Source organism: Phoxinus phoxinus (assembly GCF_949152265.1).
Source record: "Phoxinus phoxinus genome assembly, chromosome: 21".
Lineage (NCBI taxonomy): Eukaryota > Metazoa > Chordata > Actinopteri > Cypriniformes > Leuciscidae > Phoxinus > Phoxinus phoxinus.
In genome coordinates this window covers 13,098,077-13,375,270 of record NC_136896.1, presented here as the reverse complement: position 1 = coordinate 13,375,270, position 277,194 = coordinate 13,098,077, and the positions used below count along the sequence as shown (strand labels likewise).

Genomic DNA, 277,194 nt, shown 5'->3' with positions numbered 1-277,194 from the left:
GTGACTTGCTCAGCTTTCTGATGTTAAAGAACAGCATTCCACTGTGAGTACAGAGAGAGCATGTCCTGCAGAAGTGAGACTTCAGTCACTACAACCCTGCCCTGAGACGCCCGTGATAGCTTATCTTGTAAACTTGAATCTCTGATCCATGCAGACAGAATTATTCAGGCCTGGCATGTATTTAAACGTTGCAAATCTCTCAGGGGCCTTTCCCAGCTTTGCCCTCTCATAAACATTTTCTTATCCTGCATGAGCAGGAGCTGACATCCGATGAGTTTTTCATTATTAAGACCTGACTTAATCGCACTATAAACAGGAATAACACAAAATGACAATGACAATAATAATCATATTTCTGCAAGGATAAGGCAAGGAGAATAATCTTGGCGTGACACAAATGTAATCCCAGCTCTAGCACATTGTCTGTAAGGATCTAAAGCCCACACATGCACACAAAACCACCTAAATGCTGTGCAACAATTAAACTCTGCTAATGAGAAAAAAGTGTATATAAGCGCCATTCAAATATGTGTTTCCATTAAAAATATTGGTTTCAAAATAAATAGTGTGCTGTATCCTTAATTAGTCCCCTGACGAATGAAAGGAACGTTCTCTCTTTAACTGACCCATCTGACAACATATTATGAGGCCTGGAAGGCAATTATAATTTAAACATCAAATAAAAGGCCCCAATCTGACCCCTAATATCCGGGGTACTTCTGAATGGCTGTTGTCGGGAATGTTTTTGACCACATGGCAACCAAATACAACTGATGAGACGTTTAACCTTGCCATCTTGCACCAGAAATCGTGCAGCTGACAAAGACGTGACTGCAGCTCTGGTGCAGATTTCCATTTTTTGGGGTTAATTTAGAAAGGAGAGAGCCATAAAGAAGAGGGGTTTCACAAAAACAAAATGGAAAACGTGAGACATGCTGGCTACTTTTATCTTTATGGAAGGTAATTCTGCATCATAGCAAGCTGATACAGAACATGAGGATAATTTCTCATATCATTTAACGTGTATGTAGTTCCCATCAACTCAAGCGAATCCTTGAATGATGATGGGATTATGATGGAGATCATTTGCATGTTGTAACAGGCACTGTTTTACGGTGAGGAACGGCACACTCTCTTGCTGTTGCATTCCCATTTATTATGCAAATGAAGCACCGCTTCTTTCTCCTGTAAGAACAATGAGAACGGGCACAGAGGGGGGCATCATCTGGGTCATGCTGGGTTTTAAAGCTCCCGCTTTTGTTTGCTTTTGGCACGGTCTTGATCTATCAGAGGGTCATTAAACAGTAAAGTAGGACATGCCGGAGCTCCGCCGCCGAGGAAGATGAACGGACCGCTGGAGCTCTGCCCAGGTGGTTGAGTGGATGGTTAGAGATCACTCAATTAGCACATGCAGAAATTCATTTAAATCGGTCCTGACATTGTCAAAGAGCGGCATCGAGCGCTCTGTACGCGACCCTCTGAGCTGAGTGGGTGACGGTGTGTGTTCCTGACGTCTGGAGGTGGCAGAATAGGTGCAGATGCTATTAACCCTCAGCCTGTGGGTTTGCAAAGCCGCATCGGCCCGGACTCCTCAGAAATGCCTATCTCTGTGTGACCCCCCTCACACACACACACACACACACACACACACACACACACACACACACACACACACACACACACACACACACAGACACACACACACACACGCCCAGTGAGGCACATTAAACAAGGGTGACAGGTCTGCTGGTCCGCAGCCAGGCTAATGGCTACGCTGCCTGAGAACGCAACGCTTTGGCTCTATGTGGACTGTGGAGTGTGTGAAATGTTCAAAACATTCTCCCATTACCATCTTAGTCGCAGTCACACAGAAGTTTTAAGACGGCTGAGCAGAAGGGATACGGCTATTGAAGGCCAAAAGGGTCCTGTTGGCCTTTCATATACAGCTGGCAGGAACAGGAGAGATTATAGGCCTATATGTTTTTATGTCATTCAGTTTTTCTGAAACAGCTTATTTAATGTGATTACTAGCAAAATATTTGAAAATAAGCAATGAGAGGCTAGATGTTTATAGAGACTTTTATATGTAGGCCTATATTTAAAGGGATAGTCCACCAACAAAAGAAAATTCTGTCATTTACTCACCCTTGTGTCGTTCCAAACCTGTATGACTTTCTTTCTTCTGTGTCATACAAAAGACGACATTTTAAAGAATGTTCGTTACCAAACAATTTTGATTTCAATCACTTTCATTATATTTTTGATCATACAATGTAAGTGAAATGGGAACCAAATCACTTGGTCACCAACATTCAAAATCTTTTATTTTGTGTTCCAGAGAAGATATAATATCATACAAGTTTGGAACGGCATGAGGGTCACTAAATAGGCCTAATGATAATTTTAATTTTGGGGTGGAATATCACATTGATTATATATCTGATTATGAATAAATTGGTTTACTATTTAAATAAATAATATAAGAAAGACTAGGCATATATGTGCTCCTGTAAGGTGAAATCCACAGATGAGTCTCTGCCTCAACAATAATGATTGCTATTCAGGCATACTCCTGCAGGGGGCATAAGTGAACAAAAAAACACTCTGGAGAACATGAAAACAAATAGGTCTTCACATCCCATTACAATAAATGAGTGGTTGAGTTAGAGAAAGCATTACTAGGGGTGGCTTTTCAGCTAATGATCAGAGAAAGGGGGTGCCTAACATTTAGAAAATGCTGTTTGTCAGCCTGAGGAAATCCTGATACGTGATATTCTTAAATTAAATTAAATGTATACAAGTAATACAAACACATAAAAATGACATACATGACTGGATTAAAGTTTAGCCTGCAGTGAAGAGCAGCTTGTTTTGGACCAAAGGTTCGTTTACAGGTATGGATGAAATTATATTGATAACATGTTTTTGACCATTTTCATATTTAATGTGTTGTTAAAACGAGAAAATGGATTGATAGAATTTACTTTACTTAAAGTTATGTCACAATATTTAAGAATGTTGTTTTTTATGGGGGAAATCATTAACAGGAGCAAAATGTGAACCGCAACTAAAAACATTTTTAAACATTTAAATAAATACAAATATATGGATAATTGTTTTACTCCAATATATATAAATTCAACAGATTTAAAATAATGGCGCTGATGTATGATTTTAATTGTTGATGCCTATATGCAACAAACCCTTGCTGTATTTTGCTGGAGGCCATCTGTAAGGTACTCTCAGGGTGGGCTGAACAATTGAGGCAACGGGTGGGTGGTGGTTGCCAGGGTGGGCCAAGATCATATTTAGGCAGGCCAGTCCCACCCAGGCCTTTGCTGGAGCCAGGCATGCTTCTCTGATGACATGTTTTATGCATGCTTTTGAGTAAGACAGTACACCCTACGCATCAATATGTCACCATCAAGCTAAAACTTCAACATTCATTAAAGTGTTAGTTCACCCAAAAAGGAAAATTCTGTCATAATTTACTTCCCCTTATGTCGTCCCAAACCAGTAAGACTTTTGTTCATCTTTGTAAAACAAATGAAGATATTTGTTATGAAATCTGAGAGCTTTCTGTCCCTCCGTTGACAACTACACAACTACAATTTTGATGCTTCATAAAGAGATCACAAAACTATTCTATGAATTGAGCAGAATTTGAGCGAAGACTCGATTGCTCTACATGATGAACAGAATTCATTTTAGGCTTTTATTAACATATAAACATTGATCAGCGAACATAAAAAGCTTAACCAAACATGCTTGACGCGAGAGAACAAATCTCATTGGTTCTTGAGGAAGCTCAAACATGCTGCGTAACATGAGGCTGAACCTCATTGGTTCTCACACATCAAGCGTACATGCTTGAACTTCCGTTTACCACAGCTGACGTGTGCGATGAAGAATGTTTATGTGAATAAAAGCCTAAATTAAATCTGTTCATCATATAAAGCGATCGTTTCTCTTCAGAAAATTTGGACTAAACAGCTCAATTCATATGAATTAGTTTTATGATCTATAATTTTTTGAAGCACCAAATTGGTAGTTGCATATAGTCAGAGCTCAGAGGAGGTACAGAAATCTCTCAATTTCATTACAAATATCTTCATTTGTGTTCCCGAAGATTAACAAAAGTCTTACGGGTTTGGAATGACATGAAGGTGAGTAAATTATGACAGAATCAATTTTTTTGGGTGAACTATCCCTTTATTATGAATATTGTAGCCTGATTGTAGAATAGCGTCCCTTTTAAGAGTTTTAATGGCAACCATCAAACGTACTGTTAATTGTTCTATCAGTATTAAGGGGTAAAATATGTTCATCATACACGCCTCAAGGATACTGGAGATGCCAAAGGGTAAGAAGTGAGATCAACCATACACTCATCACATCACTAGTCCACTGATTCACACCATTAAGTGCGTCTGGGCCCCCCCAGCACACCCGAGATCAAGCCCTTCACATCGAGGGCATCGCCTGAAGACAATCCATAGGGTGGTGAATAAGCGCCCCTAGCCTTTGTAGCACAGAACCTAATGCATATGCAGCAGGGTCTATAGGCTATGGCTTCGGCCCGCTTCTTGTTCAAAATGCGAAACATTTTAATGTGCTTCCATGAACCTTGGTTCAAGCAAGTGCATACTCTGTTTCAGCACTTCAGAGAAAGAGAAGCCTGCTAAACACTGACCTCCGCTGCTTTAACATCTCGCAGTCTGAATATTCAGCCTGCGGTGAATAAAAGATGAATTCGCTTTTATACTCTATGGTGCCGCTAAAATGTTTGGGGGGAAAGGGGATCTGGAAAGCATGTGTATTAAGAACTAGCAGTTATGCATAACATGCCCCTTCCATATCTCAATGGACTGCCATCCATTCATTCACACGTTAACCAACGAAATATGAAAGTAGACTGATCTGGACCTTTACACTCCAGATTCAAGTTGTTGATTTCTTCCAACCACTCCACAAACCAACATTTCCTTCTTGGTTTGGCCCAGTGCACTCAAAAAAACGATTTTCTTACTCAGTATTTTTGACTTGTTTTTCAGTATGAATGTCTAAACATTCTTAAATCAAGATACATTTACGTGACAAGCAAAATTACTTAAAGGGATGGTTCGGCGTAATTTCAACCTAGGGTCATGACCTCGAGCTTAGTGCAGGCGCTAATGGATCCAAGGTTGTATCTCGTAAATTACCCCACTAATGGTACCAAACTAATACAGTAGTACAAATAGCTTCTGTACTCATAAAACGAGGCATTGGAAAGTTTGTAAGTACATCAGGAGTTTATTTAAATAACATTTAGATCGCTAAACCGGACGTCGAGGTCACTTCCGTGACTTGGGAAAAGCTTGCGCGATCATGGTGCAAAGGACTTTAATGGATAGTTCACCCAAAAATGTAATTGTTGTCATCATACTCACCCTCATGTTGTTCCAAACCTGTATGAGTTTCTTTCTTTTTCAAGATATTTTGAAGAATGTTGACAATCAAACAGTTAATGGTAGCCATTGACTGGTAGCCATTGAAAAACGGCTACCGTCGACTGTCTGGGTAACCACTCTTCAAATATCTTCTTTTGTGTTCAACAGAAGAAAGAAACTCATACAGGCTTGGAACAACATGAGGGTGTAAAATTATGACAACATGTTATTTTTGGGGTAAACTATCCCTTTAAAGTCGACATGAAATGGAACCAGTAAACACTTCATCAGAGCCATTGCAAGAATGATATTAAAGATTACGAGGGCACATTATTATTATTTTTTAAACAATAGGATAACTAATTTATAACAAATACAACACTATTATATAAAAAACTATTTCATTGTGACTTAGGGAACATATGGCACAAGGGTGAATGAGAAAGAGACTTTCACAAATGCAAAAGTGGGCAGAAACAAAGGCAGGCTGGGAAGTGTTGACTATCCGTGTGCATGCTCTGTGTCACAAGCAATAAAATAAACTAGCCTGCCTGACTAAACCCTCCAGCCTGCTTTGTTCACTCATTTGACGGCTCATCAAAATGCAGTTACCTCTCGAGGTCTCCAAGCTAGTGCTGCCAAAAGCACCTGTAGCAAGAGAAATTATAAAAACAAAACGACACGCTCGCTCAATATTTAACGCTGTGTGGACGGCGTGCTTAATGTGAAGTGAATCCCCTCAAAGCGTTCAAAATTCACAAAGAATTAAATCAGACTTTATCTATGAAGAAAGAGTGAGGGTCAAATTGAGTGTAGACGAGGTTTCAGTCAGAAAGGGGTTTGACTGCCCTATCGCACCACCTCCTCTGTACGCACACACGCATGTAATACATAATTAACCATGCATACTAGATGCATTAATGCAGACATTCACAAATATTTAAACATGATGTTGCTTCCAGGCAAAACTGTCCAGTCAGCAACAGCTGCATGATGTCACCAGTAATAATGATCTAACTCTGCCTCAGAGCAGCACTTCCTTCCGAGGAATGGGACTATGGGACTCTAATGGGAGTGTTGGAATGTTCACTCGGCTTTTATAACTCTTAGTAATCGGATTGAGCAACTTGCTATGTTTAATTATTTTGTTAAGTTTAGACTCATAAAGACATGACAAGGCTCTGGGTATTTCCCTCTGTAGAGAGAGTCACTGCAAAAAAAAAAAAAAAAAAAAAAATCATCAATGTTTTTGTCTTGATTTTTTTAGTAAACATTCTTAAATCAAAATGCAATTAATTGAGAAACAAAATATATAATTTAGCAAGTCTTGTTTTCTGCAAAAAAGGTATTAAAATTAAGTGACTTCACACTTAAAACTAAAATGTCTGGGGTAAGAAAAATAAACTTGTTTTTATTTTAAATTAAGTTTATTTTTCTTTCCCCAATTGGCCGTTTTTTGTTGTCGCTTGTTTTAAGCATAACATAAAGTCATCTAATCTTGAACCCCCAACCACCGCCACCCCCCACCCCCAGAAAAAAACGTACTTAATATCTTACTAATTAAGTAATGTTGCTTCACAAGTTAAAAAGTAAATCAGAATGTTTAGATATTTGTATTGGGAAAACAAGACAAAGATACTGAGGAACTAAAACTCTCTTTTTGTTTTTCAGTGAAAGAGAACGGCTGCTGGTGACCACTTGATGGTGCTGTCAAGCAGCCAATGGTGGTTTGTACTTTCAGAACTTGATAAAAGATTCATAAAACAGCATAAGGACACCTAACCATTCAGCTCTCAAGACATGAAGGCATTTGTGTCTCTGGACGGTTAACCACAGCATGATGCAAACAGTGGAGATCAGCTGGTGCATACAAGAAGCACTAAGGCAGAAGTGTTTCACGAAGGTTGAAAGACATTGAAAGACAATACATTGGTTTTGGAGCAAGATCATTGGGAAATTATAGGCTATTTGGTTATACCTTGGACTCATGGCTCTTTATTGACACAGCAATCTCACTTGCATTCAAAAGCTGCTATGTGTTTGCCAAAAAGGCATTTTACTTGCACTCTAAAAAATGCTGGGTTGTTTTAACCCAATTTTGGGTCAAATGTGGACAAACCCAGCCTTTGGGTTAAATTTTTAAACGTCCATATTTGACCCAAAATTGTGTGGATCAATAATAAACCCTCTTTGGTTTGTTTGAGAAGATCTTCAAAATGCTTCCATAAGATTTAGTGCTTAAAAGGGAATGATACTACCTTTAGACAGTTGGTCTCCTTTTGTTTCCTAAGCAGTGGATATGATCTGATGTGCTGTTCGAGGGTGGTTTGTTTTGATTTGATCTAACTTAAGTCTCCATGATGATCTTACTGTTTCCTGTTAAAAACAAATAAAGATTTGTTAAAAAAGGAAAGACAATGCATCCATTGTTCTCTACTTTTTATAATGATAATTGAATCCTACATTTAATTTACCCATGCATTTGACTTCATGTATTGAAGTCATTGTTTAGACTCTTTTGTAAAGAATGATTCAACAAGTAAAAGCGAAAGAAGTCTGGTACAAATTTTTTTTATTACAAAATAATGACTAACTTTTGTTTGATTCTTTGATTAATATAAAGTTTAAAAGAACAGAATTTCTGTCATGGCAACTTTGACAAGTGTTTGGCTAATTGCAATGACAATGTTATAACATATTTGGTCTTGGTGGAATAGATCTGCAATGCTGCTGCTGTTATTGCTGCTGCTGCTGCAGAGCAAGTATACGGGACTTGCTACTGCCTGCCAATACATAAACACTGCTGTGAGCAAGTAGACAAGCTGCTGCTAGCTACAATGTAGCATAGCCTACACGAATTACCCGTAGCAGATACAAACCCAATCTCACATCAATTCACCTTTGGCTAAGCCCCGCCCCATTAGTTACTGTTGCTACCTCCTACAACTTCATCTGGGCTCTGGTTTGGTATCAACATGGCTTATGCTGTGACAGCTCTTCCTGCTGGAATTTTATCAAACTTTTATAAAGCAGCAAATAAAGTGTCCGATAGAAGTAGGTAATAGGGGCTGCAATATGGGTTCGAAGGCTATATTCAAGACATACCGGCGAAACGCAAGCAACAACAAGGCATCCAAATAGAGGCAAAAGCATAAGGGTCACAGTTAAAAAAATGAACCACCGCATATCGAGACGGAGGCTGTGACTAACAATATCAAAGAGCAACACTGTTCATGCAAAGCTGGGTAGGTCTCTATTCACTTCTATAATCGTTGTTACAAAGCAAACGGACTACGCAGGTATAAAGTTGTATTTATTAGCAGCGTGTGCTAGCGTATCAACAATTAGGGTAGAGAACCGAAATCATAACCTAAAACAGCATAAAACTGTCTAACTAGTATAACTTCACAGTAAGGTTAAAAGCAAAATTTATCTTAGAGCACAAAACTGAGCTTGTTAAACCTTGAGGGGTTTCGCTGACTGTGAGGACGTCCACACATTAATCCAAAAACGACACTTGTCAGTATTTTACTTTGGTTTTGGGAAGGGAAAAAAACGGACACCCCCCTCCAACCTCTCTGGGAAACGCGTATCTGTGTTACAAATGCCCCAAGCACAACGTTTAACCATATTTTTGATAAAACTACGACGGTAATAGCCTGCCGAGACCAAAAATATGAGACGCCTGTGTTAAAGTCAATGGAGCGCTGTAAAAAAGTGTCGGACCTCTGTGGGAGCTCGTTCTTGGCTGCGCTGTGATTGGTCAATCTACATTCTAGGGCGTGGCTTAGCCAAAGGCGAATTCCTACGAATTTTACGAGGTGGCTAATTTGTACTTCATACGACCTCACTCGTATGCTACGATTTCTGCTAAATCGTACATATTTTACGAGTTGCCCATTCTGTATGAATTTGTACGAATGACCTGCCCCTGCCCCTAAACCTTCCCATCACTGGGGTTTAGACAAATTGAGTGATGTCGTACAAATTAGCCACCTTTTTCTCACTCGTACGAATTTGTTCAAATTGGTCGTGAGATAGCTTTTTCTATACAGGTGGAGCTGAGGAAGGTGCAGGGTTTCTGAAAGCGTGCTGTAAATGTACATTTATTTGAAGGTTGAGCAGTGAGCACGCGGGCTCATTTGCTACTGATTCAGCAGGACAAGTACGCTGTGTCTGTGCCCAATAGACTCAGAGAATTATGTGATTGCAAGGTTTTAAGGACATATTAGCCTGTGCCATCAAGAGTTTCTGAGAGAACTTTGTATTTATTAAAAAAATTAATCTTTATCACTTTTGATCAATTTAATGCATCCCTGCTGAATAAAATATAGGGCTACTAAAAAAACGGTCTACACAGAATTATTAAGCACAGCTGTTTTATAAACATTTATAATAATAAGGAACGTTTCTTGAGCAGCAAATCAGCATATTATGTTTATTTTTTTGAAAGATCATGTGACTGAAGACTGGAGTAATGGCTGTTTAACACAGCTTTACCAACACATGCAGGAATTAATTACATTTTAAAATATATTTAAATAGAAAACAGTTATTTCAATTTGTAATAATATTTCACAATATTATTATTTATTTTTTTACTGTATTTTTGATGCAGTGGTGAGCCGTGGTGAGCATTAGAGACTTATTTCATTAAAAAAACATTGAACGGTAATGTATATTAAATAATATTGTAGCCTATATAATTAATTACTAACCTACTACCCACTGTTGGCTTAAGTTAATACTGTAAATAAAGCACATCGCCCCAACTGTGACCTCGAGATGGATGGAGAGACACTCAGCATGACAAACTAAGCGCTGCGTTTAGTGCGTAATGTAAACTACTGTTCGAGCGTCACGACGGTAAATGACAAGACGAAAGCCAATCAAATCGTGGGATTGGCCATCTGTAGTCTTTGCTGTCAGCAAAATAATCCAATTAGCAAACACGCCTTGTGGAGTTTTGGCCAATCATCGAGCCACTTGAAGAAACTATCCCTCCCCTCCATCAAGACGCACAAGACTCTGAACCAAAGGATATCTTGGCCTCCCTACAGAAGCTGATTATTCGGATCTATGTAATGATTTATCCCACACCATGATCCCATATTGATACGAAACTTAGAAAGATTTAGACAACAAGTGGATAGATTTGTTCAGGGACATCTGCGTTGGCGTCAAACATGCGCAATAATTCACGCTATCAAAGCAGAGAATCACCGTAAACGGAATGATCGTTTCTCATGTGAAGTCACCCTGATTGTTTGTTTTTAAAGGAAGCGACAAGCATATCGACTCCGAAAATATCCGCAACCAAGAGACCGAAGTGGGAACGAACGCTGACATCCACCGAATATCTGGAAACGTAAGTATGGGGACGTGTGGGCCTGGGGTTTGTTCGACGAGAGCTCATGCTAAGCTAACCAGCGCGAGCCTGCGCGTGATTTCATTGCTAAGTATGAGGCTTGTTGTGTAACGAGCGAGTTGACACACAAGCGCAGCTATAACGATATTAGACTGACATTACCGCCCACTTTCCGTTTGGATAGAACAAAGAACCACTGTTGTTGTTATTGTGTGTAGGTTCCGAGTTTTATTGCTTTTGTTTGTCCGGTAGCTGCGACAGATAAACAAGCGCGCGTCAGAAATAATCCCATCGGCTCGTGCTCACTGTTAGTAAGAATTCAGTGCATTATGTAATCAACTCGGCTCCTGTCAGCTTTCCTTCTGTTTCTCTGACATGTTTTAAGCTTTTCTCACTCAAACTTGACGTTTCATTTGTCCTTTAAACCTACAATGTGTTGGCTCACATTTCCCCTTCGTTTCATGCTTACCATAGTTGGTTACTTTTGCCTTACTGGGTGTTTGCAACGGCCTGATTTATGCTGAAATCTTTGCAGTTTAGTTCTTGCAAGGCCTCGTAATTTATAATATTTACTAATATTATTTTCACAGCTAGTTTTCCTGTAATACAATATAATGTGATTCATACTTAAGATAAAGTGTTGGTAATATGTCTCCTAACTGATATCAGGAGGAGCAAAAGCTTGAATTAATATAAATTTGGAGACGTTCATGATGATTAACAACACTTTTATATGATATATCTGGCTTAAAGTAGAATGATGGCAAAAACTTTGAGTGACTGTCTTCTGTCCTTCCATTACCTCAGTTTTGTGGTGCATAGTGTAGGCCTATACACTTTAAAAAAAATCTCTGATACAGTTTTTAAGTGTAATTTCTGATTAGAAATCTTTCAAACCTTAATTCCATAGTAATACTTAATACATCTTAATTAATAATACATCAAACCTCACTTAGTTCTAAGCATTGCAGTGCATGCTTAAAAATGTATACTTTAGTGGCCTTTTGCAAGTGCCGTTTCATATCTCATGTGGGATGACTTGGATTTGTAATCTTTTGCTTGACTGAGTTTAACTATGAGTTAAGTTTCAGAAAGTTTAGGGTAAGTAAGATTTTCTTTTTTTTAAAAGAACATACTTTTATTTAGCAAGGATGCTTTGAATTGATTAAAAGTGACAGTAGAGCCATTTATAATGTTGGAGTAACTGAAACACACACTTGACACAGTGCTCATCTGCAAAGAGATTAAACGTCTGATTATAACTGTAGATAAAGTGCTTTGGGTCACCACTTGTTAACTCGATCGGTATAACTGTGGACTGTAGACATGACGACAGCAGTTAATGATGCTTTCTTTATCATGATTGAACACTGTGTGAAACTTTGACCAAGCCTGAGTGCCGAGTTTGCAGTTGTTCATCTAATGCTGATTGCTAAAGGATGGATCTGCACAAGTGTGTAGGACAGTGTGAGGACAGATGAGTGGACCCCTTTCTTTGCTCAGTGGCTTCCTTAAAGTCCGTCCAGTATTGGCAGGAACCGAAGCACAAGTCTACCATTCAGATCTCTTGTGATGGAGATGGAATGGCGAGCTCTGTGGGAAAATACTCAGTGTGCGCTTGTGGAAGTCGTAAACTCCCTCCTTTATCACTTGCTGTACATGTGAATGGGGTAGTTCATTTGAAAACGAAAAATGTCGTAATTTACTGTCCCTTTATGTCGTTACAAACCGGTATGATTGATTTTCTTCTGCCGAACACAAAAGAAGATAATAACAGTTATTCAAAATATCATCTTTTGTTTTCTACAAATGAAAACAGTCATACAGGTTTGGAACGCCATAAGGGTGAGTAAATGGTCAAATAATTTTAATTTTCGGGTTACTAGGGTTGTCACGGTGCCAAAATTTCAGTAGTCGGTACCAATACCAGTCAAATTTCACGCTTCTCTCTGTACCAATTTCGGTGCCATAGCAAAACTATTGTAACTTTTGTTTTAATGTTTTATATTTAACTATTTGAAATGTAAACAACTATATCAAAATTTGTAATGCCATTAATGATTATAAATCATTATAATGATGCTTATGTATTGTTCAGTTACATAAACATTGCAAAAAAAAATCTAATGAAAAGTTAGTAGGAGTGTAACAATACCCTCATGATTCGATACATATCATGATACTGAACTCGCAATACTCCAAGACATATGATAAAAGGTTAACAAAAATGTACTGTTGATTAAAATGCTTAATTTGGGTGGAAATGAATAGGCTTGGACTTCGTGCTGATTACCCAATCCACAGGACAATGGTGACACCAGAATCAAAATATTCATGATTCTAAAGCTGAAAAAATTATTATTTTAGACACTTGTACTCTTTCACGGACTACTAGATATATTTAAAATAATGTAGGCCACTTTTTACTGCTAACATAAGACATTTGCCATTATCAGGACCCGACCTACACATATTCCCCATTGCATTATTATACATTATATTCAACACTATATAGTTAAATGTAGTACTGACACTAAAACCTTACACAGAAATGTTTTTTTTGGGTGAATTATACACCATACAGATTGTCACTATCTTCGATACATATTGTTGCAATTTTGTTTTGCGATATGTTGTGATGCAATATATTGTTACACCCCTAAAAGTTAGTAATTAAAATAAAGCAAAGAAGCACATTACATGTAAAACTACAAGTGGCAGGTTTTTTGCATACACTTTAAGCGCAGATTTTTCTTTCCCCGTCCATTGTCAAACTTCGCAATTTCAGATTCAATTCTCCATTTAAATGTTATTGTCACTTCCAAAACAGTGTGTACTTGGCAGCATGAAAAATAAAACTTTATTCAAATTATGATTGTTACAGAAAGTGAACAAAGAGTGCTCTCTTTATTTTCAATGAAGCTGATATATTACTTCAGTTCTGCTGTAGCACAAGCTCACTGATTCAATGAAAACTCACATTATTAGCGGTTTATTGATGCATCGTTATATTGCGATATCCAAATGCGATATTTATCTTCGATGTAAACAAAATGATTCGCAATATAAAGTTGTTTTAACCAACACTCAGCTTACTGTCTTTACTAGGTATAATTTCACACAAAAATGTCAATTCATGTACATCATGTACTCATGTCGTTTTCTATAGGCTAATATTTTCGTTCAACTTCCAAACACAAATGAAGATTTTTATTTTATTTTATGAAACCTGAGATTTAAAGTCCATTCCTCTAAAACTTAAAAGATCCCAAAAAATGTCATAAAGGCATCATAAAAATAATCAATCAAGTTGTCTCATCCAAATCCAAGTCTTCTGAAGAGACATGAGGGCTTTATATGATGAACAGATTTACAACGGCGTGCATATAGTACACACGGATGTTTAAATGTTTCCGTGACACACGAAAGCAACATGACTGAGCGCTTCAAAGTGTTTTAAAAGGTTTGTTCGTAGCGCATTAATAGCGGGAGAGGCAGGACATGAAAACTCGAGTAATAATGTTTGAGGTAAAAAAATTACGTTTACGGAGTTTAGTGACATTACTTCATAAAACTGCTACATATAATGTTGAATATAATGTATAATGCAGTGGGGTAATATTTGAGGGTCCTGATAATAATAAAATAATATAATTAATAATAAAGTAATAATAATTAAAAAAAATTATTGTTATTTTGGCTTACAATATTGTTGTAGTATCGTATCAAGATCAGTATAGTGATTTGAATTTAATCGTATAGTAAAAAAACATTTGCCTATACAGCGCTGTAAATCTTAAGTCTTCATATTTTGTTGGTTATAATGGAAGTATTCGCGAGTGTGCAGAGCTCACGCAGAATGCCTTTTCCATCTCAAAGGAGTAAATTATTCAAACAAAAGTATGTGAAAAAAATGCACGTTTCAGGAACTTGTGATCCATATATGGCACCTGCAGCAATATTTCAATCTCTAAAAACTGACATTCTGAAACATTCTAAAGTAAAGTTGTGTCTTTTAATGTTTCTGTCTTACTATATTAGTTCTTAGTACAAACCTGGTAAAAATCACTGGTGGTCAAACACTTATAAGGGTGTTATGTCGTGTGAAAACTATGAATTGAGCGTATTCTGACAAACTTAAAGGAACACGCCACGCCACCGTTTTTTGAAATGGGGGTTATTCACCGTCTCCCCTACATTTAGATAGGTGGGTAAAACATATCTATATGAACTGTTGGATTTAAAATTGTCAATTTTATTACGAAATTCTTTAATGTGGCATGACAATTGGCTTTTGCCACCTCAGTTCAAACTAAGCAGCAGCGTAAATAAAACAGCCTGTAAACAATATCATGTAACGTCACACTTATACCTCAGAAAAGCCATTCAGTGATCATAAACTCGTCAGTCAGCTAGAAAAATGTCTCTACAGTGGCGCATTATGCTAATTATATGCACCATGTTACATATTATATTTACTTCAATATGTAATGTATGTTTGAATTAATCAGTCAAGTTAAGGCAACCACCATTTAAATCTTTATATTTTAAAGAATGAATTGGAGTGAAACATAATTATGTAATTATAAAGTTAGTATCATAACTTCCTTTTGTATAGTTGTTACAAACCAGTTAATTTTAACCTTCAATATTAATGTGGTACCAAGTTGACTCCCTGTTTACAGCATTAGTTGAGAGTACTGTACCTGATTTAAATCCAAATTAATCGACATCGAACTGAATCTGAATCGCATCTCAAGCTTCTGAATCGAAATCGAATCGAGAAATTTGTCAATAGCCCTAGTACCGAAGTATCGGTGCTTTTGACAACCCTACTGCTGTGGCTGATGTGTTCATGGATTCATAATGGTTTGTGTCATTACATGGCAGTAGACAGAAGTGGTGGAAAAAAGTTAAGAATGATTATACCTTTCAGATGTTGTCCTCATGATGTTTACGATTGGATCAAGACTATGCAGAATCAGATTATCATGTTTAATATGCATCATCATAATGACAGTCACAGGTAGCGCTCTTAATTTCCCTGGGATGATCTTAATATGTGTATGGGTCACAAACAGGTCGTGTGGATCACCCTCTTATTGCTGTCATCGTGCTGTCACCGTGGAACCAGCTCTCCAGTTCACAGACTAATGTCAGGGGATTAATGTCAAGAGGCACGAATAGGTGGTGTGCGAGGACTACGACAGTGTGAATACATGCAAGATGTTTCCTACGCTTTCAGAGTATTTGTATGTTTTATGGGTTTGGCAGGGTGGTGTTCAGAATGACTCAGGATTAACTCTTTCCTCACCTCTTCCCATGTGGGTGTGTGAGAGGCGTGCACAAGTGTTTGCGCTGAACGTCTGACGTAAAGAGAAGCTTTAGTTAGGCCTAGCCTAAAAAAAAATGCATTCAACTTTTTTTCTTTCAACAAGGATGCAATAAATCGATCAACTGACAGTAAAGACATTTATAATGTTACAAAAGATTAAGTTCTGTTCTTTTGAAATTCAGCTGTGCATCACAGGAATAAATGATAGCCTATATTTTGAAATTCAGCTTTGCATCACAGGAATAAATTATATTTTAAAATATAATTTAGTAGAAAAGTTATCTAAATGTTCATTTTCATGATTTAATATTACTGTATTTTTGATCAAATAAATGCTGCCTTGGTGAACAGAAGAGTCTTCTCTCAAAATAGTTTACAAATATTGACGGTAGTGTAGATTTGTAATTTTTTGCTTTAGCTTGAATTTGACTTAATCGGTCATAACTTCATTTAGCGATGAGCGATATGGCCTAAAATCCATATTGCGATATACATTGCAGCCTCTTGCGATAACGATATATATCACGATATATAAATTATAATAAAACCATTTCAGAACAGGTTACACAGACCCTAAGGAAAGCCAAACAATTTTTTAAAGAAAGAAAGATATATTAGTTATATAATATATTAGTTTCACCTTTTACTTTTGCATGATATTCAAATTTTTCGCGTTTCACCTGTATACATCAACTAAAGAAAATGCTTCAAGTATAAAAGTTTGTTTACAGTTGTGCCATGCCATAAAAGTGCAGAACAGTGGAGAAGGCACTCCAAATGTAGTTTGGCTATTTTAGGGACACAAAAGATGCAAAGAGCAGAAAAACTGATGTATTCTCAGTTCAAAAGCAACACAACAATGAATCTTAAAATCGGCACACACAGAGATGTGGTGTTTACACCACTATTTTGTGAATACGCGCTGGTATTCAGTGACATGTTTCATTTTGAAGTGGTAGAACAGATTAGTCGTGTGTGTTACCGAACTGTTGCCCCACGCACTCTGTATAGTCTGTATAGTTTGCTGCTGCTCGTCGGATGGCTTAAATCCGAACCAAGTCCAAATAATGGATGTTGCACCGATCTTTTTCACCAGCTCCTCCGTTTCGCTTTCAGCCATGTTTACTCAAGATGACGACGAATATGATGCGTTTCAGCCGGTTGCAGCTCGTGGCTCTAAATTTCGCGGGTAGATTGCGTCATCAACATGCATTATCGCGATAGTGCAATAGAATTAAAATCTCTATCGTAGGCCAATTTTGTATCGTTTATATCGCATATCGTTTATATCGCCCATTACTAACTTCATTTTAAATTTTCTGATTGTGTTCTCGGATACAAGTAATTGCACTTGCATAATCGTATTATGTTACAGTTTCAAGGTAAAAACATGGATTTCAGATGGCTTGGTCCATTGCTTTACCTACCAGCTGTGTTTTGATAGCCGGAGGTTGTGGATTATTTCTGAGTTGGCTGTATGGGTGGTTCAGTAAAAGCAATAGCTCAGATAGCTATAAATAACAGGTTCAGGCTCCCTGCCTTTATGCAATAATGGTAAATTCACTAATGGATGTTAAGTAGCCTAACCATATTTGAAATCAATAATAATTTCTTATGCAGATTATTTGATTCATAGTAATGCCTACTACAGTGTTTATCCCAGTTGATAATACGTTTATAGAATGTAACAATTCTACTTTGTCTTATATAGACGCATGAAGTGGATCTTTTTTTGGTAACGGCATGTTTGCTTGGTTGACTGACTGATGCCAAGTCATGGACTGTTTTTCATTAGACCTTGATTCAGAAGTTACATTGGCTTCTAAAATATGAAGAGACATCATTCGCTTTGCCTCTCTTAGTAAATCTATACACATTTGATAGAAAGTTTACCCAAAACTGGAAAATCATCATCATTTGCCCACCCTCATGTACTTTTTTGTTATTCTGTGGAACATAAAAAGATATTTTGAGAAATATCTTTATCTATAGATATTTTTGTCTGTACAATGGAAGTCAATAGGTAACCTGTTTGTTTGCCAAGATTCTAAACCTTTCTTTATCTTTTTGTTTACCATTTTATTTGACCGTGGTTGAAATTATGAATATTATGATGAAATATTGCCTTTACAAGTAGCAGATCATTTCAGGGCTTATAATAGAAGAAAGCCATTACTGGTTTTGGATGTATACGATGGCGTCTTCATGACTCTTTATGAGGATCTTATGGTCTGGTCTATCGTGCAAACAAAGTTTCACTTTCTTCTTTCTTACAGCACAAAGTTGTCTGCCTTCGTTCATGTTGTATTGTTCTTCCCCAGCAAACCATTTAGTTCACATTGGAACTTCTTCTTTGCGTGCCTGAGCACCACCATTGTGGCGAGAAGGAAACGAGCGTCTGCTGCGAGTGTGTTTGAAAGATTCACAAGTTGCAGAGTTTTGAGGGAATTTGGGGATGCCAGGTTTCGAACTTAAACTATTTAGAGGACCATCAGCAGTGTTTGTTCACATCGCAAAATCAGTTTGTATCCCAAATGACACCCGTTTGCATTGCCACTGCACCAACTTGCTTTAGCTTACTTAATGTTTTGTGTGACCAATACAGGGCTCCAAACTGCGACTAAAACGGTCGTATTTGCAACAAAAAATATTAATATTAAGTGACAAAAATAAAACGTGTTTATTCTTTTGTGGCACTTAAATCATTTGGTGCCTTTTTTTCACTTATAGGAGCCAATGGCTCTTTATTTTATTTTTATTTTTTGTCTGGAGCCCTGCCAATATCATAAACATTTAGGGTGTGTTCACTCTTGGTTCGTTTGGTCCGGACCAAAAACGTTTAGTGTTTACAGTGGCATTTGAAACACCAAACCTAAAGGCATAGGGATATTATGTTCACAACCTGCTACATATGAAATGAGAACTTGTGAAGAGCTTATGAAATGTGTAAAGGAGTCAAAACAGTGGCAGGAATCCCAACATCACACACACAAATGAAGATCTGCAGTGAGGAGACGCGGTTCTGATGCCTGTACCGAACTGTGAATTTGCGACTGGCATCTTGTGATATCATGTCCCGTCTTTGGTTCGTTTACAAGTCTTTGGTTCGTGTTGTGTTCAGATATCATTCAAACCGCACCAGAGTTAGTTTGGAATCGGACCGAGACCCATGTTTTCAGCGATCTCGGTCAACTTGTTTGGTGCGCACCAGGGTTTGGGTTGCAGCGTTCACACTTATTCAAATGAACCGCACTAACAGCGCAATCACACCAGGGTTCGTTTTAATCGAACTAAACATGTCAAGTGTGAACTCACCGTTAGTGAAGTAAGACTAAGCTGTGGTTAAAGCTGTGTTAATCTGTATTACTGGTGCTAGGTATCTGTTTTTGATCTTGCTGTAGTGTAACCCTCGGGCGTCATGCCCACAGATCGTCTGATGCATATTGCATACAAAAATGGCAAGAGCTCATCGCTGCAATCTTGATTGACTTATGCCCAATTTCTAGGGTTGATTGTTAGCCGATAGTTGGAAATCTTTTTACGTGAAACTAACAGCACTTAGGTCAGTGAAAACCATAAAAATTAAAAGCACGTAGTGAATATGCAATTGACCGTTCGCAAAACCCCGCCCTCGAACGGTTCTCGTCCAATCCTAGCTCAGCAACTGTAACTAAGGAGAAGGACCTCCGTCAAACATTCCGATTTCAGCAAGATAGTGAAACGATGCGCCTATGGCAGTGAGGTCTGCACGGGCTTAAAACTTGCTGTATTTTATGATTGCTTGCAACTATTATTAAAAAATAGGCTACATGTACAAACACCGTTTCACTACGGCACTGCGGCCCCCTCATCAGTAAGCAAACAAGAGAAAAAAAAGAGGAAGAGCACGGACTTACTAATTACGAAACTTTGATGTGGTTGAACAGGTACACAGTCACAAATTCCTCTGGAACTCAAACATTAAACTTCAAAACAAAGTTCGCGCAGTTGCACAACTATTTACACAAATATACTACGAGTTATGAATGAAGAGAACAGCATCGAGAGTTGATGGTTTCAGGCAGCGCGTCCTCTGATTGCAGTGTTGTGACTGAAATAGCGCGCGCGGGAGCACATGCGCAAAACAGTTTTGTAAAATGATATATGATCAAATAAAAATGATTGATATATAATTTTACGAAACTGTTTTGTGCATGTGCTCCCGTGCGCTATTCTGTCTATACTTTCTGTCGTGCCCTGGAGGATATGTCTGCTGCATTACTCCAAAACCAATCACTTAATATATGGAGCTCAACCCAGCCATGGCTATGGTTCTCAATTGTTTGACGGGCGTAGTAACAATAACTAAGGGGCGTGGCTTTTGCGAACGGTCAATTGCTAAAGAAAAGTGAATTCTTTGAAGTATTGTCATTTTGGGACAAAAAAATGTCACAACTTGAATGTTTTTTTTTTTTAATCTTAGGTACACAGTTTGCTTTGAACTTTATCTCAAGCTCCTACTCAAATACCTACTCAAATAAGTGTTGCTTTGCTGTACCATCAGCGGGACTCGGTATTGCATGTTTGTTGTACCTCTATATACCTTTTTGTTCACATGCTGTGATCACAACTGCTGCTCCTGTGGAGACCAGCGATTTCCACAAGATGCTTATCTCAAGTCTTTAAATTAAGATTTCAAATAAAATCAGGTTTTGCTGCGTCTCCAGTTGTGCAGTGCCTTGTACGAAAGAGTTTCTGGTAGTTAATTGTCATTAATTTGGAACTTTGTTTACCCTTGGTTGTCTCTTATTCCCCTTGCACAGACCTTTTAGACCTTTTAGCGAGCAGACTGTCAGCTCACACCTCGGTGGTTGTGTAAGCCTGCCAAAATCCACTTCCCTCTTACGCCGATACAATGCCTTTTGGCTGCGTTTTTGCAGTACAGGCCTGTACTTTAGGTTTCACCGTGTGGTTTTGATACAAATGAGTGACAGTGACAACAGTTTCAAGGGGAAAGATGGCGAAAGTTTGCGGTTCCAACTGTGATAGGGCGGTGTGGGAGTTACAGTGTGTCTGTGAGAGGGCGGATAATTCGTACAGTAGATGTGAGAACTCTTCTGTGCTTTACATGTGTGCATGCGGAGAGGAACCCGACGTCGCATCTTTCATCCTGCCTCCAGTAGAGCAGAGGCCACATATGGTATGAGTGATAGTAGAGGGGTAGGTTGTCGTTCTCCAAACTCTGTGTTTACTCAGCTGAGGCTAGCTGGACAGATATAGCTCTCTCCATACAGGGCCTTGTTGCGCTTCTTTTGTTTTGGTGCCTTGTAATGCAACACATCTTCCTTTAGCTGAGGGAGTGCCCTGAAACCGTGTGATCTCTGGGTCCTTTGTTGCACTCTAACCACATAAACACCTTTTTGTAACGGTTTTTGTGTGCTGTCTTTGAAACGCTGTCAGAACTAGCCCATGTCTCACCATCCACTGACTTGATCACCAAACAATGATGTAACTGCCTTTCTTGCTACATAACCTGCCTATAAATACACATCATGCATCATAGTCTGTTTATAAATCTTTCACTATTTGATTTTGAATATGAAATGTTGTTTTAGTAGCTGGAGCCACTGTACAGCGCTGCATACAGGGCAGGGGCGAGGCCAGAAATGTTTAAGTGGGCGGGCCTTTATAAAACGGTTGGCAAAGCGTAGCTTATGAAATATAAGGAGTGAATCCGTCACATTGTTCTGCGAGTAGCTCCTGAAATTGCTATGGTCTGTGATAACCGTAGCAACAGATGAAACAAAACATTTGTCAAAATAGTCCTATGCATTTAGTGCTGTAGTGTAAATGCAGACTAATAGACCTGCAGTAGTAACATAAACGAGTATAAGAAAACAAGACTGTGTTTAAAGATATTTAGCGCTTTTTTTTTTTTTTTTTTTTTAAACAGCAATGTTTAAAAATAGGCCCATTTGATTTATTTTAATTAAATCTAAAAATATTTGATGCATTTACTTTTTAGCATAAATCATTTGTTATTATAGCTATTTTATAATAAATCCAAAAGCAAAACGTGAAGAGAACTACATTAGCAAGTGAGCTAACGAGTGCTTATCTGCTGCCATGGCATATTTTCCACATCTCCTCCGTAAATAAAAGTCAAGAATATAGATCTTCTTTAAAGTTTTACTGCACAACTATATAGATAAAAATAACAAACTATTGTTTTTAACACTGTGAAAATAGTTTTAAAAATTATTTGAAAATACTAGGCTGTGTTTATTAAAAAAATATTTTATTGTCTGTGGTTCAAACTTCATAAGTGTGCACCTTATACGAACGTAATCTGCTTAGTTTGTGTATTTACTATACATTGTTCTTTAAAAATAAAAATTAAATTACACACATAATTGTCACATTTAAAACATTTAGACTTATTTTTTTTTCGATTTGTCTACGAAACTTCTGGATTTATATATTTTCCTCATTCAAGATATGCAAATGAAATAAATTATTTAGGTAACATTTACCTATAATATATTATGTTTTTTTGTTTGTTTTAATTGACAAAATTAAAATGGTAGTTGTAACTAAAAAAAACTAAAACGTGTTTTCATTTTAATTTCTATTTCAGACCACAGGTGCACCCCTGAATATTAGTGATAGATACTTCAAGTAAAAACTGAGATGAACTCTTAAAGGGCACCTATTATGGAATTTTGAAATTTACCTTTCATGTAGTGTGTAACATAGATCTAAGTGAACAAAAACATCCTGCAAAGTTTGAAATATGAAAGTGCACCGTATATAAAGTTATTGTCTTTCAAAAGTGAGAGTCGACTCTGAGTCATTTTTATGAATCGTTAGAAGACCGAAGCTTTTTCTCTGACTAGATGACGTCAACTTGTCAAGTTATTTGAATACGATACGCCCACTTATTGCTCTCCAAGGCCAGCAGGGAAAACATCAGGGCGACGAGACGCTGTTCTGTGCGACTCAAAAGCAAACTTTTTTCATCTGCCCAAGGAGGAGCATTTGAAGACTAAGTGGCTACAATTCACTATACCACAGAAGTATAGTCCGAGCCTTGTGCTTTGCTCGCGCCATTTTGAAGACGATTGCTTTTTAAATGCAATCAAACTTGCATTCGCGAGCCGGCTGATATTGAAGGAAGGTTCAGTTCCAAGTGTATTTGCATCAGCTTCCTCCTCCGTATCACAACCTGTAAGTGTTATTAATAATTTTTGCTTTTATATTTTATGTAGCATGCTTAATAATTATTTTGTTTGTTGTGTAAGCACCGTTTAGCTTCTAGGTCTTCAATGACAATTGTATTGAGATATGTGAAGTGTTTGTCGTTGTTTTCGGAGTTGTCTAAAGAATAGAGTAATACCTCGTAGTAACGTAACTGCATTTTTTTATTTTGTAAAAACGTTATGTTTATGCATCGGGCTAACGCAAACAAAGACTGATTGTGCTTTTACAATATGAACTCTGGGCTGCTCGCTAACATAACATTAAATTCTTTATCTTATTTTTCGTTTTTTACTACAAACTATAAAGCAGTGGACTATAATCATTATTATAACACAATTTAATTGATAAAAGCATCATTGTACTCCGTGTTAAAAATAAGTATTATCTATGTAAACACTGCTGGGTCATCTGACCAATCAACGCAGATTAGCGTCGCGCAAAGGAGGGGTTTGAAAAACGAGTCGTTGAACGAATCATTTGGGAGTCGGTGAGCAAATCAGGTAAAAATAAATGCATATTATACGAAAACAAAAGTGTTTTTTGTCATTGCATGCATGTAAAACTGTTGTTGGGGACTCCCACAACAACATTAGGAACATTTTAAATGTCATAATAGGTGCCCTTTAAGTTAAAGGAATCGCCCGGATTCACTGCTAGCCTTGTTTGTTTTTTTTTGCAGCAGTACAGTTGGGGTTTCCAATGTAGGCTTTTTAAAGTGTCAGCTGATTGATATTTACATGCCATTTTCAAATTCAACTCCACAAATGTGCAATTCTTACTAAAACAAGTGTTACAACCTTGCGTTGTAAGATAATAATGTGGGCGGGACTAACAGAAACTGACTAATCATATTTACCATTTCATTTTGACAAACGAATGGTATGCACCCATAGACCTTATACGCCAGAGAAACAAGCGTGCGGCCATAATTCAAAGTGAGTGTGGTGCCACTGATACAGAGGACTTCATTAGATGTTGCAGTCATTACTTTTAAGGGTATTTGTCTAGTTTTGTCAGTCTAGCTAGTTTAAATTTGTGGTCACATTAACAAACGCACTACATTTAGTGTTTCCCGCGTGAGGTGCTTTGTGTTGTACGTTTCCATGACGTTCATGCTCGCACAAAACAACTACGATGGAACCTCAAGGTTTGTTGTTCGACACTACAAATGTGTTCCCACATTAAGTCCTTGAATTATAGGGTATTGGACCTGGAAAGTCCTTGAAAGGTCCTTGAATTTGAAGTTAACCAAGGTGTGGGAACCCTGCAAGCAGCTTTCTGTTGGTCAAAATGGCAAATCCACGTGATCAACTTGAACCTGTTGTGATATGATATCTGAGAAATCTTTTACCCTCATGCGAAATTCCCGATTACGATCATTGCAATGACTGGATTTCGCATGCAAATGTTTTTTTAAACACATGTAAGTATGACCTTTTATTTGTTAAGAAGATAATGTTTACAGATTGAGAAGATAATGTTTACAGACTGAGCACATGGTACCCTATTGGTGGGGTTTGTTGGCTTGAATTTGAGTATTTCCTAGGGCTGAACGTTTTTAAGTCCTGTCCATTAAAACATTCAAGTAAGTTGGGAACACCTGCGCAGTTTTCTGTGTGCGCTCACAGATCCGTGCAGACAGCATCGCAAGCACCAAATTCAGTTCTGTTTCTTATCTATTTGTCCCAGAGCGGACACATATGCCGCAAAATTATTTCAAAATGCCAGTCTCGGCGAGTATCCTTGTTTGCTTGTCTTAAGTGATAACATTTTCTGTAATAAACCTTCTGTTACAAAACAACTTTTTTTTGTTATCAACCCTCTGTTGATCCGACTGTCCGTGGGTGGGGATAAAAAATGTGGAAGTGTAATCTGTAGTTTTCATTTTACAAATAAAATTAAATTGTATATTTTTATGTGTTAATATTTGCAAAATCTAAATGATATAGAAAAATCTATAGACAGTTAAATAATAGACAGTTTATTTCCTCACCACGATATATATCGTTCTACCGGCCAACCCTAGCCTCTGTACAGTTTCATAAGCATTAGTGTGGCTTTCAGGCACTAAGAACTTGCTCATTGCTCATTGTTCATCATATCAAAACAGAAAGCTAAGTGATTTAGTCAGAATCCTATCAGTAGCTTACTCTATACCAGAGGTTAAGCTCGATGCCTGTTTTCATGCAGAGCTAAAGCGGAAATGTGTGGGGGTCATCTCATGTCCCGAGAAGATGCAGAGCTTGCAGCTAGGTCACTGAATGAAGCTAAGCCCCCTGTTTACAGTGCGGCACTGGAGTTGCTTGGTGACGCCACAGTGTTTACTTTATTTTTAGAATGGAGTCTTGTATAGAAAATGGGGGGAGAAGTCATAATTGTGCCTCAACAAGATGAGGGTGGGAGGATGTTATGACATCAATTTGGACATTTTTTTAAAATGCCCATGTACTTGTATACACTAGGTCTAATTAGACTAAGAAAAATACCCCCTTAGCATCAGAATATCACTTTATTTTCAACATCTCAATTTTTCACAAAGTGTTGCTACAGCAGTAAATCAATTGTTCTGTGCTTTTCTTTTAAGCTCTTTATTGCACAGTTGCTATAGCAGTAGTGATCCTTATTGTGTGCTACAGCATTTCCTGCATAATTCTGAATGCGTACTACCTGGATGCGATCACGTACAAAACAGATCGGTGTCCTTATTTAAATTTCCGAAAAACGATCACATCAAGAAGAGGTGGATTAATTTAGTGAAGAACCACCTTGATGGAGAGCTGTAGATCACAGCCAAAACCCGCCTCTGTAGTGATCATTTTACACGAGATAGATTTATAAACTTTCGTCGGAGATTACTGGTGAATGGGGCCGAACCGACACAACTGTGCCATCATCGGCAGTGCGTGCCCACCAATGAGTGTAAGTTGCCTTGTGTGCTTATTATGTTATAAGTAGGTAGTCCACAGTAACTCCACAGTTGAGTGTGGCGACTGTAGCTTACCCGCGAGTGGGCGTGGTTTCAGCGCAGCCAGCGGACACGCCCCCAGCGTTTGAGAACTGAGACTACTACTCATTTTTTCAAGATTTTGATAGCTTATTTTATCATTCAAATTTGGCTGGGTGGCTAATAACTAACTTTTCTGTGTGACAAACTCAGAACACATACTTAATTTGGACTTTACAGGGACTTTAAGGAAAGTGTGTCCTTAATTACATGTCATACACTGTTATTTCACAGATTAGTTTTATGAACATTTAGTAGGACTGAGTAAAAATAGTCCTTCAGCTCTCTTTTAAAAATATCATTATCGTTTCACGCAAAAATGTATTTGTATAGGGCATCTTGTCCTGCTGATGTCTACTGAACTATGACTCAACTGCATAGTTTAGCTTTGTTGTTTTTTTTAAGATTTTTTTAATTAATATTTTCATAATCCATGTTGGAAGGTTTTCTTTGTATTAGTTTTCTGCACCACTTTGTAGCAGTTTTTTAGGGCCATGGTAAAAGATATCATATTTGTGTTGTTCATTTGCTCTCTTTACTTAAAACTTGGCTATGTGCCACAAAATAAGGCAAGAAACATCTTGCTACTGAGTTGTTGGAATTGAATCGAGAGTCGAGACCTTGCGAATCAATGTAAGCAAATGAGGAAATCTGTATACCCACAGATCACTAGGGGTGGGAATCCCCTGTGGCATACGCTCTTAAAGTGATAGCAGCCTATTTAACCTGCTGCAAAAGACAGAGGAAATTACTCTCTTCTCTTGACTGAATAATTTTTTGGTAACTTTAATTGTAAGCATTAATCTGTATTTCATTTTTACAATGAAAACTATCCAGTGTTATTTCACTTTTTGATTACTTTCATTTCTGTAGTATTTCTTACCTGAATTTACTGTTAAACTTTAAGCCATTCATTTGTCTCTTTAGTCTATTGTATTTATTTTTGCTATTGTTTGCAGTTTGTTTATTTGTTCTTCTTTATGTAAATGTAGTTCAACAATTCTAATTAAGCCTCCCTGTGCTGTGTAAGCTATCACAACAAAACATTGTTGCACGTTCATACAGACAGTATTCGAGAGGCTATTTAGGCCGCATCCACACGAAGCCAGAGCTTTCTCTGTTTTTTCCCCCTCGTTCTAAAAAAAAAATCTGTAAATCTGCGTCGTCTCAAGAAATATCTGCGTACACACGAAACCACTAAAACCTACTCAAAACGATGTAGTATATATGCTAGACAAGTATGTGGCGCTGTAATTCTGCCACAGAAATGCACTAAAATCGGATACAATAATATGAAGCACAGCAGTAGCTGCTTCTTTTCTTTTTTTTTACCAAGAACTTTATTAAACAATACGAACAACCATAAATGGCCTGGTACAAAATATGGATGAGTCACGATATTCGATTAGTTGGCGGGCGCATAAAGCTTGGCACAAAGAACTGGCAAAAGTATTCATTATGTGTCAAATATAGCAAGAAGATATTTTAATTGTTTATTAATAAACTAGTGTTTTCTGTCAATCTCGGCTGCAAAGATGCTGATGATGCTGAGCCACCTTCGCAGTAGGCTATTATGAATGTGCCTATAGAGAGAAATGCACACTTCATAGGCTACCGATTACATAAGAGGGTTGTCTGTTTCTTTTAGTTTTTAATTATTTTGTTTAAAAGTAGACATTTCAAGCTTTCTATAGATATATTTCTCAGTTTCGGTTCATTTATGAGACGAGCTCCAGTTCACGAGCAATGCAAGTTATATCGTGCCGGCGCGTCCATGTCCTGCTTATATTGTCTGCTATATTTGCTTCTTATTTATTAAACCCAGGCAATTGGTTGATGAAACCTTGATTAAAATTAAGATACAATTTATACAAAACAAAATTCGCTTTATACAAAACAAAACTTAATGGGATAAAAATGATGTCTCCCGATATATTGCGTATCTTATGATTACTCATGCTGTTCACTTTTCATATAATCAACAGATGCAATTAAAAAATAACCTATTTAAACATAAATATGAAACTAAATACGTTTTCTTTTAATGGCTATACAACACGTAGGCCTACAGTATAGATCAATTTAAGAGTGGAATTTGAGCAAATGCCGTTGTACCGGCAGGGGGGCGTTTTTTTTAATAAAAATCAAATAATTCCCAGCGAATGTCGAATAATATTTTTCATGAAATGCCAATCCCTACAAAAATACAAAATGTCTTAATCAGACAACAGACAAGCAGCATAGCATAGAAAATATAAAGAAGTAAAATAAAGAAATAAAATAAAAATACATTCAAGTAAATAATAAATAAAGAAATAAAAGAGGCTTAGGGTAAAATTATGCAACATACTCTCTATAATTTAATCCATAGCACTTCCTGCCATGATTTATACATCAGTGTCCATATATATATATATATATATATATATATATATATATATATATATATATATATATATATATATATATATATATATATATATATATAATATAAATAATATACTATTTGCAGTAAACTGAAAATCATTTCTTTCATTTAGTTGTGCCAGACATTCATGTTTAATCTTGCCTTTAGTGTGTGGTGTGGAGATGACGGTTAACTGTCCGGTTTCAACCATCCCTTCCTCAGGTCCACATCCAGCCACCTTTCCAAACCCCCCTCATTTCCTGCTGTTGTGCCTGTTTATTAACGTTTGATCTGATACATTCGTGCGTTTACTGCACCTGGTCTTATGCTCTTGTTTTGAAGCCTGAGCATTAACAAAGCTTCCTCTTGAGTGTATCTGCCATGCTAATGGAAGGGTTTGATCAAAGCGAGCGCTGCATGATGGATCAGCCCTTTTACTGTTGACAGAGATCATCCCAGCCTCAAGGCCTCAGAATGAAGAGGATCTGACAAGGACATCTGAACATGAATTTTGGGAAGAAGCCCCCCCCCATGAATAACACCCATAAGGATGCACCACTTTGCCCCTGCCCACTTTCAGAAGCAAGTAACCCAATCTGAGTTTGAAGGGATATAAATAGAGCCATGCTCAGAGGGGGAGGACCTGCCAAAACGACAGCCTGGCCAGCCGAGCCATGACACTGCACAACAACCTGTGCCCTCATCCAACGACACACACACACAAACACACACTCCAGCTCCCAACCACCTTTTTTGGTCACATGCCTTCCATGCCTGTCATGTGTGGAGTAGTGACCAAATATCTGGCCCTGGGCACCACCCTTCTGGGTAAGTCTAGTTTAGTCCCTGATCTGATGGTCAGGTTTGGACGAGCCCATGATCCACTGAATGCTGGAACTTTCACTGGATACCGGCCCTGCTGACCACTGCCAGTTCTCTTTCTCCCGAAGCAGACCTGTGAAGAGGCCTGTTCAAGAGAATGAGAGAAACTGTAATTTGACCTCTCCCATGACCCTGCTTGTAATATCTATTGGCAAACCTTGACTTGTTTCTAGTTAGTAGCCTACTGGCTTTTTTGGGTTTGCTAGGTCAAGGTCCCAAGTTATGATCGCATAGCTTACGAGGCAGCTCTCGTTCCATTTGTCTAATGGCTTATTTGGGCTTGTAATACATTTCAGTGGCTATTCCTGGAGTCATGTAATGGTCTTACGGTTGGGGTTTGCCCAAAGCGGCTTAAAGCTTCTCCACACTTTCTAATCCTGCATTCAGATGGGGAATCAGACTTATGAAAAATACATTTTGCCTTCTGTCTTGGTAGTTTGTAATCAATAATACATTTTTCCCTTTGGTCTTGTAAGTTCTGCTAAGCTCTTTTAAAGTGCGTTTTGCATGCATGTGCTGTTTGTGCAGTACACAAATGCATTTGATGTCTGTGTGCTCGCTTGTCTTGAGGATGAAGTTAAGATAGCCAAAGCCAGTTTGTTTTCATGGTAGAGATGAAACTCTAGATGAAATGTGATGCAGGAGCTTGAGTTACTGTCCGGACACACCCCATCTGTCTGTGTAGATTATGTGTCCAGAAGCCTTTTTTGACATCCTTATGCTTTCATTTAGGCACTGCTTCTCTTATAATATTGTGAGGGTTTAGATCCAGGTTTTGACAGGAAACTTTAATTCATGCTATTTCTCTGAACTGCCCCTTCACTGAAATCCTAGTCATGCTCACAACTATCGTACAAACACTCTTACATTTTGTAGTTTATTTATTTATTACAATAATACAGTTTTAGTGTATTTTTATCACATAAATGCAGCATTGGTGAGCAGAAGACTTTAAAAAAAATCTTTCGGACCCCAACTTTTCTCCATTTGAACACACCTGCACATTTTACATTGCGTAGTGCCTTTCATGGTGGGTTATTATGATGATATGGGTCTAGTTAACCAGTGATAAGTCAATTCTGCAAAGAATTTCTCATTGAACGTCATGCTAAATGTTTTAAATGTACACCATGTTATGTTATTTTATTATAATATCAGTGAATTGACTTATTCAGTCATAGATGCTTGTATGCTCATTGTATTTAATTGTTCTTGATTAACATAATATTTGAAACCAGCATCAGCAATTAAGTTTTTTTTGATGAGCTTTTGGCAGTTTGGTATTATCTTCATATCTGCTGTTACAGTAGCCTTTAGATCACATCAAGATCTGTCAGTAACTCCGTAGGCAGTTGTCACTTTCATAGCCTTCAGTCTCATACATTTTTACATGCACTGTCTTATGAACAAAAGAGGACTGATGACTGTGTAATACTAAAGAACATTGTCGTCAGTGCAACGGCTTTGCTGGTGTTTGTTTGGCTGATGTCCTGAAAAGCCCAACCTGTGTTTGTGGATTAAATTGCCAGTAACATGTTTAGTATAACATAAGCATGATATTGTTTAAGGGTTAGTTCACCCAAAAATGAAAATTCTATCATTATTTACTCATCATCTTACGTCATCTTTAAAACACACATTAAGATATTTTTTTAAATAAAACCAGGTTTCATTTAAAATATCGTAATTCGTTTTTTGACGATTAACCAAAGTTTTAATGGAATGACATGATGGTAAGTAAATAATGACTATTTAAATGTTTTGGTAAAGTATGCATTTAACCTCTCAAAATGCTCTTTGTTGTTGTCCTAATACTTAAGCATCATAAAATGCTTTTTAACATCTAAAGCAACTTACATCACTCACTCTTTCTATTGCAGACGGTGTCCTGAGCCATGGGGGCCTTCTTGGACAAACCGAAGACAGAGAAACACAATGCTCATGGGGCGGGCAACGGTCTGCTCTTTGGCCTGAGTAGCATGCAGGGCTGGCGGGTAGAGATGGAGGATGCACACACGGCCGCAGTGGGTCTGCCTCACGGCCTGGACGACTGGTCCTTCTTCGCGGTGTACGACGGTCACGCTGGCTCCCGCGTGGCCAACTATTGCTCCAAACACCTGCTGGAGCACATCATAACCAGCAGCGAGGACTTCCGTTCTGGCCCTGACTCCGTGGAGGGTGTTAAAATCGGCATTCGTTCTGGCTTCCTGAAGATCGACGAGTACATGCGCAACTTCTCGGATCTACGTAACGGCATGGACCGTAGTGGCTCCACGGCGGTTGGCGTGCTGGTGTCCCCTGAGCACCTCTATTTCATCAACTGCGGAGACTCGCGTGCCGTGCTAAGCCGTGCCGGACAGGTCCGGTTCTCCACACAAGACCACAAGCCGTGCAATCCACGTGAGAAAGAGCGCATTCAGAACGCAGGAGGTTCTGTGATGATCCAAAGGGTGAATGGTTCTCTGGCAGTGTCGCGCGCACTGGGGGACTATGACTACAAGTGTGTGGATGGAAAGGGCCCCACTGAGCAGCTGGTATCTCCGGAACCGGAGGTGTTCGAAATCCCACGCGTTTCAGAAGAGGATGAATTTGTGGTGCTCGCCTGCGATGGTATCTGGGATGTGATGACTAATGAGGAGCTGTGTGATTTTGTACGCTCTCGGCTGGAGGTGTGGGATGATTTGGAGAAGATCTGCAACTCTGTGGTGGACACCTGTTTACATAAGGTGAGGAGATCACAACAGATGTCTCTAGGTATGATTAGTGCAATAAAAAATATGACTGTTTTAGAAGAAAATAACACCATGTTTCGATTTAAACTTGCAATAACAATAATATTTTTTTATGAAATATTTAATTTTATACCATGATCTGAATGCTTGTTTTTTTGTAATTGCACTCGCACACAGAGATGGGAGATCACACTGCACACACGCAAAACATTTAGGAGCACAAATACTTGTTTGTCAATACTGTCCCACGACTAAATTAGCTTCACTACTGAATTGCTGAATAATATTGCTTCAGCAACGAGGTGGTAACATTGCTGTTTTTGAAGTAATTAAACTCACAGCTTCATTGTTAGTAGAGAAACGCTGCACAGATGCAGGTTATTTGCACAAGCTCTGTTTGTCACTGCTGGCAAGGTGTCCATGGTATAAGCAGGGTAATCCATGAGTAAGTGTTCATTAATTAATAAATACCAATTAATTTTAACAATGTTGTGTATGTTTTTAACTACACATTGTCATATGACCAGCCAGTCAGTATACATTAGTTGTAAAGTCTCATGGTAACGTTAATTTAATTTCTAATTGGTCAGTTGTGGCTTTGAATAATGCACTGACTATTTTGCATTTTACTATCTTTTTAACTGTTCAGACAAGTCATTTTTTTTCTCTCTAATTGGACATCATTGCTATTCAAACTGCCAAATTGCAAGCAAGTTCAAAGCTGTTACTTGAATCTTTTTGACTGACTTAAAAAAAAAACTGTTGACAATCAGTCATTTGTTTACAAATTAGACATAGAATAGAATAGAAAGCATTTATTGTCATTATACACTACACCTTATATTGTCAAGTGCTTCCCATGGTGTGAGAAAAATTATACAACCAACAAAAACAATATTACATACGACACATATTAAACGTATATTACGAAAATAAACAGTTTGTAGTCAAATTTAAATATTGCACTAAGAATATATTGCACTAGGCCTAAACCTGTTCGTTGAAAAGTGAAAATTGATAAATAGCACCCTGAGACTTTATGTGTGGTATGTATTTATGTAGCAGAGAGGGATCAGTGCATATTAGAGTTCATGATGGTTATGGCTCTGGGGGAGAAGCTGTCCTTGAATTTCATTATGGTTTGCGCTGTTTGCTTCGTGTCAAATATTTTTTTTTTTTACCCTAATTTCTTACCTTTTTAGTCTATTTGTTCTGTTTTGCATTAGTTGCACAGCTTTATGAAGTTGAATCATTGAGTCTTTACATAATCACTAGTCCTGCTAGTCTCATTAGACAAACCAGCTGTGTGTAACTCATGACTTTATAAAAACAATCCCCCTCCCCTTTTCCATGCTGCATTTAAGCGTATAATGTTTTTTGTTTTTTTGTCTCATGGCATTCAAGAATCCAATACCCTTTTCGAAAAACGCTTGGGCCCTCTGCCCGTGTTGACACCAGCTCTCCAGATGATCAGACAGAGCCAGGGACCTTGTGAGTGAGGTCACAGCTCTGGATCTGGCATGGATTTGCTCAAGTTGATGTCAGGGCTTTCCGTATTAGTCTGTAACCTTCTTCATACCTTTTCATGATGTATGGCTCATATATACATGGGAAACTAAGCCCCCCCCCTCCCCTTGAAAGATGTTTCTCTATGATGGTCTGCTTAGTGTCTAAGTATGAATATATGTCACAAATTTTCCATCCGAGGTAAATATTGGCAAAATTGGAGGCGGTCTAGATTTATAGTGGTTTACAATAGAAGCTTGTGGTGTTATAAACACTTGCTCGACAGGTTGGCCTTTTGTCCAGTGAACTGCCTTTTCTTTAACCTACCATCTTTTTTTTCTTTTTTTTTCTAACCAGGGAAGCCGAGACAACATGAGTGTTGTTCTAGTATGTTTCCCCAATGCACCGAAGGTATCAGAGGAGGCTGTCAAGAGAGAGGCTGAGTTGGATAAGTTCCTCGAGGCTCGTGTGGAAGGTAAGGAGTGGCACCTGTTTATTTGTCAGCCGGTTTTCTGCATTGTCCATCGAGCGTTTTGGAAATGGCCATCTTGTAATTCAAAAAGTCCTAATGCCAAGACCTTAGTGTCAGCCATGTGGTTTGAAAATGCTCTTTGTGTAAGTTCTGTTTAGATTGCAGTCCTCCTCTTCTCCCTCTGTTTCTTCTGTCAACATCCTGGCATGTTCTGAACAGTCTGGAGGCTCGTAGGAACTTTTCTGCATGGGGAATATATTCATTCTGAAAGAATTCTTGTATTTTCCACTAGAGATGTAGTCAGGACAGCTGTGATGAAACCTGTTTGGCATTCTTTCTCCAGCTGGATGTTATTTTTCTCACACTCTGTCTATAAGTGGGATGGCTGATCCAATGCCTACACTGTTTTCACAGCAGTAGTCATGGTGGAAGAAATGCTCCAGGCTTCCATTATCACACTCTTCCACGATCCCACATTTGTAATATAATTTGTCTTTCTCTGCAGAAATCATGGAGAAGTCAGGGGAGGAAGGCATCCCAGATCTAAGCCACATCATGCATAACCTTCACCCTGAGAGCATCCCCAACCTGCCACCAGGAGGTGGTCTCGCTAGCAAGTACGGATCCAAAATTAGTAACGTTTGTCCATTTCTGCTGATCAGAGCCGTTTTGTAATTGCCCTACTTCTGTATTAGGGGTGGGAATCAGCAGACACTTGGTTATGCGATATTGATGCACAATTTTAGTCCAAGATCTTTGTTTTCTTTTGTTTCTGTTTTTGCATTTAGATAAATACTTTAATCCTTAATCTCGAGCAAATGTCTAGATGATTATCGATTTTTCTTATTGTAAACCTATTTTAGACATATGGTAATGTTGTAATGCCTAAATTCACTTATCACTCAAAAGTTACGTTTTTACAGTGTTTCTTATTGATTTAGATGCAATAGTATAGTTTTAATTTGAACTATCAATTGTCTATCAATTGTTGTCCATAACATGAAAGTAATTATAGGCCAATTGGTATCATCCAAAATGTTATATTAATTAAACATTAAATGTGAAAATATTTTCTAATGTTGCTGTTATATAATTATATGACCTAGTATATCAAATTATTTTAATGTGAAAATTAACTTAAGATGTTGATTCTTGGTGTGAGAATACAGCTGTAAAAGAAATATCAATATATAGGAATCAAATAAAAATATTGTTATGCGTAATGTCTTTGCAATATCTGAATAGTGATTTATTTAAAATTTATACATCTGAGGTTTTGCTGTATACCAAATAATATTTTCCTGTCAGTCTTCCTTAGGGTTTTTAGAGTTCTGTCTAATCTGTCTCTCTTCTCTTCCAGACGTAGTGTAATTGAAGCTGTTTACAACAGGCTAAACCCACACAGAGAAGAAGATGGGGTGAGTGTTTTTTCCTTACTTTTTTGTTCTTATAAGAATTCAAAACAAAAGGTCACTTGAGTCTTCTTGCTTAGACTTAAGTCCAATCATTTACTCATCATCTTATAATACTTTTAATGCACACACCAGCAACATTTTTGATTTTAATGTAATTCTAGCTGACGCTACCTCTTTTGTGCATACATTTACTCCCTTGATCATTTTAAGAAATGATACATTTAGTTAGTGATTAGCAAATGTCCTACTTGGGCAAGTGTAACTGGTACTCAGCGATAGCTTTATATATAGGGCAGGTTAAACATCCAAACACCACTATCTTTAAGAGCACTGCCTCTGCATTTAAGATGTAAATGCAAGGCTTTTTTGCAGGCCTTGGCTTTGTTTGTCCGTCTGTGCCTGTGCCACTCTGTAACCGTTTGTATTTGTGTGGTCGCATCTTGGTAATGCTACTTCAGCAAGTTTATTGCTCCTAAGACTTGTGAGAAAAGACCCGTGTTGACAAGCTCCTGCATCTTTTGTACACTCGCACGCACACACAGACGCACACACATTCGCCACCACTTACAGCTTATTTTGTCACTCCTCAAGCGTGCTTCTTTCTAAATGAAAGGGCAGTGTAAGGTCATGGGCAGGTGGCCCGCTCTAAGCGGGGTCTCTTAACCTGCTCTGTCCACTGACACTGGCGTCTTGCACCAGGACAGCCAGGGGGGAGCAGCCGGCGGTGAGGAGGAAGAAGGCGGCTCTGCTGCCGCTCAACTGCTGGATGCGCTACGACAGTTCCGGCTCAGCCACCGAGGCGAATACCGCCACGTGCTGGAGCAGGCGCTCTCCAGTTACCGGCTGTCCTGCGGGACAGGTGCCACGACACGGACCGACCCTCAGGAGGAACCTCGCTCACCCCCACCGTCCCCGGCCACTGAACCCCTCAGCTCTGAGGAGGGACAGGACGAAGCCGCCACGTCACCATCTCTGGACAAGCTCTCTGACGCCCCCACTGCATGACCCTGATTAGGACCCACTAAACCCAGCCCTGCTATCAAACCCTTTCCCCCAGATTGCTAGGTTGCTTTCGGCAATGTTCCTCCGAGAAGTTTCAGTGCAGGTTTTTGGTTGACTTTATGGATTTGAAATAGCACTTTGGGTGTTTTTGTTTAGTTTGTTTAGTGAGCATTGCTCACAGTAAAAGTCGCTTACAGAGGAAGTTTTGCGCAAAATTCTTATCACTAAAAACCTGCTCTGCAACTGCAAGTGAGGTTAACCTTGGCATATCCCAGCTCTGTCTGCAGTAAGCACTTTCTCGTATCTCTGCACTTAGCCTAGTGTTTTTAAAATTAGACCTGGATGAGTAATGTTGAAGGGATAGTTCATCCTAATGTGAAAATGGTCATTACTCGCTCTCATGTCATTCCAAATGACTTCTTCTATGGAACACAAAATATAATATTTTGGGAAATGTCTTGGTTTTTAGTTTTGTCTAGTTTAGTTGTTGTTTTTTGTTTTGTTTTGTCCACATAATGATAGTCATGTTTTTGGATCCCTTTGACTTTAATTGGATAGAGTAAAAATATTCTTCGAAATATATATTTTTGGTGTTCTGAAGAAAAAGTTATACAGGTATATAATGACTTGAAGTAAATTAGGAGTTTACATTTTTGGGTGAACTGTCCCTTTGACACCTGAACTGTCACACACACCTGAATTATTTGACCATCACTGTTTCACACCCAAAGAGTTTACTTATGCAAGTAGTTGTAAAGATGGAATGGTTTAACTGGACAATCTGGGTTGTGCCAAGAATACACACAACTGTTTGCTCTCGTGCCATGCGATGCATGTGTACTCCTTTTCCTGGGTTGTCTCGTGGTTGATCGTAGTTCTAGGATATTAACGTACTGTAGTAAACATCAGGTACAGCTTTATGTGTGCTCTTTATCTAGTGTGTGTATGAATCAAATGTTTGAAATACTATTATGCAAAATTAACTAATCAAAAGCAATTCTTTCACCATTTAAAATGGAACTCTAATGCTGTGTGTGTGTGTATATATCTACTCTCTCCATATCTTTCATATCGGTTTATAACTTGATCTGACCTCTTGAATATGATTGTCCTGTGTCTGCTCTTTGAGTGTTCACAGTTATCCAGGTGTGTCCTTGAGGAAAAAGCACAAAATGGAAATGCACTGGCTTTATAAGCATGGACCATATGAGATTACAGAAGCTTACACAATCACATGTTCTCGCGAACTTTCATTTCTCCTGTTGTGCTGTTCTATTCAGTCAACGACTTTACATTTGCAATACAAAAGTCATTTGTTAAAGTGGACTGCATTACATATAGGAGTGCAATCTGACTTACTGCAATCTACAAGTTAGGCAACGCTGCTACATGATCATACATGAATGTCTGTACTCTGCAGTATTTGCACAGTGCTTCTTATTGCACTTATCTTATTCTTATAACCCAGGTTTTTGGAAAGCAAGCTGAATTCTGTCCACGTGGATTGTCATATCGCAAGAAATCTGTTCCAAACTGCTTTTGTGATGCGTTTTCTTTGGCTGATTTATCAAGCCATTTGAAGCTGATTACTTAGTTTGTATTATGCATTAACTTCCAAATCAACAGTGTAATCTTCTTAACAGTTAGAGTAAGTGCATGCATAATGCTGCCATTGTTATATTAAACTCATGTTACTAATATACCCCCTCAGCAGTATCAAAGAGCGTTACTTAATTGTCCATAGAGCAGTATTTCCAGGGCAAAGGTTTCTATTTGTTTTGTTTCACTCTGAAGTTCTTTGAACAAAATAAATCAAATTCAACTATTGATATCTGTCTTGGCTGCCATTATTAAATGTCATGATTTCTCATTCTGTGGCACAGAATGCAGATGCAATTATATGTATTCTTTTTATGGCTCTTGTAAGAACTTGTGCACTATTAACTATCCTTCATACTCCGATATTTCCATATGTACTCCTATATGGCTAATGTTCTTACTCATGAGCTCAGTGGAAGTTTGAGGCTTGAGGTAAGTGAGCTTCAAATGTGCATAAATCAGTCTTTAGGCTGGGGAAAAATAAGTTTTCTTTTCAGATGGAAATGCATCTTTAAACCATATAAAAAAAAATGCTGGCTGGGCCTTGCAGGTCTTTTTCCACCCATTTGTTTGTGATTGGTTTACATTTTCATTAGCTTTTATCCTTATTCTGTGTATTATGTTTGACTTTTTTTTTAATGAATGAAATCTACTACACCTAATTTGGTTTTATGCAGTTATTGGTGGGGTTTTTTTGTTTGTTTTTTGCCCTCTGCCTACATCGGAGTCACCTGTAGGTTAGAAGGCATCTACACTTACTGTTTAGAAGTTTGAGGTCTGTAAGATTTGTTAATGTATTGAAAGAAGTCTCTTATACTCACCAAGGGTGCATTTATTTGATCCAAAAGTAAAACTGTGAATTTTTTTTACAATTGTATTTTCTATTTGAGTGTTTTTAATATGTAATGTGTTCCTTTTAATGTCAAATCTGAATTTTCAGCTCCATTGGTCAAGTTTTTATGATCCTTCAGAAATCATTCTAATACGCTGAAGAAACATTTACTATCAATTTACTGGTTATTGTTTTTTTTGTGGAAACTGATACAAAGAAATGTTCAGGTGTTTTTTGATCAATAGAAATTTCCAAAGAACAGCATTAATTTGAAATGGATTAATTTTAATTGTAACATTATAAATGTCTTTACTGTCACTTTTGATCAGTTTGGTGCTTCCTTGTAATAATAAAACTATTATTAAAAAAAAATTGACTGACCTGAAACTTTTGAACAGAAGTGTATTTTCTATCAGAAGTATGTAAAACTACTTGGTGGGTAATCGTGTTTCCATTACATGGAATTCAAACATTAATAAATCTTCCTTTTCTCTCCTGTTCTTGTCTTTCACATCCTCACACATTTCATTCTGTTTCTTTGACTTCCCCGATTCTCACTAGCGAGTGCTCTACCCTTTTAATTTTACTCTGTTTGCTCATTTCTTTCCCTTTTCTTGTTTTCTCCCCTGTTTCAGAGCGGAGGTGACCTGGACGACCCCTGGTAGCCGGAGCAGCCGATGGCTTCTGAATCCACATGAGAATGTCCTCAGTTCACACAAGAAAACCCTTGCTCACACACTTTTTTTGGTTTCGATTCGGAGAGCGTCATAGGAAATGTTAAACGAGTCTGGGAATACATACGCTTGTTTTTAAAGATGAGAAATCTACAAAATTGTTAAGATGATTTTTTTTTTTTTTTTTTAGAACTGCATTGTATAGTAGAGAGATTTATTTTTACTCCCCTCCCCATCCCCCCCTCCTGAAATCTGTGTCGATTACGAGCAGCGACGAGACTGCTTGAGCAAAAGTTGCTGGATGCTAATTTGGAGGCATGAACTCAGCTGGAGGAGGACAGGGCCAGCGGGCTCTGAGAGGGACAGGGACCCTCGCTCAGAAGGCTCACTTTTAACCCTTTCACACCACGCATGTGCAGCTTTTTTGGAGGCATGCTCTCTGCCACCCTCTACTTTAACCCCGCGACTCTTACCCGACCAGCTGGACAGCAGCCACCTAAATATAATGTATCTGTTGTGGATTTTTTTTTTCTCTTTTTGGGGCAGAGGCGAATTTCTTCTTGTGTCATTCATTTTGGTGCTTGCTGTTTAACACGAAAATGTAAAAAAATAAATAAAAGGACACTCATTTTGACGGCAGGAGATTATGGCAAACCCCGATTGGAGAGAACTTTATTTGGAGGAACTGTTCACGGTGACTTCCTTTTAGTCGCCCCAGAGACAGTACATGAAAACTGAACTCGTCTTCTTCTGCTCCGTACTCTTCGTCCCCAGCTCTCTCTCCCCACTGAGTTTCTCCCATCAGCTTGAGTTCTGGTTTGTGGTTTTCTCTAACAAAATTCTTGAATTTAGAATAGTTTCCCCCTCTATCATTTTGACTCAGCGTTTTTAATTTTTCCTTTTTATTACAGATTATATGGCGTAATTGGTATCGTTTGATTGCACTCACATTTGCTTACGAAAAACAAAAAATACTAAAAACTATATGAAAGAGAACCTATGAGAAGGTAGAGTATTTCTAAAGTGAAACTGCAGAAATATGTATGTGTATATAGCTATATATATTTTTTTTCTCCTTTAACAGCAGAGTGAAAGAGTGGGAGGGGACGCTCTCTCCTCAGACTGGCTGATAGGTACTTGAATATTCATTATGAGTGGTTCTGATTTTTAATTTTTCTTTTTGGTAATCCTTAATGTAGGATTGTTTTTTGAACCGTGCCTGTAAAAGGTGAACCATGCTGTAAGGGTGTACTTACAGGACAGTCGGCTATGGATGAATGTACCCCTTATTCACACTGATACTCGTATACCTTCACGCACCCATTTGTACATGCTCATGCATAACACTTTCATATGTACATTTATCGTTTGATCAGCTTCATCGTATACGTTCACGTTCTTACTCCATTTACTTCACATACGTTTTTTTTCTGCACTCTACATCTGACACAGACAGACATGCTTCGGAGGCCTTCTTTTCTTCCTCCCTTTTTTTGTTGTTTATTCATCGACTTCACCTGCTCTGGTGTGTAGCTTTAAAATGAGTGTGTAATTGAATTTTATGAGATGAATGTTTATGTATGTATATATATTTTTGCAGTTTTCCCCTCTTCTGGTACACATCATTTGTAGCCATATGCTGGAAAGCTTAATTTGAAGATGAATAGGTCGAGTCCGTTTCCAGTTTGAGATGGTAAAGAGATATATTTTGTGCTGTGAGTGCTCAAGGACATTCATTTGCATTGTGTAAATCAACAATTATTGTTGAATAATTAGAATTGAAACAAAGTATTTTATTTATTCCAAGTCTGTTGGCTTGAGAAGAGAGGGTTTTGCCGGAGGGGGAAACTACTGTCCCTTGTATTTTGGAGAGTGTGATCAAATTCTCTTGCTCTCTCGTCCTTCCTCTATTTCTCTCTGATTCTTTCTAACAACCCGACAAGCCCATGTAATGAACGTCCCCAGTATGATGTTGTGATGTTTCAGTAGCAAACAGTGAATATGATCTGTTCTCCTCAATAAAGGATTGCTAAAGTTTGATGTTAACACAATGACTTGCTTGTGTTTAAAATGTTATCTCGCTATATTCCAGGAGGGGAATGAAGGATTCACACCATGAATCATTCAGTGAAAGTGAAATTATTATGTTTTTTTTTTCTCCTCTCAGGAAACCTCTAACCGCCTTATTTTCAATTCAGAAGCCGTTTTCTATGAAAGTGCGAGACTTCCGATTCATTAGCTGCCGTTGAGTGCAACCATGTTTATTTTCTGCGGCCTTGGTTTTTCAAGTATTTTCCCATTGGGATATTTGAAGTCTTTGTTAAAGAGTTAAGCTATCAGCCAAACCAATCAGCTACCAGGTGATTCATAACATTGCAAACTTGAAGCAAAAAAGTATTTAAAAATCTGACTAGAAGACAAAGGTAAAAGTCTGATTTGTGGCCTTAATGAGAGACAGATCTACAATTGACAATGTTTATTGCAAAATATGCATATATACACACAAATATTTGAGAGTGTAGAGAGTGCTAAATATATATTTTATCACTAATAGTTTGTTGTGATTCTCTGATTGGTGGATAATTCTTTGCAAAATTATGAATAATGTTTGTCACCTGAAATTTTGCCGTTAAAAAAAATGCTGGTGGCTTCAACAAATGCACTCTCCTGGGCAAAAAAAAAACAAAACAAAAAAAAGGCCAAGCCAAAACCGGCAAAATGTTTAGTGGTCTTTTAATGGTCTTAATCATTTTAATCACACATCACTGGTCAGGAAATGAGCAAGAATTGCACAAATACTGTAGATAAAGCACGGAATAGCCTTCCCCAACTTGCAGTTACAGGAAGAAGAGTCAGTGTTGTTCACTCCATTTTAAAGGCTTCAATCAGTTCGAGTAGTTGAAAAATGTCTCCCAGTGAGTTTGAGTTTATTGTGAGACCAAACATTCGCTATAGATTTCAAATCTGGACTCTGACCAGGACAAAACATGAGCCTGATGAACTTGTTCTCAAGCCACTTCTTGGTTATCTTTGCAATTTGCAACGCAGGAGCATTGTCTTGTTGAAAAATAACATCTGATCATTCCTCTTTGGATAACTTTCCATTTGTAGGAAGCAAGTCATTCTGCAAATTCTCCTATACTCCAAAGCATTAAATGACTTTTCACAGTGAAGCAGCTCACCATTATACCAGCAGCTAAAAAGTTCTTCCTACATGCTTTACTGTGGTAAAAATGCATTTATTATTATATTTCTCAGCATATTTTTGAAGACACTACTCATGAAACTCGTGAAACGGCAATGGCTTTTTGAAGTGGTGTATTTGCTTAAATTTTATGACCAATAATTTGTGGCTAAGACAATTAAAATCTGTTTAGCCATTTTGGTCTTGGCCACTTCTTTTTTTTTTTCTTTACAAGTATACCATCAATTAGCCACCCCTCAGCTCAGTAGGTCTGTCTTTAGAGGTTTATAAGTTAACATCATAAATCACTTCCCCTATGGATCAAATGAATGCCATTTTACTTTTGAAACCCAACTGCTGCGCTCTAGAAGAATAAAGTGCAGTGAACTATTTGCATTATACAAACCAGTGTGTTTGTTTGCGTTAATGAATTAAAATAATACAATATACCAATAAACAAATACCAGTTTGTAATATCAAGCAGCATAACAGTGTTTTTTGTACCGCTAAAATAACTGGAAATGGCTGACACTGGAACATTCAAGTAAAAAAATAATAATAAGGTGAATTTAGCTGTTTCTGAGGCGTGAATGGTTATATCAGTGGATTGACACAAGAGGGCGTGATAACTGAGTTGAAGTCAAACTTTCCTTTGAGTAGATGTTCCTTTGAGTAGTGCTGAATAAGAAAGCATGCTGTGTCATCCAATGAGTTTCTTGCACATAATCTAGTTTCTTGTCTTTTCTTTGCGCCAAAGCCATTAAAAAATTGATGATTGAAGTTGACTTGATTATAGAACAAGAAACTGTGGTTTAGGTTTAGAGGGGTAGCAGTGCATTTCCTCTTGGTGAAAAACAATAGTCTTTTCGAAGCTGAGAAGATTCGGTTTCATTAAGAGGATGTATGTCACTGTAGCCCTGTGGTCTGTGTGAATGACATGAGAAAAGATGAGGAACAGTGTGCGTTACACCACAGCTGACTGCACATGCTCACCTGACTGCAGGGTCATCACCTCTCACCCCTTCTGCTAATCGACAGCCTCTGAGCAGAGACATCCTGAACTGGCTTTTCTTTTCTTTTCTAACATCTGTAGCTCATTACAATGTCTCCCACTGCAAAGCCTAAATCCTCTTAATGATCTAGTATAGACCCACCCCATCTAAAAAGTGCCCCTGCATGGTTACACAGACACAGTATTGTTTCCCATGGATCAGGATGCCAAACGTGTGGATTAAGGTAATCCACACTCTTCAGGCTGAAGCGGCGGGGAACTTGACTAGATTGCGCAGAACCTCTCAGGTTTGTGGATTGGGAGATTAAGGAAGGTTAGATGATGGTTAAATGGTCTGAAACCGGTTATAGGGAAGATAGTTTAGTCAAAACACCTGTTGACTGAGAGAGCGATTATTTTAACTGTGTGTGTGTGTTTTAACATATAGTGAAAAAACATGTTAAATGCCAGTGTGGAGCAAAGCATTAAGTAACCGAGCTATAGATTTGTTTGTTTTTGTGTACAATGAAAGTCAATGAGGACCAATGGTGTTTTGGACCCCATTGACTTTCATCATATGGGCAAAAATAGTTGACATTCAAAATATCATGTTTTTGTTTTCACAAACAATGGTAAAGTAGCGCAATGGAATGCAAAAACACATTCTGTCTGAATGGCCGCTAAAGGGCAGTTCACACAGAACGTGTTTTTGCGGTAAAAAAAAACATTAGATACAGAGCAGTGGAATTAAAAAAAAGGTCCAGAGATGCATTTTAAAAAAAAGTTGCACTTCTGTTGTAAAAAAGTTGCTAAAGACACAAGGGTCAAACACGTCAATTTAGCATATTTTCATTAAGAAAAAGAATGGAAAAGTAGCACAGCGGAATGGAAAAACTTGTTCTGTGTGTGTGAACGGCATAAAATACTCAATAGCAATAGCAACTCTGTTCCAGACGCAAATCTCATTTGAGAAGATTCACGCTAGAAAAACAAACAGATAACCGGTGTAGCAGATGTTTTAGCTGTTTAGCAAACAAATTGCTTCAACGTGTAACTAAAAAGTCCTTTAATTGTTTAGCTCACCTCTGCATTGGTTGCTTGTGCTCTTTCAAACATCCAATATATAAAGCTGGCATCATCATTTGTAACGCCCTGCTAAAATACCTTGGCTCGTGTGTATAGAGTTAGCAGTGGGGGTCTGAGCGGTTGATCGGGAGGGTGGGCTTGGGGGGTGGGGGGTGTTAGGGATTACCCTCTTTTCCAAAGCCTAGTTACATTGCAGAAGTAAATGAGCTGTTGAAAGAATGCATCCAGGGCAGGAACAACCGTACGTCCTGGGGGCCGAAGCTTAACCGCCGCCCGATTGGTGGGATTACAGAGGAAATGAGAGGACAGAGCAGGGGACCGAGAGCCAGGTAATTCAGCTCTAATTAACCACATTCACCAACCTGCATGTATTCTTCCCCACCTTTTCTTCATTCCTGCAGGATTTGTTCCTACCTGTTGAGACATACTGTTGCCCTGTGCATTCTCAGACGTCATTGTTTGGGAGCAGAACCCGGCGCGTTTGGATTGGGGCAAGCTTGCTTCGTCTCGTCCCGCGGGTCACCAATCGTAGCTCTTGCGGCCAGCAGGTGTTGTACGGCTAATGTATTTGTGTGATAAACTTTCTCTCAGTCTCATCTGACTTCGTATTTGTCAAGTGACATTAATTACGACTCTCCCCTGCTATGTCTTTCTCTGTTTCTCCCTCTCTGAGCTGTCACCTCTATGTCAGTGGATATCCCTGAGTCTCAGCATGAAGCGTCCATTGGAGCTGAATGCGCCCTCCCTCTCAGCCACCGGCCCACCAGCCGGCGCTGTCCCGACATGACAGCCCATTGTGTTTGTCCAGCCAGGCCGAAACCCCTGGCCGCAGGAAGGAATTAAGAAAGGATAGGAGGGGAGAAGTAATTATGTTTAGTCACTGAATTCTGTAGATCCCTGTGTTAATTATGCGATTCACCACAAAACACTGTCAAGTCAAGTGAAAAGAGCAGGAATGCCGGTGAGAGCGGATCAGAACATGACACCTCGGAGCCCCTGCGAGGTCAGGGCAGGACCGTGTGTTTGTAAGGGTAGGATAAGCCGCTCACGTACACCAGGCTCCAATTACAGGCCTGCCCATTCACATGCGTCTCTGCTCGGCTCGTCTGGTTTGTCAGCAATTTTTTGCAATTAATAGGGCGTGAGAATCAATATGCTGTAACAGCGTCTGCAGAGTAAAAGACAGACTGTATGTTGTGTAACCACCCTGCAGTACGTTAAACTAGATTGGGACACCCCAGCGCTCTCTGCGGCTTGTATCTAAGAGTCTCTGTAGTACTGTAGTCTAGGGGTTTACAAATTGGGGCCCAGGGACCCACTATGGGGTCTGCAGCAAATGTGGAGTAAAAAAGATAATATGTATCAGTAATTTTAAATCGGTAATAAATCAGATATATGTATATATAGTATACTTTTATATATTAATGTAGCTTATTAATATATATACACATACATACAAACATGCATACTCACACTCACTCACACACACACGCACACACACATATATGTATTTGTGTTTATATATGCATTTATTTATATTATATGTATATTATGTTAATGTGTATATATATATATATTTATATTGCGTAATTATATATTTAAATATATTATGTTAATATATTATGTTACTTGGCATATACAAATATATGTGGTTTTCCTTATATATAAATAATTTTTGACACTATACGTTTTACTCTGTACAAGTTTAAAAGGATATTTATTATGAAGTATGTTATAATAACTGTAAGTGTCTTCCAATGATACATTTTGGCTTTAGTACCATGACAAATAACAAATAATCAAGCTTTTGATTAATTCATTAATTAACATGTAAACATTTGTTTTGCTAACAAATTTGCTTTTTAATACTAAGCTTGATGTTTCTTATCATGTACGAAATGGTCCTCTTGAAAATACATAGCTGCTTTTTTAGGAAGAGGTTACTTGAGGATCCTTGGTTTTAAAAGTTTGAAAAGGCGTGCTGTATTCATCCTATAGTATCAGTGAACATGCTATTGTGTAAAATGTATTTATACTCTCCTTCACAGATGTGCTCTAGCCTGGGGAACCAGACCAATGTGCTTCTAATATCTGTCTCCATATTATGGTTTCTCTTTTGTAAGTGAGGAGAGAGAGGCCGATACGATCAGGTGCGGGAGCCTTGGTCTGCGGGCTAGACCAGGCTCTGAGGAAAACAGGAGAGAAGAGGAGGAAGTCATTTATGGGCTGAGCATGTTTCATGCCTCAGAAGCCATGTTGAATTAAATAGAGTAATCACTGCTTGAGGCCACCCTCTCTCCGGTTCACTCTCTCTTTCGCTCTTTGTACCTCATTTGTGGCTGAGAGGAGTGGATTATCACTAGATCACCGCGGAGGCCGGCCCAACAAATGCGCACACACTTTACTTCGTGTTTAGAGACGCTGAGGCCTGGTCTACTTCAATTTTTGAGTTTGTTTTTTTTCTTCTCACATTGTAGTCACTCACTTTTATTTAGCCAATCAAAAGCTCGCAATCAACTTTCATTGCGTTTGATTTGTCCACCAACCTGTTAAGAGTCATTTGACCCTGTGTCCTCCAGCCAAACGAAGGAGAAGAACCACAAGGTCAGAGAGATAAAAATAGTTTTGATTCAGATCAACTGAAGCGTTTAATTCTGGAGGTGCCCTCGGGCCACTTCCGTGAATGCTCTTAATCCACTTCTATAATGCACATTGCCCAATTGTGTATGTGCATTATCTGGACGCAATGTGCGCTCCTTTGGGCGGTCATTGTGAAACACAATGCTGAGTGTCTCCCGTGAGCCGTATGAATTTAGACGATGACAGCTGAGCGTGGAGACATGGCCATATATCTTATTTATGGGGTGGAGGGAAAGGTAGCAGCAGGATATGGGTGTCATATTGAGAGACTGTGATGAGGAAGCAGAGAGAATGACCGTGAACTGTTTCCGCCTGCCTAAGTTGCCAAAGATTTGCTGAGTAGGGATGGTTGTAACACTATTTTTTTTACCATTTGTAACTCAATGTTGTTGGTGCTGCTTCCCTCAAAACTGGATTTAATCTTCCATGCTTATTTGTTACCAATTACAGTTTGTTTAAATCTGCAACTTGTTCCTAAACTGTATAAATTCACATCAAGTACAACAATTGCTGTCGTTCAACCGATTACAATAGTGAGTTAGACGCCAATTTGAAATTTCTGTGTGTTTATTTGTTAAAGGTGCACTATGCAATTTTTTTTCACATTTAAATTTTGAGTCAATACACCATCAATCCTTCCAAAACGTGTTTGTCTTACCCTGATTTACTATGGTAAGTGCGTTATAAGTGTTTGTATTTTAGACCGGGGCGGGATACTTTTCGTGTGAAATTGCGTACCTGCGTCTTTCGTAAATGGAGAAAAGTTGCTCCGACTACTTTGACGCATGTGGGAGTAAACGAGCCAGAAAGGTTGACATGGAACCGCAAAATCTCGAACCTCTGGGGAATCACCTGTTTAAAAAAAAAAAAAAAAACAGAGAACAGAGAATCTTGCATAAAGAGAAAGAGACAGAGCTCGTAATAAAACAAGAATTAACATTGGCTGGACTTTTCGGAGATGGCAAGAACTGAGGGATTTGAAATGTTGTAAAAGCGACGCAGAGATGGCGTTTTTATTACTCAACAAGAGAGTAGGCCTAAGGTATATTGTTGAACAGATAAATGGCCATATGCAGCCCTCTAACAGAGTTCACTGTAAAGCATTATCTATTGTGAAGGCTCATTTCATTTTGGTTGTTATAGCGATGTGCTGGAATTTATTTTCAAGGAAGTACCAAGTCTATTAATTGTTGTAACTACAGTAACGTCTTCAGGTATCAGCTTGAGATCTTTTCCATCTAAACTGGTTATATCTCTTACGCCTATTGTGAATGTTTTATGAGCAGTAGGATAACCATATTAATCCGCACAGTCATGCATGCAGAGCAGAAGCACAACCAAAACAATGTTCATCCGCAAAATGCATGCTTTTGCCCAGAGGGCCAAAAGTTATAAAAAGTGCACCTTTTAATACAATTTTACTTGATCACGTTTGTTTTATAACTTCCTCCAACTCCAACTTTAATTTAGATTTTATTTTTTAAATAAATAATTGTAATCAGTTAGGATGCATTATATGAATCAAAAGTCAAAGGAGACTTTATTTGCATTGTTACAAAAAAAATCTATTTCAAGCAAATGCTTTTTTCCCTGAACTTTCTATTCGTTGAAGAATCCTGAAAAATACCACGGTTTTCAAAAAAATATTAAGCAGCACAACTGTTTTCAACAATGATACTATATAATGATATGTTCATGAATGTGACACTGAAGACTGTAGGCTATAATACAGCTTTGCCATCATATAAATAAATTACATTTTAAAAAATATATTAAAAAATAAATGTTATTTAAAATTGTAATAATATTTGACAATATAACTGTTTTTACTGTATTTTTTTGATGAAATAATATCAAATAAATACAGTCTTGGTCAGCATAAGAAGTTTTACTGACACCAAACTAGTGTATCAAATTCAATTAAACTTGGAAATGTATACCCAATTTAACATGAAAATCTCTTTATACAGATGATACTTGTTCTTTCATTCATATTGTAGCTACACCCATTTGTAACATTTGTTAAAGGGATACTCAAAAAAAATTAAATTCTGTCATCATTTAATCACCTTTAATTTGTTCCAAACCTGTAATAATTTCATTATCTTAACACAAAAGATGATATTTTGAAGAATGTCGGTAACCAAACAGGTAACCCCATCGACGTCCATAGTATCCCCCAAAAATACAATAGATGTCAATGGGGCCATAACCGTTTGTTTACCCATCTTCGAAATATCATATTTTGGGTTCAGCAGAAGAAATAAATAATTACAGGTTTGGAACAAATTGAGGGTATGTAATGATGGTAAATTATTTTTAACATCCCTTTAACATAATCACAAATAAATATTCAAGTGAAATGTACTGAGCTTTCAGGAGTATGGAAACCCTGTAGGACGTCATTTAAACGGTCAGTGTAACAACTCGCCATGTTATCTAACCCTCCCCTACTTTTAGACAAGCGAACATTTTTATTAAATGACTTTATAACCATGTACAACCAACCTAATAAGTGTATAACATAACTTTAATCTAGTCCGATGTGAACAGCAGTAGCTACTACACCATCACTTTGGCCTCTCTCTGGGCATATCTCTATTTACACAATTGGATTGGCCACAGTAAGCAGTGTTAATTGCACTTACCAGTAGCCTGTGGGCGTCATGGGGATTATCGACCTGAATCATATTAGTGAAGCTTCCCAATGATCGGGACATTTACGGATCTGTGGCTTTGAGTGTTTTATCCTGCTTTACTGTTCAGTGTGGAATGTTTTAATCCAATAACAGAAGCAATGCTGACAGAAGTGCAGACCGCAGTGCTGCCTCACCGTGTGCCACCAGTGGGTGGCAGCAGTCTCCACTTTTTGCATAGGGTGCTCATTTAGGGGTCCTCTGGTGGTCTTTGAGAACCTGACAGCTCTTGTCAGTAAGTGTCCTGTAAACATGTAACATTCAGAGCTTCTAATTTAGGCTTTTAGCTGCGAGCTCATTTGCAGGGTGCCTCAGAGCAAAAGCAATCTCGTCAGGAGAAAGTTTAGGCCTACTTTAAGACTGAGGCGCAAAACACACTTATCGAATTACCAAGGGAGTGTTTATGTGAGTATGTATGTGTGTGCATCTGATTTAAGGGACAGTTTAATTCAGTCATTTACTCAACCTCTTGTCATTCCAAACCTGTATGACGTAGCCTACGTTTTTCTGCAGAACATATATTTTGAAGAATGTTTCAACTGTTATTTTCCATTCAGTAAAAAGCCAATGCGGTCCAAGACGACGTTGGACTCCGTTGTTTTTCGTTGTATGGAAAAAAACAACAACATGTTAAACCTTTCATTACACGTTTTATGCCAAGATTTCCGATGACTGCAACTTTAGATCGACAAACAAAGCGACATAATATTTTTTCTTACATTGTAATCATACAAGCTGTAGTAATTGTTCATTAGGTCTGTCTAACTGAGGTTTATTAGCCACATAGTCTTTACTATCTTAGCTGTATATTACTGACATTTAAAATTAAAATGTTAAATATGTGCTTTTATGTTCCTCAGATGAAAGTAAATCATACAGGTTCGGATTCGGAACAACATGAGAGTGAGTAAATTATTTTAATTTTTGGGTGATTCATTTTCTGTACTGTGGTGAAGAGTGGCAGGCACTACTGAATAACCAGATGACTGAGGGTTAGTTAATGCATATGGAAGTAATACTAAAGCCCTCTACTCTCAGAGCTGTTCACACAGCACTCAAGAGGGGATTTATAACTCCTCGCATCCTCTCGCAGTCCTCCATCACCATTCAACCTGTTACCTTACTCTCTCTCCCACGGACAAAATGCTTCTCTTTCTCGCTTTAATCCCTGAACTTTGTCACCTTCCAAAATCTCCATCTCCCCTTTTTTTCCGCTCTCCTCTTCCTTCAGATACACCTGTGGCAGTCTTATCTGCGCCTGTGCTGTGTGAGTGTGGTATTATGAGATTAAGGATGGAGCTCTGATGATCGGATGCAGGTCTTAATTGGAGTGGAAGGTGTGCTTGGCTCCAGACAGTGATTTTGGCTCAGGGATATGACAGTCGAGTAGGGCTCAGAGCACTGATACGGGACCTGGTTGGTGGAAGGATGTCAATATAATTCTCTAATCATTTCTGATTGGTCCAGGGAGCTTGGTTGGGATAGACGGATAAGGAGAATGACTCCCCGCTCCCTTGTATTCCGATGTCTTAGCACTCTCTCCGTATCCACGAGCTTAATGGCCGGCTGTCCATCATAATGCAATCATAACTGAAAGGTGTTCCCAATCAGGATTGCGGATTATGAGATTACGCTCGCATTGTCGCTGCCCATTGTGAGGGGTCAAGCCCGCGTAATTTCGGTGATGGAGGACTGGTGTGTTTCCGTGCGCCATTACCCAGGTCACCCTGACGGCTTGTGGCAGGTGTGGCCTCTCTAATGACAAAAGACCATATTGATATAATTGCTCTCTTTTTATGATTAATTTCATATTGTAATGGGACGGGATTTAGCAAAGCTCTCCTCAAAACTCCCAAGCTTCTCATTACAGGAAGAGCTCTGTCGTAGCATCTCACTGCGATGTTAATATAGGCCATCGTAGTAAATGAGCGCCCATTAGGTTATTGTATTTCATTTATCTTTTAGAGGTGGAACAAAACAGCCTAAATTGGAGTAAAGGCCCATCCACACCAAGAACGATAACCATGACTATAAAGTTTGAATAGTCATTCTAGCTCTATGAGAAGAACAGGAAAGTCCAATAACGGTAATGCACAAACGAACGATATCAATTGAATCTTTTTTTTTTTTTCAGCTGATTAACATTAAAAACATTGACAGCCAATCAGAATCCACCTGATGATACAGAGCTCGTTAAAGAGTGCAATGATTTGGTGTTGGTGCTAATAGTTCTCTTTGTAATTGGCGTTTTTGGTGTGAACGGCCCTTAAGAGGCTCATGGGAAGATTAAACCCTGAGTTGGTTCCTCTCGTCACTTCTGCATGCACAACAAGTCCCCGGTTGATGCGTTCAGAGACTCGGGGACCGTATCGAGCAGGTGTTCTTACTGCACAGATTGAACTTGCTGCGGGGCATCCTGCGAGCATCCGCCGCGGCCTCTAAAAGCCTAAATTAGAGCCTCTGAATATTACATGCATGTAATGGGGTTTTAATTTTGGAGATCGCCAGTATTGTTCATTATTCAACAGGGCATTTTACACTATAGCGATCGCAGCCGAGTTCCACCTGAGGATGAAAAGCCCTGCAGGTAAAAATTGGATCGTAATTACAGCGTGACCTCCTATCAGCTGGTCAGTCCCATTCACTTTTCCGCGTGGATTGTGAAAGCACAGGCATTGTGAGTTTGGGAGGCCGTTAACTGAAATGGCCTTTGACAAGACCCCCTTGTCACCACGCACCGCTTATTGGGCCTTTTTTGCCCTGTGCGTCACGCTTTCCTCCATTGCTCTCCATTCATTCCTCCCTCCTCAGCAGGCCTTCATAAAGAAACAGGCCCAGCCGTTGACCCCGCCATTCAGACTAGCGCTCTCTGCTGTGCCCAGCATGCCGCCTAACAGGCATTCTTGGTGCCCCATTTCTGATGGCTAGAATTGCACGGGACCCTCTGGGTCAAATGTGGGCCTGGCATATGCCCCTAATTCGCACCAGTGTGGAGTAGGAGCACCTGAACCCTTGCCCTCTGAAATCTGTTTTCAGAGTTACTGTGAATTTTTAGAGCACTTTTCAATTAATCTGGATGGGTTGAACTGAGCTAATCGCAAAAGGATGTATTATAATAAAAGCGCGTAAAACAATGGCCGTCACTTTTTTAAGAAAAGTTCCGCGCTCTGTCAAAGCCGGGACGTGCCTGTTGCGAGTTGCGTCCCTTCAGAAAGACACCGTGTGAAGACATTACTCAATTATTGCTCTTAAGTGCCTCTTAAAATTTAAGTGCTGCGCTGTCTGTCAAGCTGCCATTATGTTTAAAGGCTGTTCCCCTTGTGTCTGTTCATCTTATCAGTTTTATGGCAATTTCATAACGGAGCAATTTAATCCACTGTGTGGTTTCAATCCATCGAGTTCTCCAGCGGTATCACTGGAAGTAAACACACGTTTGCACACAGGCAGCGAAGCAGGAGAACAGTGTTTTCTACAGTATGTTGATGGCCGGTGAGGTCACTCTCTCTCCCTCTCTCTCTCTCTGATAGTGAAGAGTGGAAGATGAGCAGGTCTCTGTGGAGTGAATAAATGTGTAAATGCAGGTCGTTCTTCTCTAATCCACAGAGGTGGAAAAGCACTGAGCCGTTAAATAAGCAGAGAGCTGAGCCGCTTTGCTCTTCGCCTGCATATTGACCAGAGACTTAAGATGATTAATGCAGCACTTTAGCGCTGCAGAGGAGAGAGAGAGAGAGAGAGAGAGAGAGAGAATGTGTGAAAAAAGACAGAGATGGACTGTGAGAAAGAATAGATATTGAGAATTTTAATTGTTTTGTTTTAAGGATAATGACTGCTTGAAGTCTGAGATGATAGATTTGCCATGTCTTGTTCCAGTAAACGTTTTTAAAAATCTTTAAAGCAGGATCAATTTACTTGAAACTCAATTGTGTACGATAAGATTTAAGTAAATCTAACAACCGTTTCAGGGTTATTAAAAACACAAGAAAATTACGTAAGAAAAATACATTTCTATTCATTACATTCTGAAAAAATCACTTTGCTTGGGCACTATGCAGTCCAAAAAAATATTAATTATTATTTCTTATATTATTACACAAAACATCACATTACTTGGCCTCTATGCAGTGCAAAAAAAACTTTATTATTTCTTATATATTATATTATAACATGTATATCATTATTTTATTGTTTTCAATGAAAATATATGAAAAAATATTTAAAGCAAGATCAATTTACTTGCAAAACTGCATACAACTTTCAGAGAACATTATATTGAATTACGTTTATTTCTCATATCTTTGCAAATAATTTTTCTTGTTTTAAGCCAATAATGTAAGAACCTAATTCAAGACATAATTTTTTATAACAAGTCTTAATTTTTTACTTGATTTTGCTAATCATTTTTTTATATTGTTTAATCTATTTTTAATCCTAAATAAAATTGCTTTTATATTGTGTAAAACATGTTTAGATTTTTTTTACTGGAAAATCAGATATATAATGCACAGCAGCCACATTTTGTGAATGCATGCTCGTTGTCATAAAATTCACTGGTTGTCAGCACATACCCAAATAGCGAACAATTCCCCAGTTTGTGAGATGAGAGAAATGACAAGTAAACTGCGCAAACAGGTTTTGCGTAGCTTTATCTGAATTGAAGAAGTTGCTCTTGACATCCCAATCCCAAGGTTGCTCCGCGTTCTCAGAGAGGGGTTGTAATTGGCTACTGACAGCAGGGTGAAGGGTCAGATGCAATCGGGACTCAGGTAATTTACTGGTGGAAGTGATTTACGTGTGTGTTTGTTTTTCATATTCACCACTCCATGAGAAATTGCAATTTTAACAGGGCGGGAGGGAATGCAGAACAGTTGGATGCTGATTGCAGATATTGTGTGTGTGTGTGTGTGTGTGTGTGTGTGTGTGTGTGTGTGTGTGTGTGTGTGTGTGTGTGTGTGTGTGTGTGTGTGTGTGTGTGTGTGTGTGTGTGTGTGTGTGTGTGTGTGTGTGTGTGTGTGTGTGTGAATAAAGTAGTAAATGTAGCAGTATGATGCTTTTTGTGCAAAAGATATTGAAATCGGAAACACTCAGCAAAGAGGGTAAAAGAATATCCATGTAAAGCATTTGATAACAGGCTTTTCATTGCAATGGACTGAACAGTGCATGTAGAAAGACACTGTCCTTCCATGTAGCTGCATGTCACAATAGGCCAAAAGGTGAATGCCAGAATAGACTGAACCAAATAGGCAACGTCAGATCTCGCAAAGCAATAAACCTTTAATAATACAAGGGGTCATCTTTCTCTCCGTAGATTACCTGTACGGCTGCAGATCCATTAACCTTGAGTGGAACACATGACCGTTCTCTTAGCTTTCTGGTTGGGAAGCCAAATCAAAGTTGTAAGAAAGAAAATGGGAGTGAATATAGAGCTGTGAAATCACAGGGAAAGGGTTGCGGATCTAAAAATGACATTCTTATATTGTTCGATCACCCACAGATTGTGAAAGAATCAGATGTGCGAACGTTTCATAAGATCATATTTTGGGTTGCGGAGGTACTTCCGCATGTCAGTGCCCAGGAAGGACCTTGATTTGAGTGGCTTTGCAAAAGTCTAATCATTTGTAGTTGTAAACGGACTAAGGAATCCTGTTCTGTTCCCTTTAACTCATCTTGAAAAAGAAAGAGTCCAGTTTTGACATACTGATGCCAAAAGAAGCATGAATCCTGGGAAAACAGGTTTAGACTTCTCAACTGTGTAATGTTGCCTTCTGGCTATTTGGAAGTAAACCTTTATGTTGGAAACATTAAAGGGTAACTGTCGCCAAAATTGAACCTAGGCTCTTTTTGTTAATCTACCTAAGTCAAACATTCATGTAAAAGCATAATTAGAATGGAAACGCCACTTTTAAGATTGACCGTATTTTCGTTTTCGGTCAAAATGCCTTTTGAATGGGAATGCTATAGTGGCACTTCTATGATAGCATCAAAATCGCTATTTTTAATACACTGAGGAGGCTCGCAACACAAAACTGTGCTTGAAGTATCACCATGGGGCTCTACACATGAACTCGAGCTGTACACAGAGTTTACTAAAAAGAAAGGTTTTGTACTACTCACTTTATCAGTTAGCGTTTCCGGTGGCTGGAATTTTGTCAGTCAAAAGTTGTCCAATGAAAAGCATGATAACTTAGACACTTAGAATTTATATGGAAACAAGCTTTAGGAGCTTTCCACCTTTACTCTCCTCATGTTACGTTACATTCGGAGATCGACTACTTTTGACTGACAAAATTCCAGCCACTGGAAACACTAACTGAAAAAGTGAGTCGTACAAAACCTTTCTTTTTAGTAAACTTTGTGTACACACTACACTACACAAGTTCAATGCTCAAGTTCATGTGCAGAGCCCCTGGTGATACTTCGAGCACAGTTTTATGTTGTGTGTCGAGCCTCCTTAGTGTTTTAAAAATAGCGATTTTGATGCTGTCATAGAAATGTTATATTTATAGTTGTTATATTCTTTTGTGTTGCATTATCATGTATGTTGTTGTCTTCCTGCTTCGGGACTACAGGTGAAAATTAGCATTTATGCTATAACCTGGCTCATTTACAGTCTGTACAGAAATGTTAGATTGTTCATTAATGTGCACTGTCCCGAATAAAAAAAATAAAAAAATAAAAAAAAATAATAAAAAAAATGCCCCTAGTACTCCCATTCAAAAGGCATTTTGAGCTAAAACGAAAATACTGTCAATCTTAAAAGTGGCGTTTCCATTCTAATTATGCTTTTACACGAATGTTTGACCCGGGTAGAATAACAAAAAGAGCCTAGGTTCAATTTTGGTGACAGTTACCCTTTAAACATTTACCGGCATTAGCTAACAAATTGACCTCTTGCTTTGAAAAAAAGACTGTTATTTCTCTTAACAGTCTAAACAGCTTTTGCATTAGCACCTAATTTTAAATGCTTTTTAAAAAACAATGACACTTTACAGTAAGGATCACTCCTTTGACATTAGTTAATGCATTTGTGAATTTACAATACAAACACATTAATTAATATGATAATGATGTTCATTTCCATATAGGCATGCATTTTTAACATCTCAAATGATATAACAACAGTATGGACATTAATTATCAATGGAAATATTTGTATAAATAAATGAACATTAAACTACATTAAATGCTGTTCATGATACTATTGGATAATCTAACAGTATTGAATTGAAACGTATTGTAAAGTGTTTCTCAGTAGCCAGCCACATGCAACCAAATGATGTGATTGTTTAAAGACGTCTTTCTTGCATCAATGACAACTGTTACGCTACAAGTTAGCTACACTTACAGTCATGCAAGTTTCTGTGCCAATTGTGTCTCCTGTAATTAGGGGTGTACGGAGGTGGAAAATTGTGAATGTTGGATCTGCCAGGCAGTGATGAAGAAGCGTCTGTGGGGAATAGCTGGAAAGAAAAGGCAGGAAAATGCAAAGTGCTCGAGGGTCCCTGGGAGCCATTTCAGCACTCTCACAAAATCATTTCTGCAGATAAAATATTCAAAAAAGCAGTTATGTTTTCATTTAAAACATCATGTCCTCTGTAAGTTCTATTTAATGTCAAACCAAGCACTTGGGTTTATCTCCGACTTTCGTTGTGTTTTTATAGCCGCTTGTTCACTGTCCATTTTAACAGTTGAAATAAAAAAAATATTGATAGCTCTTCAGCTCTTGTTTGGTTTTTCCGCACTTATGTACTGTTTAACAACACTTTATGGATCAAGGCTAAAAAATCGTGCCGTCTCCTGCTCAGTTTGGGTTGTATTGTGTTCAGATGAACGCTCTCATTTGAAGAGTTACAATATCCTGTTTTTAGAATGCATAGAAGTGTGTGCTGCTGTTGTACACTCTCAAACATAAAGGTGCCAGGAAAAAAGAGAGAAAAAACACACTTGGTTCAAAGAACTTTTCATGGAATGGTAAAATAACCATAATTTTTTTCTCTATTAAAAATAAGGATTATTCACTGGCATCTATGTTGAACTTTCATTAGTCTTTCCATTGCACTAAAGGTTCTTTAGAGTGGTTAAAAAGTTCAGACTAATAAAATGAAATGATCTTCACACTAAAAATACATTTTCATTTAAGAACTATTCACTGAAAGGTTCTTTGGGGAACCAAAAATGGTGGTTCTATGGCATCACTGTGAAAAAGCCCGTTTGGAACCTTTATTTTAAAGACTGTACCATTTGTGCAATGGTAAAAGTCTTAAATTTTTAATGGAACCTTGACAAAGAACCGTTTATTTTTAAGAATATTATTGTTAAGAGCCATTATTAAAATTACATTTTGGCTAATATGTTTTTTCATCTCTAAAGATATTTGTCTTTTTGATATGAAATAGCTTTCATTCCCTCAGATTTTTTAATGTAATTCTTCTAAGTATATGACTGTACAAACTAGAGAAATTAGACAAAAGTAGTCAAAAATAAGTGAAAAAAAAAAAAAGAGTAATATTCTCTCCCAGTTGCCCTGCGCTTCTGTCAAATGGTAATTGGGGCCGGTAATTACTGTAAGTGGAGGGTTAACAGGCAATTAACCTGAAAGAAACAGTAGAGGATGTAAAAGATCAAGAGAATAGCAGAGACAATGCATGATGAGTCCAACTAGAGTAACACATTTCCTTTCAGTATTCTGATCTTTGCCTCCCCTGTCAGCCAAAGGCCGGCTTTGTCATACAAAAAGAGAGCTTTAAATCATAAAGGCAGTCATCAGCGCTCAGAAAAATCTGGACGAGGTCAAGTCAGAAAAGGGACGAAAATTTCTATTTACTCTGATGTTTGAAGAGGAGAGTACACCTGCACTTTCGGCTGATTTGCTTTAGTGTGTTCCTTCCGGTAGTCGGTGAATGTGCACTGTGTCATCTCAAAACACTTTGAGAAACGGTTCTTTGTCTGACCTTTTAAGAAGATTAGCCCCGTTGAACGAGTGCTCGGAGATGTTCTGATTCAAACCTTGCAGGTCAGGTAGGTCGACTAGTAAAATGAAGTTAAGTGAAGTCCACTTTGACTCTACGGGAAGTGTAGATGGGCCTGTCCGTCCGTCTCAGGGATATGTTCCCGGATTGAGCCCCTGAGGTCTCTGACACTCCACACAGCTTTAAAAACCTTAACCTAAGCTGATGTGAACGATCTCCCCTCGGCTCCTCTGAGAGAGCGCGTGTGCGACGGTGAATGGGGGGGCTGGTTAGTTTATTGAAGCTGAAATGATTTTAGCCTACCTCTATGTAAGGATGTGCTTTGCCAAGCAGACTGGCTGAAGCTCAGCTTACTTTTTTCCTCTATGCATTTACATTCCCAACACCTGCATCACTTATTTATTTCTTAACCGCTTCCCACCCACTTTTTTTTTTCTTTTTGCTCTATTAAACCTCCTCATTTGAATACGGCGTGCTGGAGATACTGTATATTGCTCGTCCATAATCAGGGACGCTACAGACCTCTCTGAGCTTTGTGTGAGGCTGTGCGGGTTCATGAGGTTCTGTAATCGCACACATTCAGAGCGGAGCTCCTCACCTGTTCCCTCTCTCCGCTATCAGAAACTCATCCGTCAGTAACCTGGACAGTGTTAGAGGGCCTTTAATGTATCTGCTGTGGCTTATTGTCCTTCCAGCTTTGCCCCTCAAGTCCAGTGAAGTGTGGAGCAATCACGGGCCTCTGTGGAGAACGGATAGAGCAATTTTTTCAGAAAAGGGGAGAGTGGGGGGTGGTTACAGTAGTTTGTGCATGCACATTTCCAGAGTAGCAATCTTCCCTTCCTTTTTCCGCTCTGAATAAAGGTGATGAAATCCCTCTCGCTGCCACTAATCTTGAGCTGACAGAGAGGGCTGCTATACAAGACTCTCTCTATCTGTTGTGAGAGGCAGTGGACGCTTGCTTGTAAGCCGCTTATGATATTGACTGCCTGCTTCCTTTCCTTTTCAGTGTGGCCCAGCCACTTATGGATATACACACACTCACACAGTCTGCCATGTGTCGTCATGAGGAAACTCTTATTTTGTCCCTCATGACTCGAACTGTATGAAAGTTGAGAAAGCTATGAGAATGTTGCTTTCTCTGTTGGACTGCATAGGCATTGATTAAGATAGGGAATCGAGAATGGGTTCTAATTCAGAATCGATTCCAGTATAAAAAAATATTATAAAGCACATGAAATGAATGAATGGCACATTACTTATTCAACAATGCTGCAAATTGCAAATACCGCAACTATACTCTTAATCTGATAACTCACAAGATGTCAGACTCCCAAAGAAATGGCACTTGAATCTGTTCATTTTAGTGAATAATTTGGTCACACTGATAGGGTTCAATTCTCACTATAAACGAACTATGAACTACGGCTTATGCCTCAATAAACTCCTAACTACTGCTTATTGATAGTTAGTTACATTTAGGTAGGAATCGGATTAGGAATGTAGAATAAGGTCATGCAGAATAAGGAATTCATATGCGCTTTATATATAAACAGCTAATATCCTAATAACATTCAAGCTAATAAGCAAGTTAAAGGTAGCCTACAATTTAAGAATTTTGTAATAAAATATTACTTGACACAAAATCACTTGCACAGTGTGATTTATTTCCTGCAGTTGTGTACTTACAATATCCCAAAAGTCTCCAAATAATTTTTATTTCAGAGAAATTCCAATTTTAAATAATGGCCCGTCCGTCCCGGAAATGTGTTTTGCCTGTCAATGACGCAATATCCGCGCTATCCTCGGTTTCCGCTCGTACTGCCATAGCCATGACGTAACCATGGCGACAGACGTGGACAACTGCGTTGTGCGTAACGTTTAGCGGCACGCCGTTCTTATTTCGTTCAAACATTATAGACCATGGCAAGCAGACTTGGGACCAAAAAGGAGAACTACAATGAGGCTCAATATCGGCGTGGCGTTTTCGAGATGCCGAGAGCTCCACGTCCGTGACTCTTACTGTCTATGGTCCGTGACACACTTGGACTTCACAGAGCTTCACGAGTCACGACTTGACAGCGACACCGCTCTTGAACATTCTTTATTAGACAGGTGAGCAAATCAAATGTAACTTACATAAAACAAATCACTGTTATATAGCTCAACATGATGAAATGTTAGAATGTGATCTGTATGTTATTCTAATGTTGATCTAGCTTACTAGTAACCTGCTAGTAGCAAACGAACTAACAACATTATAACTTTCAACACACTCAAATGCTGCGTTAACTTAACTCACACGTTTAATTCGTCAATTAAACTGACCTGTGTGAGTAGTTAATTCAGCACTTGCAGGTAGTTCAGTGGAATTTTATATCCTTTCTCCTTTATATCTGCGGGACTCGCGTGTGATATCTGTCTATTATTAGCAATCGTGATAAATAAAAAACATGAATGTTTTCACTAATCCAGTAACATTATTAGATCCATCAGCTTGACAGCAAGTCCCATCATTCAGCTTGTCACTGCGTCATAAACCTACACCTTTGTTATTGTAAGAGGTTAGCGACCCCTAGCGGCGAAAGAAATTACATATAGTAGCTTTATTAGTGGGAATTGGACCCTAGACTAAAGTGTTACCTATAATTCATAATAGTTTTGTGAATCAAACCCATTAAGACAACCAATGAAGTTTGATTCCCAAAATAAATGACTATTATGAATTGGTTATTTTAGTGAATCAAACCCGTACTGTGCAACTAGTTTAGTCTGACTCCTGAACAAATTACGAGCCTGTTTTTTTTGTGTGAATCCAAAACACAATGCTACTAGTCTGATTCCTGAAAGAATTACTCTTATTGTTTCTTTTTAGTGATTCCCCAAAGAATAAATCATACTGACAAGCTTTTGTGAATCATATAGTTTACAACTTACTTTGAGACTTAAAGGTCCCGTTTTCCCTGTGTTTTTGAAGCTTTGATTGTGTTTACAGTGTGCAATATAACATGTGTTCATGTTTCGCGTGTAAAAAAACCTCAGTATTTTTCACAAAATTTACTTATACCGTTGTTTTCACTGTCCTAAAAACGGGCTGATGACTTCCTTGTTCTATGAAGTCCCTCCTTCAGAAATACGTAACGAGTTCTGATTGTGCCAGCGGTTCCTGTGTTGTGATTCGACAGCAGCTTAGCGCACGTTGCCCGGAAAGGTCACGCCTCTTACCATAATGTGGAGATGCATGCGCTCAGTGTTATTGTAAACATGGCCAAACAAAGGTGATTTGACTCCGGGATGAAACAGCGTCTCGACGACATGACGACAAACACACTCTACAAACGCAACTCTTCCTCTTCTCTGTAGGAGCGCAACAAGACCACGCGCCCTTTTTTTTGTGTATTCCTGTGGGCGGAGGTTAGTCAAAAAACTGTTCTAGTGACGTCATTAAAGTAACACTAGGTTACTTTTCTTTTTTTTGCTCTTGGGGTCCCCCTACAGTTGGGAAACAGTATTGTCCTCTACTACTGTCGTAAACTCTGTCATACATGCACGTGCATTTGTTGACAACCATGATAGCCCAGAACACTGTAGGAGGAGTTCACATGCAGGTGTTTTGCCTGCGTCGCGTGTGAAATGTCTTCATCCCAGGTACAGTGGCATATATTTCAGCAAGTCATGTGAATATAATTTCATGGGTTTTATTTTTTTCCAAACGACAAATGATCGCGATGCTCACGTTTACAAGCCAGCGTCATTATAGTAGCCTAGTCTATTGGTTACCGTTTTACTGAATCTATATGATACTTCAATGCAATGTTTGAGTGGTAGATATAATAACCATATATCGTCAATATTATAATATCAAGCTACCATAGATGAATCTGCAAATTTTACAAATCGATTTGCATTATAGCCTGAGGCAAGACAAATAAACAAATATCACAGACATGTTAGGTATCCTAAAATATTATTTTGTACATCTTATATATTTACTTGCAAGATTGTAGCCCCTACCAAACTTGTACACGCCCTTTAGACATAGGCTTTCATTTGATATTTGAAAGTCCGCATCGGTCGAGCATAGGGTTGCCACCTTTGATTTGTGAAAAACCGGGACACAGATTTTTTTTTTTTTGTGGTCTGAGTCTGAGTTGTAGGTTGTAAATAGTATTTTCTTTAACACTGGTGGCTCATCCAACTTTGCTGTGTTATCCTCATAGACAGTGGTTATCCTCCTCGTCCGTCTCTCTCCCCATTTCACACAATAGATGTAAATAGACAGTTTTTAAAAAGCTAGCTAGCAACTAAACTCACACTGTATCATCTTGGATGTGTGTTGATGCGCGCGCGTGACCTACCGACCGACCGACAGCACAGGTAGTTACTAGGCGATAAGTTGAGCTTCCAATCAAATAAAAGTAAACGCCTGGCATTGGCCAATCCACTGTTTTACCCGTTTTTACCATGGTTTTACCCGTTTACGGACACAGGATTGGATGTACTGTACACAACTATGAAGAAAACACAGTAACAGTAGACGGAAACGGTTTAATTTGAAACCAGGAAATTCTACTTTAGAAGTACATTTTCACAAAAAAACGGGACAATTCGTGTCCCGGGAAAGAATATGAATTTTCTGGGACTGTCGCTCAAAAAAGAGAATAATCCCTGGAAAACCGGGACGGGTGGCATCGGGCACCCCTCCTCCTCATTCAGCTCACGCCAGCGAGGAAACGCTGGCCCAATGTTGATCCTCGTTCTGCCTTTAATACGATCACTTTCTCGTTTCCTCTTTTTGCTTTCCTCCGACAAAACCTTTGCTTTCTTGCTTTTCTGTCTGCTTCGGCCATGACTATAACATTTGGCAAACAAACGCAAGTTTGGCTCGCACGTCCGATTTTAAGGAAGTGGGGGTGGTGGTGGAAGTGACGTATATGCCGTAAAGCAGTCGAATTTTGTAGTTCTCTTTGTTCGCCGGTTACTACCCGAAACCCGAAGTTTAAAAGTACGATTAAAAACGCTACAGACCCCGTCAGGCTATGGCAGACGTTTCATTCAACCTATTGTAAGTCGATGTACCATCACAAGAGACTTGGAAATATATTATTAAGGTTGAAAAGTTACCTGGTGCTGCTTTAAAGCAGGAAGTTGAGGGATGTAGTCCAAACCGGCCGTTCGCTGTAGGCTTTGAAAGGGGACTTCTGTTAAATAAAATATCTCGCTTGGCATTGAACTTTGAGCTTTATAATTTTACAGGTATTATTTATGCTCTAGCAGCAACATTACACACTAGCTAAAGTTAGAAAAATGGGATCACGAAGAACAGGACCTTTAAATCAGTAACTGACAGTATTAGGCTTATGGTTTTTGATACGACAGCGTTTAGTTAACATTATGCTTTTTGCAGCGGTATTTTATAGATATTAGCTAAGGAATTATTTCCACTGTTTTATTTGTTTAGCCTTGTTTAATATAAAGCCAAGGCCAGGATTGCATTTACCTTAAAGACAAAAGAAAGTAATTAAGGCTGTGTAAACGCATCTTTTGCAATAATTATGTGCACGTTTTTTCCTTCCTTTCATCATTTGTCAATGGAATTGCATTTTTTTAATTTATTTTTTTTTATTTACAAAGTGCTAAAAGAAGCATTGATGGAGCCGTTAAATAACCCGAATCATTGATTTCTTTACTATTCCCATCCTTACACTACCAGCTGAAGGTCAGGCCAGCATTGTTGCTCTTATAATTCAATTTGTGCAGATGAACCGTGGTGAAAAGTTCTCCTGTTGTGATGTTGTGCTTTTATAAAATGTGGCTATTCCTTCACAGCGAGTGAGGACGAATAGATAGCTGCCACTCAGCTTTTGTCCTGAATGTCTTGTAAAACCCAAAGGCCTGCGCTACAGGCAATCTCACAATGTCATACAGTGGCTGCTTTGGCATTGAATTGTTCAAATCGTATAGTAAAAGAACAGAAAAGGACAAAGATGAAATCTCGGCTGCGATGATGACAGCTAGAAAGGGACGAGGTAAATTGTCACTGAAGGAGAAGGGAAGGAGGTGGGGGGACTAGAGACTGAGAGGAAGAGAGCAGGTTCATAAAACACAATCAATCCACTTTGGCCTGGGCTCAATTATCCCAATCAAGGTTAATTCTTTTGAACCTGGGCACCGTAAAAGGGCACGAATACAAAGGAGAGAGTGGAATGCATAGAGGATTTGTAGGGGAAGAGGGACACATTGATAGAAGACCATAAATCAATGATTTCTATTCAGGGGCACTCATATCAACGGTTTGCTGAGAAGGGCTGTCTGGAATTGTGACACCGATTGCGCCAGAGCTATTGATTGGCACATTTACTTTTTAATCTTTCAGTGTTCAGTGTCAGTACACATAAAATCATTCAGTCCATTCCAGGTGAGTGACTGTTGTTTTCATTTTGCTTTATAAAGGCAAGAAGGTTGCAGTGCAGTGGGGTACAAAACTCTGAAAGCACAGAAAATTCACTTTGTAAGTGTAAGTTTTAATTTTTTATCTAATTATGATGTAAAATGAAGAAGAATTGTTTAAAATTCTGCACTAGTTTTAGACTAAACTATTGATTTCCTTCTAATGAAGAGCAAGATGCTCTTTGCATCATTCGCATATCATCCTGGAGAACATGACCATCAGCTTTGACATAAACTTATGGAGTACATGCACATTATATATATATATAAAAAAAAAGCATGTATTTGTTTCTGTTCTCTTAAAAATAAAGGTTCCAAATGTTGTTGTTTTTCACAGTGATGCCATAGAATAACCATTTTCAATAACTTTCAGTGAACAGTTCTTTATTTTTTATTTATTTTTCTTAGTGTGAAAACCATTTTAATAATCTATAGAACTTTTTTACACTCTAAGGAGTGTATTCAACTTTTTATTGAAATTGATGTGCTGATAATGTTATTTGTAATGAAAAATGTTGTATGGAATTGGAAAAATGCTCTAGTGGTCTCAGACTACCTGTTGATTTGCAACATATGATACATTTGTCACAAATTTGATCTTTTATGTCTTTTAATTAAAAATTGTATGCCTTTTTAATGACATGGAAACATGGTATTTTGCTATGTAGAGTGAAAAATTAGCACAGGTCTGCAAAAATTTCAGAAATTGATGATATTAATCCAGGATCCTTCCTGAATTCTGTCCCCTGCCCAAACACACACCTCTATAAACACCAGGATAAAGAGGCCAAAATGAAAAAATTGCTGTCGTGCAAAGTTACATGAAGGACATCAGGCAGGCCGAGCGAGCCGATGGCAGAGTGACAGCCCCGTGCGATGGCTCTGCCTGATAAACGCTAACCTGCAAATGAAAGGCTCTTCAGTCCCCATCATCCCCTGTCACAATGCAATTACTCTACAGGGCGATAGCAAGATAGAGGCTCGCAGGCAAGCAGATAATAAAGCTATTGACTGATGTGACTTAATGATTAGAATGTAAGAAAAAAAGAACATAAGGACAGAAAAGCGCTGCCAGATTGTCAGGATTTTGTGACCGTTTTTCCTCACCGACACAGATACAGTTCAAGCCAGATGAACAATCCTATCGGAGCATCTGAATATGTCCTGCTGCACCGAGCTGAATTTGAGTGAGCCAGATACTGAGGGCGAGGAAAAAAATACGTTGGACTTGAGGATCTGCGTTTAAGTGTTTCATTGTGTCCTTCAGAGAGCTTTTGACTTTGAACTGTTCGACGGCGCTCCTCCTCTTCCTCCACTCCCTCCTTGTCATGTATTTACACTCAGAGGAGAGATTGAAGACGTAAACGTGTAATTAGTCTCCATTGTTGTCTTTGCAGATTAGGAGCACCGTCGGAGCATGGCGTTTGAGGGGGCCGTAAGTTTGCAGCGTGATTGGCTGAAGGGGGGCTGGTCCGGGCACCCCGCCGTGGGCAGAAATAGTGTTTCCCCCAGGCGTAATTTTAGTGTAGTGAGTGTGAATAACGAGTGATTATTAATCAGAGCCCGGCAGTGTGATCACAGCTTCCTCTCCGAGAGCTCAGGGTTGGTGTTCAAATTCCCTTTACTCAGTGAGGAACCGTGATGGTTTCGAGGAAGCGAGGTATAGATTGAGAGCAGGCTGGAATAAGAAGCAGAATGATTGACAGGCGGCCTTTGAATGTTTGTGCGTGTAAAAGGCCTTACTGTCGGTTTTGATGCTGTGACGCTCTGATTATGTGGCACATGTGGTGATGCTGGCCAAAGGCCACTAAGGCGCACTCTTGCCACCCCGTCTGAGCCCAGGGGCATTTCTGCCCCCCCTTGTAACGCCCAAGAATGACACTTATCAGATGGTCCATGTAACAAAGAATATTGCTTCATGTCATTTCCCCTCTGGTCTGATATGACAGCATTATTTCATTGTTTTAAACATCTTCATGCATCAATAGTCAGGGAATAAGCCATTGAGGAAAACACACAGAGCCGCAAATGAAAGAGAATGAAGCACTGATAGTGAGTAGGAGAAAATAAATAGTTTTTTTCAAACACACACACATACACACATACTATTATACCTTTTATCTGTTCAAGGGTTTCTATGATCTGGCGTATGAGTAATTTATTATTTCTTTAATGCAAAGGACATTACACTCCACTCAGTCTTGAGTTTCCTGTGAAAACCGGCTTTTGTGCTCCAAGTTCATGTGAAAATGGAAAACTTGGAAGTTTTAGACATATGAGCTGCCTGTAGTTATGCAAGCAGTTTTTTTTTTTTGGAGGAAATTCCTTAAAGAAAATATTCGGGGTTCAATAGAAGCTAAGCTCTATCATCAGCGCTAAATACACAAATAAAGGGTTACAAGCACTTATAATGGAAGTGAATGAGGCCAATCCATAAACGATAGTAAAAAAAAAAAAAGAAGTAAATCCATAAGACATAAACCGTATGTGTGTTAATGTGATTTTGTTTGGGTGGAGAAAACTCCTACTATCCGTTTCTGTGTAAAGTTAGATTTAATTTTACAACTTCAGTGCCATGGTAACACAATGCCTATAACTATCAAATGACCTTAAAAAAAATTCAGTTAAGCCGTAAAATATTATAATAACAAATAATAATAAAATTAATGTAAGTGCTTTTGTAAAATAAGCTTCACGTTCACTTCCTTTGTAAGTAGCTCACTGTAACCTTGATTTATTTGAAAGAAAACAATAAACAAGTCCAAAATATTTTTTCAACCTTATGCTATGCTTTTGATTTGAGCTGAATCGAGAAAATTCCTTTAATGGCGTTGTAAAGGAAATTACACATCAGATTCATATAGTTTATGGCAATCGTTATGCTTGAGAAAGGAATAATACAATAAAAAACAATACACTAGTCATGGTTAATATTCAAACAAGCAGAGCTCATGATGCACCAGAAATGCAGACCACATGATAATAATCTATTCAGTGTAAGTGAATGATAAAAAAAAAAAAAAAAAAATCCTGTCAACCCCATTAGTTCCACAAGAGCACACATACCCATAAACACCTAATCGGTTATAACATCAACTGGTAACATAACTGACTGGAATAAGTGTGCGGCACCATATGATTTTAGCTGAGTAATTTAGCAAATGCTCTTCTCTCCCATTGTTCCGGCTGATCACTCAGGTTTCATTGCTCTGATTAGGTGAGCAGGCGAGAGATTAAGGCAGATTATGGGGAGATGTGCGGCCAGCGTGGCAGACATCAGAGATGACCTGACAGTTCCTCCCCTACCCTGCTGAGACGAGGGGTGCGATCGCTCGGTGCCAAACCGTGGAGGTCAGGAGGGGGTTCAGACGGACAGATGCATTTAATGATGTGTTCTTCAACTTGTCATCCCTTACATGCAATGTACAGTAGTTTAGAAATGCTAAAAGACCGTGGCAGCTGCGGCTCGGAATGAAAGCGGGCCGCTAATAGCACGGGCGCTCTTGATACGGGTGATGTAATTCCTCTCAAACCCATCACAAGATGAGGTGTCCTCTCTCATTGTGCCGAGTAGCTTGCACACTGCCACTCAACGATTAAGATAAATAATGCAATGACTAGATTAATACATCATAATGCTTTAATATTTTTCATATGCAATTTGGATTTATAGTCCTTATCTGTCTGATGCCTTTGGCTAATCTACGCCGAGACCCTTGGCACCCAGGCAGTGAGATAAGAGAGGGCTGAGTTGGGTGCAGTGCAAGGGGAAAACATTAAGCGCTGAATGAGATTGTTGTTTATCTTTCCTGGGTTGGACTATTCACTTTGATAAAGAGACACATTTGTCTGAGAAAATAAGGAGCAAATTGAATACTCTCTGGGGGCTGACTCTCATTTGTAACCCTTTTTTAGAGGCACACGCACACGCAGGCGGGAAAAGAGGAAGAGAGAGAGACAGTGCTCATATTTACCTCACTCAATTCTCATTTTTGCACTTGAAAAGCAAGATCGCAAATTGAATCTGTATGTGCATACTTTTTTTTCTCTCTCCCACTGCCAGTGATTACATCCGTTGTGTTTTTTGGCCGTACGTTCACATGGAAATTTGGAGGAGCAATCTGTTATCGTGTCGTATGAATTTGGCTGGCATAAAATAATAGTTTTTTTGATTGCTGGGGTTTATGGTACAGTTTATGATGTATCGAATGATTGTGTGTGTGTGTCTGGTGAAGACGCTAATCTCTTTGGTAAGGAAACAGCTGTGTGTGGCACACCGGACAGCTGTTTTTGTTTTTGGGATATTTGTTTATCAACCTTAAGCTCCCCTCTAATTAAAAACAACCATAATAACATCAGTGAAATATCATAGAGAATTTACAGTCGTTTTTATAACAAAATAATTATTTAATAACCTGAAATGTTAGACATTTGCCCAATCCTCTTAAAGACAGAAAATCAGCATATCAGTGCAGGATTGACTCTTTAATCTAATAGAGCGTACAAGAAGAAAAACATCAAAAATCTGTTTTATCACATTTGACTAATAAGAAACAATAGGATTTTTATTCCATATTAAAAACAGACCCTTACCATAAAATCACTTTTGTTTTTATATGATAATTATCAGGCATTTTTTAATATATATATTCTCAAAAAGGTAATGTGTTTGAGAGTATTTAGGAAAAAATGGTGGGCTGATGATTATGATAATAATATATTACATTATTATTATTCCGTTATGTTTGTTGTAAGTGGGGTTGACCGGCCTGGGGGGATTCTTTGCTCTGTTATCGTGCCATGTTTTTGATTTAAAACCGTCAGTCTCTATCTGTCAGTATCTCTGCTGAGAAACAACAGCACTCCAACACTTGAATATCACACTTTCATCTATGAACTCTTGCCTCAAATCGCTCAGCAGCACATATGCTGTAGATAAAAAAGCTGAACTGTTTAAATTCTCTTTTGTTAAAGTGAAAAGAAATTAGATGGACACTTTATGCATTGAAGCAGAATTACTCATTTGTAAAAAAAAAAAAAAAAATGTTTGATGTGCTCATGCAGCAAAATGAATCACTGGCCTAATGAGAATAAAAAGAATCGATCCAGAAGATAGTCACGTTTTATATAGAGACGATGCATTTTGAACCAGTTCATTTGTTGTCAATTGTTAAAAACACATTTACAAACCTATCTACTCGCTCAATTCCTATTTTAAAATCAGTGGCATAACAGGACGAAGAGAGTTTATAGTGCAGGTATGAACTTGTAAAGGTGTGAGAGAGTGTGGGGAAAACCAGCACCTTTGAATAGAGTGACATAGAATACCATCAGTCAGTGCACTGATAGATATTTTTGAGACACATGGCACAATGTGTGGCACTTAGAAATTCACATTAGTTCACCAGCTAGGGTTACCAGCCAATTAGAATGCAGGATTAATAAGTCAGGTGGAGTTACCCTCCAATTTGAGCCCAGGATCAGGGAGACCGGTAGAGTTTCACTCCAATTAGAGCCTGGGATTAAGTACCTGGTAAGGTTACCTGCACCTCCTTCCAGATTTGAGGAGCAGCGGTGAGGTTATACCACGGTCAGCTAGTAGTCATATTGTCACACCTTTGTTTTGTTTGTTTCTGTTCTTTTCCCCCTCTGTTTTCGTTTGTTTGTTTCTTTCAGTTTGTTTGTTTTTATTTGTTTTTTGCTTGCTTGCATGTTTGTTGTTAGGTTGTTGTTGTTTTGCTTCATGTTTATTTGAGTTTGTTCTTAATTTTTTGTTTGTTTGTTTTAATGTATGTATTTGTTTTAGTTTTGTTTTTGTGTGTTTGTTTTATTTATTTATTTGTTTGTTTGTTTGTTTCATTCTTTCTTTTTTTTCCTCTCACTCTTCTCACACCTAGTTCATTTATTCACTCATTCCACCCATTCATGTACAAACAGTGGAAACTTGACTCTCATGGCCAGGATGCTGAGGGTGAAGTATGCAGATGAACCCATGCGGTCTGGGACGGGCAGGTGAGGATTAGCCCCTGATTGAATCGTTCCTCTTATCTGCTGTCAGACAGAGCAGGCGGCAATACTGAGCCTGTTAAGATGGGAGCTGATTTTGTTTGCCTTGGGAATACATGCACACATAATGGAGCAGCACCTCTCACCAGTCTCCGGAGAATTGCCTAACAGCTCCATTTTGCAGAGGTCGCTAATACCAGACCTTAAGACCGCTCACTCTGCTTGAACTGTTTTTTTTTATTTTTTTATTCTCACATATTAACACTACTTAACCCCCCCCCCCCCCCCCCCAACTGTTCACTATGGGAAAAAACATCTTTCTACATAAATTGTAATTAGTATATACAACATTGACTGACCTCTGACTTTGTAATGTTTTATTAAAGGTAATATCAAACAAACCCATTAAAAAAATAAAAACTAATGCATTCTGGAGCTGACCAGCTTCCCTTTAAAGCAAATTCTTATGTAAATTTGATATAAATAATCAAATTCATTCATAGGTACCATTTTTAGTTCACCTGTATTAGAAATAATAACTGTTTTGTTTAGTTTTCTTTAGTTTTGTGTTGTTTAGTTCCATTTTTTGTCTTGTTGTGTTTTGTTTCTTTTATTTTTGTTTTGTTCCATTTTGTTTTGTTCCATTTTGTTTTTGTTCCATTTTGTTTCATTTTTTGTTTTGTTGTTGTTTTCAGACTATGTGCACTGCCCATCAGGCCACATTCATGACCCTATTTTAATTGTTAGTAGTAGTGTTGTTGTTGTTTGTTTGTTTGTCAGTTTTGTGTGAATGCATATTCTTGAGTGAATACTCTATATCCTCAGGGAATGATGTGATGTGTCTGGAGCAGGATATGAGTGCAGAGGCAGCTGTGGTGTCCAGCAGAAGGGCAGTTATCCTCTTAACCCCCGAGTCTCAGCACAGAGAGACGGGCTGCTCAGTGCAGGAGAGAAGCTGATAATGCCGCTTCTTTCTCCACCCGGGCCCCTCTTAATCTTTTTCTTATACAAATGCTGGCGAGAGTCATGAATTTTAATATCGCCCCCCCCTTCAGCCCCCCTCTCCCGTTTTTCCTCAGCATAGTTATACGGCAGTTCAGAATCACACACATTTTCTCGTCGTCGCAAAACTCTTTTAAACTCGTTGGGTGTTTTTTTTTTCCCCTCCCACCGATGAATGTATATTTTCATCTGTGATTTTCTAGGCTCTAATTTCCTGGGTTGCTAATCGTTCTTCCCTCTAGTAACCTACGATGGCTGTGTTTTCTCCATCGCTAATGCTAGCGTATCATTTCAGCCCTTGCCTTGATAATTACCAGAAACAGTTGCACAACAAAAGTTGTCTGTTATCATGTGGGGTTTGTGGGACGCGCTGGGGGTTCCTGCGGCGACGGCGCTGAAGTGGCAGTGGCCCCGCTCGTGCCCCAGGGGGGCCTCTCTCAGAGCCGAGACCTCGCTAATCACTACCTCTAACGAGGCTGCTAATTGAGCGCACTCCCCTCCTTCGCCGCCTCTGAAAACATCATTCAGCTCTGCAGTTTGAGTCACCAATGAATCAACACAAGGGCCCTCTCCGTTAAACAGCGCACCCATGGTAACCGCAAAAAAGCGTGACGGAGGTGACCGTTGCGCCCTGGAAGGTGTGGCGGTTGATGTAACGTCCATGTTGTGACCACAGTTGCACGGACATGTGCATTTTGAGCTGGAGTACGTGAATAGAACAGTATAGGGACCCGAAAGAGAGGGTGACATGTCTTTATTGTTACCCTCCATCTTGACACAGCACACTCAGCCTAATCACACATAATTGGATGGGAGGAGTTGAGGGCTGCAGCCTTTGTGTGCAAAGGGCATGTGGTCAAGTTAATGGGGCCCTCAGTCTGAGTAGATAGAGATCGCTCTGTGCTTTCCCTCTTTTCCTGCTTTTCTCGTTTTACCTGTTTGTTTGTTTTCCACGTGCTCATTCCCGTTGCATTCTCCTACTTGTTTTTCACCTGCATGCCACTTCTACTTATTCTGCCAAGTTCATTTCGCTCTCGTATTCTCGTAACAGAACAGAGATAAGAGTGTTTCAATAGGGGGAATAATGTAAACCTGTAACGCTTCCATTCTGCCACCACTCCGCGTATATCTAACTAGAGGAGTATAAACACGATGATAATGCTGTCAGACCGTGTTATTTTCTTTGTCTTATTTTCCTCCGTCTGAGGTTTAATTCAAATGCCAGAATGGAGCTTGTCACGCAGCAGCGTCCTCTTGTTCCGCTCGCTTTTCCCCTTTCTTTCGTCGCTCCATTCATCGGAGGGAGGGAAGAGAAAATGTCAGTCTCTCCGCACTGTCCTCTGGCGCTTGTCATCTTAACAGCATCAGAGTGACATCTGCCCCCGCCAGGAGAGTTCCCCGAGTGACAAGCACCCATCACGACGCTGGCGTCTGATTGGATAATGAACTGTAAAATTCCCCATCAGTCAATCAGTCCAACTTTATTATTGTATGCGTGACACCTTCCACAATTGAATTGTCACTGATTGTGTTATGATTTACACAAAGGCACTTGATTTCAGATTCCTTAAACAGGGACTGGAAGGGGCGAACGGAGAGCCAGAGATGTGCGTTTTAACCACTTCCTGTGTAAAAAAAATAAAGTACTCATTATCGTGCATCCCTCTCTCCTGGAAAGTTATGGGTCATATCCTGGGCTCTGTCCTCTGGGTTCAGACCCATGCTGCTCCCAACAATCAGAACCACCTTAAAGGAGATCATGTTATACAATGTCCCTCTCTCCTTCTGTCCCGCACTGCAACAATGCCCTAACTGAGCTTTTCAGTCTGACCAAACACAGCACAAAAGCAAAGCGGAAATTGGGGTAACTTTTCGGGGGCTTAGAGGGCCACTCAATAGAGACAGGGGCCTCTTGGGTCAGAATGGTGGTTAATTTGGAAGCAGGAAGTCATTGTCCAAATGGTAAAAAGAGCTGGGTTGGAGACGAGGCTGAAGGGTGGAGTAGGCATTTCTTAATATCTTAAAGAGATGGCTTCTTTTTGTCTTTGTTTGTATTCTGGGTGTATCAGAGCGCTGTTGTCTTTCTTGTGAGCTGTGTGGTTTGCTTTGTATTAGTTGCTTCCTCTGACCACACATGGACCTGTTGTCATCTAGTCTTCTTTTTCCTTGAACACATTCACACATTTTCTTTCCATTGCTTATTTTACTTCCGACTTGGTATTTCTTGTTTTTAATTCACGTTGAAAACGTCATGATGCAATACGACGTTCACGCACGCGGCCGTGCCGTTTGCGGATTACTCATGCCTACTTCATACCTCCTTTGTGCCCCTTGTATTTGTCACCCTTTTGTTTGAGCGAGCCAAATATTTAGCAGCACCTCAGTCTGGCTAAATTGGGGCAGATGAGTCCAGAGTGGGCTTGAGGGTTGGTGGTAGTAAACAGTAAGGCTGCAGTGTTTGCCTGGCAGGTGAGAGAGGTGCTCTTGTGTTAAGTGGCCCATTGCAGCGAGGGGCCGGCGCGCTGCAGGAGAATGCCCTTAAATGCGGCTCTCTACCAGCAGGCTTTGTCGAGCAAGTCTTTCTCAGGGTCCCAAAATCAGCTCTCTCCCTTTCTCTCCAGCTCTCTCTCTCTTTCCCTTTTTTCCCCTGGCTCATAAACGCCCATGTGAAGTGGATCATTACCAATGGCCTTCTCTCTCTACGCTCTGGCCCCTTTGGATTCCCACCACTCCAGATCTGTAACGGGAGGTCTGCTAGAAAAAGAGAGGTGGAGCTGTGAAAGGAAAACACGGCACAGAAAGGTCCTGTCAGCACTTCCTCCAGCAAATTAGCGGTGCTCAGAGGGGAGAAGTACAACTTCATTGACCCTGCGATTGTGCGAAACGTCCCACGCCTCCCCTCCCTCACCCCGGCACAGCTCTGCCGATGACATACCGGAGTTACTTCCCCCAATTAAGGAGAGAACAGATTGAAGCTGTTTAGGAGGGCACTGTCATGTCAACACAGATCCGGGCACGAATGTTTATGGTAGTGCTTCTGACTCTTAACGTGAATCAAAACTCAATTTACTAAGGGTAAGCCCTTAGTAAAGGTATAGATCATTTAAAAAAAAAGATTATGCAATTTCATAGATATTAATGGGGATGTATTACAATCTAAAATAACAGTTTTTTTATTTTAATGTGTTTTAAAATGTAATGTATTTATGTGATGGCAAAGCTGAATTTTCAGCATCATTATTCCAGTCTTAATAATGACTTAATAATTCCTTCAGAAATCATATGCTGTTTTGCTCCACAAGCATTTCTTATTATTAATGTTGAAAACAATTGTGCCGATTAATTGTGCAATTGTGCAAATTGTGTTTTTTGAGGAACCGTGATAAAACATTTTCAAGATTCTTTGATTAAAAGAAATTTCGAAAGATGTATTTAAAATATAAATATTTTGTACCGTTATAAATGTCTTTACTGTCAACTTTTGATCAGTTTAATGCATTCTTGAAATAAGAATATTCATTTTCTTAAAAAAAAATCTCACTAATTTCAAGAATTTAAATGTAGTGAATATTTTTTACATATACAAAAAGCCCATAAATATATTGATTTTATAATTTACTTACTTAAATATAACTAACATTTTCTAATTAATATTATTTTTAATTACTGTCCAAATATATTTTAAAAAAGGATTAAGCACAATAAAAAGTTTATATGACTCATGCACTCTATTCTGAGTTTTCTGAAGTCAAATGATAGCTTTGTGTGAGGAACAGAATAACATTTAAGTCATTATTCCAGGCTCAATTAAGTCTTTGAGTTCTATAATTTGATTTCTGTCATAATCGTTTGTTTAAAAATAAGCATTCATTATTTAAATGCGCTCATTTGTTTCTGCCTTAAATTATTACATTGTTAAAATTAATACATTTGTAGCTAACTCTACATTAGTACATTTAATCTAGACATACATCTAATGTACATTTCTGAAATACATAACTTAGACAGTTACCTCTGATCACAGATTACTCTAAATTGTAATGTGGACTCGTGCATTTTCTGTAAAGCTATGAAACGATGTGTATTGTGAAAAGCGCTATACAAATAAATGTGAATTTATGAAAGAATCAGTCAGAACGGTTTCGTGAATTGGACCAAATGATCTATAGAAAAGATCTGATTCAAAATATAAATAATAACTTTTTGTATTATTATTATTTGTCCTTTTTTAAGCTTAACAGACACGGTCGCTATGTATATCTGCAAGAATATTCTTAGTAGCAGCTGTTAAGGTTTCTTCCTGTGGATAAATCTGTCGGATCTGGCCTTTAGAGCATTCACTGAGATTTTCTAGATAATGCTAATTAGCCGCTCATTGTATATTAATCCATTATTCACAAAATCCTCAACCTCCTTATTGTTTAACAATAACTCTCCCACTGCCATCTATTTGACCTTCTTCATCTCTCACTTTCCACTGGAAATAAAGCCTTTTTAATAATGGAGATATCCTCCAGCAAGTTCCATTTTGTTCAAAGTGTGCTTGATAATGAAACGGCGTTTATAAACCTACTTTTTACTTCGGCAAAGGCATCCGTCTAACAGCAGATACTTGATGGTGGGGTTGAAGGGCTTATACCTCCACAGTGACACCGTAACGTGCTGAATGAAAGAGCTACAATGTAAAACCAGGCTTATCCTGTGGTAGGTTAGCAATTTGCATAGACCAGAAAATGGGATTTCATACCACATTAAGAAACAATGGCTGATGAGTTTCCTATGTGCGTATTTGTGCGCTCTCAAGAGAGCGAGAGGGGAAATCGGAGATTGCGGCTAATTTTATGCCTTGGATTCGGCAGTATCGCATCTTAATGTATTTGCTAATGTTAACCAGACAATTTCAGGGCTGCATTCACACAGCGGTCTTCACAAAAACTTGATAGTTTCCTATTGGTGTGCTGATCCACACTTCAGGCAAGCTGCCAGAGTATCTTATCTTTTAATGCCTTCGCCTGATCTTCCAATTAGCTATGCCACCTAATAGGCTAGTTTTGGGGGTCTGCGCTTGGGTGGGAAAAATTGGGGGTTGGATTCTGCCGTGGTCTGTGAATGAGTCTGATCTGGGGGATGGTTTTGGGGGGTCAGGGTTTCGTGATAGTTCTGCTTGAGAGGCTGTCTGAGTTTTTTTTTTTTTTTGTGCTCAGGGCAGGGGCTGGGCTGTTTCCAGGTCGCCCCGTCTCAGGGCTGGCCGATAACAGAGCCTCAGCCCTTGAGTCCCCATTCTGCCTGTGTATTAACACTGCTTATCTGCTCTCCGATAGGGCTGTGTGCCATTTGCCTTTTGGAGGAATTAGCTTGTCTTCCCTGGCTAACCAGGCAGTGGTGATTAACCTTTCCACTGTTCAATATCCTCTCTGCTGTCTCCCTGTTCAGATTAGACCTGACATCATTACTGTAGGTATGACTCCAGAAATGAGCTGCTGCTAGTTTTGAGAGGGAGGGGGTGGGATGCAAGTCTTGGAGGAAATATGACCAAACATTTATTTCTCAAAGGCACTTTGCTCAAGTAAACACACACAGTTTTCAATCCAGCTGAGACTATAAATATTCAGCATCACTGAGCGCATAGCATCTTTATTTCACCTCCGCTGAATAAGTAATCAGACAGGCACGATTTGTCAATGTGACCCAACTGTCAATCACTTTTTCTCCATTAGTCAGTAATCCATTAACCAGCCCTCCCTCCCCGCAAATGATTATTTGCTATTATTCAACAAATATCATAATACGTTTTTCACACACACCCCGAGGCACATCCACAAATCAATTATTTCCTCACAAAGACTTGAAAGTACTTAGCAAGATGCCTGACGGAAAAGCCGCGGGTTATATCAAATTGAACCTCTCATTTGTTTCTCTCACGCGCACACACAATCTCAGAGCATAATTAGCCAGTGCCCGCCGCGTTTGTTTGGCCCACTTTAATTCTGCCTGGCATATCTACGTTACTACAGAATAAACCGGCATACAAATACCATTGTTGGGGGTTTTAGGAGAATCAATAGAATGTAGGCAGTGAGTAGACCGAGTGGGTTCTCTCAGTCTGCTGTTGGCAGGAGATAAAGACCCAGGTTGAAATGTACCATGAGCAGATGCTCCCATTATTAACACCATACAAACAAAGCAACCAAACATGACGGTGACATTTGACGTGTGCAGCTAATTGGTAATATCATTATTGTCTTGTTCTTCTGCTCTCATTGGGAGGTACGGGAATTACCTTTGTGTGGCTGGAAGTGACATCTCACTTCACTATTCTTGATAGATATGCTTCTGCATAACTGTGCGCACAAGGGCGTTTAGCATAGTAACAAAGACATGGATGAATCTTCTCGATATTTGACATTTTGAAGAATGTTTCAGCTGTTTTAGTCCACACTCTAAAAACAAATGTGTTGGCCCAAAAAAGAAAAGAAAAGAATAAGGTTACACTTTATGTTAAGGTGTGCATGTTATAGTGCAATTATACATTTAAGTAATATTAATGTAAGTACATGCATCTAGGGATTTTGGTTTAATTCGGGGTAGTTTCAAGTATTTGTGGTCCAAATAGTAGGCCTATTTGCATTCTGCCTATTCTAAGTAAATTATTGGAAAAGATTGTATTTGAGCAAGTGCAAGATTACTTTTCTAACAATGATTTGACTACGATGTTTCAGCATGCGTATAGGCATGGTCATTCCACCTGCACTGCAATGACACAAATGTCGGATAGCTGGTTAACATCAATTGATAACTCAATGCTGGTGGGTACACTACTACTGGACTTTAGTGCTGCCTTCGATGTGATCGACCATGAAATTTTGATTTCCAAACTTATTCGTTATGGTTCTACTTCCTCAGCAATCAAGTGGTTTAAGAGCTATTTGTCGGAGAGGTCGCAAAGAGTTTATTTTAACGGTGCATTATCTTGTAGTAAGTCCCTGGATTGTGGGGTTCCTCAAGGAAGTTGTCTTGGACCTTTGTTGTTTTAAATTTTTACAAATGATATGCCTCAGTAAGGCTACATTGACTATGTTTGCTGATGATACTACTCTTTATTATGCAGCCCCTACATGTTCAGAGCTTAATCATGTTCCATCTTGTGAGATTAGTAAATTGTATAACTGGATAAAAACAAATAAACTTGTTTTTCTTGTTCTTTTATGTGTATTTACATATGATATATTTGGGTGTAATTGTGATTGTAATTGGTTGGTTTGGTATGTATTGTTTGAACGGACCCCAGGAAGACTAGCTGTCGTCTTGGCGTCCCTAATGGGGATCCTTTTAAATAAACAAATACAATAATAATTATGTATGTTTATTGTTATTATATAACTATACGTGTAGCATATTATGTATGTAACAAGGACACTGTATAATAAAGTGTTACCAAAAATAAATTAATACAAATATTTGAGTTTATTTAGTTATGACATCCACTGAAATTACAGTATGTTTAACCAACAAACCAAAAAGTTAGAGGAACGATCATAAACCAACTTTATTACTAAAAGTTGTTCAAACTAATTTTTCAATGTAATTAAGTGGTGGTCCTGAACCCAATTAATTTGTATCTATTTCAGTTCAAATTAACACTTAGTTTTCCACATCTCTAACAAGCATGATATTATTGGTCACTGGCATTAGCACAATCATTGCTCTTGGTCAATGCAATACCATCATGTAGCCACCGTCAAGCCAGCCACACTACTCTTCAGCAAGATGGTAACTAAAAAAACTTGAACATAACAGAAACTTTTTTAAATGTCAAACATAACAGCGGCTAAACACTAACAAGTCCGTCTTATCCAGTATATGCAAAGCATGGGAACTAGAAAGCCACTGGCCATATCAAGTTACAACAACTTTTTTAAATCAATAAATGCAGTTAATGTTTAAATTACACAATATTACGTTTATGTAATGATTAACATTGTGAACAAAGCGCATCAAAATCAATAAATTAGATTTTTTTTAACTTGCAACCATGCATTTATTTAAGTTTCTTTTTTTAGATTGCATTCAATCAAAGTCACTGCTGTCCGGTGTTGTTTTGGACAGCAATGATTTTCACAGCAATGATTTTCCATACTGTTTGGACAAAAAACACGGAATAAACTAAAGTCAGGCATACATGTTTTGAGTAAACTATAATTTTAACCTTAAAAAAGCATTAAAAAAACATTTTTGCATTTCATTTAAAGTGTTTTATTTTAACATTCGTTTAATGTGAACAGATGCTGTCCTTTGTCACATCTATTTTGTAATAAGTTAAACTTAGAGCAAGATAATAAAATATTGGTGTTACGTGGAACTTGATCTTGGCTCCCTAGAAAATTCTCCTTTCCACAACATCCTCCACCTCAGCTCCTCTCTGCGAATGAAACTTTCATGTGAATGTGTCAAAGCTCTCAGGATACCTGCCTATTTATATACAGCTCTGCTTGCACTGCAGACCCAGGTGAGACCTGCAGCCCTGAGGGGGTTCATGCTGGAGAAATCTTTTGTTGATGTCCAAATAAGAGATGTTGCTAGAAAAATACACCATTGATGAGAGGAAAAACAATGAAATGGCTTATAGTTACGGTTTCAACCAGATTTTTAAAACGGCATCTTCCTGGTGCATGTTCATCACCTTGTCCTCCCCCATCCAGCCTACTCGCCCTGATCAATGTCATTGAAGAACATAAAAACTCCATTAGATACTACAGGAGCTCAAAAGATCACTTGCTAATGCAATCTGATTAATATTGCACATCATCTATGTGTTTTTAAGGACTGCTGTCTGCTGTAATTCAATGTTATCAGCTGCTACATCATGATACTGAGGGAGAGATTTTTCTGCATTCTTCCTGCGATACACAGGAGCATGAAAAGTATGTCACCAACAAGACATGTCTTTCTAGCATGAAGATAGACATACTCTTTGGTAGTTTTCACTGTAGTTGTATGCACATTATGTGTATAGCTGAAGCTTAATGAAAGTGGATGTAGCACATCATTTCTAATGTGAAAGATTCACTTTGCATTTGTCTCCCTTTGTTGCATTGTGATATCACTTACCCTTAGTAACAATAGTCCTACCTATATAAGATTTATTTTATTCTGTATATTCAAGCACACATTTCCGTGCTGTTGATGGGGGTTAAAAGGCAAAGCTGCATATACCGTATAAAAGATTCTCGGGTAAATGAATGGCGGTTAGCTAAAGGACTTGCTGACTCCGGTGTTCTTGTATGGTCCTTGTGTGCTGACAAGATGTGTGTCTCAAGTATCTGTGACAAACGTATTTTGTCTGTCTGTCACAAAGCATGATGGGACCAAAGTCTGGGAAGTTGTTCTTGCTCCATCTGTGGAGGATTTTCCTCAAGAGCTCTCAAGATTCTCTGGGACAAAAGAGCCCAACAAACATATGCGCAGACTCACAAAACAATGGTAATGAATTGACTCATTAACCTTCCTCCCATGCTCAGAGAACGACCGCATGAGGAAATGATATAACTTGAGAAAAGTTTGTCACACTGCGGTAGTAGCCAATAATACACTTGGGGTGTTTTACTTGAATCTGTGCCCTTCTATCTCCTTCAGCAAGAGGGCACCTGCAGGCAAGAGCTTCAGGCCAGCCCTCTAACAGGACAGATAACACTGTGGTCAATCAGTGCTTCATTAGCATTACTATAGGAGCCTCATTCAGGACTAATTGATTCAGGGGCTTATTTGCCTCAGCTGTAGGGCGTTGACTGCTGATATGTTTACGCTAGCTGGCTAAGAACAGGTCTCATGCTGAAAGAGACTAAACTCAAATAGTAACAGTGTGTATTGTGTATAGCTGGAATTCTAGAATTTCTGGAAAAAAGACAAAAAGAATGATAGTTCATTTCCATTAACTGTTCTTGTGCGTTCGTTCTTCCGCCGGAGTGGACCATGCTAAACTACTCCCAAGTTTCTTGTAATACTCAACATTGACACAACTTTGCTACTAAAATTAAATCACAGCGCAAAACATGCTAAACCAGGATTTACAAGTGTAAGTCTTGATTCCCGAATGATTGACTCTTGTGAACAGGTTCTTTTAATGAATCAAAAACATACAGCAAAACCAGTGTGGTTTGAATGATTCTAATGAGTCAGGGTTTTTTAGTGAATCAAACACATACAGCTGACTCGTTGTATGTGAAAATGTGTATAAACATACACATGATCAATAAGTTGACAACATGTTTTTACATCAAAATAAGTTGTTAAAAAAAAAACAATTTCAACTTTTTTCCATAAGTTATTCAACTACTTTTTAAAAGTCAGTTTAATGTAATTTAAGTTGAAATGACTTAAAAATCAAAGTTGATTGTACTTACAAATTTAAGGCAGCAACTTTTTACAGTATGTGTAAACAGACTTTTTCTGAAAATCGTTTAAAATGTATTATAATTTCTATAATAAATTTAAGACATATCATAATTTATCAATGGAATTTCAAATATATTTTTTGTTTGCCTTAAAAGTACTAAAAGTTTAGTTTGGGAACCCAAATTTGAACATGAACTGGAATCATTCAATTCTTTATGATTCCTATCCCTCGTATTGTCTTTGTGTCTTGTATTTCTGCATGAGTTTCTAGAGCAAATTCGATTTGTGCCTTTATATTTAATGTCATTCAGTGCAGTTGAATAATTCAGGCAGGTTGTGTGTGTGATCGTTGACACAGTGACACTCATGACATCATATACTTGACGGCACATTCACCCTGGTCTCAAGGGCACCACATGTACACCTCGCTCCTGCCTTCCACATGAACAAGTGCATGAGTCCCAGTACCAGTGATCTGTTGTAGCATTATCCGTATCCCACCGGAGTATGGTGGAATTCTCACCTCATATTTACGTCACTTACCGCCAACAAGCTTGACTCGGCCCCTTTTGGCGTCAACAAACCTACTCAACGCCCATCCGCGTCCGTTCCCCCCTTCCCCGTGACACTTTCGAGAGGTTTACATCAGTATTGTGATTCACTGACTCGAACTCTCTACCCCCTCTGACCAACTTTAGAGTACAGAGAGTGCGGTGGACTGTGAATAGTGGGAGAAGACAGCTCCCCGGTGAGTCGTCTGTTATCGTCTCTTTGTCCTGGAATAGTCAGACAAGATGAGTCACTCCCTGACATTGCACACCCCTCAATGAATTCCCTCACACTGCGCTCTATGGCCAATGTTCTCACTGAGACTGCTGGCTGTTCATGCCTCGGTGTTTGGCCCGGCGAGCCAACGCCAGTATGATCCAGGAGAATAGACACGTGTGGCAGGCAGCTCTTTTCAGTCCAGAAATGTACCCAGTTGGTTGCTGGTGAATTATTTACATTAGCCGAGCAGAACATGGTGACCTAGAAGCTGGTGTAAGAGGCGGTAATTAAAATACTTGTTAGAAGTGTCTTGCATGGGGGGGCGAAGGGGTTGGAGGATAAAAGTGTGAGAGATGAACACCAATCTGATGTTTTCCTATTTTATTTTAGCTTCGGACAGAACCTCACCATGCAGTTTAATATTTCATCATCCCCCCATACTGTAGCCTCTTCTGTGTCATTTCTCCAACTTGTTTTTTTTACGTTGTAAGCTCACACTCAGATGTGGCAGGATAGCGGTGGATTCAGGTCCCTCACTATGAATGTCCAATCTGCCTCCTGCTATCCGAGGATCTGTCAGGAACGCAGTGTGAAGGTTGAGCTCTCTGGCGCGGCAAGGTCAGTAAACTTTTACAGTACTGTAAAGCACGAGAGTGGTATGAAATTGATAAACCGGGTGACAGCCTTCAGTCTAAACTTGACATGCACCCCTCCCTCTCTTTGTTTTCTTATAAATGATGCAATCAACCCTCGCTGCTTGGCTTTCACACCAGGAGACTGAAAGTGGTCAAATTGTCATCAGGTTCGAGGGGGGGGGGAAACAATTTATAAAAAGGCGAGTGTTGTTTAATACGTAAAGGACCTTTTGCTTTATATGGTAATGAATTTCAAATGTCTCCCTCACTTCAGGGGCAAGAGGCTGCGGTGAGGGCCTTACAGCTGTTTCGTGGAGATAATTGATTTTGGAATAGGCCGACGAGAGCGCGGGCAGGCGGGGTTGACGCTGCTCTACAGCGGGGTCCGAGCCAATTTCCGCAGGCCTCGTCCCTTTAATTACAGCAGTGCTGGAGCGCAGGACATGGCGGCACTCTTCCCTGGGCAAATTAAACCCCCTCACCAGTCTTGGCTCTGCCCTCCCCCCGCCACACAGAGGCCTTATGAATGTTTCATGACTCTGCTTCTTTCTCCCGGCCTATCACTATGGCTGCCGGCAGCACTCCCGGTGTTGCTTCCTGTGACCTCCATGAGTGGCAAGGAAAGAGTTGTCATAGGTAAAGCAGAAGAAACAGACACAACAGAGTACCCAAAGTATTCATTTTAAATGCCCTGGCCATCACAAATCAGCCTCGAAGAGAGGAAGAGGCAATCTCACATATTGAAATAGTCCAAAACACTTCAGAAATATACTAATAATCCTCCATTTTTATTCAAATTCCTTCTGTGTGATTAAGAAAATGGTCAATTTTCTTCTTTAGAATTGATTTAGATTGCAGCCCTGTTCTCTCAGGCTAGACAAGCACTTATGTTTGTTAACAATGTCTGTACAAGCATCTTGCAGTTCTTGGACTGATGCATATTGTTTTTGACTTGTTGCAATGTTTCTTTTTAAGCTTTTTTTTTATAGACCTGTTGCTCATAGATTATTCATTATAAAAGGTGATGTTGTGTTCTTTTGATTTGACTTTGATTTGACTTTTCAGGAGTTGATCTTCTCCTGTGATCAACGGTGTTCGGCTGTGTATCGTGTCACATCCCCATCCCATATGTTACAATCCCAATTTAGGACAAATACCAGGTGTGTTTTCAAACTGGGGGCCACTAAGGTGTCTGCAAAAAAATAGAAAAGAAAGCTAACATTAAGAGAGTTTTATGTCGTTTCTGTGGTCTCAGTTTATATTAGGTGTCTTTAACTACTATGTACTTAAGTAAACAATAATAATAATAATTGTTAGGTATACAATGTACTTATTGTGTTTATGTTGTATTGTGAAACAATTGCGCTGCTATTGAGGTGGGATACGGGTAAGGTTAGGGACAGGTGTGGTAGTATAGTTATAGGTTTAAGGGTGGGTTAACCATGTAATTATACGTTTAATTACAGAAAATAATTACAGCTGTAATTACATGCATGTATTTTCTAAATATAAGTACAATGTAAAAGCATGTGCTGTTAAAAATTAGTGAATAGTACTTAAAGACACTAAATATATAGTAGGTCCATTTCTGTTTCATTGTGCTTTCTGAAGAATGATTGGAAGTCATGAGATTAATCATGATTATTTTATCCTATTTACAGCCATAGAAACACTGTGACGTATTACTTTATATTGTAGAAATAGAGACACTACTGTTCATGAGTTTGGGTCTTTGAAAGAAAAAAAGTTTTTGAAAGAACTCTCTTATCCAATGCTTGATTTATTTGATCAAATAAATAAATAAAAATAATAATACAGTATAGTAAAACAGTAATATTGTGAAATATTATTGCAATTTAAGATTTTTTTATATTTTTTATTTTAATATATTTTTCTACATTTTTATATATTTTAAAATGTACTAATTTATTCATGTGAAGTGGAATTTTCAGCAGCCATAATTCCAGTTTTGAAAAAATAATAATAATTATACAGTAAAAACAGTAATATTGTGAAATATTATTACAATTTAAAATAACTGAATATTCAGCAGCCATAATCCCAGTCTTCATGATCTTTCAGAAATCCTTCTAATATATGTAATTTGTGTTCAAGAAACATATATTGTGAATATTGAAAACAGCTGTGCTGTTTAATATTTTATGTGGAAACTACAATTTTTTTTGCTATTTGATGGATAGAAAGTTCAAAAGAACCGCATTTATTTAAATAGAAAACTTTTGTAACATTATAAATGTTTTTACTGTGATGTTTGAGCAATTTCATGCATCCTTGCTGAGTAGAAGTAACTTTATAAAAAAACAAATCTTTCTGACTCAAAACTTTTAAATGGTAACAAGTTCAAGTTCACTTTATTTGTATAGCACATTTACAACAGCCACAAGCCTGACCAAATTGCTTTACAGAACAACCATATTAAAAGATAGTAAGACCTGCATAACAACACATAAAACACGAATAAGAGCAGCAAAGCTAAGCGAAACCTTAAACCCGGGGTGACAAAAACGTATCAGACTCAAATATAAAATAGTAAAACAGGAGTAGCAAAGCAGTGTCAGACTCAAATGTAGAATGGAGAGACAGTTATAACGTAACTGCCAACATAATACAAAGTAAATAATATAATTTTACAATTTAGTATTTTGGCTTTAGTGCAAAAGACATAAAAGCCAGTTTGAAAACAAAAATGTGAAAGACCACTGATTTAAACTCTGAAAGAGCCATTGGGTTCCCATTATAATTCTTGGCCAATACTATCTTAGCATCATTAATATAATACATTTCTTTTTTCAAGACAATAAGTCAGCTCTTGTGTGACTCTCATTACAGCGTGACCTTTGGTGGCTTCAGCACTGCATTTCAACAAAGGACTGAGTGTGGAAGCCTGCCAAGCATGTTAAACGAGGAAGATCAGAGAAAAAATGTCACAGACATGCATACGTTAAAAGCCATAATGATTATGTTAGCATTCCATATTCCATATTGATCTACACAGCATGCCTGGATCTGAAGATGAGGGGCTAAAACCTACAATCTCCACCCCAGGCTGTGTATATCGCAGGCCCCTTTTGTCCTGACTCGGCAGGCTTTAGTCTCGCTTCTGCTTGTCCTCAGAGACCCCACAAGGAGGAATCAGAAGGATTACCGTATGCGCTGTTAATCGGACGAGACTCCATGAGGAGGTCCTTCAAACACACTATAAGCAGTAGTGTGTAAGTGCATCATGTTCACTAAAGACAGCTCCTGAGTTAGAATGGGGACAGATCATTACCTATCATTATTTCATAAGGCCCGGGACAGGGTTTGTGGAATTGGGGTGCATTTGTCCTTAGCTCTCCAAAATCAGCTTGTCTGAAGAGTGCATTTCCATGTAGATCCAGTGCTGTGGTTTCCCTCAGCACTCCACCGGCCTGCCTGACCTGAGCCATGCCGTCCTCTCGACGTCTCAAGGCTTCTCCAGGAATACACACCGACTGAACGGTGAGCAGTCTGTCAGCTCTTTAAATACATATTTTAACAGAGTCCTAATGGGGGAGTGTGAATCAAAGAGCCACTGATACACTACTGTATCTCTTTTGCGTCTGCATTCTGACCTTTTGTGATTTGTGAGACTGAAGGGGACATTAATCAACTTGCATAAGATTAATTACAGGCCCAATATACATTGAACGAGTGGTAAAGCACCACTTGTGTTAAATACTATAAAGAACATGCGTGTGTCATTTGATTACGAGAAGCAGACGCACGAATTGAAGGGGGGAGGAATCGGTTAGTGGAAGGACGAGGGGGCTGAGCTTTCAAAGAAATCATGCAGGGGGACTGCCTGTCGAGGTGGAATTGAATGTTTTTGCCGTTTAGCGACTGTTTAGCATTTAATTTCGCGTGTGACACTTAATGAGCCCAGCCCTTGCTCTGATCTCTCGGTGTTCGCTGGATTGAGAATTAATTGCGTTCGTCCTCTCTCTCCTCCATGCTCTCTGCTCATGACTCCGTTTTCGACTTTCTTGTTTAAGCCTACACGCTGACCTCTTGTGGAGTGGCGCTCGTCGTGAAAGCAGGGATCGGTGCGTTCTGTCAACCCTGAGCTCTGTGTATTAGCATACGTGCGTTTTTTCCACCTGTGGAGTGTGGTTTATGAGTTCACCTCGATATATGGACCCAGCACATCAGGCACATTATTGACTTAAAACTTGGACATATTCACTTAACTGTGTATTAATAGAGAGACGGTAAATGCAATGAATGTCATTGGCTTTGCTTTGTGAAACAGCTGGAGGCTCTTTGAAACATCGTCATTATTAAAGTCATCATGTAAACATCTCATCTTTAATTATGATGTGAATGGATTTAGTGCTTTGCGTAATACGACATCTGCTACCAGCATAAATTGGCATTAACACCCCTGAAATCTCGCCCAGCTGTTGTGCCACCTCTGTTTGATGTGTTTCCTGGTTAGTGGCAGGGTTTTTTTTGTTCATTTATGTTATTTTTTGTTACATCAGTCTTGAGCTCTGAGGTCATTCTTCACACTCAGTTAGCCTCCTCCATGTTGGCATTCCACTGCGTACATCAATTATACACTAGTTTTGTGTTGAACGCCTTGACAAATTCAGCTCTTACTCCTCTCTCAAGCTTTTGTCTCTCTCTTTTTTCTCTCCATTCTTTTCATTTTGAGAAATGCTTGGTTTCATCTCCATTATAAAAATGCAAAAAGGTTCACAGTCATCAAGAGGTCATTATTCTCTCAGAAATCATAGGAATAATTAACTATTTCAGAGCAGATTGGTAAATATAGGCCTATATCACTGTAATCATATAAATATTTCATATTTCAAAATGATTTGTTTTGTTTTTTTTACATATCACATTGGTCCTTGTTACTTTATAATGTGTAACACATTTTGAAGAATATTCTAGCCATTCATTTCAAAATATTCTGAAAGCAAATTACCATTTGGGCTCCAAAATGACAGAAACAACACCACTGTAAAAGTATAATGAAGATGGTCAATCCTGCTCCTTCTGAAGCAATAGCTTTGTGTGAGAGACACATTATGCATTACTCGGTGGTAATCTTGAGAGTTCATGAGAAGTAGTAGACATGTCGATTTATGAACAAATCTTTCTTTTGAGTCACATCTGTTCAAGGAATCAGTTGATTCGGTTCACAAAATGAACTGAATGTTTCATTCACAAATCAAACTGATCCGATTTGCAAGTCCAACTGACAAACTAAATGATCGCCACAGAGTACAGCTGGGTGAGATTAAAAATTTTGACTTTAAATTTGGGTTTAAAATGTTTAAAATTTAAATTTGGGTTTAAAAATGTTTAAAATTTAAATTTGGGGTTCAAATCTGCTCCTTATGTGCTAGTGTAGTCAATTGAATTCCCTTTGCTATGCTTTTATGGTGCTTTGCTTCAGTCTTGTTTTTTTTTAAACGTGCACCCACTTAAGAAGAAAGTCTTACTTAAGAAGAAAGTCATACTTTTTTCAAAAAAAACATGAGAAAAGGTCAATTATGTTATATATATATATATATATATTACAAAACAGTCAAATAAAAAAGGCCTTTGTAAGACAAGGTGTTAAAAATGCTTATACTGCGGTACACAGTAAAAAAAAAAGTATTCGGGCTTCCTTAAAATTGGATATTTGAGTTAAATAAACGTAACATTTTAAGGCAGAACAAACACTTACTTTTTTTCAGTTAATACTGTTTTTTTTGCGTTTTTTTACAGTGTACCAAGAGTAAATTTCAACCTGCTATTGGAGACAGAAGAGGATGAGGTGGAATAGTGTTGCAGAAGGTTTATCAATAATGTAACTGATTTTAACTCTTTTCTTTTTTATTCTTGGATATAATTTGTTTTGCATTATCAAAATACTTTAATTAATGTCTTTATTTGTTAAAAGAGAAAGCTAATAAATAATTGGATATTACCTCAAAGAGTGAATTCGCATTCTTTAGCGTGTGAGAATTATTGCTCTTAGGATGAACTTTAAATGAGAGAGAGAGAGAGAGAGAGAGAGAGAGAGAGAGAGAGAGAGAGAGAGAGAGAGAGAGTGCAACGACAGGCAGGCCTTTGGCTCTTCCTCATGACTGAGCAATAAACATGCCTGAAGCTTCAGTTTCAGGTGCATGATAAAAAAAAACATATTGCATGGCATTGCCTTTACCCATTTATAAGACAGATTTCAGCATGGAAAAACCTCTTGACGCACACAGAATACATCTCGTTGGTGAAATCCATTGTCATATGGCCATTACCGCTATTAAACAAATTATGCTCTGAACCTTGGCCACATGGATCAAGGTAAACTGCACAGTGCCATTAAGCAGCTTGTCCCAATGACAATACTGTTAAACACTGGTTTATGGGCCACTGTTGCAGAAAATCTCACTTCAGACAGGATGAGCTTATGTTTCTCTAAGTAGGCAGCCACAATTTACATTTGCAATGGCCCGGCCAGCCGTGTTCAGGCCAGAACAGCATTTTTAAACAAAATAAGATTATCATAGTCACTTCTGATGAGAGGTTTGGATTAATAGCTTTGATTAATAGAATAGCTTTGACAAAGGAGGATTTATTCAATATCATTTTACCTCATTCTCACTAAAACACTACATGCGTGTGAGCCATATGCTACATGGATCAGTGTGAAATGACAATGGCGGATTAATCTCAGAATTACTGTAAACTGGTATTTTATCTCTGCTCAGTTCCAGTCTAATTTATAGTTTCTGAGAAATAAAAAGCACCGTCTTACTCTGTTGACTTTATATATATGCTTTTTGACCATGGTTTAATATGTGCTTCAGACTAGAGGATTGGCTGGTGAAACAAGCAGGGCAGATATAATTATATGCAATAAATATTTTAAAAATGAACTGATGAATATGGTTGGTGGCTTTAGACAGCTGTCCAATATGAATGATTAATTTAGTGCCCAGGTAATGTCTTCTTATCCAGCAAAGCAAGTCACATTCAAACATTCAGATGGCTCAACATCTGCTCTGTGGGAGAGTATTAACACAAGGCAGTCTTTAATTAAATATGTATGGGGTATCTAAAATATGCCATGCAAATAACCTGTCAATTTTGATATCCCATCTATAACTCACTTCTCATTCTCTTCAGTTTTAATGCACGCCCTTGCATCTGCATACACAGTTTTTCTCAATTTTTCATTCACAGCATCTTTATTATGTTCATATCAAATTTGTGATGTTTTCAAGGGCAATTAGTTGTCAGACTATAAAGAATATTCAGCTCATTTGATTACATCTTTTGGCACATACTATTGAAGTTAAAAAATTAAGAAATTATAAACAAGCCTTTTGCCAAAAGAGGCTGAACTTCAAATAGCCTAACAGGTGACTCGATTATAATTTATTCAGGCAAAACCAGAAGGAAAAAAAAGATGCGTTTAAAATCAATTGAATTAAAAGCCTTATTCATTTAAAATGTTGAAGGCCAGCTTTAACCGTGGATGTGTGTTTGTTTATTTGTTAAAGTTGGTCTGCAGAGTATGGTAGAATGAGCTAGAAGCTCAGCACTCTGTAAAGGTGAAGGGCGACTTGTTGCATATGTTGATACCATTCCGTATTGATGCACAGCAGGGAATAAATACGCTACAACGGAACTAATTTCACGAAGAACAAGTTCACCAGGCAAATTTACGTTTCGTGTTTATTTTGTAATTCTGCCACAGATTTGTAAGTGTTGTTAAGCCAACCCACACTGATAAGCTGCCTTAAGCTTTACCGTGGATTATTAAGACTTCTCCACCGACGAAAATCCAAAAGTAATCGCAGATTAATTTTGTATCCTGTTATCTGTAACTTTAATAAATGGCTTTGACTGTCGACCTAATGATTGTTTGCAAGTGTTTGTTTTTGGATGTGACCTTCCCCTTGACCGTATCATTTCAATGTCATTTTAAAATATGGCTACCTTAATATTTTGTTTTATATAGAGTGTGTTAGTGTTTGTTAGCTCAATTGGATAACAACCAATCAAATAAAACTTTCAATATTATCCAGATAAATAAAAGAAACTGTTGAAACATCAAATAATTAAAATGATTTCTGCATTAAAAGGTTGGTATTTTGTTTTAAATTGTGCTCTAGCTGCAGGATTGCATTGCCCATAATATAGGCTAATCCTAAATTTACATCTTTCGGTCTCTTGCGACTTTACAAAACGTGCTCCTTAAAGCGCTTTGGTCAATTTTGTGCTCAGTTCGTGTGTAAATAGAGGTTCATATTTGCAGTGAACACGATATTCAACCAATTAACTAATCCTGATGAACAAAGACGTCTCGTTACTTGTCTACGGGGCGCGAGATTAGTGCTTTTGTTTGCAGTTATTATTATGCCAACACCTATAGCCTAGAAGATAATGTTTAAATCTTGCCTTGGAGCAATACTGTTTTTAAAATCTTTCAAAACACATAGGCCTATTATTATAGCGCCAGTTTTTATTTTTTTTATTTTTTGCTAATAGCCAATTAATCACAAATGATAACTTTGCAAACATCTCCCCCTTTTAACTGTACACATTCATCTTTAATGTAGACTGTGGTGTGCCCACTGGAGAGAAGGCCATTAAGCGCTAAACCCCAGGATAAACAGACAATTAGGCCAAATGAATTAACTTGTTTGTGGCATTAATTACACGCTTTGTGCAAACAAAAAGCCTTGTGAAAGAATGTTATTTGACTCAGGCCTAACAAGCCGATCTTGTTTCCTCCTGATATTTTATCTTGCCGTTTAAATTGATAAGGGGACAAAATAACTAATAGCCCAATAATTACACGGAATACGCATTGTGTCAGGCTAATAGAAACGCGTTAAAATATATATTTTTTTAAAAGAAAAAAGTTAACAGTTTGAACAAAGAGCGTAGATGTTTCTGTAAAATGCTAAATATTTTAAACATTGTAGGCTACAAATAAATGCAAAGTTTCTAGAGGATCACAAAATTGTGCTTTTTTTCTTCAATGGATAAATTCTAGGCTGTTTATTATGTTAACGCGCATTGTCTAGAAGAGGAAAAAATGTGCACGTGCACTAACAACTGTAAACTAATTTATTTTTTCACAAATTAAATAAAATAATTACATCACTCCTACGTTATATAAATATTTGGAAAGTAATTAAACGATGTGTTATTCTATTTATTTGTTAACTAGCTCGCCAACTTTCACACCCATTCGCGGTAGCATACTCGCACTAATATAGCAATATTCTACTTATTAATCCTCCTACCGTCGAGTGAACTGGCGCGCCATTCGCCTGCTTGAAAACATCCAGCAGTGAGTGGCCAGTTCTGATTGGAGCGACGATAAAACCCTGCGCGCGCGAAGCGAATGTGCAGAAGGGCAGCGCGCACTGGCTAATGACGGGCAAGCTTGACAGTGATTGGCAGGGCTGCCATGACAACCACAGCACGACTCAGGGAAGACCAATAGAAAAGCGAAACAAAATGTTTCACCGTTGCACTCGAAGTTGATTAAGGGTAGATATTACGCGTTCGGTGGCACTGCAGCGATAGCAGCGCAAACACCACGTCAGTTTTGCCGTCTTTCCCCCGTCTGTTTTTGTCTGTCCGGCGACTCCATGGTGTTCAGGTCTCCTTTAGAGCTTTATCCCTCACATATTTTCCTGCCCAATTTCGCGGATCGCCCTCTGCTTCTAGCGGGCAGCATTCCCAGAGCGAGGTCCCCGGAGGACTTACCGATGTTTCAACTGCCCACCCTTAACTTCTCGGCGGAACAGGTGGCCAGCGTGTGCGAGACGCTGGAGGAAACAGGGGACATCGAGAGACTCGGACGTTTCCTTTGGTCCTTGCCCGTGGCACCCGGAGCCTGCGATGCCATCAACAAGCACGAGTCCATCCAGCGAGCCCGAGCGGTGGTCGCATATCACACTGGAAGCTTCCGTGAATTGTATCACATTCTGGAAACCCACAAGTTCACTAAAGACTCTCATGGAAAGCTGCAAGCGATGTGGCTCGAGGCGCACTACCAAGAGGCAGAGAAGCTGCGCGGTCGTCCCCTCGGACCCGTTGATAAATACCGGGTCCGCAAGAAGTTCCCCTTGCCACGGACCATCTGGGATGGCGAACAGAAGACGCACTGTTTCAAGGAACGAACTCGCGGCTTGTTGAGGGAGTGGTACCTACAGGATCCTTACCCCAATCCGAGCAAGAAAAGGGAACTGGCACAAGCCACTGGACTGACTCCCACTCAAGTGGGCAATTGGTTTAAAAATCGGAGGCAAAGAGACAGGGCGGCAGCTGCCAAAAACAGGTCAGTTTAATGGTTTCGACTGAAATCGTGGAGGAAATAAAACGAATATCGTGTTGATTTAAAGAAATAGACGGCATAAGCTGTCACCAAATCTGAATGACGTGCTCGATCTTGGTTGAAAGAATTTTTTCCCCCCATTTAGACGATATAAATAAACAAAAGCTGCAGTTTATTGCTACTTTTTTTTTTTTAGCATAGGCTATTAGAAGTTCAGCCAATCTCTAAGACTGAATTGTTAAATCTTTAGAAAGCGTATTGTTTGGGCGTTTTTTTTTTTTTATAAAAGAAGAAAAGTAAATGTATAGCTCTTTGCTAATTAATAAAAAGGAATTGTGATATATAAAGCAACAAAAAATATTTCACATTTCGTTATGATTATTATATTTGTATTTTTCCCCAGACACATTCAATTTCTTCACCTTATTTGTGAATAAACAAATTTCATAGAAATATTAAAATACAAGTTAATATAAATATGGTTAAAATAGGCTTACAGTTTTTTGAAACATGTATATTTGGCAGTCCATTGCTATATAGTTTTATTTAATTGCAAAACAAATTGACCAAATACAAATAGAAATTTTAATGTAAATTGATATAATCAAACAGGCTTCATATATCAAATTCATGTATACAATATAATTAGGATGTCTAGAGGTCATAAGCAGTTCTGTTCTCAAATAAACAACATTTAAAAATATATATTTTAATGAATATAAATTACCACTTCATAAACACAAACGCTTGTATACAAATATAAACCACCTTATATATAATCAGTGACTTGTGTAATTAAATCTATTTTTACTCTTATTGGTGTGATCCTCTCACATTTCATTGATCAAAATTTGGGTTTGTTATTATTAGAGAGTGTAACACGTCGAATAGGCGTATGTACTGAAAATGATGTTGCATAAATAATCTTAGTTTCTAAATATTTGTGTTTTTTAGGCTTCAGCATCACGGACTGGGTCAAAGCGGCCTGCGCTCCATGTCGGAGTCCGGGTGCACACCTCACAGCTCGGCCGAGTCCCCGTGCGCGGCCGCCAGTCCCACCACCAGCGTCTCCAGTATGAATGAACGAGGCGACGGCGGGACCATCCTCTCAGTTACAGACAGTGACTCTGATTTCGATGTATGATGCACCGTCAGACAAATATGGAACATTTTTGCCCAGAGAAAAATGAACTAGTGAGAAAATGTGGGCAACATGAGGACCGGCCATTTTGCCACCTTGTGTTTGACAAAAGCATGCTGTTTTTCCAGCGCTTCAACGGACTGACGCCCTTTCCTTTCATTTCCAAGGCCTACGCGACCATTTTGCATGTACATTTGTGAATAATTTGCATTTTTAAAAGGCATTTATGAAGTGGAGTCGGAGAAAGTAGAACTCGATGCTCAAAGAAACGAGTGAACCGGAGAGGCAATTTTGTTATTTTGTGTTTATCAGACAATCGTTCAAGTCAAAAGCACCTTTATTCCCCATCGTCTTTTACTCGGCAGCAGATGTTCATACTAATTTTATCTCGAGATTTATATTGAATTGTCCATGTCTGATTCAAAGTTTTCCTTAGGTCTAGGCTTGTCTAGATAGGTATGCTTGTATGATATCGCAATTACGCCACTCTCTTTCCTGCAAATTTCTTTATGTTGTGTCCATAAAGCGTGAGTAACTGTCTGTTAAGTGCTTGGAGATTTTAAGTGTCTATTCATTATGCTCGTTTTTATACTGTAAATTGGTTAATGGCGCTGAAAACACAGTGTTATGGGTCACTTTTATGCAAATAAATATAATTTAATATAACGACTATCAGAATATTATTTGTTTATTTAACGAGTTGACATTGTAGTATTATGTCAGAAAATACAGAAAAATTATATTCTGTACATTAGTGTTCGGTTTTATTTATTTATTTCAGGAGTGTAAATCGTTTGTTTAGCTTGACGAGAACATAATTCTATGCAAATCGCACTCAAAAAAGAAAGGTGAAGAATAGGGTTCTTTTTTTTATTTGTTTAATTTTAAAAACGTTTCCGCATTTTTCTTACTATTAGTCTATTATTATTAGGCTACTCTTATTAGGTTGTTATTACTATTATTGTAGAATTGCACATTGGCGCAAACGGTTTTGAAATAGCCTAACATGAATTTTATTTTCAGTAGTAAATCGAATGGGAGAGTAGCTTACAGCTTTCGTGTTGCCAGTGATTGTGCGTTTTTTGATAATCGATAATTGTCGGAAATGTTTTGGTAGAGAGCAATAAAAATAATATAATAGTAAGCCTACATCATAACAAATTTCTGTTGGATAATTTACGCCCACTTCTAACTGGTGATGTAGGTTTGTTTTATAGCCTAGTAGTGTGCAGCATAAATACATTGAAAAAGTTTAGACTTTATTTTTATCATTGTTTAAAAAAATAAAATAAAAAATAATAACAAAACAAATGTTCCTAGGCTATACACCAGGCCATCTTAAGTCTACTAAAACCACATTACTTGCACATTATTCCACTGAACTTGTAATCACCTCAATGTTCAAACGTCATTTATCTGCCTAATAGTGCCATCATTCAATTTCAGTCTTCTCTCTTACTACGACCATAAGGGTAAATAACAAGAGGATGGTTTGTTTGTAGTTTCCTAATAGCATTCCATATAAGAGAAAGAATGTGTCGTTTACTGTGAGAGGATTTCTGTTCCCTCTTCTCCCCTTTGATTTGATCGCTTAACTGAGCACAACTTTTTATTCGTGTTTATTCACGCGGCAGTTCCCCTTGACCTGGATTCATTGTGCTGCGTGGAGCTGCGCTATAAAATAAACGCGACGCACCTCTTTAGTATACACCAGAAGTGCAATTTAGTGCAATTTCAAGGTTACACTGGGCTATTAAGTATAAACTTAACATGTTAATAGTGAAGTAAATATAGTGAAAATGGACTAGTATTTTGTTGCAGTGTTCACTGCAGAAAAAATAATTGTTGATGTAACTTAAAAAAAAGTAGGCTAAATATGCTTGCCTTAAAATTTTGAGTTCATTAAAATGAAGCATTTGAGTTAATGCAATGAAGGAGACTGGTTTAATCAACAGAACTCAAAATAGTTGTTATCTGAAACACATTAATTATCTAAGTTGATTTGACGATAGAAAAAAGTTGAGATAGAAAAAATCTATGTTTTTTTTTTACAGTAGCCTAAATCTGCTTCACAATATTTGATTAATTTGATTTAATAGCCTGTTAATTTAAGCAATTAATGAACCAACTAACCAATTAAGGGTAATTCGATGACATGTAATACATCTGTGTAAATAGCCTCTATGCGTTTATAAACAACCTTTCAGGAACCACCCAAGTCACAAGCTGCCAACAGAAGTTGCTTTAGCCTGAGGAAGCAACTATAGCAACTGGCTACACCGATTGAGCTACTTCCGTTTAGATCATTATTAGACGGTAAGTCTACAAAAACTTAAGTAGCCCTTGTCATTATCACTTATTATAGGTTTAGAGACCTACCACAACACATGTAATAACTGAAACTGAAGTGTTTGTTTGGGGGCCTATTCTCTTTAACGTAGCCTAGGTGAGAGTTGGCTTACATGGCACGACAACTGAATAATGTTTGCGCCTGACTGAGGAACCTCCACAAAATAAGGAAGATACACGAAACGTAACAAATTTTAAAATTCGCACAATGACATGAGGGTGAACGCCTGTAATAAAGATGTAGTTTGACCTTAAATGGATAGGTCAACAAAAATGAAAATGTTGTCATTACTTAACCTCACCCTCAAGTTGAGTTTTTTTTCTTTCTTCTGTTGAACACTAAAGAATATAAAGAATGTTGAAAACCACTATGGAAGTCAATGGCTATCGTCAACTGTCTGGTTACCAACATTCTTTAAAATATCTTCTTTTGTGTTCAACAGAAGAAAGAAACTCATACAGGTTTGGAACAACACGAGGCTGATTAAATAGTGACAATATTACAAATTTTGGGTGAACTATCCCTTTAAATTTGTAACTGCACATTGGCCTATGGGATCGCGGGCTATCCGCACAGCTGCTCGGCAAATGAACATTTTCATGCTGATAAAACAAGTAGCCTATTAAGCTACTACTTTTTGTGACAGTTTTGCATGTAGGCCTACCTCGATAAAGCACATGTGTTTTATGTAGTCATAAGCATATTCTTTGTCATTAATGTTTACTCAGCTCTTCAGCCCAAACATTCTCAGCTGCACACACGCTACACGGCTCACAAGACATTTAAACAATAAAAACTGTCGAATGAAACAAATTTATTAGACTGTGAATTTGTTAGCAACATATAAAGGAACCGTTAAAACGAGATGTAAAGCTTTACTAAGTGTAAATCGATAGACATGCCGTGAACTTGTCTTCCAGTAGAAAGCCTTTACATTCGTGTGCTTATGGCGCCATCATGTGGTGAATATCCGATAAAACAATCTAAAGGAAGCTATAGACATTTTAATCTTATTCCTACATGGCGAATTTTCCAGTTTCTGTGTTTATTTACATGATTAATAAAGACTGTAGGCTATATATTTAATATAGCCTATCTATGCTATAGCTAGTTATTATACAAGTAGCCTATGTATAGCCTATTAATGTAGGCTAGATATATTAATTACATATAGCCTAGCAGTCTTTATTAATGCATGTAAATAAACACAGAAACTGAATAATAATCTATTTTGTTGATGCTTTGAAACAACCTCTGTATAATGTGCTGTATAAATAAAGGTGACTGACTATAGTAATATTTACACTTTGTTACAACAAACCACGTTGTAACTTTGGCACCACAGTTATTTTACTTAAAGTTATTTAAATAAAATATATAAATATTCCCCCCATCGTTTTCACCCCTGATAGTTTATGCTTACTTTGATGCTAATAACAGTAACTAATATAGATGAGATTTTCTTTGTAGTCCAGTGCCTTCAGGAAACTTTGTTTTTCCAAAGTTATAATAATTTATTTTACAATCCATCCGCCTCAGTGATGGAGTTTAATTTTATTATAACATTCTAAAAAATGCTGCAGGTTGTTTCACACTTTCAAACCATGTTTGGGTCAAATATGAACAAATACAACCCTTGGTTTAAAAAAATAAAATAAACCAAGGGTTGTGTTTGTCCATATTTGTCCCAAACATGGGTTGAAACAACCCAACAATTTTAGAGTGAAGTGAAGGCTATTTCAAGTTATTTTCACGCTGAGGAGACAAACTTTTAGACGCTGATGTGCACACATTTTGTGCTGGTTGGGGGAATCGTTATTCCTTGCTATAAAAACGTCCAACAATAGTTAAGATCATCTCAGTTTTGATATTCAACTAGATGGAACTTAGCAAGTTTAGGCTGCTCATAATGTCATACCATCACCAATAGGGGGCAGTATATGTCCATAATTCCGCCTTCAACAAAACTATAGGCCTATATAGCCTAGTGAAAAACGTAAAGTTGCAAAAATGGCATATTCTCTACAAAAAGTAAAAGTCTATTTTTATACTATATAGCATATATGTCTATTAGAAACGGCTTCATTGCTGCCTTCGTTTATAAAGTCAAAGTTGTGATAGTCACATTCTGCAGCGATAAGTTAATTGCACCTTTTTCGACCACGCTGAATTTGACTGAATAAAAATGTACGAAGAACTTGTATAAAGTGAATTGTATAAAATTGTATAGAATACAGATTATTGTGAGACGGAAATAAAATTGTTAAAAATAAAGATGTGTGAACAGGTGCGTATGTTTTTGGGATAGCACTGCACTTTATCAGTTATGCAAAATTGAACATGGCCAGTCATGCCTTTTATCAAGAATATTATGTATGCAAAATGCAAACAAGAAAGAAAAGAATAGGTTTATTTAACCAAACGTGACAAAACGTCATGCGTTATTAGACCATCCAAGTTAAAGCGTTTTATTTGTTTGTTTTCTACCATAATATTTCAGGTAGGCCTATGTATTAATGTTATGATGGTTTAATGAATCAGCAGAAGAGATTCTCCTCGAGGCTATTCATATTGACAAATAAAGTGCAGTGACCATAAATTAGAACACGAACATATTGTTCAACTGCAAGGAGACAACACATTTTGACTTTATTAAATATATATTTTATTAGGTCATTTTATAGCTAGACATATCAAAAACTATCCCTTGATTACACTGAATTGTTACAATCATTTCTGATGGAAACATTGTTCTTGACGTAGGACCATAATTGTCTGGGAATTTGTTTGGCTAATGTCCTCTACTCTTGACTAATAAAATGTTTGGTATGATAACGAAGCTAGTAATTGGTGGGAAAGTCAAAGAAGTAGCGTTTTATTCCTTATGATCCGAGTTCCACCAGGCTGGCCGTCATGGTGTGGAGGAGGCCGTCGTGCATGGAGAAGTGATGGAGGCTCTGGGAGTCTGAGCCGCTGACGGGGATGATGGAGGCGCTGGGGCCGGGCGGAGGAGCAAAGCTGTGCAGGGGGGGCAGACCTGAACTGGGACCCATGAGGATGGCTGGGCTCATGGAGCTGTGATCCGGAGTCGCCGCGGGAGATTTGTCATCCTCTGAACTTTCACATAGAGACTTGTTTTCGTGAGAGGTGAGTGGGTTGTGGCCGCCTGGGTTTGCACCATCGGTTTCTCTGTTGGAGCAAATCATTCAAATTCATTAGCAGGACGGCAGACACACACACACACACACTCACACACAAAAAACCGCTTACGCATTGTGCATAATTGTGTATTTGTGCATTGTGCAGCAAATACAATTATAGGTATGATATAGGCTTTTATTTTTCAGCATTAGGACGACATTGTAGGCATTCTTAAGTAAAAACTCTATTTAGGCTAAGATAATTATATTTATGAAATATTAACAAGTAGCCTAATTATATGATTTTGACAAGTCCGTTTTAAGTAAGCACCTTCTTTTGCTCCGTTTCTCGATACTTTTACTGAGTTGAAATTTTCAAATTACACATTTACACAAAATTTTAAAAGATGAATAGCCTAATATTAAATATCCGTATCTATATTTTAATAATAGGCTATAATATAGATGATATGATTATTATTTGTATTTAGTTTTTACTTAATTTTTTATTATTTTTTAGGTATAGTTATTGTGTGTGGTCAAATAATCACTTTTGCGTCACTCATTGATTAAAAAGAAAATTTTCGTGCACGGATGTCATACAGGAACTTTATAGAATGTTCTATTTGCGGTTATAGGCCTACATATTTTCTAAAAGTCCAGTTGTTTTTTAGACCTTTGACATTCAAATTCTTAATTCATTGTCTTTATTAGCCTTTTTTTTATTACCACCAAGGACACTAATGAATGTAATTTCTTTACATGTGTCACATGGCCATTGTAATTTTGCATATTGATCAGAAAGATAACAGCTTGTTTAAAATCTTGAGCGTAATGGTGTTCTTCCTACCTTTCCTTTGCTTCTGCGGCACGGTCCCTCTGCCTTCTGTTCTTGAACCAGTTGCTGACCTGCGTCGTGGTGAGGCCCGTGGCCTCGGCCAGTTCTCGCTTCTCTCTCGGAGAAGGATACGGGTTGTGAGTGTACCACTCTTTAAGCACACACCGGCTCTTCTCCTTAAAACAGTAGCTCGTCTCCTCTCCATCCCAAATGCTGCGAGGCAGCGGGAACTTTCTGCGCACTCGGTACTTTCCCACTGCGCCCAGAGGACGACCGCGCAATTTCTCCGCTTCGACGTAGTGAGCTTTCAGCCAGAGCTGTTGCAGTTTAGGGTGGTTGTGCGGAGAAAACTGGGTACTCTCTAATACTTTGTAGAGCTCCCTGAAGTTGCCTCGGTGGAAAGCAACCACGGCTTTCGCTTTCAATACGCTCTCGTTTTTGTGGAGGTGCTCACAAGCAGGTAAGGACCACAGAAAGCGTCCGAGACGTTCGATACTCCCACCTTGCTGAAGGACCTCGCAAACGCAGGCAACCTGCTCTTGGGTAAATCCAAATGTTGGTGGCAAAGACATAGTTGAGGGCAATGGGATACTTGATGTCCTGTGCGTATCTCACCCACTCTTAACGTTGGTTTTTTAAGGTGATATCCACTTTGGAAACTCAAGCAATGAAGTTCCTCCAACTGAAGAGTTTCAGTCCTTGATGTACATTTTCCATGAAAAAAGTCCAAAGTAAAAACAAAAGAAAAACTAGCAGTTTGAGTGAGCGTCTTGCATTGCTCAATCACATAAGTTGCAATATCATGACGCGCTAATCATTCTTACGCGCTCTCGTTGTGCGCAATAGATTGTTTCCTCGACTGTCCTTAGCTATCAGCCCGCCCTCTGGTTATCATATCTCTTACAGACTCAATAGTGTGTTAGGACGGCTAGCGCATCCTCCTGGGGAATCATACGGGCAAGTGTGGAGAGAAGTTGTGTTGCAGAAACTGACCCTGCCTCTTGGATATAGAGTGGCACTTGGATGACATGCACCTCGGGGGAAGGAGTGCGCGCAACCAGCGCAACACACTCCAAAAACAGACACTGACTGCCGTGCTCTATTATAATCACAAAATAAGGGGAAATCTAGCTATAGCTACAGTGACATGTTTTTGTTATCATTAACAAAAAGTTGTGTGGGGAAGCTACTGCCCTTTTGATATACTTTTTTCATTTCACCATCAATTGTGTATGCATGCAACTGCAAGACATTAATACTGCATTTACGTCATTTTCTAAACTAATACGGAATCAGAAATATATTGAAAGATTGTGCACATTTGTAAATAAACATAAAGTGAATTTGGGAAACAAAGTAAATCGGAGAAAACCATTTAAACATCTTTTCGAATTAATTATTTTATTACTAGGCCTAATGGATGTCTGGCACCAGAGGTTTGTTGGATTGATGTTTGTGACGAGAAGTCTCTGGTGTCGTGTATCTGACGAGTTATTTTGGAATGTAACGCGACTCCTGCGTACTTTTTCATATGGACTTTGTAATTCTAGCATTTGGTTCCAGAGGGACACAGATATTTGGCAAATTCGTTTTATGGGGAGCTAATATATTCAGCTCTCACCGAGTCATGACAATAATTTGATGTTAGTTTGCATATGAAAGCAAAACATATTAGGCCTTTTTAGATCGTGCTGCTCAGTGGTATTAATATATTTTATTGCATTGCAAAATATAGTAGTCATAAAACTATTACTGTAACTATTACTGCATTTTAAATGGATTTTACGTCTCTAAAATATAATGGTTCTCCACTGGTTATAAAAAAAAAAAAAAAAGGTCTTCATCAAGGTCCAATTTTATTCATTTTATTCTTTGGTTCTATTGAGATTAAAAACAGTTTTTGACATTATAGGGTCTTCAGATCAGTGTTAGAATAAAGGGTTTCTTTTTTTTGATTAATTGGATCCTTAATAATAAGATTTGTTTTAAAAAGTCAGAAGTGCTTTAAAAAGCAAAAAAAGTAACCAGTAAATTTATCTCACAAATCTTTATGCATTCAGAACAGTGGTCATGTATTTCCTCTAAGTAAGCTACCTTTAAATTTGCATGACATGTTTCACGTTTGCATTGTGGCTAGGCTATTGTATTACATATTTTATGTGTGTTTTTGTAAAGAAAGAAGAAAAAAAAATCCACACCAATCTCAACAGCCCGCCGACACACATGCTCCTTCTCACACACGTGTACACACAGACGTAAAGGGTTGAGCTTTCAGTAAAATGACCTGATTGATTATACATGGCTGGGATCATTTTTCCAGTGAAGGGGAGGAGGTGTCTGAGCGGCCGTGAGCCAGTCTCAGACCGCCACAGCAGCAGAGATGGGCGATGGAGGACGTTCAGTGAGCGCCTTCAGCTCACAGCACGACAGGAGTCGTCGGTTCAAGTCCATTTTGGAAGCCATTCTTTATTCACGGGAGCTGCTTCACGCTAGCTTTGCTGTGTCATTCTAAACCCTGCGTCAGAGACAGTGAGCCGAGCTTGGCTGCTGTCTGGGGCTCCAGCCTCTGACCTTGATGATGGAGAAGTGAGCAGATGATGGAGACGATGTTTGCCTGCTCTTAAAGACTGATGAACGAATTACTGCGCACAGATTGCCGGTTTCTCCTAAAGATAGTTTACTCATGAATTAAACTTTCTGCCGTCTGCCTCATCTTCAAGTCGTTCCAAACCTGTATGACTATGCAGAACACAAAAGAAGACATTTTGAAGAATGTTTCAACTGTTTCTGTCCATACAGTGAAAGTAAATGGGGTCCAAAACAACAATGGACGCCAGTGACTTTCACTGGACAAAATGTGATTTTCTTAATCTTCATACAGGTTTGGAACAACATGAAGGAGAGTAAATAATGATAAACTTCCCATATTTGGGTGGACTATCCCTTCAAATGTGAATCATAGTCCTTAAAGGGATAGTTCAGCCAAAAATGAAAATTAGCCCATGATTTACTCGCCCTCAAGTCATCCTAGGTGTATATGACATTATTCTTTCAGACGAATACAATCTGAGTTATATACTGTAAAAAAATGTCTTGGCTCTTCCAAGCTTACAATGGCAGTGAATGGCTGTTTCTGTTTTTTTTCTTCAAGTCCATAAAAGTGCATCTATCCATCATAAACGTGCTCCACACGGCTCCGGGGAGGTAATAAAGGCCTTCTGAAGTGAAGTGATGCATTTGTGTAAAACAATATCCATATTAAAACTTTACAAACTAATTTCTAACTTCGCGACCAGTGTTTTGTTTTTCTCTATCCTCTGTGCTTTCACGTTCGTCACCAGAACTCACGCTACGCCTGAGTCATATACATCATATGCTGGAATGCCAGTCTCTCGTGAACACACGTATGACAGTTAGCGGAAGTTAGAGATTACAGTTTGTAAAGTTTTATGGATATTTTTTTTACACAAACACATCGCTTTGCTTCAGAAGGCCACTATTAACTCCCTGGAGCACTTTTATGATGGAAAGATGCATTTTTATGGACTTCAAAACAGAAACAGCCATTCACTGCCATTGTAAAGCTTAGAAGAGCAAGGACATTTCTTTATATAACTCCGATTGTAGTCGTCTGAAAGAATAATGTCATATACACCTAGGATGACTTGAGGGTGAGTAAATCATGGGCTAATTTTCATTTTTGGGTGAACGATCCCTTTAAAGAGATTAAGCCAAAACAAAATTGTCATAATTTACTCATCCTCATGTTATTGCGAACCTGTATCACAACCCTATTGTCAGCAAAAAAAAAAAAAAAAAAGAAAGAAGAAGATACTTTGTAGAATGTTTCAACTATTACAAGGAAAATAAATGGGGTCCAACACAACAATGGATGCCACTGATTTCTCTGTATGGACAAACCATTATGACTTCCATTTTATTCCATTTCTCAAAACATAATCTTTTATATTCCACAGAAGAAAGAAAGTTATGCAGATTTGGAGAAAAAAAAACATAAACGTATGATGTCACAATTTTCCTTTTTGGGTGAACTACCTTTAATTTCACATATGTTTATCTGTTACAGTGAAACCAACTGACATTCTCTAATACGTGCACCTTCTGATCGTCTTGCTTTATTTTTTTTTATTTTTTTTAAATGACTTTATTAAACTTTCAAACTTTTCTTCTTTAAAAAAAACTCTTGTTACAGTAAAAGCATTTTAGCTACTCTGTGATTTGCAATCCAAGGAAATGCACATCCACACCTGAACCGAAAGAGGAAGAAAGGGCAATCCAAGCAGCTCTCTGCACACACCTGCACCTGTCTAATGTTTCATGGGCCATGAGTGAGAAAGAGGTCTGCTAATCTGCCCACGCGGCTGGGCAGCGTTCGCTTTTCCTGGAGGCCCGTTGCTGACCATGCAGTGGCCTAAGCTTTTTTCTTTATTCAAATCAAGGCAGTTGTGTAGGGGGCCATGGGCAGCGACACCCAACACCCGGCAATCACACTGTCCTCCACTCACAGCGCACACTCTAAATGATTAATGAAGCTGGCTCACCTTCCCTCTCAGGAGGGACGCGAAACCTGATAGCGCCGGGAGAGGCTGCGCTCAGCCGCGCGCATGTGTGTGTGTGTGTGCGCGCGCGTGTTTTCTCATGAGCGAGAGCTCTAGGACAAGACGTGTAGGGTCATACGTTTTATCAGTGTTGTAAGGTGGTTGACACAGAGAGAATTCACAGTAGTCTACCACTACCAGTGACAATTTGTATGTAGAATGTAGAAGATGATGACTGGCTAAAGCAATATTTGCTTTATAGTTCATATGTTCCACCAACACGTGCATCATTTCAAGCTTTAGCACATAATCAGAGTATTGCACCATTATCTAAGATGCTAAATCATGTCAGTGCTTGTTCTCTTTCTCTCTCACACACACTCTCCTTCTCTTGTCCTCTTGTGTGTTGGCCCCCTGGGTGATCAAGTTTCAGGCCTCTGTCCTCCTGGCAGGCAGAGGGATTAAATGTTCATGCATAGGGAAGTGACACCACCAGTGTCTGGGCAGGAACATGCTTCTCAGACTGTAATCAAAGCACTATCTTTCATTCTCCCTCTCTCTGTCTCATTTACTCACTCTTATATTTTTCTCACTCTTTTCATATGCTTGTTTTGGATAAGTTTCTGAACTATGAAAGGTTATTAGCAATTTTATCCACAAAAAAAAAAAAAAAATTGTCAAAAGATATAATCTCTGGTGTAATTTGCTAATTCATACCAATTACAGTAATGTTGTTATGGTGTTTAATGTGTTGAAACACCTGTGACATATAAATCTAACTTTGTCACAGATCTTATTAACAGCTGATCCTCCACATTCCCAAGTGTTTTATTGGGTATGTTGGCTTATAGCAGATGAGTAGCCTGGTCAGGAAATGACTCCCCTAATATTTCTTTCATTTTAGGAATGCATCCATATGTGTGGTATAGAGCGAGCATTGTACATTTTCCAGTAGAGCAAACTGAGTCCTGTATAGTGTCACTGTAAAATTCTCTGTAAATGGGTTGATGACATGACACGCCATAACATCTTTTACTTACTTCTCCTTTTATTTATTTTCTTCTCCCCCCTATAATGTCAATTGCGTTTTGGTTCATAGGTGAAGTCCTACAAAATGCATTGCCAAGATCAGAACCACATAGTAGCTTACTACTCTTACTTTTTCTGCCATTAAGATATGATAAAGGTACGAGTATAGCATACTAATGTGGTTCCGAATTAAGCATACTGTATCTCCTGTTTCATTTCTGTCTATAAATTTTTCCGCTACTTACAATTTTCCCAAACAATTTTTGCTAACTATTTCTAGAAGTAGTTACAGTATAGACTATGTTTGCGAAAAGTAGTGGAAACAATTTTGATGTGCGTAGGAGCATTGCAAGGATATTAATGAATTAAATTGTTGGACATTATGCATTTTGACAAATGGACTATATCTTGTGTGCACGAAGTCAATACACATTGGCCTACGCTGAATTCGGAACCGCATAGTGTACTACTCTTACTACTTTTACCATATCTATATGGCAGAAATATTAGGAGTAAAATGCCAGTATGTTGTTCCAAATTCAGCAACATTCTGAGGACACACACCAAGTTTCTTCAAATTCAACTCATGTGGCGCACTACAAAAAAGGCCCGTAGCGTCACAGCGGAATGATTAATTAAGTTGAAAATGGGTATGAAGGAGAGTGTGGGAGAGAGAGGGAGAGCGAGAAAGAGAACAAGCACTGACATGATTAAGCATTTCGATTCTTCAAATATTACTCGGTTAACCAAACAGACATGGCCGACCGCAGCCAATCAAATTAGGCAGCTTATAATGTCAAATCTGAATGGCAGATATGTTTGTGGGTGTGGCCTAAACTAATTGGCCAATATCTTGTAAGCATATAAACAGCAAATATATTTATTTATTTTTTAGAAAATCAGCCATTTATAAAAATGGGAATGAGAGATGAAGTTCATAATAATGTTGTCCATAACAAATCATAACACATGCTCCAGAAATCAAAACCCGTGGATTGACTTGTAGTAACACACACACAAAAAAATGCATGGAAATAGTTTCTTAAAGTTTAATAAAGTCTGAAATAATGCAGTTTGATATCAAATCTTTGATCTCAAAAATACTTATTGTAATCTTAAATTTTAATTTGTTCTAAGGATATTGAAAACATATTGCTATGTATTTACCGTCTAATTAAAGATAAAGAGACACAATTAAATTTTAATATATAATGTCTATTTTAATAGGCCTACTACATTGAATAATACTTTCATAAACATACATTTGTATCACCGTATGGTCTGTAAGAGTAGTTGATGCTTGAACCTCTGAACTTAAATTCATTTTTATTTATTTTTGCAGGTGAAATTGTGAAAAAACTGCCCTGATATGAAAAGCTTTGTTAAAAGAATACTTTATTAAAAAAGAAAACCTTATTAAGTAGTTATCTTTTGTTTATATTTTGAGAAATGTGAAACGGCTTCTTGAACCAGAAAAAGGTTGGGACTGTTTTGTCCATGGGGAATTGATAGGATCGTTGTCATTTGCTAATTGCTGCGATGGTTTCATGCGAGTGACAGGTTGCTGGAGGGGAGGGATTGAAACTTGTCTGGCTGTCGGACAACCTTGTTGCCAAGCCCTTGTGTCGGCATACAGGTCATCAAAGAAGAGATGTCACTGTGAGGGGAAGGGGACGTTAATGTGTTTAAGATTACGAGGACACATCAATAAAAAAACATTATGTTCAGGGATAAATCACATTTATAATGCTGTAATGTTCCATTAAAATAAGATTAGTCAATTTTGGTTTCATGGTGACTTTAACAAATGTAGTTTAACAAAACACAAAATCTGCTTTTTTAATATATTTAAGGCTTTTAGATTCCAAATGAAATGGATACGACCATCAAACTAATTTTTTCGAACCAACATGCAAATAATAAATAAGATATTGACCAAAAAATGTATGCACCTCTTGATGGAAACATATGTTGTGATGTTTTTTCCATCAACAGGTGCATACATTTTTAGTCAAGATCTTGTATTGGCAATGCAAGAGTCAAGCATTCTCTAAAGTCTCCAGCACATCCCAAATACTTTCAATGACTTCCTACATGGTTGTTTAAGAAATGAAAAGCTACACACTCCATCTGTCAGGGTTAGAAAAACTGTTGCCAAACATACGTATAACATGCTAGAAACATAATAATCACTGCAATAATGATCCAAAAGACTCTTATGCATTTGCCTATCAAACAGTGACAGTTTTTCAAACATAAATCCAAATAAATCCAAACAGTTTTTATTTGACCGGGCACGCGGGCAGTGTATTTTAAATTATGGTATTTTTAGGGTCATTTTATGCTCAACTTTTCTTGAAAATGGAATAAAGGTTTTGGCATAAAATCACACGAAAATATGAATACAAACAGTATACATTTCTAAGAACTTGGCACATGTGTATAAAACATTTTTTTTTTTACAAAGATTTTCCATTTCTTTATCACGGACTATTTAACTGGTAACGCTATTTGTTTATTTGCCTGAATAATTAATTTTTAATACTTTAAATATGTTTACAGTTGGACCAGAATACATGCAGTGGTGATGTCTGTCATCATTCCACTATTCCCTCAAATTATTCAAGCAATAGATCTTTCGCATACAGTGATTACGGGAAACATATTTCGTAACCACAAATACTACGTTTGTTTTATGAAAAGTTTAATATTTCAAAAGAGCAGTCAGAGCCCCAAATCAACAAATTGTTACCATACGCCCTGTCTCTCAATAAAGCTGTCAAGGAAACATACACACTAACCCGACTAGAATAAGATGGAACGGAAGGAGTGATTGGTCACTCTCCGTTCTGCTCTTGATCACCATTGGACCATTAATGACCAGTCCAAACTCAAAGATAACCCGTTTAAAGTGACCGGAGCCGCCCTTGTGTGATATCGGTTGTTGTTTGGGACTGTATCTCAAAGAGCTTCTTGTTCTGGTGTTATGAAGAGTGTTCTGTAAATATTTTGTAACCGTCTACCGTGCCAGTGAAACCATACACTTGCTACAATGTGGAAAACATTCTGACTACATACTCGTCTTCTGCTTGCCAGAGACTGAAAGCAGATCTTGGAACTCAGCGACAGGAATCAGTCCAGTTGACTGGGTCATTTGACCTGTTCTAAGGCAGCTGTCCTGCTCGCTAGCCGCTTTCCCCATGCATGCTAAACAGGGGTCAACACATTTAACCATGAAGTTATGAGAGCAATTCGAGGAATAAGCAGAGAGAGGCTTTTGGGGAAACCTGTACATGACGCTTTTCGTGCCATCTGACCTTTCCGCAGTGACACTCTAACTGCTAATTCGAATACCAGCAGCATTTGCAAAGCCCCACAAATTGGCTCCATCAAACTTGGTCATGGAGGCGTATAAATCACCAGCAGGGGCCTGTTTTTGGAGTCTGACAGTGTAGACTGAGTGCAAAGAGCTTTGTGTGTAAGATTGCATGTCTTGTGTGCGTGTATGTTTGAAGTTTGTAAGTCTAAACAAGGTTGTTAGGCGTGTGCTGATAGGTCTAAATGTGTGCTAATGATGATGTGTTAATGGAGGGTTGGGTTGATATTGACACTCTAAACCTGTGCTATTCCCAATGGACAAACGGTAGGATTTGACACTGTGTTTGGGGCGGTGCGTGTACGTAGGCTATGTGAGGCTGTATGTTTGCTGGTTTGTAAGTGTGTGTGTGTGTATGTGTGTGTGTGTGTGCTCATTGTCAATGTCGCTGAGTTTCCTCAAGGCTTATTTTAGCCAGCAGAAGAATACGGTTGTTCTTTATTTGAGTAATGTAAATGAGCATAAAAATAAAAAACAAATAAAAAGTAAAAAATAAAATTGCTTAATATGTTTACATTCACACACAGTTTCAACCGCATTCTAAAACCAAACTCACTGCTGTAAAGGACTCACAACCGCATTTTCTGCATTTGGTTGCATGTTTTCAAGTGTAGTTTTAGTAAGCTTTATGGTCTGAGCGTTATTCAAATGCTATTGATAATTAATAGATGAACAGCAGATTCTAGATGTGAAAATCCTATTCATTTGATTTTCACTATAGCCTAACCTATAAATCTTTAAAGAAAGAGCTATTGAGAGCTCAAAATATTTAAATATTTGTATGTGCATAATTTGCAATAAATGTAAAATATGTTGTTTATATATATATTCATTGTAGTTTTTTCCCCTCATTAAAGCTGTCTGATTTTAGCTATTCAAGCTGGTTGGTTTGGTGTTTATAACTCTTTAACACATTTTATTTTAAATCCATTTGGGGAAAAAATGGAATAGAATAGAAAAAATGCTTCCAGAATTTCTCTGCTATAGCACAAGAAAATGGACTCAAATACTTTATGTAAGCTGTCGTGTGAACAGGACAATTTCAGAGTCTGAGGGGAGTGACATCTTTCCATCTGAACAACTTTCTACTTTCTTTAGGCATATATTTTATGAAAATGCACTCTACGGATCCTTTTTCATCTCATTTTCCTTTTTTTACCTAACAGGGGATTTTTAATGCAAATACATTTGCATGGCTCGACTCATGGCTCATAGTTGCGTTAGTTTGTGTGTTTTACACAAACAAAGGGTCTGCTGCTTTTAAAACACCCCTTCCATTCTCACGCACAATTGTGTCTTGTCTCAGCAAATCTTGTGTGTTATTCGACCACCAGAAATGTAGAGGGGCATGCATGTGGTGGCCTAACAACACGCGTCTTTGGTGAGACAAGATAAATCCAATAAACACTCACTAAATGTGTATATTCATAATGTTATTTATTCATGCATACATACTAGTATAAGTCAAGAGAGAAGAGAGGACAGACTTGTATATGTAAAACCAAACCAATGAAGTGATTTGTTATCAGTATCACGCATTATGCCACAACTGAAACGTTCATTTAAACCAAATGATTTTGTATAGTGGTATACACACACATAGCAATGTACACTCATACATTCATGAACACATAAAGGAGGTATTTTTGGCCCAGTCGGTTGAGCTAAAATGAGTCCTCTGTAGTTCACTGGAAGAGTTTGGGGTGTATAGGTTTACAGTGTATGCCGCAGGCACATCCTCTCACTAATGTTACAATGCAATGTTATACCACTATTGTTCAGATCCAGAAAATGACACTTCCCTTAAGGGCATGCACATCAACTTACTGGCTCCACACAGCCCCACACCCCTCTTAAACCAACTTGATTTGGCTAAAACATAATCCATCAACGGGCAAAACTTTCTACTATAGCTCTCTTTTGCGCACACTGAGTAACACTGTGGTTTCAAACAGTAAGCAAAACAACACATTAACTGTCTTACAGTTAATATTCAATTTAATTCAATTCACATTTATTTGTATAGCGCTTTTCACAATACACATTGTTTCAAAGCAGCTTTACAGAAAATCCACATTATAATTTAGAGTGATCTGTTATCAGAGGTAAGATATGTATTTCAGAAATGTACATAAACAAATCACAGTTAGCTAAAAATGTATTCATTTAAACAATGTAATAATTTAAGGCAGAAACAATGAGCTCATTAAAGTAATGAATACTTGTTTGTTAACAAATGTGTGTATACTTGCTGTTTTCAATTAATAATTTGAATTAAAATGTTTATATTTCATAGTTTGACACATTTTGATATTTTAAACATTCATTTCATAAAATTGTTTATGCAATGTATTTGCGTGTGTAGTAATTTAATAGTTTGTCATTTATTTATGAATCATTTCATGTTTTATGGTCCTAATTTCCTAACATTATTTCTCTGTCAATGGATTTATGCCTCATCTGTGCTGCAGCCTTTCTGTGCATGCAAGTAAACAGTAATTTTTATATCATTTCTATTTGTATTTAGACTAAGTTTCAGAAGCAGCTTGGTGAAAAGCCGGAAACAGGCCCCTTACAGTATCTGATGATAACTAATCCGCTCCTGTTTTACATGTTTTGCAGCCCACAAAAAAGTACATGCATGCTAAAATTGCATTTAATTGACTGGACACGTGTAGTAACCCAAGTGCGGGACCTTTCTCTTGCCCTGGCCTTTCCACAGTGGACACCTGTGTGGGCAGATAGCAGGTTTGTTCACCTGAGGAGGAGCAAGAAGTGTGTTGTGAAAGGACCACACACTCCTGTGCAGCGAGGCCAGCTTTCCCCTCACAATGGCTGGAATTATCCAAGTCAATACACCTTTGTGCACCTTAAGCAGAGAGGAACTAATACCAGTCGAGGTCTCGGACTTTATTTGAAAGCTTTGAAGAGCGAGATCTTGCACATTTTAATAAATCTGTGGCTGGAATTATAATAACCTGTTTGCCAATCAACGTTCAGAGCTAATGCACCTAAACATGCGTGGAGTAAAATAACATGTCAGATTGAGATGTTCATCAAGCTTTCCAAGGCAAACATTCCCTTGTGTTTTTAGCTTTTACAGTCTGAGACTCAATACTCCGGTGCATCTTGATCCCACAACAACAAAGGATAGAATTAGTTTCATGGATACAAAGTAATGAGTATAAGTTGCTAACCCAAAACAGAACAATGGACGAAAGCAGCAGTGAAGTTCCATTGTGCACTGATTTGCTAATCAGTGTGATATGAGTATGATTATGGCAGAATATGTGATTAAAGCAAGATTCTCTTTGAGTATTTTAGCAGAAAACTTCAAACTGAAGAAGAATGAACTTGTTCTATTTAGCCTTACCCTGCTTTCTAGCTACTGGAAAAATATATCTCTATTTTTTTAAAAGCCATTTAATGCTTTAATAATTTTATTTTAGACTGATTTTATGTTCTGTTTTCATAAAATTATACTGATGCAAAATTCACAAACTCTTAAATCGTTGTTATCAAATCATTGAGGAAATGATTGCATGTTCCCATGTTAATGCCAATCTTACATGGCTGAGTATCCTCCATTTATCTATGCATTTGTGATGAATAAAGCTCAGTACTCATTTCTAATCTCCCTTCTGGAGTCTGAGCCTAAATAAACACAACACTACCCCCTGCATGGCTGGCATGGTACTGCAGCCATATGGTGAGGGCAGGATGAGCCACCCAAGGGGGTTTGGCTTTTCTGACAGTCAGTCTAACTGCCTGCTTAGTCAGGAAGAAACTCTCTGACCTACATGTAAAGCAAACAATCACAGTTTGTTTATGTGTGCCATCACCATACCACAATAATAGACTGGCATGGAAAACAATTATTTAAATAAAGGTCTGGCGGTCTGCTCAAACGCTTGTAAAGGAAAATAGTGGAAAATGTGCACAGTACACATTTGGTAAGCAGAATTTCTCTCCATCCAGAATAAAAAAATGTCTCCATTGATGACCATTCAAAAGTATTACTCTTAGGCCTACTATTTCTTCCATAGAACGATATGACAAAAACATAGGAAGAGTAGTATGCAGTAGGCCTATGCGGTTCCGAGTTCAGAAAAAGAGAGATACTTTGGCAGGAATGCTGACTTTACAATATGACGTCACACAATATACGCCACATAGGATGTATGCATTTCCTATAGCTATACGTGTAAACCGAAGTATAATTTTGGCTTTAGGGGAGGGGTGGGGGAAACTCAAGGGCCAGAGTTCCCCATTCCTGCTTTAAAGGTCCTGATGTTCCACTTGATCAACTGTAGCCTGAATCTATAGTGCCACCTATTGGAATAATATTCTCATTGTATGCATTTCTAAATCATATAATGTCTGATCTCTTTGCTATTAGCCTATATAGGTTTCCCTTTAAATTCTTTGTGGGTTTTTTTCTCTCCTGTCATCTGTCAATTTCAAAATCCTGTTCTGATTTATGTTTGCGTGCATGAATAATTAATGTAACGCTACATGTGTAGCTTTAATTTCCACCACTAGAGTTCACTAAATGACATAATTAGAATACTTTCTGTTTCAAACTACTTGTAACTATCTCTTGGAGTAGCTTAAATAAAAGACATTGTGGCTACATGACACAGAGCAGCTGTAGTTTCAAATAACTCAGTGTTGCTATGTGATACAATTCCTGGATATCATTTTGTCATAAGGGACAGATATGCAACCGAAATGTTTTAATTTTGGAGTAAGTCCCAGATGTTGTTATTTGTCTTATCAAAGTCAAGTAGCATGTGACATTTTGGAAATGCAAGTGATGTCTGGTTCACTATCTTTGAGGGTACTCTAGTAGACATAATGATTTTTATACTGTACAAACTGCAAACTGTTTTTCTTATAATCCTCATACTATCATAAAAAGTGCAAACACATCCACGTGTGATCCTCAGGTAAAATTTGACTCACATTGAAAACCCTTTATTTTTTGTTGATTATTTAGTTTATTTTTAATTGAATGTTGTTCAAATAAAATGAACAAAGTTCATTAACACTTTTTACACAACTGGCAAAACACATTTTTTTCTGGTTAACTTTAGGCATTTTATCATTTAGAATCTTAAATTAACACACACACACACACACACACACACACATTTTGGTCCGTGGCACTCTCCATCGACATAATGATTTTTAAACGAGTCTAATTAAAATAGACTTAATTACAACCTACCATATCCTTCCTTTAACAGACACTTTATAGCCTAGACATTATTTGGTCCATAGGCCTAACCCAACAGGCTCTTCTAATCCAACCCTCTGTTTCCCCACGCTGCTGCTCCCCTGTCTGTACACACACGCTCCCCCATCCGGTGCAGAGTGGACGCGACGCGGCGCGGCTTAAATCATCTGACGTGTTTTGCGCATTTCCTGAACTGCCGCTTGAGCGCAGGGAGGGAGAGAGAGTGAGTGAGTGAGTGAGAAAGAGAGAGAGGGCGAACAGGGAGAAAGGCTGCAGCACAGAAGACTACATGAAGACTACACTCAAATGCTTTCGCCTTCTCAAATCAACAAAGAAAAGAAGCAGATGAATATCTCGCCGAGTGGATGGCAATAGTCTCCGAGCGGTTCGTCAGCAGACTGGGAGAAGGAGGAATCCCAAACGCCTCTCCCACTCAACGCATACGGGAAAACGAATAGTAGCCTACAAGACAAACCCTTCTGAAGGCTATCACATTTGGGATATTTTCCTCTATATTATTGCCGATATTTTGCCTGCTGGACTCGTTCATCTACTCGGCGCTATTCCAGACGTAGGGAATCCGATTGTTTACGAATGCTTTCCCATTACGAGTAAAGACGGATCGTAAACAAACACAAGAGCCTCTGGTTTTGCATATCGCGTTTTTGCATCCTATTTGATTGTTCCGCTCAAATGAGAGAATCGGGTTGATCCGTGTAGTGGTTTGAGGGATTTAATCATCACAGCATCCATCTATATGTGCATGTATACTGATGACGTGATGACATCTATGGGTATAGCGACCCCCTGAATCAACCTAAAACCGTCTGTTCCTGCAAAGAAGCCAGCTGCATCTCACTTGAGCGTCATCATGGTGGTTTTTAATGGAGTGTTGAAGATCAAAGTTTGTGAGGCACTGGACCTGAAGCCCACTCCATGGTCGCTCCGGCATGCAGTTGGACCAAAGACCCAGACCTTCCTACTGGACACGTACATTGCCCTCAACGTGGACGATTCACGTGTGGGCCAAACTTCTACCAAGCAAAAGACTAATAGTCCAGCTTGGAATGATGAGTTTGTAACAGAGGTTTATGATGGGAAGAAAATTGAACTCTCCGTCTTTCACGACGCACCAATTGGCTATGATGACTTTGTGGCCAACTGCACTATACAGTTTGAGGACCTGCTGCAGAATGGCAGTAGGCACTTTGAAGACTGGGTATGTTTATCTCACAATTTATTGCATGGTGTGTAATCACTTCAATCTGGCTCCTGGGGGCCCCTCAACACTACACATTTGGGGTGTCTTACTATTCTCTCACACCCAAGATTATGGAGCACTTCTAATGAGACATGATTGAGAAACACTGGTGTAATATAGTGCAGTGGTTCTCAATCCCGGTCCTGAAGTAGCCCAGCACTGGACATAATAGATGTCTACCTTTATTTATCACACCTGATTTATATAAACTGCTCATATTGCTGCAGAAAGAGCCAAAGCTGGTGTGGAGACATCCAAAATGTGCAATTCTGCGGTCTTGCAGAATAATAAAAAAAAACACTGATCTGTTGTCTAGGCCATAATTTTCATGTTGTCTAGGCCATAATTTTCAAAGGGAATGGTCGGTTTCGGCTTCTCCTCAGCAAAGCCCCTTGTTTCCCAGCCTTCCTCACGGGTTCTCACGCTCTGGGGGTTTTCCCATTTTTTTTGACAAAACATGTTCTGCTGCTGTTGAATCCAGACGTATATTTACCATTTCCGTCAAGTGAAGCTGTTTTGCAAATTGCCTTCATGAGATGAAACGCTCCCATTCCAGAGAAGGAAATAATCAATGCTTATTATGCAAGCTGTAAAACTAGTTTGACACAGTTGTCTAGATGTATATGTTAAGACCTGCCATTTATCTGGCCACTTTTTCTGAAAAATGATGGTACCTGTAGGATAGCACTGCCATATAGACCTGAGTGCTCCACCTTGCCAGTCACCTTATTTTGGATTCTGACCACTTGGTAGAAATAGGCCCATTTAGAGCTCAATTCACTGGCTTTCATTAGAGTTTTAATAGTGTTGGGCTCTTTTGAGTGTTTCTTTTCCAATTAAAAGAAAGGCTATATGCATTATAGATTGTAATATTGTTTGCAATTACATGCTATTGTGTGTGTTTTATAGGGTGTATATATAAAACACACATCAAAACTTCTCATTATTTTTTTACAATAGTCTAAAAGTTGAATGTTTTGATGCGGCTGTGTTATAATGTGTTTCAGTGTAATGGAAAAATTGCCAGAGATTAATTTAGCAGTCTAATCAGGCCTGGAATTATGAGTTGGTCAGTTATATAATCTTCGTCCAGCTGAGGGGCTGCAGTGGGGAGTGCTTTGTATGTTTGGTCGTTAGACACCCAGGGAAAGGTCAGCATATATCGATTATGTCGCTGCATTGGTCAATCTTCCCCTCCTGTTGCTGGCAACTCGCGCTGTAAATGTGTCAGGCGAGAGAGTGAGAAGGAAATCAATTTAATCTCTGCATTCCCCCATCACGGCTTTGACGACCTGCCTAATCATAACACACCCTGAGCCCTCGTTCTCACCGTCAGCTCTTTATTTCACCTGTGTACTAAAGAGATGTACAAAATGGTAAAAAATGGTTAAGCCTTCCCATTTATATATGCTAAACTAATTTTCCGTTTTTGCAAGTATTGCTTCTTTCCAAATTTTCGTCACAAATATAAGTTCTTGTTATTGTTTTTTTATGTTAGACTGTTAGTAGGTTTTGGCTGTTGAAAGGGTTATGCATTGCATTCACTTAAGACAATGCCAATCAAAACAAAGCAAAATGGCTCAACAAAAAGGGCATATGTTAATTATGGCAAATGCATCTGACATAATTGAAGCTGAACGTTTTGTCAGACTTCATAGATACGCTTGATAACAACGATTCAGTCTGAACCTCTGGTATGTCTAATTTCCCAGAGAGTCAGAGATGTACAATCTTCATCTGCCATGTATTGTTTATGCAAATTAATAAAGCAAGAGTTTGCTTTCAAGGGACAAGAAGTGACCGGAGACGGAGGGTAATCAGGGTTGTGCGCCATTCAAATTTGAATTGAGAATGTTTAAAAATCTATTCCTGAGCTGAAACAGAATTTGAGTTGAGGTAAACATACCTTTTCATTTAAATATTAAGAAGTACAATGCAAAGAAATTAATGTAACAGTATTTTTTTCTAGAAAAGCAAACTAGTGGTTTGATATAACCTTGTTTTAAAGTGTTTGACATGTAGAAAGCCTTGAAATGTAGGTTTTTAGGCTTTGCAGATAAATCATATACAGTTGTTTGTTAATAATATTCATTTAGTTATCTTTTGTGGACTTTTCTTTGAACTGTAATTGAGTAAATTCCTCTTCCTGTCATTCCAATTCAAATTTTAATTAAACGTCCTGTAGGATATGGTCAATTCAATTCAAATTCCAGCTCATGAATTGAAAGGAAGTCAGTTCTTTAATTCTGGATTTTACACAAACCTGTTAGTGATGTGATATTTAATTTGTTGGAGCATTGTTTTTTCCCCTATTAGAATACATAGTATGACGTAATGAGCCTTAGGATGGAAACTTCTTGAAGTTTTTGGTGTTGTCTCGAATGAATAGAGGGTCAATATGTCTGAAAAAGAAACCAAATGAGGCCATTTTTAGGAAGACAGTTGTTTCTTGGCTCGTCATTTGAGCAGCAGAGGCCAGAGCCAGACGTCTCCCGAGAAACCCACACTGTTCACGCAGTGGACTCGCATCCAATGAGTTTCATCTGTGCATTTACTCCCACTGTTACCCACACAGGTGGAGCTTTATTCTGCTTGGAACAAGGAGAGCATGCTTACTAATTTGGATAACCACCTCTACTTCAACAAACACATACAAACCCACAGAGAAACAGTAGCAGCAGTGTTACAAAACAGTTTCGGGAAAAAAGTAACCAAACAGGACCTCAGACCCTAGAAGACGCTGTTGTGTCATGTTTGTTGCTTTACCACTTCTGGGTTTCTGGCCATATTGCGGTGGCCTGGTACGATGCAACAAAGTTTTCAGAAATTGCACCACTTTTGGACACACACATCTTCTCTTAAGCTGATGGCTAGTTGGGTTTGAGAAGACGTGTTAGCTGTCTGTGTAGCTTTTAGCGGAAGAGGTAATTGGAGCCTGGTCTTTGTGGATGGTTCTCAGACACTACTAAGACACAGCCTCCCGTCTTTGTTGTGTAAGGGCAGGAACAGACTGAATAATTTACAACCCTTCCATCAGCCTCTTTATGGAATGTCTGACCCTGCAGAGATCACCCACAACACCCTTAGCTCAAGTTAGCAACAATCCCATTATCAACAACGAAAGTGGCCCTTATCTTTAGGGATATCTCTGCCTTCGGTTACCAGCCTTTTACTGAGGGGTCATCTGTGGAGAGTTGGAGAAAGAGGGAGAACTTCTGTTGATCTTGTAGCCATTCATTCGCTCTTGTCTTTTTCGGGTTCATTCATTCTGCTTCCTCATATTGTCCTCCTCCTGCTGTCCCCCTTGCTTCCTTCATTTTCTCTCTACTGGTTTCCCTTCCCTTCCATCTTGTTGTCCGAACTATCATTGTTAATTTCATAGATATTTATGCTCCCGAGATTATGCCCAGTCCATTACAAACCAGCTCCAAATGCTTAAAACACATTTCACTAGGAGTGTTGCTTTAGCCACAGATAATGAGCTTTAAAGGCCTACTGTTTCCTTAATGTCTTTCCACTGCATTACAGCTTACATTACAGTTATCGATTGCACTCAGTATTTTACAGGTTTATGCCCAGCAGCTTTCTTTCCATTGTGTCTTCTTAAATGTTGATGTTCGCTATACAGTTTTTCCTGGTTACTTGGCATTGACATCATCTACCCTCACTTCTTCCTGGCCACTTGCGCAAATAGGCCAGGCTGATGCTAAAACACCAACTGCTCCCCCTACTTGGCATACCGTTGCCAAAAGAACCCATATCATCCTTTTGCCAAGCCAAAGCGCATCAGAGCTGGGTGTTGATTGAGTTTTTTTTTCCCATCAGCGTATTTATGCTTCTAGACTAAGGTGGCAACATGTCGACTTGCACAGACAGAAACCTTCTCACGTCAATCTGTTTGTTGCACATCGGTTCACTGTGTTTTTCATCAGTTCTCAAATCTCGGGATTTGAGGGGGAAGGGTGAATTGTGGGTAAGCAGGGATCAGTCCATCCAGCAGCACTAATTAATTTCATGAAATGACTCGATGAGAGACCGGTGAAATGTCTTTATATGTTTGTTGTGTCTGTCCTCATTCGTTCCTCTTGTGTAGTTTGGTTTGTGTGTGAGTGTGCTTTGCAGTTGTGTGTGTCACCAGCGGTTGTCTAGCTTTCACATGCTGTGTTGAGCTCTCGCCTGGGGCACATTGAGCATGCTTACAGTGAAAGGGAACAATACAGGTGACATATGAGATACTCTGGCAAATATGCCTGATCTGCACCGCTATCTACATGACCCAGTTACACACATACATATACTCTCAGCTCCACAGCACATATGTGAATATCTATCTTCTCGTTGTAGCTAGTGCTAATGGGTTTTAAAATTCTGACTTGTTGATCTTGATGGTGTGGATTCAGGGGGAAGTTCATATAGTACAAAAATTAGCAGTGGAAAATGTGATCTATTCCAATGTGACGAATTTCATATTGATCTTGGAGCTTTGAAGCCATTTCTCTTGGTTCCAGTGTTTCCAGTGGCATAGTTTTACGTTTTGACTTTTCGGGCATAATTTAAGGTCCTTCATGGGGTCAGTACCATTCAAAAGTTTGGGGTCAAGATTGTTTTTCTAGAAATTAATACTTTTATTCAGCAAGGACACATTAAATTGATCGAATGTGACTGTAAATACATTTATAATGTTGCAAAAGTTGTCTATTTTGAATAAATGCAGTTCTTTTGAACTTCTTATTCATCAAAGAATCCTGAAAAAAAAGGATCACGGTTTCCACAAAAATATTAAACAGAAAGATACTTACTAGAAATATTTCTTGAGCACCAAATCAGCATATTATAATTATTTCTGTATGGTCATGTGACACTGAAGACTGGAGTAATTCAGCTTTGCCATCACAGGAATTTATATATATATATATATATATATATATATATATATATATATATATATATATATATATATATTAAAATAGGAAACTTTCAAAAAAATTGTAATAGGCTTTTGAACTGTAGTGTATTTCAAAATGTATTTCTAATTATCTTTTAGGCACTATAGAAGCATATTATGCTTGTTAATGTTACACATTAAATGTATTATTATACATTTTTGCTGGAAAAATAATAATAATAATATATATATATATATATATATATATATATATTGCTGAGAAACAACTTCTCCTAAAGAAGTGCTCATATGGCCCACAGAGGGGCCAAAATCTCCCATCATCACCATCATCATATCTGCAGTCATCTTCACTGCTGGAGCTCGCAACAGACTTGATTCCTCTCAGGACCCTGTTCACACTCTGCATGTACACACACACACACACACACACACACACATACCAGTGCACCACAACCATCAGCGTACGTGTGTGTGCATGATCGCTTTACGCCTGAGATTAAATCAAAGTAATTCACACCTCATGATGTTTGAGACACAAAGGCTTGTAGTCTGTTCCTGTGCTCGCAGTTACATGAGCGTTTTATCTCCAGATGGCTGTTTTCATTTTGTCTGGTCTCTTTTTGCACTATTTACTAAATTAAAGCCGTGAGGCCCTCTCAGGACCCAGTGTTTATTCGAACTGAATTCCAATCAGACCTTCAAAGGCTCTCATTATTAGTCTGTATCATGAATTATGCACAATTAGCCCTGGTGTGGTGTCTTATTAGTAATTCATGGAGCTCTGAAGGTTTCACTCAGAGCCGGTGCGTTCTCGGAGCTGAATGTGCTCGTATGGCCACATTTGTGTGTGATTTTGAGTGTGAATGGGAGCCGTGCGTGCCGCTCAGCCGTCATGCTGAGGCTCTGCTGTTGACAGATGGACGTAGGAGGACTGTTGCTGAGCTCAAACTGTCTTAGAGAGAGGGTAAGATATGGATGAGGAGAGTATAAAGGAGGAGAGGGCGAAATTGAGGAGGAGTGGAAAGAAAGTGTTCCTCTGTTTAATCCTAGCAGAGAGATTCATTTAGAAATCAGTGGCATGTGTGTTTAAAACTTCTTAGACCTACTTTTGATTTCCCAAGTGCACAGTTAGGAGACTGTTTTCAGTCGCACACGGTATTTCTGTCTCTCTCTCTCTCCCGCATCCCTACAGTGGGCTCTCCTATAGTCAAATCAACAGTCCTAATAGGACTAACAGCTTAATGTGATGAACTACTTGACCACAGGCTCATCCTTTCATATTTAGTTTTTAAAGAAACAGACTGCTTTTTTTGTATAGTCAGGATTGACGCATTACTTTTTATATTTAGTCCTGAGATGCGGATCCATAAATCGCAACCACCTCCGTGTATACTGAATGTACAAGATTGAAATGTAGCATAAGCTGTCTTCCCAGTGCATCATACAAACTAAATTCAAACTTCATGTTTATATTAAAGGGTTAGTTTACCAAGAAATAAAAATTCCTACATTTGCTCACCCTCGTGTTGTTCCAAACCTGACTTCTGTATAAAATAGAGAATAACAAAATAATCATTTTTTTTTTAAATATCTGTTTTGTTTATTTGCCCATGGAGTGAAATTTGATGATTTTCTAGAGATTTTCTTCCCGTCATATACGGATGTGGAACAACCTGAGGGTGAGTAAAGGCCCGTTCACACCAATGATGAGAACTATAACAATAAGTTTTTAATAATCATTCTAATTCTATGACAACAATCCACACCACAACTATAATGATATCAACACAGAGGAATAATATCATTGCAGTAATTTCAGAATGATTTTTTTTCCCCAACTGATCAATGATAAAAACATTGACAGCCAATCAGAATGCATCTTTCTTAAAAGACCGCTGGAAAGATGAATGTGTATTTAAATTGTGTCATTTATGTAGTAGAAATGTGAAATTATTTTAGAAGTTGGTGCCTTCTAGACTGAGAAAAACCAGAAAATGTATTTTTGGCTCATGTGGATGAAAGACAACAACTCCCAGAATGCACTTGCTTCACTGCCCTACGAGGCCACTCCCAAGCCACACCTACCGGTTACAGCGGGCAGTATCGAAATAATTGATACAAATAGGCTACTAGTTGACTCGAAACTGAAAAGATGCCGTTTTATCGCGAGTCTCCGTGACGAGTTAGTCCGCCCCAGCTCGAGTCTGCCCGGGCTCTTCCTCCTCTGCTGCAGCAGCTGCTCCGGCAGCCTCTTGTTCCTCTATCAACCGCAACTGTAGCCAGTAGCATTGGACGTGTCCAGCCGTGAGATTGCACAAAATGTCTGGGATTCGGCATTTGCTTTCTACAGTCGCCATTAATTATGTAAACATTATTATTTGACTGACACGTACGTGCCAGCTTGGCAGGTCATGCATTCTGCTTCACACGGATCCCGACCGAGAGGAAAACACAGGAATTTTCTTAGCAATGCTAAAACGCACATCAACCGATCACTTGTTTAGCATTCATGTAAACGCTACATTCAGATTCGCCAATCGGAATGAATTCAGTCCGATTGAAACAAAACGCAGGCATGCAGACATAATGAATGGCGACTGAAGAAAGCAAAAGCCTATTCCTGGACATTTTGGGCGATCTCGAAATCACAGCCAGACATGTCCGGGAAAAAGGATGTGTGGTCACCCCTACTACTCCACTTTCTCCACAGAGCAAGAGCCTGTTAGCTTAGCTTAAAAAAAGATGGCTAACAGTATTTGTACGTTCTGTGAGTGAGATCTCACCCACTATGGGCGTGTTGAAAACATGCGGATCTAGCTCCTACTACTGGCTGTAGTTTTTAGCCTCTGACCAAAAAATTTCCAGACAAAAAAATACAGAAATCTCTCGTCTCAGGGAGACATGAGGGAGGGAAGCATGGTCAATCGAAAATACTACCAGGTTTCTACTGATAAAAAGCTTAATGCTAATCGGTGAAGTATCCCCTCAATCTGTTCATCATATAAAGCAATCGAATCTTTTCCGAAAATTTTGTCTAAACCGCTCAACTCCTATGGATTAGTTTTACGATCCCTTTATGAACTTTTTGAAGCATCAAACTGTCAGTTGCGTAGCGGTCAACGGAGGGACAGAAGGCTCTCAGATTTCATCAAAAATATATTAATTTGTGTTCCGAAGAAAAAACAAGTCTTACGGGTTTGGAATGACATGAGGGTGATTAATTAATGACATAATAAGTGCATGATTATAATAAACAGGACATTATCTTCTGTTGATGCTAATGTAGTTGTCGTTATAGTCGATATATAAATTTATATATATTTATATTCATTGTTCTTGGTGTGAACTGGCTTTAAATAAATAAATAAAAAATCTGAAACCTGTTTAGACCACTGAGCAGTGCTAAGCATTTTTCCATGGAGACGCGCATTCGGGAGAGCGTGAGCGGCATGTGTTCTCTGTGGCTTGTGGGTATCTGTTTGCACAGCGGTGATTAGAAAACCGAGAGAGGGCGAGTTAAGGCCAATGAGGGGTGCAAATTCAGGCGCTAGAGGACAGTAACCAGAGCAAGAGTTTGTTTTCTTTGTGTTGTACTTGATACCCTTTCCGCATGCACACCACACTGGCATATCCGCATGTGTGAAGCAACTGGTCCCGAGGTGATTTTTAGCGGATGTATGAAGTCAGTTCTCCTCAAGTTCTCACAGGTGTCCTAACAGACTAACCACAGGTGTAGGTCATCACATTAACTATTGAAGATGTTCCACTAACATCCCAGATACTTTCCAGAAACTGTCCAAATACTTCTTGTTGCAACTTTGAACAATATATATGTGTTGTTTTGTGATTTTGTGCTTTACAAACATGGAACGGTATACTTGTGACTGTGAGTACAATCTCGTCTCGGATAATTCTCCGTACATTTCATTCAGGAGAAATTAAACCAGACACAAATGAGACAATTGTTTACATTCAGTAAGACAACTGATCTGTGTAATTGTTTCGGATAGAATTTCTCAAATAATTTGGTCTTTTGAAGGAATTTGAAAAAAGTTCATATTGAAATTTGTAGAATTTGGTATTTTGGCAAATCTGGGTCTTTTAGGAAATCTGTGAGGCAGGAGACTCTTCTCAGTATCTATTTGTTCTCTATGTCCTTTAATGTCTGTCTAGGAGAAACAGTTGAGATATTAAAGCGATCTCATATGTGATATCTCTTTTCTAAGGGGAGGGGCAGTGAGACAGTGAGCCTCTTGGGCTGTGGGTGTGGACGAGGTTGAGCCACAGGGTGTTGCATAAGAGGAGCTGATTATGTCCCATAGCTTATCTCTGGGTTTATCCTCCCTTTCTCCCCATTCTCTCTCTCTCTCTCTCTCTCTCTTTTCTCTCTTTTCTCTCTCTCTCTTTCTCTCTCTCTCTCTCTCTCTCTCTCTCTCTCTCTCTCTCTCTCTCTCTCTCTCTCTCTCTCTCTCTCTCTCTCTCTCTATCTCTCTATCTCTCTCTCTCTCTCTCTCTCTCTCTCTCTCTCTCTCTCTCTGAATATTTCTCTTTTACTTCCCAGTTACGTTCTCATGATATCCATATGATGCCTTTAGTTTGACCCCAGTTGCATCCACTGTTTTAATTGGTTTTGTGCATGGGGGGGGGGGGAGATAAAAGGACCGAAAGAGAGAGAAAGCCTCAGAGATGCCACAGAAATAGGAAGAAAGAAACCACAGAAAAAGATAAAGGCCGTAAGAAACGGTTTCTCTTTGCAAGTAATGTGATCTAACACTCGGCAGCAGTGCTGTACATTATTCAAAAGGGACAAATCAGTATTGATTGACAGACTGTTGTACATCTGTCTGCACTGTGTGTGTGTGTGTGTGTGTGTGTGCTTGTGTTTGTGTGTGTTTTCTTCACTTGTTCATTGTATAAAAGCTATATTTCTTAAATGTTATCAGTGTAATATGGTTGGCATGCCGCATGTAGCCTATACGCATTTGACAACCTTCTGACACACATTCAACAGACAGATTAACTACATCAGTGTGTCCAGTGTCAGTTAGCAAGGTTTTAAAGTAATGCACTAATGTACTGTGGGGTGATGAAGTATGAGACCACGTTTAAAATTCATCTAATTTAAACCTAGAAATGGAAGGTTTTTTTTTTTTTTTTTTTTTTTTTTTAGGATTTTGAAAAGTGTAAAACTGTTATGACTTGAAATTATTCCGAAAAACATACAATTATTTTCTGGGTCGCTTATTAAATAGTAATGGAACTTTTATTTGTTGTGATGCTGAAAAAAACAAAAACATTTTTGATGATAATCATATTACATATTTTATAACTGCAGTTTCGCTAGTGATCTCAAACTTTTGGGCCACATTATATTTTTACAATTCAGATGTCATTCAAATGAATTTAATGCACCTTTTTAGACTTAATTTGCCCCAGTTTTACTGAGAAAGATATTGAATAGCAGCATATTTTGAGCCATATAAGAGAGACTGGTATCATGCCACAGGCTCTGTTTCTTTCACATGAGTTCTTCTCTTGTCATATTTGGCCTTGTCTCAATTGATGTACGTGACATAGACGTTGCTGGCCTGCATTTGCACATGCAAGTAAAGACGACAAAATTATTTTTCATTTGTCATTTTAGGATTCAGTTGATGTTTATAAGCAACCATTTATCTCTGCAGATACAGCCAAAAATGATTTCCTTAACCAATGTTTTGTCTTGTTCCCCAGTAAAAATGACAATAAAGTAAAAAAAAAAAAGAAAAAAAAGAAAAAGTGTATATATATATATATATATATATATATATATATATATATATATATATATATATATATATATATACGTTTTTTAAACTATTTATTTAATAAAGATTAAAAAATAAATAAAAAATGCTTTTCTCTTTTTGTTCCTTATGCCAATGGCAAATTGGTTGTATGCATAAATCTCATTAGATTTGATTATATTTACAATATGGTGAAGAAAAAAAACTCATTAAGTAAATCTTTAAAAAAAATTACTGGAGAAAAAGACAAAAAATATTGGTTTAATATTGAAATATATATATCATAGATATAATACATATATCTAACATCATTAGCAAGGTTTAAATCAAGAACAACAAATAGAACAAAAAAAAATAAAGTTTAGGGAAAAAGTAGAACAAGTCTTATTTGAAGGATGTTTAGACATTTTTGCTGGAAAACTAGACAAAAATCCTTTTAAAGAAAATGTGCGCCTTGATGACTTTAACTAGACTGCCGTCTGCAGGCTGTCCTGACAGCAGCTTTGGAAAGAGCTTTCATACACGACCAGCAAAGCTGCCTTGCCAACATTGTTTAGCAAAGCATGACACTGGTTTCCTGGAGAGTGTCATCGGGGAGACTAGAACGCACCGCTCTATCCTTGCACGTTCACACTCACACACATGCAGTGGCCTTTCCTTCCTCTGCTAAATTTAGTGGCCGTTGCACCTCTGAGACAAACACACTCAAGGAGGCTGCTGTTGAATGGAATCTCATGACATCACAGGAAGGGGAGGGGGGCTGAATAACAGACATGTCATCACCCTGTTAGCATTTCAGATGACATCACCAGTGGTTCTGCAGTCGTAACGTTCGTCTTACAGTGATTTAAAGGGATAGTTCACTCAAAAATGAAAATTCTAATATCATTTACTTTCCCCCGTGTCATCCCAAACCCATAAGGCTTTGGTTTATCTTCCAAACACAAATTTAGATATTTTTAATGAAGTCTGAGAGTTTCTGTCCCTCCATTGAAAGTCCAGGTAACAAAAACCTACGATATATAAAGGTGATGTAAAACGAATGAATATGAATCGAGTGATTTAATCCAAGTCTTGTGAAGAGATACAATCGCTTTATATGATGAACAGACTTAAAGGGATAGTTCACCCAAAAATGACAATTAGCCCATGATTTACTCACCCTCTAGTCCTATCCCTATCCTAGGTGTATATGACATTCTTCTTTCAGACGAATACAATTAGAGTTGTATTAAAAAATGCCCTGGCTCTTCCAAGCGTTTCCAAGGGTGAGTAAATCATGGGATAATTTTTATTTCTGGGTGAACTATCCCTTTAATTTATGTTTTTTATTTACAGATGGACACTCAAGCTTCCATGTTTGCCAAATGTGATGTGTGTCAATCATTGTTTAGATGTAAATAAAAGCCTAAATTAAATCTGTTCATCATATAAAGTGATTTTAGCTCTTCACAAAATGACTTGAATTCGTGTTTCGAAGAATAACCAAAGTCTTGATAATGACAGGATTTTTATTTTTGGTTGAACTATCCCTTAAAAGCTATTGATTATACTTTCATCAGATGACTGCAGGTAGACGGCCTGATATGATCGAGAGAGGGCGGTTTTGAGAGTGCGACAGGCTCGGTTTTTCGAAAGTGCAGCAAATTTTGATGATTTCATCAGGAATTAAAGAGATAAATCCGTTTTTTTTTTCCCCTTAGAGCTTAGAGAGCAGGTTAAACTCGGGGCAAAACGACAGAACCACAACCTCCACGGCACAAACTGTGACTGAAATCTGGGCAAACCAAATCTCTTCTGCAGCAGAGCTTGTGCTGTTCTTCATGTCCTAATTCCTGTATTCAGGAAGAGGACTAAGACCGGCAGTGCTGATCTGGCACCGGGTCCGCAGTGTCCCTGACGATCTAGATCACTGTGAAGAGAAAAATAAAACAGGCCTCCTATTTTGAGACGCTCTATGAATGCAGCTCGATATCTCTCTCTCTCTCCGACACCTCCATCCACCTCCACATATGCACCGCGGGGCCCGTATTTTCGCTCTCTCTCTCTGCATAATAAGATTAAGCAGTGGTTTCCTGACATTGTGGATCTGGTGCCTCTCCCAGCTCCTCTCCCCCACGCGGAGTTGATGGCGAGTGGGCGTCGAATCTCGGCTAGGCGTCGGGCCCATGTGGGGTCTGCGTGGGTCGCTCGGGGATGTGCTGCACTGGCAGGAAATTGTTTGAAAAGGAATTATAAAACCCAAGCAGTTTCCCTGCCAACTCTCTGCCACCCTCCATCCTTAGAGACAACAAAAAGAGGCAGAGAGCAGGAAGTTAGTGAGCGCGTGTGCGAGGGGCCCATCCCTGTAGAGAGAGATTCACAGAGGGAATCTATTACCGGGATCGTGAACTTTGGCATCAGCTGATAAAAGTACAGGTGATGTTGAATGAGATGTTTACGGAGCATGTTCACAAAGTCAGTGGATAATGTGCTTCTGGATGAATCCGTCCTCCTTTCGTGCTGAGATGCTGTCCTCTGATTGGTTGCTTTTGTGTTTTCTCTCTACAGATCGACTTGGAGCCTGAGGGGAAAGTGTACGTCATCATTGATCTGTCGGGATCCTCCAGTGAAGGTGAGACTCTTGAGTCCACAGCAAATTAACACAAGAAGCTGACAGAATTGTATGTGTGATGTCAGGCACGCAAAGAAATGGCTGACAATTTTTTTTTTCTTTTCTTTATATAATTATACACTAACGTACAAAAGTTTAGGGTCATTCAACAGACATGAATCCTTTTATTTCTTTCTCAACAAGAACACATTAAAGTGATCAAAACTGACATTTATAATGTTTTCTATTTTCATTTTAAATGTTCTGTTCATCAAAAAAAAAAAACTTAATAAAAATGTATCACAGTTTCTACAAAATTATTAAGTGCAACTGTTTTTAAATTGATAATAATAAGACATTTTTCTTGATAAAACAAAATGTATTCAGTGCCATATCAGAATTATATCAGCATATCAGAATGATTTCTAAAGGATCACGTGACACTGGAGTGATGATGCTGAAAATTCAGCTTTGCCATCACTTGAATAAATTACTAATTAATATATATATAAATATAATTAATTTAATTCAACTGAATTTATTTTAAATTGCATAAATATTTTACAATATTACAAAATAAATAAAAGACTCAAACATAAAAAAAAATCTGAAGTTAATATATAAAATGTTGAATATTTAGTTTAATTTTATGTTAAACAGACTAATGTTAAGTAAAACAGAATAAAATGAATTATTATGACACAATTTACTCCATTTTAAAGGAAAATGGCATCCAAAGACAAAAACTGCATGTGACAAAAAAAAAAAAAAACATTTGTTTTGTGCTATCACTGACAACTGAATAGTAATGATCTGAGAACTGGTTTGTCTGTCCTGATGGTGGGCGTTTGATAGATTCATGAAATCCTCTTGGTTTTGTTATGCATCATTAGTGCATCAAGAGAAAGGCCTGTGCCAAGATACTTATGAGTGTGTGTGTGTGTGTGTGTGCGGGGGCTGAAGCTGTTCTTTCCTGGGTGTGTATATCGAGCATATGTTCTGAGAGCCCACTCACAGACCTGAGGCTGGTGCTGGGAGATACCTTTCTCCAGTTGAGGTTAACTAATGCAGACTCAAATCAGAAATGCTGGGCTGTGATACAGGAATAGCTTTGTTTAATTCCCCACTCCGGTTATAACTGACTGGATGCATTAATGGAGATGATCATGACAGATAATCTTCATTGAATAACAATTCAATCAAAATTCTGACAAAGGAGTGTTCCTGTGTTTTAAAGGGATAGTTCACCCAAAAATTACAATTCTGTTATTATTTACTCACGCCATTACAAAACCATATGACTTTTGATAACACTTTACAATAAGGTGTCATTACCGGTAGTTAAATGTATTAACTAAAAATGAATAAAACACTTGATACAGTATGTATTCATCTTTATTAATGTTAGATCAAATAAATACAGTTGTTTATTGTTTATGTTAGTTCACTGTGCATTAGCTAATGTTAACAAATACAACTTTTGATGTTAACAACGTATTAGTTTAAATTAACATTAATTTAGATTAATAAATGCTTTAGAAGTATTGTTCATTCTTTATTCATGTTAGTTAACTTATGTTAACTAATAAAACCTTATTGTAATGTGTTACTGACTTTTTTCATCCTATTGGGCAACTGCAGCTATCAAATCACATTCTGACGTGTGTATCTTCCAACTTGGCAGATCAGTCCATGTTGCACAAGGTTTGACTTCAAGGATATCAAAAGCAAATGAGATGCATACATTTCAGGGAATCAGGATTTTGAAGTCAAGTCATGCTATGTTATTTCTTGTCAGAAATACAATTTGATAATGGTATTATAATTTTTTTAGCTACAGTTGAACATTGCAATGCCTGTATCCAGAATTTCTTAGCTCTTTTGTTCAATTTATGGTCAAGACTAGACTACAGTCACCATTTTTTCCCATTCATCTGTATAAGAGTGGACCGTCATAATAACACAAAGTTACTGTATTGTATGGTTTCAGAAAACCTTGAACAAAAGAGTTATTATATTTTTTTGTAAATTTTTTGTAGCTTAACGGCACTTTTATGACAAATAATAATAGTCTGCTAAATTTGCTTTTTTTTTTTTTTTTTTTCAACAATATCTTTATTTTCAAACATAAAAACATTACATAAACTCAAAAAACTCTTGCCCCACAACCCACAGAACTTTGTCCATCAGACTATCCAAAACATGACATCATAACATAAATAACTAATACAAATAAGAAACTAAAAAAAAACCCAAAAGGAAACATAAATGTACAATAAAATAGTAAAACAAGTACTACATAAAAATATATATAAATAAATAATAAACTAAATAAAAAAAGAAATATATATATAAAAATAATTATTTAATGGAGAGAATAAGTACAAAACCTACCATGCACAGTTCTCACTAGTATGCACTACACATGAATTAATAAACATTTTCCAAGTGAACTGCAGGTTACTTATGGATCATCCCCAGACATCTCCACCAAACGAGATAAGTCTTTATTAGCAAGAAAGTTACTAAAGGGGCCCCAAATGCTATCAAAAAGTGGTAGCTTTCCTCTGATTGCATAAGTGATCTTTTCTAAGGGCAGAGTTGCTATTAATTCAGAAAGCCATCTACCTATCCTTGGTCTAGCCACCTCTTTCCAGGCAGTAGCAATAACTCTTTTGGCCAGCAACAAACCTATATCTAAAAATATTCTATGCTTCTTTCTTATGTTACCGTTAGCTGGATAGATACCCAATAGAAACATTTTGGGTTCTAAATGTATTTTTATCTCTAAAATTTCCTCAATACACTGTTTCACTTCTCCCCAAAATTCTTTTATTTGAGAACATTGCCACAAACAATGGAAGATCGTGCCCTTCTCCTTGTCACATTTTATGCAAACATCCGGTATGTCGTTATTAAATTTGTTAAGTTTAACTGGGGTCATATAAGAACGCATTAACCAGTTGTACTGCAAAAGTTTTAAACGTGAGTTCACAGTTTGTCTTTGTGCCTTGATACACGCCCTTTCCCACTCCTCAATGGAGATATTCTCCTGTAGGTCCTCTCTCCAGGACTCAAGTTTATGTACTGAGGATTCTGAGGATTCACCTACCAGTTTATTATATATTTTGGAAATCACTCCCCCTCCCTGACAGTCCCTCACCATCATTTCTTCGAACTTTGATAGGCTAGGAATGGACAGGGACTGATTTTGTTGAGTTCTGATAAAATCTCTCAGTTGTAAATATCTGAAAAACTGGCTGCGAGGTATGTTGTGCTTGACTACAATTTCGTCAAAAGACATCAGATGTGTATCGTCAGGACTATAAAGATCTCCTATTTTTTGTAACCCCTGCTCAGCCCAAATTTTAAACCCCCCCTCACTCCCTCCTGGGGGGAAGAGATCATTTCCCCATATCGGACTAAATACTGAGAGCGAGTCAGCTACTTGGAGATATTTCTTGACCTGTTGCCACACGCTAATCATATTTTTAGCCATAGGATTCTTGGTGATAATTTTAAGTTTCTTAAACTTAGCTGAGTACAGGTAAATGGGCAAAGGCAGCTTCAATGTATCGCCTTCCATTTCTCTCCAAAGTGGCACATTCTCCTCAGAATAGTAGAACATCATTGTTCTTAGTTGCGCCGCCCAGTAGTACCATAATGGATTTGGGCATTTAAGCCCACCTCTATCATAAGGCAAGTACAACAATGAAAGGCGCTGTCTGGAGCGTCTATTGTTCCATAGAAACTTAATGAAAAGTGTCTTCAGCTGAGAAAATAAATTGCTTGGTGGAGGCAAAGGCAAATTTTGAAACAAATACAACAGTTTAGGAAGTACATTCATTTTGAGAGTATTTATTTTCCCCATTAACGACATTGGTAAAGCAGCCCATCTATCTAAAGAAGTTGAGATCCCTTGCATAACTGGTCTATAATTACTTTCTATGATATTGTTAAGCAATGGGACAATTTGAATGCCTAAATAAGAGAAGCAATTGACAACCTTAAATTGTGATACTACATTAGTTGGATTTTCCCTGTCTACTTGGTTTAATAACATAATGGATGTTTTAGACTTATTGATCTTATAACCTGAGATCTTGCCGAAGTTTCTAATCAAATCTAGCAAAGCCGGGATGGATTTGTTGGTATTTTTGAGAAAAACAATTATGTCGTCTGCATATAAAGCTAAACGATGCTCCGTCTGTCCTATAGTTATTCCAGAAATGCTATCATGTGACCTCACTGCAATTGCAAGGGGTTCAATTGCCATAATGAACAGCAATGGAGACAAAGGGTCCCCTTGCCTACACCCTCTCTTTATATTTATAATTTTTGAGATATTACTGTTAGTTAAAATTTGTGCATATGGTTCCTTATAAAGTAATCTTATCCAATTACAAAATGTCTCCCCCAAACCAAAGCGAGCCAAAATCTCAAACAAATAAGACCATTCCACTCTGTCAAATGCTTTTTCAGCATCGAGTGACAGTAAAGCAGTATCTGGGGCCTCCTTCTGATGATAAAGAATATTTAAGATCCTTCTGACATTATGGAAGCCTTGTCTGCCCCGGATAAACCCGTTCTGGTCCCTCCCAATTATTGTAGTTATTATGTCTTCGATTCTTTTTGCTAAAATCTTACAAAGTATTTTCAAATCTGCATTTAGCAGGCTAATAGGTCTCCAGTTTTCACATTTGTTAGTTGGTTTACCTGCCTTTGGGAGCAGAGTAATTAATGCTCCTCTTAATGATGACGGCAAGGTACCATTTCGGAAGGACTCTGTAAACATTTCAAAAATTGGAGTTAACAATTTATTTTTAAATTTTTTATAGATTTCAATTGGAAGACCATCAGGCCCGGGAGTTTTCCCTGCTTTAATACTGTCAATTGCTAAGGATATTTCCTCTACAGTGATATCTTTTTCCAAATTTGCTTTAAGAATTTCTGGTATCTTGGGTATATTTATACTATTTAAAAAAACTTTAAGTTCAGAATTGACATTCATCATTTCAGAACTATAAAGACCCTCATAAAATGTCCTGAAGGTTTCATTAATCTCTGTTGGATCTACAATGGGTTCTCCTTGATCGCTCAGAAGTGAGACTATAACTTTTTCGTTCTGTAGCTGCTTAAGACGCCAAGCAAGAACTTTCCCCGGTTTTTCACCCTGATCGTAGAAAGATTGCTTAAGTCGCAACAGACTGGCCACAGCTCTTGATGCAGATAATTCGTTATATTGTGCTCTAAGCAGCAATAGCTTTTGATGAGATTCTGTTGACCTTGTTTGATAATATTCATTTTCCATTTCCGTTATATTTGTCTCTAAATTTTTTGCCTTTTCAAAAGTCGATCTAGCTTTAGAGCTTGTGATGCTAATTATTTGACCTCTAATATAAGCCTTGAAGGCCTCCCATCTTGTACTTGCTGAAGTTTCTGTTGTATTAGTTTCAAAATAGAACCCGATTTGTTCATCCAGAAAAGAGACAAAGCCGGGGTCAGTCAGCCACTTTTGTTGGCAACGCCAAATCCTAGCATCTTTAATTAGCTTTGAGTCTTGATATACCAATGAATTGGGAGCATGATCTGAAATTAGGATAGCATCATAAGTACAATCCTTGATTTTGTGCCTTAACTCTGCAGATATCAAGAAGAAATCAATTCTTGAATAGGACTTGTGTGTACCGGAGTAACACGAAAACTTTAAATCGTCAGGATTTTCTTCCCTCCAGATATCTATTAGATTCAATTCTTTCATAAAGTGATATATAGTTACTCTGCTACGACTGTGAGAATCTACAGCTCCAGAGCTCCTATCCTTTACCGGATCTAATGCACAATTAAAATCGCCCGCCACCACACATTTCCCAGGAAGATTGGATAAAATAAGAAAAAAGTTTTGAAAAAAGTTGGGATCATCTATATTTGGTGCATAGATGTTCGCCAAGATAATTTGCTCTTTTAGTATAATTCCTTGAATAATAAGGTATCGTCCAAATTTGTCGTTGATAACCTTATTCACCTGGAGTGGTATTGACTCATGCACCAAAATAGTGACACCCCTAGCCTGAGAGTTAAACGATGCAGAAAAAACCCTGCCTCTCCACCTCCTCCTGATTCTCAAATCCTCATTGTACATCAGGTGTGTTTCTTGAAGAAACACAATATTAGACTGCATTAATTTGATCCTGTTCATGACTTGTTTAGTTTTCTTAAGTTTTCGTAACCCCCTGCAGTTCCATGATGTAATTTTAATTTTTATCTCACTAGACATTTTGCATAGTTTGTATAGTTGTACTCCCCAAACCTTTAAGATGATTGTAAAAAATAAAAAATGAAACAAACAAAAAACTAAAATAAATAATCCTACTGATGAACACTATACTCAAACCAACACCCATATTCAGGACACTTAGCCTGAAACCCTCCCCTTATAATCTTAAGACTTCCAGATAGCTGTTAACTGTTAACCTGAGGTTAAGACAGTATCACTGAGCTAGCAAAAGATAAACAACTAATAACATTAATCTTACGCTCCATGCTACCATAATTGAACATTACAAATATCTTTCATAAACCTCCTTTTACCATGAACTAAATCAATTTTAACTCTGTGAAGGCACCATATTGTTCTAAGAGAATCCGAACCCAATAGAAATACGGTAGTATAATCACAATTACCTTAAAATTAAATAAGGCATACAGCTTACCTCTTAATATTATTTATAAAAAAAAATAAAAAAAAAAGGAAATACCTAAAGCGCTTATTAACATAACTTAACAGTGACTATAAACTCTGAGAAAAAGCCTTAAACATAACTTTACTAAACAAAGATATATATTTAACCTTGTAGTTTGCGTTAGCTCGGCTCAGTCATGTGCCATTAATTTCACATCCTCTGATATCTTCTCATCGTTTACTCATAATTCAGTCCGGTCCCCCTTCTGACCTGATCCGTTTGATGAAATCCTCCGCCTCGACATGGTTGTTAAAGATGTGAGGCCGTTCTTTATAAGTCACCAGCAGTCGGGCAGGAGGGATGATGCCATATCGGAGACCCATTAAACGGAGCTGCCGTCTCACCTCGTCAAACTGCTTTTGCTTCTTGTGAACACCTGCCGCCACGTCTTGATAAAATCTCACTGTATGGTTCTTGTAACGCACCTCTCTTTTTGTCTTGGCTGCTTTCGTCACCAGTTCTTTATCCCTGAAGTTCAAAAACTTCATTATCAGCGTTCGGGGTGAGGGGTTGTTGTGTGCTCCTGGTCCGATTCTATGAGCCCTCTCCACTGTTAGTTTGGTGCGTCCCAACGGCAGTTCCAGTGCGTCCGGTAGCCAGCTCTCCAAAAAGGCACACGCGTCGTCCCCCTCCGCTCCCTCAGGCAAATTGACCAGCCTCAAATTGGAGCGCCTTGATCTCGTCTCCAGGTCCAGAAGTTTTTCCTCCATGTCCTTGTTTTTATTTTCTAGGACACGAACTTTTGTTTGGAGCGAGGTGACGTTATCTTCTGTTGTCGAAATCCTTGTTTCTGCCTCCGTGACACGCTCTGCACAGTCAGTGATATCTTTCCTGACACTTTCAATCGCGGACAATATGCCATCAAACCTAGTGGAAAACTCCGTTTTCATGTCGTTTATAGCAGTTAGAATGGAACCCGCCATAAGGCCGGACCCTCCCTCCGCCGTATCATTACTTTTGTCCGACGATTTTTCCTCAGGAGTTGAGCTAGCCTCGTCGGAGTCCATGGCTTCGAGGTTACCCGCGGATTTCTTGCTAACGTTAGCTATCGTAAAGTCAGATAATTTAGCTTGAAGGGTTTTATTCCGCCCCTGACCGACTTTCTTTTGTGACAACGGCATTACCCTAAGTTTATCTATAAATATGGAGGTTTTGTACCCGTTCAAGACCAATATTTAAGAAGGAATTAGTCAACAGGATAGAGGAGCAGATTAACGTGCGTTCACTCAGCTCGTCGCCATACCGGAAGTCTCGCTAAATTTGCTTTAAAAAAAAATAAAGTAAACCATACGGTTTTGGAATGACATGAGGGTGAGTAAATGGTGACCAAATATTTGTGTTAGATATAGCTTTATTAAAGCATGAATCATTCTTTTCATTTGACAGATTATTGGTGTTTCGACACACCAGGCTTCATCAATGAGCTGTGATAATAGACCTGCAAATGTGTACGTTTACGCGCAAATGCAAGGGGCAACAAACAACAACACAGCGCCCACACAAAGGCGCATCCACACACAGTCGCAACGGACAATAAAATGCACACATTCAAGCTCTGTGTCTAAATAATAGTTGTGTTGTCTGGATGTTGCGTTAATCACAGGCCTCTTTTCAAAGGTGTCAGTAAACTGAGGATGAGCTTGGCTGGAGATCACTTAATTCTAGCGTCTCCGTGCAAACAGTCAGTTAGTGCTAATGTGCGACTTTGCTCTGGGAATAAATGAGAGCTCAGCATCCCTCCAGTTTATATCCAGTGGTCTGAGCAAAGCCTTGTTCTGTGTTATTGTACATACATCTATTGATCTCTAGTTGATCTTTCATATTGATCCAAAGCACTGCTTGTTCTGACCTGTCAGGGTGGGGTGATTTGACATGCATGAGAATCCCAACAACAAAAATAAAGAGCACGTCAGTCCAGTATATTAGTAGAGACTGATAAAATATCAATAGATATTTACACTCTTAAGAACTCCAAGAATGTATCAAAATGTATTAAAAGCTCCCTATTAGATCATGAGTAGTGTTGGGAACCATTAATAATAATTTGTTACATTTATATAATGCTTTTCTCGTCACTCAAAGCACTTTACATATGGAAAGGGGAATCTCCTCAACCACCACTAATGTGCAGCATCCACCTGGATGATTCAACAGCAGCCATAGGGTACCAGAACACCCACCACACACCAACTTATTGGTGGAGAGGAGACAGTGATGAAGCCAGTCAGTGTATATATGAGGATGATTAGGAGGCCATGATGATGGACAGAGGCCGATGGGCAAATTTGGCCTGAATGCCGGGGTTACACCCCTATTCTTTTTCAAAAGAAATCCTGGGATTTTTTTATGACCACAGAGTCAGTATAGTCCCCATGACTATAATGGGGTGTTAGGACCCACACAGACCACAGGGTAAGCACCCCCTGCTGCGAGACAACCAAGAACCAGTTCTAATTAAGAACATTTAAAGAAGCACATTATTTTCATGACGTTCTCTTGGTAATGGTTCTCGCACTGCATACCAAAAATACCCTGCATTACTATCCAGCATAAAACCATTTTAGTGAATCAGTAACATACAGCGTGACCAGTGAAATCCGATCGCCAAGCTAATGTCTATGAGCTCCTTTAAGTATATCAAAAGCAAACTGCTTAACCAGTGAGGTTTTACTCTCTAGTGACTGGCTCTTGTGAACTGGTTATTTTAGTGAATCAAACAGAAAAAGCTTGACAAGTGAAGTTTGACTCTTAAAGGCCCACTGAAGTGCCTTGGAAGTTGGCATTGTATACAAATATACTTATTGCATTGACGTAATTTTCACTGAAACAGGAAGCTAAGGCGGGACATATTGAATGGCTCCTCCCCCTTTTCAAATAGCCAATAGCATTTAGTTTAACTCACAGACTGCAAGTTGTACTTGACAGCGCCATGGAAGCGAATCCGAGCGCTGGTGATACATTGGATTCAATCATCAATCTCAATCTTTAATCTCTTTAAATTCTGATCGTCTGCCTAGTTTTTATTGTTCATCAGCTGGAAAAAATTGTTCTGAAAGGGATTCAACTGTTATTGTTCCTCTGTGTTGTTATCGTTACAGCTGTGATGTGGACCTCCCTATTCTCACAGAATTTGAACGATTATGAAAACTCTATTTCATTTATCGTCCTTTATATATAATGATAAAGGAGTGAAGTATGCTACCACATTTGGTTTCTTTGTTGATTTGAACAAAGAACAAACTTGAAATGATCTCAGCATTTGGCAACACAATTGCATTTCTGTTTTTCAAAATTTTCTTCCTCAAATTCAAAAGAATAATTATTGGAATGGAATTTCAAAGAACCAGAATCATTTGGAGGAATCGGAGCACAAATATTATTTTAAATGTTTTTTGTACAAATCCCTCCTCATGACCTTTGATCTTTGCTGCCATGGAGAGCATACCACAAATAGCAGGTGAGAGCAGTTTTTGGTACCTAGAGGTGGGAGAGTGTTGTCTTGTATCCACAAACTGACCCAATCAATGAGTCTTACACACACAAACTTACACAAAGAGACTCTCTTTGGATATGAAGGGCAGTTGAGCTATTTTCAGTGGCACCTCTAGCTACGCAGACCAGAATAGCTCCGGCACTGCAGCGTCCTTGCTTTCTGTAAAATTACCCACGTTCCTACCTGCCTGCCCCATGTCCCACTAGGCTCTTTTGTGTTACAACCAATTCAAAACGCTAAGTTTCATTGCTGTTTACAGACTGCGCTGGTCACAGATGTTTCATTCGGATAAATGAAATATATTTCTGTCTGTTCCACTGCCTGAGTGCATTTATATACATATAAATCTTGAGATATTGAAAAGTAATGGGAGCAATAAAGTATCCCGACTCCCACCTGCTTTGCGTAAGTTTGTCCCTTTTGCCGTTATCAGCTCACCCTTCTGATGAGAGGTGACAGACGCTGTGCTTCTATCTTTACCCTCCTCTATTTATAGTGATCCTCTCATCAGCCAAATGTATTCCTCCTTTCTCAGGATTCTGACTCATCCCACCATTCAATACATTTAACCATATTAAAGGATAACCAACAAAAAAGGAATAAGTTGTGTGTGTGTGTGTGTGTGTGTGTGTGTGTGTGTGTGTGTGTGTGTGTGTGTGTGTGTGTGTGTGTGTGTGTGTGTGTGTGTGTGTGTGTGTGTGTGTGTGTGTGTGTGTGTGTGTGTGTGTGTGTGTGTGTGTGTGTGTGTGTGTGTGTGTGTGTGTGTGTGTGTGTGTGTGTGTGTGTGTGTGTGTGTGTGTGTGTGTGTGTGTGTGTGTGTGTGTGTGTGTGTGTGTGTGTGTGTGTGTGTGTGTGTGTGTGTGTGTGTGTGTGTGTGTGTGTGTGTGTGTGTGTGTGAGAAAGATGGCAATAGCAGAAATTATTGTTTTTATGGGGACATTGTTTGATCACCATTAAGGGAAAAAACCTTATAAATCATACTAAGTGATGTTTTATGAAAATCTAAAAATGCAGAAAGTTTTCTGTGATGGGTAGGTTTAGTGGTAGGGTTAGTATAAGTGTTTAAATATACAGTTTGTACATTATCAAAATCATTATGGAAAGTCCTCATAAAACTGTGTGTGTGTGTACACCTCTACGGAGTGGAAACGTTTTTTGTCAGGTGAAGCATGTCAGTTGTTCAGGATTTACTGTCTGAAAATAGCAGGTGGGACTGAGCCATGGATTAACAGACAGACAGACAGACACACACCTTATAGGCGAGACAAAACAATGGCAGCATGTGAAAAAGTTTATATAACAAATATTTATACACTACTGTTCAAAGTTTATGGTCGGTAAGATTTTTTTTTTAAAGGAAATCATATTTTTTTCCCACAAAGATTCCTTAAATTGATTAAAAGTGACAGCAAGGCATTTATAATGTTACAAAAGATTTCTATTTTAAATGCTGTTCTTTTGAACTTTCTGTTCAAAAAAAGGTTTTCTATTTCACAATATTACTGTTTTTGCTGTATTTTATAATCAAATAAATTCAGCCTTGGTTGAGCATAAGAGACTAATTTTCAAAAATATAACATATTTTACCCAGATCTTTAGATTATGGCAGTAGTAACCTAAATGTAAAAAAGTAAATCAATATACACCAATATGTATCCAATATTGAGTGGTACTGATAAATTTAAAATATATCAGAATACCAATATACTTATATATTGTGTATCCCTAGTATAAAAGGCTGAACACTCTGAAAACCCTTGTCTTGAGTACACTTTATAAGCACATAAAAAACTATTCTATTTAGTTCGTCACATTTATTTGTATAGCGCTTTTCACAATACATTTAATTTCAAAGCAGCTTATAAATGCATGAGTCCACATTACAATGTAGAGTAATCTGTTATCAGGAGTGACTGTCCATGTATTTCAGAAATGTACATATACAAATCATGCAGTTAGCTAACAATGTAATAATTTAACGCAGAAACAATGAGCTCATTGAAGTAATTATTACAAGTTGTGAACATAATTACAATATATAGGAAATGTAGCATTGGTGCTTTGTTGATTCAAAGTTTGCATCATCTAAAGTCCTTGACGGAGTTTGAGTCATCTCTTCACAGTGATGTGCATTCATAGCAATACGAAAAAGACCAAATATTGCCACAGCTGTCCTCTAAAAAACCCTTTAACCCCATTTCTGTCCATCTCCTTCCTGATTGGCTGTCCCCATCCACTTCCTGTTCGTCCTACACTTGAACTTTCTCTCAGGGTTCATGTGTTCACCGCTCAGTGAGTGTCAGCCTTTGGCTGCTTACCATGCAAATGTATGCAGGGCTGCTAGGAGAGGTGGAATTGGCTATTTTTATATTTCTCTCTCTCTTTTCCTTAATGAGTTTCTGTGTCTGAGGCTTCAGTGCACTAAATGTTTTCTTCAATGTTGTCTTCCTTCTCTCATCAACTTCCTCACTCCTCCCTTAAAATCCAAATCTGTCTATCTGCTTGTTGAGGGGATCTTCTGCGGTCGCTGCGTGTGTTTGTTCAGCGGGGCGGCCCAGGCTCTGAGATGGTTTAGATTGCAGGGGTTGCCATGGAAACGAGCCTGTGCGCTCACACTTATAGATGGATAGAGTGGGTGAGAGGTCTGAGAGCAGGAGAGAAAGAAAGAGAGATGGAGTGAAGGGTGAAAGAGTGGACAAGGTCATAATCTGAGCAATGACGTTGCCGTTGTGAAGAGTTTTCGGATTAGTTGGCATAACCTCACACAGACGTTTGTCATTTAAATCCAGCTCGGTATGCGTGGCATTATGAAAACTCAATATTATGTTCGATAATATCTCTTCTAGGTGTTGGGGCTCTGAAAGACTCACTGTTGATCTTGATGCATTTCCCTTCCTGCGATCAAGGACCCTCAACGGAATAATCTGCACTCATTTTGTTAGAGAGATAGAGAGTCATGTGACAGATGGCTAGTTAGATAACATCTCAGATCACTACGTCACTGTGGCTCAGTAATACTGTAGGACTGTGATATCACCTGCCAAGCTTACCAGATACAACACTCTTGTGACTCAAATACATGACTGAAGGAATCTTTCATACATACATGGTGAAAGTAGACCTTTCAAAAGTTTGGGGTCAGTTCCAATGTTGCTAATATATAATATAACAGTTGTCCTGCTTCCTATTTTTGTGATAACTGTAATCATTTTTTTTTTCAGGATTCCTAGATGGATAGAAAAGTCAAAAGAACCGCATTTATTTTAAATGGAAATCTTTTGTCACATTATAAAAGTCGTTACTGTCACTTATGATCACTTTAAGGCATACTTACTCAATAAAAGTAAGTATGCCTTAAAGTGGCATACTTTTTTTTTTTTAAAGTACTGACTCCAAACTTTTGAACAGTAGTGTATTCTGTATTCCTTATTCAATTGGATGATGTGCTCTTTGTGTACGTTGTAGCCACTTATCGTGAAAATTACACTCGACTTAAGTTCTAAGCATTTCTAAGCATATTTATTTTGCCACTTATATTAAAAGGCTACTCTATTCACACAGCAGGAGAGTAGCTAAGTACACTTGCAGTGTGTTGAGCCTATTTTTGCTGTCCATTGTGTGCTGAACTAATAATTGAAAATACACTGTTAACCTATTCATTAACTCAATCTTTTACTATATGCTTTTATGAAGCAACATAAAGTACTGCGTGAACTGCTCACACTCAATACAGGTTACGTGCACATTGACAAGCACAAAGAGCCGTTTCTCTTCAGTTAATCTGACTGAGTCCAGATGATTTTATAACAGATTATAGCTTTTGCAATTTGGGGTTTGAGTTCCATTCTGTGTTGATGAATTACTGTGCGTTTGGTTCGCCATCTCATGTAAATTACATTTTGCAACGATCAATTTGTAATAACTCTGAGTGACCAAGTTCTCATGTATTTCTTTAATAACTACTATAAATCATACATGAAATGCATGTTACCTAATAGTCTAAATAGCTTGAGTCTCTAACTCTTCTGTTGAAAAGACCAGCATTGCCAACATACAGTGTGTTGTGTTTTGTTCTGCAACATGGGTTGCTGGTATGCTGTTTTTTAGCCTTCTGAACAGTTTAACCACACTTTAAAACCGTATGAAATGAAACTCAATTGAGTTCATTCACTCAAATTTTACTGAAACCAAAAAATTTAAAATATTGCGGAATCACATAATAGCTTTAATATGCAATGAATGTTCCGTACTATATATTTAAAGGTATTTTATATTTCTATACATTACTCGAATATTATATTGAAAGTTCATTATACTTAAGAGAAAAGAATACATGACCGTATAATATCTAATAATTTTATTCAACTAAACTGAGTGAGTTACAACAGATGTCTAGTTCCCAGCCTGTTTTGAATTAGACTGAATGAGGAGCATAATTGAATTAAGTGTTATTTTGTGTGTGTTTGCACTATACTAATATAGGGAGAGATGCGTTAGTGTTTAACTAACACACTCACCCCAAAACGTCACATACTGACGGGTCTTGACCATACGGCAACATACGACGAAAAGGGTACCCTTTAACGTCCATGTGTGACGATTCGGGTATGGTTGGGTTTAGGTATGGGTTAGGGTACCGCTAGGAGGCGCTGCTGGTGCGCTTATGTCTGCGTCTCATATTGACGTTAGGGGTACCCTTTTCGTCGTATGTTGACGTATGGTCAAGACTCAAGACCCGTCAGTATATGACGTTTTGGGGTGAGACCGGGCTGGTTTAACCCCTTAAGGGTGTTAGGGTGCACCCCCCTTTTTTTAATAGACATGAAAATGCACATTCCGAACTTAAATGGTTGTAATTAGGGCTGTAAACGATTAATTGCATCCAAAATAAAAGCATGTATATATTTGAGAAATATTTGCATTTATATACTGCATATATATTTTTATATTATAAATAACACATTTTTCTTAAATATATACATGCATGTGTGTGTATTTATATATACAAAATAATTATACACAATACACACACATATATTATGTAAACACAAAATTTTATTTTTGGATGCGATTAATCGCGATTAATCATTTACAGCCCTAGTTGTAATTCAAGAATGCTTTGGAATATAGATGTAAGATTGGTCTTGTTTTAAAGAAGACATTTGGCAGATTTTTGTAGAAGTGAAATAAATTAAGAAAGTTAAACAGAAAAAAAAATAGAAGTTTGAGTTTATGAAAATGTTCAATGTTAAAAATTTAATTATTCATATTTTATATAAAATATATATTTTCAAAAGCTGGTGGACTCTAAAAATGCAACAAAATCAAAGCCAAAAATCTGAACAAGTTGTGTTTAAAATTTTAGGTTGATATCTCAAAAAATACGCTTTCAGTAAGATTTTGTTTGGGCGCAGTACCAAACTTTTTCACTAGTTGACATTACTGCCTATATAAGGGTGCCTCCATTTCCATATGTTGTTTGAGTGATCTAAACACAAAAAGATCCCGTATGTGCATTATAGCTCGCTGCCACATCACAAATGGTGAATCTATTATTATTATTTTTATATTCAAAACATTTCCAGACCTTTTTTTCTAAAATAATTGAACTCTTGGCATGAAAACAAACGGAGGTTTCTACCATTCTTTCATGATTTTACATGTTCATCACTATTTCAAAATAAAGGTCTGAACACGCCTTAGGAGTATGGAAATATTATTGTTGCAAATTGATAAATTACGGCTCCTCTGTAATTTATTTTGAAAATCAGTCACCAAATATGTAAACTAGAGATTGTAAACTTTCAAATGATATACAGTTTGTCAAGATTAGTTTAGGTTTAGTATAGGATATTACTGTTTTAAATATGTAATGGCTGTGGGCCAATATAAGGGGATAATGTTCCTTTTATGTTGGGATGTAAAGGGGTTTCTGTTATTTTGCAGTTTTACCATTGTGGTAAAAGAGTAGAGCCAGGTCAAGGATTGGCTGTAAAACTTTTAAAAGAATATTTATGCTTTGTGTTGCTTAACTCTATACATGCAAGTCTATAGTGATAGTATCTTTTATACAATAGCACATACAGTTAACTGCAAAATATTTGAGTTAAAATGATGTTGATGCATTCAAATTGTATGAGCTAGCTTTGACAATATTTCAAATAAATTGCAATGAACATGTTTACAAAATCCAAATTTAAAGTTAATTACCTAAATGTTTTACTTTTGCCAACTTATTACGGTTTACAGTGCAAACCTTCCTTGGTCAGCCAGTTTCAACAGATAGAAGATTACGGTAGCCCACCAGTTAAACTACCACCAAACCAGCACTAACCAGTGTGCATGCTATTTTCCGGCGGTTGCTATCAACCTGCACTATTTGTCCAGCTCTAAACTCTTTAAACTTTACCTGGGATGATTAAATTGAAAGTTGTGTGGCTCATCTGCCACACATTGATCAATTTTAAGGTATGGAACTGACTGTCATTGAGTTATAAGCAGATTTGGAATCTCTCTCTCTCTCTATCCTTCTCTTTTTCTGATTGATGCCATTTTAATTGGTCCCATGCTGTGCTCTGGCTGGATTGGAGAGTGCTTGTGGGTGGCGTGTCTGGGGCTGAAGTGGCATTGGCGTGGGTGGAGGCTGCCCCAAGCTCCTCTCGGCTGTCTGACCGTGGGCGAATACAACCGTTCGGCTCAAACTCTCATCAGCTCAGCCTTCCACAAGCCAATCAGGAGAATAGTGGTGAAATATACACAAATTAAAAAAGAGGAACAGAGAGGTGTGGAAGGATGAGTATAGTGTGGATGGAAAGGAGAGACCGTGGTTTAGTGGAGCGCACGTGCACGTCGTCCCTGATCACCATGGACACAGTCACTAGGGAAAGTGTTCGTGCATTCTCACCTGCTGCATGTCATCAGACTTGAACGAGAGAGATAATGATTGTAAAGGTGTATGTCTACTGTACACCTTCATCACATGTTTCTGTTCTGAACTTCCTACAAAATGTCCCCGTAAAGATGGGAATGGACTTTTTTTTTTTTTGGTACCCATGAGGAAAACGGCTTATAAATCATACTAAATAATATAAAATGTAAACATTTTGGAAAGTTTTCTGTGATGGTAGGTTTATGGTGGGGACAGAATATACAGGTGAAACTCGAAAAATCTCTAAAGAAAGCATCATTTTGCTGCATAACTGCCTTCATGTTGGGCTGTCTAGTTAGTCAGCACGCTAGGTTTTAAAACAGAACTATTGATTTCCTCCCTGCCTCATGTTCATGTCACATTAAATACAGTGACTAGATCTATAAAGTGAATGCAGAGAGTATGAACTCCACTGTTATCATGTCTTCTCTTTCAGCGTGTCTGTGTGTGGTATACTAAGGTGAACAGTGTTGTGCTGGGAGGTATAGGTGTGTTCTGGTTAAGCCCTGCTTTTTGAGCAGATGGATAATGTATTATGTAAGCACATCTATCCCACTAATGGCCCTTTTAGCTGCCACGCTGTTCTCCTGAGCAGCTGCCCGCTCCAGAAGACAGGACGCTCTCTGATATCAGACAAAACAAGCACACAACTTGCCTCAGGAGCACCCTGACATGAGACAGAACTCGGATACACACAGACGTTCACGCACACTCTTACCGACGGTCCCCCAGGACGCTTGCAATGGTAATTGTGCTGAGCCTAGTCGCTGTATGGGGGCTGCTTGCCACCCTATGGGGATTCTTCGCTGTAATCACACCTCTGCAGAAGCTCCTCTTACAGACAGCGTTAAAATAATGCAGCCCACACATACGCTGCTGTACTGAAAGACAAGAAGTGTGGGAGGAGTTGGATGACAAGTTTATTGGAACCAAACAAGAGGGAGAAACCACTCTCTTTCAAGGAAACCACTCTCTCTCTCACACTCATTGACGGACACAGGGCACATTATGGACACCGCCACAACACACGTAGCGATGTGAATGTAATTTCACAGTTGTTTGTCTGATGAAGGAACGCTGTCCCCCTCAAAGGCATCACCTGACTGCTGGAATGCATGGAGCCGTGGTGGTGGGGTCACATGGTTGGTCAGGTGGTCCTCGGTTTCTCTCATGATCAACACACATACACAATTACTGCAGCCCTCAAACGGGGCGAAGTGAGGGGAAGAGTTGCTTGAGAATCAATGATGTGTTTGTTCACTTTCTCTGCTGGCTGGGTTAACTTTAGATCATGAGGCTTCTTGAGGAGCGTTCTGTTTGGTGGTGGCTAGGGTAGTGTGTGGTTATGTATGTGATTTATCTTTAAAGGAGAGCGTAATGTGACGTGTAATGGCAAAACAGAAGCACAAACATAATGATTGTTCTCAAACAGGTTCCCTTAAACACTCCCCCTGTCTGCTATTGGTTGAATTAACAGCCCCGCCTCATGCTCACCATTGGTTGAACCAATTTTATTATGTCAGTCTGGTGGTGATATATGAAAAAATGTCATAGCCAGTGGAAGTATAATTTAATTTAATTGAACAATTCAATTCAATAGAAATCTCTTATGCTCACCAAAGCTGCATTTATTTGGTCAAAAATACAGTTAAGTATATAGTGAAATAATGGTTATATGTATTTTATATATTTAATATATTATGTTAATGTGTGGGGGGTTTTCTGCTATGGAAAGCAGCCATTACCTTAGATTGTGTTGTGTGATCCTTCCGAAATCATTCTAATGCTGACTTGGTTATCAAGCTAAATTTTGTATTATTATCCATGTGGAAAACAGTTGTGCTGCTTTACTATTTTTTTAAGGATTCTTTGATAATTAGAAAGCTCAAAAGAACAGCTTTTGTTTGAAACAATCCTTTGTAACAATATAATTGTCTTTATTGTAACCTTTTATCAGTGAATGTGTTCTTGCTGAAAAAAGTATTCTTTTTAAAAAAAAATATTACTGACTCCCACTTTTGAATAGTAGCCATTTTTTTTTTTTTTTTTTAATCCATACAAATGTAATATAAAAGGAGAGCTATAGAAATTGTGCAATGTTCTAATGAAGTGTTATGAGTGATGATAAACTAAATGTAAACAAACAAAAAAAATCTAATTCACCTGTGTCCAACACACTTCTATTCAACTAAGTTATTGTTAAATGTCATTTTATTTTGCAGCTGCATCATCCAATGAAAATGAGGAGAGAGTGTTCCGTGAGCGCATGCGTCCACGAAAACGTCAGGGGGCGGTCCGGAGGCGCGTCCATCAGGTTAACGGTCACAAGTTTATGGCCACCTACCTGAGACAGCCCACCTACTGCTCCCACTGCAGAGATTTCATCTGGTAAGATGCGTGTTGCTCCTCACCTGTAGCCCCGTATGCCATCCATACCTACTTCTATACAGGACTATCTTTATTATAAGGTCCTTTTCACATATATAAAAGATTTATGTCATTTTCAAAGGCGAAACCTGATGCTAATCGCAGGCACTCCTCCTCCTGATTACAACAAAGGAGTTTATGTAACAAATTTTTATATTGAAAGCAAATTAGAGCCGCTGTCCTTTATGCCAGTGCGGAGGGCATTTTATAGATTAGACAGATGTTTATTTTTATCTCTGCAAACAGTTCCTCCCAGTAGTAATAACTGTTCAGTCTAACTATTTGCATGCCTGGCATACCTAGTGCATCCCTGTGGCTATACACAATGCTGCTTGTTGCCACTGACAGAATCAGCTATAGAGATTTATAGAGCCTTTAGCTGTAGACCCTCTGCTGGTCGGAAACAGAACTGCTCAATCCTGCTGTTGTTTAACACATGTATTTCTCTGTGGTTATGCAGGGGTGTGTTGGGGAAACAGGGGTATCAGTGTCAGGGTGAGTAAGACACCCTTCTCTTATGTACAGTGATAATAAAAGCAATTATAATATTTCCTGGTTTGATTTAATCTTTATTTTCAAATATCTAATTACAAAAAATTAGATATAAAAATATCTAAATATCTAGTTACAAAAAGTTGTAACACTTTACAATAAGGTCCCATTAGTTAACTTTAGTTAATGCATTATTTAACATTACATAACATTGAGCAATACATTTGTTTATTTATTCATCTTTGTCAATGTTAGGTATAAAAATACAACTTTCCATAGTTAGTTCATGTTAGCTCAGGTCCATTAAATAATATTAACAAAGATGACTTGATTTTAAATGGTTAGTTCACTCAGAAATGAAAATTCTGTCATTAATTCCTCATGTCATTCCAAGCCCGAAAGACTTTCGTTTTTTTAATCAAACTTTTTAATTAAATCTAAGAGATTTCTGTCCCTCCATTAACAGCTACGCAACTACCACTTTGACGCTTCAAAAAGTTCATGAAGTGATCGTAAAAATAATCCATATGAATTGAGCGGTTTAGTATACATTTTCTGAAGAGACTCGATGGCTTTATATGATGAACAGATTGACTTTAGGCTTTTATTCACATATAAACATACATCAACTCACACATCAGTTGTGGTAAACGGAAGCTCAAGCTTCTTCTTCTTGTTCATTTTCACTGATCAATGTTTATATTCGTGAATAAAAGCCTAAATTCAATCTGTTTATCATATAAAGCGATCGTGTCTCTTCAGAAAATTTGGAATAATCAGCTCAATTCATATGGATTTTAATTTTACTATCTTTTTATGAACTTTTTGAAGGGACAGAAAGCTCTCAGATTTCATCAAAATATCTTCATTTGTATTCTGAAGATGAACAAAAGTCTTACGGGTTTGGAACGACATGAGGGTGAGGAATTAATGATTGAATTTAACATTTTGGTTGAACTAACCCTTTAATAATGTATTAGTAAATGTTGATAAAGATAAATTATTTTAAAGTATTTTTCATGGTTAGTTCATGCTAACTAATGTAACCTTATTGCAAAGTGTTACCAAAGTAAACTTTTTGCCTATTCCTTAAATCTGTCAGTGTGTACCTGCGTGGTCCATAAGAGATGTCATGAGCTCATCATAACAAAATGCGCTGGCTTGAAGAAACAGGAAGACACTCCTGAAGAGGTCAGTACTACATTTCTCTCAAAAGACTGAGCTATGTTTGAGTTAGCATAGTACTATTTTTTGCAGTATGTATACTGCATATCATTTTATAATGTTTACAATTATCACAACAGAAAATACAGCAAGGAATATGACGTGGCTAAATTGTACCTTCTTTATACAGTGTTATCAGCCACAATTCTTCTCTCTTTCTTGTTATATATACAAACAATTTTGTTTCAATTAAAATTATTTATTTCCTAGGTGATAGCATCACACATAACATAATGAGATAATTGTACTGTAGCAAGGTCATGATGATTGAAAGATTGATGCATAATATGTAATGATACACATAGTATTTTTGTCAATTGTAGGCAGTACACTGTACAGTGTATGCTAGTTTTCTAAACACAGCCCATGTAGTGCTGTTTTAGTATCATTGTTATACTATTATAGTAATTATTTTTATTTTATTGTAAATTTATATTTTAAGTTTTCTTTTGTTTAAGGTTTAGTCATTTAAAAAAAAAAAATTTATTCTGGTTTTAGTTTTAATAATTATAGTCCTTCAGCTTAAACTTATTTTATTTAAGGTTTTAATTCATTCTCATTTTTAAATACCCCATCTATTATTTATATGTTATTTTATTTCAGCCTTATTTTAATTAACATTATTATTAGGACCCAGGCATGATGCGAACACTCAGCTTATTATCAATAGGGTAACACTTTACAATAAGTGTAATATTTTTAAAATAGTTTAAAGGGCACCTATTATGACATTTAAAATGTTCCTAATGTAGTTTAGGGAGTCCCCAACAACAGTTTTACATGCATGCAATGACAAAAAACACTTTTGTTTTCGTATAATATGCATTTATTTTTACCTGATTTGCTCACCGACTCCCAAATGATTCGTTTAACGACTCGTTTTTCAAACCCCTCCTTTGCGCGACGCTAATCTGCGTTGATTGGTCAGATGACCCAGCAGTGTTTACAGAGATAATACTTATTTTTAACACGGAGTACAATGATGCTTTTATCAATTAAATTGTATTATAATAATGATTATAGTCCACTGCTTTAAAGTTTGTAGTAAAAAACGAAAAATAAGATAAATAATTTAATGTTATGTTAGCGAGCATAGCCCAGAGTTCATATTGTAAAAGCACAATCAGTCTTTGTTTGCATTAGCCCGATGCATAAACATAACGTTTTTACACAAAAAAAAAATGCAGTTACGTTACAGTTATTACTCTATTCTTTAAGACAACTCCGAAAACAACGACAAACACTTCACATATCTCAATACAATTGTCATTGAAGACCTAGAAGCTAAACGGTGCTTACACAACAAACAAAATAATTATTAAGCATGCTACATAAAATATAAAAGCAAAAATTATTAATAACACTTACAGGTTGTGATACGGAGGAGGAAGCTGATGCAAATACACTTAGAAATGAACCTTCCTTCAATATCAGCCAGCTCGCGAATCCAAGTTTGATTGCATTTAAAAAGCAATCGTCTTCAAAATGACGCGAACAAAGCACAAGGCTCGGACTATACTTCTGTGGTATAGTGAATTGTAGCCACTTAGTCTTCAAATGCTCCTCCTTGGGCAGATGAAAAACGTTTGCTTTTGAGCCGCATTTCAGAACACAGCGTCTCGTCGCCCTGATATTTTCCCTGCTGGCCTTGGAGCGCAATAAGTGGGCGTATCGTATTCAAATAACTTGACAAGTTGACGTCATCTAGTCAGAGAAAAAGCTTCGGTCTTCTAACGATTCATAAAAATGACTCAGAGTCGACTCTCACTTTTGAAAGACAATAACTTTATATACGGTGCACTTTCATATTTCAAACTTTGCAGGATGTTTTTGTTCACTTAGTTCTATGTTACACACTACATGAAAGGTAAATTTCAAAATTCCATAATAGGTGCCCTTTAAATTTGTTAACATTAGTTAACTATGTTAGTTGATATAAACTAACAGTGAACAATACTTCTGCAGCATTTATTGATCTTATTTAATGCTAATCTCAACATTTACTAATACATTATTCAAATATAACTTTGTATCTGTTAACATTAGTTAACGCACTAACATGAACATGAACATTTTTATTAACTAACATTAAGTTAATAAATGCTGGAAATATATATATATATTGCTTACTGTTAGTTTATGTAAGTTAATGCATGAACTAATGTTAACATATGAGACCTTGTTGTAAAGTGTTACCATTAATAGTTGTATGTTTTAGTTAACAATACCAACATGTTCCTAAAACTACTGAAACCTGCTCAGGGTTTCCTCAGCAGAGAGATCAGTTGAATTGTGGGTATCGTGGCATGAATGATGTTTTGTTTTTACAGGTTGGCTCCCAGCGCTTCAGTGTAAACATTCCACACATGTTCAGCATTCACAATTACAAAGTTCCCACCTTCTGTGACCACTGCGGCTCCTTGCTTTGGGGACTGATGCGGCAAGGCCTGCAGTGCAAAGGCAAGCGTTGCCGATACCAGTGATGAATGATTTGTGGTCCAACATCTGCTTTTGTCGCCATATATTCATTTGTCTTCCTGCCTGTTTCCAGCCTGTAAAATGAATGTCCATCGGCGTTGTGAAAGTAATGTAGCTCCTAGCTGTGGTGTCGATGCCAGAAAAATTGCTAAAGTGCTTGCTGATCTTGGGGTGACACCAGACAAAATCTCCAACAGTACCCAACGCAGGAAAAAGGTGAGTAGTATGTAATATCTCCAGAATGTGGGGTTGTCAAATGGAACATGGGTTGATGCAAAAACAAAATGATGACATTATAAGCTTGTGGAATAAAATACATAAAAGTAAGACCACTTAAAATAATGATCCAGTAAAATGAGGCCAGTGATGATTGTGACAGTGATGTAAAGGATTAGGACATTCAAATATTAAAAGCCATTTGTAGTAATATTAAAAAGTGTTTTCTCTTCAGTTGACTCCAGGGCAGGACCCTCAGCAATCCACGACAGAAGCCCCTTCATCAGAGGAGTCTGACCGATGCAAATCTGCTCCAACTTCACCCTGCGACCAGGGTACAGAATTACACAAACTCTCTTGCACATACTCTGCAAGCTTACTCTTTCACTATTACACATTCATTTATTTGCATAATTAAAGGGTTAGTTCACCCAAAAATGTATAATTAATAAATTACCTGAATATTTTTTTCCCCTGTGAAATACAAAGGAGAAATTTTTAGGAATGTGCTGGATGCCCTTCAATTGTTAAATTATTTCTTTTATTTCTATTATTTGTGACTTAAAGAAATAGTTCACCCAAAAATGTAAATTATCCCATAAGCCTTCTTATGTGTATATGACTTTCTTCTTTCTGCTGAACACAATCAATGTTATATTAAAAAATATCCTGGCTCTTCTCAGGTTTGTAATGGCATTGAATAGAGCCTGAGTTTTTGAAGCTCCAAAAAACGCATCCATCCATCATAAAATTAATCCATACGACGCCATGTGTGTTAATAAATGCCTTCTGAAGCGAAGCGGTGGGTTTTTGTTTGAAAAATATCCATATTTAAAACTTTATAACCTATAATAATTGGCTTCCGGCAACGGCTGTACACGTGTTACAGAGAAAGTTGAATTCCGGCGGAAGGGTGACCTCTGACCCGCCGTATGACAAAGGCGTAGCGTAAGCAAGTGAGAATTGAGAAACGTGGAAGCGCAGAGCGAAACAAAATTGGGGTTTTGTATCTGACACATGCTCTAAGGAGTAGACCAATCACAACAGACTGGGCCATCTGACCAATCAGAGCAGAGTAGGCTCCCGGAAAGGTGGGGTTTAGAGAGAACAAGTCCTTGATCGAACTGTTTTAGACACTGACAAAAGAGGTGTTTATGCAATATATATTATGAGAAAATTAAAGGATGCATGTAAACCTATTGTAGGAGACCTTCAAAACAAAATTAGGAGCATAATTGGGGCACTTTGAAATGTTTCCTTTTGTGTTTTACGGAAGAAAGAAACTCATACAGGTTTAGAGTGCGAGTAAATCATAACAGATTAGTCCTTTTTGAAAGAATTATTCCTGTTGTATTTGTCTGTCTGTAGCAGAGCTTGCAGAACTGGAGAGTATCCGCAAGGCCCTGTCGTTTGGCCAGGAGCACAAGTCTTCCTCCTCTTCCTCGTGCAGCGGCGTCCAGAGCACAGCGACCGAGAGCCGGGAGAATGGAGACTTGAAGACCGTACAGACGAAGAGAATGAGTCTCACGGATTTCTCGTTCATCAAAGTGCTGGGCAAAGGCAGCTTCGGCAAGGTGAGGGTCACGAATCGGTGCTTTTCAGTTTTAGTGGAAACAAATCAACATCTTCACATTGCCCTCTCCGTGCTGTAGGTGATGCTGGCTGAGCTGAAAGGCTCAGATGAAGTTTACGCTGTGAAAGTTTTGAAAAAAGACGTCATCCTTCAAGATGATGATGTGGACTGCACTTTGACGGAGAAACGCATTCTGGCCCTGGCTAGAAAACATCCCTATCTGACTCAGCTTTTCTGCTGCTTCCAGACGAAGGTAAAACAGTCACTAAATCAAAACCCGATTCTCTCTAATCTAGACTTTTCAAGTCATTTCTTTCTTCTGATCAGATTAAACACTTTAGTACTGCAGTCTACCTAATGTCACCTTCATGATGTTTCAAACCCAGTATTACTTTCTTTCTACTGTGAAACAATTTTAGACTTATGTTGACTTTTAGGTTGGTTATGATTTCACTTTTCTAACTTTAGTTAGTGTCTAATGTTGCTGTTTGAGCATAAACAACATCTGCAAAGTTACAACGCTCAAAGTTCAAAGCAAAGGGAGATATTTCTTTTGAAGAAATAGCTTTTTAAGGACGACAACAAACGGCTGGTAGGGACTACACAACATTCCTCCCGGGTTAGTGACATCACCAATCCTAACCCCGCCCCCGGAACACGATTTATAGATTATCATGACAGAATATGCTAATCAATGACTAGAAGATAACTCCACATAAGCTACATAAATTCATCAACTAAGGGACCGTTCGGTATTTATGGAATGGGCCACCGGAGGAAAATAGGGGAGGGTCATGCCTTTTTATTCTTTGTTGAGGGGAGGGTCATCCAACTTTTTTTAGTCTAGGGGGAGGGTCACCCAACTTTTGTATTCATAAAAACAACAAACTTTCAAAGTGGCTTGTTTTGTGCATATTTTTCCATGTAGCTCTCTCAGTCTCGGTCCCCCCATAGCTACCAGATGGGTCTGACCCAACAAAAATCAGACACGAAAGATGGAAAGATCAAGTCCAGTTTGGCGCTGTTTGACAGTGCGCACGCGCTCAGAAAAAGAACAGAACGCCAATGAAATGTTTACCACGAGCAAATAATAAACTTTTGTGATTGCTAATCACAAGCAGTGTCCTGTGAGTGTAACTCTACTGCTGCATGTGATGTAGCCTACGTCGCTATCATGTCTGAAAACAAACATAAATAGGCCTAACGCGTGCTAGGGCTGTTTACACCTGGCCACTTCATGCGTTTTCTCTGATCGGATAGCTATATGATTTATCAAAACGATTCCATTTACACCTGGTGTGGTCGCATAAATGCGTTTTTACAAAACGGATTTAAATCCTATCTTCAATTCTTCAAATATTTTGCACGTTGGCTCATCTGCAGTGATGCGTGTTGCAGTAGCGTCGTCATATCTGGCTATAACATGACATATAGCCTATAACACGTTCTCAGGTTTATTTTTATTTTATTGCATTTTTTGGGAGGAGTACAATTTACATATGTTGTTTCAACAACCAGATGCATTTACACTTGTCCAGTTTTGTCGGGAATGTGGCCCAGACCTACCCTGAAGTGGTTTGAGCGATCGGATTCAAGTCCGTCTCGAATGTGTTTCGGAGGGCATTTATACCTGGTCTTTTCACGATCGGATAGCTATCCCATCACAGAACACGCATGAAGTGGCCAGGTGTAAACAGCCCCATTCATCGCAAGACAGAACCAACACTGAGTGGGAGCCCCAGGCAAAATTAACCAATGAGGACCTTTTTTTATTTTATATAGCCTAGGCTATGTTTTATATATAATATATACGTTTTTTTTTGTTAATATATCTTCATTAGATATATTATTATACAAAATTTAAAAAGTATAAACACAGAACATCTAACAGAACATTTTAACAACCTTATGTGCTTATTTTTTTAATTAACGAAATGTCAATCATAACAGAAGATACAACACAATACAACAATCTTCAAGATACAGTAAATCTTCAAATGTGAAGATGTGAAAACAGATTGTCACCTTAAAAACAGTCATTTGCGTGGTGGAACAAGTCATGCTAAATAGAATTATAGTTAGCATCTTAACTTTGTTCTATTATTTTATTAGTTCATTAACTAGCCTAATTGTTAACTCAAAAAATGTAATGTAAAGAGCTGGATACTTACTAATTAAATAATGTCAAATATAGTAAATGTATTGTTGCCATACTAAATATTTGACTAGTCGCACGGTAATTTCTGCTTATAGCCTATTGCATGGAGGGATATAGCCCAGTCTGCGCTCAAGCGCATGTATAATCTTGCCGCAAAAGTAGGCAAATGATAATAAATATGTATTTAAAAATAACAATGCATTTTAATTGTTTATTAATAAACTCTTTTTTTCTAAATCAGTGTCCGCTGCAAACATGTCTCCATACATCTCCGCTGTAAAGAGCGCCTTTAAGAGAAATGCATCTTTCATACGGATTACATAATCAGATGATATTTGCTTTCGATTTGTTTTTGGTTTTTTTTCGTTTAAAAGTGGACATATCAAGCTTTATATAGATATTTTTTTCATATATTTGAGGCTAGTATGCTATATAGCCTACGATATGTTTCTGCTTTTTTCTTTTCTTTTCTTTTTTTTGACGCGCTCCAGTTCACGGAGACCATGAAAGCGCGCCCTGGTTGTTTTATTTTATTTTACGAAAGCAAAACGTTTTCTTGTTATTGTGAGTTTACACAAATAAAAGTATTGCGACTGATGCATTATTATTTTCTGTATGGCCATAAATAGAGTATTTTAAGTTGTTTCCACTGTTGATCGCATCGGCGCCTCCATGCCATGCAGTGCGCGCTACACACTCCGCACACACACTTGGTTATGCGCCTAAGAACAGCGAACAATTATCTAGGTTAATGTTAGAGTGAGCGGCGATGCCAGTCGGATAATCCTCATGTTTAACAAATCAAATCATGCAGTTTCTACCGCGAGTCAGCGCTGCGCCAGTTTGAAAAAGGCGGATGTACAGGAGTCTTTTAATGAACGTTTGGTGTAGGTGTAGGCATAGAGATATCTGAACATATTTGCCAAGCGCAATTACCAGTATTAATCAATAAATGATCGGGGAGGGTCATGCCTTTTTTCACAATCATTTTGGAGGGTCATAGAAAAATGTATTGCTGGCGAAGGGAGGGTCAAGTCTTTTTTGACTATAGATCTCAAAACTCCTCCGGTGGCCCCATAAATAAATAACGAACAGTCCCTAACCAATTAGAAATGTCCTGTTGCATTCGACATGTTGTCACTTCTTCTTGAGTCTCCTATATTATCTGACTCCGGTTTGAACATAAATGGCTAAACGTTTTTGAGATTTTCAGTGCATGTCTGTGTGAGGTAAAAGGACTCAAGTGGTTGAAGCTCCGCCCTCTGTGCCGGGAGCCGCAGCTCATTTGCATTTTAACGGTGCATTTTTGCTCGCCCTTCAAAAATTGTCAATTTTAACATGCTGTATAAAAATATCTGTGGGGTATTTTGAGCTAACACTTCACATACACACTCTGAGGACAGCAGAGACTTATTTTACATCTTGTGAAAAGGGCATTATACCTCCCCTTTAAGATTCTTTGTCGAATTTATATCAAATAGAAATCTTTTGTAACAATGTCTTTACTGTCGTTATGCATCGATGGCTGAATAAAATTAATTCAATTTTTGAACAATAGCACATGCTAAGTTCTTGACACCTAATGCATGCACGAATGATCTCAAATTGAAACGTATTGTGAAATCATGTGAAAAATCTCAAACTATTCTTACAGTCCAGCAGATGGCAGAGCCACACAGGACTGATCAGGATTTAGAGTAACAGAAGTTGTCCAGGAGGTGGCAGTGTGACCTCTTTCTGACACCCGTGTGTCACAATGTGGTTAGAGGTGACAGTCTGTTAAGTTGTTGGAAGCAGTATAAAAGAGAGCGAGATAAGTCAGGTTATGAGGTTTTGAAACTTTTAATTATAAGTGGTTTATGATAAAATACAAGTTTTATTTTATAAGTAAAAAAACAAAAACAAAAAAACAGCATGTGAGTGAAAATAGCTGAAAAATAGCCAGTAAGTTCACAATGTTGGTTACTACTTTTAATTTTGTTTACGGGTTCCCAAACTTTTGCACACGATTGTATTTGCGGATAGGGAAGGCAAGTAGAAGTGGTATGGTTCTATCAATGAACTGTGCTCATTAAAGACACTGACATCCTTTTCACTAGGGCTTTTATCGCTCTCATCATCTGTCTCTTCTCTATTTTGCACTTTCACTTCTTTCCGTCTCTTGTTCAGCTTCCCCTCCCATGCCCCAGTTACACTCACAGTGATATCTAGTGTCCTCGTTTCTCTTTTTCACTCTTCGACTACCACCCACTGTATCTCCCTTCTCATTCGCCCGCATCTGAGAACACAGGACAAACTGACGGAGGCCAACAAAGCAAGAAACGCAAAGAAAGAAGGGTTGGAGGCGGTAGAAGTGCGGGAAAGGGGCCGAAAGAATAAGGAAGATGTGATTTGGGAGGGAAGAGGAGTCATGCACTCTTTTTGAACTGCTGCCTCTGGTTTTAATCAGCTTTGGGATCACAGCCATATTCTTATCAACTGTAATTACGCTGCAGAAATGTAAATAACATTACACAACTGTTTCTGATGAGGCCTGTTGGGACCAAAGACATGCTCCTGCAGAGAGAAAAGGGCCAAAAGAAGGGGCCCTGTAGAAAGACAGTGAGGAGGATTTTGGAACATGTACAGTCTAAATGATTGCCTGAGAAAAAGAAAGAAGGAGGGGAAGATTGTTAGCTTTATGCTGAAGAATTAACTGGGACTATATTATATTATATATTATATTATATTATACAACGTAATATAATACATATTTTTAAAGGATTTTAGCATACTGATGAATAAATATGAATAATGACTATTATGTTATGTTATAGGCTATTATATTATAAAAACTTAAGTTCTAAGACTTATAAAATAAGATAAAGAATTCTAGCCAATTGATTATTAACAAATATGAATAATGACATTATATTAAATTACAATCTTAACTTAATTATTATAAAATGAAATAAATAATTCTAGCCTGATTCAGAAAACCTGACTCGCATAAGTGTTACATATGATGTATTGTATTTATTATATTAAAATTAAATTTAACCTTCAGTGAAAAAATCAAATAAGAAATTCTAGCCTATTGATTATTAACAAATATGAATAGTTATATTATGTTATGTTTAGTACTGTCAAATCGATTCGAATCTAACATTTTTTGTTACAAAAAATATGTGCATATATTATATTATTATTATATGAATCTGTCATAATTTATATATATATATATATATATATATATATATATATATATATAAATAAATATATATATATATAAATAAATATATTTTTTTTTAATATATTTTATATATAAACACATATGTAAACAAAAACTTTTGTTAGATGTGATTAATCGATTTGACAGAACTATTTATATTATATTATATTATATTATATTATATTATATTATAAACGAATAGCTCACCCACAAATTCTGTCACAGATTACTCGCATAAACATTACAAAATATTTTGCCTAAGCTCATGATTGGGATATGACATGATATGATATAGCTTAAAACTGTTATGTGAGTGATGATGTGAGTGGGTATTCTTATATCGTTAATTTGAATTACCGGTAATCATTTTGCATAACTTCCCAACATCTAGAAATAGTGTAAAGCTATAACTTCTAAAGATAAGTGAGTTAGAAAAATTTGATCAGTAGACATTAAAAATGGCAGTCTTGACTTGCGGTTTGTTATGGTTATGGAGTGGACAGTGTGTTAGTGTGACTCCATTCCCAGCTGAGGACAGACACAGATGAGGTCATTAACACAGCTCACTATCTCCAGCACTGGCGCAGCCCAGAAGCCCTCCGCTACTGTGAAGCAATAGACTCAAGTGAGTTCAGTGAACCTGATGATTTAGAAGACTTAGAACATGTAGTCTAAAACATATCTTCTAAGCCTGTGAGTAGTGAAACTGCAGATACTTTTAAATACAGATGCATTGCAAACAATTACTGAGATGAAGACCCAAGATCTAGATTACGTCACTTTCAATGCTTTTAAGATCTCTTGCTCTTATTCTCTCTTTCTTTCATTACGAAGTTGTCTTTATTAGGGCAAAATGTGAACTATATTTCTAGAGACATGCCGTTTCAGATCTCTCTCTTTTTGTCAAATTTCAGATTTGTGTTGTTGTCTTCTATGCCAAGTTTTGGTCTCATCTGTTCTCTCTGCCTTTCTACAATTAAATGGGTGATTTGAGCACATTTTCTTTCTTTCAACCCTCTCTCTCCATGTCTTGGTTCTCTTTCTCTTTCTCTCTTCCTTTTTTTTCCCAGAGTAAATTGATGAGTTGAATTCGCTCTCAAAACTCTGAACAATGTTGTATTGCAGCCAAACCTGAACTCATATTTCTCTTGCACGACAACATCTTTCCTTCCATCTTTTGCTTTTTCTTAGTCCGTCTCTTTGTCTGCATTGTTCTCCGTTCTAACCTATTTTGTACACCAATCTGTTAGACTGCTGGCTCTGAACATCTTTATTTCTGTAAATTGTCTGTGCATTTTGGTGCTGGTCATAAAATTAGAATATCATCAAAAATTTGATTTATTTCAAGAATTCAACTCAACATGTGAAACTAATATATTATATAGACTCATTACATGAAAAGTGAGATATTTCAAGCCTTTATTTGTTATAATTTTGATGATTATTGCTTACAGCTTCAAAATCGTTGACTCTGGATTTAATAAAGCACAGTGGACCAAAGTCCTCTTTTCTGATGAGAGCAAATTTTGCATCTCATTTGGAAACCAAGGTCCCAGAGTCTGGAGAAAGATGGAGAGGCACACAAAATTCAAGATGCTTGAAGTCCAGTGTGAAGTTTCCACAGTCTGTGTTGGTTTGGGGAGCCATGTCATCGGCTGGAGTTGCAAATGAGATGCAAAATTTGCTCTCATCAGAAAAGACTTTGGTCCACTGTGCTTTATTAAATCCAGTCAACGCAGCTGTCTACCAGGACATTTTGCAGAGCACTTCATGCTTTGATGATATTCTAATTTTATGACCAGCACCTGTAATTCAAAATTCTCTAAATGAGATTCAAAGTCACAATATGAGATTTTAAGTTGCAAAAATGTTGCAATTATAAGAAAGTCAATTGAGAAATGAAGTCACTATTCACCTTTGGCTAAGCCCCGCCCCCCTTAGTTACTGTTGCTACGTCCGTCAACTTCATCTGGGCTCTGGTTTGGTATCAACATGGCTTATGCTGTGAGAGCTCTTCCTGCTGACATTTTATCAAACTTTTAGAAAGCAGCAAATAAAGTGTCCAAAAGAAGTAGGCAAAAGGGGCTGCAGTATGCGTTCGAAGGCTATATTCAAGACATACATGTGAAACACAAGCAATAACAAGGCATCCAAATAGAGGCAAAAGCATAACGGTCACAGTCAAAAAATTAACCACCGCATATCCTAATCGAGACGGAGGCTGTGACTAACAATATCAAAGAGCAACACTGTTCATGCAAAGCTGTAGGTCTCTATACACTTATATAATCGTTATTACAAATAATACGGTAATAGCCTGCCGAGACCAAAAATATGAGACGCCTGTGTTAAAGTCAATGGAGCGCTGTGAAAAAGTGTCGGACCGCTGTGGGAGCTCGTTCTTGGCTGCGCTGTGATTGGTCAATCTACAGTACATTCTAGAGTGTGGCTTAGCCAAAGGCGAATTACAGGAACATTACACACATTGGGGCATAAAAAAATTTTTCTGGGTGGTAACAGGTTTCCATAAAAGTCATAAATTACTGTCACATCCTAATGGCTTACTGGGGTCATGAAATACTTGTTTTGTACAATTCCAAAAAAAAAAAAATCCTGCCATGGCAAAGTTTAAAAATCTCCAGAAATCATTCTAATATGCTGAATTGGTGCTCAAGAAATATTTCTTCTAATTATCGATGTTGAAAACGGTTACACTTATATGTATGCATTTGCAGACGCTTTTATCCAAAGCGACTTACATTGCACTTCAATGTAAATTTTTTGACATACATAAAATCTTTTGTCACATTATAAAATATTTACCGTAACTTTAGATCAATTGAATGCATCCTTGCTGAATAAACCGCTAGTGTAATAATGATTAACATTTAGAGTTGCTCCGTATTTAACTAACTATTGCTACATTCAGTAGCACTGCAGAACGTACAGTACAGCTGTAATCCGACACGGATTTCTTGAAGCTGTTGAGTTGTGTATGCGTCTATAGGCTTCCATAGGCTTTCAATAACGCAGATTACAGGTCTTATCATGTTTGTGTACTGTATGTCTGTTTTGTGTTTTCAGCACCGGTTTGTCAGAAGCGTCCTGCACCTGCAGTCTTTAGAAAATAAGCCATTGAAAATGTCTTTCATAACATGTTATATAAGCTTGGATGAGACTAAACAGACGTTTCCTTACACCACCCGTCTATTGCAGCATGACAGAGCCCTGCATAACACACATGTACACACACACACACACCATCATTTCAGATGCAACGATACACTGTTCTCTGCATTCATAAGTCATGACACAATATTGAACAGTCGACTTGTGTCCCAATTTAAGCTAAAAAAAAACAGAGCCAGTTTTGACTAACCCAAACGGGGCTGTGCTGTGTCCACTATCTTCCAATCGGGGCTGTTGTCTTGTGGTCCAACCCAAACGGAAGAAACTATTTGTTCATTTCTAATTAGGGGCAGGAAATGTTTGTTCATATTGGATTGGGTGGGCCTCCTTCAGATTTCTTGGCACATTTACACAAACTATTTAAGCATCCTGTTTAAATTCCTCCTCTCTGAATGAAGAAAATACACAAGTGGGCTTTTGTACACTTACATAAGAGAACTTTGTTCATCAAAAGTCATGGCTTAAAACAATTTGTGTCAGTCAGGCAATGTGGAGTATGTCAGTGTGATATTTATGGCGGCACTTCATTATGTATTCTGCATTAAATACCAACCACCACTTCACTATTAACGTTAATTTAATATATCTATATTTTGATTGATTTAGTATACGGTTATCGTCATTAACCTCCCTGCATAATGCTTAAGAAATATGGCTACAATAATATTGGCACAAAATAACAAGGTCCTTTCATGCAAGTAATTTAAAACTCTGTGATTCGTTCAATTTTCTTCAAATTCAATAGTGTGTGTCACTGTGCTACGGATATGAATTATATATACCTCAAATCATGTGGCATACTGTGATGTATGCTTTTACATTTATAAGACTTAAAAACAACAATTAATGTATAAAAAAATCTAACAAAATTAATCAACAAAGTGTGAGAGACCTTATTTATATCTAAATAGACACTTGAAGGTCGGAGCTTTTAACTTGAGCAAATAAGAAACTAAAAGCTTTTCAATCTCTTCAATGTTGTTGACTTTTGCACTGGCAAGCATCACTTCTGTACTGTGCAATTGTTAAATACTGTAAGTCAAATATAGTGATTCCATCATGCGGTAGCTGGTGTAAAGAAGTGCACGATGAAATAAAAACTTGATTTAGGAAATTACAGGAGAACTAAGGAGAATCCGCTATTACAACCAATGAACTCAAAGACGGTACAGGACAAAGAACTACGGAGAACTCGGGGCTTAAAAAATAATGTGGAAACGAATTAAACAACAGGTGAACGAAATCAGTAACTATAGAACAAACTAGTGAACTAACGACAGAGAATATTGACAAACAGAAACTGAACAGAAACAGGACATACACGTTACAGATAAGAGATTAAGGGCCAGATTTACTGACAGCTTGCGTCAGCGCAAACCCTCTTTTGCCGTTAAAAAACTATTGTCGGGATTTACTAAAGGCACGCAGTGAAAATGTATCAATGATAAGGCGAATGATCTTATTGCACATTTGTAGGAGTTTCCCTTTCTGATGCAAAATGAATGGCAGGGGAGAGTATTTAAAGTCATGCAATGTGAATTACTTAAGTTTGTGGTAGTTTATGAGATTGATTTACTGGTATTTGTGCCATTATTTAACGCCCAAATAAAGCATATATTATATAATTTTTTTGCGCTTGACATGACTGATATTTGCTGTAGTAGGAGGAACCGCAGAGAATAGTGTGTGTGTGATAGAAGGGAGAATTTTCTCACTTGTGTTAATTTTTTTGGAGTGCCAGAGGAAGACAAACATCGTTTGTCAAGCCACATTATTTTTAATTTGCTGAATGTGTTATTACCCTCACCTGATTATCATCGGCTCTGTTTGTTTGCGACTCTACGCTAATTTGCGCTGCTCTTGGTAGATTGCTTTGGTCAAAATGGAAATGAGCTACGGCATCTGTGTTCTTTAATTCTCCACTGCCATCTGCGCTTTTATGGGATCGCGGTCTCACGCTAATTTGCCCTGTTTAGTAAATCTGGCCCTAAGTGATCATTTGTGAGCAAAGAATAAGATATATGATTTGATATGATGTATTTTACCTTAAACAAAGACTTACAGTAATTGTTGTGTGTGTGTTTTTATGTTTTGTTTCCTTATAATCCATTGACCTTTGATTAGCAAAGCTAAGTGTGAGTGGGTGTGTGTGAAACTTTTTGGACCCATGAATCAGCAATATGATTGGTGCAAACAAATCAGGGCTTATGCCCACAAGAACACCATCACCAGGGTCAAAGATTGAGCTGGTCCAGTCTCGTTGTAGGGGTGTTTCCTTCTGCAGGAAGTGGAAATCTTGACAGTATGAAGGACATAATGGATTCTTTAAAGTCTCAGGCCATTTTGGCAGAGCGCATGTTGCCTTCTGTGCATAGATTGAAGCTTAATGATCAGTGGACTTTCTAGCAGATCAATGATCCCAAGTATATATCCAAATCTACCCAAACCTGGTTCAGGGCTCGGTCCTACAATGTTCTTAAATGGCATGCTTAGTCTCCAGATTTAAATCTCATTAAAAATCTTTGGTGGGATTTTAAGAGAGCAGTGGCAACATGAAAACCAAAGATTAACAGTGATCTAAAAAAGCTTTTGCGCTAAGATTCTTTTGGGCTAAGATTCCACTAGAGAGGTGACAGAAGCTTTAATGCACTAGAGGCAACATTTATTTGGAGGTTATAAAAAGTAAAGGATTTGCTACAAAGTTTGATGCTTTGGGGCTGTTTAGAATTTTTTTTTTAACTGAGTAACTTAACATTCTCAGAATGACACAATTGTGTATTAATAAACTTTCTATGATAGTTTATTGATACCTTAGTTGAAGTGTTTTCATAAAATGTTATCAAAGACTATAGATCTACAAAAACGGTGCACTCCTATTACTTATGAGTGGGAGAAACTGCAAAGCACAATATGGCAGAATAAGTCCCTCCTTCTAAATAAAAGAGACAATCACAAAGTCATTGCGTCACTGCAGCTGAGCAAACGGCATTTATAGCACTATTCATGTCAGATTTTGTTGCTGATTTGAAATATGTTATTTAAATGTGTGTTCGGCAAGCAGTTTTTGAGTTTTCAGTATTCCCCCATTCAAATAGATAGGACTTAGATATGAAATAGTTGCCCAGAGCCATTGCTGTTTTGACTCACTGTGCCCAGCTGTTCTTGGCATGAATCTTTGCGTACTGGAGTTGTTCCAGCAGCATTGATAACTGCTGCTGTAACGCCTGTTCCTAAGAAGCATGATGCAGATTTGGATAACTTAAATAATTATCGCCCTATATCAAATCTTCCGTTTCTTGCAAAAATTCTAGAACGTGTTGTGGCTTTGCAGCTACACAGTCATCTCACAGTAAATAATCTTTTTGAGCCCCTTCAGTCTGGTTTTAGAAAATGTCATAGTACTGAGACAGCCTTGGTCAAGGTCACCAATGATCTGTTAATAGCCTCAGATTCTGGTTCTCTTTCTATTCTTATCCTTCTTGATCTTAGTGCCGCTTTTGATACTGTTAATCACAATCTTTTACTCAACCGTCTGGAAACTGTCTTTGGTGTTTCTGAGACTGTTTTAACCTGGTTTAAATCTTATCTCTCTGATCGTAAACAGTTTGTCTGCATGAGTGTTCACAGGTCTGAGATCGGCGCCGTCCGTACGGGTGTTCCTCAAGGTTCAATTTTAGGCCCCTTACTTTTTAGCATTTACATATTTCCACTCGGAATGCTCCTAAGATCACTAGGGCTTAATTTTTACTTTTATGCAGATGACACTCAGATTTATATTCACTCTAAGCCTGGTCAAAAATTGGATGTTCCTATTTTGAACATTTGTTCCTATTTTATTATTTCTGAGATAAAAAGATGGATGTCCCAAAAATGTTTGTGTCTCAATAGTGATAAGACTGAGGTTTTGCTCATTGGCACCTCTTGTCAGCTTCGTAAAGCTGGCTCACTAATTTTAAACATTGATGGGTCTGATTTGGAGGAACAAACTAAATTAAAAAACTTAGGAGTGATATTTGATTCTAGTTTGACCTTTGACTCTCATGTGCGGTAAATTGTTAAGAACTCCTTTTTTCATCTGAGAAATATTGCTAGACTCCGCTCTATGTTATCCCTCTCGGTGACTGAAAGGCTTATTAATTCCTTTGTTTTTTCCCGCATTGACTATTGCAATGCACTTCTTGCTGGGGTTCCTAAAACCACACTTAACAAACTTCAATGTGTTCAAAATTCTGCTGCTAGGATCTTGACTGGAATTGGGAGAAATTAGCATATTACACAGATTTTAAAGTCTCTGCACTGGCTCCCGGTCAGGTTCTGAGTCGATTTTAAAATCCTTATGCTCACATATAAGGCACTGCATGGCCTGCCCCCCCGGTATCTGTCTGCACTGTTAACTTTATACACACCTGAGCGTCACTTACGCTCTTCACAAGCTGGTCTATTGGCAGTCCCACAGACTCGGTTGCGCACTGTAGGGGACAGGGCTTTCTCATCCTATGCTCCCAGGCTTTAGAATGCACTCCCTCCAAATATCAGAGACTCTAAGTAATTTTAAAACTCATTTAAAAACGCATTTTTTTTAGGTTAGCTTTTATTTTATTTTTTATTTTTTCTTGTGTGTGTTGTATTTTAATTTGTCTGTTCTATTATGTAAAGCGCCTTGAGAAGCTGCTTTAAAGGCGCTATATAAACATAAATGTATTATTATTATTGCACATATGGCTGATGAGTGAACAGACGTTGATTTACTTTACAACAGCAGAATGTCTTTCTGGTCAGGGGTGTTGAATAATTTAAAATTTCACAACTTTTTGGGGGATGTTGAATAAGTGGTAAATAACTGCTAAAATATGGTAATTATATATAATATTTTTAAAAACAAAAGTTTTTCTTAATTTATAGGAAAGGGAACACAAGAATCCCAAACTTTCTTTTCATGTTTCCTTATTAGAGTTACATTACAAGAAATGTTTCCTACTGTGAGTCAGAATGCGTGCTTAATTTTATTATCCAAGTGCCTGTGCTGGAAATATTTTATGTTTATTGTGGTTTCAGGTAATCGTATAAGCAAATTTGCTTTGTTGTCTGTTGGCGTGTGCAGTGCTTAACTGTTATCTGGACAGCTGTTTGTGAAACTACAACAGGATTAACAGTGAAACTGTAGATGATTTTAAATCACGCTAATACTGGGTGTGGAGTCCTGTTCTATGAAAATGAACTATCTTTTCTCATTCTCTCTCTATCTCTGTAGGATCGCTTGTTCTTTGTTATGGAGTATGTAAACGGAGGAGACCTGATGTTTCAGATCCAGCGCTCACGAAAGTTTGATGAAGCTCGTTCGCGTTTCTACGCAGCTGAGGTCACATCAGCACTTATGTTCCTGCACCAACACGGCGTCATCTACAGGTAAACTCACACAGAGTAGAAGTCAACTGGAAATGTTATTCAGAGCCTGTTTTACTGTCATGATGTGTCATTTTTATGAATGATGAATGGGTTTTATGAGAGAGATTTTCAATTGGAAAAAATATAGGGCAGGACTTCCTTTTATCAATCAAAAAACTACCATGTGGTTTAGACATTTTGATTGAAAAAAATTGGTAACACTTTAGTCTAGGGTCCAATTCTCACTGTTAACTATTTTTTTATTTGCATGCATATTACTTGGATTTTTAGCTGTTTATTAGTTCTTATAAAGCACATATTAATGCCTTATTTTGCACGACCATGTTCTACATCCCTTAATCTTACCCAATACCTAAACTTAACAACTACCTTACTAACTAATAAGCGGTAATTATGAGTTTATTGAGGCATAAGTTGTAGTTAATAGTTAGTTTGTTAATAGTGAGTTAATAGTGAGAATTGGACCCTAAACTAAAGTGTGACAAAAAAATAAATAAATGCGTAATAAACATCCATATTTAATAATAATAATTACAGCAATAATGCATTGTTGTTGCTTACATATAGCTGTCTCGGCATATTAAGCTAGGGTACTATGAACACCCATTTTGACAAAACAAAAGTGCACACTTCACCTTAAAAGTCAACATGAAATCACAATTGACCCTTTGTATGTTCTTAATGGCCATTTATATTCCTGGTCTCACTGTACACAATATTGACGAAATTGACTATATTATTTCATGTTACATTTTTTGGCACACTTTAAAGACACACACTAGTCATACCATGAGACTGCAGTGTGACTTCAGCTCCCACAAATGATGCCAATCCTACCCGGGCATCATGCTAACTGGCACTCAAAGACTTTTAAATGCTTGTTTTTGTTCCAACTCTGAGGTAGATGCTAATCCCATTTGACACTGGAGAGTTAGAAAAAGATCACGCCATTGTCTCTGTAGCATTTAGTATCAGCTAACCTCCCTCAATGAAATAAAGTCACCATTCAGGCCAGAGCAGGTTTCATGCTCCCCAGGGACAGCGGAAGATACAGTGTATACTGTGGGCTGACCTCATCTCTGAGCTCTTGATACAGTTCAGATTTTTTAAAAAGAGGCTGATAAGGTGAAACAACTGTGAAAAGTCTCAAAGGACTAATCCATGACCCTTTTGTCAGGGTCTGCACAAATCTACAAGAGAAGCCCCCTCATTTTCTTAGCATTTCTTTATGCATACACACTCACCCATTCTAACATTCACAACACACACACACACACACACACACACACACACACACACACACACAAACACTATGTTCATAAAGCAACAAAATACAGTTATAAGTCTTGTTTAAAGGGATAAATATGGCAACATACAGTTTTCAGTCTTGTTTAGAGTGATAAATAAATACAGTTGTTAGTCTTCTTTAGAGAGATACATATGGCAAAACACATTTGTCAGTCTTGTTTGGACTGATAAATATGGCAAATATAGTTGTCAGTCTTGTTAAGAGTGATAAATATGGCAAAATACAGTTTTCAGTCTTGTTTGGAGTGATAAATATGGCAAAATACAGTTCTTAGTCTTGTTTGGAGTGATAAAAATGGCAAATACATTTGTCAGTCTTGTTTGGAGTGATAAATATGGCAAAATACAGCTGTTAGTCTTTAGAGAGATAAAAATGGCAAATACATTTGTCAGTCTTGTTTGGACTGATAAATATGGCAAGATACAGTTTTCAGTCTTGTTTGGAGTGATAAATATGGCAAAATACAGTTCTTAGTCTTGTTTAGAGAGATAAATATGGCAAGATACAGTTCACAAAGTGAACCAAATACATTATTCAATACGCTTCTGTCTGCTCTCAAATGCACAGGACAATTTGAGAGTCACACCTGTTGACAAAATCTGTTGTCAATCCCAAACATTGACTGTGTTAAGTTGTGAATGTAGCCAAACACATTAATTCTTTCCCAGGTACAAACTTGTATGCATGTATATGCAAAATCTCGGCGTCTTTCTGTCTGTTTATCACGCAATCAGACTTCTAAGCAAAAATATACACTGGAAGCTGAATAGATAGGCTGCGGTGGATCACATGACACGAGAAAAGCACAAAAAGCAATATTTCTTATCCTCATCCTGGGTAGACACTGTAGTACTGTGATAATCCTATACTGCTGACTGCAGCCAGATACAAGAGGTCAAACTACACACGACCCCCTTTGAGACAGTTGTCATTATTGCAATACTAAAGCTCCTATCTCCCCTTCTTAACTGTCATCCTGTCAAAAGTGCTTACCATATCAGTGCGCTGATGCTTGTATTGATTATTCTAGTCTAGTCAAGTGTTTTAAGTTCATAAATGTAAGTGAGCTGTCAATGTTCATCTCCTTCTGCAGGTTTTGTTAATATTAGTTATCCAAAAATAGATCCGACTAATGGTTGCAGCAGGAATTCCTCAGTAAGTTCCTCCAACTATTATATTAATAGTTCAGTACCTGATTTAAACATAATGATGATTGAATGTTTCCATATTAGTGGTTTGCAATTTATTAGGTTCTGTAAGTGTCACTGTAAATGTGTAGATGGTTTTACATGATAGATCTGGCCTCGGGGAAGCGCTGAGGAATGTAAGTGGAGGTGGGATGATTTAGAGGATTAGAGCACCTTTCTGATGAATTCGAGGTTTCTTTATCCCCCAGCAACACATAATTCTCTCCAGCTTGTCTTTTTTTTTTTTTTTTTTTTTGAGGAGTAAAATTGGGGAGAAAATCAAAAATGTATACTGTACACTTCTAATTTGTATAAACACTGAGTGTACACTTCTAGGATATCAGGTTGATGTGTGATATGTGTATAAGATACAATGTGTCAAGAGGATGTTGTTAAATGACTTTCCATCCCATTTTTCTTATGACTTATGCTTATTGCATGGCTACCGTTTAAAAGCAAAACAGTAGATTGTTTTATACGTAAAGACATTTACGTATATTGTTACAAAAGATTTAAAGTACAGTAAAAGTAAATGCTTTTCTTTTGAAATTTCTATTCATCAAAGAATCCTGAAAGAAAAAAAGTATCACCGTTTCCACAAAAACATTAAGCAGCACAACTGTTTTCAACATTGATATTATAGTTGAAATGTTTCTTGAGAATTAAATCAGCATATTAGAATGATTTCAGATGGACAGACCAATAGCAACTACAAAACACAACTTTTGCCGGCTGTTTGAGCAAATTCGATTTCTTAAAACCTAATTCTCTCCTTTTAGACACGGGAGAAAAACAGTGTGAGTGAGAAAGCCAAAGCCAAGAAGTGGTTGACTATATCTGTTGTGCAGGTCAAAGCTTGTCCTCCGTACAGACTTGCGGTCTCATTAAGCCCGTAAAACCATTCAGTTTCTCAGCTTCAACTCACTTTACTTTCTCTCTCTGTTCATGAATGTTTATCGGAGATTTCTTTTATGACTGAAGGTTGATCAGTTGCAGAGCCTCATGTTGAAGTGATGAGGGACTCTATGGAAAAATCACTCCACGAACAAAGGGAACACAGGAAGGCATTTCAATAGGGCCTAATTATATGTGTACATGCACATGTGTGTATGTGCGGGAGTCCATGCATTATGGCGTGTGTACGTGTGTGCAATTTTCTACTGGAGCTCAGCGGAAGTGTGCAAGTCAAATCCAAAAGGGGTCCAAAAGTCCACTTGTTAAATTAGTGAACTAGAAATATATTAAAATAGAATTTCATTATTTAATAATATATATCAGTGCCTTGCAAAATAATTCATACCCCTTAATTTTTTCACATTTTATGTTGCTGCCTTATGTTAAACTACTTTAAACCATACACCATAATGACAAAGCAAAAAACGGATTTGTGACAACATTGCAAATGTATTTAAAATGAAAAACTGAAATGAGTACATTGTAAGTACGCATTAAGTATTTGTACCCTTAGTACTTTAAAGCAACTTTACAGCCGCAAATCTTTTTGGGTATGATGCAGCAAACTTTGTCAGGTGATGGGAACCATTGGTGGACAGCCATTTTCAGGTTTCTCCAGAGATGTTCGATCAGGTTCAAGCCCAGGCTCTGTTTGGGCCAAATTAATACTTCCACAAGGCACTTATTTAAAATTAAGAAATATATATTTCTTAGTTGTATAAAATAATAAAGGAAAATATTTTATCTACTCCTTATATATTTTTTTTATAATATTTGCATTTCGTGTGTGTTTTAGGTTATTTCTTTGTATTTTATATTATGTTTTTTTTTTTTTTTCAAAAAGTGTCAGACTTTTGGACCCCACTGATTTATGTATGTGTAAGAGAGAATCCGCTAATTACTATTGGCTATTGTCATGTCAAGTGCCTATCTCTAAAATCATTCCAAGTTCAATGTTTGCTGTCAAAAATAGAACAGTTACATAAACCTGGGCTGTCCGCCCTCATGTCGGAACAGTGCCTCACAAAACGATTTCTGCTTGAATGATGCCAGCAACGAAATGTTGACATTTTTTTGCCAATCAACCATCAAAGACCAGGCCTGTTTGGCTCTCGTGTGCTATCTTTGTCCTGTAAAGCTTCATTGAACTGTTGACACATAAAACACACTTATGAACTCAATTTATTTGATACGGTATAAAATACAGTAAAAACAGTTATATTTTGAAATATAGTCTTAAATATATTATTCATATCATGTTTTGCACATTTCTTAATTTAACATGATTTAAACATTTGCAATGAGAAAAAAATGTCTGAGCACATTTTAATGAACTTGAGCTTCCTTACGAATGCATGTCTTTATACTCTTTACTTGACTAGTAAATACAATAGCTCATATTTCAGTATGATAGACGTGTTTTGTGGGAGTATGTGAATCCTTATCTTCGAAGTGTTTAAATGGATGCACAACTGATGTGTGTTGATCTACACCCTGGCTTCTGTATTCCTCAATATAACCACATACACATATAAACACACAGTGTCATCGAGAGGTCATTGTGTGCTCTGGCACCCACATTTCCCTCCGCGAACCCTTCCTGCTCCACCTCCCTCATTAAAGATATCTGTTAGATAGAGCATGGCAGGAGCTTATTGGCCGTGCACATCCCCTCAGTCTCGAAGCCATGCTGCCTGTGAAGAAGGGACAGATGCATTGGCAAGGCTTTGATAACAATGGCTCTACACATTCGTACACGAGCTAGAGTGGACTATCCTCAGGTGAATAGTACACTGATATAAGACTCCTCTATGGCTCATTAACTGCAATCTGAGGAAGGCACAGATCACAGAGATCATGAACCACGCTCTGATACGTCTGAAGAGATACGTCTTTATCAGTGCAATCTACCCAGATGCTAGAATTTTTGGGTGTAAAAAGTACAGAGAAATATATTTAAGTTATCGTGTCGGAATTGTACTTAAGTGTCAAGCCAGCTTTGTGAGGGTTTTCTCTTTTTATATACTGTATATAGCAATTCTGACTTTATAACTCGCAATTGCAAGAATAAAAAGTCAGAATTGCGAGTTTATATCTCACAATTCTGACTTTTTTTTCTTGCAATTGCGAGAACTTGTGAGATATAAACTTGTAATTGTGAGGGGGAAATAAAATGTATCCTTTATTTATCCTCTTTTTTTATCCTTTATTCCTTGGCGGAAACTTCCACAATAAAATGTATGAATGTAAATGCTTCCACAAGAAGCAGTCTATTAGACTTTGCAAGGCTCTGGGTTTAGGACACACCAGATGGTAAACTGAAGGGTCTATCCTGGAGTCTGTTATCTGACTTTGTTAAACTTTATATTCAGTAGCATCTGATTGTATAGTTGTTTGACTTTAGGTGTGGTGTGCAGGTAGTATATAGGTTGGATATAGACTGAACACCAGCCATGTCAATTCAGTTTGTCTTCAATGATGGTTAGAATAAAAAATCATTGTTTTAGGTACTGTAAATGTTGTGATAACTGTTGCAATCTGTTCGAAAGATGAATGGCCATAGCCGACACATTTTACATAGAAATCTATTTATTATATTTAGTCATGCTAAGCTGAAAATATATGTATTTTTAAGGGCTAAGTGGAATTGTAAGGAAGGAGTACAAATATTTTCTTTACGTCCCTGCCGGCGCATCAGTGTCTTTGTGGACCACAAAGTAGTCGTTTCATTCGTGGGATTGACTTGAGCATGCAGTCACCAGGCTCGACTGTCTTTTTCTGTATTGTTAGTTCTTGTCTTCATTTTACTCTGACACACTGAGAAAACAGGATTTATCAGGCATGACAATCAGATTAGTCCCTCTGAACATTCCAGCATGATTTCAGGTTCCAGCTAGTTTGTTCAGGTGTATGTACTGTAACACACATACGCACACGGTGTGTACATGAAGAGGAATACTCTGGTGTCCTGCATACTGGACACGTTTGTTGTGAGATATGCAAATCACTTCACATACTTTGATCATCAGCAAACCTGTATTATCTGATACTATGCAGTCAATGCTCTTATTCCTTTGACTGACGTGGACGGCATGTCTCAAATGACGTCAAACTGTCATGACAAAGTGTATTTAATGTTTCTACATGTTTGAAACGTCCTTTGACACTGAATGCACTCAGCCAGATTCCACTGACCGTGCACTGGCTGACATGTGCTAGGGTCTCATCCTTTAACCTTTAAAATGGCATTACAAAATCTCCACCCTCTCTCTGTGTAGTTTTTTTCCACTCTGCAGCACGGAGCACAAACTTCCCCCTGTGCAAAACAAACTATCTGCACTGGGGCAAGTCTCTGCAATCACTGCGATTCAGATATCATCATTGTGTGCATGCTCATCCTGAGGTGCTTAACACAACGCTAGAGTTTACTGTAACACTTGGGAGAGCTGTCATGTCATCTGGCTTGTCACGTACAGAAATCAGTAAATTAGAATTATTTCTTGTGACATGAGTAATCACTGCTCAAATTTCTGTTTGGTCATTACAGGAATCATTTATATTTTGAAATGAATTGTTATTTTAACTTATAGTATTTCACAGAATCAGTTTTTACTTAATTTTTGGTCAAGTAAATGCAGCTTTTGTAAGGGGCATAAGAGTCAAAATCATTAAACAGTTTTACAGACCCCATAGTTTTGAACAGTATTGTCCATGTTCATGGATGGTTAAAGTAAATGAAAGTATGGGGATTCATTTCCATTCAAATTTTAAATAATCATAATAATTTCCATTATTTTCAGTGGTGATGGTTGTTAGATTCTCATTATTGTAACAGCATTTTTCTGTTTTGCAATAAATTAGTTAAATTATATTCTGCATTACAGAAATGAGATCTTTTTGCATTATGTAATGTGAATTGGGGAGATATATGATTAAATTGGCTAATATAATAGTTAGGAAGTGGAATCAATAATGCTCCCAGATTGGCTAAATTGTAGCAGTGGGGAAAAAGGGGGTCAAATGGGGGTCCCTTGAACTTGGACCTCAATATATCAGAATGAAAATATGTTGTGGTGAAAAATCTCCCTTTTACAGACTCCCCCCCTTTTTTTTTGCATGCTGTATTTATGCATTTATGTGAAATCACTGCAGAATTAAACGCACACCTCGACTATTAGTCGGGAGCTCCACAGGGTCATTATTCATGGTCAGGCTGCTATAGAGAAACCTTTAGTCGCTCGTGCCAATGCCAGATGTCGATTTCAATGGTGCCAGGTGAGGAAATCTTGGGCTAAGGAAAATGTGAAACATGTATTGTTCTCCTTCTCTGTGTTTCCCACATCCGAGAGAATTACAGTGTGAAGAAGCCCAAAAGAAGCTTACCACCCTGGCTGTTGCATGCCCAGAGTGAATCACAGGGGGTGGGTCAGTGATGGTTTGGGCTGCAACATCATGGCATTCCCTATTGTGCTTGTTGGTACATCACTGCCAAGGACTACTAAACCATAATGGAGGACCAAGTGTACCCAATGGTTCAAACACGGGGTGCCTTGTATCAGCATGATAATGCACCAATACACACAGCAAGACTTGTGACAGAGTGGTTTGATGAACATGAAAGTGAAGTTGAACATCTCCCATGGCCTGCACAGTCACCAGATCTAAATATTTTTGAGTCACCTTGGGGTATTTTGGAGGAACCAGTCAGAAAACATTTTCCTCCACCTGCATCACTAGTGACCTGACCCCTGTACTGGAAGAGGAATGGGTCAAAATCCCTCTGGCCACTGTGCAGAACTTCTATCTGTCATTCCCAAGATTAATTGATGCTGTATTGGCCTCAAGAAGAGGCCCTGCACCATATTAATCAATTATTGTGGTATAAAACCGTGTGTGTGCGTGTGCTTGTGTGTGTGTGTGTGTGTGTGTATGAGGGCTCAGAATGTTGATGTGCATGTTGTGAAGGGACAGCTTCTAACAGTTCACCTGAGGCTGCTGTCATATTTACCTACACAAATGTTCTGCCCTGAACACTCCCAACACCTAGACTTGTATGCAGCCATCTCAGGAATGGAGCAGAGCTATAAATGCGGCCCAGTGCCATATGTTATTGTTGTAAAGGTCTACAGAAAGGTCAGACCCTCAAGGTCCCATAGATCAGTTATCAGCTTACTGTCTAACAGGCGTGTCGACCCCTTCACACCACCATTTTAAACAGCCTGGCAATTTATAAAAGAGTTTAAACAAAGCATACAAAAATTTTTAAATATGGTCTAATTGTTTATTTTTTTCCGCTCCATCACTCCAGAGATTTGAAGCTGGATAACATTCTTTTGGACGCTGAAGGCCACTGTAAACTGGCTGACTTTGGCATGTGCAAAGAGGGCATTCTGAATGGGGTCACGACCACCACCTTCTGCGGGACCCCTGACTACATCGCACCTGAGGTACAACTAGTAAATCATAATAGACAAAACCAGCAGCTGAGGTGTTTGATTATTTTCAACCTCATTCTTGCATTCTTCTCGTTCAGATCCTGCAGGAGTTGGAGTACGGCCCATCGGTGGATTGGTGGGCTCTGGGTGTCCTCATGTACGAAATGATGGCCGGCCAGCCTCCGTTTGAAGCTGACAACGAGGACGACCTTTTTGAGTCCATCCTCCACGATGACGTGCTTTACCCCGTGTGGCTCAGTAAAGAAGCCGTCAGCATTCTGAAATCTGTAAGCGGCTCATTTCTTCAAATCTTCTCATTCGTTTGTGTTTGTGGTTTGTGGTTGGCCCATTTATCATTTCTTATTCAACGTCTGTTCAGAATCTTTTCTCTTCCTGCAGTGCATTGAGCTCCACTATATGGTCATGCACCTGGCTGCAATTTCCCTCTGACCTCTCCAACCTTCCTCTGTTCATTTTCCTCCCTTTTGTTCCTCATCCATCCCTCTGTTCTGGTACATTTCCCTCTGACTTACAAATACACTCATTTTGTGGCATATTTGAAAAACTTTGACAGGATATTATGTGATTTCTTTCCTTGTGTCTAATGTTTGTGCACCAAAAATTCATGAATTGCCAGAAAAGGCTTTAGCAACATAACCTGAAAGGTGTTGTAAGCTGTTTTAGCCGCTTTGCTAATTTCCACCAGACTGAATTAGACCATTCAAAGCCAAACCGCATGGCCTCTCAGCAAAACCCCGCCCTCCAAAGACATGTCCTCCAACCCGATGTCAGCAAACATGCTTAATGATTGACAGGCTGAGTGTTTCTGATTGGCTAGGTTTTTGAGTAACACTTTATAATAAGGTTGATACGTAGGTATCATGAACTAACAATAAACATATATATATACTCTTGCTCACAGTTCATTTTCATTTTACATTTTATTGTACACATTATTATATAACTTAATTCATAACAATAAAATACTATACATAATTGTAAATTATATATATATATATATATATATATATATATATATATATATATATATATATATATATATATATATATATATATACATATATATTTAGTTTAGTTTATTTGCCAGACTCATGTCCAAAAACCACGCAAGACAGGACAGATAAAAACAAAACAAAAAAACAAGCAAACAAACAGTAAAAAAACAAAACACACACACACACACACACACACACACACACACACACACACATATATATATATATATATATATATATATATAAATATATGCATATATATATATATATATATATATATATATGTATGTATAATTTTATTATATAATTATTTTTATGTGTTCATTTTTATTTTAATACAGTATATATATTATAAATATATACAAATATATTAGTATGCATAATTTTTTTTTAAATTAATAAATATTTTGAAAAAATTGTTCTTTGGTCAAATATGATATGAAATTCTGAAATGTTATTAGCTGATTAACCTTATTATAAAGCGTTACTTTTTTTGTATTTTGCTAAAAAGGTTGTTTCCATTTTTATTTTTATTTTTGCTGTTAGAAAGACAATTTTTATTTCTTCAGGACTTTTTTCAGTGATGTCTGCCTTGTTTCACAAAAATCGTTTACAGCTCCTTACACACACTGTTCATATTTACCGCTTCTTTATGAATTATGTAAAATGATATTCCCTTTCCTCAGTTCATGACAAAGAACCCGGGGAAGCGTCTGGGCTGTGTGGTGACCCAGGGGCTGGAGGAAGCCATCAAAGTCCATCCCTTCTTCCGAGAGATCGACTGGGTCCTGCTGGAGCAGAGGAGGGTCAAACCCCCCTTTAAACCTCGCATTGTAAGCATACATGCTTTCTCTTACATTGAACTCAATTCTGTAAACTCACCCATTTCTATAGAGCATGACACTTGCTCTATAGAAATGAACAATTCATATTAATATTATTAAAATTAAATTAATTAAATTAAATTAAATTTAAATTAATATTAAAATGAATAGCAAGGTTATAGGTTCGATTCACAGGGAAAGCAAGGACTGATATAAATGTTTTTTATATAGCTTGAATGTAATGTATGTCACTTTGGATAAAAGCATATGTGGCTACTCAATTTATGTAAAACGTAAATATAAATCACAAAATGCTTCTTTTGCCACGGCGTCACAAGACGACTTTTTTTTCTGCTAAATGCTCCGATACAGCATGTGCACATTGACTTTTATCTCTCATGTTCCTCTGTCTTTACTGTCTGTGGTCTAGACTGAAAGTCGGATGCCACAACGGCACTTCTCGACTTCTGCTTTCCCATGGCGGGGGGAAGGGCTGATTGTGTTGTGTGTATGCGCGTTTGTGTATATGTACACAAGTGGGTGCTTTAGATCGAAAGGTCACAGAAAGGTTGAGAGAAAACGCGACCGCTACTTGCTCTCTTGCCCTCTGAGTAACTTTGAGCTGGTGTTCTGTCACCATGACGGCTTACCAGCAACTCTCTACGTTTACATACGCACCTGTGGCTTTTAACTGAAAGTCTAGACAATTTCTTAGAACAGCACCTGGGTAAAATATGATTCTTAAAGAGTTAGTTTACTCAAAAATTTTATTTCTGTCATTAATTACTAACCCTCATGTCATTCCAAAACTGTAAGACCTTCGGAACACAAATAAAGATATTTTTTATGAAATAACATTTCTGAACCAGTTATAGGCAGCAACCTTATTGCAACTTTTAAGGCCCATAAAGCTATAAGACATTGTGAAAATAGTCCATTTGACTACAGTGGTTCAACCTTAATGTTATGAAGCGACGAGAATACTTTTTGTGCGTAAAAAACGAACAAAAATAACTTTTTTCAACAATTTCTTCTCTTCTACGTCATTCTTCAACGTGCAGCACTTCTGGGTTCTACGTCAGAACGCTGGCTCATTATTGGCCGATGCTGTTCACGTGAGCATCACGACGCATGTGTGAGATGCTGAAGCAGGAGCTGGCCAATAATGAGCCGGCGTTCTGACGTAGAACCAGTAAACACTTGTTTTTTTTATTACCATAATATAAAGGGTTAGTTCACCCAAAATGTTTAATTCTGTCATCATATACTTATGTCAAATACGGTTGAACTTTCGTTAACAGTATTTGATCTCCTCAATGTATGTACATAGACCAATGTTGCATGTGGATAAAAGCCTAAATTAAAACTGCTCCTTATATAAAGTTGTTGGGCCCTATTTTAACGATCTGAAACGCAAGTGTCAAAGCGCAAAGCGCAAGTAACTTTGTGGGTGGATCCCGGCGCTGTTGCTATTTTCCTGGCGGGATAAACGACTCTTGCGCCTGGCGCAAATCTAAAAGGGGTTGGTCTGAAGTAGCTTCATTATTCATAGGTGTGGTTTGGGCGTAACGTGAAATAAACCAATCAGAGCGTCCTCTCACATTCCCTTTAAGAGCAGACGCGCTTGTTCCATGGCGGATCGCTATTATAATGGCGGATTTGCCAGGCGCACGCCAGGAGCAGTTCACAGCCGAGGAGACCGACGTTCTCGTCAGGGCCGTAAAACACAGAGAAGTGACATTGGGGATTATGGGAGAAACCCACCCAAACTAGCTTCGGTTAAACAGGCGTATAATTTGGGTAAATGTGTAGCCTAATCTAGATTTTCTTTTTCACATCTTCACGGACACAACAATGATTTCCCTCGTGTGTTAATATTTTTCCTTGTAATAATGTATGATTTACAAAAATGAAAACTGATGCGTCTGTTTATATTAGAGAATCAAAGTGGATGCGCGTTAACGCGCTACATTATGGCCAAGCACGCGCCCTTAAAATACCATATCACTAACGCGCAACGCGCCACTGTCTTTAGACTGTTTTTTTCCTGGTCAGTGGCGCAATTGCTTTCTAAAACTGGAAAATAGCACCAGGGCAGTTTTGCGCCGGAACACGCCTCCTCTTTGCGCTGATCCGCGACCGCAAATTCATTCCCTAATTTACCGACGTGCGTCTGTGGAGTGAAAAGTCCGCTGTGCGCGGGTGCAAAATAGGTATGATACATGCGTCATTGCAAAATAGGTATGATACACGCATGTATTGATACATGTGTTCAAAGTCAATTGCGCTGCAAGATAGGGCCCATAGTGTTTCTTCAGAAATCCCCTCAATTAATAGGGATTATTTTTATGATCTTTTTGAAGCATCAAAGTTTTAGTGGAATGTGCTTCCTTTCAATGGAGGGACAGAAAAGTATTATTTGTGTTTCAAAGATGAAAGTAAGTTTTATGGGTTTTGAACGACATGAGGATGAGTAAATGTAAATAAAAAAAATTGAGTGAGCAATGCCTTTAAAGTTGAACCTCAGAAAACCTTCATATAACCATGTATCTATCTCTCTTTTGCTATAGAAAACCAAGCGCGATGTGAATAACTTCGACCAGGACTTCACTCGCGAGGACCCGGTGCTCACGCCAGTTGACGATGCAATCATCAAACAAATCAACCAGGATGAATTCAAGGGCTTCTCCTACTTCGGAGAGGAAGCTTTGTCTTAAAGCCCAACCTGGCATCTGTCCGCTTAAATAGAAGTTAAACACACCCACAAACACTCAAAAACCCACATCGCATCGCAATACATGAACACACAATCCACAGATGCGCTGAAGATGGGGCTTACCAGACCAGAGCAGAACGGCCAGTCCCTGTGGTTCACTTCCCCTTTACTGCTGTTTTTGCTCTTTTATTTTTCTCTATATCTCCAAAAAAGAAAAAAAAAGTACTGCATATGGATCACATCCCAGGCCTCAACGAGTTTGACAACCAATCAGAAAACGAATGTTCTCCAGAGCCCAAGAAGGAAGGGTTGGAACGCACTACCTTAAACCAAAATTGACCATACCAATGATTGTACTACCATTTCGGACACTGGTTGGATTTTGGTAATCCCCTGATGGAAAGGTTGTGCCCTTGAGGAAGAATTTATCCTGCAAACGTGACAATGAGACATTCTGTGCAGTCAAATGCCTTTTTGTGTATTCAGGTGACATTTTGGGAGCAATTTTATAAAATATACAAAGACATTTGTAGTATATATATATTCCATCACAGTGTTTTCAAGGTTCATTGGGAATGATAACCTGCTGTATATGGGTTGTGTTACGAAGTGTCGGCCTGAGTAGGTGTGTGCATGACATGTATGTGTCCGTGTGCATGTGTTTGCATGAATGAGAGTGAGAGGCCTTTGCCCTCCTGAAGCTCTACAGGTGTTTTCATGTTGTTTTGCAATTGCTTTTCATTTGTAAAGACTGGTGTGTGTGTACGCGTGTGTGTGTGTGCGCGCCGTGTCCCACCGCTATGCATAAGATGGTATAGTTGTGGGAAGACAGACGTTTTGTACAGAACGTAACATGTACATAGTATTCGCTCCAAAAGCCTGTGAAAGCTTCTTAGAATAGGCAATTGTTTGCATGGTCTTGCAAATCGTGTCGTTATTGAGTAGCATCAGTTTATGGAAAGACAAACATGTTTTTGATATCTATGTGCAATACCCTGAACACATTTCCCCCCAATTCTTTTTGAATTTTTCTGTTGTTTTTTCTCGTGTGTGCTGATTTTCTCGTGTTCCATAGGTTAGAGCTTCACCAAAGGCTTTCTTGCTCTCTCTCTCTCTCTCTCTCTCTCTCTCTCTCTCTCTCTCTCTCTCATGCTACTCTCTGCCATTCTCGTGTACATAGTTTTCTGAATTACATAAGCTGTGGAATGTAGTGGAAAATGTGTGCGCTCTTAATTTATTCAATTTACATGTAGCTACGCTTCCTTTTTGTGTCAACCAATCAATCGTCTTTTTGCGTTACTTTATTTCAGGCATTTAAGCCTTGTTACACACCTCCGTAGATCTTTCAAACTATTCAGTCTCGTTTTAAAATTGTGTGAACCCCCTGTATTTGAATCATTTACTTGTGCAATGTGAAAAGCTCTAAAGAAGAGGTGAACTAAACGAAAAGGGTACATTTCAGGCGTACTAATTAAAACCTTCTGGAATGTGATGACTTTTGCTTTAGCAATTCAATGGCGATCTGAAGACGTGTGTTATTGTTCTTTTAAAAGTGGTTGCTGACTTTAAATGTTTATTTCCGTCTGAAGTTTCTTTTTGTTTTTCGAAATGTTCCATTGCTTTTTTTAACCACGTCTGTGGGTTGATTATGGTAGCTAGGTCAATGTTGCCGATTGTCTTTGAAGCCTTTTCTCTCGCAGGCACCTTCCTGTCTGTCGCCCTCACTGTATCATGCCAAATGTCTCGTTCGGCTTTTATTTTCTCCCGTCGTTTCCTTTTAAAGTGTAAAGGAATTAACTTGGTGTATAGGATGCATCCATGGTCTGTCTTCAAAGTCAAAACAATAAATAAACTAAGAATTACCTCTTAAAATAAGTGCAAAGATTTCTCTGGCTGAATATTGAATATTTGCGCATATACAGTATTAAAATACATAAATGTTTCATATGTATGATAGTTCTGTATTACATACATCTGGTATTGGACTTTAGTTTCTGTATGGTGAAGCTTCATGTGCACAGAGGTATTTCTTTTCTGGATACAGTAGCGTTCTCATTGTAAGCATTTTACTATGTGCCAAATGTACTGTCATCTAAAGGATGTGAATGTTTTGTTTAACCTATTAAACCCTAAGATGTATGAAAAATGTGTTTTGTGTTTCTGTATTGTGTTTTGTTGTGATGTGTTGAAAGAGTAGTATGTGCACACACCCATACAGAGGAAACAGAACATCACATTGCAAAAGTATAATAAGTAGATTACTTGTAAGTCTAAACCTGTGTCCTCACAAATATAGTGAAACATAAAAAACTGACTTGTAAGGGCATTTAAAGTGGTTTATCATTATTAATATTACATTTTGTATATATTTGTGTTGTTGTTGAATGATTCACAAAACAGCCCAGTCATGTGTTGCTTTAAATTTGCTGAAACCAACAGGGTTCTCAGAAGGTTTTGAGTTCAACAATTCTCACCAAAAACAGTGTCAATGAGATGTTCTCGCTAATATGGTGAAACCAACATGCGTGCATTATTGCAATAGGTGTGATGTAAGCAGTTTGACAGTCATTTAAAGAAAAGGCCTGGCAACGCTTAGAGATGCAAACTTTTCAAAATATGTGGTTTCTCTTAACGCTCTGATATACTCTTAAAAATAAACCATTTTGATACAATCTTAAAAATAAAGGTTCTTTATTGGCATTGATGGTTCCATGAAGAACCATCTATAGAACCTTTATTGCACAAAAGTTTTTTTTTACAGTGGAAAGCGTTCTTTAGGTTATTAGAAGGTTCTTCACACAAGAAAAAAAAAATTAGAACTGATAACTGAAAGCTTCTTTGGGGGGGGGGGGGGGGGGGGGGGCTCAGATGGTTCTATGTGTTGTGAAACCCCCTTTTGGAACATTTATTTTTGAGTGACAGTCACAATTACTGTTTTCCATCAACTACGTAGTTCCTACGTGGTTTAAGTCATAACAGGGTTAAAGGGGATCGATTACATGTTTGTTTACATACTGGTAAAACTAAAAGCCTCTAATCTGTCTTATTAAAAGGGAATGGCTCCAGGACAGAGTTGAACTAAAGTCAAATTTGATCCAATTAAGTCCTAGCCTACTTCTGGAAAAGACGCTCTACGTTATTTTTCCATGGTCGACGGTCATGCTTACTTGTTTATCCACGTTTATAGATTCATATTCAGCCCTGGGGAACTTTCGCTCATTTTGGATCCTTTTTGGACACTTCACATGAGATTGCCGTTGTTTGTTTAATACGCGACTCTGAAACTGAACTTTTTCACGGCCAAATGCGCACAGAGCTCGCGGAGCGCGCATGACGTGTGACTGGGAAGCCAGAGTCTCGGGATCGCGCGCTGGAAGGCAGCCGCGAGATGAGAAGTGCACCAATCAGTTCGAGCAACAGTGCTGATAGCACGCGCAACACAGGAGTGGCGCTCACGAGCTCTTTACCATCGTCCGGTCAGTCAGTGTCACTGGAGAGATAGTGCGATCCTCGGCAGTGTTCTGAGACTGCACTAATTGCTCCGGTCATTACTGGAAATGTTATGAGAATGGACATTACGAAGGTGAAATAACTAAATAAAGACATTTGTGAGAATAATACGCGTTTTTCTTCTTTCGGAAAAGTTAAGTGAATTCATTATACGCAGGACAAGGTTGTCTTCAGCATTGGCGCATCATGACAGCAGAGAGAGAGAAAAAAAGGTAAGTCGCAAGAAATCATTTTATTACTGCTTGAACTATCAGCTATGAATTTACTTTTGTTGTTTACCTTAATTTGAGATTCTCAGCTGAGATTTGCAATGATAGCCTACTGGCACCAGAGCGAAACAAACTGCTGTTTTGACCAATCTGAGCCACATATCGAATTAAAGGATTCCCATCTTACTGGTGTTGTATTGAACTGATATTTGCCCCCTTTATATATTGAACATAATCTCCCCCTCAATTTTAGTTTTTTCAAGACTTTGAAATTGGAGAGGTCCGCGCGGAACCTATTTTTGGCTCGCTATCTTGTTAATGGACTCTTATAAATGGTTTGAAAAGTTATTAAAATGTCATCACCAGTTGCATTGCTACTAAGAAATAACAACGAATGACACACTCACTGTATCTCAATATGCCTACGGGTTAGATTAGATACAAATAATTATGTTGCAATCATGATTGGACATGTTCAAAATACATTCATTAGGCTATATAAAGCAAAACAGTTTATTAAACAAATTCAGAGACTGTCAGACTGAGAATAGAATAGAATAGAAAGGAATAGAATAGAATGGAATGAGGCATGTATATAGCGCTTTTATATGTACTGTACACATTTAAAAAGCGCTTTACACTCATATCAGGGGGTCTCTCCTCAACCACCAGTGTGTAGCATCCACTAATAAATAAAAATAAAATAATAAAAATAACTAAGAATAAATGACTAGACCTACTTGTTGAATTCAAATATCATAATCTGAAAAATAGTTTAGAATTGAGCATATGTTTCTTTGTTTTCATCCATCATCTTTTCTGTAATTTACTCGTTTCATGAATTTCTAGAGCTCAATTTCCTTATTTAGTAATTCAATTCAATGTGGTCAAAAGAGTGCACTGAACTTAAAAAATTAATGCAGCAATTAACCAAAATTTTACAATCTTTTTAAATATTCAGATTTATTTCAGAATTGACAGCTATTGTGATATTTTCTCTAACATAGCATAATTTTTTACAGTTTTAAAAATCTTTATTGTGTTTGTTCTTTTGCAATATATTAAAAACAGTTTGCCGTACAATCCGTTTGAACAATCATGCTAAATAAGAAAAGGTCAGTGTGAAGTAGTGCAGACATTATGAAAAAAGCGTTTTGTCTTTTTAGTCTGTAATTCACCAACTACTTCTGATAATATCTTTGTCAGTTTGATCTTAACTATAATACATACTAATGCATAATTTATGCATTTTTGCAAACACATAGGGATCAAATTCACATGACCTAATTAAATCCCATTTCAATATTCTCAGATACTGAGCCCTCTCTTTCACTGTCCCATCCTCCGGTCACTCAAATGTCTTTATCCTTCAAGATACAAGCCTATATAAGAATATCTATCAGTTACTACAATATGCATTTGTTTCTCGGTATAAATTGTGACTTGGTGATCATTCTAAACTCAGATATTGCCAGATAGTAAAATAAACCAGCACTGTCTCTCTGATGCTAAGGCATATTGAAGATGGTTATATGTTCTCCATGTGTTTCTTGCTGAATGTTAACAGGAAGGTAATGTTCCAATTGAAACTGAGTTTATCAGATCAGGGCTCACCTCTCTTTTTAATAAATGGACAGCGCGAACAGGCCATGATGTGTCCCTGCTCTGGTTGCTTCCATCACTTTATCCGATTCTTATCTCTTATCTGGTTTGTTTAACTTGCTCTACGAGTTTTCATTAGCACTGTGATTTACTGTGATGTGTTTTGTAATTGCCAGTGGGGTAATGTAATCATTTAACTGTGCTGTTGTAATTACATACATCAAAGCTTAGCTGCACAGAAGCAATTTGCAATATAATACATACGCAATAGGATTATTCTGACACCCATGGGTTCAGTTATCATATTGTGTTAACACTGATTCTTTCATTGCTTTATTAGCTGGGAAACTAAAGGTTGGCGATCTCTTTGAGGTTTGGGAAAATAGGATTATCTGTAGTGAATGGCTGGTCTGTACAGTCTGGCTTTTGGCTTTCTGTGAACTCTGGCCTAATCTGGTTGAGAGGGGAGATGCAGAGAGAGATAGAGGGAGGAGTGGGTTCACATCGGCCTGCTAATCACATGATCTGCTGGCTTTGACAGGTTTTGCCTTGGTTGTGCGTGATGACTCCCGAGGCGATAGGTGATAGTTGCAGCTTTCTTGCCATTGTGTTTGCTAGGAATCGTGACAGCTCTTAAGATCTCTCGCTGAAATACAGACTATTCTCGTGTCAGCTACATGTTGAGAGGCTGATTGACACTTTTAATGTAACGAACACTGCATGTTGAGAACAGACGGGAGGGGCTACATAGCTGTCGGTCTTCTTATTTTGTTCTTGTAATTCCACAAAAGGTGAAAAGATTGTAAAAGAAGGGACAAAGAAGTGAAAACGGCCTGCAGGCTTCTGTCTTCAGGCTATACCTTGACCTGTAGCGCATCTCTAATTCAGAAGTTATTTAGCCAGCTAATGTCGAAAGCGTTTGCTGCGTAACTGGGGGTTGAGGTCAGCAGCTGGACTGTGTGGGAACAGAACTCAGTAGCTGAAGAGGGCAGAGGACACAACTCTCCTTCATTTGAGAGATTGAATCCGGTCTGAATGAGGCCAAAGGGTTTGTGATAACTACATCAGCGGAGAGATAAACCTTTACGCTCAGCTCACATCCAAGGGGTGTTTGGGCAGTGTAGATTGTTTTACTGAAAAAATAAGTTAGGACTCGGAGTTCACACATTAGGTGATGGTAAAACCACTGGAATGATCAGATTTTTGTTATTATAAATCAAGTCTTACATGTTATGGGCAATATGCATAATGCTGATGGGTTTTTAAAGCATGTTAACTCTCTACAGGTAGGTTACATTGATATTCTGTTTTGACTGCATTTGTAAATAACTATTTTCGTCAATGTACATAACAAAAATAATCAAGGTAACTGGCAACTTGTCTCTAAAATGTAATATACTACAAACTTCTATAGTTTGTTGAACTTGCTCTTGCTTGTGTGATATTGATTACTATATTATTATAGATTTGTTCAGTTATGAAATGTGAATCAAGTGACATTTCTGGCATTGATAGGTGTAACTACTTTCAAACTCAAGAGATCCATCTGGGTTCTCTGGAAAAAAGTTGTAGTTTCGTAGGTTTTAGTTTATAATTGTTTATAGTTGTCTGGTGGAGTAACGATCACCAGTGAGGGTGCCCGGGATAACCATCAGAGGGCGCTCCAACCCGGAAAATCTCCATTACCCATAATCCTTTTCCCAGACCATCATCCATTATCACATTCACCTGTGTCTCATTATCCTGTTAAGCTCACACTATAAAAGCCTGGTTTATTCTGTTAGTCTCTGCGAAGTCTTGTATGTGTCTCGCTGCATTTCTTAGCATGTTTGTATCCCGGGTCTCCCATGTCTTGATTCTCTGCCTGTTTCCTCGGATTTCTCCCATCCCCCTCAGCCCTGATCTATTATTGTTTGGGTTGTTTGTTTGTGTATGACGCTTGCCTGTTATCTGTATTATGTCTTTGGATCACCCTGTTCAATAAATACTGCATTTGGATCCTCAACCTTCTTGTCTCAGAGCAGTTTGTGACAGGTGGGTTCATGATTTTCCATTGCATATCAGACTATGAGAATGAGGGAACAATGAGCAATGTGCAAGCAAACTGATCCATTGAGCAAATTATGTGGTGAGCAGCATTTTAAAATATAAAGCATATCAAAATTGTACAATATCGTGCAGTTTGTCTGTTGTCTCTTGTGCGTTAAAAAAAATGTCCTTGACATATGATTGACACTTGCTTGAATTTAAGATTTGGATAGTTTCCAGGAAATAAGAAACTAGAGCATTTGTAAAAGGGCAGATGCTGTTCGAGATTGTCTGGTAGATCTAGATTACATACAATCCTTTCATTAGTGTTTTACTGCATAGAACTTTAAGTTCTCTATAGCTGTAAATGAATGATATAATTGATTGTATAAGTGCTCAAGCTCTGGAAGGACATCATGCAGAATAAGCTGATGTCAAGGAAAACAGTTTCTCCTTTCCCCCGCACAAATGAATGTATTGAACATGTGAAGTCTCCATTTAACTTTAACTCCATTTTATTGAACCATTGTGTCTGTATTTTTAGAGCTGCACTTGATTTCTGCTCATCAAAACCTGATGAGGTTTCATATATGGTTGGAGACAGAAGGCAGAACTCTTTGGGTTGAAATGGAAGTTGCCATTCCTCATTTAGCCCTGAGAAAAAGCAGACAGAAAATTCATGTTTAAGTCCCATTGGTTTGACCTCTGAGTAAAAACAATCAGCCATTTTCTGTGAGAAGTAACCACAGTTACTATTACAATGACTTTTTTTCTGAAAATGGGGGTAGTGGCAGGGCAGAAAGGGGGCATGTTGTGGTTGCCAAATATGCTGTATAATAGAGGGCTGCTTGTCACATTCCTGCACCCCCACACTGTGCTGTGCACATTTTACAAACACTCCCAGAGCCAGGCTGACCTGAGCCGGGGAATAGGGGACTCACACTGGGTGGCAGCTACTGGAATTACACCGCTAGATCCTGGTCTCAGCATCGGCCTCCCACAGACACTGAAACTTAGTGCTGCATACAGGCCACGTGTCATGTGTTGGTATCTGTGTTAGTGTGTTGTTATATGTGACGCATTAGAGAGCACTTGTGGTGTTTCGCCAACAAACTGTGCTGTGGCTTGGTTTTTGTTTTGAGGGCACAGTGCACTGTGGCACACCGCACTCAGAGGCCATTGAGAGTTCACTTCTCTATGCCACACTCTTTCACACACTGGCAAGCCACAAACCGCAGAAATCTTTCACTTGGCAAGATAAAAATCCGCACATTTTTTTCAATTTTTTTTCCCTTTCACTCTCATTTTTACATTTTCATTTTTGGGTGAACTATCCCTTTAAGCTGTACGGTTATAGATAGAATGCTATATGGACTAATTTATTGAAGTATATGCTGCATTACTTTTTGTCAACTCATACACTACCATTCAAAAGTTTACAAAATATCTACAAAGGCAATCTAAAGATTTGGTTACACTTTATTTTACGGTGTCATTGTTACAGTGCAATTATATATTTATGTGCTGAGTAATATTAATACCGTTAGGGTAGAATTATGGTTTTGGTTGAGGGTTAGTTGCATGTGCATAATTAACTGTTAATACTATTGTAAGTACATGTAACATATGTAACAAGTACACTGTAAAATAAAGTGTTACCAAAGATTTCTATTTCAAATAAATGCTCATGCTTTCTGTTCATCAAAGAATCATGTTTTTTTTTATATCATGGTTTCCACAAAATATTAAGCACCACCACTGTTTTCAGAATTGATCATAATAATAAAAAAAAAATAGTTAAGCACCAAATCAGCATATTAGAATGATTTCTGAAAGATCATGTGACTGAAACCTGGAGGAATTAAGCTGAAAATACAGCTTTGCATCACAGGAATTAATTTCATTTTAAAATATATTAAAGTAGAAAACTGTTACTTTAAATTTTGAGAACAATTCACGATAGCTACAATAGGTGAGCAGAAGAGACTTCTTTCAAAACTATTTAAAAAATCTTACCGACCCCAAACGTTTGAACTGTAGTGTATTTGACTGTCAGACTATACTGTATAACATGCCCTAACAAGCTCAAGATAGACATCTGCATGAGCCTAGCCCTGTGACCTGACCTGACCTGACCCGGCCCGATTTGACTGGTACTGTATTTAATTTATTGTGTCAAAATTTAAGAACGAACTATTCTTGAACCTGTAATGACTCAGTTTTTTTCCTCTGCAAGTGAGTAAAATAAACCCTGATGCACAGATTCTCACAGGTGTGGTTTTTGCAATCCTTTTGCTTTGACTCAAAGAGGACGTCTGTAGTTTCACAAAAAGTCTGCTCAAAATAAAACAAAAATATTTTGAATAATAGTTCATTTTTATTAAAATGGACCCAAACCTGTCCCAAAATCTGGCAGTTGTCAACCTGGGCTGATATTAAGAAGCACTTTCGCCAATTTTTGTTTAGAATTATAATAAATCTAAAATAAATGTTTCATTTTTATGAACATTTACCTTTGCACAGCGAAATTTCACGAGTGAAATCCAATCATTTCAATGTTAATCCGTGCGATCTGGTATTTCACATGAGGACGGAAACATCAAGTTGCATCATGTTCAAGTTTGGTGAACTTTGGCACACAAATTTGCCATGTTGACCTATAAAAAGCTGCTTGGTTTAGAAGTGACCCCTGCATGAGCAGTGCTTCATTTTATGTTAATAGACAATAGACTTTCTTTTCCCACAAAGTTTCCCTATTGTGACTGTGCCAACAAAAATACAATCTTAAATCAAAGTTAAAGTTCATTGTTTTACTGTCCTTCCCACATAAAAATGTATTAAGAACAATAAATAATGTAATATATCTCTCTAATCACCAATTTAAAAACATTGATTGCACTCAGTAGCTGAAGCTCAGCCTATAGGCCATGTTTCATCCTCCTCCTCTGTTTTCCAGGCATCCGTCAGAAAGGCGCAAGGAAAAGTCTCGTGATGCAGCACGCAGCAGGCGCAGTAAAGAGACAGAGGTGTTCTATGAGCTGGCCCATCAGCTGCCGTTACCCCACAGCATCAGCTCTCACCTGGACAAAGCCTCCATCATGAGACTAGCCATCAGCTTTCTGCGCACACACAAACTCTTCAACTCAGGTACAAAGCTACACAAATATTTTTCTGCAGATTCTATCTGGGGTTTTTTTTGCGTATTGTTGTTGTTGCTTTTGTTATTTTGCTTGCACAATTTTCCAAGTTTTGGCTTATATTTTGGTCGACATCGTGATTTTGAAAAACATTAACGTGCTGGTGAGGATGTTTAATAGGAAGTTCTGTGTGTTGTCAACTTGGTAGCTGCTTTACATATTGTTGTAAAAAAAATTATTATACATTATTTCCAAATTTATATTAGCTACTGTTCAAAAGTTTGGTGTCTGTAAGATTTTTTTATGTTTTTGAAAGAAGTTTCTTTTGCTCATTAAGGCTGCATTCATTTGATCAAAAATACAGTAAAATAGTGAAATATTACAACAATTTATTGTCGTTTTTATTGTTTTTTATTTTACTGTCTAAACCTGCGTTTGGGGATGTCTTCATTTGGAAAGATATTCAGAAATAAAATAATGTTGTTTCATACTAAAAAATGGGTTCAGGTTAGTTTGTATTTATTATAATTAGCTTTTCATACTCTCAGTAGAGGTCTGTGGCGTAAGTAAACATGTTTATGTGTCAGTGAAGTTGGGGTGGGTAGGTCTATGATATGTCCTGTTCTGTACTCCTTAATATATACAATAAGAAATGCAGGAAGACAGACAAAGAGCACTGCACATTGTTTCCAGACTCCAGTCCTGACGCACATACATGTGTACAGTAGCTATGTGTGCATGTCTCTGAGAGAGAGGGGGATTAAACAATGAAAATGGAAGAGATGGAATCTGGTGTGTGATGTGGAAGTGGGTGGGGGAAGATCGATGTGTGTGGAGAAACGGAGAAAGAGAGAGATAGCGAGGTGTGGAGTAATTAGGGGCTGCTAGTGTATTGTTTTCTATGAACACTGTACAGTGAATTCTTCTCACACTCTTTTCTTAGACACAATAATCTCTGTGTTGGCGCCTTGCGGGTCTGCCTGTGATATTTGACGTGCTGTGCAGTATGTTCGTCTGGATGTTCTGTTTTATCCTTTGACTTTTGATACTGTAGGTCACTAGATTATAAAACCAGAAGCTGTATAAACTGATATGTTTATTGTTGAGGTGTGTGGGACTCACAAATGCATTGTCATAAAATCATAATATCACTTATAGGTGTTAAAGAGGTTGGCCCTGTCCTAAATGGCACGTCAAAAAGTGTGGACTGAGGGCTTAGGGTTCCGTTTGGGACAGGGCTGTTATGATTCTCATCTTAACCATATCTCAGTCATAATCTCTTTGCCATAATGAACTTACCTCAAAGGAGTCATTGAGGCATCATATTATATCCTGAATTACTAGCAAAGTCCTTCTGAAGATGTGAATCTTTGAACTCTCATTAGCAAATGGCCCAGGACAGAAAAGCCAAAGAGGATAATCTCCTGTCAAAATGAAAAATCACAACTCATATCTATTTAACAACTCAGTTGGGTCTCCTAGACAGCATTAAGATCAAAAATTGGGAGCAAATGGAGAATTGTAATCAAATCTCCAGCTTCTCTTTTGTGTCTCATTTTCAAACGGTTCAGTTTTTAAGTTCTGTAAAGGACAATTTAACAGTATTAGAATAGTAATAGAAGAGGATTGTCTCTTCAACACAATTCACAATTCACAAATGACAGTATTAAACACCTCAATTGTGTCTCCTAGATCGCAATGAGCTTAAATGAAGAGCAAATGGAGACTTTTCTCAAATCTCCTGCTAATCAGATTTTCTCATTTTAAAGCTAAAGACAAAACAATGTCACAAATTGTTCTCAAATTTTAATATGAGCTCAAACATTTTTAATCAAATTCTTCCGAGACCAATTGATCTGAGCTAGCCAGATTAAATGTATAGCCCCGTGCTCTTACTGTAAATTATCGTATTACTTACACTATCACTCAAAAGTTGGGAGTTAGTAAAAAAAAATTGAAAGATGTTTCTTTTTCACCAATGCTGCATTTACTATTATCAATAAAAGAATATCATTGTGAAATATTATTGCAATTTACTGTAAAATAACTGTTTTCTATTGTAATATATTTTAAAGTGATATTTATTGTGTGATGGCAAAGCTAAATTTTCAGTATCATAACTAGTCTTCAGTGTCACATGATCCTTCAGAAATCATATATGCTGATTTGCTGCTCAAGAAACATTCCTTATTATTATGATCAATGTTGAAAACCGTTTATGAATGTCTTTACCATCACTTTTGATCAATTGAATGTGTCCTTGCTGAATATTTTTTATTACTTTGAACAAAAATACCTTACTGACCTCAAACTTTTGAACTTAAACCTACATGAAACATACTGTAACTTCCTGAGACATGAAAGAGCAATATATCAGAGAACCTTGTTTACAACCAGAGGCCTAAATGATTCTTATTGAGATGGACAGAGGCTGAAAATCCTGAGTTCTTGGGTTTGGCTGAGAGCCAGAGAAGTAAGACATAACAGTGAAGTATTTATAGCAGCAGATCGAATGCAGCGGGGCTTGAGGTGGGAGCGCAGACATGGACCACCTGCTGATACCTAAACGCACAGTGTTGATGTCTGAGCAGGGTCAAAGCCTCGGCGCTCAGGACCTCAGTGCCTGATCTCAATGAGCATGGGAAGAGGTCTTATCTGCAGGGAAGCAGACATGAAACTCACAGCATGGAGCCTCCCTTTAATTATTTTCTCAAGTTGTTGATGCTTTTCATGGCATTGTGTACCTCAAACATCCCCTCTTTGCTGATCAGCTGAATAGCTCGTTTTTATTCCATGTTACTGTGTGAATTTAATTTGGTAAATAAGTTTAATTTAATTGAATTTGGGATGTTTACTTTTTTTGTGAAGCAAAACGGTACAGGATATGAGTGTTTGTGTAAGAGTGTGGGATTGTGCCCTAACTTTGGATTTGAGATGGTCTCTTGAGTTTGTTTTGATAATTTGCCAGTGTAAATTACAAAAAAAGACACAATTTTACACACTGTACAGACACACATACTAAGTTGTCTTGTCTTTTGTCCCAGGCCGCACAGTGCAACAGACCCGGTACCAGGATGACAGCCAGATGGACAGTCTATATCTGAAGTCTCTGGAAGGCTTTGTTGCTGTGGTAACATCAGATGGGGACATTATATTCCTTTCAGAAAACGTCAGTAAATTTATGGGCCTTACGCAGGTGAGTCTCACCTCATTTCCTTTATTCTTTCAGAATAATTACAAAGAGAGAACCTGTGAAAACCTTCTGCTACTTCATTTATAGTGGGTGAGCATTTCATTTTACTTCCCTCGCAAAATGTTCTCAGGTGGAACTGACAGGCCACAGCATCTTTGACTTCACTCACCCCTGCGATCATGAAGAAATCCGAGAGAATCTCAGTGTCAAATCAGGTGAGCATTTTTTGGATTCACTGTTACCTTTAAAACCAAAATGTCTGCATCTCCTCCTCTTTATCTCTGGGTGTAATTTGCCATGGAGATTTCCTTTTCTGATTGCACTTATCGCAGTCAGGATGATACATTTTGTACATTCCTGTGCTGGTTCGTGTGAAGATAAAACCACTTTTTGGGGGTTTTGTACAGTCCAGTTTGTAGTCTCTTCTGTAAAGACTTGAGGGCTATATTTTTTTCCAACTATCCATCTATCCATCCATCCATTTATCATCTATCATCTCTAAAACATTTGGGGAACATTTTAATTGTAATTTTTCTGAATAAGAACTAATTTACTATTGTAATAATATTATTTCACTGTCAAATTAAATAATAGAGTATGACTGTAAAATAAATACAGTCATACGAGCTGGACTAATCCATTGTCATAAACAAGGAGAATTGTTTTACTCAGTTTTATTATTCTCATTCGTTCATTTTGTTTAATTCAATTACTTACAGTTTAATTGCAAATATAAAAAAAGATGTTTGGCTTTATAAATAATTCTGAACTATTTCCAGGGCACGAATTATTGTAGACGATGACAGAAATTCAGCTGACTTGATTTGAATAGTTTCAGTGCTAAACATAGCTTGTGAATTTTATACCACCAAACTTGGTGTGAACTCTGGCCCAAGTTTCTGTTAATTACCATTTCTGTTGCTATGATGTAGCAGTGTGTGCTTGCACACAGACACACACTCATAATGTCAGTAAGCGGGCCTTTCCCACAGCAAATGTTCCTCCTCCTCTTGTTGTATCTGTCTCTCACTGTCTCTTCCTCTAATCTTTCACAAACCTGTCACCTGACCTGTTTAGAGCTCTTGAGCAAATGATGTAATTTTCTTACCATTTCATTGGCCACTTGGAGATAATTCCTATGCAATAGCCCATAGAGCTCAATGTACTGTAGTTAAGGTTTCGACAGACTGATTCAACTTCGGTTGAACTTTGCACCTGGCATCCACGACCCACTGACAGAGCAAAGTCCTCTGAATGTGCTAGAAAAAAAAGCTTTATGGCCAGCACAATGGTCAATTATAAATACTAAAAAGATTTTTAAGTATATATCTTAAGAGATGTTTGATTGGCAGGACCCGTGTATGGCAGACGAGGAAAAGACATGAGCACGGGCAGAGATTTCTTTATGAGGATGAAGTGTACGGTCACCAACAGAGGTCGCACTGTGAACCTTAAATCAGCCAGCTGGAAGGTAAGAATGCATAAGCATATCATAAAGCTTCATGCAGCGTACACATGCATGTGCTATCAGGTAAAACATTGTGTCGCCGCTCTGTCTTTCAGGTGCTGCATTGCACGGGGCATCTGCAAGTGTGCAGCAGCCGACCCCCTCAAGTCCTGTGTGGGTTTTCGGAGCCACCCCTCACATGCGTCACGTTGCTGTGTGCGCCCATCCCACACCCCTCTAATGTCGACACACCTCTTGACAGCAAGACGTTCATGAGCAGACACAGTATGGACATGAAGTTTATCTACTGCGATGAGAGGCAAGGGACTGTTCACTAATTAGTGTGAATGCACGTGTGTGTGAATGTGTGTGCGCGCATGTACAGTGGGCCCAAAAAAAGATCTGAAGCTCTGAGCGCAATACACAGTATTTCCTATTGAGACCGGACTTTTGTGTTGAATATATCAAAAGGACAGTGATATTTTATTCTTTTTTTAATTTTATAGACATTGATTTATTAGCCACAGACATTTTTTTACATTCATTTACAGCCATTAATCATGATTTACATGTGCTTTTAGAGGGAGGGACATAGGCCTACTCCTTCTAGAGAGCATTTGATTGGACAAATATCAGTGTAGTTCAGGATGAGTCATACTGTATTTATTGTCTGAAAGATTATGTGTGTGTATCTGCTTAAACTTATGCTACCATTCAAAAGTTTGGGGTCAGTTTTATTTTATTTATTTATTTATTTATTGTTATTACTTTTTATTCAGCAAGGATGCATTTGAATTTTCAATCAATTAAATGCAGCCTTGCCGAGCATGAAATACTTCTTTCAAAAATATAATCTTACTGACCACAAACCTTTGAAAGGTAGTGTAATTTTGTGAACAGTTAGGAGTAGGATCGCCACACGTGGACTATCAAAGCTCTCGTTTATATTTCATTGAAGATCACTGTGTCTTTGGTAAACAGTGCTGTTTTTCGTTTGGCGCTTATGCGAGTGCATGTAAGCAGCATTAGTGAGCTAATATGTGTGTTTCAAAGGTCACTATTGGGAACTCTTATCCTAATCCTGTTGTGCTACTACCTGCATTGTTATCAGTGTGTGGTAAGGGAGAGTGATTATGAGCTTTTCTTGTTTTCTTGCTACATTTCTTGAAAGCTCTTAAGGGGCACAATTGACTTCTCTTAGAAATCTTGCATAACAAACCAGTGGAGTTAATTTGTCCCCTGGCAATATGGGGCCGGTGCTGCTCTGAGTGCCTGGTCACCCATCTGTACACTGCAGTGGGTGTGTTGTGAAGAAGGTTAACCACTGAGGTCAGATATTTGCATGCTTCCATTTAATGGAGCTTATTATTGACCGCACGGAGTTCATTAAAAGCCCATGCTAGAACAAGAAATGAGAGGAGGCTACTCCAGGAAAAACTGGAGGTTCAAATAGAAGAAAAATAACAATTGCATGAGTTTGTATGGAGTATTCAACATCACAAAAAATGATGTGGTGAAGATATTGAGCATTGCAGCAAATGCGTTTGTGATTAATAGACAAGCCCACATCTGCTTTCAATCTAGCATTTGCTACAGTGCTTCAAGCACAGAAAGAGGATGTGGCCTTTGTCTTTTGGAGGCAGTGTGTTGATACATGTGTGCTGTTCTGTTCTGTCTTTTAACCCAGCAAACAGACATCAAAGATAATGATCAGACAGAACAAGTACGACTGTTTCGCACAAGAGATTTATAGCTCTAATAAACAAGGGTCCTGCTTGTAATCATTTGTTCTCACTAAGCTAAGCAGAGAGTTTACATTGGCTCCCAGCAGCACAAGTTCGATTGCTTTCACTAGATGTAATCAACAGTCATGAATCTTGGTTAATGATGCCTTCAGTGCTTTAATTCAATCACACTTTGTTTTGACTGTTCCGTTAGTTTTATTCTTGACTTCTCTTTGTGTTTCAGAATCAGCAGCTTGATTGGATACCGACCGGAGGAACTTCTTGGCCGTTCCATGTATGAGTTTTGCCATGCTTTGGATTCTGAAAGCATGACAAAGAGCCACCAAAATCGTGAGTACCTGTCTACATCCAACAAAAACAAAGCCAGGGAACACAAAAACATTAAAAGTCGGATTTCAGTGTGGTCCTTTTCTGTTTAGACATGAAACAGCGAAACAGATTTGAATTGGAGATGCCAGTCTGAACAAAGCCATAAAGCAAACAAAGTGTTTGATCCGTTCTCTTTACCTCCATTTCCTGCACTGGATCAAACACACCAGAAACAACGCAGTAGCTTATTGTGTGAATACCGTTTTGGCTAAAATACCTATCTTTTAAGCAATCTTGACTTTGTCCTGAAATGACTCACAGTCTGGAACAGAACCATGCCTCTCATCTCTGTCCATGGGTAAACTACGTGAGTTCAAAACCTTGAAGACCTGTAGTGTTCCCATGGGCTTGATGACTGAGGGAAACAGATGTCCCGCCGGGCTCCAGGAATTGTTGAGGGATATTTATAAACTGAATGGTTGTTGCATTGCATTATTTATTTGCTTAGCAGATGCCGTAGACTACGTTTAATGTTTTCGGCCACTTTGCTTTTTAAAATTGGCATCCTAAGATCTTAAACCCATATAGTTCTAACCTTAAAGACTATTTGAAAAAAATCTACATTTTGTAGTGCATTGTTATATATGGAAGCCCATTTTTGTTCAAAAAAAGAAAAAACATGCTTTGGTAAATCATAATTTTGAGATAAAACGACACATGACCTATTTACGAGATAAAAAGTTGAATTTATAACATAAAAACTTTAAAAGTCACAACTTAGTATGTCATATTTATGGCTTTATCCCAAAATTTTGACTTTTTATATATCAATTGCGACGTTTTATCTTATAATTTTGCATTTTTAATCTCATAACTATGACCAAAGAATAATTGATTTCTTTATGTGATGGAAATGTGCTTTCATAGTTATGTAAATCCATAGCCGTTTTATTGATTACTTATTGATTTATTGACATTATTTATATTTTTAATGTATTATCTCAGGCATACGTAGTACATACACTTTTTATTGTACATGTGCAATGAGATTAGTTCCCTCACATACAATAGCTTTCAGTTTTATCCTAAACCACAAAATGAACCGCACTGTTTACAAATGCTCCTGTCAAATCTAGTTTTGAATGTGATTTTCTTTTTGTATGTTTAGAGGACACTGATTTGATTGTTGTTGCCACATTGGGGCTGAGTAGATGGCCTGAATCCCATTATATGTCCTTTGACTTCATCTATAACAACCCAAAAGCTCTCAGATTTGCTCCTTTAGGATGGCCCGCCTGATTAGTGCATTAGCGGCTAACAAGCCTTTGAAGTGCAGCACCTCTGTTCTGGTTCCTCTGATGTCTTTAATCCAGATCAGTGCTCTGGTATTCTTCACTGGCCTCTTCCAGTGATAAGTACCTGTAGTATTACCTAATAGTAAGATCTTCTGATTTGAAAAATGGCTACACTTACATGATCTGCAGTAATGGACCTTATTCAAAGGCAGTAGCCTATTAGGTGTAAGCCATTTACATGGTATTACATTTTAAAACTATTCAGTAACACTTTACAATAAGATATCCTCTGTTAACATTAACTAACATGAACTAACAGTGAGCAATATATTCTTACAGCATTTATTAACCTTTGTTAATGTTAGTTAATTAAAATGTTCATGTTCATGTTAGTTCACAGTGCATTAGCTAATTGTGGTCTAACTTTTGATCTTAAAGATGTATTCGTAAATGCTGAGATTAACATGAACTAAGATTAATAAATACTGTAAATATTGTTTACATGATGCAGAGCCTATCCCAAATAACGTCTAACAAGGAAAGTTAATGTTTGCATTATCAAATAATTAATTTGCCGTTTATGTTATAAAACATATGGAGTTGCATTATGGTTAGAAGACAATACTTTAATAATCCATCTATTACTCCAGATCTGAATATGGCCACTGAAATTAATGCAATCATGCTGTTTAATTGCAGTGCTTATTCTGAGTATTGTCAATAGTCATATTAGTTGAATGGATGTACGTAAATGTCCTGGCTATTGAACCTAAATGAAGATGTTGAACTTTTTCATGACCTTTAATATTTTCATTTTATGGAGGATTATGAGTGTGCATTTATTTACACTTTATTTTATCATGTTTAAGATGTTTAAACACAAGGACTGGACATTTTTGGCCGAGAAACAACTATTTTAAAATCCTGAATCTGAGGACGCAAAAAAATCGAGAAATTCGCCTTTAAAATTGTCCATTTATGTTCGCTATTGTGAAGCATTCAGTCACAAAAATAAATGTTTTATATATTTACGGTAGGAAATTTACCAAATATCTTCATGAAACATGATCTTTACTTAACATCCTAATGGTTTTTGGCATAAAAGAAAAATCGATAATTTTGACCCATACAATGTTTTGTTGGCTATATTGCCACAAATATACCCGTGCGACTTGTGACTGGTTTTGTGATCCAGGGTCACATATAGCTTATACATTTATTATCAGTTACATTTAACAATTTAGGCCATTCCCTATTTTTCTGTTTTCTTCTTCAGTTTGTAATAAGGGCCAAGTGGTGAGTGGCCAGTACAGAATGCTAGCGAAGCACGGTGGCTACGTTTGGGTGGAGACCCAGGCAACCGTCATCTACAACAACCGCAACTCCCAACCACAGTGCATCATCTGCATCAATTACGTCCTGAGGTACTGTATTAAACGATGATCCTAAATTATGATACTGATACTTATGATACCGTTCTCACGCTGTTGTGGTATTTCAGTTCTGTTGAGGAGGAGTCCCTCATCTTCTCCCTGGATCAGACGGAGGCTCTTTTCAAGCCTTACCACATGCGCAGCATGGGAGAACTGTTCAGCCAGGGTGGAGCTTCCTCCGTTTCAGAAGCTCAGGACATTCTTTTCACTAAGCTCAAGGAGGAGCCTGAGGAGTTAGCTCAGTTAGCGCCCATGCCAGGAGACGCCATCATCGCCCTGGACTTTGGTCAGAGCGCCACCCGGCACTACTTTAACCATTCCCCCTACAATACCTTCACCCTCTTCACATCCTCAACCCCTGATTACAAAACTACTCCCATCCTCCATGCATGAACTCTTACTCCTTCCCTTGGCTCTCCTTACTCTACCTCACAACCACACACACATACACTGCCCAGGTCATAAGTTGCGGCAGACGCTGTTGTACTGTAGCTCAGTGGCACTGTAGCTTGGCTTTGCTGCAGGGCACGCAATATGTGACAAAAATAAAATGAAGCTGAATCTTTCTGCTCCACAGCACATGAGCATCTTATGGCTTAGCGTTGGCTTCAGCATAAACAATTTTGTATTATTCAAAATACAGTTTTTGTTTGTTCGGTTTTATAATAAAAGTAAATGATATTTCAACATCCACCTGTGTTTTTGAAGGTTTACCAATGACAGCTGGCAGTGTTTGTGTGTTTATTACCCTCACCACGGGGCTATAATGGGTATACTAATTTCACTTTTCATCACAATGCATGTCTTTACAAGTAAAACCATTGCATGTAATGGAAATCACCACCTAGTGACGCTTTCAACCGTTTTAATTGTTTTTGGTGATGGCTGAGGTTGTTTTTAACATCCTAAGCACTCTGAAAATGAGCCAGATCATAGTGAGCACTAAACGTTTGCACATTGTGTTGTTTAAAGTGTGTCTATCCACTGTTAGTTGATCTTCCATTGCTCTATATGTAGTAATTCTATGATACTGCATCTCATTCCAGTTATTTTTATCCCACATGTTGAACTGTGACGTCAGAGGCATTGTTTGACTTGTTACTGTGTCGTGTCCAATGCATTTGCAGAAAGGGCAGAGTTTGAAGAGCCGACTTACTTCTCCAAGTCCACCAAGCTTCCTGTGGTGGGACCGTCATGGATTGTGGACACGCCACCTGATGGCAGTCCTGATAGAAACCTGTCCAGCATTCCCTCCACCTTCACCGTACCCCAGGCGCGTCCTGCGGGCAACTGCACGCCCTGTACCACACCCTGCTCGAGTGGCTGCAGCAGCATTTCTACAGTACGTCCCATCCCCATCTGTGCATGGTCATATGAAATAATTTAACATTTCAAACAGTATGTTTTCCTAATACATTGAAATCTCAAAAGATCAAGGAAAATTGGTTTCCTCCTAACATGACCTCTTTAAATAGTGATGTAATTATGATTTGTTTTACATGTTGGTGTTTAAGTTTAATGTGTTTGCCTGCAGCCTAGCAGTCCAGAAGATTACTGTGGCAGCGGAGAGAGTGATTTTAAGGTGGAACTGACAGAAAAGTTATTTGCTGCTGAATCTGTTGCAACAAATCCCACAGACTCCCAGGTGAGTGAGGCATTTCATCCGTAATTGTTCAGATGACATCCAGATTCTTTTTTTTAACAAAGTTTCAGTCATAGTCTTTGTCTTTTGATGAAAATATCCTTTAAATGTATTCAATATTTTGTCATATTTATTCATTTAGACAATTTTACTCTATTTGATTACAAATAAGTAAGTTTAGTAAACAATAAACTGTAACTGACCATTCTTTAACAATGTGAGTTGCACATTATGACTAGCTTGTAAGTTCAAGTTCACCTGTTCATTCACTTCAATGCCTGTGCAGATGCAAGACGTACAGTAATATTGCATTTACTTTGTGGAGATGGCTGATTCATCGCATATACACTACTACATATTTAATTGAAAAATAAATTTATACTTTTATTCAGCAAGGACACATTAAATGGGTCAAAAGTGACAGTAAATAATTTTACGATGTTATAAAAAAATAATTTCAATTTCTTTTGAACTTTCTATTCATCAAAGAATCCTGAAAAAAATGTGTCACTGATTCCACAAAAATATTGAGCAGCACAACTGTTTTCAACATTGATAATAATAAGAAATATTTCTTGAGCATATTAGAATGATTTCCGAAGGATCATGTGACACAGAGGTGAAAAATGGTCTAAAGAGGCTGCTAAAAAAATACATTTCCCGGAATAAATTACATTTTAAAATATATTAAATTAGAAAACAGTTATTTTAATATTACAATATTATTATATAATTATATATCAGCTCTTTCACCCCAATTCTTGGCATACTTATCATGGATTTTAACCAATTAATTGCATTGCAAGTGTTGTTGTTTTTTCTCATCAAGTGTTAAATGAATATTTGGTTGACATGATATCTAACTGTGTGCAGGTGGACCTGAGCGATCTGGACCTGGAGACTCTTGCTCCATATATCCCAATGGATGACGAGGACTTCCAGCTGCACCCCGTTTGTCAGGAGGAGCCGGCGCCTGACACAAGTCCAGGCCTGAGCACAGCCCTCCAGCACAGCTTCAGCAGTGTAGCTGACCTCTTCCAGCCCCTGAGTCCATTCCCTCCTGACAACAAGAGCAGTCCTCACACGTGTCCAGACACGGCTCATGTGCAGCCTTTCCACACCGCACCAAACGTCCCGCTCTCTTCTGAGGAGGGCAGACAGAGTCTTCATTGGTCCCCTGACCCAACCTCACAATATCAACGCACAGATATTAGATGCATGGATGACAGGAACACAACAGATCCAGGACAAACATGCAATTTCACTGATGTACTGCCACAGCAAAGGTGAAAAGAGTTCATCATTCCCTTACACGTGCATTTTATTTTGCAATACATGAACTAGGCATCAATGATTAACTAGATTAACTAGTAAAAGTCAGGCAGACAGCTGAATTGGGTTTTAAAACTTTTTGATGAAAGTGCAACCAAATATAAAGGCAGCTATATATTTTTATGCATAAAGATCCATGTATACTCTGTGAAAAAATTATTGTTTGCAATTTAAAAATATTAATATGCTTTTATATTTTCATAGCACTTAAGCCAAAATAATTAAAAATATTATCTGGAAAATGTACTTTGTTTTAAATTGCATTGTTTTGAGTTCAATTAAAATTACTCTGTATAGTAATTTCCACACTTAAAACATTGTTCCAAAGCTTTACAGAGAATACTGTTTTGATGAAGATGAATTATTTTTTCTAACCTGTGGTTAGAAAACATGGAGTTCTGGACTCTAGTTTGAAAAGCCCTGCTTTAGAACAAATCAGAAGATTTTAATGAATTTCAATGCATTCCTGCCCTGTACATACACTAATGTTTTTGAAAGTCTCTTTTGCTTACCAAGGCTGCATTTATTTGATAAAAAAAAAAGTAGCTATTATTTAAATAACTGTTTTTTTATTTTATTGGAATATATTTTAAAATTAAATGTATTACTGTCATGACAAATTTTCATTATTTGACAGCTGTCTCCCATAATAGGAGTCCACTGTCTTTGTAAATCTAAAGTCTTTGATTTAATGCAACTATTAAAACTTTAATGATCCCAAAATATTGGACAGTAGTGCACTATAACATGGGTCATAATGTTCATTGATGCATTTATTTTTTTCTTGCTATTTTTAGGTTCTTTGAGAGCTTTGCCCCAGTACAGAAAGGCATGAGTATGGGACAGATCGCTCTCCACAACAACTTCAAACGGAAGCGGCCGTCAGAGTTCGGGTTGTCGTGCTCTTTCTCCGATATTCCAAAGGTAAGCTCTCAGATCTCAATATAGACTAATGTAAATGAGTGAAGTTTATATAGTGATACCAAAGACAGAATATCAACTTAACATGCGTGTCCAGCAGGTGGTCCCGCCTCACAAGTCTACAGATGGAATGCGAAAAAGGATGAAGACGATGAACGACGACAGCTGTGCCTTCTCTGTCAGAAAGTCTCTCAGCACGAGTGTGCTCACAGGTACATCCTCTCTCTCTCTCTCTCTCTCTCTCTCTCTCTCTCTCTCTCTCTCTCTCTCTCTCTCTCTCTCTCTCTCTCTCTCTCTTTCTCTCTCTCTCTCTCTCTCTCTCTCTCTCTCTCTCTCTTCTAATTTTTCTATACCCAAATTTACACACTCTGTTGTTTCTTCTTCATAGACAAATTTCCATGCATGCAAAGTGGATTGGTTGCTTGTCACGGCTCCAGTCAATCTCTCAAAGGGACCTCAGAGGATCTCAAACTGCATTTCACAGAGTCATTCGGCTCTCCCAGCAACAGACAATACCACATGATGCCTTCACACAAACACTCAGGTCAGTCACCAGCCCTTACAGCACAAACCAAAATATCACCAACGCTTCAATAGTGACAAATATTTCCAACATGATTCATATCTTGGCAGCATCATTTAAATAAAATAATAGTTAAATCATTGTATTATTTACGCACCCTCATATCATTCCGAACCCGTATTACTTTTTTCTTCTGTAAAACACAAAAAGAGATGTTTGGGAGAATGTTTACGCCAAACCGTTCAATAGTTTGGGGTTGGTATAATTTTTTTTTATGTTTTTGAAAGAAGTCTGTTCTGCTCACCAAGGCTGCATTTATTTGATGAAAAATACAGTAAAAACAGTAATATTGTGAAATTTTATTACAATTCAAAATCACGTTGTTCCATTTTATTCTATTTTAAAATGTGCATTTTCCCTGTAATGGCAAAGCTGAATTTTAAGCAGTCATCAATCCAGTTTTCAATGTCACATGATCCCTTGATTTGCTGCAAGTAAAATTGCTTCTTATTATCAGTGTTGAAAACAGTTGGGCTGATTCATATTTTTGTGGAAACAAAATTTGTTTTGATATATGAAATGGAAATCAAAAACAGCATTTATTTGAAATACATTTTACGTTTACATTTAATCATTTAGCAGACGCTTTTATCCGAAGCGACTTAATACATATTTTGTATCATTACTGTCTTTACTGTCACTTTTGACCGGTTTAATAGGTCCATGTTGAAAATCCTTGTATATTTCAAATTTCGGAAGTCATACAATAGATTTGTGTGAAGACCAGACCCGAATTGGACCAATTGTAGAGTTACAGGTCTCTTTTATTTTTGACAGGCATGATAAGTCAACTGTTGGGCCCATCCTTTGACTCGTACGGTCTGCCGGAGCTGACACGATATGACTGCGAGGTAAACGTGCCTCTACAGGGAAACTTGCATCTGCTTCAGGGCAGTGACCTTCTGAGAGCCTTGGACCAGATCAAGTAGACCCAGAGCTTCTTCAGCGATCCATTCACCCAATGCTTTTTTCATCCCATCTTTGTCTGTATATGCTGTTGTCTTGTACGCATGTATTATCAGCCTTTATTTAGACCTATTTGTACATTTTCCTTTAACATCTGTGTGATATTTTAAATATATATTTGAAAAAATTGGATTGTTACTTGTTTAGAATGTGTTCGGACGTACCACGTTCTGTGCCTCTATCTCAGACTCTAATATTGTCTGTGCCTTCAGATGCAAAGTGTTCTTAACATTTATGGTCAGATTTATCAGATTCACTGTTGCAGACGTTGCTATGTATATGAATAACAACTAACTAGAGCATATACAAAATATAATATTATATAGTATAAATGGTAGTTTAATTTGTAACTTATTCATTCAGCTTGGTATACAAATACTGTGTTTATATAAGTCAAAGAGAGTTAGATGTTTTGCAAAAACGACTGCCTTAAATATTTGCTTCGAATTTGTACCAGCAACAAATGTGGCTTAAAACCGCGTCACTCGGAAAAGTGTCTGTTTAGAACATTATTAGTGGAATATTATGCCCTCAACAATCCCCTATGCTCCCCTTAACACCATCATAATGAGAAGAATGCTGTATTAAATGTATAGTTTCTGTCATTTAAAGCACTTTATTTTAAAAGATGCAAATGGAAGACCAAAATGAAAAAGCCCCAGTATAGTGGTATGTCTTGGCCATCTTCTCAGGCCCACCAAACACTAACCCTTCTCTATAATATCTTTTTTTTTTCTTTTAATAACTGAATTGTAAATTCAAAATGTTATTTTCTTATGCAAACATATATTGTGTCTACATTAGATTAGAGTTCTATGCTCCGGATCTCTGTAACACGTTAAAAAAATGTTTGTATTTGGTGTTCAGAAGTGCCTTGGTACTTGGTCTTGTCTGCCTGACAGTAGACAGAGATGAATCTGTAGCTTTCTCATTTACAGTACATATCTAATATATACGGTTATTCGATTTTGTATCGTGTATCACCTTCTTGTGATACATTGGGGTTTCTGTGTGTTTCTTAACAAAATATATAAAGCTAATTGTATCTTTAGTTTTCGAAAGAGTCTGTGATTGTTTGTTCTCAGGATAGTCGTTTAAAGTAACAAGCATTTGTATTCCAGTCTTTCTTTGTAGCATTAAAAGATATGAAAGATTGCATTATGTCTAAAGCAAATTAAAACGTAAATGGTGCTACTTGCAAATCATTCTCAGCTTATTTCCATCCTCACCTGTCATTCTTTTTTTATGAGCATATCTGAACTTAAATGCTTGTAATTCATGAATTCTTTGCAATACAGACCTAAGGTTGGTCTCTTTAAAGACACTGAAGTGGAAGCGGCTGCAAATTGTTTTTATTATTATTATTTTTTATTGCACTTTTTTTTCCCATTTCACACAAACTATATATCTATAAAAAATAACTAGAAAATCAAAGCCATATATCTAACCAAGTTGTGTTCCAAATTTAAAATTGGTATCACAAAAATTAAGTCCGCTAAAGCTTTATAAGTAGCATACCGTTTATATGCAAATCAATGTTAAATGTCAAATTTCAAATGAGTGCTTAAGCTTTCAAATGATACATAATTTATGATGATTACTAAAATATGTTTATCACTTTGCTTTATTGTTTCAATAATCTCCTTCTAGTTTGCCAAGCTCTATTGTTATTGGCTTTTATTTATATACATTTTGAGAGATACAGTATCTGCTCAATCTTCCCACTGCTGCAGTTCTTAGACATCCACTGACTGACCACACACACACACACACACACACACACACACACACACACACACACACACACACACACACACACACACACACACACACACACACACACACACACACACACACACACACACACACACTCTCTCTCTCTCTCTCTCTCTCTCTCTCACACACACACACACACACATTCACTATGAGTAACTATATTGTATTACGCAAATTAGTGATTTTAAAGTATATCGGGGAAAAGGGTAATACATTTATGTTTATCAGCAAATGTATGCATGATACTCTATAAAAGAATTCACAACATCAAATTATCATTGCACCTTATGATTAATCACTCTGACTTATGGGAGTTTAGGAATGTTCAAGCAAGCCAAAAGAAATGGCAGGAGATGCAGAAAATTAACTTGTTTTTAATGACATAACAATTATACTACAGGAACATTCCGATCCAGGCCTCTGTATCCCAAAAGACCATGAAACTGTTGGCCCCAAACAAGTGTATAGCGCCAAAATACACAAATGACCATATAAGGGATACATATTGAAACACACTTCCTATCAACTGCTTCTGGGAGTCGAGGAAACCTGAGAGAATTGATCAAACAAAAATATACAGGCTGCATGAAATCGATAGGTGTTCATGTGTGTGGATCAAGGACACACTCTTAAAAAGAATGGTTCTTTATTGGCGCCATATGGTTCCATGAAGTACCTTTAACATCCATGGAATCCTCCCATTGCACGAAAGGTTCTTTGGGAAAAGTAGCTTCAGATTATTACAATGTTTTTCACACAATAAAATGGTTCTTTTTAGAACTTTTCACTGATCGGTTCTTTGAGGAAACCCAAAATGGTTATGGCATCACTGTGAAAAACCCCTTTTGAAATATTTTTAAGAGCGCAGGTGGGAATTCAGTGGCATAATTTGAGTAAGATGTGTAAGATCCTTTCATTTAGATGCTGACTACCTCAGAAAGGTAACAGCATGCTGATGTTAAAAGGCTTGGATGTCGCAAAATTCAGAATAAACAGACTGGCTTGTATGGATTTGGATGTGTACTGGATGCGTGAGGATTTCTCAGAGTTTCTATAGGTATGCCACACCCACATCAGGGTTATTCTCTTTAGAAATCAAAGAATTGTGATCATTTGTAGCTGAGAAACAAAAAAAAGAAGATTTGAAATATCATACAATTTCGTGACTATTGAGATGTTGTTTTTCAAGGATGGCTGTGTGCATCCAATGCTACAACCAATAAAAGGCATTGTGTTCATGTCTATCTGAGAAACAAAAAATGTAAAAGAATGGAAATATTATCATGATTTTTAAGCCAAGATACAATCTGATTGCAAGAACACTGGCACGCTTTCAGAGAGGAAGTTTCCACAATGTGATGAGGTTAAAAGTGAGTGATTTTGTTTAATATTGCCCATATGAAGTCAACCATATGCATCCAGTAATTGTTCCAGGGTGACAATAGATGTTTCATAACCTAAATCACGTCACTGATGCAATCTGTTACTATTGGGGTCAAACTTAAATATTATGTAACTAGTTCCATGTGGTTCCTAGAAATCTTTCTAGCCATTAATCAAAATAATCTGGGTAAACCATGCAGGCAAATCCTTTACTTATGTAAGTCTTTCAAAAACACCATAACTTTGCCTGCATGCAATTAAATATTAAATTAGCTTTTTTTTTATCATTTTACCCTAATATTTAACCATGCATCTGACCTCATTCTGGATTTATTTTGTTATTTATTTGCTATGAGTAAATAAATACATGGTAACACACTGTTTTATTTTGTGCCTTTTTATCTACATTTTGTAGAGTACGGGCACATTTTGTGCTCTATACCAGTAAAGGTTTCAAATTAATTATTAAACAATGCATCAAGAAGAGTTATTTTTTAACTATATTTTCATGTGTTGATTTGTTAAAGCACCTCTTGCCCACATACAACTTGTATCTGAGCGCATATAACATAAAATAACAGAAGTGAGACTGATAGACTGTTTGTCAAACTTGTTTATTTTTGCTATGCAAATAAATTGCGTTTTCTCATGAAAGATGTGGATGGAAACCAAGCAGCCTTATTCCCAATGGGACTACAGGCCTCTTTAGAGCATCCCATAATGTGCAGGGTCGTAGTGGCAGACCATTATTTTCCACGGAGAAGAGAAACACAAATAAGGAAGAGTCAATAGATCATTAGAATACAGTAATGCCACAATCAAGAACTGTAGTCACAGAATTAGGCCTAAATAAAATAAAATGTACATCAAACAGTTACATTTACATTAGGCCTATTAGAAATTAGGATAAGAACATGCAGCCACTTAGGATTTAATATGGTATTCTAAATAATTTTCATGTTTATTAAAGTTTCTCAAGTTAAGTTATCTTATGTTATCATTATTGGAAAATAATGAAATAATTGTTCGCTTATTAATAGAAACATTGCATAAGAGTGCTTATGTCTTGCTGTACGGTTTTGTTGTGAGGACAATAGTTTAGTAATGATTATTATTATCATAGCTTTCAGCTATATAAAGATGCTGTAACACAATGACCTTTTGGACAGTATGATTTCCATAGAGGAATAATCTAAATAAATATGTTTGAGTTATATTTCCGAGTGCACCATTTTGTGAGGCTTTTTTTATGTTATTTGGTGGATAGTGGGTTGAAATCAACTTTAGTCTGCCGTTAGGCATAGTTCTCAGGGTGCAACAGGTAATTGTGCCGTTTTGCAGCAACTTGACCTGACGGGGACCTTCATGCATCTTCTACCTGAATATAGGCTACCAGACACGAAGAAGCGTAAGATTTCAGCTGTGATTTGTAAAAGAGGAACGAGACGATGTAGAACTGTTATTCAGCTACATTGCAAACATTGCATTCGACATTCTCGGTTGCTAACATAGTGACTGATTCGAGACCAGTGACTCGTGTCCGCCAGGCAGATGCATTGAGCTTTACGCAAAAACTCAAACCACAATAACCACCATTTCCGGCTGTAAGGCACACGACTGGAGCTTTCTCGTGGGAACTTGTTCGACACTTTACCTCTTGACTTTTTCATATTCACACAGTGACTGTGTGGCTGTCTAGATGTGTGTGTATCATGAAACCTCTGCTGTCGCCTCTGCCTGTAGCCTAGTCATGTAAAACACCAGGACATGACAGTTGTGAAAATACAAAACATATCTAAATCTTTATTTTTAATCAGAATTATGATCAGTTCAGCATAGTTACAAGCAGAATAATATAGCCTAATGTGAACTGGTTTAAGATGTTGTAAAATTATAAAGCGAATGAGGGGAAATGTGAATGAACCTGAATGAAGAAAAATTAGGCTACATAAAAACATTCACATGAAAAAGCCTACACTTAATCTCAAGATAGTTTTTAGCACAGTATTTCTTAATCTTTTCCTGGTGTTCAACAGTCAACGATTCATTTTTGACGTTTGGCTTCCATCTAGTGGCAAACAGCGAAACGCCATGATGTCAAACTTGACACCTCAGTTAAATTCACTTATCCAATGAGCTAGGACCTGTGCAGGAAAACTTTAATCGTTTCGTTTTCTACAAATGTTCGTATAAAACACATGCAAGCTCGACTCTCGAAATAAATGTCAAATCTCCTCGATAGGAACTTCAACGAAGTAAAATATTTGATCATCAGATCAGCATTGGGTCGCAGTATTGCATAGCAACAAAATGTCATGGACTTTATAGAATAAAAAAATGTCTTAAATTTGTTTACAAGGTAAACCTTCAAATAAATGTAACTCGAGACTGTGTTGTGGATAGTTTGTGAATTTTATTGTAAAACACATACTTTAAACTTTTAGTAAAACAAATAGGTAGCCTATAGCAAAATATAGGCCTATTGTTTTTCACATTCCAAAATGTCATTCTAGGGGGGAAGCATATAAAATATAACCTCTTGAGTAAATACAATGATGCACATTATCATATTCATGGCTAAAGTAACATTCTGCTGCACATCATGTCAAAAACGTTATTGGCTCCGAGTGCATTTTAACAAGTACTCAGTTTGGCCAAGGGATGTCACTATTGCAGCACTTTACACTATAACCACGACCCAATAACTCTGCAAACAGGCCAGAGAGACAAACATGTCTACTGGATGACTGAATCCACCCAGGAGACCCTCCCCTTTTTTAGTGCACACAAACCTCATCTTTTAGAACAGTCTAGTGAGCATCCCGTTCATTTTCAGTTCTCTTCATGACATATTCATTCATCGGAAATTAAAAGTAAGTGTGGAAAAATATTTTTCCAAACCTGTATGAGTTTCGTTCTATACGCAAATGAAGATATTTTCAAGAATGATGGTAACCAGACAGTTGACGGCACCCATTGACTTCCATAGTACCGTATATATTTGTTCCTACTATGGAAGGCAATGGGTGTCATCGTCAACTGTCTGGTGGTTACCATCATTCTTTAAAATATCTTCTGTTGGGTTCAACAGAAGAAAGAAACTTATACATGGTTTGACTTTGAACAACTTGAGGGTGAGTGAATATTTGACAAAATTTGGGTGAACTGTCCCTTTAACTGAAAGAGACACATGCGGGAGATGCAGTTTAGCTTGGGGGTGTCATTGGGGCGTTGTTGACTCACATGAAAACGTAACAAATTCCCAAACCCCGAAAGAAGAAATACTACACAATGCAAGAGAGGGGGCTGCACATTCTTTTCAATGTAAAGGGAAGCCATTCTTGGAACGACACATAAAAACACAGTTCATTTCCAACCTCTCCCCGCCCTCAACGCACCCTCCTCCCCATTTATCCAATCACACAGTGGGTGTTGTCGGCGTGTGAGCCAATCATGGCCAAGCGCTTGCCCTTTGAAACACGACCATGAAAAATGAGTGTATGTCAGTCTTGTGTGAAGAGGAACATGCGAGGGGGGTGAGACAGAACAGACCAAAACACAAATCATTTCCTTTACTCCGGCCTTAGTTAATTATTCTTCTATCATCAACAAATCACATATTACTCTTAAACAGTATACTAATACATTTGCTGTTTAAATAACCTGTCTCATAATAGGCTATTAAAGTTTTAAAAAATTCAACTAAAATTAACATCTTAATCAAAGGTTAAGATTAATGCTACAGTAAAATATAGCTATAAGATTTTTTTGTGTTATTGTTGCCGCTTTTGTTAGGCTATTATTTATTGATTTATTTACTGATGATTTTTTATATTATTTATAAATGTATTTTAATTTGATGTGTTGTTGAAACAATAAGAATAAAAAAAAAATTGTTTTATTAAATATATAAAAAAATTTTATATGCATTCTTATGAATCCTTCCGGCAATAATAATTATAATTCCATCGTGTTTTTGTATTCATTTGGTTAGAAAACAAGCAACAGCTGTTATCTATATGGCATCATTGTCACTGAGCAACATTATTATAATCACTGCATTGGCTTTTCTTCCTACCATATCTTTATAACTCTTCACCACTCCACAGATACTAGCTGTGAATGAGAGTACTGAAAATTGCCTAACATCTCTTTCTCTCTCTGTTATCTTCTCTTATCCTGTTTGACTCCACTGATGAGAGACTTCAACTATCCCTTGACAATAGATCTACTCATCATTGTGGCAATGGTTGTAGCATAAAACATGATACACTGACCCTTCGGTCAATACGAATAGTATAGGTTGTAAACACAATGAACTTTAGAAATTAGCATGATGAGAAAACTGAAACATTATAAGCTATATTTCCATTGTCCTCAGAGCTTCTAATGTATAGTTTTGTCTTACTGTACCAAAACAATTTGGTTGATTTTAAGCCAGCGAAGAACAAAACAGATGCATTGAAAAACAATCAAACTGTCAAATGAACAGCTATTTTATTTGTATTTTTTGCTGGATGATTGATTTCTCACACACTGGCGAGTCGTGACTCATAAACACAATCCAAGAGACTAGCCAGTCTGTGCTTTTCTTGGATGACAAATACTCAGCAAATACTCCTTATAAGCTTATAGTTAATATTTGCTTATTTTCTTAACCAGACTTGGGGCCAATTTGTACCAGGTTCCATGGGGATCAATCGTAATCTTATCTTCTGTGCAGAGTCCATTGGGGTAATGTGAGCTCAGTGTAAAGGTTAGACTGTTGTGAATTCAATATCAGCAAAACGCTTCCCCCATATTGTCCAGGTACTGTACGGCTAAAGATGATTTGAGTGCATAGTGATATGATTTAGTTTCTTTAGGTAAGATGACTGAATAGTAAAAAACAGAAATCAATCAGCAGTTGGTTGGTTAGAAAAACCTACAGCAGTTTCCTGTCAAAAGTGGTCTTGCTGCTTTAGCTGGTAAATAGGGGCTTGGAGGAGAGGCCTGAATTTAAAGGGATAGTTCACCCAAAAATAAAAATGTTGACATTATTTACTCACCCTCAAGTTGTTACAACCCATGAGTTTCTTTCTTCTGTTGAATACAAAATAAGATATTTTAAAGAATGGTTGTAATCAAACAGTTGACGGCAGCAAAATAGTATGGAAGTCAATGTCTACCGTTAACTGGTTAACATTAACATTCTTCAAAATATCTTATTTTGTGTTCAACCAAGAAAGAAACTCATACAGGTTTGGAACAATGTGAGGGTGAGTAAATGATGACAGAATTTTATTTTTGAGTGCACTGTCCCTTTTAAGCAAGCCTATATGATGATTAACAGGACAGGACCTAAAGGCCTACTTGGTTTATTAGAGTGTGTCATAAAAAATATTTCTGATAAAGATTTAATAAACTTTATTGACCATATTCATCTTCAGTTGTTTGATTTTGAAAATCACAGCAGGAACTCATTAATTTAGCAATGACCTTGAGACTGGTGGACAGCAGGTTCCAGGGAGAAACTGGAAGGACTTTGATTTGCTTTGTTTGTGGTTTTGCTAGAACAGATTTATTTAAAAAAATAACATAATGATGTATGCAAGTTTTATACATTTTTGTGTATGACAAAACAATGTGTGCGTGAGACTGTTTTTAACCAATATGGACTTTTGTAAGTGATTTAAATGGAATAACTTAATAATAATAATATCCAGCAAAAAAAAAAAAAAAAAAAAAAAAATCCAATTTCCATGCATTAAAGGGATAGTTCACTTTAAAATTAAAATTCTGTCATCATTTGAAGAATGTCAGTAACCAAACAGTAGTCTGTACCCATTGACTTCCATAGTAGGAAAAAAAATTACTATGGAAGTCAATGGGTACAGACTACTGTTTGGTTACTGACATTCTTCAAAATATCTTTCTTTGTGTTCAGCAGAAGAAATAAATTAATACAGGTTTGAAACAACTTGAGGGTGAGTAAATGATGACAGAATTTTAATTTTAAAGTGAACTATCCCTTTAAGAGTGTCTTGCGAAACACACCAACAGATCACCAATAGTATTGTGTTTGATTGTGTCTGCATATTTTTATTTTATTTTGACCGTTTTACCTCAGGATCATAACATTTGACATGCACATTTATTTATTTTTCTTTTGTACATTTCTTTACATTTCTGAATCTATTAAGGTTTAAAAAACATTAAACTCTTTGCCATTGTAAATTTGCAATTCATATAAAAATTATGAATGTGCATTATTAATGTTTCTAAATGAAAAGTCATTTTTAAAACATATGACGTTTTTTAAATGTTATAAACTAGGTTAAATAATAGCAATAAATTAATTATAATAATATCATAAATGAATAAATCAGATCAAATAAAAATTAAATATAGCTGAAAGAATAAGAGTTTTAAAAGTAGCGCGTGCGTTTCCTCCTCCTCCCTGTGACACGCAGTGACCTTCCGTCTGCTCGCGCGACTCCTAAACACGCCGCTGCCTTTTAAAGCGCGAGACGGCATGAGCGCTGTCACTTTGACACTGAACGAGGCAGGCTCAGGAGCTTCCGTCGTCTCGTTCATTAACCCCCATTTTCGTTTCCCTTTTTCACCTCGTCGATAACCCATCATCCTTTAATTTCTTCTTTCTCCATTGTACCGTAACTTTCAAAGCCCCTTGTCGCCATGTACCGGTATTTTGGGGAGCTGCTGACTCGCGGAGCGGGAAACGCTCTGGCCTCGGGATGCGTCGAGTCCGCTCTGCCGGCTTCCTCGTCTTTGCTGAGGGTGCGTCACTACAGCGATGCCGCTGACAAGGAAGATGACCCGAACTTCTTCAGGATGGTGGAGGGCTTCTTCGATCGCGGCGCTTCTATCGTCGAAAACAAGCTGGTGGAAGACCTGAAGACCCGGGAGACGCCGGAGCAGAAGAGACACCGTGTGCGGGGGATCCTCAAGATCATCAAGCCCTGCAACCACGTCCTGAGCGTGTCCTTCCCCATCAAGAGAGACAACGGAGAATGGGAGGTTATCGAGGGTTACCGGGCACAACACAGCCAGCACAGAACTCCCTGCAAGGGAGGTAAGATATATTTGTTTTATATATAGTGCAGTAATAAGGCATAACTGCTAACAGATCGGTGTGCTTGTCATGTGTTTTGCGCAACAAGGTTTCACAGCAGTTTGCAGTTGCATTCATGCTGACAGTAGTTGACGTAATGACTTGGAAAACTATCCTATTTTTCTTTCTTTCTTTTTTCAAATGTTTACACTAGATTTGACTAGTCCCGTTGTCAGTAATAAATCACCTTGACACACTTTGCTCCTGTCCTGCACAGGTGCATGTATTACCTGGGCCTGGGGGCTGAAGCCAGACTCTGAAGCCTAAGTAGGCAGGAACTTTAGGATTTCTATTCCTAACTTCCATGTTATTTGTCTCAAATTCTGTTAAGCATTTTAATTTGTATATATTTTAAGTAAATGAAAATAAATAATAATTTGCAAACATAGGCCTAACATAAAGTGATTCAATACAGAGCATGACCATATAATCCAAAACAGCATTTTTAATTGCATTTTTTTATATTAAAGTCTTTCATTTCATAAAAGTTTTGCAGAAGATTTCTACGGCTGAACACAGCCTATTAGATATTCAGTTCAAAAGCACTCTTTCTCGTTCCCGTCCCCCCTTATAATAATGATAATGCGTCAATGTGCAAGTTTGTTATTACTATTACATCAAATATTATATTTTACTTTACAGTAATAATAGATTTTTGTCTTTATTTTCATTTCACATGTGCGGTTAAGTTGAGATTTTGTTGCTGATAGAAAAATGAGTGAAGACCTTTTATGTTTCTATGCGTATTAGTCAATAATTTATCAAACCTCCCATACCAGATTAAATGGCATGAGGGAATCATGCCCCTAGCAAGACTATCAGCCCTTGTTTTGTTACTTTTTTTGTTTTGATCTCTGCGGTTTCTGTTTGCCCTCAGAATATGCCTCCTACTTGACACGTTTATACAGGTTATTAATGTGACCGGCCCAGTTTCTACCGTTTATACTAACTTGCAACTGATTTGCTATACAAAGGAATAAGTTGCTTCAAGTCAACTGTGTGTTTTCTTGACACAAAGGATCATTCATGTCATTCAGTTGTGTTCATCAATGTTAGGTTAAATAAACATTTACCTGGGTGCTAGCTGATAAGTTGGAGTTTTTATACAATCTATTTTCTGTCAAAAGCATAAGATGTGATCCGTACCAGTTTACTTTCTGTGATTTATGGACATGCAGAAGGGGTTTACGCCCATAGCGAGGCACTTTGTAAATCACGTTGAGGCCCACAGAATCAACATTCATTCTTAACAGCAGATGTTGAGGAGCAGTGGTCACTGGTCAATCAAGAGATTGAGGCCGTGCAGAGTGGGAGGGGGAGATGTCATCATGGCACTGCATCGTGGGTGATTTGTGAGGTGACGTATCGTGAGAGAGGGTTGTAAGGGTGGTTATGGGGGTAGGGCTCAGGCGCTCTGACCCGTCATCTGCGTGACAGGACTACTCTGCTCACATTTTACACATAGTGTTTGGAGACATCTAACTCACCAGTGTGTATTTGTTCTCATGTTAACGCATATAAGTGAAGCGATATTAATGTGACTGCAGTCATGCAAGTGCAACATTATAAAATTATGAAAGAGTATAGGGTCTGTTTGACTAGAAATTTTCTGCAGTGTGTGGAAAGCATTGTTCTCTCTTGTCACTTGTTTATCTGTCTTGTAGGGAGTCCATAACAATCTTTAATCTTGAAGGCCACAGCTTCCCAATCTGAAAGATACTGATTTCCTTTTTTAATAATATAACTTAAAGTCGGCATGAATTAATTAAAATCATCCTTTCTATTTTTTAAATGCATATTTTTTTAATAAAAATGTTGACCTTGTGGTATATTGTTATTAAAAAATGTCATGCTGTCATATCGATTATTAGCGATTTAATCCCATCTAACATAAAATTTGTTTATATAATAAATGTGTGTGTGTGTGTGTATATATATATATATATATATATATACGCACGCACGCATGTATTATATAAAAAAAATTATATTAGTCGTGATTAATCGATTTGACGGCACTAGTCATAACTGGACCTTCCAGTGACTTTTCTCTGGTAATATGCAGGACTTCTCGAATCATTTTTACCGATTAAAGTTGCACATTTTTGAGTGCACATCCTCCATCATTGAGTGCACGCCCACATCCCAAAATCCAAACAAAAAACTATATAAAACCATATATAGGCCTGCCTATATATTATATATCTTTCATCACGATTTTAATGAACACCATCACTGTGATTCTGATAAGACCAGCGCTAATAATCATCTCAGCACAACAACCTTTTTTTAATGGATCATTTTCACTTCACAAACCAATACCGGCTAGCAAATGTATTACATTTTTGAATGTCATCCATAAAATATCCCTACAAATATTGCATTTAGTGATAGGATCCCCATTTAAAGCTTGGCAGACACAAAGTGGAGCACCTTTGGTAAATTTGGACAGGAAGCAGCATGTGAAAGTGGGAAAACATGTCTCTGATTCCAGGACCATAAGCACCGGATCCCCTCAAGGCTGCGTTCTTTCCCCCCTTCTTTTCTCCTTGTATACCAACAGCTGCACCTCCAGTCACCAGACTGTCAAGCTCCTGAAGTTTGCGGACGACACCACCCTCATTGGGCTCATCTCTGGTGGGGATGAGTCCGCCTACAGGTGTGAGATCGACCATCTGGTGACCTGGTGCAGCCAAAACAATTTGGAGCTTAACGCTCTGAAGACAGTGGAGATGGTCGTGGATTTTAGAAAGAGCACAGCCCCACCTTCCCCTATCACTCTGTTTGACTCCCAAGTCACCACGGTGGACTCCTTCCGCTTCCTGGGCACAATCATCTCCCAGGACTTGAAGTGGGAGCTGAATATCACCTCCATCACCAAAAAGGCCCAGCAGAGGATGTACTTCCTGCGGCAGCTGAAGAAGTTCAGCTTGCCAAAGAAAATGATGGTGAATTTCTACACCGCCATCATTGAGTCCATCATCACCGCCTCCATCACCATCTGGTACAATGCTGCCACCGCCAAGGACAAGTGCAGGCTGCAGCGTATCATTCGCTCGGCAGAGAGGGTGATTGGCTGTAATCTTCCATCACTTCAGGACCTTTACGCCTCTAGGACTCTGAGGCGATTAGGTAAGATTGCAGATGACCCCTCTCACCCCGGACATAAACTGTTTCAGACTCTCCCCTCTGGCAGGAGGCTGCGGTCTATCAGGACCAAAACCTCTCGCCACAAAAACAGTTTCTTCCCGTCCGCAGTTAGCCTCATTAACAAGGCACGGGTCCCCCACTGATACTCCCCTCCCCCCCCCCCCGTGCAACTTAAACAAATGTCTTTGCACATGCAATTACTATTTTATTTGATATTATGTACAACTTGGTAGATTGCACATATTTGTTGTTTATCTTATTTATTTATTTTCAAATTCTTATTGTTGTATATATATATATATATATATATATATTGTCCATCCCAAAAATTTTATAGTTTTTATATTTTATGTCAACTGTATGTTTTGTCTACGTGTAGCACCTTTGACCAAAGCAAATTCCTTGTATGTGTAAAGCATACTTGGCAATAAAGTTACTTCTGATTCTGATTCTGATTCTGATTCTGAAATGATGAATCTGAACCAGCCTATCAGAAACGCATGCTGCTTGTGAATCATTTTGCATAGGCCATTCATGTGGTTGGTAGTTAAAATTTGCAAATGTCGGAAGTTATCAAAACGTTTGACATCAGTTGCAGCACTTTTAATCATTCATGTGATGCAGACTCTTGATCTCGTTGGCTCAAATCACTGACAAAAGTGCTGTGATTGACATTAATAGACTAGATTAGGTACACATTACAAAGTACAAGAGCAATTCAGCCAGAACACACCGTCAGCTAATGGCTCTGTGCATTTCAGTTTCATCAGCCAAAGTCGTGCACGTGAATGTCAGAATCACTAGATCAGCATAAACTTTTTGGCCGCATATCCTTTATATGCTAGTGCAATGGGAAAAAATAGGATGCAGTGAGTCACACTTGTACAGAAAATGCACTTCCTGGTTATGATAAAGCACATTTGGCTTGATAAGTGGAGTTGAAGGAGATGCTGGAAAGGTCTCCTGTGTTTTTGTTTGTTTCTCATCCGTTGGATGCAGTAGGTGATCAGTGCTGAGTCATTCCTCCATTGAAGAGCCCCTGCCAGCTCTCTCACACCACTTTGCCCTCCCCTCGGTGTGTAGACCATTTCAGATATAGCCGGAAAAAACACATCTGTTCAGCAGGTGAGCTTTTAGATGCAGACAAAACGACGCCTAGACCCTAGAGAGGCTGTTTTTCTAATTGATTTTATTTCAGCAATAAAACATCATGTTCAGTTCCATATCTATTGGCCTGTATGTTGGCTGGTTTCTCTCTAGTATTATGAAAATTAAATACGATTAAACATTAGAGCACATAATTTGCTGCATTCGGACCAGGTATCCTCATCTGCATATTTACAGAAACATTGTGACCAAAATCAGTCATTAAATATAATGAATTATTCCCAGTCTCATTTTCTACTGCTTTTGCAGAATGTCAGTGTCATTTATGTTAATCGTGAAAGGGATTGATACGTCTGCCAGAAAGTGTGGCAGTGTGTGTAAGAGACACACACTCTTTCAAGATTCATGATGCAGCCCGAGTCAGTAAAGCCTCCACACACACACACACACACACACACACACACACACACACACACACTCACTCACAAATACACATGACTCCCCCCAGCACACATGACATTCAGATACCCTTTACTTCTCCAGGTCAGATCATGTACTTCCATGTGTTATGGTCCATGTTTCATTTTATCGTGTGTATATTTAGATTAGTTTGTACGGTCCTTGTGTATAACCTGGAAATACAAGGTTAATTCTAAAGTTATTATATTATATTATTTTTGTAGTGAATATTCATGCAATCCTTATCCCGCAATCATGAATTAATGGAAATTTAATGGTCCAATGGAATCCTAGTGGTGGTGTTTTTTTAAATATTTTGTTTATGATTGTAGTGTATTTTTAATCTTGCATAATGTGCATTATTAAAGTGTGGTCACTAGCAAATTTTGCATGCAAAAACAGGTGCATTGTCATGTCACTTTCAAACCAAGCAGCTTTCTGCATGTCAGCCCGGTGAATTCGCGTGAACAACTTGAAAATGAGCGTAATCTACGCAGGAAACTTTTTTGCCCTTATGTTAAACCCATGATTGCACCAATTCATATAGGAATGACTGGATTTCCGTGCAACACTAAATGTGATTGTGCATTTAAATGTTTCCCTATAAGTGATTATGAAGATCTACTTGTGAACCTGACACATTCATTGCTGTTCAACTATTAACACAGTAAACACACATATTCATTGTTCCGAAATAGGACACATTGTTTGTCATTTAAAATAGCATATGAATGTGTAGCAGTATGCTTTATTAAAGACCGTCTCTGTGTCCTCTGAGGTCACGTCCGTGCTGTTGCTAGATTTAGGAAACCAGCATAAGGCGCCAGAGTCTCTAGAAGGGAGTGATGGTGGTAGCACCTGTCCTAATGGAGCGTGACCAGAGCACAGACGTTGAGCTGGAATTTTAGCTAGAAAAGGTGACCTGTGTCCTTAAACATGCTCTGGTGAATCCACGTAAAAGTCTCGGAACGGTCTAAGCTTGGTTTATTTCTAAACTGCATTGTTTGAAATTGAAATGTAACGTCTTACAAATGTTTTCTTGTCTAATTAAACGCCAAGTCGTTCATTAAGTCTTACGACATCTTGTCGTATTCTCTTCTGTTTATCTTCAGTCAATTCAGCATGAAGACACAGTGAGCAACATCAGCCAAGAGTCTGTATAGCTACAGAGTGTCTGTTTGTTTAAGCCCATTGTGTGTGTTCTTGGTGTTTGATTCTCATTAGTCGGTAGAGGAAATATCTGCCAAGGCTTTAGTAACCAATTGACTCTTTGTAATGGCTGTGATTAAGTCCAGTTTCATGGGTCCTTTTGCTTTTGCTTTTTCAGGTATCCGATACAGCATGGATGTGTCCGTGGATGAGGTTAAAGCTTTGGCCTCTTTGATGACATACAAGTGTGCTGTTGTTGGTAAGCTTTGCAGGGTTTGTTTTCCCTCAACAACTTAGGGGTGAATTTTCCACTTGGTATTTTGGTGAATTGTGATTTAGATCTCTCTCCTACACTCAAATAGATTTGTTTTTAAAAAGCTGTTGTTCGATTTGTTCAGAAAATCTAAAGACTCATAGGTTACGCATAATTTATCTTCTTCTAGATGTGCCATTTGGCGGAGCAAAAGCTGGAGTGAAAATCAACCCCAAGACTTACTCTGTAAGTACCAACACACATGTGTAGACTCTGAGCACACATACTCCAGAAATAACTCTTTATCGTGTCTGTGGGCTGTGTTTGCCTTTTTCATGTGCTTGATGAAGTGGAAACACATTTCATGCCATCAGTCCTCCTTTCTCTTTTAAATGGGCCTTGTTCCCTGATTGGATGAAGTCTTGAATAATAGTCCACAATATAAAGATGTTTCAACATGCATATCTAAATCTTCTCTTTTTTTGTTGTTGTTCTGTTTATTTTCTATCCTTAACCTTACTGCTAAAGTAAATGAAAGTGTTTCCTTTTACCCTGTTACTACTTATTTCTATAGGTGGACTTGCTATGATATTGCTTATTTTTTTAATTTTTTTTAAAAAATCAATAAGTTGACAGATTTTAACACTAACACCTTAGCTTGAAATGTGGCGTTTCAGTTTTTTGCTTTTATGGCTGTTATAAGAGAAGGAGAAGAGAAATCATTACATGATTGATGCAGAGAAGCACTTATTGATTTACATTTAGATTTTTTGTTTTGTGCTGTTCAGGATAATGAGTTGGAGAAAATCACAAGAAGATTCACTATTGAGCTGGCCAAAAAGGGATTCATTGGTAAGTTGGATTCATTAGGCAGTTTTTTTTTTACATTGATAGTAATAAGAAATGTTTCTTGAGCACCAAATAAGCATGCTTTCCAAAGGATCATGTGACTGAAGACTGGAGTAAGTGTAATATTTTAGTTGCATTACAATATTGCATATTGTAAAATCGTACCTTTTACTGTAGATTGATGCACATCCAGTGTTGGTGCACACAAGAAACTTCTTTTAAAAACTTTTTTTTTTAAATACAGACCCCAAACTTTTGAATGGTCATTTAAATATTAATATTGTTATGAATATAACAGTACAACACTTAAAATATAGTTCTGTTTATGGTCTTAGCAGATGCATTCTCACTAAACTGAATCATAACACATATGTTTGTGACAATCACTTGCGCACTATAAGATACCTTTTGTGATATCAATGCTTTGCAACAAATCTGGAGATATCAGAAAATCCTCATTGTGTTATTAACTGTACTTCTCTGCTCTTTTAACCCGGAAGAGCTTCAGTACCATGGTGCTGTTAAAAAAAAAAGCCCTGTTGTGTGCTTCCCTGCCCCCCTGGAGCTGTTTTTGGAAAAGTATTCCGGGTGTTAGGTTGTTCCCGTTGCTGTTTATCTGGATGCCTTCCTGTTTTCCCTGGCCAAAGCAACTGGCACTGTCGTGGGGGGAAGGGCGGCACGCTCTCACAACATCAGAGCGGGAACTGAAACAACAGCGCTCCAATAAAACAACACAAGCTGCCTACTCAGATCATTTGTTGCATTGCATCCTAAATTATTTTTCCCTGAGATGTGCAAACAATCAAGCTTTCATATTTAAGTACATTTAGCATGGTCCATGATAACTGGTGCAAAAGCTGACTGTCCCTTTCCTCTCTTCCTTCCTTATTCTTTCCATTCAGGACCTGGCATTGACGTACCCGCCCCTGACATGAGCACCGGTGAGAGGGAGATGTCCTGGATCGCTGACACCTATGCTAACACTATTGCCCACACTGTAAGCAACTGTCCATCTCTTCTAACACCTTATTCAATTATTAACCATGCCATATACACATAAAACTCTGAGGTTTTTACCTTGCTATCACTTGTAGATTAATGCCTAGCTTCTTTAAACAGAAGTGAAAGGTTAAAAAGCATATCCCATAATGGGTATTTGAGCAATAAGTACTAGAACAATAGTCCGCAGAGATCTTCTAAGAAGTTAATCTTTCATCTTTTCGTAGCTTTATCAGGAACCTTACACCCTTTGTTTGTCTGTCTTTGATAGTGTTATGCTATCTATATCACCGCCTGTGCAATGTTTACCTTTGTGCCCTAATAAATGGATAAGTCCCAGCTTTATTTGCACGGACAATAGCAACCAGTTTGCTTTCTTATTATATATGTGCATATTTTGGAGTGTTTTTCCTTCTTGTGATATGATTCTGGATGACAGCTTATTCAGTTGGAGTATGAAGATGCCTGAAGCAGAAAGAGGCGGTTCTCTCAGTCTCTGTATTTGCTATGGTGCTTGTGGTCAGGGTTATTTCTCCTAGAGGGCTCTTATTATAGTTACATCATCCCCTAATGCAGTGCTAGCACTATCACTATGGCAACAAAAGAATGGTCACGTCTTGTTCTTTTTTTTATACTTTTAAATGGGAGGGTAATGACTATGTTAAACAATATCTAGCTTTACTAATCCTGAAAAGACATGGAAAGGGTCATTGGATGCCAGATTTTTGCCAAGTCAGGCTAAAGAAGGCAAAAGTCCAGTCACATCCAAGCACAATGACACCCTGGAAAAAACTAGACTTAAGAATACAGCATTTTATGTAACATTACAATTTCTGTAGCCTTAATATTTGATGAGATGTGCTACAAGCACAGGCAAATATTTGAGACCCTGTCTTTATCATAATAAAATCTGTTTTTATAAAATGATGAGCAATAGTTATTTCCACAGTATGGCTCATAACAAATTAATTAAATTAAATTAGATTAAAACTATTTAAAAAATATACATTTCTACTATTTAAAAAAAATATATATTTCTATTTAGCTTTAATTTCTATTTATTTCAGTTTGTTGCCAAGGTAACATTTCTAACTTTTGGTTTTATGCATGGCAGGCCAGTAGTTGGCGATGTCACTTCGTGAATGATACTACGTGCCAACTGTAGTTATTGTAGTTACAAACATATTTAACCAACTGTGCCTGAAAACAAGTCCTGAAAAGTGAAGCCAAAGCATTTCAATCACCCCCTAGCGGCTGGCTGCAGTACACGTCATAAACCCCGCCCTCTCCATGTACCGTAATCGAATGGGACGCGAGCCAAACTAATAGCTCAAACTAATGAGCTAAACTAAGTCCAATTACACTTCAAATATATTTTTTTCCCAAAGATTGATTGTCATTTTAGGTAGTTATCACGCAGATATATGTTCAGGTGATTGTTTTCCCATTAAGCTTGGTTTTAGTTAGTTATTTGGTGCTGTAAAAAGGGGTGATTGACAGATGTGCGTGCGATTGAGTCTGCACAGACTCTGGCTCCAAATGACGTAATCGGCAACGACCAATACTGGGATATTTTGGCTTCATTTTTCTACAGTGGAAGGAATCAGAGACGTGCTGTCCGTCTTTTTTTACAGTCTATGGACTGAACACGTTGTATGCATGCGCATGACGTCACCGTTTTCACAAATTCGCGTTTTTGCAGTTTACACTGAGATGACTGTATTGTCAACTTGCACTTTGAAACCCTTACATTTTTTTTTTCATTTTCTGGCCCCCAAAACACGGTTGTTGCTTAAATGAACGGCCAAAACGCATAAGTTTTCTGTTTTTAGTTTAAAACGGTGTCGTGCAAATGACCCATAAATAACACTGGTCTAAAATGTAAAAATGTGGGAAATGAGCATGAACATGAAACATGGAGGACGAACCATTTCTGACTAGTTAAAAATGGTCTCGCTATAATGAATGCTGCTTTGTCCAAAGCTGATGTGTTTCAAACACAAGGGGAACTCTGTCTGCAAGGGAGCAGTAAATGATTGACGGTATCAGTGGACTGGAGTCTAGTTGAGTTTATAAAAGGCAATAATGGATCTTCACTAATACTGCAGTCTCAGCAGCAGGGGAGCCCCTAAAGGGGTGAAAGTTAGGACGTTTATAAGGACCCACGCACTTTTGGGGCCCCCAGAGATCGATTTTATTAATGGAACTTTCTTCCATTAATAAAATCCTCATATTCTTTCATAGGGCCAAAAATGGCTAAATTGATAGATTTGTGCACAGTGGCAGTCGAGGGAAACGTTGAATAAGCTTTGACTCAGACATGCAAATCATCTTGATGGAATGTTCAGCAGTAATGAGATGCTTTGGTTTCTCCTTTGTCTTTCAGATGTTTGATGGTGCATATGATGTGATGGCAAACATGTTTTTTTAATGCGTGTACACTTGTTTGGAGGGTAATTTTGTTGTCCGTCTCCAGCAGTAACCTCTGCCCTGGTCCACTCGCTGTTGTGCGTCATCTGTGAGTAGAGCACAGGTCTTCTATCTCGTTGCCGTTTCCTCGTTCAATGACAATAGCTGCCCTTGGGGAAGCTTGCAAGCTGCGTTTGGTGTGCGACCCCTCTCACGTACCCTTACGACAGTATGTGACCCCTTCACATCAATGCAAGAACTCAAGTTGTCGGTGTATCACATGATGTCCTTGTCCTACCCACTGATCAGCCCTGACTGGTGCTTGTGTTTTTAGATAAGGACAGACAACTGTTGGCTGAAGCGTTGAGTTTTTTTTTGTAATACGTTTCATGTTTTTTTTTTATTATTTTTTTTATACTGGAACTAAATGTTTTACACTACAATGTACAATGTATTAATGTACATGTTGATTGTGTATCTTTTTATTTATTTTTAAATGTTACCAGAAAATAGTATTGTTTAGTGGATTTGTGTTCTTGAAATGTGTGTGTGTAGCTCTGGTAGAAAGCATAATACACTAATAATTTTGCCTAATTCTGTTTCTGTAGGATATCAATGCCCACGCCTGTGTGACGGGTAAACCCATTAGCCAGGGTGGCATCCATGGCAGAATCTCAGCCACTGGTCGTGGAGTGTTCCATGGCATTGAGAACTTCATCAATGAAGCCTCTTACATGAGCAAACTGGGCCTGACCCCTGGATTTGCTGACAAAACCTTCATTATTCAGGTACGTGCATAGAGGACCATTCGAAGAGGTTAAACTGACAGCATCAACTTAACTTAAACTATTAAAATATAGTAGGAAAACTAGTTGGTCTATAGTTTTTCTATACAATAATACTTCAATGGTGGAGTGATGCAAGTAAAAGCTCTATATCAAATAGAGATGTTTAGCAGAATGTTCACGCTGCTCTTTTTCATACAGTGAAAGCTTATTGAGGAACTGTCAAGCTCCAAAAGAAAAGAAGAAAAAAAGTTGACGTCACATAAAATGTTTGTTACATAAAGCTATCCTATGACTTCTGAAGCCTTTTAAAATTGTGCACAAGTCATATGGACTACTTTTTGTTATTTCTGGAACATGACTGCCACTGGCCAAATAAGTTTTCATTTTATGGAGAAAGCGTTAACATTATACGAACCTTCTAGATTTGTGTAGCACGTAAGAAAGTTATTCCAGTTTTGGAACAACACGAGCGTGAGAAAATGGTTACAGAATTTAAATTTTTGGGCTGAAATAACCACATAATATGCTGACTAAATATCAGTTTTGCTGACACAAAGAGGGAAGAGTCGGTCATATGTCAGCATATAGTACATCTCAGTTCCTTTAAAGTCATGTGCCGTGAGAATCCCACAGCAAATCACTGCTCTCCTTTACAGCTGTGAAATCTGTCGACTGAACCTGCAGGTTTATTCTATAGGATTAAGATTTAGTCTTACAAATAAAGCCGAAAGTGGTTTTGTCGCAGTCTTTGGTTCTGATGAATTGTTTAGTCTTAGCCACAATATGATGGAAACTCCTAAAATCAATCTGTGCAGCCCAGACTGCAGGGGGAGGGGATTCTCATCAGCTGTTGCTCTGGGATTACGGTCTCACGAAATTACATTTTACATTACTGGCATGTGTAGGAAAGACGAGAAGATGCTGTCACGTGTTATGGGTTTAGAGCAGTGCAGAGAAGAGAGAGCCTAGTCATTAGTATGAAACAAAGCTTCGGGAGTGGAGTTGATTACCGTACATAATTCTTGAGTTGGAATGACTGCTTCCCGTTTGTCCTTTTGTAGTGTGAGCAGCCATATGCATTTCCCCTTTCAACATGCACATGACAACTTGGCAGAAATGCCCTTTAATGTGGTGAAAATTTTGCAAAGACAAACCTTATTTTACTCATCAATTGAAAAACTTCATTATAAAACACAGGAAAATCACAAGGGAACCAGTGGCGAATTAGTCTTCCGGGTTTTGACGTCATCCCTGCACCACTCTATTTAGAGCCAATGCTAGAGCTAGTCTGTGCTAAATCAAACCACACGGGGGCGCCACTTCCACACACAAAAAAACTTGTTCTCAGGATTGTGTTTTAATCACAAGTTCACCTAGTTTCTTATCCTGTCATGCAGGGTTTCGGTAACGTGGGTCTGCATTCCATGCGTTACCTTCATCGTTATGGTGCCAAATGTGTGGGAATTGCTGAGATCGACGGCAGCATCTGGAACCCCAATGGCATGGACCCCAAAGAGCTGGAGGAATACAAACTGGTCAGTTAAGGGTCCTCCTTTTACAATCGCTTTTCTGAAACTAGTGAGAATTTGCCCTTCCTTCTGTACTTGAACTGGTTTTTGAATATGTTTGTGCTTTTTCTTTAGCAACATGGTACCATTGTGGGTTTCCCCAACTCTCAGCCGTACGAGGGAAACATTCTGGAAGCTCAGTGTGATATCCTCATCCCAGCAGCTGGAGAGAAACAGCTGACCAGGAAGAACGCTCACAATATCAAAGCTAAGGTCTGACTTCAACAGCATCATCCAGTTCAGTTTGTTTAAATGCCCTTCACCCATGATGAACATACTATAATTGTCATCTTTTTATGAATTCAGATTATTGCTGAGGGTGCTAATGGTCCCACTACACCAGATGCTGACAAGATTTTCGTAGAGAGGAACATCATGGTCATTCCAGTAAGAGAACTTTGTTATATCCTCTCAAACTTTGATGCGCTTCAGGAAGATAGAAATAGGAATAATGTATTTCTTGATGTGCAGTAGAAAGTGACAGATCCGCACACCGAATAAGCTCCCATTCAAACAAAATTTATTGGTGACGTTTCGGGCCTACATGGCCCTTCCTCAGACTAACAGGAAGTATGCAAACAGTTACCTTTTTTAAAGTCTATATCACGTGATCACACCATCACACAAAAATAACAGCTGCCTTGATTAAATGATGTCATTTTCTGATTAAATGATATACCATCTGTAATGTGTTTGTTTTACACTGGAATAAGATATATGGTTAAAAAATATATATGTTTGACAATTTAATAGGGGGAATCAATATGTAAAAATATGTAAATATGTAAATGTTTAATTCTTACTCTGTGTTGGACACGATGTTTAAATGTGTATTTATCAATGTATGTTGATGGGTGTATCCAATTTGTGTGATGGTGTGATCACGTGATATAGACTTTAAAAAAGGTAACTGTTTGCATACTTCCTGTTAGTCTGAGGAAGGGCCATGTAGGCCCGAAACGTCACCAATAAATTTTGTTTGAATGGGAGCTTATTCGGTGTGCAGATCTGTCACTTTCTACTACATGATCATATTTGTGATCCAGCACCCGTAACATAAATAAGATGTGCGTGATTCACTCCTGTGGTTTCTTGATGTGCAGGACATGTACCTGAACGCTGGAGGTGTCACGGTCTCCTACTTTGAGTGGCTGAAAAACCTGAACCATGTCAGCTATGGTCGCCTGACCTTCAAGTACGAGAGGGACTCCAACTATCACCTGCTGAGTATGTGTTTAAACTTCCTCCGACAGCACTATCGGCTGTCCTAACAGCATCCTATCGGCCTCAGTCACTCAAAGAGTAGCAGCGTGAATCAATAGAGCTGGCGCTGAACTTGCATCATGAATGCATCGGAGAAAGTATTCAAAGCTATTTTCTGCCAACATGCATCTTGATCTCTTCAGAATGTTCTCTGCAACACTCTTGCTCATGTTCTTGTTTTTCCTTCGTGATTCCCTTTCCTTGTATCACTCCCTCCATTTTGGCACTTTTTCTTGGCATGAAGACAGAACTGCATGGCACGGTTTCCTACAGTACAGTTTGCACCATCCCTGCTATTGTGTTCTATATCATATGTACTGGTCTATATGCCCAGTGGTGGACGAAGTACACAGATTGAGTAACAGTACAGATGCACTCATAAAATTAATACAAGTATTAAGTACCCATTTTACTTTAGTAACATACTTGAGTAAAAGTACAAACGTTCTTGATTTTTAATGTACGGTACATAAGTATTAAAAGTAAAAGGTACTGATTGATATTTAATCATTATATATGTTATATAATCCTACTGCTTAAAATACACGGGGTTGCTGGGTCTGACATCATGAATTATATTGTATACAGCACTAGTCATATTATATACAGCACTAGTCAGTAAGAAAGATTTGTGGATTTATATAAATATGTATTTATCTGCAAGTAAGATTAAGTAACATTTAATTGTATTACCAAATATCCATTAAGGTTACTGATACTTCATGTGTGCGAACAAGTGGAAAAAAAACAAATATATATATATATAGTATAGTATATATAGTATTTAAAAATGACGTGTTGTCAAACAATATAAAACCGGGTCACATAAGGCTATTTTTTATATATATTTTGAAACTGCTACAGCAGTGGGGAAGATGCATGGGGATTAATTTGTGTTCTTTCATTGTTTCGTTTAGTTTTTTTACATAACCCCGTTGAGACTGTGATATGACATGTCCGCATTCAAGCATTACAGTGATCTTAACAGCTCGTCCTTTTAAAGCAGATTTACTTCACAAACAACTGACAGTCATGACATGCATATGATTTTCATTCACAATAATCCTAAAGTTCAGTATTAACCTACTTTTCGCACCATCAGTCACGCATACACTCTGAGGACCTCTAGTTCTTGGCTCATTTTGAGTCAGATTTATGAACTTTAGTGAATTGTTTGCTTTTGAAGAAATGTGTCAGTTTGACTGAAGTAAAGTTGGCTAACATTACAGTGTGATGGTACTGATTTCATTTATAATATTAATTTGCAAGTACCGATAGTGTGCGGGAGTTCCTTGTTTACTGATTTCATAAATAAAATCGAATTGAATAAAGCTACAAGTAAATAATCATAAGTAAATGTGACTTGATTTGTGGTCCCTTTTAAGAAAAATCAGCGTAGCACAAAAGTCAACCTTAAAATCATATTTAAAAAAACAATTCAAATGTATGCTTAGTAATTGATAGTGACAATTTGCACCCTTAATTTGTGCATTTGATCAAATATCACTTTCAACCTCTTCTGAAGGGAATTTGAATAAATGATCAACCTGTTTATTTTTTGTTCTTTCTTCCAGTGTCTGTGCAAGAGAGTCTTGAAAGGAAGTTTGGAAAGCAGGGCGGCCCCATCCCAATTGTCCCGACTGCTGATTTCCAGGCCCGCGTAGCTGTGAGTGTCCATAAAGATTTACATTCTTTGCCTTGTGTGCATGGTTTTTTAATGAAATAATTTATTTGAGGTATCTTATACATCTTATGCATTATATTTTATTCATTCTTATATTCAATTTAGTTATTTATTATTTAGTTATCTTTATTTATTAGCATAACCAGTTCAAATCCATTTAGTGAATTGCAGAGGTAGCAGCAAAAAAAAAAACTTGAAAAATATTGTGCAAAAGTTCAATTATTTTTCAGTAATTCAACTTAAAAGGTGAAACTAATATATTATATATAGACTCATTACATGCACAGTGAGATATTTCAAGCCTTTATTTGTTATAATTTTGATGATTATGGCTTACAGCTTATGAAAACCTTTTCACAATATTCTAATTTTGAATTTGGGGTTTTCATAATCTGTAAGCCATAATAATCCAAATAACAAATAAAGGCTTGAAATATCTCACTGTGCATGTAATGAGTATATATAATATATTAGTTTCACCTTTAAGTTGAATTACTGAAATAGATGAACTTTTGCACGATATGCAAATTTTTCGGGGAAATATATATATATTTCTGTTTAGGACCAGCAATTCTTAACCCTCATGTCAAGTTTGTGCATTGATGTGTTTGTGTTTGACACAGGGAGCCTCTGAGAAAGACATTGTGCACTCTGGTCTTGCCTACACCATGGAGAGGTCGGCCAGGGTAAGTTATTTTTATGTCATTGAAGAATTTTGAAGGCCATAATACATGCTGAAGCTGACGCCCATAGAACCACTCTGTTGTACTGCCTGTAAAACAACAACAGGTAGAGCAGGAACCGCCCTTTACTCCCCCTCAGCTGCTTTACAACAGCGTTGTGTTGCCATGAAACGGTTAAAATATCATGTTCAGCCCTCGCTTCAGGCCCATTTTAGCATTGTGTGATATGATCACCGTGGAAAGAAAGCCACCTCGCCCATTGCACAGATGTTGTTAATATTTATCGATGCTCTTTCTGCTTTGTAAATGTGCATTAATGTAGTCAAACCTGTATTCATGAAGTCATACCTTCTTTTGCAGCAAATTATGCGCACGGCAAACAAGTACAACCTGGGCTTGGATTTGAGGACGGCAGCTTACGTCAATGCCATCGAGAAGGTCTTCAAGGTGTACAATGAGGCTGGGCTGACCTTTACATAAATGACACGCAATTCCCTTTGCAAAAAGAAGACAAAAACATCCATAAACCTATCGATTTCCCCCTCCACAACCCTTTTAACATATGAGAATTTACTTCAGCCTAACCCCCATCTCCTCTATTATAACACAATCTCAAAATCTCCGTCCTCATGAGTTTGAGAGCTATACAGTGGTTTATTCTGTTCTGAGGCTGCAAGTTTCACTGCTTTGCTGTATATGATGTGGTCTCAAAACAAACTGGCACCAATAATCAGGTTTCTCAAGTGTTTCTTGTTGTAACTTGTTTATTTTGTCCCTGTTTTTTTGTATTGATCTGTGGTAAACTAACGTGATCCTCTTCAAATGCAGCTGATTTTAAATGTCTGTTGAGTTGTCATATTGGCCCTGGCTTCCGCTCTATGAAATATCACTTCAACATGTGTTTTTGTTCTCTGTCATGTTGCGGTAGGTTTTGTCTACTTTATTCTTATTGTTCGGTGTTGCAAACCATTTCTACATGGTTATTGCTACAGTAGAATAAGAAGAGTGTTAAAGATGCCTTACACCTGTGAGCAGGAGTTTTATACTCAGAGAAATTATTTTCTTTGTCACTATAATTCATGTAATGCATCACACAAAGGGAAACCCAGCCATGTTTAGCTTCATCTCAATGTTTTGGCCTAGAGATATAATGAAGTTCTAGCTAACAATGTGCAGTTCATTTAGATACAGACTTTTTTTTTGTATCTGAGGCGGTTCATTCCCCAACTTTTAGAGATCAGATAGTTGTTAGCATGCGGCTAATGTTAAACCTGGAGGGCGCGGGGCACTTGCGCTTAAAGGAGAGCAGGAAGTTGCTCACCGAGCTTATCTGCACCCATATCTGGAACTATGTTTTGGAAATTTATATTGCCTTTTTTGTTGAGAATAAAACAACTGTCATATATTGTCTGTTGTATTTTGTATGTATTTCTCAGTCATCACAATACTAACATTCGTTAGTTCATTCATTACATTACAACATTCATTACCACATGAATCAATTCTTGTTATCATGTAGTTAATTTTCACATTCACATTATAAATCATAATTAGGATATCAATCAATTAAAATATATCATAACAATTCCAATAGTTATTGTTCAGTTAGGTAAACGAGCTATGTGGAATTGTTAGGTTCAGCAATTTTATGACAATATTTCAATTGAGGAAAACGGGTGAATTTTAACCCTTAAAGTTTAAACGTATACCTCAGGTGTTTGGTGACTTGGGACATCATTCACTACCCTCCTCCTCATTCATTTTTTTTTTTTTTTAAGTTAGCCATCAACCTTCTTAGTATTCCTTAATCAACTCATTACACAGTATAACAAGAAAACAATAATAAAGTTATAAGAGAATGCCCGTTTTACCATTCATTTGTTTAATTGTATAGCGAGGTGAACAGTGTAAAGTAGTATATACGTTTTCCTACTGAATAGAAGAATTCACCTTTATTCCACAAGGTGGCAATGTCTGAGACACAATAATGAAGTGACGTTTCACAAAAGAATAGGAAGGATCATCAGCAAAACTTGAAATGGTTTAGCGATTTACTGCAGAAATATTAGTCAATGTCACTGATCAAAGTGATCAAAATATTTTGAAGATGTTAAAATTAAGGTTAGTTTTTAGAAAATGTTTGGTTTTGCGAAAATTATGTGTCTGGAAATGAGTTCTGATGAGGACAGACAGAGGATCCTGATCATTCATGAGGTAACAAAAATATGCTTTATTTTATTCAATTGTACTTTAATATGCGTTCAAAATCACTTTAGTTGGATCAAGATGGTGATGTAAAAAAAAGTCCAGTTTGTGAAGGTGCTGTAAACTGAATAATTATTTATTTGTAATTTCAATACTATTTTGAGCATGCAACATAGCTAGTTTTACAATAAACAAAAATAATAGTTATTTTTCAATTATGTGACTCATAAAATCCTAGTACATCCTATTGGTGCCGTTGAAGTGCAGTAAACTCGTAAATATGATCTGTCCGACATGACGCGAATGCACTATAACCATAGACAATACGACTATAACCAACCAGTTCCTTAATTACACTTCCTTGATGCCCTATACAGGAAGTGACGTGATTTTGGTGGGAAAACAAAAGAACAAACATCAGTGAGTGTAAGCAATGGTTTTTATTGATTCCGTGAATTTTCTCTCATTTTAAAACATGACATCCCATTTGACAAAATTACAGAAATCATGTTAAACATTTCAAAAGATGGTTAAATAGCCTATATAAACGAACCTAAACCCGTTCAAACTCACTCACTAACTGTGCAATGGCTCTTTAATTCCTTTTCATCAAGCATTCATTTTACTGCCATTGTCTAAATAATAGTTCACTTATTTTCATAATTTTCATAATTTATTTCTGAAAGTGCTTTTTATACAAATAACTTTAAAAAAAAAAGTAAGTTACAGAGCTCAAAAAGGTACTGCAAAACAGACGTATACAGAAAGTTATCTGCTTCAGACATCGCCTGTTTCTAGATGACAAATGTACAACTCCTGGAGACATATTATTCAATGCTGAAAGTTAGAATAGAATTGCAGATGGATGGGGTCAAGTTAGCATACAGCGATGAGTGAGATAGTGAAAGTTCATGTTTAATGTATTCTGGTTCACTTCATCAGGCCCTTCCCAAAGGCCAACGCCTGCTCGGCTGCCTTATTGCCTGCAGCGTCTGTAGCAGCTTTGCCGACCGCGCCGCTCAACATATCGCCAATGCCTACGCAGACAGAATGTATTGATCAGTGAGATTTCAACTGGATAGTGGAAGAGTTTAAGATTATCCTCCCAATAGCTCCTTTCAAAAGAATAAAGCAAAATATTACCTCCTTCCGCTTTCTGGTCTTTTGCGCCTCCTGCCTTTTTTCCTCCGATCATTGCTCCAACTTTCTCCTTGGCCACCCCAGCTAATGTAACATTTACAAGTGTTAATAATCTTGTCTGTACATGTTAGGTATAAGGTTAGCTGTAAATTACAGAAATTACTTGCATGCGCCACTTCTTGGAAGTAGTTTGAACTAACTTACATTGGTTTTCAGGCATCAATTTCAAATTAATGTAACCTAGCAATGAACAAAAAGATGATAAAATATGTTTCTGACTCACCAGCTTTGTCGATCACCATGTCCACGTTCTTTTCCATGTTTCGTGTTTGTCAGTCAGGAACTGTGCGAGTGCATCAGGGACGAGCGTACTTATAGGCGGTTGTGTTGAACCTCTTTGCACACACCCCAAAGCATTGGATGAGGAACACCCACTCAAACTCGCAGCATTCTTTATCTCTGTCACTCCATGTCAACATTAAAGGAGCATTCAGAGCTGGGGAGAGTGTTTTCATCAACCCATTTAATTGCTAAAACAAGCCATTCAACTTCAACAGTAACCCCCTCAGGGTCAGAACTATAGTGTTTGTACTGTATTCAGGGCATGGCATCGGTCACGTTACTATTGAAGTACTGGATATACAAGCTTTCGCTGTTGTTAGAGAATACAGGGTTGCGTGACTCATGAGGGAAGCAGTTGAAGAATTTATTATGAGACAAAATGAGGCCAAGCTGTTGGTGGTTTTACGATGATTGGTTTGGTTTTTGAGATTTACAGCATCTGGAATCATTTGTGATCACTTTCCTAATGTCTTTTTCTGTCTTATGCATTTTGATACTAAAGAATGTGTTTATGTTTGATTGATTTGTTGAAATTCAGGTGCAAAGGAAAAGAAACCTCTATGGGGTCCAATAGTCTGAGACCACACTGACAATCTAGGATTGATTGATTGATTTTATTTGACCCATTTGTTGAAAACACGATACAAACCAAACAAAGTCAGGATAACACAATAGAGCTAGGGCTTATTTCCATTGTAAACGTTTCAAAAGTTAAATTTGAAGGAGAGCAATATTACAATATTAAAATCTAATGAATTTAAATAATTTAACTACCGGTACTTTGTTTGGAGTGACTCTTGCTATTTTCTTTTTTTCATATGCTTTGCACTAACTTCTAACATGAAAAGCCACACTTGTGACCACAATGAAAATCTAGGGTTTAAGTTTTAAATTAAGGAGAGATTTGGGATTTTGAACTAAAATAAAATAAAGAATTAAAACATTTACTAATTAAATGAGAAATATTCAAGACCATTACTTGTTTCTCAAAAAAGCAAATTAGTGATATTGGCCACGTGAACTACTTTGTGCCAAAGATCAGATTTCTGGAGGTATATCAGAGGAATACCATAGTATTACCATGTTAGTTGTCAAAAAAACAAACATGTTTTGAACCATAACAATGCAATGAAATAAAAATGAATTTAAGGTAGCCTATAGTTCATCCAAAAATGAAAAATGTATCATTACTCACTTCAAGTTGTTCCAAACCTGTATGAGTTTCTTGCTTCTGTTGAACACAAAAGAAGATATTTTCGGCATCCATTGACTTCTATAGTACTTTTTCCTTACTACTGTCAACTGCCTGCATTATTTAAAATATCTTCTTTTGTGTTCAACAGAGGAAAGAAACACACAGGTTTGAAACAACTTGAGGGTGAGTAGTGATACAATTATTTTTTGGTGAACTATCCCTTTAACTGACTGAATGATTACTGGTTCTTCAAGGAACTTGAAATAGTGGTACATAATATAGTACACTGTTTTTGTAAGCATTCATTTTTGGTTAAAAAAAAAAAAAACCTATATAGCATATAGGCCAACCTGCCTCTCATTTATTTATTTATTTATTTATTATTATATTATAGTTTCTTCAAAGCAGGGCCTATAGATTTTCCCACACATATGTTGACAGCAGCAGTGTTATTGCTCTATTTAACAAATGTTCTCACTAACCAGTAGTTTGCTCTGTGAACTGGGTGTGTACTGATGGATCCCTAAAGCGTGAAGTCCTGAAGGAGTGGTGGATAATTGCTGTGGTCTGTATGAATGTGTTTTGGCTTGATGTTTTGTTTGCTAAATAGCAGTTCAGATCGTGATCCTGCAATGCTAGCTAATAAAAATCTTTCTGTGCAGTTCATTACCCTTCATCCCCAAATTCCACTGGCATGATAAGGGAAACAATAGGATAAACAATAATTCATCATATTAGCCCCCAAACAAAGCCTCTATTATGTCTATTATTTAAAAAAAGATTTATCTGTTAATTATATTTAGATTCAGAAACTAAAGGCTAGTACACAGTTTTTCATCTTTGCTATTCTCCTCTGTTGATGGTGACCAGCATAGGTAGTAAATAAAATTAACAACGCTACTAACTTCACAATTTCCGTGTGAATTTAACGACATCATCTCATTTCCAGTTATAAGCTATTTGTTCCAACAAATGAAAAAGCTAGAGGGCGTTTCGTGTGTAGAACATTTAAACAAAAAGGCTTATACAAGTACACCAAGTGAGCTGAAGGCTTAACTTAACAGTTTAAGGTTTGTTGCGATGAACAAAAATAGGAATAAAAGTGAGTATAAGCACCTATAAGATATGGCTAAAACAGTATGCAATAAAATGTTGTATAATGTACATAATGCACATCGCTCTGGAATACTTGATTCTGAATGTTCAGAAGCAGTGTTCTTGATGCCATTGAGAGATTTAAACACAATTGTCATGATAGACTGCAATTAATCATTGATGGCTGAGGAAGCGACACAATATAAAGCAATAACATATAAACCTTTGAAGAGTATGTGTACAAAGTTAGTTATCTTTTGCAGTATATAAAAATGGATAAATATGTGCAAAATGTGCGAATATGTTATTTTAGCAGGGCAGAACTACATAAAAATATCCTATACATGTATTGTGTCCAAGTATATGCACTACAACTATTATACAGCTCTTTACACACCATGCATGCAGAATCAGTAGTTTATGGTAACATAGTTTAGGGCCCAATTCTCACTGTTAACTAACTAGTTGCTTATTAGCATGCATTTTACTAGGATATTGGCTGTTTATTAGTACTTATAAAGCACTTCACTTATTCTGCGTGAACATATTCTTTGTTCTGCTGAACACAAAGGAAGATATTTGGAAGAATGTTAACCAAGCAAATCTCGCCCCCCATTGACTACCATAGTATTTTTTTTGAATACTAAAACTCAAAAGTTGTAGTTAATAGTGAGAACTGTACCCTAATCTAAAGTGTGAATATATATATATATACCGGTATATATATTCACACTTTAGATTAGGGTACAGTTCTCACTATTAAATACAACTTTTGCCTCAAACTCTCAATTGCTGCTTATTAATAGTTTATGTCATCAAATAAATATATATATATATATATATATATATATATATATATATATATATATATATATATATATATATATATATATATATATATATATATATATCAGATAAATGAAGCCCTGGTGAGCAGAAGAGACTTCTTTTAAAACATTAAACAATCTTACCTTTCTTATAATTTTGTCCACGACTCTGTGTGTGTGTGTATATATATATATATATATATATATATATATATATATATATATATATATATATATATATATATATATATATATATATATATATATAAACTACAGATTCTGCATGCATGGTATGTGAAGAGCTGTATAATAGTTGAAGTAGTGCATACATGTATTCGTACACCATATTTATAGTGCATAGTGAATTAGCAAAAGAAAACACCTCCATCTCGCCCGCAAAATAAAAAATGACACATATTCGGCATAGATTTCAACAAAACTCTTTATTTCACTTATACAGTTTATAAAACCAGCTTGCCTGCTTTGATGCCAACATAAAAGATATGTGGGACATTTGTTTGTGTGTGCTTGTGTGTGTGTGTTTCAGAGAGAGGAAAGAGAGACAGGCTCAAAGAAAGAAAGCTTGAGAAGAGTGTTTTTGTGTTTTGATCATGTGTGCGTGTGTGTGTGTGCATGTGTGTGAATATCCGAGTGCTGATAAGGCAACATGCAGTCTTCAGTTTTTTGTGGCTTCAAAGAAAGAACAAACTGCGATGTTTGATAGCTTTGTCTTAGTTACCTACAGCAGACACAAGCCTGGGGTGGATCTGAACACGCCGTTGAGTGAAAGGACAGGGGCGGTTTGGGTGGCCATGACGGCAAGGCTAAATGAAGATGAAGACGCCGGTCATCTTATTAGTAAAGATCTACACTTCTTAGCATTCCCTTGGTAAAACACAGTTCCTAGAGTCAGCATACAGCACAGTGCTACAGAACAGACCAAAGACAAACTTTGCAACGGCGCTGTAGTATTGCTTTTACATTGCGGGCATCACAAATTCATGATCGCACACCGACTTCACATGCATTGCAACAAAATCAGGACGAAACAGAATGTGTTTGAAGATTTGATCTCTTTCCACAACATCGAACGAAAGACTGTCTTTTCTTGTTGTCCTAGCAGCCGAAGGATTCAAAACCCCTTTTTCAACAGACCCATTTCACTCAATCACAAGTTGAACCAAACCTCACATGTACAAGCTAATGAAGAGATGCAAGTCTAGCACAGCTACATCAATACGGATAATCTTTTTTTTTTCTCTTTTTTTTTTACAGTATCTATGTATACAGTATGCGTTCACATTTTCTGAATAAACATATTTGTTCTTACTCTAACAAATCACACGGTAAGTCTATTGGTCAAGCACACAGTAACTCTATTCTGCACACACACTGAACTAAAGGAATGTAATGTATCTCTTAATGTACATACAACTTGTCATTGCGTACATTGCAGCATTTTCAAGACTAAATAAATCGAAAAATGGCTATGATCTCACAAAGATCCAGACGCACATTGCTACATGCCCTGATGAAATGAGATGTATTGCTTTTCTTACATTACTGGTCATGCGAGTATCTTTTTTTTTCTTTTTCAGACATGGTCCTAAAACAACACCTCAAACTCTGATATCAGCCCCTGGGCTTCACGGTTCCTGTCCATTTTTTTGTGTAAGGAGTGAGTGAGGGTGTATGTTTGATCGTGTCTGATGAGGTGTGGACGGGCAGAGGGATGACAATAACACTAGAGAACAGTATGATGCCACCACAGATGAAGAGGAGGGGAAGCGTCACACATCTAAAGGCTACAGGGCTCAGGGAAAGTCTTTTTCAACTCTGGTTTTCCATACAGTCACAAAAAAATATCGGTAACATCTGGAGTCGGGTCGAGGTGAGGCTTTGGAGCAGAAACTCAGAGGTGGAGAGTCAGAGGGAAGAGAGGGGACCGTTTCAGCTTCAGCCCTCTGGACTAATAACCCTGATGAACCGAGAGAAAAATATGGATGTTCAACACAGAGTAAGTCATTCTTATCTGCACAGATGCTTTGGACACTTTCCATAGAGAGAGATCAGACAGTGAAAGTAAGTGTTTCACTTTTAGAAAATGACCAGGATTGCCTCAGGAGGTCAATTTTCTCGCAATAAACATATGCAAATACAACCCCATTTCCAGAAAAGTTGGGACATTTTGCAAAATGCAATAACATTCACAATCTGTGATTTGTTAATTCTCTTGAACCTTTTTTTTTTTTTAAACTGATAAAAGTAGAAAGAACCATTTTCCAATATTTTCACTGACCAACATAATTGCGTTTTGTAAATATAAACCAATTTTTATATTGATGGCTGCAACACACTACCAAAAAGTTGGGACAGAGGCAAAGCAAAAGTGAAAAGATTATAAAGGTTAGATTATCCAACTTTTGAAACAATGAGTTGGTGAATTGGTAATAGATGAGGGTATCATGTTTGGGTGAAAAAGGAGCTTGGGTCATGATGGCTCACCACATTGTGCCAAATATCTTGAATTGTCAAAAAATAAAAATAAATCCCATTTCTCAATGCAAGATTGCAAAGAATGTATGTCCTTCACCATCTACCACATAACATTGTTAAAAGATTCCGGGATTCCAGAGAAATCTCAGTCTGTGTAGGGCAAGGCAGGAGACCTCTGTTGAATGTGCGTGACCTTTAATCGTGACATCAGAAACCATCATGCTACTCTGTTAAATACAGCCACATGTGATCAGGAGTTCTTTAGAAAACTATTTTCACTTAACACAGTCTGACGCTGCATCAAGCAATGCCACTTGAATCTCTGTTGCGCAAGGAGAAAGCTATACATCAGTCCTATGTGGAGATGCTGGCGAGTTCTCTGGGCCTGAGCTCATCGCAGATGGTCTAAAAGACAGTGGGAATGTGTGCTGTGGTCAGATGAGTCCATGTTTCAGCTTGTTTTTGGAAAAAATGGACATTGAGTTCTCGGTCCCAAAGACGAAGGGGACCATCCAGAGTTCCATCAGTGATAGTCAGTATCAAGACAGATGTTTGCTTTTGCACCTGTCACATTGTCACAAGACAATGCAAGGCCTCATTCTGCACATGCTTAAACCGAGCAGTTTCTAGACACTCTGCACCAGCAGATCTGTCTTTTAGTGAAAATGCATGACCCATCTTGAAAAGGTAATCAGGCAATGATGACCACAGACGGTTGAGCAACTGTCTTGTATCTGACAAGATTGGGCAAATATTCCACTTGCAACACCTTAAAGGGATACTTCAGCATTTAGCATTACGCTTTGTATCAGTAGAAAACATGTAGTATTTTCGAATTACCATGCTTCCCTCCCTCATGTCCCCCTGAGACGAGAGATTTATGTATTTTTTGTCTGGAAAAAATCCTCAGATGACGCAAAAATCGTCATATTGCGTCATCGGAGGATTTTTTGGCCAGAGGCTAGAGACTAAAGCCAGTAGTAGGAGCTAGATCCGCATGTTTTCAACCCGCCCATAGTGGGTGGGATCTCACCATAGACAGTATATAAACTGGACACAGCGACCCCATAGGTTTCAACGGAGAGAAGTGAAGTCAATTAGAAGCACTCACTTCCTGATCGCCAGGCGAACTGCGCAGGCTCAAACTGAGCTTGACGACGTAGATGTGACGTGAGCAACCTGTAGGTCTTCTAGTAGCTGTGCCGAGAGAAATCTGAATCATTCCCTTCCGAATCTCGCAGAGACGGAGAGCGTGAGCATTAGCTGTCCATGAGCTAGCAGCGGGAGCAACTTTATCACTCTCTGTGGGCTTCTCCCTTGACTTTATGCCTCCACGTCCCTCGATTGCTTGTGAGCTTCTCTGCCTGTCCATACGGTAATTTCTCGACTTGTGCGACAGAGTCGCGCGGTTATGACGCAATCGTTAGCCTATTTTTTACAAAAACTGCTTCTACGGGGCCATAACGTAAGATACAAGGAAATGGAGCCTTTTATACATTTTCGTGTTTCTTTAGAAATAAACAATGGACAAACGGTGTCTTTAAACGCCTCAGATGTAAAGTTATTCGCTGTCAAAGTGACACCAAAATGAATGGGAGTCAATGGAATGCTAACAGCAGGTGGGGGTCCGCTAGCCAATGGCGGCTCCCGGGGATGCTTCAGTGTCTTCCGGAACACTGCCCCCCTGGATCTCACTCAAAGAATGTACAAATAGTGTCAGCCATCTTTTTTTGGAAGCTAAGCTAACAGGCTCTTGTTCTGTGGAGAAAGCAGAGTAGTAGGGGTTACCATACATCCTTTTGCCGTTGAGATCGTCCAAAATGTCCGGCATTCGGCTTTTGCTTTCTACAGTTGCCATTAATTGTTTACATGCACACCTTTTGTTTCAATCTAACTGAATTCATTCCGATTGGTGAATCTGAGTGTTTACATGAACGCTAAACAAGTGATCGTTTGATGTGCGTTTTAGCATTGCTAAGAAAATTCCCGCTCCTCCCTGAGCGATACGAGACCGGTGCGTCTCACAGGTTCCGCTCATCAGTAATCACGCCACCGGCCTCGCGTCGTTCTCCCCCGGCCCTCAGCCTTGTCCTGCTCGCCACAGTAAACAATGAATGCCGACTGTAGATCGCAAAAGCCGAATCCCGGACATTTTGGGCCAATACCGGACAATCCCGGGCAGACTTGTCACGGAGACTAAAACTGCGTCTTTTAAGTTTCGAGTCAACTAGTAGCCTAGCCTAATTGTTTAACTGCGCTCTTACCGGTAGGCGTGGCTTGGGAGTGGCCTCGTAGGGCAGCGAAGCAAGTGCATTATGGGAGTTGTTGTCTTTCATCCACATGAGCCAAAAATAAATTTTCTGGCTTTTCTCAGTCTAGAGGGCTCCAAATTCAAAAATAATTTCACATTTCTACTACATAAATGACCCATTTTAAATACACATTGTTAAAGGGATACTTCACCTCTGGAAAGATGAATAAGTATCCTCAATCCCCAAATGATTCAAAAGTGTTATTAAAAGGAAAGGTGACGTGAAACAGTGGTAAACATGCCTCTGTCTCAACTTTTGTGGAGTGTGTTGCAGTCATCAAAATCAAAACTTGTTTATATGTACAAAATAAAATTAAGTTTTGGAAATATTTTCTTTGTACATTTGTCAGTTAAATAAAGGTTCAAGAGAATTAACAAATCACAGATTCTTGATTTGATTGCATTTCACAAAATGTCCAAACTATTCTGGAAATGGGTTTGTAAAGCATTCATTCATTTTAAAATATTATATATTTTATGAATATTTTATAATATAGAATATTATATATGATTATTATTTTCACTATACACAATATGTTGTATACAAACTACTGTATTATATATTAAGCAAAACTGTCTTCAAAATTGATAATAAAAAGTAATTTTTTGAGCAACAAATCAGCATATCAGAATGATTTCTAAAGGATCATATGACACTGAAGACTGGAGTAATGATGCTGAAAATTCAGCTTTGCCATCACAGGAATAAATGACATGTTAAAATATATATTAAAATAGCAACGAGTTATTTTAAATTGTAATATTTCACAACATTACTGTTTTTATTGTATTTTTTGATCAATTCAATGCCAACTTATTAAGCATAAGAGATTTACCAAACCCAAAAACGTATATGGTATATATTTAATTTAAGTTAATGAGAATTAATCAGAGGCTATAATATTAGACTTCTGAGGCGGAACAGGCTAAATCCTCAATTTTAAAGGGAAGACATACACATTTGTTCAAAACAATTTACGGCATGCTAATTTTATGTTAGAAACAAGTTTATCTAACAAAATATATTTTTTAAAACAATGGGACAAGCTGTGTAATTTTTTTATGGAAAGTGCTTTTTGTTCTCCGTACTCACCTCTCCACCCTCTCCTCCTTCCATGCCGCCCCCATGGGAGAAGTCACCCTGTGGAATACAGACACCATTAAGATCCAAGATACAGCTGCTCCTGTCTTTAGCTCCGCCTGCCATTCATATATTCAGCAGTGAATCTTCATACAGAGCTCAATAACATTGCTTTTGTCATAGCCATACTAAATATCCATTTAGACATGCAGGGATGCAGCACAGCCACAGGCCTGGACTCTCAGACACTCCCTGTGCAGAGGGACAATGTCTCTTTACTGCAGTGTGTTATGACTGCTGTCTCTGCAGGGATGGAGGGAAGGAGGGAGGGATGTAATCGATGGCCATGGACTTCCTGTGGAAGGTGAATGCAGCTGGCAGGCACGTCTTCTTCCACAGTCTCTCTCGCTCTCTCTATTTGTTCTGCTGAGTCACTGTCACTGTCCTCCTCAAAGGACTCGGTCTTAGTCCTAGCTTTCTTCTCTACATCCCCATCAAATCTTCCCGTCCTTCAACAAAATTAAAAATAAAATGTTGCGATCTGTAACATTTGCCAAAAACGATAAGCTAGTCGTTTCAGAGGCGGAGTAAGTTCGATTTTAATGAGAGATTGCGAAGACAAGCATCTGTGACTTCATTTATAAAACGTGTATGCAAAGATTTGATCTTAGAAGTGCGCGCGCGATAAAATCCACACCGATGTTCAGATTTATCAAAATGGCGCTTAACACAACGTCAGGTTCCAAGCAGGCGTACGCACTTTTCTTTGTGACAGCTTAGGAGTACTGCAGGTATTTTGAAGAAGCGCAGAGCCATACGTCACAGCAGAGCTAGGCCTGCAGTCTCAGACCGGTGGTGGGGTGGAGCTTATAGCATCATTAAGGGTATGCTCAGTGGGGTTGAGCATTGGTTAAGGTACAGCTTACAGTAATAGAGACGGGTGGGGTTAGTGGTTGAAGCGAGGTACAGTATGCGATCCTTAGCACCACCCTAACTTCCGGTGCTGCTATTCTCAGACTGCTGTGACGGGTGCTTTTGCGGTTCTGCAGTTACATCTAAGCGGCAATATTAATAATACAGGATTTATTTGATTCTTACAGCGTGCGTATGCTAAAATCTATGTTTTTTTTGGGATCAGTGGTTCTCAACCTTTTTGACACCAAGGTTGTCCATAACAATACATTTAAATATTCTTGAAATCACACACTTTTATACTTATCTCATATAACCCTAGTTGTTAAGAGAGTGAATTAAAATAATAAATATCTTATTTCAATGTGTGTTTTGTTTTAAAGTCATCTTGAGGCCCCCTTGGATCTTTGCTGTGGCCCTAGTGGGTCCCTGGTTGAGAACCACTCTCTTAGATTAAATGTAGGACGGTGTCTATGCAACATTTTATAAATGAGACCCCTGGTGTCCTTAAAGTAAAGTGCACCAATGAATCGTCCAAATAAGACCAAGAATGTGAACGTATTTTGATTGAATGATTATTTTGAAGCATAATTGCTCTCTGAATATCTATAATCACGGATTAAAAAGCTTATGATAACCTATTTTGAGTATGAAAACTGATCTGTGACTTCCAGAAGTTTTTGTACAATACAGAATTTTAAGGACTTTTATGTATATTAATAAATACAGAATTTTAAGGACTTTTATGTATATTAATAAATACGTATTCATGTATGTATTAAATTATGTTTTGAAGGAAAAACGTTGGTTCTAGATAAGCCATTATTCCTGACTATTATTGAACTTGTTCATAAGACCCTCATTTTCATGTAACATTAGTTTAATAGGAGCAACAGCTAGTAATAGTGTGCAGGGAAAACATGCATTATCCACGAGCAGTTAGAAATGCACACTGCCATTGATAAGCTGTCTGAGAATGTAAAAGTGGAACTGCTTTCGTGTCATTTACGTGGTCTGTCCTGCCAGAATACATGTTCTGGTAGAAGACATGACAGAGTGCACAGGCTGTTAGTTGATGCAATGGGAATGATTGTATTAGACAGGTAAATATAAGGATAGATCTGTCATTTGTGTGTTATGTGAAGATTCGCTTGTGTAGATTCAGAACAACAATTCACTTAGCTGTCAGTGACTAAAGCTCCAGTGTTGTTATTGTTAGCTAAAACTACATTCATTGGAATATTGCTGAAATAAAATAGAATATAAATATTATTTAACATTTTAACTTTAAGAAACTTAAACTAAAATTAGACATGAAATATTATTTATATAACAGTATATAAATAATACTAAAACAACATGGATCTGCTCCCTTGAGTTCTGAGCAGAAGTAGAGTTTTCTTTCCAGCAAATTACTGAACACAGACAAATCATGAACTTAAAGGGAATCCAGGTAATCAATGCAGCCATTCGATCTCATTATGCACAATGAAGAGAATGACTCCAGTGGGGATTGAACGAAGCCAACTGAACTGTTATATGGATGGTTGCGCACATTTGCCCCATCAGTGTGTTGTGTGTGTCATACAGCAGTCAGCTAAATCAGTCTTATAAACCACCATTCCCAAGTCCATTTAATAAGCACCTCATATAAAGCCTCATCCTGTCAACAGCATGGGGGGACGGACAAACAGAATATGTTAGACACAAAACACAAATACAGTAGCTACATGTAGTACAGTGCAGTATTATCAAACCAAACTGCTTTTAGTGGTTAAGCCAGGTTAGACATAGATCCGTTAGGCTAGACTTAAAGGTCTTTGAAATGCAATACACATGAAATAGATAAATATGCCGATTTTTGGGTCATCTAAAAGGACGATATCTGGTGCATGAGAGCGCTGTCACTCACCGGGTTGACCATGCCGGTTGATGCACCCACATTCTCCAGCCCCTCTGCTGTCTTCTGCCCCATTTCATTAGCACTGCCTACCGCTGTTTCACCCACAATATTCGCCTGGTCAGTGGTCCTGTGGGCAACTGTGAGGGATAGTGTATGTCAGTGACTTCTCAATTCTCAATTTCTATTTTCTAAAGAGGCACACTCATTAATTTCTCACCTGTGTTTACGCCTGACACCACTCCCTCCTTTGTCTTGTTGCCTGAAAGAAAGAAACATGAAATGTTCTTTATGAGAATGGTGGAACAACCTCATTTTACAACTATAAAGAAGAATGAGGTCCATATAAAAGCATGTAGAGGAAAAGCCACTCTATATAGGCCTATATGCTCTATATATGTCTACTCTACGGTTCAAAAGTTTGGGGTTGGTAAGATTTTTTTATGTTTTTGAAAGAAGTCTCACCAAGGCTGCATTTGCTTGATCAAAAATACCGTGAAAATAGTAAGTGAAATATTATTACAATGATACATTTCTTCTTATTATTATCAATGTTGAAAACAGTTGTGGTGCTTAATATGTTTGTGTAAACTGAAATTCTGATTAATAGAAAGTTTAAAAGAACATAATTTATTTAAAATAGAAACCTTTGTTTTAATAATTCCTTTAATGACACTTTTGGTCAATTGAATGCATTCTTACTGAATAAAACTCTCCCTCTCCCACTCTCTCTTTTCTTTTTTCTTTGTAAATCTTACTGACCCCAAACTTTTGAACGGTAGTGTAAATAGTTATTACATAGATGGTCATAATAATAGACAATGGTTTTAGAATAGCATGAATAATTTGTGCTGCATCTTCACTGTTGTGCTGTATACACACACACACACACACACACACACATATATATATATATATTATGAGTGTGTGGGTGTGTGTATGTGTGTGTTTTTTTAAATTATAAGTGAAAAATTATACAAATACACAATAAACAATATACAGATTAGCAAAGTACACGCAGACAGATTTTCAACAATATGCAACATACTTGAGACATTAAAACATACAAAATGCAAGTCTCATGTTTAAGCAATCTGATCTCATCATTTAGTCCTGCTCACGTCTCTATTCACAGGTGATAGAGGACTATTCAGATCAGTGCACATAGAGGGGAATTCCAGCACCACTTTAAAGCTGGTAAGATACCAAACACATGAGTTTGCCTTTCAGTCTTATTTCATTCTAATACACAGATCACAGCCTTGCTGTCATCATACATTTAAAAATTCAACACAAAGGACATCATTTCAGCTTGTCGGTTATTAGTGCAGCCTAAGCAGATGAAATTGTGTGATATTTGGATGCAATCTGCTTCCATATTTCAGTATGCCAGCCTATCCCTCTCTATTCTTAGAGAGTATCCTCCTCTCTCCCTCTCTTTCACAATCCATCTCTGTCTTTCTTTACGTGAAAGCTTAGTTTTGAGTAGTTTCTGCATGGCAGAGCACATCTGCTCTCCTGCAGTCTTCCTGTATGTGCCTTAAAGGAGATCACTTTATATATGTCAAAGTCTATCTGCACTGTTTGCTTTTCAAATACACATTCTCTGTTTGTCGGCGGAATCCGAGCTGCTTGTTGATAAAGGGTTTGCGAGATCGGTTGCAGTCGAGGAGATCAGCGTAAGACACTGCGTCACGCGCTGATGCTGATGACACCGCATCTTCAGAAAATCAAAGGATCAAAGGCCATTCACAGTACCAAACGCAGTAGCTTTCTCACTCACATACAGAGAATAAGTAACCTACCTTCGTAACAATCAACCTGAGTAATCATTTCACACCCTAGTGCACACAATGCCATATAAGCACCCTGAAGTCTCCTGACAATACATGCACTTCGATTCGAGCGGATTTTGCAAGCCTGTGACCTCTGCACAGGTGACCTTGGTGGAGGAGTGCTTATAAAGATTACATCGCACTCAAATACATGATAGGTTGATTGTTGATCTGATTGGATTAGGTAAGATTACCACTGTCGATTCATAGGTGATGAAAATGACATCAAGGCGAGAGTTTTGAGTGACTGGAACGCTCTATGGTGTGTAGGTCAATTTGAGACGCTGTCCATTAAATTAGCCGTGCAATGAATCCTATATATTCATCTTTTTGCGTTGTTTGTAGTTTGTATTTTCGGTCTCAGTCGTCTATCGTGTTCTCTTTTATGCCATCTGTTCATTTCTGTTGTGATGAGCATTAGCAGGCGCTATGGGGCTACAAGCCTATGACATAACACTGAGCTCTCCACCTAATTTCTCCATCTCTCTCTCCACGATGGCATAGGGAGAGGATGAGCGTTAGTCATCTCAGTCCACTCACAACCAGGCAAATCCTGCTGCATCGGCACACGGTCTCTCTCACACACACATACGCATGGAGACGGCAAGCACAGAGGGGGAGGGAGTAAATGCTGCAGTGCTCAGCTGATCCGCTCCCTTTATGCCCCCTTACTTTCTCTCGTTCACATGCACATAAACAACACTATAATGCATGCAGGATGAAATAATGTATTCATGTAATATTGGATAGATAAGCAACAGGTATATCTCTTGTTCACATGCACATGAGTGCATGCATGAAATAAGTAGAAAAAAATATCTGCCTAAAAATGGCATTTCTACAGCATTGTAGTGCACAATGCATTCATATGCATGAATAAAAAAAATTGTAACGGCACCAAATCTTGGTATAAACTACTATTTATTGTTACATTTTATATTATGTTAATAAATGCAGAGATCTGTAATGACAACTTGACTATTACATTAAATCAAAACAAAATAATTAAGTAACTGTATAAAACACGTGTTTGTGTTTATGTGTTAAAAAACATTTATTTATTTTAATTTGTTTTAATTCAGTGCTAAAAATTTAGTAGTGCACGCTGATATTGTCATTGTATTTACAAGCTTTTATTTTGTCCCGTTCAGGTCTGTACTACCATCACTCTCTCCTTCACCACACCCCAGGTTTTGTTCCCTGCACCAATTTCGCAGCATTGTTTCTTTTTTTTTTTATCATTCATGAATCTCACATTCGCAGCTGCCTCCATCTACACTTTCACAAATCCTCAGCAGACTAGAGCACAACCTCACTGAGACCCTCCTCTCAAAATACACTCACACACATGCACACACACACACAGACACACACACACACACACACACACACACACACATAGAGTAATGAAATGCAGACTCATCCATCACATCTGCATTTAATCCATTGGGAATAATTGCAAAGACCTTTACAGAACACAGCTATTATTATCACTGTCAGTACTGCATTATTTTATCCTGCGTGGGACACACACAGAGAGACTAGCAGCAAACATCTGCACTTACCCACATACATGACTCCTTCCTTGGTCCTGAGAGCTGCCTCTTCAACCCCAGCTTTAGTTTTCTCAGCGGCGGCCACCACTCCTTCCTTGGCCATGGAGAATCCCTTCATTAGAGCATCCATCCTGGACGTTGAGTTTGACTATGGTGCTCTGCAGACGGACTGGGCCTGGCAGGGTTTGCGAGGACTGACGGTGTCTGGCTAAATGCTGAAAGTCTCAGATGACAGGAGAGAGGAATACAGAGAGATTCTGCGCCGGGACAGATGGATACACGGACACCCTGGACAGAAAGCAGTAGAATGAGAGTGAGAAAGAGAGAGAGAGGCGAGCAGGCGCAAGAGAACAGGATGCAGAGAGACAGAACCTGCTGGATGCTGCAGTGCATTTAAGTCGTGCTGCGGATACAGCCTCCACCCACTACCCCCCACCACACACACACACACAGCAGACGTGCGCTGCTTCTCACAGCAATGTAGAACAGACTGATTACATATTTATTACGCTCTAGCCAGCAGTGCATTAAAACCAGATGATTTTTACAATTATTGCCATCCTCTTGCACCTTGGCGACATGTGCTCTGCCTCAAAAAGGTTGTTTATTTCTTTATGGGAATTCATTTGAGCGTATAAACATTTTTATCTGGACCATGAAAATAAATATTTTATTTAGTAAAAACATATTTGTATAATATATTTTTTTTGTGTGAGTGTATGTATATATGTATATATATATATATATATATATATATATATATATATATATATATATATATATATATATATGTGTGTGTGTAATATGTATACTATAATATAATGTCATACAATATATAACGTCATAATAAATTAATTTGCTTAGTAATATATATATATATATATATATAATTTTGACTTTTTTTTGTGTGTATACTATTATATTTATTTTATTATATACATTACAATGTATGTAATATAAAATAATCGTTTGCGTAGTCATATATATTTGTATATACAAAATTATATGTGATGGTAGAACCAGTGTCCTAGTTCCTCCCTTAATCTCCACCTCCAAACTCAAGGTGTTCTTAGCCCTTCACCATGCTAGTTCTGCCTGTTTGGTGTCTGTTCCGCTTCCTAGCCTGGCCATCAATCCATAGCAGTCCAATGGTCCTCCCAAGCGACTGCCCTGCGAAACTCCTGCAGCCAACCTCCGGCAGGTTCCTAGCCTTCCATCCTTTCTGATGGCACTCGAGAATTGACGGTTGATATTTCTTAAGCTTACGCTCATGTGCTTCTTCCATCCTCTCTTCCCAACCCAAGGTACGGTCAGATACGGTCAGCACCTGCTTGGTACCCTTCGCCCAGAGCACAAGGGTCTGAGGCTATGGATTATTTCCTCTAGGAATTTGAACTGCTTCTTAAGGTCTGACCGCATCTCCCAGTCATTTCCTCCATTTCCATCATACTCCTTTACTCATCCTCACTGTTGTCGCACTCTCCCCAGACCTCAGGAACTGAATACAAATAAGATGTTTTAGTTTTATTCTGCTCCACCCCAGCAGCCAGTTGAGTAAAAATTTGGTCATGTCGCCGCCGAAATTTCCCATCCATCAAACTTGGCCTGCACAAGGAGAGAGCCTGCTCAAGGTTAGTTGGCCTTCCACAGAGTGTGCCATTGTGGCTCTCTGCCAACCCTCATGTATGGAGGTTTGATGGAGTAGGTAGGACACTGTATACAGAACAAAACAAAAACTAAATCTGGTACTCTTCCATGCCCCAGATGTCCTGCCAGGTCAGAACCCTCTCCCGCACTCTCTCCCATCTTATCCAGCTGTCCCTCTTGTTCATGGCTGTAGACTTAAAATGTCGACTTTCCTTCTATCCCTTACGGACCCTCCTCTACACCATGCCACGTCGAGTAAACGATAGTTTCAGGTGGAGCCGAGGGAGGGAGGAGCAAAGGCGGGGACGGTGGGTTGGCAGTCTGAGGTGGAGCGATGGGTACCGAAGCTGGAGGCGGAGCTGGTGGCCTGAAGAACCAAGGCTGATCCTCACAAGATTGTATAGGAGATGCAGAGGGACTGAAGAGACTCAGCGGAGGCGGGTCTGAGAGAATGAGGGAGGCTGGGAGGAATCACAGGCAACATGGGGCTGGGCGGAAACAGGAGATTCAGGTTTGGGCGGAATCAGCGGGGAAACAGCAGATTCAGGGCTGGGCCCAACCAGCGGGGAAACAGGAGATGCAGGGCTGGGCGGAACCAGTGGAAACAGGAGTTTAAAAGGTATTACCTACTCAAACACATTTAAAGGGGTCCTATTATGCCCTTTTACAAAGTCTTAATTTTGTTTTTGGGGTGTAGAAGAATATGTTTTCATACTTGATTGTTTTTAAAAAAGCAATATTTTTCACATATTTTACATTATTACAACTCCTCTCTCCCCAGTCTGGTTGAACACGTCGAAGCCACTCTGTGTGGCTTCGAAACATACGAAATGTGCTGTGGTCGGTTAGCTGGCCCAATGTGTTGCGCTTGGCACCGCTTACTGCATATTCGGGAAATGTCCCGCTTCTTCATAACCTTTCTGCTGCATAACAAGCTCTACTCAGATGTAAATATTAATGATGCCGTCAATTTCAAACCAGATTCAGACCCTGACAATGTTAACGAACAAAAGGATTGGGCTGAACGGATTTCAAGCATGGACTTTGCAAACATGGATTACAGGACGTTTCAGAGTGGTATGTTTGTTGTTGGTTATCCACCATTTAATCATATTTGTCAGAAAACTATAATAATATAAACAGTAATCGATCACAAAATCATGGATAATTGTCCTTAGGGACTGTGAACAGTCTTACAAAAGTATAAGCTTACAAAAGCTAAACTAAACAGGACATCAAGACGTATTGTATTGTATTGATGTATTGTTAGTTAGCAGTCTAGTGAGGCAAAACTTTGACCTTCGATTACATCATAGCTATCATTGCAACAACTTAAAATTGGAACTGAAAACAAAACGCCGGCGTGATTGCCGACCCCAGAGGGTTATTAGAAAACACAACTACAAATAATAAGACAAACTTAGAAGTTAAGATCTATAAACAACAGATTTTCCTGCCAAAATGCTAATGGCTACGTCTTTTACGTAGGCTACGTGTTTTACTCCATGGCTACTAAGAAGCTTTTGTGAATATAGCCTGCATTGTACTCTGTCTGTCTTCAGTTCTCCGTAAAATGTGTAGGGCACAGACAAACGTTGAGGATATGTTCAGGAACAGTGTTAAAAATAAATGTTAACCTCTCTAAGTTTGTCAGCCTTAGGACAAACTTTTTTCTGGGTGTAAAAAACAGCGACAACAATTCTTCCTCTTCTCTAAATCAGCCCAACATGGCCTCACCCCCTTTGTTGTGTGTTCCCGGGGGCCAGGTTTATGCAAATTTTAAGGATTGTGATGTCACCAACCCGGGAAGAAACTCGTTGTAGTTTCAGTATGTTTTCAATACACTCTAACCAGCACTTCAATACACGGCTAACCAGCCGTTAAGAAAATATATCCGTTTGCATTGAACTTATGCATCGTAACTTTGAAGATGTTGTTTATGCTCAAACAGCAACATTACACTCTAACTAAAGTGAAAAAAGGGAAATTATAAGCAAGGACCCCTTTAACAAATCATTAAAATAATGTCTAGAGGCCAAGTTAATAATATCCACAGAGGCGAGGTTGTAGCGAGCTCCACTAACACTCATGTCAACTTCCATCCTCATTGCAGGCTTGGGCTTATCCATCACGGCATGCAGGCCAGTCTCCACAGTCAGCAGTGGGCTCTAGCAAATCCATCTTGCAGCTCGCTGGCGGTGGATGGCTGGTCACTGGATGTGGAGTGGGGTCGGTGTGGTCATCATCAGCCAGGCAGATGGTGAACGGGGAGTCATTGTTCACCAGCACCCACTCAACGAATCTGGCGAATTATTCCTTTGGACCGTCCGCTGGAAGATGTGCCTTAGACCGGTCGCTCAGCCTGGTGTGGTAAAATACACAGAGCGAGCGGTCCGGGGTAGTGTATTTGGCACACTAGCTGGAGAAAGTCCCACACGGGGTCTCTTCCAGCAGACGGTATGATATCCCTGCTCCAGCAGACGGTATGATATCCCTGCTCCAGGCAGAGTAGCTCAACAGCTGGTAGGTCAATGGAGTAAAAAACAACAAAAAGGCGAAAGAATTTACTGTACAGTCCTGACTTCTGTCATGGGTCGTTGTACACGAGTAGCGTAGTGTGCAAAGACGAATAAATCAGGGAACAGTCTTTAATTCAAAAACACTCAGGGAAATGTTTGTATTCAAACAATACCTCAACATTGACGTAGACAGGACAAAGACTGCAGGAACACAAGGAGTATAAATACAATGGAACTAATGAGATAATTAACTAGACAACAGGTGAATCGAATACAATAATCAGACTAACCGGGAATCTGGGATAAATTAATTAACACACAACATGACCAAAACAGAACATAACTCAGAATCAAATTGTTAAAATAAACACAAAACAAACAAAAACTCACCATTCAGTTAATCGACAACACTACTGACAAGTGGACATTGAACATTAAAGGATTAGTTCACTTTCCAAAATATTTTTCCTTATAATTTACTCACCCCATGTCATCCAAGATATCCATGTCTTTCTTTCTTCAGTCGAAAAGAAATTAAGGTTTTTGAGGAAAACATTCCAGGATTTTTCTCCATTTAAAGGAGAATATGTATGTATTTTTCAGCGGCCTCTAGCGGTGATGTTTCAGATTGCGACCAATAAGTTTACAAGCGCGTGCTCGAGAACCGGCCAGACTGAGACGCAACACACCGGAGAAAGCATCACACAACATGTTGGAGTCTGTGTTGTGCTGGTTGTTTCTTAGTGTTATCAGACATGTCATAAGTTGCAGTGTCGTCGCTGTTAAGTCAGTAGACCAGGCGAGAGGCTCGGGGAGCGCACATGCAGGTGACGTCACTGGATTTCGCGGTAAATCCGACCTGTCACCTTCACATAAAAATAAGAATACTTGCTTTCAGAGGTAATAGCAAAACCCGCAAAGTGGATCATTTTATTGTGAGATTACAACCCCTTCACACACAGGCAATTAAAAAGGGATTCGTTTTAGTATAAAATCTACATACAGCACCTTTAATGGACTTCAATGGCAACCAAATATTCCAACGTTCAAAGAAGGTTCAAATGTCCGTCTCAATGCAGCTTCAAATGCTCGACACAATCCCAGTCGAGAAATAAGGGTCTTATCCAGCGAAAAAAATCAATTTTATACTTTTTAACCACAAATGCCCGTCGTGTACCATCTCTGAGATGCGCCACGCATTGCGTCATCACGTTGGAAAGGTCACGCGTCACATCATCTAAGTTATTTGTCCGTGTACTCCGGTTCAAAAAGGTTGGGAAGGGCCAAAAACTTCATCTCATTTTCTCCTCTAACTTCAAAATCGTCCAACATCTTTGTTTTAATTATTTTTTTTTTGGACCTTTCCAACGTGATGACATAATACGTGGTGCATCTCAGAGATGGTACAAGACGGGACCTATAGTGGCTATAGTGTGCCAGAATGCCCACCGCACACCCATGAAACATTTGCAGCGTGTTTCTGTATTTGATTGAGTTGAGCATTTGCAGCACGTGTTGTCAAACTGATGAAGATGTTTTCTTAATTTTTTTTCTGCTTGCATGCGTTTTCTTTGGTTGCAGCGTGTTGAGCATGTACAATGCACAGCATGTTAATACATATAGGCCTAATATATATGTTATTTTTATTACGATGATAGAATATTTCTGTTACGGTATATAGGGTTAACATTACCATGTGTTTTGGGAATTTAACCAGCAAATAGATTGTACAAAAAAATCTAACAAAAATAGCTGAATCATTCCTTACTTTCCATGCTAACATATTAGAATTGTCAGCTGAAAGTCACTACTCAGCAGGAATTCTTTGGTGTGATGCAATTTGATTGGATGAGGGTGGTAAATGCCAACCCACCTGGTGGCTGCGGATTGGTTAAGGACCACAGAATGATGATTGACACGGGAAATGGAGGCTGTGAAGGACCCCTGACGCCTGCGAGCTGTAATCTCTGATGGAATCAGACAGGGTTGCTCGTCCACTCTGCTGTGCATCAGATGGTCAGCTGTTTCTATGCAGGATTAAACCGTTTACCGGTTATGAGTGAACGAGATATTAATCTGGAATGACAATAATATATATAAGACAAACAATACCATACAAGATGAGGTTTGTTTTAACATAAAATACAGAGTCATTCAATATATTTTGTAACTAAAGAATTTGGTCAAGTAGATTAACAATTGTGCAATGCATTAAACATGATATAAAAAGTACATGAATTAAGATTATAGATGAAACAAGGTCTTCAAATGAAATAATAGCTCAGTTTTAAAAAAAACAAAGCTGAGCAGTTATGAATAACTAATGCAATATACTGTAGTAATGGAGTCATCCTTGAATAATGCAAACATCACCAGTGATGAATTATGAATTACATCATTAATAAACTATTAATTCACTCTTTGAGTGAAAAAATGCAACCCAAAACAAGACTATGACTGATCAAAAAAGCACATGGGTAAGAAAATGAAGTATTTACTCTGATGTCAGATTAATTGAACTGAAATGATCCTTAGAATCAGATCCTTAGATATCATAAGCATACAGAGAATGGAAGCATTGATCAGGCTATAGTACTACAGACTGCAGTGTCATCTATATCTATTATGTTCTTCTGCCAGCATGACATAACTGAAGGCTGAGAATAAGCCGATACTACACTGTCAGAAGAGCTCAACGGATCAGAGACTCAATAGAGGAACACTGTACAAAAAAAAAATATCAGACAGAAATGCATCTGATTCCGAAGGCATCTCACCTCCTTGCCAGTTCTTTGCAGGCGAGTATACCAGTTGTTATGTTCTTCTGAAAACAAACACATGCCAGTCAGAACATGCTTTTATGGCACACACAATGTTTTTCTGCATGCTGGGTTTTCCCATTGGAACTGAATTAACATCAGGTGATGTTAAAACTACAGTAAAGCAAATGAAAGGATAGAGTTTGACATATGTAGGTGGATATTGTGCTTAAATTGTATTTAAAAAAAAAACTGTCTGGCTTATGGCTATACTCACCAAATAAATATGGCCATACAATTGGATATTAAATTATTTTATCATCTTACTTGTATATTATATGAACCCTCTAAAGCCTGACATGTGAAATAATGGTTCATATAGTATGGTAAAATAGATTATGGAGGTCATACTCGAGGAGGAGAAAAATAACATTTTAGTTTTAGTTTTATCCAGAGGCCCAAAGCAAAAATATAAAATTTGATTCAGTTGCTGATATTTATATGGCCAAAAAGTAAGTTAAAATTCTGTTGGTTTGCAATGTAAATCAATGAGATCTTCATAACAGTACATCAGACTACTTACATATACATATCAGTTGTCACTCTATATCTCTCAGTAATATGTCTTAGTAAGATTATATTTAAATGTTTAGTTTTAAGTTCAAAGTACTAGAGTTTTAAATGTGGGGAGCAAAACGTATAATGCAATGCAACACAATGATGATACAACAGGTTTTTCAGCTAAGTTTTAATCAATATAGAGATCTTACAAATTTGTTTATCAAATAGGCTATGATACAGAAGGTGTAGGCCTACGGTCAAAACTTCCGTTGAAAAAACAGTTCACTACAATGAACAAAAAGATTGACCGTTGGCAATAAAACAAACACTACAGCAGTATTACAATTATTCTAATTAAGTCATTTTGACTATAATCGAGATGCAAGATGGAGGGAGCGAATCTATACTGTTATATCATAAAAAAAGTAAAGGCCGGTTTAACTTACCCGGGTGAGTGGACTGACATAAGCTAAAGTGTTTCAAATATTAGAAAATATCTGAACGCCGTGATTGACCAAATAGAATCAACTATTCCAGAAAGCTGTGTAACAATGAACAAACGCAGAAAGAGCGAATGATATGATTTTGTGGAAATACTTAAATAAAATCATTCAAATTAATAATAGTTAGATAATAAGAGTAGACAATATCATCCTGCCAACATTTTTTAATTTTTGTGTTCAACAGAATAAAGCAACTCATACAGGTTTGGAACAACACGAGGGCGAGTAAGTGATGACAGAAGTTTCATTTTTGGGTGAACTATCCCCTTTAAGTATATAGCCTGCTCAAGGTCCGGTCAGCCTAACAGACTTTAACAGGAAGCCACAGTGTGAAGCACAGACCGAGTGCTGGGCTTGGAGACCCGGCCCAGGAGACCCCCTGTTTGTTGTCACAGCTGAGCTCTACGCTGTTGAGGCAGTCAAGCGGAGAACCCGAGGACCACCGCACCACAGAGAAAATGGCCTCTTAGTTTGACAATAACTCCTTCTCTCTGTGCAAACCCCCACCGCAAGCTCTCGAAATCTAGTCCGACCTTTTGGTAGGTGGGATGTTTTCACTCCAGGCTGAGAGAGAGCAGCTGATGTCTGCTCCGAAGATGGCGTTTGGGAGGCATGGTTTATGAAACGGGGTCAGGGCTAAGAACAAGGACTCTTGTGTGTTATAAAAACTCTTGCCATTTATCACTGCAAACAATCTCTGGACGGGAAACAAGAACATATATATAGCTGCGCTGACATCTTTTTCATATTTTCCCCCTTTCTTTTGGAAACCTTTTTGAGCCACAGAATACGCAATATAAACTCTTAAAAATAACGGTTCTTTAGTGGCATCTGTGGATCCATGAATATCCTTTAACATCAATGTTCAAAAGGTTCTTTATAGATCATAAAAACATTATTTTAAGAACTATTTAGTGAAAGGTTCTTTGAGAACCAATAATAGTTATTCAATGGCATCGCTGAGAAAAGGTTAGGGCTTTACAGTAAAGTTCAATTGGTAAACATTAGTTAATGCATTAGATATGATGAGCTAACAATGGATAACAAAATAGATTAATACTAATTTATAAACATGCTAGTGTCCATTGTTAATTCATGTTCGTTCAAAATACTTTAATGCCCTTTGACATGCCAAATTAGTTAGTTTATGTAGAAATTAACATTAATAACAAATGATGGGTAAGATGACAGTTACATGTACTTACTATTGTATTAAAGGGCACCTATTATGACATTTAAAATGTTCCTAATGTTGTTTAGGGAGTCCCCAACAACAGTTTTACATGCATGCAATGACAAAAAACACTTTGTTGTCGTATAATATGCATTTATTTTTACCTGATTTGCTCACCGACTCCTAAATGATTCGTTCAACGACTCGTTTTTCCAAACCCCTCCTTTGCGCGACGCTAATCTGCGATTGGTCAGATGACCCAGCAGTGTTTACAGAGATAATACTTATTTTTAACACGGAGTACAATGATGCTTTTATCAATTAAATTGTGATTATAATAATGATTATAGTCCACTGCTTTATAGTTTGTAGTAAAAAACGAAAAATAAGATAAATAATTTAATGTTATGAACTTAGCGAGCATAGCCCAGAGTTCATATTGTAAAAGCACAATCAGTCTTTGTTTGCGTTAGCCCGATGCATAAACATAACGTTTTTACACAAAAAAATGCAGTTACGTTACTACGAGGTATTACTCTATTCTTTAGACAACTCCGAAAACAACGACAAACACTTCACATATCTCAATACATTTGCCATTGAAGACCTAAGCTAAACGGTACTTACACAACAAACAAAATAATAATTAAGCATGCTACATAAAACATAAAAGCAAAAATTATTAATAACACTTACAGGTTGTGATACGGAGGAGGAAGCTGATGCAAATACACTTGGAACTGAACCTTCCTTCAATATCGCGAATCCAAGTTTGATTGCATTTAAGTTGGTAAAGCAATCGTCTTCAAAATGGCGCGAACAAAGCACAAGGCTCGGACTATACTTCTGTGGTATAGTTGTATATATGAATTGTAGCCACTTAGTCTTCAAATGCTCCTCCTTGGGCAGATGAAAAAAGTTGAGTTTGAGCTGCACTTCAGAACACAGCGTCTCGTCGCCATGATATTTTCCCTGGCCTTGGAGCGCAATAAGTGGGCGTATCGTATTCAAATAACTTGACAAGTTGACGTCATCTAGTCAGAGAAAAAGCTTCGGTCTTCTAACGATTCATAAAAATGACTCAGAGTCGACTCTTACTTTTGAAAGACAATAACTTTATATACAGTGCACTTTCATATTTCAAACTTTGCAGGATGTTTTTGTTCACTTAGATCTATGTTTTACACAGTGGTGGGCCGTCAGGGCCAGCAAGGCCTTCTCTGCTGGCCTAAACATTATCAGAATCACTGACTTGAACTTTAATATATATATTTTATGAATGAGTATTACATGATTCCCAATAGTCCATTCTCGTAATGTCAGCTTTTCTCTTGGTTGCGCTGCTTCCAGTAGTGTATATTTATTTTAGCGCTTTTATCCAATCATATTTCAGCCATCATGTGTTGCCAGGGTCAAATATATCTGCCTCGAGGCCTTCAGAAGCGATAGTGCGGGCGCCTGTAGCTTAAAATGAATGGCAATGAAACTGTTGCTTTAACCAATCAGATAATCAGTCAGATTTAATAAGCCAATCAGATTTCGAGTTGACTGCACCGGGGCCATCTAGCAGGCATACAATAACGTAAGCATTTTCACGCCCTTTGATTGGATGGTCAGAGCGTGTACTATTATTACTGGTAGTCAGAGATAGCTAACCGCATCAGTAGCGAACTGTGTAAACTAAAATATATTCCTGTAGATTTAATAGTTTTTCAACCCACAAATTAATGTTTCTTTCCTTCCTCGACCACCAGCAGGTTCAAACCTACCGGAAAAAAATCCCTTATTCAGCTTACGCAGAGTCTCGGATCTCTATCGATCTGTCCGGGTAAAAACAGAACTGACTGCAATGTAAAGTTATGCCAGGACTGATTTTGAAGCCAAAAGTCGCGCTGATCTCATTGATATCGTTCAAAAATCTGTGTGAGAGCTTGTGTCGGCTGTAACGTTACACATCATCATGTTTTGCGGTGTTTTCCCGGTTTACTGCTTCTGTCGAGCAGACACTCTCAGCAGTAAAGCCAATTAAAACTTATGACAGAAATACGTCGGGACAGACTCGACTTTCAGCACTTTATAGCCTCGATGGCGATAGAAAAGGTTGTTGGGACTGAAACGCACAGACAACCTGTACATTTGAGGAAAGAAATTAGAATGGATTTTGTATTAAAAAAATAGGCAGTAGTTTTGGTGAGTATAATGCATTTTTTGCCCCCGTTTTTGTCCGTGCATAATATTTTCTTCCTAATTTTTCTTGTAAATTTATGATCAAAGCAACTTCTTTTTTCAAACATTAATACTATTGTAACCATTGAAGGACAAGACAAGGGAGTTTCCTTTTCTGAATTTATAATCAGAACGCAAGAACCACTGTAGCCTACACTTTAAAGCCGAACGCACTCGCTCGTTTCTCTCTACCCGGCCTTTCCCGAACTCACCGCATTAACCCTATAACTGCCGGTGCAAAATAAAAACAGGAATTTCACTGTTTTTCGTTATTAATTCAGGTTGGAAATCACTGAAGGCCTAGGTGTGAAATGCACGGCCCGCCACTGGTTTTACACTACATGAAAGGTAAATTTCAAAATTCCATAATAGGTGCCCTTTAACAGTAAATTATGCATAATTACAAGTAACTAACCCTAAACCAAACCCTAACATTAACCCGCCACAAGTATGTTAATTGATATCACTCAGTACTCATTTGCGTAATTACATTACACTTTATTTTAAGGAGGCATTGTTACAAAGTGCTGTTGTTCATTGTCAGTTCATTACATTGAATCCTATTGTACAGTGTTACCAGTGTAAGAATATAAACTACATAGCCTAAGTAAAAGGAATTAACATGAACTGGTAGAGATTGGTTCTAGCAAATGACAAGGTAAAATATTTAAATCCTAGTGATCACACATATGGATCAAATCTATGAATGCAATGCCGCTTTAGATAGAGTATCTTTCAAATGCTTAAGTATAAAAGTTTAAACATGGAAATCAACTATTTTCTTGCAAAGTATCATCATGTATGAGACTGCAGTGTGTGCTTGAGTATGGAAGGGGGCTGTACTCTAAAAAATGCTGGGTTGTTTCAACCCAATTTTGGGTCAAATATGGACAAACCCAGCCGTTGGGTTAAATTTTTTACATTTTTAACCCAACGTTTGGGTTTGTCCATATTTGACCCAAAATTGGGTTGAAACAACCCAGCATTTTTTAGAGCGCAATACATGGATTTATGGTTGTTAGCGAGTGGCAGATTTCCTCCTATTGTTAGAGGGTGTTGATACTGTCAAGGGAGAGGAGGGAGCGACAGAGAGAGAGAGAGCGAGAGAGAGAGGGGGAGTGGGAACTGAGAGGGTGGGGAGAGAGAGAGAGACATACTGGTGAGGATACCGGCTGGTTTGGACGGAGAGAGAGAGAGAGAGGAAAGAGGGGTGGGGAGTTTCCAGGATTGTTTAAGGCTAGTTTTAAAACTGACATCCGGAGGAACACTTTCAGTACCTCTGGAAAGCGAGATGGCCCAGACTGTGCCTCTGCTGCTGCTGGCCGTGCTGAACTCTCTGAGCTGCCACAGTGAAGTGAGGGCCAGGGACCCTGATGTGGAGGAAGAGGAGGCTGTGGGGATTGGAGGAAGAGCACATCATACGCCTGTCACCTTTGGGATGCCACATGAACATCACAGCATCCCAGTGCCTCCAGCTGGCTCAAAAGAGACTATACCTGCAAAAAGAGGGTGAGTCAAATGGGCATTTTTAAAATATCACAAAACCAGTCATAAGTCGCACGGGTATATTTGTGGCAATAGCCAACAATACATTGAATGGGTCAAAATTGTCGATTTTTCTTTTATGCCAAAAACCATTAGGATATTAAGTAAAGATCATGTTCCATGAAGATATTTTGTAAATTCCCTACCGTAAATATATAAAACATTTATTTTTGTGAGTGAATGCAGCACAATGGCAAAAATGAATGGACCATTTTAAAGGCGATTTTCTCAATGTTTAGATTTTTTTTTGCAACCTCAGATTCCAGATTTTCCAATAGTTGTATCTTGGCCAAACATTGTCCTATCCTAACAAACCATACATCAACAGGAAGCTTATTTATTCAGCTTTCATATGATGTATAAATAAAAAAAATAAAAAAATTGACCCATGTGACTGATTTATAACTATACATGCAATTTTGTGTGAATGGACCTTAGTCAAAATATTTAATTTGACGTGAATTATACAAAGGATATTTGTTTGTTTAATAAGATACTGTCTAAAGGTCTTTGGTCATCTCTAATTTTCATATAACCCTTGTTTAACACTATAGGCTAGACTAAGTCTGGACATGCCTTTTTTATTATTAATAGCCTACTATTTACTACAAATCAAAAAAGTAAAATAAATTAAATAAAAGTAGAGATTGGTTATGACCAAAAAATGTCAACTATCCAAATCAAAGTAGCCAAGCGTCACAACTCGAATTTGTCTCATCTTATGAGGTGCATCATGGGATTTTTTCCTCTGATTGGCTGCTTTTTCTTCTCTATCTAGCCCAACTATTCCTTTCATAAAATAAAATTAAAAACTATTATTTTTATTAAAATATTTTTTTTAAATGACAAAATAATGGTAATGTTTGTAATCAAATGTAATTATTATTAAAAATATATTTTTCATCAAGTTACTTTCAAATTTTGTGTTGTAATTCCTTCATACTAATGTTTTTTGCCTATAAAACTAATTTGAAGCATTTAGGCATAAACCTTTAAGATCATGGCAAACAAATTCAAGTCAAACCTTTGACTGGTATTATACTTTCTCTTGAATTTATTTATTTGCTAAACAATCAACACTATAGTATACAACAGTACAACCCACCGAACAGACTAGACAGTGCATGTATCCCACACAGCCTTGTTTTAATATCATATTATTAAATATGCCATATACCCAGACTAAAGTATTTTGCATTCTCCCTCTTTTCTGAGAAAGAAAACGCGAATGAATTTGCCCGAGAGGCTTAATTACAGTAATCTTACGATGAAGATACAAGTCAGGGCTTCGGTGATCTGGGAAGGTATGGAGTGACTGAGTTCCACTGTGATACCAATATATACTGATCAGGGGGCCTATATGTATAGGAGCCGTAGAAGTTAGCCGTCCACTTCTATAGTCAGCTCAGTCTTAGATGTGTTAGCTGATATTTTAGCCTTGACAACACACACAGTAGCTCTCTATGGAAGCTCTCTCCTGATTTCTTGAGGATGAGAGGAATTCGACCGGACTGGGCATGCTCACTGCAGCTTAACAGCGAGGCGGAGGACAGGTACCCCTACAGCAGTTTTCAAGGGCATTTGCTTTTAGTCTGGACCAGAACAAAAGAATATGAGAACCAGATGTGTCCAGAAAAGACACAGGAGGAGTTCTAATCAAAAGTGTTTAGGTGTTTAAAGAAAAATAAAAGAGAGATAAAAAGAGGGGTGAAGATGAAAGAAAGGTGGACTGATGAAAGATGTTCAGATGTGGGTACATGGAGACAGATTAACGATAAAACCATAAAGCGGCAGACAGGGCTAGAATTCAGCCAAACTATGACTGAATCAGTGGCTGAATAGGGGCTGATGTTTTACTGGACAAAGGGTCTTTGGTTCAAGGTGGCAAAGAAAGGAAACAGGACAGCCCTTATATCTAATCTCTTTGTTTCTGAAACGGATGCACAAAGGAAGGTCAGTTGAAAAAGCACATGTACCGTACTGTATGTGTTCTTGCATTTAAAAACATGTTAAACAATTTGAGGTGTTTCTGACAAACTATCTTAAAAAACACATCCTGGTGCTGAGAAAATGGAGAAACATCCGCAGTTAAAAATGTCCTTCTAGTGCATATTCATATATGGGCCGTTCACACAAGATACATTGTGTCCATCTGCACTCTTTTTTTTTAAAATGTGTGTACATAAGCAAACATGTATTTTGACAGACATCTTTAACATTTGCAACGCACTTTGCTGTATTAAGACACAGTAGCCATGCTTCCTTCCAAAGCTGCGAATTTAACTTGTGCTCAATATTGGAACATCACCTAAAACATTTATTGTCACTTTCTGTGAAATTGGCACAAAATATCTGTAATAAAAATGGAAGTTGCTGCAATCGGGGGAAGCCACTGTGGCTCTTTTTCGCTTCAGAACATGCAAGCAATAAACGCTGTCATGTTATCCTGCGTTCGGATTGGGAATGCAATCGTGTGAGAGTTCTGGGACTGGGAGGTAATAAGACCCTACAATTTTCATCATAGAATGACCAAACCAACATTTAAGATGCTGTGACAACTGGTTAGTCCAGTTTTTTTTAAGTGAATCTGAATGATCTGTTGAGCCAGTCACAATATTTTTATCAATATTTTTTTATTCAGTAAATGTGTTTCCATTGTAGTTTATGTGCATGCCTTCTTACGGATAAGTCTGCGCATGTTTTTTTATGCATATTTTTAGAATGTATTAGCATATTGGCATTTCCATCCACCATTTTTTTATACAATATCTCAATATTTGGATAAAAATAGGTGGATGGAAACATCGCTAGTGTTACATTAAAAGGCAGAACAATGCATCACGTGTCCCATAGAAACACAATATGGATGCAAGAACACATCCCATGTGAACTGTCCCCAAGAAATGCCTCCAAGTCATTTGAGGGGAATAAATTAGTTTTTTTGAGCTTTTCTAAAATATGCTGCATCTTTGGAACAGGAGACAGCATCAAGAAAAAGAACCGACAGGGGAAATCTTATGTCCCTTTATGTCAGCTTTTATAATATTCATAATGAGAACAGCACTCTGAACGCCACCTTTTCAAACATGCGTTACAGTTATGCGACAGGATGCAACTCCTGTAATATTGCAAACTAGGTCATTTTTTGCAGAATACAATTTGCACACTTTACTGTAGGCTATGTTTACGAAATACTACACCGCAGAAAAACACAGACTTGTCAAAATAAGATTGAGCGTGTGTAAATATCGTAATCAATGTGTGCATATCAGATTCTATCTGATACAAAAGAAAGCTAAAAACAAACATGATGAACGAGCCAGAACGACATTTAAAACCTTTTGCTCAGCGATAATATCTAGCCCTGAGCTTGTTGGGAAGGGTACAACAGGAAAACAATAGGGGCTCAAAAGCATATATCTTCATCAGTCTGTGATTGCATGTAATCTCTGCTCTCAACTTCCCTCATTTGTTGTTCCGTTTCATCCTTCCAAACCTCCTCTCTCCGGTCAGAAACTGGTGTGCTCATGTAAATCACCGTGTGGTCACCACAGCCGTACTCTGCACAGAGACTCAAACAGTGAAATCGGTGAACCCCTGTCCCGATGGAGCTCCTGACTGTCAAATCATCACGTGAGTCACCTCATAAACTCAAACAACCTCAGATCTTACGTTTCTCAAAAATATGCTTTGCTTTATTGATGATGATGATGGTGATGATCAGGTATAGGCAGACCTCACGTCCTGTGTACAAGCAGAAGCAGACAGCACTGTCTTCTATGCACTGGAGGTGTTGCCCAGGCTATGGAGGACACAACTGCCTGGAAAAAGGCAGCATACAATCTCCAGGAAGAGGTCTGGATACAATCCTTTTTACTCAACAAAGCATATGCATATCTAAAATATGTTAGCCAATTTAAAAGGAATACATCAGTCGGGCTTCCCATCCAGTTTTTGGTGACTCATCTGTTGCTTCCTCTTTATCTTTCTTTTCCAGACAAACCTCCAGAGGATGAGAAGCATGCTTCAAAGTCTGAGGTCAATGACAATGACAACTCAGGCAAGTCTGTTGATTTGGGCAAGGCTGGCTTTAACTGGCTTGACCTTTCATACCTTTCCTCTTTCTGCAAGCTTGCTTCTTTAAAACAACCTTTCTGACAAACAGAGGAAATATCTAGCAGGCGCCTGGCTCAGTGAGTGTCCTTCAACAGGAAAGGAAGAGTCAGCTGGCACTCGGGATAGCTGTAGAAGCAGTGCCTTATGCCAGCAGGCAAAAGCAACAATCTGATTTAAGAAGAATAACAACATCTTAAAGTTATGTTTTCCAAATTTCCAAAATGTCCTCCAGGTGAATATTTTGATGGCAGAAAATTTTCCCAGACTGTTGAAAGAAGCCTTCCTATGTGCCCTCATGCCTTAAAATTTATCCTATAAGCCCCTCATCCATCTTGCAGTTTGACAAATTACATTGATACTTTATTGAACATATTTGAAAGTACAGTTCTTTCAAATCTAAAGTCATTGTGTGTTTATGAGAGTCTCATGTGTGCCAAATACTTAAACCTGGTATCATGAAATAAAAAAGGATTATTCTTAGTAAAAATAATATTTAGTTTCATAATAGTCTGTAATATTGGTTCATTAAAAGTAACTTTTTGGTGGAGAATTTTAAGTATGTTTAATGCGTAATGGCTATAATAACCCCTCTAAACTGAGCATATGCGTGGGCCCAATATTTACCCTCAGACTCACAATGTTGTGGTTAACTTCTTTCCCACATTCTCTCTCCAAACTAATTTTTTTTGTGTTTTTCTGTAGAAGGTCAAATGGAAACAGACCTATTGGAAGATGCAAGCTGGTCTGACAAACATCTACAGGAGGCTCCCATTCATGGTTCTTCACCAAACCAGAGCCCTGTTGGTAAGACCCGGGCAAACCTAAGCACACAGGAACATATTTAGTTTGACACATTACAGTATAGGCATACTGTGAGATTTGACCACCCTAAATCTAATGGCATGACTACATAAACAATGACGTCTTCCTCTGGAGGATATCCTCTCTTTCTTATAAACAAACTCCACCGTGACGTAATCAGAGATGTAGGCAGAAGGAAGGAGATTAAGAAAAAAGGGCAAAAAGTCATCACTGAACCACATGACTCATGGAATAGCTGTTTAAAAAAGGGGTTTATATCTTCTCTTATCTAGCGAATGAGCTCATATTGTTTTAATGCAATTACAGCCTATAAAGGAACATTCATCAAAAATGCAGAAGTTGTAGGCCTACTTATTCAGATATTCAGTAACATAGTGAGATGTGTTTGTGTAGGCTTGAAAGGAAAGGGTTATTCCTGATGAAAACATCATAAAAGCTCATGTAGAGACCCTCAAATGTCAGGCACATTGATATACTAAGGGGACGAATCAATATGCTATAGACAAATATATCTAAATTGCATATTTAATAGGTCACACAAGTAACAAACAGAGTCATTTCACCCTTTTCCCTTGTTAATATCTGAAATATACAAATTGTACAGTATTTCTCCAAAATTAAAGGCTTGTTAACGATATTCCAGGTGCCAAAAAACAGATCCCTACCTCTCAGCCTCTGCAATTCCTTGATTCATCAATTCTGCTGTCAATGCATCAGTTAATGTCAACTATGATGAGTCAGCTTCAACCAGTGCTTGAAAGCTTCAATCAAACACTGGAGCATCTGTCCAGTGAGGTGGACACACTGTCTCGGGACTTGCAGAAGTTGCGGATGGAACAGGAAGACAGCAGATCCATCAGCAGAGGTGAAGGTCATAGTGGATCTCTTGAGCAGAGACTAGAGTACAGCCATCTTCAGGTCGACCAAATGAAAACCCAACTGGACGCACAGAAAGACCAGATTGAGAGGGCCTTTCAGAGCCAACAAGAACTGCTGAAACACAACCTAACAAAACTGAAAGAAGAGATAGAAGATCAGATCAGTCAGAGTCAGGATGCACAGGTCATTAATTCACTCGGACTCCTTAAGTGAATACTAAATCTTAACACATTGAAACAGTGCACAAATAATCTTGTGTTATTCCAACAGGTGAATCTCCATTCTCTAACTGAATTGGTGGAGGAGGTGAGACTTGGCCAGAAAAGGCTGGAAGGGGCACTGCAGAGAGAGCGTGCTGAGTTTGTCAATCAAAGTGGAGGCCAGCCAACACAGGCGTCAGGAGTGTGGGAGGCCATCACTCGGCTAGATGAGAAGGCACAAAGTAACTCTGTGCAGCTCAGCAGCTTGTCTGACACTTCAAAAGATTCTGCTAGAAAGATCAATGATCTGCAAAGAGACCTATTGATCCTGGGACAGAGCCTAGGGGAGGTCAAACAACGCACTGAGGTCCACTTTGTGGAGACAGGTCTGGAGATGGAGGCTACTCGCGTCAGGGTGCTCAACAGCATTGGGGAACTTACAGCTAATGTAAGTGCGCATGAGGGCCAGTTGAGCGAAATTGAGCTTGACCTGGAGAACATCTATCATCAACTACAAAGAAATGATTCGGTAATTGCAGAGCAGGTCTGTAGCTGCAAATCAATGAGAAGTTCACTAGCTAGGTTGGAGCTGGAGGTGGCTAACGTGACACATTTAACAAGACAGAACCGACTTGCACTTGAGGAGGCAAATCTAGATAGGAATCAGGCCACTCAAATGGAGGATCTTCATCAGGGACTGCTGAATATGAAGGAATCATTGGCTTTTGAGCAGAGCAGAAGCAGGAGTCTTCATGACAGTATTTCCCAGCTACAGGCTTCACTCCTGGACAGCCAGCAGGAGATACAAGGCCTGAGAGAGCGGGACGAGGACAAGTCGGCTGAAATTCGAGGCCTATCAGCCACCTTCTCTTCCCTCCTGAATGATGCTGTACGCCACTCTGAAGTCCTGGAAGTGCTACTCGGAGAAGAGGTCTTGGAATTCACAAGCTGGTCACATAGCCAAAAGAAAGAGCTCAGTATCCCAGATATTTTACAGAGAATGTATGTGATGCAGCAAAAGATTGAGACACATGATAGGAGTCTGAATTCTATTCGGAGAAAGCCTGACGGAGATGAGATGAATAGCGATGACCCGGTGGCATACTCAGAGGGGACCGGCACAAAGAACCAGGTGAAGGGCACTGAAAGTTACCAGTCCTCATTAGACCCTTTGACTGGAGAGGAGGATGTGGATTACTCTGTCAGTGACTTCTGGAGTCTAGGAAAAGAGGTGGAGCAATTAGCAGGTAGAATAACCATGTTGGAGGAGCGCTGTGGCAACTGTACTGAGCCCCCTGGTGGCTCTGTTGTGGAACTGCAGGCAGATATAGCATACCTACGTCAGAGCCTAGAGGATCATTTGGGAATGTTTCAAAAACTGTTCAGCAATACAGAAGAACTAGCCAGCTCGACCAGAAGCCTGAACCTATATGAAGTTTGGAGGCTGGTGAGAAAGAAAGAAGAAAAGAAAAGGAGGGGGCACAAAAAGCAAGAAGACCAGGAGAAAAGAGAAGAAAAGTCTTCCAGTGATCGACGCAAAAGATACAGCGAAACAGGTAAGAGATCTCATCAATAATTTTTTTTTTCATTTTCCATTAGTTTTAAACATGATTGAAGAAGATATTTGGTACTGAAAAGCCTGCGTAGTGTACACACAACAACACTGCCTCTAAATGGACAACACTAAAACTACATCATGACAGAGCAGTTTTTCTGTAACTTAAATGTATACATTTTTACCAAAACAAATCATCAAAATAACTTTATCTCTTTAGAACATGCTGGGTTACCACATCCCCCCGTGGTGTTCATCACAAGCCTGGACTACAGAATAGGGCCAAATGGGGAGCTCGCATCAAAAAATGTTGCTGTGAACTACGGTGGTACTTTTAATCCTACATCAGGGGTGTTCCAGGCCCCTGAGACAGGACTCTATCTGTTTTTAGTGACTTTAGACTTTGAGAGAGGCCTTTCATTGGCTGTACTGAAGCGCAGTGGTGTTACAGTGGCCTCCCTCAGACAGGAACAAGGGGAAAAGAGGGGACCAGTGAGCCGAGCCTCTCTGCTGGAGCTTCGGCGAGGGGAGGCGGTTACATTAGAATTGATGCATGGATCATTACGAAAATCGCAGCCTGGGGATAACAAACTGTCTGGACTATTGCTCTTCATTACGGAGCACAAGGACATGCTGTGAAAAGAACTGGGTGAGCGACAAAGGCATGGGAGGATACACTGTGCGTCACTGCCAGACATGCTGTAGTTTGTATGCATGCATGCATCCTCTTCTTGAAGGTGCAAAAATACTTGTTTAAATATTATGTATTGTAATTGTTTCTGGAATATTACGGAGAAAACCGGTTCAAAAAAATAAGGGGAAGACAGTTATATACCAGAACAATTCTGTTCAAAATGTGGAGGATATAATAATAAGGCATAGTATGGAAACCAGTTACTATGAGGCGATATGAATAAACAAAAGGTACCAATAGTGAGGGTAATTCTGTACATCCAACAATTCATGCATTTAAATGATCACATTCAATGCAAATTTCAATCAAGAAGAAGGAGGAAAAAAACATGACTGTGTACTAAAATAAGGTAATTTACTTAAAAATGGATACATTGGACTAATTCTGTGTACAGAACAGCTTTTCTTGGTAAACATAAGGCATCTCTCTTAAAACCAGATACTGTGCACAATACAGTTAAAAAAGGTTCATATTATTCAGGCCATATTACATATTTCCTTACACATTAAACAATCAGGACAAAAATATTGTGTCATTTATCTAGACAGATAAGCTTAAATCAGTTAAAATGTGATTTAACAGGTTAACTTGCATGGTTTTAATGGACAGAATAGGCTCGAGAACAAAACTGCAGCCCAAACAATGAGAAAAGACACGCATAAGCAATGTGAGATCGGAATCTTCAATGCAAAAGTGTTTGTACCAGTCTCTCTCCTTCCTTGTACCTTTGTAGAAATGCAGAAGTGGAATAAGATATGCATTAATTATATTTCCCAGACAGCTATAAATCACTGGCATAAATACACCCCCATGATATAACCTTCAAGAAACGGCCAGCTTGTTTTCGAGGCAAAGGAACCTGAATTCC

At 38.1% G+C, this 277,194-nt stretch overlaps 8 protein-coding genes and 3 long non-coding RNA genes across 17 annotated transcripts; 9 read left to right on the top strand and 2 right to left on the bottom strand.

The window, feature by feature from the left end:
* Window positions 1-10,208: 10,208 nt before the first annotated feature.
* Window positions 10,209-40,726, top strand: ppm1bb (protein phosphatase, Mg2+/Mn2+ dependent, 1Bb). 4 transcript variants are annotated; one of them, XM_079596404.1, is made up of 7 exons: window positions 10,391-10,513; window positions 10,712-10,800; window positions 31,548-32,393; window positions 34,263-34,380; window positions 34,883-34,994; window positions 35,738-35,795; window positions 39,861-40,726. In XM_079596404.1, exons 3-7 carry the CDS (start codon window positions 31,563-31,565, stop codon window positions 39,888-39,890), a joined length of 1,149 nt encoding a protein of 382 aa, XP_079452530.1. In that variant the 5' UTR covers window positions 10,391-10,513; window positions 10,712-10,800; window positions 31,548-31,562; the 3' UTR covers window positions 39,891-40,726. The 4 variants fall into 4 exon arrangements, with proteins under 4 accessions (XP_079452529.1, XP_079452530.1, XP_079452528.1 ...); XM_079596402.1 differs by lacking the exon at window positions 39,861-40,726 and adding an exon at window positions 36,492-38,623 and having other exon boundaries at window positions 10,429-10,513; XM_079596403.1 differs by having other exon boundaries at window positions 10,209-10,800.
* Window positions 40,727-50,712: 9,986 nt separating this feature from the next.
* LOC306990092 lies at window positions 50,713-58,211 on the top strand. The gene is made up of 3 exons (XR_013795816.1): window positions 50,713-50,901; window positions 51,357-51,399; window positions 57,881-58,211. It is a non-coding gene; the product is annotated as an uncharacterized lncRNA (long non-coding RNA).
* Window positions 58,212-61,485: 3,274 nt separating this feature from the next.
* On the top strand, window positions 61,486-90,594 carry LOC306990091. Its single transcript, XR_013795815.1, has 7 exons — window positions 61,486-61,574; window positions 84,569-84,695; window positions 84,851-84,879; window positions 84,987-85,348; window positions 85,778-85,872; window positions 87,563-88,213; window positions 90,476-90,594. It is a non-coding gene; the product is annotated as an uncharacterized lncRNA (long non-coding RNA).
* Window positions 90,595-94,113: 3,519 nt separating this feature from the next.
* Window positions 94,114-97,466, top strand: six3b (SIX homeobox 3b). The gene is made up of 2 exons (XM_079596400.1): window positions 94,114-95,051; window positions 96,003-97,466. Exons 1-2 carry the CDS (start codon window positions 94,360-94,362, stop codon window positions 96,190-96,192), a joined length of 882 nt encoding a protein of 293 aa, XP_079452526.1. The 5' UTR covers window positions 94,114-94,359; the 3' UTR covers window positions 96,193-97,466.
* A 3,718-nt stretch (window positions 97,467-101,184) lies between these two features.
* Window positions 101,185-247,219, bottom strand: six2b (SIX homeobox 2b). The gene is made up of 3 exons (XM_079594830.1): window positions 246,643-247,219; window positions 102,530-105,256; window positions 101,185-101,728 (listed from the first exon to the last, which is right to left on the bottom strand). The coding sequence occupies exons 2-3, from the start codon at window positions 103,087-103,089 to the stop codon at window positions 101,422-101,424; spliced, it is 867 nt and encodes a 288-aa protein (XP_079450956.1). The 5' UTR covers window positions 103,090-105,256; window positions 246,643-247,219; the 3' UTR covers window positions 101,185-101,421.
* Window positions 116,800-185,400, top strand: prkcea (protein kinase C, epsilon a). The gene is made up of 15 exons (XM_079595165.1): window positions 116,800-117,939; window positions 131,224-131,287; window positions 150,653-150,818; window positions 151,318-151,352; window positions 152,452-152,540; window positions 154,904-155,033; window positions 155,125-155,267; window positions 155,503-155,602; window positions 156,636-156,841; window positions 156,920-157,093; window positions 170,650-170,804; window positions 179,563-179,701; window positions 179,788-179,976; window positions 181,392-181,538; window positions 184,100-185,400. Exons 1-15 carry the CDS (start codon window positions 117,592-117,594, stop codon window positions 184,244-184,246), a joined length of 2,232 nt encoding a protein of 743 aa, XP_079451291.1. The 5' UTR covers window positions 116,800-117,591; the 3' UTR covers window positions 184,247-185,400.
* epas1a (endothelial PAS domain protein 1a) lies at window positions 187,645-210,930 on the top strand. Of its 2 annotated transcripts, none has more exons than XM_079594441.1 (16): window positions 187,645-187,967; window positions 194,551-194,741; window positions 197,776-197,927; window positions 198,055-198,139; window positions 199,277-199,395; window positions 199,488-199,690; window positions 201,340-201,446; window positions 203,997-204,144; window positions 204,222-204,439; window positions 205,281-205,495; window positions 205,688-205,798; window positions 206,669-207,081; window positions 207,925-208,051; window positions 208,149-208,260; window positions 208,437-208,592; window positions 209,409-210,930. In XM_079594441.1, exons 1-16 carry the CDS (start codon window positions 187,942-187,944, stop codon window positions 209,558-209,560), a joined length of 2,535 nt encoding a protein of 844 aa, XP_079450567.1. In that variant the 5' UTR covers window positions 187,645-187,941; the 3' UTR covers window positions 209,561-210,930. The 2 variants fall into 2 exon arrangements, with proteins under 2 accessions (XP_079450567.1, XP_079450566.1); XM_079594440.1 differs by having other exon boundaries at window positions 208,146-208,260.
* glud1b (glutamate dehydrogenase 1b) lies at window positions 219,191-237,641 on the top strand. Its single transcript, XM_079595982.1, has 13 exons — window positions 219,191-219,831; window positions 225,914-225,994; window positions 226,179-226,234; window positions 226,777-226,840; window positions 227,740-227,834; window positions 230,854-231,033; window positions 232,431-232,568; window positions 232,677-232,814; window positions 232,908-232,988; window positions 233,705-233,828; window positions 235,439-235,530; window positions 236,172-236,234; window positions 236,592-237,641. Exons 1-13 carry the CDS (start codon window positions 219,435-219,437, stop codon window positions 236,709-236,711), a joined length of 1,629 nt encoding a protein of 542 aa, XP_079452108.1. The 5' UTR covers window positions 219,191-219,434; the 3' UTR covers window positions 236,712-237,641.
* Window positions 243,460-262,108, bottom strand: sncgb (synuclein, gamma b (breast cancer-specific protein 1)). Of its 3 annotated transcripts, none has more exons than XM_079594833.1 (7): window positions 262,070-262,108; window positions 261,166-261,368; window positions 255,136-255,414; window positions 251,956-251,997; window positions 251,748-251,875; window positions 248,936-248,983; window positions 243,460-245,013 (listed from the first exon to the last, which is right to left on the bottom strand). In XM_079594833.1, exons 3-7 carry the CDS (start codon window positions 255,254-255,256, stop codon window positions 245,005-245,007), a joined length of 348 nt encoding a protein of 115 aa, XP_079450959.1. In that variant the 5' UTR covers window positions 255,257-255,414; window positions 261,166-261,368; window positions 262,070-262,108; the 3' UTR covers window positions 243,460-245,004. The 3 variants fall into 3 exon arrangements, with proteins under 3 accessions (XP_079450959.1, XP_079450957.1, XP_079450958.1); XM_079594831.1 differs by lacking the exons at window positions 261,166-261,368; window positions 262,070-262,108 and adding exons at window positions 251,481-251,498; window positions 255,499-255,550; XM_079594832.1 differs by lacking the exons at window positions 261,166-261,368; window positions 262,070-262,108 and adding an exon at window positions 255,499-255,580.
* LOC306989287 lies at window positions 244,983-254,845 on the top strand. Its single transcript, XR_013795612.1, has 3 exons — window positions 244,983-245,052; window positions 252,871-252,932; window positions 254,722-254,845. It is a non-coding gene; the product is annotated as an uncharacterized lncRNA (long non-coding RNA).
* A 5,551-nt stretch (window positions 262,109-267,659) lies between the features above and the next one.
* Window positions 267,660-276,633, top strand: mmrn2b (multimerin 2b). The gene is made up of 8 exons (XM_079594820.1): window positions 267,660-268,024; window positions 271,574-271,693; window positions 271,785-271,915; window positions 272,058-272,120; window positions 272,879-272,980; window positions 273,642-274,060; window positions 274,148-275,633; window positions 275,853-276,633. The coding sequence occupies exons 1-8, from the start codon at window positions 267,807-267,809 to the stop codon at window positions 276,269-276,271; spliced, it is 2,958 nt and encodes a 985-aa protein (XP_079450946.1). The 5' UTR covers window positions 267,660-267,806; the 3' UTR covers window positions 276,272-276,633.
* The last annotated feature ends 561 nt before the right edge of the window (window positions 276,634-277,194 follow it).

What these genes read in the sequence shown, in the direction of transcription:
- ppm1bb (XM_079596401.1), top strand. Translation starts at nt 31,563, where the DNA reads ATGGGGGCCTTCTTGGACAAACCGAAGACAGAGAAACACAATGCTCAT. An exon ending in TGGACACCTGTTTACATAAG is followed by an intron (nt 32,394 to 34,262) that starts GTGAGGAGATCA and finishes TTTTCTAACCAG; the next exon opens with GGAAGCCGAGACAACATGAG. An exon ending in GGAGGTGGTCTCGCTAGCAA is followed by an intron (nt 34,995 to 35,737) that starts GTACGGATCCAA and finishes CTTCTCTTCCAG; the next exon opens with ACGTAGTGTAATTGAAGCTG.
- six3b (XM_079596400.1), top strand. Translation starts at nt 94,360, where the DNA reads ATGGTGTTCAGGTCTCCTTTAGAGCTTTATCCCTCACATATTTTCCTG. An exon ending in GCGGCAGCTGCCAAAAACAG is followed by an intron (nt 95,052 to 96,002) that starts GTCAGTTTAATG and finishes TGTGTTTTTTAG; the next exon opens with GCTTCAGCATCACGGACTGG.
- six2b (XM_079594830.1), bottom strand. Translation starts at nt 103,089, where the DNA reads ATGTCTTTGCCACCAACATTTGGATTTACCCAAGAGCAGGTTGCCTGC. An exon ending in GCCGCAGAAGCAAAGGAAAG is followed by an intron (nt 101,729 to 102,529) that starts GTAGGAAGAACA and finishes TTGCTCCAACAG; the next exon opens with AGAAACCGATGGTGCAAACC.
- prkcea (XM_079595165.1), top strand. Translation starts at nt 117,592, where the DNA reads ATGGTGGTTTTTAATGGAGTGTTGAAGATCAAAGTTTGTGAGGCACTG. An exon ending in ACAGGGGTATCAGTGTCAGG is followed by an intron (nt 151,353 to 152,451) that starts GTGAGTAAGACA and finishes TAAATCTGTCAG; the next exon opens with TGTGTACCTGCGTGGTCCAT. An exon ending in CAACACGGCGTCATCTACAG is followed by an intron (nt 170,805 to 179,562) that starts GTAAACTCACAC and finishes CCATCACTCCAG; the next exon opens with AGATTTGAAGCTGGATAACA.
- epas1a (XM_079594440.1), top strand. Translation starts at nt 187,942, where the DNA reads ATGACAGCAGAGAGAGAGAAAAAAAG. An exon ending in GCAGAGAGAGAGAAAAAAAG is followed by an intron (nt 187,968 to 194,550) that starts GTAAGTCGCAAG and finishes TCTGTTTTCCAG; the next exon opens with GCATCCGTCAGAAAGGCGCA. An exon ending in TTTATCTACTGCGATGAGAG is followed by an intron (nt 199,691 to 201,339) that starts GCAAGGGACTGT and finishes TTTGTGTTTCAG; the next exon opens with AATCAGCAGCTTGATTGGAT.
- glud1b (XM_079595982.1), top strand. Translation starts at nt 219,435, where the DNA reads ATGTACCGGTATTTTGGGGAGCTGCTGACTCGCGGAGCGGGAAACGCT. An exon ending in ACAAAACCTTCATTATTCAG is followed by an intron (nt 231,034 to 232,430) that starts GTACGTGCATAG and finishes CCTGTCATGCAG; the next exon opens with GGTTTCGGTAACGTGGGTCT. An exon ending in ATTTCCAGGCCCGCGTAGCT is followed by an intron (nt 235,531 to 236,171) that starts GTGAGTGTCCAT and finishes TGTTTGACACAG; the next exon opens with GGAGCCTCTGAGAAAGACAT.
- sncgb (XM_079594831.1), bottom strand. Translation starts at nt 255,256, where the DNA reads ATGGATGCTCTAATGAAGGGATTCTCCATGGCCAAGGAAGGAGTGGTG. An exon ending in GGAAGGAGTCATGTATGTGG is followed by an intron (nt 251,998 to 255,135) that starts GTAAGTGCAGAT and finishes TCTTTCTTTCAG; the next exon opens with GCAACAAGACAAAGGAGGGA. An exon ending in GGTGTCAGGCGTAAACACAG is followed by an intron (nt 251,876 to 251,955) that starts GTGAGAAATTAA and finishes TATCCCTCACAG; the next exon opens with TTGCCCACAGGACCACTGAC.
- mmrn2b (XM_079594820.1), top strand. Translation starts at nt 267,807, where the DNA reads ATGGCCCAGACTGTGCCTCTGCTGCTGCTGGCCGTGCTGAACTCTCTG. An exon ending in CAATGACAATGACAACTCAG is followed by an intron (nt 272,121 to 272,878) that starts GCAAGTCTGTTG and finishes GTTTTTCTGTAG; the next exon opens with AAGGTCAAATGGAAACAGAC. An exon ending in CAAAAGATACAGCGAAACAG is followed by an intron (nt 275,634 to 275,852) that starts GTAAGAGATCTC and finishes TTATCTCTTTAG; the next exon opens with AACATGCTGGGTTACCACAT.